Source organism: Pipistrellus hanaki (assembly GCF_964339955.1).
Source record: "Pipistrellus hanaki genome assembly, chromosome: 12".
NCBI classification, from domain to species: domain Eukaryota; kingdom Metazoa; phylum Chordata; class Mammalia; order Chiroptera; family Vespertilionidae; genus Pipistrellus; species Pipistrellus hanaki.
Genome location: NC_140514.1, coordinates 17,171,002 through 17,459,359, shown reverse-complemented (window position 1 = coordinate 17,459,359; position 288,358 = coordinate 17,171,002). Strand labels below are relative to the sequence as shown.

Genomic DNA, 288,358 nt, shown 5'->3' with positions numbered 1-288,358 from the left:
GCTCCTGCTCACCAGCCCACTTTCCAAAGCCCGGCTCAGGACCACTGCCAGCACTGCAGCTCTAACAGGCGAGTTAATGGGGAGAGAAAAGATAATGCTCCTTGGCAAACACGGGTCCCTCCCTAAGGTGCCTGAGAGTCTTGGGCGCGAGAGAGTGGGAGAACACAGATGCAAAGCAACACTCCATGGACCCCCCGTTTTAGTCTCTTCAGGGGCTACCTAATCAATCATGATTTGTTTGTACAGCTTTCCTGTCAACACCAATTATATCTACTCTCGCTTCTCTAAGACTCAAATGTGCTGTCTCCCACAGACAAGGCGGGTGTACATTTTCCATGTATTATAGTTGGGGATGGATGTGCTCATGTTCGGCCCTATCCTCCCTAAGATGCCTTATAAAGCCCTAGTTTTGAACCAATTAGTTGGGATGAGACAGCAAACTTTGCTCACAGGATAGAGTCTCTATCTATGGACAATAGGCATGCATAATAACATCTAAATAAGCAAGCAGCCTTGAACTTCTTAAAACACTGTTGAGTCTGACTGAATGAACCCTCATTACTCCCGTATCCATACATAAAATATGATTGGATCATGCAAGATCTACCCCAAGATGACCTACATTTTCAGAGGGGTCAGAATCAGCCAAGACTACCTTGGTCATTCAGGTCAGGAGAGGTCTACATCTACATTATTAAATCCCTGAAGTTTTCTATAGCAATGTGGCAGTGGCAAAAATTGGTCATCCAGAGAGAGCACGGATCTGCATAGTATACAGTTTAGCATCTTGTACCTCATAGCCATCACTCAGAGAAACCCCGGGCTGAAGACCTGGCTACTCTTGATACACCCTCTTGTATCTAAACATTAAAAAATATCCAAGAAATATTAATTGTTTTTTTCCTCTTTGCCCAGCTGAATCAAATTATTCTAATATGGAATGGCTTTTTAATCACTTTGACCCACTCCTCCCCCTATGTCTGCCAATATGACAATGTATTATTTTGCTGTTGATTTCTCTCTCTCTCTTTTTTTCCCCCCAACTCAGCAGGCAGAGTGCTTCTCCTGACATGGCAGAAATTGAGAATGTCCATTTTTGCTTACTTTTGTGCCTGTTCATTGCCAAAACTCCATAATCTTTAAGGTATTTAAATTTTTCTCTTTTTTTTTTGGGGGGGGGGGTGAGGGAGGAATGGGATATTTTCTGAGCCAGATACTCAATATTTTCCAAGTTTACTCTATGGTTTAAAAAGTACCTAACATGGGTCTCTAACTCCTTACTATTCTTAAAATACTTCATTGTCAAGTGGGGCAAGTTCTGCAAGAATTATACAGACAATATAATTAACTGAAAGGTGTTTTTATTTTCCTGTGTTAAATATAGGAGCATGTACTCCTGTATGTGGTACACAACCATAGTTTCCTCTAAACTAGTTCATATGGTACATCTCTCTTCTGATTTGGATGAGTAATAATTTCAGAAAAGTTCAAGACAACTGTGGTACAGTGGCAAAAATATCAATGAACTAGACTCTACCACTAACTAGTTGTATCCTTGGAAAATCAGTTAATACTCATAAGCCATATTGTCTTCATCTTTTAAAACAGGAAATTAGATTAGCTCAATGGTTACCACATGCAGGTCCCTCAGGGACTCTGAATCCACTGGGTTTCCAAATCTGTGTGTGCACCTTGTAAGCTATAGGTGAAATAAATGACACGTCTAACTCATATAGATATAGCTATTTGTTTTCAAACGTATGTAATTGCTGTTCTGATTAATAAAGTTTAAATTCATGTTAAATGATTATTCTGTTCATAGTGGCATACTATCATTTTATAGATGCTACAAGTTTAAGTGCTACCACATAGGAATCTAAAAAATGTTGAGGTTCAGACGGGGTTCTCACACTGGAAATGGCTTGGGAACAGCTGTGATATGATGATCGATAAGATCCCTTGCAGCAGTAAAATTCTATGACTAAACATTTGTATTTTGATGAGAAGGAGGAGTGGGGTGGGGGAACCTGCCATACTCTAACTCTAAGGCCAGTAAGGACATAGCTGAGCCTGGGGCAGTCATGGAGAAACCATCCACTCGCACTGTGAAGACTGGTCCCACTGCCCTCTAACTGCAAAAGCTCTTGTAGAATTGGGGAACATTCAGGTGAGGGCTATTCATGTCCTCGAAGATTTCTCAAGACATCCCCTCCCCCTCTCCTCTGTTCCATTTAGCTATTGACTCCCTGCTGGCTGTATGCTTCTGGAATAGGCGCTCTCTATACCAATGATGGCAGCTAAGCATGAAGCAAGCAGTCCACTCTCATGTATAGACGCGGTGTTTTAATTCGAAACAACTACTTTCAAAATAGGCATGTGTAAGCATGAAGCAAATTATACCCAAACCACAAACCACTTCGCTTGGAAACCATCTACATTTTTTCCCACCTTAATGTAGGTGAAATGCCTGATGGTAAGAATTATTCCAAGAATGTAGGACTATATATTCATTTATGTAAGAAGCCAAGTTTGATTATCATAAAAATATACGGAGTTAAATATATTTTAAAGAAATAAGAAAGGAACAACTTACTTATTATGAGTCCCTTAAATGATAGACAATCTTTGTGTATCTAGCATTTGCTTATGGTGGGTGTTATTAATAAATATTTTTTAAGTGGCAAATTTCCTGAATATAAAAAGAAGCATTAAAATTGAAAGAGGATCTTGACTAACCTTCAACTAAAGAGGATGGAATTGAAAGTAATCAATCACAGCCTATGAAGTTAATATGAATAATACAGAATTAGAGAATTATTTATATGGATGTATTTTCTGAGAGCTTGGGAAAAAATGGGAAATGAGCCAATAGAACTACCAGAATATATCTCTGCAAAGTGATAATACCAATTTTCCCACTATCTTAACTAAAATGAACTTCTTAGAGATGATTTATCAGATGGAGTTAGAATATGTGAGACTATATGAGAATATAAAATAACTAAATATGTCAGCGGGATGACCCAGAAGACTATTTACTCTACCCTAAAGAAGCCAAAGAGTAGTATGTACCAAAACTCTTAGTTTAGACAAAAGCAAACAGAACAGCTAACTAAACTGTTTCAAATGAAAGAAGGCACTGGTGAGTTTGTGACATGTGAATAGATGTTAAATATGGCAACAAAGAGAAATATCAACCAAAGAAAGAAAACTGACTGGAAATCAAAAAAAAATCTTTTTTAGTAACCACTGTATCTGGTACTATTCTAATTACTTTCTCATCTAATTTCATCTTTTCAATTCTGTCAGGCAGGTATAGGCAATGTGAGCCCATTTGACGAGGAGGATAGAGAATTTTGCCCAAGATGAGCCATCCTAAAAGTGGAAGGACCAGGATTCAAAGTCAGGACTTTAAGTTTGAAGCCCATGATCCATGTCAACAATAAACTAAGTTCAGGGTCAGCTTCTACTAATTGCACAAGGAAAGCCTGGCTGCACATAGAAGAAAGGTGAAATGGTTCATCCCCTAAAACAAGGGACTGAGCATTTCTTTTTTAAAAACATATTTGTATTGATTTCCGAGAAGAAGGGAGAGAGAAATAGAAGCATCAATGATGAGAGAGAATCATTGATTGCACGCCACATGCTGGGAATCGAGCCTGCAACCTGGGCATGTGCCCTGACTAGGAATTGGACCGTGACCTCCTGGTTCATAGGTAAGATGCTCAACCACTGAGCCATGCTGGGTGGGCCTGAGCACTTCTTTTCTTTTTAAAATATATTTTATTGATTTTTTCACAGAGAGGAAGGGAGAGGAAGAGAGAGTCAGAAACACCAATGAGAGAGAAACATTGATCAGCTGCCTCCTGCACAACCCCCACTGGGGATGTGCCCACAACCAAGGTACATGCCCTTGACCAGTATCAAACTTGGGACCCTTGAGTCCGCAGGCCGATGCTCTATCCACTGAGCAAACCAGTCAGGGCCTGAGCATTTCTTTAAAAGGAAGAGAAGGAAGGCATTAGAGGCAGAGGCCACTGACATTGCAACACACTGTTTACAAGATTTTTGCAAAAGTTCTGCTGCAACAGCTGACAAGAACAGCTAAAGGCATGAATCTGGCAGTCTGCCGTGGAAAGGCGGGAAAGAGCTGCCGGTTTGATGAACTTAAGAGAAGTCACAAAGAGGGGTGCAAGAGAAACTTACTAGATTTTGAGCAGGGTAAATGCTTTTTGCTCAGACAACACCAAACATGTATACACAGACTAGACAATAATACAGAGCAGTTTAAGATCCAGGAGAACAGGAAATATTACTTGTGATACAGACGATAAGAAATACAGAAAAATCAGATATTAGTGCTAGATACCATTTGTGCCTTTTGTCTTAATTCTTATATATATATATATATATATATATATATATATATATATATATATATATATATGACAAAAAATAATCCCAGTATTTTTAATTATAGTTCAATGAAACAAACAAAAACCAGTGAGGTTTCATTGAATAATTGAGAAAGTATTGACTGGAAGTCTAGAGATTTAATAGAGTACAGGGTTTGGAAAAGTTGGTTTACAGTTGTGAATATGTGAAACACAGTTTATTCTTGTATTATTATTTATAAATTATTGTATTATTTTCTATATGAACTATAAACCTACTTTTACCCCACCCTGCATTTCTAAACAAATACCTTTGCATTGCTATAATTTAATTTCCTCACTCAGAAGCAGGGTATAATAATAATTTGAGACTCAGAAGAACTCTGTGAATTAAATGCAATGATGTTTGTGAAAATTGTATTTTTCAATCTTTATCATCATTATTATTATTCCAGCTCTAGATCTACTTAAGTTGTGTGGCCTTAAATGGGCGAGGGGAGATGAGGAGGTTAAACTAGATGATCCCTTTAAAATCTCACTGTCTAAGCTTATATAAATCATTATTTCCTCTTCAAAAATACATAAATATACTTTGTAATAGATAAGCAATTAAAATGTATAACACAGCAACCCCTGCCATACCCAGTGGGTAAAGAGAAACAGAAATTAAACTGACAAGGAGAGAGCAAAATTGCCCAAACAATCCCATACATTCTGTATAACATGCAGATTTATCAGTTGTAAGGAAACACTTGTAAAATTAAAATCAGTATAGTAAAATTTTGAAAATAAAGATTAATATGTAGGCAGAGCCCAATCACATCCCACTGAAAGGTCAAACGCCAATAACATAATTACACAGCAATGCCGCTTCTCCATTAATTTGGTAAACTCATAAGGTTTCTACAAAACTCCATACTAAAATCTGTCACCTCTCTTTCCCAAATTGCTCATCAAGCACTGGGTATATCATAGGTTTACCAGTCATTTATCCTTGGTTATTTTTCACATCTAACTACCCCCTACATTGCTAGATACTTAAGAATTAGGATAATGTCTTATCCAACTTTATAGCCTAGCGAATCAAAGGGGCTGAACCATAAAATGTGTTTAATAATGCTAGTTTATAAATTGAATTAATTAATTGGATATTGAAAATACAAAGTGCATTATAGAAGCTAGTTCATAGGTCAACAGAAAAAACTTCTAGCTTTAAATAGCATCTGACACAGTCTCTCTAAAATTTCTTTCAAAATATCCATGAATATGGAAGGAGGTGGGGTGGATTAAAATATCCCACTCTGAAAAGTAAGACATTTTCATTAGCCTCGATACTGATGGAACTGTGCTGAAGAGTGCAATTGGTAAACCCTTGTGTTATGCTGCCTGAATAGAAAGACTGCCCACCTGGAAAAAAGGAGCAAAGATATATTTCTTCCAAGCTGTCTGGCTCCTTGAAATAAGAATACAAGATCTGTTCCAACCAGAACCAGATAATTGACCTTTTTTTTTTTTAACTAGATGCTGCTTTTTAAAGCGGTCAAAATATTATTTTCCATTCCCTCCCCCTGCCCAACTTTCAAAGATTCAACTTATGAATTATAGGTAAAAGAAACTAAAGCAGGTGGAATAGAAATTATAATCAATGACATAATTGAAAAAAAATCACAAATTGGAAAAATGTCTTAAATATACAGATTTAAGGAGCCCACAATATTTCAGAGGAATATACAAATATGCATCAAAACCACAACTAAGTGCATTCTTGGAAGAGGTTTTAATATGAATGTGAAGAAAATATTCTTCAAGAATCCAGACAGGAATAGTAAATTACATTTAAAGAGGGAAATATCATACTGGTCTTAGACTTCTTCTTTATATTATTAGATGTTGGAAGAAAATTAAACAGAATTTTGTGGAGAATGTTGTAATCCAAAATTTTATACCCAGTTTTTATGACTCTTTCACTTGCAAGTGAGAGGAAGCCTAATTCAATCTAGCTAAAGGGGTAAATAAATGAATCTATTGGCCCCTAAGCTTCCAAGGTAACTTTAGGTACAGCTAGACCCAAGGGCTCAGATAAAGTCATTCTTTCTCTCTCTCTTTCTCCCCACCATCAACCCCACCATCTTCTGCTTCATCTTAGTTCTTATTTGTTTCAATATTGACTTCATTTTATCCCACAGAAAAGACACTCCCTCCCTATCCCAGAAAACATCGCCAAGGAGACAACTGCAAGCCCACATTGTTTTAGCAAATGAAAGATAGACTCTCTACAAACATGAGGTATTTACTCTTATAAAAATACTTTGGTTGTTTATATTCAGACCATGTCTAGTCACTATGGATGAGAGATTGGTCCATCATTTTGAAGGCCTGGGTCACTTGCTGCTACAGAGTTACACTGTGATTAACAGTTCAAAAGAACCTAATGAAGAAGGTCCTTCACCAAAAAAAAGACAATAAGAGCACATATTCATATGCATTTCTGCATTGATAATTTCACAAGTGCCTCCACCCAATGTTTATATAACTAATGTATAATGAAAATCACACTTACTTCAAAGATAGACAACTCAGAATCACATCCAGTTACCAACCCATCTTCATGTCCAGGATCTCTGGATGATGCACACATTTCTGACATCCATCCACATATGTCTCCTCTTGATCCCAAAACCTGCAGATTAAATGATTAATGTAATAATCACCTATACTTCCATTACACAGTAGAGGAGGAAAAACAGAATACATATCTTCAATTAAAGCTAAATTCAGAAAAGGTATCATCAAATATGCCATAGCATATAACATACCCCAAAGAATAACATAGCAAGTATGTACATCTTGAGAGTAGAACCAATCTGACTGCCCCAAGTTTTTCCCTGTGCACAGATTGAACAAATTCATCATTTTTCAAGGCCGTGCTTAAAATAAATGCAGCGCATACATTTTTCTATAGGTCCCGCCCCTTAGCATCCCTCTTATACTTGATGTTGTTATAAGAACCTGGAGATTGCCTTAGAAACCTGGCAATCACTAGTTCCTTTGGATTGTCATTTCTCAATTTAAAACCCCTAGTCATCTACTGATTGTGCCTACTTTCTGCAAGCGAAAAGTGGTGTCCTTGATTAGATAGAGCAGACTCTTTTGCATTTCTGTCCCTTAGCAGCAGGTCTTAGCCTTCAGCTAAATGCCTCCTAAATGACTCAGGCTGATGTATTGAGGTAATAATCAGTGCTGTGTCCTGACTGAACTCACGTTGGTTGACTATTTACTAGAGAATGGAGTGTTATCTTCAACACCAGCAAATGCTAAGCAGGATAATTTGGGAAGGGGCTTAAAAGATAAGGTTTAAAGATTTCTTATATTTTTCCTGAGTCCAAATCAGTCCCCTACTGTGTCTCCCATCTCTCAGCCTGTGCCAACACTAATTTCAGCTTGGGGCAGGGATATTAGTTTTTGTAGTCGCATGAGGTACATGATTCTCTGACCTACAGAGTCTTAAATTACTGCTCACATCCAAATTGGGGGGGGGGGGGGGAATATCTCTTAACTAAGTTATATACTATTCCCTTCATGCTTTCAGTGGGATCAATTTATTCTTGAAGCTTTTTCTTTTCCTGAAACACATCAAGAAGCAGAAAACATCCTAAAATTTTGATGACTTCTCTAACCCTCCAGTCTCAGCAGGTACATTGTCTGAGTCAAAGGAAACAACAGTTGACCCTTCAGTCATACATCTCAGAACAGCATAACAAAGACTGTCAATTTTTTCCCCCTGAGTATGAGGGTGTCTCTTTCTCTCCCCCCCCCCCCCGCCCCCACGCTTAGCCTCAACCAAACCCTCATTGTAGAGTCTGTCCCTAACAATGGCCTGCTCTTAGCATCAATTCTAGGCTTCTTTCTTTTTTCTTTCTTTCTTTCTTCTTTTCAGTTGTTAAGGATAGAAAACCAACCCAATTGATCTTAAGGGGGACGGGGGAGAGGCAATTTATTGAATTGTATGACTGGAAGATCCAAAAGTGAGAATTCAAAACAGCTGGATGAAAGATCTCAAACAATTCATTTGGAGCCTCTCTCATTTCCTCATTCTCTACACTCCAGCTCTCTCTTTCTCTTCCATCTCTCAGATCTGCTTGTTTCTGTTTTGTTTGTTTCCCATTATTTATCTTGGCCACATTCTTTCTTGAACATAGATGGACTGTGTTCATATGACAGGAAACATGGCCACTGGCATCCCAACCCTACATCCATACAGTTCACAATCCATACATGTAATTTAATTCAGGGGCCCATTTCTGGTTCTCCAACACAACCATGTGAGCCAGCTACATAGTAGAGAAGCATGTCATTAACACCTACACCAGGATACTCAAGGACCTCCCTGTTTCCTGCCATAACATTAAATTCGGGACACCTCTGGCACCCCAAGGACCACCCAGATTCAGTCCTGACCAGAACAAGCGTGGCAGGCCCAATGGCCATCACTACTTTCAGGAAGTTAAAAGGATGTGGATTTTATGAGAATAAAAAAGAAAAAGAAATTGCTGAGATTTGTCGATTCCAAAGAAAGAGTCACCCTTAAGGAATTTGCCCAAGTTACAAAAAATTCTCAGAAGTTCATAGAGAAGGCCAAAATTAGCCTAGTACAAAGGAACTCCTGACCAAGAACCAGGCAAGACATAAAGACTGTCCCACAAGTATAACCACCGATATTGAGCTTGTCTAGATACAGCTTCTCAGAAACACTGCCATTTGATATTTCATTTTCCCAAATCCTTCTCTTTCCTGCCTGTCTTTCTTTTAGTTATCCTTTAGCTACCTTTTGTTATTGATTTATTATTTGGCTGTGGTGTATGTGTATGTGGTCTGTAGATTATCAATTCTTGAATTTACTAAGACTTATTTTATGGTCTAGTATTATAGGATATTTGCATGGTCTCAAAATACTGTCTACGAAGTTTATTCATTGCAATGGGAAAATAGTCACTGTATGATGGAGAAACCAGGCAGGCACCACCTGAACCAAGTGATCAAGGTTACATCACAAGGAATAAAATACATGGAGTCATGTATCTACCCAGATGATGCACTGAGAAGGGTACATAGTATCCTCCCCCAAAATGTATAATCACGTCGAATTATGAGAAAACACAAGGAAAACCCAAAGAGAGGGGCATTCTATAAAATATCTGATCAGACTCTTCCACAGTATCCAAGTCCTGGGAGACAAGGAAAGGCTGGGTGCTGTCACAATTGGGGAGGACTAAACGCAGGGAGACCATGGCTGGCTCCTGGGCCAGACAAGGGGCAGCAGTGGGAAAACCGATGGAATCTGAATGAAGTCTGCAGTATACTTGTTATGTATAATTTTCATAATTGTATTGCAGTTATGTAAGACATTAGAGGAAACTGAGTGGAAGGCATATGGAAAGTCACTGTACTATTTCTGTATCTTTTCTGTAAGTCTAAGCTTATTTCAAAATAAAAAGTTAAAAAAAAAACACAATAGTTGGTGTTCTATGCTGGCTTTTGTTACCAGTGTCTAAACCATTGATGGGGGTGGAAAAATTACCAACTATTAATACAAGTTTTTCTTTCCCCCAAAGACAGAGTTATATAAATTATATCATCATCTTCATTAATGAGAGATTATTCATTGAGAATGAACCCAAAAAGGGAAGGAAACACCTTATAGAAGAAGAAAAGGGGGAAATAATATTATCATGTTCCGTTAAACAACGTTGATATGTAATTGTAAGCATTTAAGTATTCATACTGTGTAAATGCCTTTTGCAAATGAGGTTATAGATTTGCTTGCAAACAGAAAACATGCTAAATAAATGTAAGGTGCTATTATTTAAAACAACCACCACGAGCAGCGGATGATATTGGCAGCAATCCCTGCCGGACTCTCAGGCTTCCAGGAAGATGCTCTCTATAAAGAAACATGCGCGGCGCGCAGCATCCCCACAGCCAGATGGGAGACAGCAAAGGAGACTAAACATTCACTCTGGGTTCTCCCATGAATTGAAATTGATTGGCTTGCTGGACAGTAACGTGGTGGCCTCCAGGATGAATAGTCAGGGGACAGAACCCTCAAGCTTCAGATTGCTCCACCAAGCTTCTCTGTGGGACCCGAGCAAATGTAAACAGGGACTTAGCCTAAGCGACCCTTCAGCTCTGGTACTTGTAGCTATGAGCATGTCTGTGTTGCTCCCATCCACTTACCTGCCCTCCTTTTATCCACTGAGCTGAGGAAGCACAAGGACCTGGTGGATGGGGAAAGGGGGTGGGGGAGGGGGGCTGAAGGCTGTGCGTTCACATCAGTTCTGCAGGACACAGCTAAATCCGAAATGGATGGTGACCTGCTGGTAATCGTTCACAGTGAATCAAGCGATCATTGATTAAAAATAGCTTTGAACATGTATCACACTTCTATTTCAGGCCTCGCTTTATTTGGAATGCAAATGCTGCTGGAAGCCGGAGCTGCAGGAGCAGCAGCTGGAAATCTACTCAGACATTCCAGCCGGTTCACACCAAGCCCAGTTGGCAAAATGAACGCTATTCCGCAGTCTCAGGGAAGGAGAGATGGTTAATTATGCCCCACTGACCCGTGGCTTCTATCATGGACACATCTGGACCGAGAGGCTCCTTTGAAATCCCCAAATTCACTGTTTTTCTGGAGCCTAGACCACGTTGAAAAATTGATTTATGAGGATGAGACGGGAGTGCATGCAAACCTCCTCGCCCACAGACACCGTGCCAGGCTCCCGTGAAAATCTGTCCTAGTTTCAAAGGCTCTTTCATGCCTCAGGTGCTCATATTTTCATCAGTGTTTCCTACCAGTTCCGAAAACGCGGTGTTTGGACAGGTTTCTCAGTAAATAATAAATAAAGCACACAGGCCCATTCCTGTATCTCAGGGCTAAGGGTTTTTATCTCCAGGATGCCCTCAACCTCTACAAGCTGTGATCTTTTCATCTCTGAAAGGAAGACGGGCTGGGACCTTGCCTGCTTCCAAGAGGAAGCCTTTCAAGGAATGCCCGAGCCCTGCGTGGAGACACAGCCATTTGCTTGTAGGAAAACTTCCTCCAAAAGATCACCGACTCCGACTCCTATTCTGGCAGCAGGAGTGGTCCAGCAGAGATTGCCCTGTTGGAGGTGTATCTTTGAGAAGAGAACTAAAGCAGACCAGGGTGGCTATTCAAAGTTTACAGGACCTTAGTGTTAGCCAACTGGCTACTTTCTATTGCACTTAGGCCTCAGATAACACAGGTCCCTTCACCTCCCTTTGCCTCACGCCATCTCCCCAGGTTCACAGAGTGGAGAGCATCATCAGACCAGGCGCAGCCCCCAGACAGAGATGTAGGGCAGGCATACCTTGAAGAGTCATGTGTCCCCGACAGGAAGTGATATCAGAAGCACTGGGGGTGCCTTTTGCCTTTCTCTACCCTGAAACCAAATGCTAAGGCTACCAGTGGCTCTTCCCACTGGAAGTCCTACATGGGAATGACAGGCGAGGGTCAGATCTGGAGGAAACAAGGTGGAATCCAGATGGACTCAACACAAAAGACAAGGGTGGGGCCTGGGTTCAGAAACCAAATGGAAGAAGCATGGTGCCCTGGAAGAGCACGTACTTTGGAAGCAAACAGATTTGCATTCAAACCCCAGTTCCACTGTGAGAGTTTCAGCAATTTCCTCGCCTTTTCTGGGCCTGTTTTCCTCATAGGAAAATGGGGCTGAGAATGCTTTTTAAAAGGAGTAGTATGAGAATTAAATTAGATAGACTATGGGGAGGGGTAAAAAAGAAAAAGCTAGGCTCAGAGTGGCATTCTGTAAATGCTAACTATTCTGCGTCCTTCACCCAGTGGCTCTTGCCCCTGGCTGCAGATTAGAATCCCTAGGGACCTTTTGAAACCCCTGCTATGCCTGAGCCTCCCGTGCCCCAGAGATCCTAAATGTAATAGATGTGGGGACAAGATTCAGAGATCCCTATTTTCAAATGTCTTTAAGACCCTCCCAAGAGATTCTAATACGTGTCTAAGATTCAGAACCACTGCCCGAGTATATCAGAATGAATATCACCTTTGGATTTGAAATTTTCTATTATGGTTTAGGCAAATATTTTACTTATCTGAGGCTTAAGTTTTTTTATTATTATTTTAACAATTGGGAATACTGTTCTGAATTTATAGGATTTGGATATATTTGAGATATATTTAATAAAACTCCTAAAAGAAGAAACTGGCAATTAGTAAATGCTCAATACGTATTCATTGTTTTTCCTTTCTTTTCTTGTCATTAGTCAGGGAACATATAGGTGCTGAATATTATTAGAATAAATAAGAACAACAGAAGTGAGATACTACCAGTCAGGCAGTTTTGAAATTAAGATAATTACTAACTACCTTATCTAAATTCTGCTGAACAAGCGGTTAAATCCTAGGACAGGGAAGGCAAATATGATGTCCATTCACCTCATTCTTCCCTTCTGTGCTCCTTGCAGACATCTCTAATCAATCACAGCACCCTTCCCTATTAGGCCCCTATGAGGCCTCAAAATCCCTTGCCATAGAGATCTCTCAGCAATTAATCAGAGCCGGAATATGTACGGAAATAAATTTGCCATCCTTATCTTAGGTGATGGGCTGCCTCAAGCCGGCAAATGAGGCATATTTCAGAGATGATTAAGTGGGTTCCCTGGTATGCAGGGAGTGTGTGGCCAGAGATAAAGGCAGATCCTCCTAAGGCCCAACTTTATACAATCTGATCTATACCAAGCTAAGAATCTACGCTTTCTGGCGAGTGCAGGGAATTCAGTGGAGGGGGGAGGAGGGGGGTGGGGGAGAAGTGAGTAAACACCGAGTGAAAAATGAAAGAGCCGGTGTCTGCATGGTGCTTAGTGCACTCAGGGTGTGCCTACCTCCCACCATTTCCACAAAGTGCTATCAGATCGTTTTCCCAAAGCCAGACTATTTCTCTAACTTAAGAAACGGGAAGCCAGCTATCGCAGGGTTCCTTCCCCAAGGTGACGGGCAGAGGCTCTGACGAGAAAGCCCCCATAAGCTCAAGTCTGTGGGTGAAAGCTTGGCACGGAGACCTGCAGGCTTCCAGAGCTGAGGGCCTTTGAACACGGAGGCCAGAAGATTGGTGCGAGTGGCTGGAGGCCTCACCCGCTGTGCCCACCCGAGGTCAGCCAGCACTTCTGAAAATGAAGCTTCTGCTAACACCGCTCATTACTGGTTCACCCCTTTGCTGTGTTCGCTTATTCCACAGCAGCATGAGCCCCTGCTGGACAATATCCTGACAGTTTAGAGCCGGTGCCACAGCAGGCAAAAGCAGTGATTCGGATAGCCTGTTTAAAAGTCTTTTATTTGGGGGCCTTTATAAACTACATAAAGATATGCCATTAAGCTCAAAATCAACATATCCCCAACTCCATTTCCTTTTATCCCAAAAATGCCTGCAGTGACATTAAGGCCACCCCACACTTGGGGAATGTAATGAAGGGAAAAGGAGAATGGAAAGAGACAGCTGTCTTAACAATTTCAGTCAAAATATCGTACTTTGGCCCAGCTGGTGTGGCTCAATTGGTTGAGTATCACCCTGTACACCAAGAGGTCGCTGGTTCCATTTTCCAGTTAGGGCATATGCCCAGGTAGATTGCAGGTTCGATCCCCAGTTAGGGAGCCTTGCAGGAGGCAGCTGATGGATGGATGTTTCTCTTGCATCTCTCTCTCTTTCTCCCTCTCCCTTCTACTCTCACTAAAAACAATAAAAACAGATTTTAAAAAATATTACTTTGAATCTTTACAAAAATATATGCACCTATAAAAGATATTTCCTGGTCAGTGTGGCTCAGTGGTTAAGCGTTTACCTATGAAGCAGAAGGTCAGGGTTCGATTCCTAGTCAGGGCACATGCCCAGGGTTGCAAGCTCAATCCCCAGTAGGGGGCTTGCAGGGGGTAGCCAATCAATTATTCTCATCATTGATGTTTCTCTCTCTCTCTCAGCCTTCCTCTCTGAAATCAATATAAACGTATTTTACAAAGTAAAAATAAAAGTTATTGATGGGCCTCCTCTCAGGGTTTTCGGAAAGAGCCATACAAGCAAGGATTCATGAAGCTCAAGCTACAATAAGGTCACAATTGGTCCCTGCAGAGGAGCACACAGGATGTAAATGACATAGCAGAGAAACGTCTTCAGAGATCGTTAATAAAACTCCCTTGGTACACAACAATGGGAACACTGAGGCCCTCGGAGGTTGTGTGACATCCCCATAGTCACATGGTTTGTGGCAGATCAGGGACTGGAATCGTGGGACCAACTCCAGTGCTCTTTAGATTGCTTCAAGCTTTGTGGTTTTCTCCCTTAAGATCTCTAGACTGAGAGCTCAATTTCAGCTCTGTGTATATTGAAGGAAATAAAGTGTTTAGAAGAGGTGTCACTCCAGATTTCATTTAGGCAAAGAACCAAATAAATACCTTTTATCCCTGTGATCAGTCTCACAGCCTCTCGCGGAGTACTTGTCAATGGAGACATTTTGCTGATGCATTGAATCTTACCCAACAAAGAGAGGGGGGGAAATCCCTTTCATAAGCCATAATGCATAACGCGCATGTTGAGATATGGTTTGGTATCCAAATAGACATCCTCTATCCAAAAGAAGAAGAAAATTACTAAGTGCTAATACTAATGCTAATGTTAGCCTATTACAAGTGTCTCATGCTGTGGCTCTATTCTGATTTGTGCCTTGAGATAAAGATTTCATATCCTTCGTTTGAATGACAGTATCCACAGATTGGGTTTTTATGGGCTGCAGAATGTTCCTATCCTAACATTTCAATGCAGTCACTTCCACCCGGAAGATTTATTTCATCTGAAAATTCACCCACACCACACAATTAAATCAACTTAAATTATCAGTTATCTAGGCCACATTCTATTGTCCTCATGCATACAAAAATCATTTCTTCAATGCCCAGCTGTGTCATTTCTAGGCTGTAATAGAGGAAACAGGAGAAGCATGTGACACGGAAGATGAGATACAACAGTGAATAATACAAGATGTTTTATTTATTGTATTACTGGAGCTCCTAGACAAGGGGGGAAATAGGCACCTGGTCCAGTGCCACAATGCAATAGGGTAGAGTCTGAGAGCACGGGGGCAGGGAACAGTCACTCACCCAGAGACCTGGGAACTCAAGAAAGCTTTGGAGAGCTGACACTTGAATTAATTCTCTCAAGAAAACATAGAGAGGAAAGACGGACATTGGAAGCCGAAGGACCAATATGTGCCAAGGTTTGGAGATGTGAAGGAGAATGCTTAGGAGACCACTAACAGTTAATTTTGGCTACAGCTTAGAGTGCTGGGAAGCAGGGAGGGTGGCAGCAGGAGAAAAGGTGAAATGCAGAGTGTCGTATCAGTGTGAGAAGGATTTGGGTACCAGGCTAAGGAGTTTGGATTTGCTTCTGCAGGAAAGAGCAGCTTCGAAAAAGCACGATGACATCTGTTTCATGATCTGTGTTTAGGAAAGCCAAGTATAGGAGTCAAGGAGTAACAAGGACCTTTGTGTGTGGCAAAGGTCTGGGCAAGAAACAAGAGCCCAAGCTATGAAAATCTCAATGACTATGACCACAACGGCCATGGGCAAAGGATCTCACGAGGAATCTTTTCATAACCATCTCACTGTGAAAGTCTGTGAGGAGAAATGTCAGAGCTGAATAGCCAGCCCGGAGCCCTCCCCATCTTCTTTCCTACAGCAAGCAGTTACTCACAACACAAAGCTGGCAGATCATTTCTCTGTGTGAACAAAACATGTCTCAGGATGACCTGTATCCTGATCCTTTCCTCCTACTCCAGCCTAATGACAGCACATGTTGCTTACTTTTTTTTTTTTTTTTTTTAACAACCAATGAGGCCGAATCTAGATGGGCCAATCAGTCTGATTCATAGAGATGACAATGATGTAAGAGGCTGGGGAACCTAAGACTCAAAGCTCCTCCCTTCTAGGCCAAACAGGAAAACACAGAAATGTGCCCGCCCAATGGGAACAAACGTGTCAGCTTGTTAGTAGGCCAGGGAGCGTCCAGTAAGTCCCCAAACGCAGAGTTCACCAGTAAAAGCTAGAACGGAGGGGAAAAGATTAAGTTTAAGGATAAATGTGGCTTCTGCTCCCATTGCAAAGCTATACCTTGAGGCCTGAGCGCTCAGACATGCCCATGATGAATGGGCTCTCAGAACCGACGACCGGCCCACTCACTCAGCCATCGGAATGGATGAGGTCTGAAGTAGACTCTAGGACAAAGGGAGAATTACTAACCTCTGTCTCGTGAGCAGCCCTGCTCATGGGCATTCTCGGGGGAGAGGGAAAGGAAGAGAGCTCTTAGCTCTTGGGTCCAGGAAGTAAAAGCCAACGTGGAAGCCAGGCATCCTTGTCAGTCAAACGTGGCAGAGGAACAGTTGCTCATTCTGACCAATCAGACTGACCAGAAAAGGCCCCAGTAAGAGGATGAAGAGAGGCAGCAACATCCTCCCCGCATGGAGAGAGGGACAGACACGTTTGGCAGTAGGCCGGGGTTGACAAATAACATACAGAATGCCCAGTTAAGAGTTGAGTTTCAGGTAAACAACAAATAATCTCGTAGTATATGTATGCCCAAAATATTGCATGGGATATGCACTTAAAAACTATTCCTTGTTTATCTGAAATCCAAATGAAACTGAGCATCCTATACTTTCATTTGGTAAATTTGACATCCCGAGTGGAAGAAATCTTCCCCCATGGCATAGATATTCACATCCCCACATCTGACTTCTGGAATGGAGAACTTATAAATCATCCAGTCCATCCGCTTAAACTTATTCATGATGAAAATGAGGAGGCCCAGACAATTGCAATAAGCCATGCTATTATTTGTTTGTTTGTTGTTAATACTCATCCTGTAGATATTTCCCATTGATTTTTTGGGAGAGAGTGGAAGAGAGAGCGAGAGGGAGGAAGGGAAGGAAGGAGGGAGAAAAGGAGGAACACATGCATGTGAGAGGAACACACCAATTGGTTGCCTCCTGAAAGTACTCTGTCCAGGGCCATGGATGGAACCTGTGACCCAGGTATGTGCCTTTGAGTGGGAATTAAACCGAAGAGGCTTCCGTCTGAGGGCAATGCTCTAACCACTGAGCATCTGGCCAGGGCCCATAGTCACACTACTATTAATGGAGACCAAGGAGTAAAATACATTTGTATTTTCTATTATGATGTTCTTTCCTCTCTGCCTCCCTAAGCCCTTTCTACCCCTTGGCTCCCTAGCTCTTAAATTACATGAAAATTCCCTAAGGGCAAAGAGAATTATTTTTTAATACTTTCTCCCAATGCCTCACACAATGCTTTATGAGCCCTGGCAGTGCAATCGATATTGTGGAGTGGCAGGCCATGTGGCTGAATTACCTGGATAGCTGCCACATCTTTCCACTTCACTCGGGCCTTCTGTGTCCTATTTTTGTAAACCCGTTTTGGGGGCAGTTGCTAGGAGGTTGGCACAGCCTCTAGCCAGGTGTGAGAATTGTCCCAGCCCTCCTGAAAGGCCATGAGGTATGAGTTTCAGAATAACAGAGCGCCTTGGGGAAGCATCCTTTCTATTGGAGTAATGGGTTCGAGGAAAACACAGCTGAGACCTGTGAGCTTTTGCATGAAAGGAAGTCTAACTTTAATCAGGAATGTCAGCTTCCTCCATGGCAAACCTTTTACTGGAGCTGCCAGCAAAGAACCAGCTGGATGTGTAGGCTTTCGTTCACTCCTTTTCCGTGCCTCCCTCTTGTGGACAAGCAGGCAAGTTAGTTAGTACGATGGCCATGAGCAGGCGAAGAGTCCTTAAACCGCCTCACAGATGGATGTCTCTGCCACACGGCACTTGTCAGACCAGTCCTTGAGAAATTGGTGAAGGGGGTGATCTTCGCTGCCCTCCATCACTTCTCACAACTCATACCACTTTGTCTTCTCCTTATTCCCAGGACCTTCATCATCCCCTTATCCCCGCTCCACCCAAACCTCTTTCAACCTCCATCTCCATGTTCCTGACCTGATTCTGCTATAAACCAGCCAAGACTTAGGCTTCCTGGAGTCCTAGGGTTCCAGGCAAGCAATTCCTCACTCCTCCAGGGAGCAAGTTGCATCATTCCAATGAAAGGAGACCACATAATCTTAAGCCAGATGCTGAGATGCTTCATGATAATACTAATATTTATTTAGTGCTTAATAATGCGAACTCCTTTCAATAAGCATTTGATACCCATTACCTCGTTTATGCTCATAACCTTCACAGTAAACCCGATACTGTCCTTATGTCCCTTTGACAGATGAAGGAACTGAGGTTTGGAAACATTAAATAGTGCACTCAAGCTTTTTAAAAATTTATTTAATATATTTTATTGATTTTTTACAGAATGGAAGAGAGAGGGAGAGTTAGAAACATCGATGAGAGAGAATCATCGATCAGCTGCCTCTTGCACATCCCCTACTGGGGATGTGCCCGCAACCAAGGTACATGCCCTTGACTGGAATCAAACCTGGGACCTTTCAGTCCACAGGCTGACGCTCTATCCACTGAGCCAAACCGGTTTCGGCTGCACTCAAGCTTTTACTCTAAGTTGCAGAACTGGGATTCAGACTCAGAACATTTGGCTCTGTACTCCAAAAAGCTCTGTTTCATAGGACTTTGTGCAGTAATGGAAATATTCTGCACCATCCAATATAGTGGGTACTAGCCTTCAATAGCTACTGAGTATTTGAAATGTGACTACTGCAACTAAATATCTCATTTTAATTTATTTTATTTCATTTAAATAGCCACAGATGACTAGTAGTTACTCAAACAGCGCCACTTAGAACCTAACCCCTGTGTTATTCTGGTTACTTGCTTTTCCTTTCCCCACACACAGACTCACATGCACACCCTTGACTAAAAAACTGATAGTTGACTATGTCCTCTTTGATGCAAGAAGGCAAGGGAACGTGAATCAAAAGCATGAAAGATGAGCCCTGACCCTCACTCTGCTGTGACAAAGGACAATGATTTCTCTGAGCCTCAGCTTCTGCCTTTGTTCAAGGATGGAGCAGTACCCCATGACCTCAAAGATCACCTCCAGCTCTCAGGTTCCCCACCTGCTCCGACTCTCAAGGTGGCACATGGCAAACAAGAGTCCCAGGTGATGAGCCTGGCACCCAGCGTGATTACCTGGAGGAACAGTCAAGCAAACACGCTTGATTGTGTGCATCCAACACCCCATAATATATAGGGTTCTTTTTTTAGAACCCTAATCAGAGATTCCATTTTCATAATTAACATCTTTAGGAGTAATTGCAAATGACACATCTGTTCACCATCACCCCCTCCTTGGCAACGTATGTGTGATAAACAACGTTTCTTCAGCTTGGTAAACACTTGGTGCCGGTCCTTTGCTTCTTGCTTTAGTCGATTTCTGCCAGGGGGTGGTGATGACCCTGGGTGGTAATGACCTATTTCTGCATGGCCCCATCCCTTCTGCCAATAGCACTCAAACCAGATTAGGATTTGCCTGGGATAATTACCCATTTTGACTGGCCACAGGCATGAGTTCTTACTCTCAGTTTTCTACTCTAAGGTTTTAGAGGATTCATGAAATTGTATGAAATGCTGGGTAAATATACTTGTGCATGTATGTTCTAGGGAGAAGGTTCCTGGGTCCCATTAGAGTTTCAATGAATGTCTATGATCCAAAATATAATTAAGAAACATTTTATCTGCTTCCATTTATATGAAGGTGAGAATAGGTACATCTATAGAGATAGAAAGTAGATTAGTGGTTACTTAAGTCAGGGATGAATAGGGGGTACAAAGAAGAGGATGAGGGTGATAGCTAAAGGATACAAGGTTTCTTCTTTTTAAAAAATATATATTTTATTGATTTTTTTTTACAGAGAGGAAAGGAGAGGGATAGAGAGTTAGAAATATCAATGAGAGAGAAACATCAATCAGCTGCCTCCTGTACACCCCACACTGGGATGTGCCCACAACCAAAGTACATGCCCCTGACTGGAATCAAACCTGGGAACCTTGAGTCCGCAGGCCAATGCTCTATCCACTGAGCCAAACCGATTAGGGCACAAGGTTTCTTCTTAAGGTGGTGCAAATGTTCTAAAATTGGCTGTGATGGTTACCCATATCTGTGAATATACTCAAAAATAAACACTGAATTTCACATGGGTAAATTGTACGGTATGCAAATTATATCTCAATAAGACAGTTTAAAAAAAATGGCTAAGAACCCCTGCTTTGAAAAGGGAGTCGTAGACTGTGGGTGCCCACAGACAGAAAGCTGGTACCTCCTTTTTCTCATAAAGACTTGGAAGAAAGGCCTGTGGTACGGTTTAATATCAGGAAGGCTCTCTAGGCCAATAGCTCTCAAACTTTAACAAGCATATGAGTTACTCAGTGGTCTTTTTAAAATTCATAGTCTGATTCAGTATTTAAAGGGCAGGACAAGATTCTCCTGGTGGTCCAATGAATACAATAAGAAGGCACTAGACCAAAGCTATGTTCACATCCTCTCACCTCCCATGGATCTTCATGCCACCCAGCTCTGAATAACAACTTCATTTCCTGAGATATACAGCTCTGCATACACTTCCTTTCTGTCTAGAGCTCTTTCCCCAGCTAAATTCTCTGCTCCCTTGCTCTAATGAACTAAGCTGAACAGCTTGGAAACCTCAAATGCCCCCTTTATCCTTCTCCCTTAAAGTCTAAGCCAGAAACAGGCCAATCAGTTCATTAATTTTATTTCCCCTCAGCCCCACACTGGCCCAGTTTAGCCCTTTCAGCATGAGTTTACATCCCATAAAAGGCACACCTAACTCAAATACAATTTAGACATACACAAAAAAGTTATTACATCTATGTGTCCTAAATGTAAATTTTTTACTCATCCCACTAAACATTTTACTTCCCTGGTACTGGATGAGAAAGTATGGCACCCTGATGCTGATTTTAAAACAAGGAAGTATTCCTATAAGGGGAGAAGATAGTCTCAGCCTTATTCAAGTAGAACAGTATCACACTGCAGTAGCAGGGATAGAGTGGTATAGTAGATTGAAAAATATGCCCACAATATTTTGCAACAACTCCAATCAAGGGTGGAGTCCACTTCTCCACCTTGAATCTAGGCTGGCCCTGTGACTTGTCTTCACAAGACAAATGTGGCAGAAGTGTTGTTTGAGTTCCAGAGCCCAGTCCCAAGAGACCTTGCAGCTTCTTCCCCCTTGAGATGCTGCCCAGAGAACACCATGTAAGGAACCCAGTCCCTCCAACTAGGATGAGAGGCTGCATGAGATGAACAAGGCAGCTGACAGCCAGTGCCACTACCAGACCAGTGAATGAGGCCATCTTGGACCTCCCCCACCCCCACCCCACCACACACACACACACACACACACACACACACACAGGAGTCCAGGTGAAAATAACAGATGATGAAGGCCTGGGGAAGGGTGGACGGAGGGCTAGAAGAAGTCAATGCAGGGAGGGGGGGGAGAAATATGTAATTCTTTCAATAAAAATTTATTAAAAATAAAATAGCAGCCGAAACTGGTTTGGCTCAGTGGTAGAGTGTTCGATTCTGGTCAAGGGCATGTACCTTGGTTGCAGGCATATCCCCAGTAGGGGGTGTGCAAGAGGCAGCTGGTCAATGTTTCTCCCTCATCGACGTTTCTAGCTCTCTATCTGTCTCCCTTCCTCTCTGTAAAAAAATCAATAAAATATATTTTTTAAATAAATAAATAAAATAAAAAATAAAATAGCAGAGGAGCCACTCAGCCAACCCACAGAATTGGGAGAAATTTATGTTGTTTTATATCACTACAATCTGAGGTGGTTTGCTACACAACAGTAGAGAACAGGGGTAGATAGGATGACAAACTACAATAGGTAACATCTAAAAACTCTTCAAACATGATTATGTGTTAGTAGTGCCTGGCCAGTGTGGTTCAGGGGTTAAGCATCAACCTAGGAATCCAAGGTCACAGTTCTATTCCCAGTCAGGGGACATGCCTGAGTTGTGGGCTCAATCTCCAGTAGGGAGGGTGCAGGAGGCAGCCCATCAATGATTCTCTCTCATCACTGATGTTTCTATCATTGATGTTTCTATCTTTCTCTCCCTCTCCCTTCCTTTCTGAAATCAATAAAAAATACATTAAAAAGAAAAAGAAGTGTTAGTAGTGGGCGGAGTAGGGGGGTGGGGTTGATTAAGCCTCTATCAAGCTTTTTCTTCTATACATCACAGCTCCGTGCTCCATTTACAGTGAGTCTGGTTTCTGCATGTGCCTTTGTTGCTGGTTTGCCATGTGAGAAAAACAATGAAGGGCCTCTTTCACACCTTAGTAACTCTATTGTAACAGGGTGTCTTGCTTGAACTGTGGGGGAGGGGGGCAGGATTTAGATATGTTTGCAGCTACTAGAGTTAGGTCACATCTCCCCACTGCGTGAACATTGTGCCTGAGGCCTTTGGAGTTAGATTGGACAAAGTTGGGCAGTGCTGATACTGGGTGCCTAGAGGGAGAGAAGGGAAAACGGGGTGACAATGAGTGTGGATAGAGTAATGTTTTACTCCCACCCTGACCTCAACCCCATCACAAAGGGCCGATAATGAATCTCAAAGAAGAGAGGAATCACACCAGAAGCTGCAGGAAGTCCTTGGGGGAAACCCAGGCACACACAGCTGCTTTGGAGCCCAGGGATAGAGCTGGCCACAGGGTTCCCTTCCTCATCCTGGCCAGCTCTGCCAGGCACACAAAGCACCTTGGCTTTCCCAAGAGGAAAAGACTGTGGATGTGTTTCATGGGGTCCCCTCATCACTGAGGGCTCAGTCACCCAACACAGGGATAAGGACCCCTGACAAAGGAGGCCAAGAACAGGAGCCAGAGTGTTTCTGAGCATGTGTGACATGCCAATACCTGGAGGACGCTCTGAAATAACGGAAGGAGACTCAGGGGGAAGGTGTCAGAGGTTCAGCCCAAGCAGGAAGACATCTGCCTAAAGCCTCGGAGTGAATGTGTGCAAACATGTACACACAAACTGGCTGCACCATGAAATGTCTTTTCCAGTTTCTCTTTCCGGTGGCAGAGAGCCCCATGACCCACACCAGATGTGCTGATAGCATCCAGCTGCTTTGTACACTCTTCATTTTTCAAGAGCTGGTTATCTCCAGGTGTTTTTGGGTTATTTGAAAAATGAAGCTGATTTCCCAACTTGGATGCATATTTCAACTAAGTTGGAAGATAAAGCTACGGAATGAACGTTTGGAGCTCAGGGGGAAAGTTAGACCTCTCATCTGGCTTAGCTGCCTTTTGTCTGTGTATGGTAGAATAATCTAGAGATGCTTGCTGGTCCAGGCACTATTTCACCTCAAATAGTCTAGAGATTGCATTATATTCTTACTTCAAGAAGGAAATACAACCATAGGTATCATGGGCCAGGTTATAGGAAATAGACACAATTTGCCTGATTCAGCTAGATTTTTTTATAACATCTTGTTGTTATTGGTCTTCTACACTTTATTCCTTTTTTGTCTAATCATGAAGGGAATGCTAGAAATGGTTTTTAAATGCACAGTTTCATAATTTGGCAAAAAGCTAGCAAAATTGAAGGAAAGTTTACCTGTAACTCAATAATTCACTCTTGAGTGTGGACTCAGAAGGGAAAACCTCATCCAGGGGCCTGAGGAGACCTCAACAAGAATACATGTTGCAGCATCATTTGTAGCCTTGAAAAACATGTTTATCAATAGGGTACAGTGAAATACATCTTCAGTTATTCATCCAAAGCAATATGATGCAGCAGTTAAAATAATTGAATGAGATCTATTCATATCAACATGGGTAAATCACATGATGTCCAATGTAATAAAGTTTAAAAGGATACATGTAGAATATACTACAAGAGTTAAAATTAAAAGCCCACCTCCCCCCCAAAAATATGCCTACATATTCTTTCTGCATATATGTCTACACAGTAAAAGTAATTGTAATGAACAGGAAAGATACACTCTAATGCTATGATAGCAGTTCTCTCTGGACAGAAAGAAAAAGGAATAACTGGTAGAGTAGACATACGGAGATTTAGCTATACTGCAATATTTTATTTCTAATAAGATTTTTATTAGAAATGTATGTAATAAATACATTTAGATAAATAGAAGCATGTATGTAATGGCTATTTTTCCTTGCCATTACATACATGCTTCGCCTTTGGATTCAGATGGATGACACTAGCCCCAGGAGACAAGATAAGAGAGAAAGGTGGAAAATATGAAATTTCTAAGGAAAGCAGGAAGGAGGCAAAGGAGGGAACCAGTGCTAATATGGAAAAATGGAAACACATATTTTGTTTGGTACATGAGTATCAATTATATTCCTCTTCACAGTTTTATGTTTAAATTATTTTTTTTTTAATTTAAAAATTATGGACAGCTCACCAGCAAGGGACTTCACTCCCTCCGCTGTGGTGCCTATTCTGTAGGAACTACCCGAGTTTATTAATGACAAGGAACAAGTAAGCACACCCTCAGATGAAATGCTAATACCCATCTCTCCTCATCCCCATGCAAGCTATTTTTCCTCGCCATTACATACATGCTTAGCCTTTGGTTTCAGCCGGACGACACTAGCCCCGGGAGACGAGATAAGAGAGAAAGGTGGAAAACATGAAACCAAAGCCTTGTAAAACATGAAGAAACACTTACTCTGCTAGAACCCACTTTGGAATGCTCTGTGTTTCTGTCACCTCGGGCATTCTGATTCATTCGGAGCATCTCCTCCAGATACAAGTCATTTAGCCAGCTGACAGGAGGAACAATTACTGCTGGCTTAAAAGATTGGTTGCTTTCTCCCGCGTCTGCTTGCCTGCAGGTCTGGCTCTCTGACAAATCAAGTCAGATCAATTTGTACCCTAAAGAGTAAATGGGAGGATGCAATTATTTTCTGGTTCAATAGGAAAGCATTTCATTTCAACGGGCTGCTGTATGGCATTGCTTTTGAGATTGACTAGGAATGGGTCAGGCCCCCAGAGTGTAAAGGATGGGTTCTCGGGGCCACAGCTCAGCTTCGCTTCACAGGAAGCTTTGGGGACAGAGGCAGGACGTGGGGGTGAACAGAAGGCACTGCGCGGATAGGGAAGGTTCTCCATATTCCCTTGTCTGAGTCAGCTCGGGCTGCTAAAACAAAATACTGTTGACCGGGTGGCTCACCAACCACAGGAATTTCTCACTGTGCTGCAGGCTGGAAACCTGAGGTTAGGGTGCCACTACGGTGAAGTCCAGGTTGCAGACAGCTGACTCCTCACGACCTCACATGGCAGAAAAAAGAGCTAGCTAGCTCTCCTGCCTCTTCTTATGAGGTCACTCGTCTTCTGAAGGCTCTACTTTGAGGATCAAATTACCCTCCAAGGCCTCACCTTCAAACACCATCATGTTGGGATTGGGGTTTCAACATATACATTTTGGAGGAACACAAACTTTCAGTGCATTGTACCCATGTTTAAGAAATATTCACTTTCTCTCATCAGAAGCAGTGAATCTTCTCAGAGGTAGAAAACATGCCCAAGATTTAAGAGGCTGAAAACTTAATTCTTCTGGCAGTCACATCAAGATCTAGAAATTTACCCCTGAAATGAAGCTTCCCTCCCCAAAACAAACAAACAAACAAACACCATCAGAAATAAACTTCTGAAGAACAAGAGGGAAACAGAGGTGGAAAAATAGTAGAACCAGTCTGGTCCTTGACATACTGATGCCCTTCCCTTGCCTGCCTCCATAATCCACGGTGGAGACCCAGCCTTGGGTTGGCTCCAGGTTCCCATGACTGAGAGCTTCCCCTGTGGGTTGTGCCTTCTCAGATGTTATCTAACACTGACCTCAATCTTCAGGGTCAGATTCAACGGCACTCCTGCACATTCTCTATTCCCTCACCCCACAGACATTGCAATTGACACCTAGGAGTTGGAATAACGTAGCACAAACATACAGGCTTTGGAGGCAGGCTGCTTGGGTTTAGTTCTTAGCTCCGTGGCTTATTAGTTGTAAGACCGTAACAAACTACTTAACCTCCCATCTCCTCACCTGTAACACAACAACAGTACTAGCACCTTCTTCATAGGGTTGTTGTTAAAGAACATGATGCGTGTAAAGCTCTTAACACAGTATCTGGGATAGATCAAGCACTCTACAGATGTTCATTATGATTATGGTTGTTACTGTCTACAGCCTTGGCTAGGTGATGCTAATCAATTTGCTCTACAGGACTTGGAGATTTTAGATCAAAATTTTAGTGGGAATGTGTCTGTTACATGAGCACCAGATAGAACTATTTTAAAGGGTGTCTCTCCCTAAAGGTGAGGCAGCCTTCCTCGGAGTCATCCCCATTTATCACAGAACTGTCATCTTTCCCTATCTGATTCCCATGGCAATCAGATATTTATTCTTGCTCCCCATCTCTACATGCTACAGGAGATAAACTCAATCTTGAGCACAATCGTGTGGCAATAGACAAGAAGACAGAAGACAAGAGTTGTGTTTCTTTCTCTGGAAATAACCAGTGGCGTGTGAACAATTTGTTTATCATTTCTGCCTTGTGGTTTTCTCATCTGGAAAGTGAGGGTCGTTTTTCATGCTCTCTTTACATCCCTGGGTTATGAAAAACTGAAAAATGAATGTTGACTTATAAAGAGTAAGGAGAAAAAGAAATGCAAGAGGCCATTGTTGGTTGATTATCTTTATTCTGACGCTTAAGTCCCTGAATGCATGAAGCCAACAACGTATTACATGGTAATTCCCAGAATCCAGGAAGTACGTCTCAATAATACTGCTTTAACAGGCCTTGGATTATAAAACCCAGCTTTAATAACAAGGGATTTCAGAAGTATTGTTGATAATGATGGATCCGTGAGTAAAGTTTAAAACGTTTCAATATAAGCTATAATTCCTATCTGTTAACTGCTCATTGCATATTATATAAACTTAGCAAATTAAAGGCCTTTTCTCCTAAAATTAAAAACTGACTGTACACAGTTTCTGGTTGGTTTCTTTATAGCATTTTCATCTGATTTTAAGTATTTTATTTCCACAAAAGAATGCAAAGGAGTGAATAAATTTTCGGTTTGTTTCTTTTTATTTTAAAAACACACTTGTAGCCCTGGCTGGCATTGCTCAGTGGTCAGAGTGTTGGCCCACAAACCTAAGGGCTTCAGGTTCAATTCCAGTCAAGGGCATGCACCTGGGCTGCAGTTTTTCTGCCCAGTTTGGGTGAGTGTGGGAGGCAACCAATTGATGTGACTCTTTCACATCAATGTCTCTTTCTCTCCTCTCTTCCCCTTCCCCTCTCCCACCACATCCACTTTCTCTAAAGGATTAACCAGTGAGGATTAACCAAAAATAATAATAATACACTTGTAAAGTAGCAACCAACTGTGTTTTCTGGAGATATTTTGAAAGTCTCATTAAAACTTCGTTTGCAACAGGAAATGGCTTCCACTTATGAACATTCTTGTGTTTCTGTTAAGACCGAGCTAACACACCAACTATCACTGTTATCTGCTGTGCTATCACATCAGAAATGATGCTCACAAAGTAAATAGTAAATCGTTTATTTGCAACAAGCATTTCCTGCTGCTAAAGACTTATGAGCACTCTGCTTCACATTCTTGAGCAATTTGGAGATGATTAACCATCACTCCTGCTTAGAGGATACAAATATAGGCAACCAGGGAAAATGCATTTATTGATATTAATGGGATTTATTTCCAATTTTTGAAAAGTGTGCAGCCTCCCTAGTTATGGTGAGAACTCTCAGGCCCTTTTCCCCCCAAGGAAATTGCATCCTAAGCCTGGATGCCCCCGCTCCTCCACTATGTCCACATCTGTCCAATTCCTTCCATATGCTACCTATACTGGGCTGCCTCCTTCCCATCCCAACACAATTCCTCTCTTCCAAGCTCTCATAGTCATGTACCAGTATCTCTGAATAATGTTTATTCTCCTTTGCTTTTAAGTTTTTCATCTCACACAGAATTTTGTTCGTTAAAGGAATGGAACCCATTCAGTCGTTAAGATCTCTCCCCTTCTCCCTCTCTGTCTATTTCTCTCTCTCAATACAAATGCATATTTAGCACCCAGATGATGCTTGGCACATAGTAAACAAACAATAAATATCAATTGACAGATCCTAAGAGCCATAATGGACTCATTCAATAAGCATCTATTAAGGACTTCCTATGTGACTGGTCTGTGCCAGACTCTAAATTGGAATGGGGATAATAAGATAAATAAGACACCGTCCAGCCATCCAAATGGACAACAGATATAAAAGATACTCACCTGCAGTAGCTGTGAGGGAAATGCAAGTCAAAACTACAATGAGATACCACCTCACACCTGTTAGAATGGCTATTATCAACAAGACAAGCGATAACAAGTGTTGGAGAGGTTGTGGAGAAAAGAAACCCTCCTTCGCTGCTGGTGGGAATGGAAACTGGTACAGCCACTATGGAAAACAGTATGGAGGCTCCCCAAAAAAATAAGAATAGAGTTACCATATGACTCAGCAACCCCTCTTCTGGATATCTATCTGAAAAACCTAAAAACATTTGTTTGCAAAGATATATGCACCCCATGTTCATTGCAGCATTATTTACAATAGCCAAGATATGGAAGCAACCTAAGTGGCCATCAGTGGATGATAGGATAAAGAAGCTGTGGTGCATACATACAATGGAATACTACTCAGCCATAAGAAAAGATGGAATACTGCCATTGTCCACAACATGGATACATCTTGAGAATATCATGCTAAACAAAGTAAGTCAGATAGAAAAAGTCAAGAACCATATTATTTCACTGATATGTGGGATATAAAACTGAAAATGACAAATGAACAAACAAGAAAAACAAACAGAGGGAAGGGGCTGGGTGGGTAGCAAGGGGGTCAAATATATGGACAGAAGAATTGAACTTAGGCTTGTGGGTACACAATGCAATACATAGATCCTAGAACCATACACTCAAAACCTATATCATTTTATTAACCAACATCACCCCAATAAATTTAATTTTTAAAAAAGACCAAAGATGTAAAAATAAAATCATAAGAAAAAAAAAGAAAAAGAAAAAGCCTAGAAGAAGACAGCAATAAGATTTCCACACATTGTGATAAATGCCCTGATAAAAATATTCAAAATAAAACAAAAGCACACAAGAGGGAGGGAGTCCAGACAAGCTTCCAAAAGAAACCAGCTTTGAGCTTCAACTAAAAGGATGAGAGGATTTCACCAGGTGTCAGGGTTGTGGTGGGTGTGGAAGACATTAAAAGGAAAAAGAATCGGTTATGGAAAAAAACATAGAAGTGTGAAAAAAATAATGGTGTTGGCGGGGGTGGGGCGCGGGTGTGGTGTATGATATTGGAGCATTTGGCATGTAGTGGTGAGTGTAGGGCGATGGGCTGGAGAGAGAAGAAGCCAGACTGTGAAATATTTTTAGATAAGGAACTTGAACTTGACCCATCAGGCAAGAGACCTGTCTCAGGTGCTGCAGCAGGAGAAAAAGTGGATCGGATCTGGGTTTTAGAATGATCATGCTGGCAGCTGGCAGCTCACAGGACCATACCTTTTGGCCCTCGCTGTCATTTCCTGCCCTTGGCACTGGTATTTCACTACTCTCTGGAAAATTTAGAGCAAATGAGGGTGAGTGCCCAGGAACTGTTAATTCCCTTGAACGCTTCAGTACAAACCAGTCCACCGTCTCAGAATATAAATTCGCTTTTGCATACTTGCACGTAGGCAAGCACAGTGAAATAAAGGTTGTTAATTAGTGTTGGTCTTAAAGATTAACAGCATTTAATTTCTCTTCCGTCCTCAGAAATAGCATTGCCTTTATAAGGAGTCAGAGAGGAAGGGAATGGAGCAAGTGGAATGTAGAAATAAAGCAATCAGAGAGGTTTAATTAAGTGAAACTCTGCCAGCGGTTGTGAACGTGACCCACAGCCTTATTCTGTTTGTATATCAAATCATCCTTTGTAAAGAAAGAGAAGAAATGGGCCTAATAAGAATCTTCCTATACTCCTTCACTCTCACACTTTTAGGCAAACTACATTTACATGGAATCTTTTTTTTATATCAACAGTAAGAGGCAAAGGGAGAGCTGGCAGTGACCCTCTGATCTGTGCTACCAGCTCCTAAAATGCTTCATGGATCCTGCAGGGAGTGGGAATATCCCAAATCTCCCCCCAAAATGGGATGGGGGATTAAGGATGCTCTAATTTGTCAGCTGGTTCTGCCATCCTTAGGCTTGTATTAAAGAGCAGGCAGGGGAGAGACGTGAGCTAAGAACGCTAACTTCCCAAATACCATGCTCTGTTTTTCACAACGATAACCTTCAGCGGCCCAGCATGCAAAGATCTCCTTCCAAATAGCCAGTTTCCTTTTTCCAGTCCTTTGAAGGGAAACAATTAGCCTGTTCATTTGAACTGGTGACTTATGTCTTGCCAGTTCAAGTTTGGACTTGGAAGTCAGACCTCCCAGGTTCTGATCTTTGATCCCCAACTTTCCATGTGATTTGGGACAAATTACTCACCCTCCCTCTCTAAGATGAGGTCCAAGGTCCCTCATCTGTAAATGGAGATAAAGAAAGCATCTACCTCAAAAGTTGTGAAGAAGTAAAATAATGGATGTGTTTAGCATAGAATAAATAAATGTTAGTTTAGCAATATCAGAAAGTGTTAGCAAAACCTGGCTACTGACTCCCCCTTATCTAGGAGCCCTAGTTAGTGTGGATTGGTTTATCACATTGTTTCAGAAATAAGAGTTACAGAATCTGAGTTGTCAAAGAGTCAAAGAACACCAAATCCAACTGATTTGCTCTTCAGAGAAGAAAATTAAAGGTCAGCGATCTGCCCTTGAGCCCTTTGCTTCTTTGGCGGGCAAACTGGGACCAGATCCATGGGTTCTTGATTCTAGCTGAGTGCCCTTTCCACCGATATGCTTTGCTCTGTGAGAAAGAAATTTAAAAAATCTGAAACCACAGAAAGTCACTGAGCCCCAGAGAAGCTGGTGGTCGGTTAGATACCCAGCTCCTAAACAGAGCTCAGCTTAGGGTTAGGGCCACCACTTGAGTCTTCTTGAAAGTGAGGGGGTTCTTGGGATGCAGCACTTTTTGTTCTAAAAGCTGAACACTCCCAGTAAACCATGCAGTTGTCCTTTCTCAGTTCGCATGTATTGAGTAGGTAAATGAAAGTCTCCTGAGCACCAAGCAAGTTCTCTGTATGAAGGTGGTTGGCTCCTGCTGGGAAGGAGACACTGAGAAAGAAAGGGAAGGTCTGGCTCCTTTTGTCAACAATGAGAAGTCTGATTTGCCAGAGAACAGTATCTTCTTGGTTAAAAGGAAAGTCTCTCAAAACGGATCCTATGCCAAAACCGTTTTTGGCTCAGTGGATAGAGCATTGGCCTGAGGACTGAAAGGTCCCAGGTTCGATTCCGGTCAAGGACATGTACCTTGGTTGTGGGCACATTCCCAGTAGAAGGTGTGCAGGAGGCAGCTGATCGATGATTCTCTCTCACCAATGTTTCTAACTCTTTATCCCTCTGTCTTCCTCTCTGTAAAAAAAAAAAAAAAAAAAAAAAAAAATCAATAAAATATATTAAAAGAAAAAGAAATACACAGGTATGTAAAAAACAAAAACAAAAAAGCTAAGTGAGAAAAGAAAAACTGAACAGTAAAGATGCACCACGAAAGGGAATCGAAAGGAGAAAAGCAAAAGGTGAGCCAATAAAACACAGCCACAGCCAGGGTGCAGGCTGGCCCTGAGTCATGTCCCGGGAGGCCCTGTCTTCGCTGAGGGCTGGGAAGGAGGCTGAGGCTCTCTCTTACCCGTAGAGAGAAACACTGCGCTGTTTCAGGGCAGAGAGACTCGCCATGTCTGCACCTCCAACAGCTGCATGGGATGGGAGAAAGGGAAGCTTCAAACCTAGAGAACTAACACTGTACGGAGAGAGAAATGGAAAGACAGAAGAAAAAATATAGCCAGCCAACCCTTTTCAGAATGATTAAAGGATTCTTACACGGTGAGTCATAGCCAGCCGAAAAAGACAGGAAGTACAAAGCAATATTTTAGGGCCCGAGAATCTGCTGTGCATAAACAGGCATCACTGTCCCTCCAAAGCAAAAGGGTATTTCCCTGAAATCCAGTGCTGTGTTAAACTAGTAAAATTAAAATAAAATAAAAACCTAGTAAAATAAGTATCTATAATGTAGATAAAATTTCATATTAGCAATATGCTCTTTGCTCAGTCGGCCGATTAAACGCTGAAACATGGGAGAGACATTTATTCTCTTTTTAATAATAGTAGTTTTCTGCACAAACTCTGCCTGATGGGGAGAGGAAACTACCATGCCCACTGGTACGTTTTGATTCCTTTTTGGAAAATTTCTATTTCCGCTAAACACTTTCCACGTGATCTTGGGCAAACCCCAGCGCCTCTTAGGCCTGAGGCTTCTCCTGGACTTGTGAGTGGAAGAGCTCGCTCCTGTTCTCTCACTCAGTTCTATGAAAATGTAACAGTGGAAACATTTCACCTACACGCTCCACACAGCACTGGGGCTCTGGCCAGCCTCAGACTGTTCTTAGAACTTGTCGTCCGTGACTAACCCAGAGCAAGATGAATGGGATGGGTTCCTGGAACTCCGAGAAGCTGGGTGTAGAGGCCCAGCAGACAAAATTAACCAGACCCACTGTCCCAACACCAGACATGTATAAAGGGGCAGAGGGGTCGTTGTCAACCTGGTCCTCATCCAATAGCTTTCCTTGTTTCTCTTGCCAATTCATGCACAAATTAATATTGTAGCAGGGATCTCCATATCCACAGAGCTATGGCTATGGATACCGTTAGCATAAAACAAACGAGCTAGAAATACACTTGTTCATTCCCACCCCCATCAATAGTGAACTTTTTCTGATCTGCCACTATGCTAAGCAGGGCAAAGTGTAGGAAAAAATTGAATAGTCAATGGAATTAGCCTGAGGGATTCCCACCATTTATCTTTGAGTGCCCCCACCGTGATCTTGGCTGTGCCAATTAACTCCTGCTGCCCCATGGTCAACAGGACACCACAACCTAGGCACTCGGCTAGGATGGCCACTTCCATGGTATTATGCGCCAGACCTTTCCAAAACCCTGTTCCTTCTTTGGAGTTACCTCTCTCTTCCCATCCCCTCCACCCCCTTTTTGAGAACCTTTATGGCCAACAAACTAATGAATCTTAGTTAAAATAAATGCTAGAAAGGGACTCTGGCACATTTGTACCTTATAGCCTTCACTTTGTAAGACATAGGAGATTTAGAGCAAGGACAGCCATGTCTCATCCAACTGTACTTACAATTCCTGCCGAGGTAGAAGCCAGCCTCTGAGCAAACCCATGTGCACATGGATATTTTTTATTAAAAAAAGAAGAAAAGGAAATAAAAAGTTATTGAAGTCCATGAGCACCCCAAACATTTGATGTACTCAGCTTTCACAACACTTAGAGAGATAATCAATGCCATGTTCTCTGGTTGCCTCACACCTTTTGTGCATTTTGCTGTTTGGGGAGTTCCCTGTCTGATGAGTTCTGCCTCCCTTAAGTAAAGTCCGCATCTGTGCTTCCCCAGAGTTGCACTCAGGCAACAGGTTAGTCAGAAGTGATGAACTGGCAGAAGGAGGTGATGCCTGGGACCCATGTGCTGACAAGGGTGGTGGTTACAGAGGCATCCGTTTTTCTGGGTACCAGTTGTTGTAAGATCAGTTCCTGGCTCAGAGTCTCAGTGCTGGCAGAATTGCCGTGGAATGTGAGCTCCTGGCAGCCAACCCATGCTCTGGGGGAAAGCAGGGCCAGCAGATGCCTTACTGGGTCACTTCTGCAGCATAATTTCTGGCCTTGACCTCAGAAGCTCAACCTCAAACCTGCTTCTCTGGCCCTCCCGCTGCTTTGCGACCTACACCATATCATTTCTGCTGAATCAGCTACAATCAGCTGCTGTTGCTTATAATTAAGAGCCCTGGGTGTATAGGGAGATACATTGCTAACTATCTTACTGAATGGAAACCAACGCTGAAACATAAGAAACTAAAATGGAAAAAGAAAAGTCAAGTAACTTGCCAAAGGGCATACAGCTCATGAGTATCAGAGGCATAATCTGAACGCAGCGGTGGGGTGGGGATGGTACCTCTGACTCTTGGTACCTCTGAGTTGGGACATCTTTTTCTCTTTGCTTGCGCTCACTTTTCTGGCTTAACTGTATGCCAATAAACAGATGGGTGATGCTAAAGATAAACCAGCACCACTTATTTCCATTGCTACCTTCAAATATTACTGTTCACAGTTTGTGAGGGGTGTGACCACTTTCTGTGGATTGCTGAAGGGGTGGCCAAATGTTGGGCTTTTGTTTACCATTGCTTTGGATGAGTCACAGAGAGTTATGCATTATTCATGAACTTCAGGTTTGAAGAAACTTCCCTGTGCAATTTCTGCTCAGTGGCTCCACCAATCCACGATTGAAATAAGTACCAGCAGATAGTGAAGCATATAACCCTGTACTTTCAAACTGTGAACTAATGCCCAGAGCACCAAAAAGAGAGATTGGAAGAGTGGGTTTTAATTCAGCATCCTGCCATGTATATAAAAAAATGAAAACTGGGCATATTGATAGGTAACTAACAACTTGGAATTAATCTACTAGACACCTACACATATCAATATCCCTTAAGAAGAAAAAGAAAAAAGATATCAAGCAAGTACTAAGAGAACAGTTCCAACCAAAATGTGAAGGAGAGAAATCTGTCTTAGAGCTCTCAAACCCTTATTCTTTTATTCCTAATGGGTGCTCTCAACCCCGCCACCCCTCAATACCTAGATTAAATTCTCTCTCCAAACCCCATTCAAAAACCTACTTATTTTCCCATAAAGCAAAACACAAATGACTGATAGCAACTTAAAGAACTACTCCTTTCACAGGCATTTGCACTTAAACTCAATCAAAATCTTAAGTAAAAGGATTACATTCTCTAGTAGACATCAATTGTTCATAGTTGCCCCAAAATATTTTTTGTATCTCATACTAAAAAATATATATTACTTGATATATATTTTTTTAAATAGGCAACATACTGTGGTGGTTAATTTTTGTTAATTTACCTGGGTGATGGGGTACCCAGATATTTTTGGTTAAGTATTATTTTGGGGTAGGGGTCTGTGAGGGTGCTTCTGGATGAGGTTGGTTAGCATTTGAATTCATAGACAGAGTAAAGCATATTGCCCTCCCCTAAGTGGGTGAGAGTCATTCAATCCCTTAAAAGGCCTGATTAGAATAAGAGACTGGATAAGAAAGAATTTTTTTCTCTTTCCCTGACTGTCTTAAACTGGGACTTTGGTCTTCCCCTGCCTTCAGACTTGGACTTGGATTTGAACTATACCATTGGCCTTCCTGGATTTCCAAATTGCTGAGTATAGATTTTTGAGACCTCTTGGTATCCAAAATTACATGACACAATTTCTTACAGTAAAGAGAGAGAGAGAGAGAGAGAGAGAGAGAGAGAGAGAGAGAGAGAGAGAAGAAGAAGAAGAAGAAGAAGAAGAAGAAGAAGAAGAAGAGGAGGAGGAGGAGGAGGAGGAGGAGGAGGAGGAGGAGGAGGAGGAGGAGGAGGAGGAGGAGGAAGAGGAGGGAGGAGAAGAGGAAAGAGGAAGGGAGGGAGAGGAGGAGGGGGAGAGAGAAAGAGGAGGGAAGGGAAAGGAAGGGAAGGGAAGAGAAGGGAAGGGCAAGAGATCCTATTGTTTTGTTTCTCTGGAGAGCCCAAACTAAGACATATAAAGTACCAGAGAGTAATGCACAATTGTGGACCTCCCATCCAATCCCAAAAGTAAATTGCTATTGCTCTCATTTTTTCTCTTCTCCAACCTTTTTATCAGATCTCCAAAAACATTTTGAACACCTTCTTAACATTTTGATAGTTCCCTGTTCTGTAGATCTGCCTTCTCCACAACAAATAAATAAATAATTGTATTTTTCAGTCCTCCTTGTGCTAGGGTGATTGTGATTCTACCAATCAGCATCCATTTTAGACTGATTCAGATGTATGAATATGAAGTACTCATACAGTATTTCTAGCATGAACTGGAACTAGTAGCGTGATGGCTTCTTGATCATAACAGATTCTGTATCTGTCTTATGAAGTCATTTTGGAATGTGGAAGTGCACAGTGGGGTTATTCTCAGAAGCTCACCTTGAATAGGTTTATTCAGTCTTTGAATTAATTAAGTTCTTTATCCTTTAACTAGAGGCCCAATGCACTTGGAAGGGGGGGTGTCCTTCAGCCTGGCCTGAGCCCTTTCACAGTCTGGGAGCCTTGGGGGAGGGGGAGAATGTCCAGCTTAGCGCTGCTGTGGAGGAGGGCCGCTGCACTCGCAAGCCTGGCTTGTGGCTGGGAGGCACTCCCCTGTGGGAGTGCACTGACCACCAGGGGGCAGCTCCTGCATTGAGCGTCTTCCCCCTGGTGGTCAGTGTGTCATAGTGACCGGTTGTTCCACTGTTCAGTCGATTTGCATATTATACTTTTATTATATAGGATAAGTTCCTTCCTGTTTAAAGTAACCAGAGTAAATTTTTTTACTGCAACTAAGGAATTATGATCAATATAACAACTGGACAGTAAGTGATGGCAAACAACAGACTTCAAGGACATGGTACCTTGTCTTCTAAGGATTGGCTGTCTGACCAGGTTGGGCTTGAAGTAAGTTAGTAACTGGTATCATTAAATGAAGAGACACCTGCAACCCCTGTTATATAAGGTGGCAAAACTGCAACTTAAATTATTATCTTTTGTCATTTGGAATAAAATGTCTACGGAAACCAAAGTTTTGGTTTCCCTTTTACTTATTTTTTATTTTTTTTAATTTTCTTTATTGATTAAGGTGTTACATATGTGTCCTTATTCCTCCATTTCCCCATTCATGCCCTCACCCCCCCTGCTGTCTGTGTCTGCTTTCCTACAGACACATTAAGTGAGGCTAAAGAATACAAGAAGTGTGGGTTGGGGAATAAACAGCCCTGGCTGGTGTGGCTCTGTTGCTTAAGCATCGTCCCATGCACTGAGAGGTCGCAGGTTTGATTCCCAGTCAGGGCACATGCCTGGGTTGTGGGTCTGATACCAGGTTGTGTGCCTGATCCCCAGTAGGGGGTATGCAGGAGGCAACAGATCAGTGTTTCTCTTTCCCTCTCCCTTCTTCTCTAAAATCAATAAAAACATTTTTTAAAAAAGAAAAAAAAAGAAAAAAAAGACTAGAGAATTTAAATTCCTAGACCTAAGTATTGTTAGAAAAACAGGGAATTCATAGGAGACGCAATATTTTAAATAATTAAAATATATGCTTTATAGTCACAGGGTTGTCATGGACGAAAAGCAAATGCAGAGTCAGAGATGGGCAGTTAGTGAATTCCAAAGTAGGTTGAATTCATATTCTAAGTAGATATCTTCTATGCACAGCAAGGTATTGTTTGCAAAAGAGGGAAGGGGGTGGCAGAGGCTGGGTGGAGGTGGGCAAAGGTGGGGAAACGGGGACTTCTGTAATAATGTCAACAACAAAAATAAGGTTAAAAAAAAGAAAATCATAAAGAAGAGAGTAAAATAAATCAAATATATAAATTTAAAAATTTTAAAGGTTATTAGATAAACTAACTTAATTGTAATAGCTCACATGCTGTTGGTCCACATGCAGTCACTTTGGTAAATCAATCGAATATTCTAAGTGTTTTTCCTTCAACTCTATCAAGGTGGTCGTTAGGTTGAATTTACCAGTTGTTCCGTGGGACTGTCAAGTCAGTTCTAACCAACACCCTGAATAGCTTCAGCCTGTAAGCCTCAACTGACTTTGATGAACAAAATGTCCTCATCCCCACCCTACAATAGCAACTTTTAAGTTCCTTTTTTAACGGAGATATAGCCAGAGACCCATTCTTTTCCTCTTGGTTCTGGAACCCATACAGGATTTGCTAGTTTGATTGAAGGCTTAAGCTCTCTAGACCTCACTAGTGAAAGAAAAATAACACCACCCTCACTATAAATTCCATCAATAGAGGAGTTATCAAGATGAATGAGGCCACATCGGGCCAATTTCCCATTTTATGTAAATCTAAGACAAAGTCAAAGTCACACAGGACTGGAACCACAGGCAAATGTTTTTCAGATTCCCAGAAGAAAGTCACTTCATCAATGTAAACCTGGCACAATTTTGAAACATAACAGCATCAGTCTTATCAGCCTATTGACTTACTGCAGTAAGTTGTGATATTTTTCTTATTATTTTATGCCCAGAGCCATAGAAAGATTAATGTTACAAGTTAAGCAAACAGTGTGATATTTACAGCGCACACTGTTGGTGAATATTAAAGCTCTTTCCTAGGTCCAGCTTTCGAAGGACCACAGGAGAAGGTCACACATGTGGTGTGGAGACAGCCAGTGCACTTTCTGTAATGTTTAACCCACAGATGAATGTCAACGTTCAAAAGCAGGACAGGCAAGGATAAGCTGCCATCTGTCATTGGGAGCAGGAGTGTAGCGTGATGAACCAATTTGAATAAACCGTTTATGAATAACAAAGATGATCCGTACCCAGCTCTGGGTCACAAACAAGCATTGATTTTCCTAGATGAGAAGGCACTAGTGAGATGTTGCTTCCAAAGAGACCTGCTGGTTTCTGGGTTTTCAAAATATCACTTCCATCAAGGAGTCTTGTTGAGAATGTCAGCTGCATGCCAGAGGCTACAGGAGCAACTAAGGCCCTTGAGAAGCTGTATTTCTGAGGCATCCGGGAAGAAGAGAGTGACTCCTAGGGGATGGTGTAACCAGACCATTTTGAAATCCTTTTACAGTGCTGGCAACATATTCTGGCATGTGCTACAACACAGATGAAACTTGGGGACATTAAGCTAAGTGAAATAAGCTGATCACACACAAAACACACACACACACACACACACACACACACACACACACACAAATACTACATGATTCCACTTACATGAGGTACCTAGAATAGTCAAATTCATAGAGAGGAGGAGTAGGATAGTGGTTACCAGGGCCTGGAGGGAAAAGGAGAATGGAAAGTTGTTGTTTGGTGTGTATAGAGTTTCAGTTTTGCAAAAGGAGAGTGTTAGAAATTGGTTCCGCAGTTTGACTGCATTTAACACTACTACCTGTACACTTAAAAGTGATTAAAATGGTACATTTTATGTTACGTGTGTTTCACCAATATTAAAGAATTTTTTAATGCAAATTCTGTTCTGTAGATGCATGTGGAGCTAGAGATTATGCATTTCTAGGGGATCTTTTTAGAATTCCAGCGCCCAGACCCATTCATCACAGCCTCAAAAGTGGCACCCAGGCATAGGTGGGTGTTGAAGCTCTCCAAGTAATTCCTACGTGTAGACATGTTCAGGAACCATTATTTTCCACTGAATTGGTTTCCACATCCCACTCTCTTGGTTTCCATCTTACTCTGTTCTGATCAAGAATAGGGGTCTCAATCCAGGTTGCACTTGAGAATCACCAGGATTGCATTTAAAAAATATTTGCACTTTGGCTCCACCATTTTCCACGCTCAAGAGATTCTAATTTAATTGGTCTGGAGAAAGGCTGAGGCCTGGGTAGTTTTTAAAGTTTCTCAGGTCATTCTAATGGAAAATTCCTAGCTAAGATGCAGCAAATTAACCCTGGCCTTCTGCTCAGTCAGCCTCTCCACTCTGATCCAGCCCACGTGCTGAGACTCTGCCCCCTGCCTGTCCTCTGTGCTAGTCCTGGCACCCCCACACTCTGACGTCAGTTTGATTATCCAAGTACTAAAGGGTGGCTGATGATTAAGGGGGCACAGTACCAACTAATCAAGTGTATCCGGCAGGCAATGAATGCTGTCAGAAATCACAGATTTATTCCTTTTGTGCCAATTAGCTTCCTGCCCAGAAAATGTTGATCTGTGGCCACAGACCACATGGTTTACTTTAGCCTCAAAAATGCATGCCATTCATTACAAAAGAAGTCAGAAAAGAGGTGCTTGGTTCAAACAAAACATTATCCTACTATGGGGGTGGGATAGGCAAGAGATTTGGGGAAATACGTGTGTGATGGTTAAATGTGTGTGCCAACTCGACTGGGCCACGGGGTGCCCAGACATTGGTTAAACATTATTTCTGGGTGTGTGTGTGAGGTTTTTTCATATGAGACACACATCTGAATCTGTAGACTGAGTAAAGCAGACTGCCCTTCCCAGTGTGGGTGGGCCCCATTCAATCCTTTGAAGACCTGAATAGAATAAAAGGCTGAGTAAGAATACGTTTTTCTCTCTTTGCCTGACCATCTTGATCTGGGACATTGATCTCCGGCCTTCAGACTCAGAACTAGAATTTCTACCATCAGCTCTCCTTCTCCTTGGGGCCTTCACACTTGGATTGGACCTATACCACCAGTTCTCCTACACCTGGTCTGAGTGCCCACAATTATGTTAGCCAAGTCATAGGAACTGTGAATGTGAATTGTACTTCACACAATTATGAAGGCTAAGGATTCCAGGGCCAAGACAGCCAATGGTACAGTACATTGGTCGGCAAACTCATTAGTCAACAGAGCCAAATATCAACAGTACAACGATTGAAATTTCTTTTGAGAGCCAAATTTTTTAAACTTAAACTTCTTCTAATGCCACTTCTTCAAAATAGACTTGCCAGACCTTGGTATTTTGTGGAAGAGCCACACTCAAGGGGCCAAAGAGCCAGATGTGGCTTGTGAGCCACAGTTTGCTGACCACGGGTATAGTATATACATGTTTACACATATCCATTTACAAATGCACTTATAATGTATATGTGTACTAGTATTTATGTATGTGCTTACATACACACACACACACACACACACACACACACACACACACACATATGCTCCCTCTTGATTCTGTTTCTCTGGAGAACTCTAATACAATGTGCCTTAGTAGTAGTTTATTCATTCATTCATCATTAAAAATATGAGTGTTTGTTGAGAGCCTACTATGTGCCAGGCCCAGTTCAGGGTATTGAATAAAAGCAGCATTGACTCTCCCAGCTGTGGAAGCAACCTTTTCCTTGATTGGTATCAAAATCCAAAGACCTGTGCCTTATGCATAAAAACACATAGAGTGGTATCCGTGCTAATTGAGCAGAGCTTCAGCAATCAGGCATCCTCTTAAGTTCCTGCCTGCCATCTCTAATGTTAGACCTAGAGGTTTAGGCAACCTCTACGGCACAGTGCCAGGCAGGGCTAAAGGGAAAACACACTTTGCAAACTTTGATTGCTTCTTGCTACACCTTGCTAATGTCATCTGCGTTGCAGATTAGACTTAGCACAATGTTGTGGGTAATGCCAAGCAAAAATGGCCTGAGCCCCAGTGCTGGGTGTGGCTTCTGTTTTGTTCCTCAGGAAGTTGCTTTAGGAAGGGCATAGCAAGACCTTGTATTTTCTTGCCAGAGTTGTAAGGGAGAACAATTTCTTTGCTCTTTCCTTTTACAAATAATAAATCAGGAGTAATAGGCCACATCACTGTGTCAAGTGTATGAGTGCCCCTGTCCAAAGAAAATTTTAACAAAATGCTGTTAAGTGACAGGGTTTATTTATTTATTTGAGTTCCCTTAGACCTTTCAGATAAAAACAATGACTAACAGCAATGTTTGGGCCAATCACATTTAAAATGGGCTATTTGTAAAGAACCTAAGCCATGACCTTTCTAGAAACGGGTGCACATACACACCTACGCATAAATACAACTCTCCCAAGCATTGTTTTTTTGCTGATTACACATTGGCTTCCCTCATTTGCCATACCTATATATATAAAAAGCCAGCAACTGTAATGCCAGAACAATCAGAATGACCAGTTGCTATGACGCCCACTGGGGCTAGCAAACCAGCCCAATCAGGGGGATGGGGCCAGTGACCAACCTCCTGCAGCCCCTCCCTTGGGCCAGCCCCACCCCTGATGATCCCCCACCACCCTTATCTGCCTGGAGCCCCTCCTCCCATTTGGCCCCATCCCTGATTGCACTCCCTACCCCAATAGAGGGCAGGACTGGCCAGCCAACCACTTGCAGCCCTTTCCCCCACCTGGCCCCACCCCAGATCAGCCTCCCAACCCTGATCAGGGACAGGGCCAGTTGGCCAACTGCCTGCGGCCCCTCCCCATGGCTAGCCCCACCCCCAAAAGGCCCCCAGCACCCCATCAGCCCACAGCCCCAACCCCCAGCCAACTCCGCCCCAAACGAGCCCCTCCCACACCAATTGGGGGTGGGGCTGGCCAGCCAACCTTCCTGGCTGCTGATCCCCGATCGGTCCACACTCCATTTGAGGGCCTCAGCCTCTCCCCATGGCTGGCCCTACCCTAATTGGGCAGGGCCCTCCGGCAAATCACCTGTGGCCCTTCCCTCCAGCCAGCCAGGCCCTGATCTGGCTTAATCAGGGTGGACTGGCTGGCCAACTTCCTGCCATCTTATCCTCCCGCTGATTGGGGCCTGGCCAGCTAGACCCCAACTGTGCACGAATTTGTGCACTGGGCCTCTAGTTTTATTATAAATCTCTTGAGGGCAGAGGCCTTGTCTATTTGACAGTATCTATTTCATGCCTGCTGGGTATTAGACTTATTGTGGCTCTTTGATTATTATTTACTCATTCTCTTAACACTGAGAAGGACAGACTATGAGAGAAACACTAGCCACCAATTCTCAATTAACCTTGAATGCAGAGGGATTGGTGGCACTTTCTCTGTTCTGGGAGTTAGCCCTGTTAAGTGTAGCAAGATTCTTGCATCAGGGCTGCAGTCTCTGCACTGAATGTGGCTCACTCAGACTCAGCTTGGACACTCTGGACTGGGTCTCCATCTCACTTCTCTGGAACCCCTTAACCCCAGACTTCTGTCCTGAAAAAAAAAAAAAAAAAAAAATGTTTTCCTGATGAGGATATTGCCTCTCATGTTCACCAAATTAAAATAAGATCCTTGGCCAAAGACTTCATTAAGCTTGTAACTTTTCTGATGGTAGAACCAAGAAATGAAGCTGTGGTTTTAATTTTTCTCCACATGAAGAAATAAGAATATGGAGACCATTGTGCTACTGACTCTGACCCTTTGGAAAACCATTTTTCCCTATAAAGTAGATTGATGTTGACTGCAAATACCCCTTATTAATTCCACTTTTACTTTTTTCCTGATTTTAGATATTTCTGTCATTGTTATTGTACCTCTCCAGGTTAATTATAGAGGAAGGTGATGATTTTTTAAGTGCTTAGCTCAAGGGTGGTTATAATTTTAAACTTGTAAGTACTTGAGATTACGATGGCATGGACTGCATCCTAATGAAAGTTCAAGGGAACTTCATCTTGTGCAACTAATGTGTTTGTGTTTTCCCCACTTACAATATCTACATTCTTTTTCTTTGACTATAAAAATAATGCCTGCTCATTATTAAAAACTCAAGCAGTACAGAAATGTGTACATGAAGAAGTGAAAGTTATCTACAATCTCAATAACTTCTGTGAATTTTTAAAATTGAGATATAGTTTATACACCATAACATTTGTCCTTTTAAAGTGATGTTTTTAGCATATTCATAATGTTGTACAACCATCATCATCATCTAGTTCCAGAACTTTTTTGTTGTGCCAAAGAAACTCCCATACCTATTCATTTATTCCCATTCCCTGTCCTTCTATTCCCTGACAACCATTGACCTACTTTCCATAGATTTCCCTGTTCTGGACACTTCATTTTAATAAAACTACAATATGTGGTCTTTTGTGATGAATTATTTCACTAAGCATAATATTTTAAAGGTTCATCCATGTCATAGCATGTAATAGTACTTCATTCTTTTTTTAATGAGTTTATTAGAGTTTATTTGAGCCAATCAGAGCATACACTTAGAAGCAAGATCTCAACAGACTAAAAAAAATGCTCATTCTTTGTTATGTTCATTTGATGCCCAATAACATTCCCTTATATGAACATACTACATTTTTTAATCCGGTCATCATTTGTTGATAAATATTTGGGTTGTTTCCACTTTGGGGATGTCATGACCAATGCTGCTATGAACACTCATGTACAAGATTTTGTGTAAACATATGTTTTCAGTTCCCATAACCTAAGAATATTTTCATAAGTAACATTCCAGACACTTGTCTACACCTACCTATATTTACAGATAAAAATATTGATGTATTGCATATTGTTCCCAATCATTTACTCCCTTTTCCCTGTAGGAGAAACAATTTCTGTAGGCAATTGTTTTTCAATCAGTTGCCAAATGACATGCATTGCCTCCTGTGGGAAGAACTTATATCCTCATCCCATCATCATGCCCAACATGTTACCTGTTTCATCCAATAGTCTGTGACTGGATGTAACATACACCACACCTGAGCAGAAGTTTTAGAGTCACTGCATGTTCCTGTGACCTGTCATACTCCTTCCCTCAGCCATGAATAAGAAACTGCTTCTTCAGCTTGGGCCCCAGAATAAGAAGAGACAAGGAGCTGAAATGCAGCTGACTGTGGCCATTAATAATATATGAAAGAGGAATAAATCATTGTTATAAGCCACCAAGACTTCGGGGTGGTTAGTATAGCAGAGCTACGAAGGCATAAATGAATTATTTATTCTCTACTTTTTCTACCTAGCAATGTAGTGTAGACGTTTTTACCAATGTAAACTTGGAACAGTGGCATCAGCAAAACTGAGGTGCAAATGGATGAAGTGCCTTGTTCCAGGTGGCAAAGTTAATAAAAGAGACAAAGTCGACTTTATATCCTTGTTCTGATTTGCAAAATCCAGTTTTCTAATTAAAGAAGAGGGTAATCTTGAACATTCTGGTGAGATTACAGAACATTTATAAAGATCCTCATGCAACTACATGTGTAGAGGACTGAAAAATGCAAATCCACCCATGTTGTACTAATGAGTTAATACTAATTAGAAAATTGTAAAAAGTTTTAAAAATGTGTTGTGCTTTTTGCAAAACATATTGTGTGTGTGTGTGTGTGTGTGTGTGTGTGTGTGTGTTTAAGGTGGGAAGTATATTATGAGTAAATCCTTATCCTTTATCATTGCAGCCTTCAGGTGTGGGATTACTACTGACAAATAAGTAGTTCTCTGCTTTCTAGACATTTTACCTGCCTCACCAAACTGCCACTCCATTTTGCCTGATTTAACATAACTGCCTGCTTTGCCCCAGAGGCAAGACGCTTAGCCTGCAAGGGGCCATGGATGGAAGAAAATCTTGGCCAGCCTCTGCCCATACTCCGTTGGTTTAAGGCAGTATTTCCACCTCTTTTTCTAACTTAAACTCATAAATACAATAAATAACAGTTTGTATCACTAATTTTCATAAAGCAAAAATTTTGGTAAATCGCCACTAGTGATTAATAATAGCTGACCCCTCACAAGTCACTGTGGTTGGGGTACTCCATTTTCAGCCTCAATATCACTAAGAGGTGATAAAATGGCCACTGGTGGTCTTCGGAATCTAAGCCCCTCTTTATCCACAGGGGACACATTCCAAACCCCTAGGGGACCCCGAAACCACAAATAGTATCAAACCCTCTATATACACATATGATGCTTTTTTTCCCTACAGATACACATACTTATGAAAGTTTAATTTGCACATGAAGAACAGTAAGAGATTAATAACAATAACTAGTAATAAAATGGAACAATTATAATACAATGAAAGTTACGTGAATGTGGTAACTCTCTCAAGACCTCTTTTTATACTCTGCTCACCTTTGCACTTAATGGAAGCATTTTGTGGCTTCTCTTTGGTATATCTGAATGCCAGGATCACTACCCTTGTGCTTTCTGGTCATCATTCAGTTATAAGTGTGACTTTAACACAAGCACCCTGATGCCAGGGTGGTATCATGTGACTAACCGAGATGGCTGCGTGATGAATGAGCAGGGTGCGGCTCCAGCATGGAGCGCTGGACAAAGGGATGATGCATGTCCCAGGAGAAACATCGCGAGATTTCATCACACTATTCATAATGGGGTGCAATTTAAAAAAACTCATGGATTGCTTATTTCTGAAATTTCCCATTTAATATTTAGGACTGTGGTTGGCCACTGGTAGCTGAAACTGCAGAAAGGGGGAGTGTGGCTAAGGGAAGACTACTATACCGGAAGAGTTTTCCTTCCTTATACTATCAATATACCTAGTAGAAAAACTCCACTAAAAATCATTGAGTTCCATGCTTTAATAGAGGTGAGAATAGTTACATAAGAACTTTATTTTATCAATTTTTTAAACCTATTTGCATTTATATGCATAAATACACAGTTGAACCTCATTTCTCAAACTTAATTCATTCCAGAAGGCTGTTCAAAAACTGAATCGTTTTTCCCAATTAGAAATCATGTAAATTGAATTAATCGGTTCCAGACCCCCAAATGATTCCCTGTTTGTTGGGGTGAGGGGAAGTTTTTTTGTTTGTTTTCAAATATATATCTTTATTAATTTCAGAGAGGAAGGGAGAGGAAGAGAGAGATAGAAACATCAATGATGAGAGAGAATCATTCATTGGCTGCCTCCTGCACTCCCCACCCTGCGGACCGAGCTCACAACCTGGGCATATGTCCTGACCGGGAATTTAACTGTGACCTCTTAGTTCATAGGTCGACGCTCAATCACTGAGCTATACCAGCTGGGCTGACTCCCTGTTTTAACCTTTCTTATATATAACACATGTCTATTTTACTATTTAATCTATAAATAAACACTTTAAAAACAAAAAAGGACATGAAAATTTAACAAAAAGGAAATGAAATGTCCTGTAAAAAAAAAAATGAAAATTTTACAATAATTACAAGCAGCAACCAAAGAAAAAAAACAAACAAACATGAAAGTATTCACAGCACTATCCTGAGATTTTTAACAGTGGTAAATTGACTCATATTCTCTCATTCTCTTCCTTGTTTATCACCTGAGAGATTCATGACTCATCACATAGGTATCAACATGAAAGCGTTGTCAGGTTGAGAAGCGAATTGTTCGAGATAGGAGACATTCAAGAAACGAGGTTCCACTGTATAGCATACTATTAGAATGCTACATATTGTTAATTTTTTTTTTTACCAAATCAATTTTATGTTTATTATGACAAGCCTCTAGAGCTTATCTCAATTTATGAGCAATAAAAGTAATAACCTCGGAATTTAAGAGGCATATCCCAGGTCCAGGAATAGAGTTGGGACTTGAATCCCCACCTCCTGACTATCTTGTGCTCTCTTTTCACTCCATGCCTCTTCCTTAGAAAGTGTATAACCAATTGAGAATTCATAAGACCTGCTCAAGATGGGTATAAGATATGCCAGTAAATCTTCTAGATGAAAGTTGAACCATTCCTGAAAAGTGCCCTAGGAGTGGGCATGGGCCCTGCCAAGCACCCAAAACTGACATATCTGCTAAATTGACGGATGGGAACAGACACAAGCTTTGATCTGGTGGCAGAATTATGACCAAGTAAGTTTCCCCAATCCTCATATGGTCTCCCCCATGAGACAAGCAAGGGCTAGTCAGAGACAGTGTCCTCAAGATCAGTAGAACATGTGGGGGCAGCTGGGGAGAGGTCAATGGGGGTAGAGGAGACTTATGTAATACTTTGAACAATAAATAATTTTTTAAAAAAAAGAGCAGTAGAACAAGGAATCACTGAGAGGGGGCAGCTGTTAAGAAGCTGCTGATGCACTAACCCCTAAGCCCAGCAAGGTCTGGGTTTGCTCTGTGAGAGATGGGAGCAACACTGGCCCCTCTGGTCGCCATACTCATCTTTCTCCTCGCCCCGTCAGGAGCCTTCAGTATCTGGATCAGGAGGGAGAGCAACATTCTCTGACCAGATTCGTCAGGGTGTTCACAGTTTGCCAAGACCCAGGTGTCCTCTGGATATGGGCCAGGGGGGAGTCAGAGGAAGCAAGATCCTGACAAAAGGGGATGACAAGAAAACTAAACTCAGCAGCTGACCCCTGACTCTGATCCAAGCTCAAGCTTCCAAGAGGGAATTAGGAATGCCCTTCATGAGAGGCTTACACAGGACTTGGTCTATTTGTTTTTAAAACCACCAAGCTATTCTTAGGCACAGTATTTCATCAGGTCCCCAAGATAAGCCAGCGTTGGGAAGGCTAAAAAGGTGAGACACCCGGGCTCAGTAATAGGACTTGTGGAAAAAATGAGGTCATTCATTGTTCTAAGGTATCAGAGGACTAACAGTCTAAATGTTTAGCTTTTTAGACGATTGCTGGAAGGAATGGGGTGGGAGAAGGAAGCTCAAACTATTAATGTAGAAAACAGACACAGTGTGAGTAATCATAATAGAAAGTTCTTTTTTCTGTAAGTAAGAAGAGTGGTAAATCAGCGGAATTCTTGGTAGAGACCTCAACATAGATTATTCTTGGCGTTTTAAATTCCATTCCCTCTTCTCTTTTCTCTGAACTCCCCCCAATAGCCTCTATTCACTGAAAAACCAAATTGGAAACGCCAAATAAATCCTCCCTCTGACTATAAAACTCCAACGTGCGGGCATTCTGTCACTGTTGGTTATTAAGTAATTTCTGTTTCCACATGTGTATTTCCCCTTTTCTATTCCTATCAAACTTCCCCCACCTTCTATTCTCCCAATCAGACGTTTCTCAAAACATACCTCTGAGGCAGGCCAAGGAGAGTTTTATGAGTGCGTTCCACTGGAATGCAGCAGGGGAGGTTAAGTGGCAAGATCAAGGGCACAGACGGCCAGGGGCAGAGCAAAAGCCTGGAGGCTCTACCACCCAGGGCTTCGCTTGCCTCATTATTCTACCACATCCCAGAAACCCTTGCTGAGACTGGTGTTCCTCCAGCCTGTGTTGTCACCATTAAAAATATTAATAGTCCAAGAACCCAGAAGACCAACTCGAGTTTTCTTGAAATACTTTACCACGGTGGAAGCACACTTGGTGTGAAGCATCGTTAAGTGACACTGCCCACAGACCAAGCCAGAAAGGAAAGGTACACGCAAAGTCACCCTCATTAGCCTGAGATTTTCACCCACTTTACAGTCACTGATCTATTAACAAAGGGACCCCCTCCCAATAGCATGCTGGTGTCAGCCTCATCGTTGATGTGTCTAAGTGCTGGCCTTTTCTTCCCAGGAGGGCAACTCCTCAGGTGAATCACTCCTCTGTCTCTCCATCCCCTTGCATTCTATGCTTTTGCAATTACTCCTTCCACATTCATGATGAAAACTACTACCCAGCTGAAACTGGTTTGGCTCAGTGGAAAGAGCATGGGTCTGCAGACTGAAAGGTACCAGGTTCGATTCCGGTCAAGGGTATGTACCTTGGTTGCGGGCACATCCCCAGTAGGGGTGTGCAAGAGGCAGCTGATCGATGTTTCTCTCTCATTGATGTTTCTAAATCTCTATCCATCTCTCTTCCTCTCTGTAAAAAATCAATAAAAATATATTTCTAAAAAAAAAAAAAAACTACTACTACTACCCAGGCTGACTATTAAAGCTATCCATTGATATGGCAACACATATCTGGTGCTCTCAATCAGCATTTGGACTGTTCACTGTGAGAAACTGGGGGCAGCACCTTTAATTTCTAATATTAACCAGTCATCCTGAGATGTTCGGTGACGAAGTAAAAGGTCCACAGATGACATCAGCATGAACATATCTGACAACAGCGTGCAAAGGAAGGACACCTGTTTCCTAACCTCCTCTCTATCCGTACCTAGCCACGTGACCAAGTCACAGTACCTCTCTGAGCCTTCTCCGTTTTCTTATCTGGGGAAAGCCAATACTTCCCACCTGGCCTGGCAGTATTTAAACAATGATATTAGGTAACACAAGTAAAGATGCATGGCGAAATGTAAAGCAGTGTGTCCAAGAAGAAGATGATTGCCATCTCTTTGCTCACTTCCGCTACCAGCCTGCCAAGTGAAAGCTTGAGGACTCTGGTCAGCTGGAGTCAATGTCACCGGGAGATTTTAATCATGTAAGCTAATAGCTGTCCATTTATAAGGGTTCTCTGAATTCTTGGTGAAATGTCTTCTCTAATAACAATAATAGATTGGTTTACCTCTTGATATAATGCCCAATGAGAAACACACTTTCCAAAAACCCATAACCCCAGTCTGATCATGAAAACATCAGACAAAACCAAACAGAGGAACTTTCTACAAGATGCTTGATCTGTATCTAGGTAAAAAAAAAAAAAAAAAAAAAAACTACCAAGATTGAAAAACTGTCAAAATGTATTGAGGTATGCTGAACTAGATCCTAGAAGAGAAAGGAGCATCAGGGGGGAAACTGGTGAAATCTGGATAAAGCCTCTGGGTTAGTTAATAGTAATGTACCAATGTTAATCTCTTAGTTTTACAAGCATACCTCAGTTATATAAGATGCTTACATTAGGGCAGTGGTCAGCAAACTCATTAGCCAACAGAGCCAAATATCAACAGTACAACGATTGAAATTTCTCTTGAGAGCCAAATTTTTTAAACTTAAACTTCTTCTAACGACACTTCTTCAAAATAGACTCGCCCAGGGCATGGTATTTTGTGGAAGAGCCACACTCAAGGGGCCAAAGAGCTGCATGTGGCTCGAGAGTAGCAGTTTGCCGACCATGGCATTAGGGGATATTGAGTGAAGGGTACACAGGAACACTCTGTACTATGTAATTGCATAAATCTAAAGTTATTCAAATATAAACAGTTTATTCTTAAAAGATTTAATAAACATGTCAACCAATCATATTGTGAGACTGTACTTGAGTCTTGAGCAAACAAATGACAGTTGACTCTTGAACAATGCAGGGGTTGAGGCACTGGTCCCAAATACAGTCAATAATCCATGTATATTAACTTCTGACTCCCCCACCCAAATTTAACTACTAATAACCTGTTGACCAAAAAAAAAAAGTCTTATCAATAACATAAACATGCCGAAACCGGTTTGGCTCAGTGGTAGAGCATCGGCCTGTGGACTGAAAGGTCCTGGGTTCGATTCCGATCAAGGGCATGTACCTTGGTTGTGGGCACATCCCCAGTGGGGGGTGTGCAAGAGGCAACTGGTTGATGCTTCTCTCTCATCGATGTTTCTAGCTCTCTATCTCTCTCCCTTCTTCTCTGTAACAAATAAATAAAATATATATTTTTAAAAAACATATGGGGAGGGAGCGGATGTGTGGGAGAGAGGGAGGGGGGCAAAAAAAATCAATAAAATATATTAAAAAATAAATTAAAAAAACATAAACAGTCTATTAACACATATTTTATAAATTACAGAATTTATCAGGTGACTAGAATATACACACACAGGAGTAATTGGAGATAGAGGAAAAACCCATTTATTTCCAGATGTACTAGTACCATGACTCAGGGGATCCTGTTTCCAAATCCTGAGGAAGCCAGTATGAAGGAACCTTTCTCTTTATAACCTTTGGTTTCTTTGTCCCCCAAATAAGGATCAGACTTCTGGACATTTTGCAGGCTTTGCAAAAAGTCCTGTGTGTTGGGGTGGGGGCTGTGAGACCACCCCTAAAGGCCTGGCCTGGCACCAGCGTGATAATCCCCTCTGGGGATTGTGTATGGGTCACAGTATATGGCCTCTATAAAATGCGAGTATTTAGGTAAATAGGTCTTGCAAGGCCAGATAATTAAGGAAGAGGCAGTGACTAAACTATAGGCTAACAGGAATGTGCATTAGGAATACTGATTATATAGGTAAAGAGTCAGATTGTCAGCCCCCTCCCAAAAATGTATTTTTATGCTCCCCATCATTATACTGTATTCTTATCATACAGCAAACTAGAGAAAAAATGTTTTTTTAATCATAAGGAAAATACATTTATTTGCGGGGCGGGGGGTGGGGAAGTGGGGGGGAAGAATCCACACAAAATTCAAACCCATGTTGTTCAAGTGTCAACTATATTTTTAAAAACCTATTTATGAGACAACTGGAAATTTAAACACTGGATATTTGATTATATGTGGAGTTAATTATTAATTACTTTTAGTTGCATTAATAATACCATGATTACATTTTTTAAAAATAAATCTTAATTTTTTTTAGAAATACAAACTAACATATTTAAATTTGAAATTGATAAAGGCAAAAAACATCAAATGTTAGACCTCAGTTCTTGAGTTTTGGCTAAGAAAGAATTCAAAGCCAAGACTCAAATACAAGCAAAATTTTATTTAGAATGTCATCCTATATAATAAAATCCCAGTGACCATAATGGCATAACAATAAGAATGACTGCTTGACCAGTTGCTATGAGGTGCATTGATCACCTCTGGGTCCCTCCCCTTAGCCTGCTGGCTCCAATCGCTGATTGGGAATAGGGAACTGGGGTGGGTGGTGGTGGGGTGGGACTTGGGACTGGTGAGTGGGCAGAATGGCCGACCTCTTGATCCCTCCCCGTGGCCTGAAGGCTCTGATCTCAGAATGGTGAACGGGAACCATGGAGAACCTGGGTAGGTCGTGTTGGGGTGGGACTGGGGGACTGGTGAATGGGCAAAAGATGTCCCTGTTCTCAGTCTAGGCCTAGGGACCCTACCCATGCACAATTTCATGCACTGGGCCTCTAGTAGAGGTAGAAGAAGTGAGTCATCGAAGAAGTGAGCCGACTGGGCTGCATGGTTTGGGAAACAAGATATCAAGGCAAAAAAAGGGCCCTTGGAACATAGGAGAAAGAAAACAAAGGTACATATGTGCCTTAAGGAAAGAAAAGGGGAAGAAAGGCCAAATAAAATATTTCATCAGCTTTCTAGGTAGTCTCAACTGATTGTGTTGGTGCTAGGGCAGGGGGTCATTAGTCATCTCAGCTGGTCCTGATGTCAGCCATGACATTGCCCTACCCAATATTGCTGCTTTTCTGGAACTGGAGCTGAAACACAACTGAGGCCCAGAGGTTGTCTCTAGGGCTTAATGTGTAAGGGAGTGGTTGTGCACGGGCTTGTACGGGAGTCATATGAGGCTATTCTCTGCCTCCCTTGTTCCTCCTCTAAGGTGTCTACCACATGACCAGCAACAAGCCAGAGAAGGAAAAGTCGGGGGAGGGTCTGAACCACATAACCATCAATCTGAAAGGTCAAAGGGTATAAACTGCATATGCTGGGGAGAAAAGGTCACACTGGTGATGAGGTCCCACCCTACAATTGTCCATTGTTAGCCCCCAGGGATTTCTGCCCTGGATGACCTTCTGTACCTGGCCTATTGTTCCTACTCTGCTCATGTCTGTCTAACTGCCTACTGTATCAAAGTAATATAACATCCTGAATTTGTCTCAAAAATAATGCTGGAAGGGGAAGTTGGAGATGTCAGTTAGCAAAGGATGAGTAAATGTTGAAAATGTTATAACTTTGTAATAATTCTTTTTTTAAATATATTTTATTGTTTTTTGTTTTTGTGGTTGTTTTTAGAGAGAGAAGAAGGAAGAAGGATAGAGAGTTAGAAACATCAATGAGAGAGAAACATTGATCAGCTGCCAAGATACATGCCCTTAACCAGAATCAAACCTGGGACCTTTCAGAATGCTCTATCCACTGAGCCAAACCAGTTTTGGCTGTAATAATACTTGATATCAGCCAGGCTAAGTTCTCTTACTTTGTTTTTCCTCAGGAAGGTCTCGGGTATTCATGTCTTTTTATTGTTCTGTTTATATTTTTAAATCCATTTGTTAAAAACTCTACTGAAATTTTATTGGGGAAAAAAATGGGTGATGAATATATAGGAGTTCATTATTCTGCTTTCCTTCTTTCTATTTTTTAGAATTACTAGAAATTAAATTTAAAATCCAAAGGAGAAACAGGATCCCCTATATTTTGAACACATAGTATCATTTTTGTTGCCGTATTTGCCACTCCAAAGACTCCCCAATTATTTTCATTCAGTCTCCTATTCTCACCAAATCTACAGACCACCGTTGGGGTCAAAGTTCTCCCTGGATGGTCCACTCACATGAGCCTCTGGAACTGGCTCAGAGGTCCTAGAACATCATCATCCGGGAACCTAAGAGACCAACCCCAGGAACCTGCATAGGTTTTCCCCATCCTTTGGGGGCCACAAGGGTCGCTGGAGCTCAGGTGTGAGAAAAGAGGGTGTTTATCGTGAAGTCTAATGGCAACTTCTGTCCTCCAGCCAATTCTAGAAGCTTAGAGGTCTGCCCTCCCTCTCTCAGCCATGGTTTTGGCATTTTAGTTCCTTTCAACCTCCAAGGGAATTGGATCTGAACACAGATGTGTGGGAAGAGAAGTGACAACAAGTCAAGGCTTAATTTTAATGCAGAGCTTTTTCTTCCCCAGTGCAGAAGTCTTATTAAAGAAGCAGCAGGATGCTGACAGGAAACTGTTTGTAAGTAGAAATAACACTTATTATAACAAGTCAGAACAGCAGGCAGATAGGTTTGTTTGTTTGTTAATTATATCTGGTTTTATTTTCTAATGACTGCCTGAAGAAAGGATCAAGCCACACACACAATGCATATATAATTTGTCCACACTTAAGAAATATAATCCATAGCTCTTTTCCATGTATGGTATTCCCAGAAAGAACAAAGCATGCTTGCCTTTTGCGTAAAGTGTTAACCTTAACTTCAACTGAATGCCTGCACCGCCATGAATCAGAGAAGATATGCAACTTGGAAAATGAGGACTCAAATGAGAGAAAAGAAAAAAATCGCTTTGAGGAGCAGGGTTAGGAGTGAATTAACTGCAGCTGTGTTTTTAAATTGTCCTGGGGTTAAATTAAGCCTTCGTGTGTGTGTGTGTGTGTGTGTGTGTGTGTGTGTGTGTGTGTGTGTGTGAGAGAGAGAGAGAGAGAGAGAGAGAGAGAGAGAGAGAGAGAGAGAGATTACTAAAAGGAGTCAGCATAGTTCACATCTTGGCATTTTAACCCAGAATTAGGGTTTCAACACACCATACATTCATGCTCTACGTTTTTGTGTTTTGTTTTTTTTAATAAAGACACTTTATAGTATAACTATAAATACCTACAAAACCAGTGAAGATACCTTGGAAATCAGGTCTGGGCAGAAAGAGCAGTCTGAATTGTTTAGACCAGAACAAAAATACACACGAAGGATAACATATAATAAGTGAGGGGGGAAGCAGATTTACGAACTGCATAATTCATAGTATCCTCTCCCTTCCCAAAGGGATTGCCCGCCTTCCTTTTCCCTCCACACTTCCTTCCCCTTAGCCTAAACCATCTTCAAAACTCTGCTTTCAACAGGTGCCTCCTTCAGGAAGCCCTCTCTGTGCCTTTATGCCTTTATTCCTTTATTTTATCTGCACCCTTAGAGAGAACTTCTTTAAAGACCCTGCTTGTCTACCATTTCTTAGGGCGCTTCCTGTAGGCAAAGAGGACTCTCAGGAATGTTGTCAATGGACTGGGTAGAGCTAGCATCAAATTGATTGCTTTGGCCTTAGCTTTGGGTCCCTTCTAAAAGTTGTTTGTTTGTTTGTTGTTATTATTGTTTTGGGGGGAAGGGATGTGAGATAATAGAAATAATTTTATTTTTTTAATGATTTTAATTAGATTCTTTTAATTTTTTTAAAATATATTTTATTGATTTTGTACAGAGAGGAAGGGAGAGAGATAGAGAGTTAGAAACATCAATGAGAGAGAGTCATCTGGGGATATGCCCGCAACCAAGGTACATGCCCTTGACCGGAATCGAACCCGGGAGCTTTCAGTCCCCAAGCTGACGCTCTATCCATTGAGCCAAACCGGTTTCGGCTAATTAGATTCTTTTAAAACCTTTTTTTTTTTTTAAGTCTGCTATGTAGGGGTGATGTGAAATTTCCTCCCCTCCCCCCCCCCCACCCCTTCTTTAAAAATACACACACACAAAACTAGGTATTCTTGTTATCGTTGAATCAAGTGTTCCTACAGGCTTGCTTGAATTTTATTAATCAACTAAAAAAAAAAAACAGCCTATGAGTTAATGCAAGGCTGAGTCAGCATAGATGCCAGCTCAGGACAACAGTACCTCCTTCTCAGAGGGACTGGCTTGGATGAATTCAAAAGTTAATGCAATGTACAGCGTGGGGGAGTTTGGCATAATAGAGGGGTTTGAATTCCTCCAGCCACTGATTGCTGAGTCCCTCTGGGGAGAGAGAAGGAAATAAAATTCTTTATCAGATTCTCAAGTCCATGGGATTCTGATAAACAACAGACAAGGTTAATTCAAGATGGGAATGAATTAAGGTAGAGCAGGAGGTTGAGGAGATTGAGAATTGATTTCTTAAGGACTGAAGTAATGGTATTTTCTATTTGAAAAATTCTCCAAGTGGAATCACTTGCCCTCTCTTTACTGGTATCCAGAATAATCAGGAGCCTGTCCTGAGGCTGTTTTAGCAAAGATATTTAGGCTTAATTTGCTGGGATTTGGGCAGAGGGGAGAGAGTTGATGTAAAGGCACACATCATTTTTACTACTGAGAGCAATCCAATCCGCAAATTGTCCCAAAGTAGCTTTCTTTCCACCAGCACCCACAAATCTCACAGTTTTCAAGAAAACCAGTGGAATCTTCAAAGAGGACATAAAGATGACCAATAGACTATGAAAGGATGCTCAATGTCACTAATTATGATAGAGATGCAAATTAAAACCACAATGAGATATCACCTCACAACTGTTATAATGACTATATCCATAAATCAACAAATAACCAGTGTTGGTGATGAGAATGCAAAGAAAAGGGGACCCTTGTGCACTGTTGGAGGGAAGCAGACTGGTACAGCCACTGTGGAAAATAGTATGGAGCTCCTCAAATTTTTTACAGTGGAATTGCTCATGACCCAGGGATTCCACTTCTGGGTATATAACCAAAGAAACCCGAAACACTAATTTGAAAGAATAGATGCACCCCGAAGTTCATTGCAGCATTATTTACAACAGTGAAGATATGGAAATAAGTGCCAGTCAATAGATGGATGGATAAGAAATTTGTGGTCAGGCAGTGCCCTCGGCGGTCCTGGGTCTGTCTCTTGCTTCAACAGTGTTTGGATGGAACAGACCCAGGAACGCCCCTTCTTCATGCCTCCGGCCACCCTCCTGTGTCTTATCCAGTCACCACCTTCTGAACCACCTCCGAGACCAGCCAGTATTCCAAAGGTTTTTTCTACCTTAACTCCTTATTGCCCAACAACCATGAGCTCCCAAATTCGTCAGAATTATTTCAGCGAGGTGGAGGCTGCGGTCAACCGCCTGGCCAACCTGCACCTGTGGGCCTCCCGCACCTACCTCTCTCTGGCTTCTATTCGACCAGACGATGTGGCCATGGAGGGCGCGGGCCACTTCTGGGAGTTGGTGGAGAAGTGCGAAGGTGCTGAGCTTTGCTTAAAGCTGCAAAACAAGTGGGGTGGCCACATTCTCTCCAAGCGCTGAGGCCTCCCCAAGGTGAATGGGCAAAACCCAGTGCGAATGGAAGCCGCCCTGGCCTTGGAGAGGAGCCTGAGCCAGGCCCTCTTGGACTGCAGGCCCTGGTTCTGCAGAAACGCTTCCTTCCTGGGTGAGGAGGTGAAACTCATCAGGAAGATGGGCGACACCTGACTCACCTGCACAGGCTGCCGGCCCCCAGGCTGGGCTGGGCTAGTGTCTCTTCTACGGACTCAGCCTCAGGCACAGCCAGGAGCCTGTGGAGCCCAGAGGCCCTTGGGAGACCCCTCTGCATCCCCCTGGTGTCTGGCTTTTCCCTGAGCCTCTCCCTGAAACTACTAGTCATTCTTTTAACCACCCTGGAGCCCTCTCCCATGCATTGGACCAAATAAAACAATAGAGCCTTTTACAGTAAAGAGGAGGAGGAGGAGGGGAAGGAGGGGGAAGAGGGGGAGAAGGAGGAAAAGGAGAAGGAGAAGAGGAGAGGAAGGAGGAGAGGAGAAGAGGAGAGGAAGGAGGAGGAGGAGGAGGAGGAGGAGGAGGAGGATGAGGAGGAGGAGGAAGGGGGAGGAGGAGGAGGAGAAGGAGGGGAGGAAAGGAGGAGGAGGAGGGGGAGAAGGAGGAGGAGGAGAGAAAGAAGTATGTGGTACATATGTACAATGGAATATTGCTTGGCCATAAAAAGAATACAGTCTTCCCATTTGCAACAACATGAATGGACCGAAAGGGTATTATCCTAAGTCAGTGTTCAGTAAACCGTGGCTTGCCAGCCACATGTGGCTCTTTGGCCCCTTGAATGTGGCTCTTCCACAAAATACCACGGCCTGGGAAAGTCTGTTTTGAAGAAGTGGTGATCAAAGAAGTTTAAGTTTAAAAAATTTGACTCTCAAAAGAAATTTCAATCATTGTACTGTTGATGTTTGGCTCTGTTAACTAATGCATTTGCCGACCGCTTTCCTAAGTGAAAAAGTCAGTCAGAGAAAGACAGATACCATATGATTTTACTTGTATGTGAAATCCAAACAATATAAACAAAACAGAAACAGACCCATCCATACAGAGAACAGGCTGATGGCTGCCATTCAGCTCCGGAGCAAAAGAGAGGACACAGTTGTGTGACTGAGGCCTTGCCGCCTGAGTGACAGGAGGACTCTCAGAGATGAGTCCATAGGTTTCTGTTTGAGTTATTGATTGAGACAGTTGCGAAATGAGACAAGTATCCATCAGGGGAGTCAAACGAAGCAGTCTTCCATCAGGAGCGCTCCGGAAAACTGTGAGATGAGAATGTGGCTGAGGGTGGAGGTGCTAGTTTTATTAATAAAATAAATATTAATAAAATATTTATAAATATAAATATTATAATATTTATAATATAATAATTTATAAATATAATAAATATTAGTATTAATAAAATAAATAAATGTGGCTGCCTGGCTACCCCAAGCTGGTCTCAATTCTATGTCCTCAGGGTGACAGTCACAGAAAATAATGTTGAGCTACTTTCCTCAAAGTAAAAAATATGCACAGTATAATTTTGCCTTGCTTTAATTTACGCTATGCTGGTTTTAAAAACCCAAACAGTTAAGTCCCTGAAGAATTCTTGACTTGATAATACATCTCGCCACAAGATGGCCTTAAAACGTAAAGTCCCGTTGTCGTACATTCTAGGCAGAGCTGGACTTAACAAAAGGAGAATTCATCTGCAGCACTGAGCAGCACATCTGCTATGGGAAGGCAGGCGGCCTTGTAGTGGATCCAAAGTCATAAATAAAAGAAGCTGCAGTCATTCCTCACCAACATTATTCAATCGAGTCATCTAGAGGAGCACTCTCCACAACAATCTTCCTGTCAGTGGCTACATTATTAGACGGCGGCTTTCCAGTTTCCTGTGTGTTGACAGGAAGCTGATCCCCTGAAGTAGAAAGAATAACACAGTGTAATACCCACGGGATCATTCCTTCAGCCCCATTACATATTATTCAGGGCTAGTGTGTCTACACATAGCTACTTCCTCTGCAGTGGGAAGGCTGAAGTAACAGATGGGCAAGATTTCCAGGAAAGTTCTAGAATGGAGTATTTAGATGATGAATTGTGAGCACTTAGGAATTAGGAAGTGACCACTCAGAGTCAGCCTGGGTTCCCTAAATAAATTTTAAAAATATATAAATGGTATGCTTTCTTTTTTTTTTTTTCTTTTTTCTTTTTTTAGAATTACTGTACCAGTGCGTTGAGAAACCCCACAGATGAAACTTACTGGGATTCTGACGATGCATTTGCAAATGCAATTCTATGGATTTATATTTTCTGTACAAAATGATAGAATAAAGTTTTAGAAAACCCTGTTATCAAAAGCACATAGTCCACAAAGCTGAAATGCTAGCACGTTAGACAGCAGAATCTACATTTAAACGTTTCTGTGGGACCGAAGAACCCAAACAAACAAAATAGAGTTTATAAGAGATAAATATAAAATGCATTTGCATTTTCATTTGCATGTTAAGACAAAATCTGGCTTAATGGAAGACGTGTGACAGACGACTAGGTGTTTTGGTTGGCCATGGGTTTTATTTGGTTGGTTAGTGAGTCATAGATTTTTAAAACAGCAACAAAACCTAATAGATTTTTGGCTGTTAATATTTATTTTCTCCTTGGTTATCAAGAATTTTTATTTTCTTTACTAGAGACCCTGTGCATGAAATTCGTGCACTGGAGGGGGTGTCCCTCAGCCTGGCCTGCACCCTCTCCAATCTTGGACCCCTTGGGGGATGTCCAACTGCTGTCATAGACCTGATCATGTAGGGATTGGGCCTGAACTGGCAGTTATAAAAATGGCTTGAAATTACAGAAGACAACTTTAGGCTCACTGTCCAGCTCACAGTGGATTGAGGGCCTATCCCCAGAAGTGTCCACCTAAAATGCTGGCTAACTGCAGAGGTGGTATGGCATAGCACCGGGGTTGAAAGCTCTTGCTCTGGCCGAAGCCGGTTTGGCTCAGTGGCTAGAGCGTTGGCCTGCGGACTGAAGGGTCCCAGGTTCGATTCAGGTCAAGGGCACGTACCTTGGTTGCAGGCACATCCCCAATGGGGGATGTGCAGGAGGCAGCTGGTCGATGTATCTCTCTCATTGACATTTCTAACTCTCTATCCCTCTCTCTTCCTCTCTGTGTAAAAATCAATAAAATATATTTTAAAAAAAGCTCTTGCTCTGTCAAACTTCCTGGATTCAGATCTTGACTGTGCCACTTATGATTCCTGTGGCCTCAGAGAGCAAGTCCACTCTGTCTCCGTTTATGGGAGGTATGTGATGGTAACTGTATTTGCCCATGGGATTGGGAAGGATTAAATGGTCTTAAGACAATAACTGACCTACACACAGTAAACATTAGCTATTATTATCTGTCAGGAGTGACATGGAAAGGGTTTATGTTTTGCTTGAGAAACTGAACTAAGTGATTATTAAGGGTTCCCTCCCATTCCAGGATCTCAGCGTCCAGGTGGGAGATCACCCTTGCTCGGTGGTACTCTCTTACCACCTAAGCCTAAAGGCCTGAACAGCACCTCACCTGGAATTAAGTATGGTTGGGTGATGTGAGGCCTGGCATAAGTGGCTCCCTGTAGGGCCTTTTTCTTGTGTTTTATCACCTGATTTTTAAAGCTGGGGGGGGGGATATCAAGAAAGGCTTACGGAGAAGGCTCTGAGTGGGTTGCTTTTGCAAACATTATATCATTTAATTCTCATCATACTCTCTGAGACCTGGACCTGAGCTTTTACTCAAGATGAGAGAAGTCTGCTTTGGTGTGTTGCTGAGAGCTGCAGGCAGGTCCTTTTCCATCCCCGATGGCCTTCCTGCCAGGCCCAGGAGGAAGAAGGTGTTCCAGTTCCCAGCAGCACTTTTCTCTGAGCATTTCCACACTTCTCCCGGCCAACCCGACAGCTGGGGAAAGCTTTGCGTTTTACCTTCTCAACTTTCCCCTTTTCCAAGTTGTGTTTCAGACAAATAATTGTGGTCATTGCCCAATAAAACCGAAGTGCACAAATATGTGAAGGGGGGGAAAAAAAGAGAAAAAAGCAAGAGGCAGGATTTTCTGAGTGCTTACCAGGGACCTGATACATTATTCATTTTAAAGCCACCAACCCCAACCCAAAGCCCTTCTCACCTCTCAGTTGACAGAACCAGAGCAGACCACTGAGCAGGGCTTCTAGGAGGTGGTGAGGTTTCCCGGAAATAGGAGGTAAATCTCTTCCCTTCTCCATTTTTCAACTGAATATTCAGTCTATCCTTGCCACTAGGGACCCTTAGGATCAACAGTCCTTTCCACTTGTCACCCTACTATAATGGCAATACCTATGAGACTGTCTCATCATTCAGCTTTTAGTTCACATCAGAGACCAAGGCTAAGATCTGAATTCCCATTAACTCCTCGTGGTATCTTATTTCCCCCAGCTTTATAATCAGGTGATATAAAAAGCGTAGGTAGAATGCTGAACATGGACTACCAGCCTCATAAAAGCAGTTTGTTCCTAAGAAACAGCAGCTCTGATCCCAAAGCACTTACTGCTTCACAGGGCAAATAAACATGACGAGCCTCTAATCCCAGAGTGCCCTGAGGATGGCTGAAGCGGATCAGAGGCTCAAAAGGTGCCCCACTCCCCTCTGAGAATTCCCACTTCCTTCCCTTTCCAATCGTTTACTCCTGCCCCACCTACTCTCCGCCCTCACTCCCCACACCTCCTCCAGGTAAAAGAGGGTGAGGCATTCTTCCCCCAAGTGTGCACTGGCCTGTCCCCAGCTGAATTCAGTGTTAAATCAGTCAACAAAAATGTATTGCGTTACCACCATTTGCCCACCATCCAGAACTGAAATATCATGGCTGACATGTACACATAAGGAACTGTTCATTGGCATTGGGTCTCAAAAGAACTGGTGGCCCAGAAAGAAGCTTACTACAGACTAATTCATATGTCTTTCAGCATAAGGATTGTTGCTTGTCTCATTTTTTATTCTTATAAGTATATTTCCAGTAGGACATGATCTCACTCATCTAGGGGAAATGGTAAACAACACAGACTGAATGAACAAGAACAGACCCAGAGATAAGGAGTCATGGGTCAGACTGGTGGACCTCAAAGGGAGGGAGGGGATAAAAGGGAGAGATCAACCAAAGGACTTATGTGCACACATATGAGCCTAACCAGTGGTTAAGGACAATAGGGGGTAAAGGCATGAGTGGGGAAGGGTGGGGGACTGGAATGGGGGGTTGAGGACAAATATGTGATACCTTAATCAATAAAGAAATTAATAAATATATATATGGGAAGTAAAAATGTATTGAGTGCCAGCTCTGTGTAAGACTAGATCAAGCCCCTTTCATTACCTATCACCTTCATAGGTCATTAAGAATGAGGGGGCAGGGAGACAAAGAATGAGGAACATGGGGAGCATTTGAGTTGTGCTCCCCATATATGTCATCCGTTTAGCTCAAACTCTTCCTTCCATCAGAAAGAAAAAAAGAATGAAGAACATAACATTTTGAAAACATTTCCTGTAGAAAAGCTGAAGAATAATAATAACTAATAATAATCCATCAGCCTAAGCAGAAAGCAGACTTTACTAGATGGATAAAATTACCTGAGGAGTACAATGAATCTACTGAATAGCGTGAGTCGGCACCCACACACTTGTGCTATTTGTGAAAGTAGCATTCTTCATTCAGCTTTGAAGCCACACCTGGAATTCAAAGCCTATCTGTTTCTCAAACAGAGGCCCATGCATGCTTTCCCTTTTTTAATATACATGCTGCATTGTCTTCTTGGCTGGGAGAATTTCAAGGTGCGGGCTCTTTTCTCAACAGGAGCAAGTTAAGAGGGGGAAATGTCCATGTGATTTTATTGTGTGTTCAGTCTATTGATTCATTCCTTCCTCCACCATTGCTGCATGCCTGCTGTGCCGAAGGCATCAATTAATGCCAGGCACTGAGATAGCGGGGTTAATAAGACAGAGTTGTGCCCACGAGTAGCTCACAATTTAGAGAGAACACACACAAATTACAGCAATTTAGTGTTACAGGTGCCATGACAGAAATCTGCAAAGTCATTATAGTAGAAGCCCAAAAAGAGCTCACTCTCTGTGAAAGGTCATAAAAGACTTCATAGAGGAGATGGCAAATGGCAACTTGGCCCCAAGGGTATAACATGGATTCCCATTCAAACACCCGCTCTCTATGCATTCTGTCACTAGGTGGCTAATCTCTCTAGATACAAAAGAATTTACTTCTGGCAGTAATGATAGACAAGCTTAGGAGGTGTGGTATTGGCATGATCCCATGTGTAAGATGTTTTTCTTTTTTATTGAATTTATTGGGGTGACATTTGTTAATAAAATTATATAGATTTCACATGTACAATTCTATAATACCTCATCTATGTATTATATTGTGTGTTTAACACTCCAAGAGTGAGATGTTTTTAACTGAGGTTTGTGGTTTGCATATTATTCTACAGGAGAATCCACACTTACTGTTCATCTTTTCTGGTTCTCCACTCGCTGACCTGCAAACAAAATAAAGCAATGGCTGTAATTTATTCTGCAAACATTTTCTGGCTCAGTATTTATTAAAGTTGCGCATCCTACATTTGTGCCTTTGCTATTTAAAATATATCTGGTTAAATTTGAATAAGTTTTGTAGTTTAATTAATAGTTTTGTACTAACGTTAAATGTCTTTATTTTGAAAATTGTACTATGGTTACTTAGATATAAAAATTGGGGAAGTTGGGTGAGGGAAAGCTCTGTACCAATTTTGCAACTTTTTAGAAAATTTAAAACTAGTTCAAAATAAAAGATTAATAAGTATAATGTGAATAAAAATTAGTATGCACGTATGTATGTATATGAGATCAGTGCTATTCTGTGTATGCCACAAACTATTACCAACCACACAAACTAAATATGAAAGGAAGAACATAGAAATATCAATACTTATAACCAGTTAACATTTCCAAAATATTTAAGTATATGAACATTTTCCTAGAAATGTAATTTTATTGCATTGGTAGGTCGTCTGCTGGCAGAATTCCTCTTGCTCAGGGGAGTTCAGTCTTTAGTCTATTAAGACAGTCAACTGGTTGGATAAGGCCTATCCACCTTATAGAGGTAATCTGCTTTACTCAAAGCCTACTGATTTCAATGTTAACCTCATCCAAAAAAAAATTTTTTTTTAACATAAACATCCGATATAATAATGTTTGACCAAATACCTGGGCTCCCTGGTCCAGGAGTACAGTCCCTACAGGACCATTGCTCTAATTTCCCACGCCAGGAAAGTGATGCTCATGGTGGTACAACCCTCTGCATTCTATGAAGCAAGAAATGCTGGCTGTTCAAGCTGGATTCAGAAAAAGAGGCACAATCGTATTTAATTGTGACCATTCACAGGTTACTGGAGTACCCCAGAGAATTTCACAAGGTTAGTCTGTGTTTTATAAGTTCAGTAAAACCTTTAACTGCATGGGCCGAGAAAAGCCATGGGTGGCTCTGAAAAACATGGGCATGCCTCAGCACTTGCTTTGTCCTGGGACATAACCTGTTTTGTGGACAGGAAGCCACTGTGGAGAGACAGAATGGTTTTCTATAGGCAGAGGTGTCAGGCAGGGGCATGCTGTCCCCGTTTGCTTAATCTGGATGCAGAACATATACAAAAACTGAGCTTGGACTCAGAGGAAGAAGGAGTGAATTGTTGGAAAATATCAATAACTTAAGATATGCAGATGATACCACCTCACTGGCAGAAAGTGGCAATGATTTGAAACGATTTCTGATGGAAGTGGAAGAAGAAAGTACCAAAGCAGGACTGCATTTGAACATCAAGAAGACAAAAATTATGACCATGGAAGAAATGCACAATTTTAACATTGACAATGAAGACTCTGAAATTGTTAAAGATTTTGCTTACCTTTATTCATTTTTTTTCACAGAGCCCCTAGGCCAAAAGAAATACCTAATAGAAATATGTATGCAACAGTTAGGTCCTAATAACTTAGCTTTTGAAAAAAAAAACAAAAACCAATATACATAAATCAAAAGAAAAATAATTTAATTTTATTCTTAACCACAGTTGCTTATAAAAGGGTCTGTAATCTGAACATCATCTCAAATCTTGGAAACTGTGTAGACACCACCACCTGCACAGCTTGCTCCACACTGATTTTCAGTTGGTACTTGCGTTTGATAACGACAGCTGAAAACCCCACTTCTCAAAGAGAAGACATCTTTGAAAGGAATGGAGAGCAATCTAACGCTGAAACGATGAATCATCTTGACCTGGTAGTTCATTTGCTTGGCATCCAACAGATGTCAAGTATTACCATGTACTCCTTGACATTTTAACATATGCCACAGCGCCCTTGGGAGTTTGCTGTAATGTCCTGGGTACCTGGATGATAGTTGAGGATTCATAGTTCTATTCTTTTTTTATATTTTTTAAACATATTTTATTGATTTTTTTACAGAGAGGAAGAGAGAGGGATAGAGAGAAACATCGATGAGAGAGAATCATCGATCAACTGCCTCTTGCACACCCCCTACTGGAGATGTGCCTGCAACCAAGGTACAGGCCCTTGACTGGAATCAAACCTGAGACCCTTCAGTCCGCAGGCGGATCGATGCTCTATCCACTGAGCCAAACCTGTTTTGGCTCTTTTTAAATTTTTTATTCTGCTCCCTCATTTGCAAAATGATAAGCATCTATTTAAGTGGCTAACACTCAAGAAGCAGTGTTCTTCCCTCCTCTGTTTTTTGTCTATGGTGGTTATCGAAGACTGGAAGACCCCTAAAGGCCAGGTCATCCCAAATATGTTCCTCTAGAGAGCATAACAAAATCTTTGGCTCTGTTGTATATTTAAATAAGAAAACCATTTTCAACTTTGTTCATTTTCTAACAGTTAGATCAAGACTGGGAGCAGAACAAAAATATGTATGATTTTGTACCTCGCTCACTAATTTTTAATCATTCTCAATCACACCTTAATCTAATCCTGATTTTTCTATTAAATTGTATGATTTCATTTACCCTAAATTTCTGTCATTGTAGTCAAAAGTCCCTTGGATAATGTAAGTGGCTCTGATAGGAGCACACTGGGGCTTAAGCATAGATCAAAATTAAAAGCCTATTTCTTTCATCTGGGTCAGTACCTTCTCTTCATTATTACTGTTGTCAAGATCTTCAAAATATGAACTACTTATCCTGTTTGGCTGCTGTCAACAGTTGGGAAGACAGCCTCCCTCTGACTCCTGTTTCTAGCTTTTTCCTGGCTCGTTTTCCGTAGGCAGAGCAAAGGGGAGAGACAGACACATATATCTCTCATATCTTCTGCAAGACTGTCTCTTCCCAGCAACAACAAAAAAGGCTTCCTCGCTCACTCTCTCTCTCCTCCCTTTTTATGAAAATCTCTTAGCTTCTTTTATCTTCTATCTACTGCCAGCTACCCACAGTGGATACAACCTGCCTTTGATATCGACTTGCTGTCTTATAATGAGGACTATATTCCCTTTCCATGGAGAAATCCAAGCTTATCAGAGCATTTTTTTTAAATAATGTTTTTATTGATTTCAGAGAGAGGAAGAAAGAGGGAGAGATAGAAACATCAATGATGAGAGAAAATCATCGATTGGCTGCCTCCTGCACACCCCATAACCCAGGCACAGACCTGATGGGGAATCAAACTTCCTGGTTCATAGGTGCACACTCAACCACTGAGCCACCACCACAGCTGGGCATAACACGCTTCTTGAAACCCCTCTCCTAGTGAACAGAACATCACTGTAGACATGGCCTAGAGGGGTTTTGCGCACAGGGACAGGCATCTGATGGCAGCCCTCCACCGCTGTCCCCATTTCCCCAGCCTGTGGAACTTCCCACTTCGTTCTTGCTGAAGCTTTTCTGTGAACCAGATGTCAACAGACATAGCGGATCCTTTACGTTTTAATCTGTGTAACATTTGAAAGTGTTGAAGGAGTTAGGCGCGTTATTCATTCAACTATAGCTACTTCCTACTTTCTGATTACCTGGGGGAGGGGAGCTCTCTGCAGGATACCTGTTTGGAGCAGGTATCCCAGAAGCCACCTCCATCGCTGTGTTTAGAATCCGGCTGGCACACAGCCTTCTGGAAAGGCTAATTCTTGGTGTTTAGGAAAAAATTAAAGGCCTAGGAAAATACAGGGGCCAGAACAAAGCAAGTCTGACTTCACTTCTATCCCCAGGAGCAAGGCAAGGAAAAACTCCTCCCTCTTCTCCTGAATGAGGGTTCCTTGTGAGAGAAGAGGTAGGAGTTTTTTCTTGCCTTGCTCCTGAGGATAGAAGTGAAGTCAGAACTTCTTTGCAACAGTGAGTGACTGATTCCTCATCAGAGGGCCTCGTGCTTTTGCAGAGCTGATGTCACGCGTGGTCAATGAAGGGTCTCTCCCAGCGAGAGCTGACAGAGGCAGAACCAGAGAAACAGTACAAACCGCATCCCTAACCATGACACACATTGGGAAAACGGGAGGACATTTTTAGAAGCAAGAAGAGACACGGGGCCACCCCCAGATCTTCAGACACTTTTTTTTTTTTTTTTCCTTCCTGACTCATCGGGTTAGGAAAGCCTGGTGAGAAGGGATTGAGAAGCAGGCGAGGGAGCCTGCCTTTTTTGGCAACACGGGGCCTTTTGATTTCAGATGCCGAAAATCTTCAAGAACAGACACGGCGTGCTAGTGTTCCAGGCTGGAGGCCAGCAGCAGACGAAGCGGGTCAGATGGCGGGGGCCGTCAGCCAGAGACCCAAGGACTTTCCCGGGGCTGCACCTCCCCGGAAGCTGGAAGATGTGGGCGCAGGTTTGCCTTCTGAAACGTGCAAATGTCACCAGCCGGGAGGGGCCGATGCCAAGAGGCGGCTGCAAACAGATCTCCATCTGGTAATGGGCTCGGCTTCCCGGGACACAGATGAGAATAGTCTGAAACAAAGTGGCGGAAGCACCGGCCTGGCTTTTCACATGTTGTTATGGTCTCTGGGTCATTTCCTGCCTTTGGAATTCACTTCCTGTCCAGGTTCAATAAAACCAGATGATTACAAGGCAGAGGTTGGGATTTTTCTTTGCCTCTGGCCCAGTGGAGGGGGGCAGCTCTGTGACTGTGAACTTGGCCGTGTTAGCCTCCTGTGCTCCTGTCTGCTCCCACTGAGCCCAGGAGGGTGGAGCCTTAGGAATGGAACAGTAACGTAGGGACGGGAGCCACCACCAAGTTGAGTCAGCTGAATCCCCTTGTTCCTGAAAAACAAAACGGGAAAGGATAGATTGGGACGGATGCACATGATGCTTTGGGGAGGGCAGCTCTTGACAACAGGTCCCCATGTAGGGAGGCAGCCCCCCTCAAAGGGAGGAGGCTGAAACCAGCTCCCCATGGCCCCACCCTTGACTTCCTGGAGTCAACCAGCAGGCCAGTTAGGAGAGTGACATTTGCTAAACAATGACCTGCTTTGTTTTTGTTTTATTGACTAGAGGCCTGGTGCACAAAATTTGTTCATGGCGGGGAGGGGTCCACTCAGCCCAGCCTGCACGCTCTCCAATCCAGGACTCCTCAGGGGAGGTTCAACTACTGGTTTAGGCCCAATCCCAGGCTGTCAGACATCCCTCTCACAATCCTGGACCACTGGCTCCTAATCATTTACCTGCCTGCTGGCCAGGTCACCCCCAACTGCCCCTCCCTGCCGACCTAGTTATTTCTAACTGCCTCCCCCACTGGCCTGGTCATCCCTAACTGTTCCCCCTGCCAGCCTAACTGCCCCCCAATTGCACACGCGCGCACACACACACACACACACACACAAACCAGCCTGGTCGCCCCTAACTGCTGGCCTGGTCACCTCTTACTGCCCCTCCCTGCCACCCTGGTCACCCCCAACTGTACCCTCCTGCTGGCCTGGTTGCCCCATGCAGCCTGCTGTTCAGTTGTTTGGTCTCCCCTCACTAACCCCCTTGCTGATGTGGTCACCCCACGCAGCCTGCTGTTCAGTCACTTGGCCACCCCTCTCTAGTCCCCCTATTGGCCTGGTCGCACCAAGCAGCCTGCTTGTTCAGTCATTTGTTTGTCCCTCACTAACCCCCCTGCTAACCTAGTTGTAGACAGCCATCTTGTGAGGGTGTGAGGGTCAATTTGCATAAAACCTCTTTATAATATAGGATATTTATCTCCCACAGAAAAGAATTAAGGTAACAACAACTATCTTCTCTGTAGCATTTTTATCCTCATTTTTGGGGGGTACTGATGTGAGTCTTCATTGTAAATTCTTTCTGCAGCCCCCAGTATGTCTTTGACACCCTTGTAGTTCTACAGTGAAGAGGCCCCTACCTTCCAGAAGCCAGAGTGAACTTTCTTATTCCAAGGGCTATGGGAGCTGCTGCCACCATTGTGTGTCTAAGTCTGAAAGGTTTGTCTCTAGAGAGTGATCCTCAGTCACATGCTCCTTCCGAAAAGCCAGCTCATGCAGCCCCTGGTGTCTAGAGGAAGCCTGTGGAGCCTGTTCGAGTCCAGAGCCCACCTCTCTCTAGACTGAGCGATCCCCAGAAATAAGAACCAAAATTCCCCCACTCCCCCAACCCCCACTGCCTTGACAGAAAGCCAGGTTATTACTGTGCTCAAGAGTGAATCAAACCGACCTTTCCAAAACACTCTGTCTCATCGGGGACCCACAGAAGTGGTCTCCTGTGACATTTGCGGCGATGATTCCAACAACATTTAAGATGTTCCCGGGGAAGTTGGCTCTATAAATAGGCAGGGTCAGAAACACCTGCAGGGGATGATTTCCGAAGCTCCAGGAAGTTGCTCAAGGGCCCCAACGTTCCCCCACTACAGACTGCTCTGGAAACCTACAGCATTCTGTTTTCAGAGTGTATTCCGGGGCTGGTAACTTTGTGAGTCATTGCATTTAAACTTTGAGGTGCGTCAGGGGGCCAGGAATTTGCATTTTTATCAAGCTCACCTGCTGATTTGGTGCACGTGGCCTGTGGCCCATACTTTGGAAAACTGTGCTGCAGAGAATTGTGAGTCATTGCCACATTAGCATGGATTAACTGGTGACGTGGGATAGCACCACACCTGAATTCCAACCAGGCATTGGCCCTCTGTGGGCAAAACAAGTTCCTGCTCCTCTACGGAAAGCCTCAGGACCAGAAGGCGACCTCTAAAGGTTTATTCGGGGGCTGGTTTCTAAAGTACGGTCCAAAGGCCTGCAAAGTATGAGGGTGGGCCCAAAGGGTCAGAGGGGCCAGGGCTTTCCCAGCATGCCCTGCGCATTCCCTGAAGCTCTGCAGTGCAGAAAGCCCTGGACACAAGGAGGAGCCTCTCATCCCAGGACTGCAGTCTGTCTTGGTGTCTGAGGTCTTGGGGATAAAAGGACACTATAGTGGATTCATCTCCTTCCTTCGCCCTCAATCATTTACAAATAGGAAAAAGGGAAAGGAAGAAGAGATTTATTTAGTGCTTTATAAACACTGTCTTTTAAATTCTCCAATAACTCTAGTCTCCTTTTGAAGATGAGAGAATTGAGAGTCAAAGAGATTGAATAGCTTGCCTAAATTCCCAAGGTCATATGGCTCCTGAATGCTTGAGCTGAAATTTGAACTCTTGCCAGTCAAGGTACAAGTTCCATGTTCTTTCCACAAAACTACTCATAACCAAAAGTGTTGCTGTGGCCATTCTGAAGGCCTAGATGTTTCGAGACCCTCAAACTAAGCTTACCTCTCCCTGGCCATGATGCACACCTGTGACCCGCTCTATCTCAGCATCTCCCCACACCCTTGATCTTTATTGCATCCCTGACCTCCAACCCCTCAGCCGTGCCCATTTCTTATCCCCACAACTTCCTGACCCCGAGGGGCAAAATTTGCTACCACCTCTGCTGGGCCCAGGAGGACTTTTCTAGTCACTGGCTTCAAGACCAGTCAGTGGATTTCATGGCCTGAGAATCCCCAAATGCTTAAGAAGCGTGTGTGTACTGACTAAAGCGAAACCCCTACCTTCCTTTCCTCCCATCCCGCTCCCCATCTCTTCTCAAAGGGCACAGATGGAGGAACCTTGAGTCAGCCCCTACCCTTCTATTAGTCAGCCCCCTCCAACCCCAACTTCCTAGTAACAGAGATTATTCTGGGATGCTGGGCACCCCCTAGTGGGAGTAATGGAGAGAGAAGAGAGATCGCTTTGATCTGTTCTCAGTATCCCACGCACCCCCCAGCTTCCACCCCTCCGCACTGGCCTTTGCCTTCCAGCCCAACGCACTGTTCTTGGAGTGACTCATTGTTCCCAGGCGACTGGGCCTTTGGCTCCATAGAGCCCTCCCTGCGTTTACGGGCATTAATGCACTAAAATTAAGCAGAAGGCAATTCAGGCAGAACAGTAGGGGAAACTTCCTATGGCGACAGCTCTTGAATCCCTGTAATTCCTTATAAGGCAAACGGAGTAAGACCTAACTGCACCGAGCAAAACAATGGAGAATGTCTTGGAAAGATATTTTTGGAAGAAGGGAGGGTGAGGGAAAGGCTACTTTCCTGATCCAAGATAAATGTTAATGCCCATGTCGGACACACTTACCTTGATTTCAAGACATGTTAATGCTTGGTGCTATAGGTCTTATCGCTCCACATTGCACCATTTTGAAATAAACAGATAAAGCCCCATTCCAGCAGAGGGACAATCCATCTGTAGTTGTGGGACATTCTGAACATTTTTTCACTATCCCTCCCTCTTAAAAGATCATGGCCGTAACCCTCATGACAGGGGATGATCCCTACTAGTATTACGTTTCAATCAATAAACCATTTTCTGAGCACTTACACTCTCCAAGGCTCAGGTAAAATTGATCTTATGCATTTTCTGTCCACATCTAGGTTAACCCTCAATCCGAAGAAGGGCTTTAATAAAAGATGGGGAGAGCTAACATGTTTGAGTGCATGCACTAAGAATTCTTCTGGGTGTATTCACAGTCCAAATTTTAGTTTAATAGCTGATCATCTGCTCACGAGCAGGGGTTAGCGAATCTGATCCTGTGGCCCAATACCTGTCCCCAGGGGATGCTACAATCACATAGCCTGCCACCTCTGTGTGACTTTAGTTGCTAGGGTCTTACCCGCTCCTGGGTTTGAGTCTTTGACTCATTAGTACCCATTCCCATTGACCTTCTCTGACAGTTCCCTGAAACCCTGATCATAGTGCTAGCAATCCCACTGCAGGGTTTTCTCTGTGATGGCTCCTGCCTAGTTGCTCAGACCAGTGGTCGCCAATCTTTCACATCTCACAGACCACCTGTGGTCCACGGACCACCGGTTGGGGATCGCTGGCTTAGACAGTCTAATCTCAGAACTGCTTACAAGGTTAAGCCTTTTCATCTCTTCTCTCAGAGCCATTTGATGATGTTCGTCTCTGTGACAATCGCGATTGAAGAAGCGTCTCTCCCCTCAGGCACTTCCATTTTTGTGTTCAGATTGGCAGCCTTCCCGACTCATCAGAGGCCTCAAAGAATGAAACCCGCCATGGAGGCTAGAGGAAACATTGAACATAAGTGAACTGGGCATTTGGGAGAAAGAAGCAAGGTCAAGGACGCTCCAGCTTGGTCGGCCTCTCTGACCAAGGCTTGAGAGCAGAAGCTGGGATTCCTTCCTGCATAACTTGGGCTTGAATTAAAGGCATTTTTTTTTTTTAATCTGAAGATCTCTGGCTTCACTCTGGATGGAACACTCCAAGGGCGGAGTAAGGTCTCCAGCTGGCAGGAAGGACACGCTGACCCATGGCCCCAGTGCCTTGGCCAATCTGGGAAGAAGACACAAAAGCTGTGGTGACTTAGCTGAGCCACCTGGAGTGCTTCTGTCAGTGTGAACTGCGTCAGCTGGCCTTGGCTTTATGAGAAAGGGTAGTGGTGTGTTTATGTGCTCAGAGGAGAAAACCTCCTGGAGAGAGAATGAGAAATAAAAGTAATAAACCCAACTAGTGGCTGCTTTGGGTGGCTGGGAAAGAAGGAACCCTCAGACAAGGGGCCTCGGCTCTGACAGACAGAGATAAGGGAACTTTCACTCCTTCTGCTTCTATTTTAGAAGAAATAAAAAGCAAATCATAAATCTAAAGATGACGGTCCATTCATCTGGGGAAAGAATTAAACAAGCTGTTACATTCCAAACAGATATGAGGACTGCAAAAGTGAAGACTTTTAACTGGTGAGAATGTTTCTTTCCTGAAAAACATCACCAAAGATAAGGTTCCAAAAAATTACTTTTTAGGCAGGTTAAGAAGCATTCATTCGGGCTGTCTGTCTAGCACTGGATGCTTTCTAAGAAAAAGTAAAAGGTAAGCAAAGGAGGCTATTATGGGAAATTCAGGAGTGTGATCTGTCGATTAAGGTGGAGAGGGGGTGATACAGCTGATCCAGAGCTGCAACAAACAGAAAGCAATGGTTCTGCAACTTGGGAGGTGCCCAGAAGGGATAGTGCCCCTGGTTTATGCCTTTAAGAAACCACCAGTGAGCTCCCCAGGCAGTGCTCGTGGGCAGGGGACAGGTCTCAGCTGTCCACCAGTGCCTGCAGCATTAGATATCTGTATGCATTATCTGCTCCTCTCCCCAAGGGAAAGAAGTTCTGTGCCAGCTGGAAATCTCCCAGGAAAGTCAGGTATGTAACTCTTGGATGCTGTCCAAGGAAACCAGGTGAGGGCTTGAACTCTGGCCAGAGAAGCAGGGTGTGTACACCTGGGGAAGCTGAGTGGGAGTCGTTAGACTCCACTCAGGCAGGGAGCACGGGGTGTGGCAGGCCCATGAAGAGTGGGTGTGAGCATTCCAGAGCCTGGACACTGTTTATGGGAGATGCTTCAGTAAATACAGAGCATGAGTTCCTCTGGCTGTCCTACCACCTTTTCTCCTGTTGAGTTTCTGGTTCTTTTGAAGCTACAACATCAAGTTCTCAATAAAGCTGAAGCTGAGACATAGATGGGACACAATGGCCAGAACTGCAGCACAGAGCCAAGGAGATGAGGCAAATTTTTGGACCTGAAGTAGGTAGCTATGCTCCTGAATCACAGCAATGAAAGTTAACTCCATGTCTTCATCCACTTCCTTCTCACTCTCTGGTGTCCGTGTCCTTTTGACCTTTCACTTTCCTTCTTGCTCTTTCTCCCACGGATTTCCAGTGGCCAGCTGGAGCCACTTATGGACCACCTCCCAACTCTGTGTTCAGTAATGCCACGAGGCAGCTTACCACCAGCTATGGTGGGAGCATTTATATTACAGAAAGAACAAATGCTATAAACTTGAGGTTTATTTCTTTTTTTCTGAATAGCCAATTGTTAAAACATTTACCAGTATATGAGGCCTGTAACTGAGTTTTTACATGGAAGAGGGGCTGGTGAACTGAAGGGGAACAATGCAAGAAATTTGAGAGGCAAATGGTGAAGCAAAGTGGTGGATCACCAAGACTGGTTCTGCCCACGCACCACCCCAACACAAACCTTGGATTCCATACTTAACAGTTCCTCAATAAGAACCTGCTCATGCAGAAACCTGTTTGACTCAGTGGTAGAGCGTTGGTCTGTGGACTGAAAGGTCCGGGGTTTGATTCCGGTCAAGGGCATGTACCTTGGTTGCAGGCACATCCCCAGTGGGAGGTGTGCAAGAGGCAGCTGGTCGATGTTTCTCTCTCATTGACGTTTCTAGCTCTTTATCTCTCTCCCTTCCTCTCTGTAAAAAATCAATAAAATATATTTTTTTTAAAAAAAAAGAAGAAGAACCTGCTCTTGTGTCTACAATGACATGTAGACATTGTTTTCTGTTTATTTAGTTTTTTTGTTTTGTTTTGTTTTGTTTATCTTCACACTTGAACATTTTCTTGAAGTTTATGCTATAGGGTATAATAGGTCCTTCTACCACAACAGCCATTTAGGAGTAGCAGCCATAGCTCTGGGCTACGCCATGGCCATGATCTCAAGTAGGGCCACAGGTAACCAACAATGTGAGCAAGCTGAGGCCCAGCGGTTGCCATGGGCACCTCAGTAAGCATGCCAAGTTCATGCAGGACATGATCCGAGAGGTGTGTGGCTTTGTCCTCCATGCGCATCACACCATGGAGCTGCTCAAGGTCTCTAAGAACAAGAGGGCCTGAAATTCATCAAGAAAAGGGTGGGGACACACATCCATGCCAAGAGGAAGAGAGGAGCTGAGTGATGTTCTTGCAGTCATGAGGAAGGCAGTTGGCAAGAAGGACTGAGCCCCATCCCTTCTGTGGGTAATAAAACCTGTTCAGGGGGGGGGGAAAAGAACAACTTAGGTCCAGAGTGTTTTTCCTATTATGGATTTAAAGTGTGTTCACATAGATTCACTTCCTTTCACTTCCTTCTAAGCACCCATATAATAGTACGTGTTCCCCTTCCCCTGTAACTGCTCCCCATTGACCATTGTCTTCCACATCTTATGTCTTCCAAAAATATCCCTGAGCTGGATAATTATCACTCCCTCTAGAGTACAGTTTTTAAACTTTAATGTACGGGCAAACCACCAAGGGAATCTTGTTAAAAAGCAGATTTATATTCAGTAGGTCTGACCGGGGACCGAGATTCCCCATTTCTAACAAGCTCCCAGGTGCTGCCGCAGGTCACTCAGTTAGTGGCAAGGCTCCAGACTGGACATGTTAATCCATCTGCCTCTTCTGCTTGAAGAATTCCCATTACACCTCTGGAAGGGACAGTCTTCCAGGGAGATTGGACCAGTAGTGGAATCAAAACCAAACAACCAAATCTATATGCCAAGTGGGGTTAGATTCTCTTTCAAGAATTTGAACTAGAAATGCTATCCTAGCCTGGATTCTCCACAAAGTAGAGACTGAGATAGATGTTTGCACATGGTCGTTTATTTGGGAATCCCAGAAAACATGAGGAGTAAGAAATTACAGGGAGAGAAAAAAACAGTACAAAGATGTGATTGAACTGATGATCTCAAAGGGCATCAAGCACTCAGCCCTGTGGGACCTGCTAATGGGCCTTCAGAAAGACTTCTCAGTACTGTCTCAAACATTTACCCAGCCTTTCCTTTATGAAAATACTGACTAAATGCTTCATAACCTTTATTTTCCAGTTTCCAAAGAATGACTTGATTCCTTAGCATCCTCTAAAAGTCACCGATAAATGTTACTTTAGTACGATCATGAACTCACGGATGATAAAGATTACATGTTAAGTATTTAACACAAGTTGCATAGCAAGTCCTCTGCAAACATTAGCCATTGATATTACCACTCTTTTTCTATTAGTGCGTTCTCATGACTTTTCCTATCATAATGGACCTGCTTGCTCATATAGAACACCAACACCCATTGACTTCTTAGGATTTACTTCTTGGCTTATACCCACCCACTGTAACTGGAGAGCCAGTCTGACACCCTCTTGAGTTTGTTCTGTTCATAGGAGGGAATATGCTAATTATAGCCACACCCTCAAAGGTGTGCAAGTTAGGGCCTGTCAGTCAGATCCAGTTTACTACCTGTTTTTTCAAATAAAGTTCTTTGTGTTTTTTTTTGGAACACAGACACATATATTCATTTACATATTATTTACGGCTGCTTTAGTGCTACAACATCAGAGTTAAATAGCAAAGCCTAAAATATTTATAGCTTTGTTCTTTAAAGAAAGGTTGCCAATCCCTGGTCTGTTCTACTCACAGACTATGTACCAAGTCCATGCAGCAATCTCAGGATGGGTTATTGATCACCGGGGAGACCAGGTAAGGGTGAGAATGAATCACTGCCATCTCTTTCCATTCGAAAAACAATTCCAAGTACTATTAGTTAATTCAACCCTTTAAGAGCTGTGCTTTATATTATCCTTCTCTGAATCAGACTAGTTACATAGTCCATCATTTGGCAAAAGTCCATTCAACAAGCAAAACGTTAACAAACTTTTTTTGCATAAGATTAGTAGCTTGAGGCAGTGCACTCAGTAGTCCCAGATCTGTTTCTTACTTCAACAGTGTTTGGAAGAAACAGACCCAGGAACACCCCTTCTTCCAGCCTCCAGAAACTCTCCTGCGTCTTATTCAGTCACCACCTTCAGAACCACCTCTGAGACCAGCCAACACCTGGTTTCTTTTCTATCTTAACTCCTTATTGTCCAACAACCATGACCTCCCAAATTTGTCAGGTGGAGGCTGCGGTCAACCACCTGGCCAACCTGCATCTGTGGCCTCCCACACCTACCTCTTTCGAGGCTTCTATTCGACCAGGATGATGTGGCTCTCAAGGTGTGTGCTACTTCTTCTATGAGTTGTCAGAGAAGAAGCTCAAGGGCGCTGAGCATCTCTTAAAGTTGCAAAACCAGCGTGGTGGCCACCTTCTCTCCAGGACGTGCTGAAGCCTCCCCAAGAGGAGTGGACAAAACTCAGGGCACGTGGAAGCCGCCCTGGCCTTGGAGAGGAGCCTGAACCAGGCCCTCCTGGACTGCAGACCCTGGTTCCACCCGCAGACCCTCAGCTCTGTGACTTCCTGCAGAACCACTTCCGGGGTGAGGAGGTGAAACTTCCGCAGGCTGACTGACCCCCAAGACTGGTCTGGGTGAGTATTTATTCGAAAGGCTCACCCTCAAGCATGAGTAGGAGCCTTTGGAGCCCAGAGGCCCTTGGGAGGCCCCTCTGCATCTCTCTGATGTCTGGCTTTCCCCTCAGCCTCTCCCCGAAACTACTTGCCATTCTTTTAACCTCCCTGAAGCCCTCTCCCAAGCACTGGGCCGAATAAAACAATAAAGCTTTTTGCAGGGGGGGGGGCGGGGGGGGGGAGAAAGAAAGAAAGAAAGAAAGAAAGAAAGAAAGAAAGAAAGAAAGAAAGAAAGAAAGAAAGAAAGAGAGAAAGAAAGAGAGAGAGAAAGGAAGAGAGAAAGAAAGAAAGAAAGAAAGAAAGAAAGAAAGAAAGAAAGAAAGAAAGAAAGAAAGAAAGAAAGAAAAAAGATTATTAGCTTGAAAACAGAAGACTGTTGCTAAAGGAATCTTTCTCTTATTAAGGGATTTTTATCAGACTACTCTAAAAATAAATTAGCCTTTCAAGTAAGAAGAAATGTAGATAGAATTTATCACTTTCATTTTCTCCACAAATATCTTTGACATGTTAATAACCACCTAATGAGGACAGACATTAGATGAATATTTATGATGGCCGTGGTTGATGAATATGATTCATGAACTATGCATTGAGTACTGGATTCAGAGTGGAGTCATGAGATACGGTTAGTCATTGTGATTGGATACACAATGAAGGACCACTTTATTTTAGGCCCTCCACCATGAGAATGCCCACGTCCACAGAGAACTTTCAGCTTCTTTTGTGAAATAGTCTTTCAGAGCAGAAACACAGGAAGTTACTTGAGAAGCTCTGACCAAATAACACAAATACTTTTATCATGTTCAGAGGTCAAGCTTCAGAAGCCTTCTGAAAACAGCCCTAAGCCCCAAAGTACAAAAAGGGTGAGTGGAGAGGGAGTGTTTTGTTAGGGTTTGTTTTTTTTTTGTTGTTTTGTTTTTTTGGTTATGAAAACAATATAATATTTTAAATTTTTTAAAGAAAACTTCCCTTCAGTCCTGGGCCCTAAGATAGTTGTTTTCATTTTTAAGTAATTTCATTTAGTCTTCAACCAAATGCATATCCATGTTCACATACAATTAACTTGGAAGAGAGTGTACCTACCAGGAACAATGGTTAAAACACGCACAAGGCTTTCCCACAGGATGATCTTCACAGAGGTATCAGTAACACCATGTATGAGACCTTCCAGTGGCTCTCAAGCTTCGCTGCACGTGGGCATCTCTTGGGAATGTTTTTTAAAATAATGATGCTGTGGCCCCACCTGCCAAAAATCCTAATTTCATTATTAGCCTGGGGTGGGTTCCAGGGTTGGGTATTATTTTTAAAATTCCCCTTGTAATTCTAAAATGTTGATTTAGCCAGATGCCTTGATGTTACAGGTCAAAGACTGAGGTCCAGGAGTGCATTTCAAGCCTGGGCCCTTTTCCCCAGCTAAAAACTTCCTTAAATCACAGTAAATGAACAGCTAGTTGAAGACCCTGTGTGAAAAAGGAAATTCCAGACTTTTCCTTGGATGGCCAGGTGGGGATGTATTCCATGGTTCGAAGAATAAGGATTGAGCCTCTTTCACAGCACAGAACCAAACTTTCTTGCCATAGTCAGGATCTACCACGATACGAATGAGCAACGCTTAATCGGAGCTGTACCTTTGGCCTAGTTAGGAGACAGTGTCCAGATGTTTGGGATTGCGTTCTCTCAGCCATCCAGTCCTCAGTTTAATATTCAACAGGATGACCGCCATTATTTAGAATTCTCCCGAGGAAGCAGGCTCCAAAACCTAAGATTTGACATGTTCCCCCTTTCCTCTTTTCCATGTGGCTGGAGTTTAAAAGTGCTTCTGTGTTGCCTCCTTCCTTTGGGAATTTCCTCTGGAGCTGGAGATTAATCATTATGCAAATATTAAAGCATTTGAAAGTTTGAGAAAGGAAGGGGATTTGTTTAAGCAAGGCCGTTGTGGTAGTTTAAATGAAAGATAAACAGCTGTTGTGTGTTGACCTGCATTCCAGTTCTACTGAGCAGTTTGTGTGATAGGAAACGATATGTAAGTCTTCTCTGAGTTATGTGTGCCTTTGCCAAAACCTCTGGGTTCCCATAAGTCTCCACGTGGGTCGACCACCACCCAGCCTGTGTGTACTCCCTCTCAGACCGAAAAGGCTCTTCTGGGAAAAGGCAAATTAAAACATTTCTCTCTCAGAATATTAGTCTGACTGAGACGTTATTTAGATTTTTTAAATAGCCTAAATGCCTGGGGTGATCTGAAAGGAAATGCAGCAGAGTCTCATGTTGCCTAATAAATAGGGCAAGTCATGCTCACTCAGGCACGGCCCAAAGGGAAAAACAAAGTCCTCACTCTTTACCCTGAAGGTCAAAACTCTTTGGCTTCACTTGTCATAGTCTCTCCTTCTATGCCCTCATGGATTTCTAAACAATGGACTGCTAGTTAATAATTCTTTGTATTAAAATGTCCCTGCTTAAATCACTGTGCACTTTCTCCTGATCTGACCCATACTGATACCGCCCTTCCTAGTCACAGAGTTCCCCAAGAGCAAAGGACATGGCTATGGGGCTGGAATTAGACAAGCAAGGCACACAGACTCATTGACTTATAGGGTCATTTGAGTGCAGAGTGGATGCCTGAGGGTGGGTGACTCCTATCTTCCGTCCCTTGTTTGCCTCCCCCACCAGTCCAGACCCTGGTGTGTTGTTGTTTTCTTTCTCTCTTCTCCCCTCCCCACCCCTCACCTCCAGAGTTTAGTTTAGCACATTCCAGAGGTACTAGTTAGTACCTGTTATGAGGTGAATGTTGTGTCCCTCTGCAAAATTATATATTCAAGCTCTAATCTCCAATGTGTGAGTATTTTGGAAACAGGGTCTTTGGGGGTAATTAGGTTTAGATGAGGTCATAAGGGTGGGGCCTTCATTTAGGTATTAGTGCCCTTTAAGAAGAGGAAGACAAAGATCTATCTTCCTCTCTCTTTCCCTCCCTCTCCCCTTCGCTCCCTCTCTCATTCTTTCTCCCCATTCACTGAGGAAAGACCACATGAGCACACAGAGAGGCCAGGAAGTGGGTCCTCTCCAGGACCCAAATCTGTTGGCTCCCTGATTTTGGACTTCCCAGCCTCCACACTCAGAAAAATAAATGTCTGTTGGTATTTTGATATGGCAGCCCAAGCTAACACAGTGCCTAATTAGGATTTAGTAAAAAGCGGAATTACCTTTTCTCTCTCAGAATAATTTCGCTAAATTCAGTTCAAGAAAAACAGTTAAGCCCAACTGGCATAGCTCAGTAATTGAGTATCAACCTATGAACCAGGCAGTCACAGTTAGATTCCGGTCAGGGCGCATGCCTGGGTTATAGATTTGATGCCCAGCGTGGGGCTTGCAGAAGGCAGCCAACCAATGATTCTCTCTGGTCATTGATGTTTCTATCTCTCTCTCCCTCCTCCTTCCTCTCTGAAATAAGTAAAAATATACATTAAGAAAGAAAACAGTTGAGTCTAAAAATAGTTTAGCATAGTGTTCAAAAGTCAGATTTTAAAGTCTTATAGACCCATGTTCAACCCTAGCCCTGCTACAACCCTGATCTAGTTATTTTCTGTGTCTCAGTTTCTTTATAAAAAAGGTAGGGAACCTTTTTCTGCCAAGGGCCATTTAGATATTTATAACATCATTCGTGGCCATATAAAATTACCAGCTTAAAAATTAACCTGCTATATTTGGTCAAACATTTAATTAACTCACCCCTATTACCTTGGCAGGGCCAGACCAAATGATTTTGTGGGCCATATACGGCCTGTGGGTCAGATGTTCCTCACCCCTGGTCTATATAGTAGACATTATAATAATGTCTGGTTCATAAAACTGTGGAAAGGATTAAATAAGATAATGCTTATAAGGGGTTTAATTCAATGCTCTCAAATATTAGCTTGTAGTGTTGATAGTAGGCTAAAATTACTCCCCATAAAATTAACCTCAGAATCCCCCTAAGTCTGAGTCACAAAATGAGGAAATAAGACCCAAAAGCCAGTATGTCAGTAATTAGTCTTTTGAAGGGGGTTCTAAAGTCGGAAAAGTTGGACATTGCTTCTCTTTGTCTCAAAAGCCAACATAAACCATATTTAGGAAGGAAGGTAAAAAAGCATAGCAATGGCGTCAATCTCCTTTAACATGACAGGAGATTGGATTAGAATAAATATTCAATCTGTCCTTTTTTTGTTTCCACTTCAAAAAAGCTGTCACTTTATTCAAATTCTATTCAGAGAGAGTGTTTAGTGCCTCTTCCGCATTCCAGAAATTACACTAATTAGTGAAGATTCCAGCAGATGAAGGTCGTAAGGTATAGAGATAAGCATGTAAAGAAAGCAAAGGTCGTTCTGAGTGGTGGTCACTCCAACTGTGGTGGAGCTCACCAGGGATCTGCAGGAGGGAATGGGCAGGGACCAGGCAAGGTCAGAGAATCCTTCCTAGAGGCTATCTCCTTATTGCTATTGCACTTCCGAAGTAGAAAGGGAAAAATTGAAGGCATTACTTGAATTTTTTCAAGGGACTAGAGCAAGATGGGTGTTTTTGTCTGAAGCTAACTGTTAGTGTATTTGGTCATTTGGAACTACTAATATTGACAGTGGGGCTACCATTCCTTGAGTAGCTACTATATATGAAGTATTTTATATGCCTTAATTAATTTTCAATTCAATCCTTCTAAAAAACCCTGGAAGGTAGGCCTCATTATCAACATTTTACAGATAAAGAAATTGAGACTTTTAGCCAGAATGGTGGAGCTGAAGCCAACTTCCTCAACTCTGCCCTTGGCCTGCTACTATTGACTTTGTCCAATTTTTAGAAATCTGTTTTTTGCTGTTATACAAAAAACATGCAGGGCCTATATAGAATATTTCTAAACCTAAGCAAACTTGACCTAAATTTCTCCATAAAACACTGGCTATTATAATAGGCCAGATTCAACCAGCTTTTTTTATTCACAACTGAAAATTGCATTTTAACAGAAAAATAAATGTGCTACCCAAACCCAATAGACTTATTACATCACATCTCTAGACCAGTTCTGCCAGTTTATTCACTGCAGCTATAAAGAATAACACAAGAAAATGTCCTTGGATTTTATACCATCCTTTGCCCAACAAGGAAAACTCCCAGCTCAGAGCTGGACCCAGCTCAGGCAACCACCAAATATTGCTTCTGTCTTCCTTCCCTCCTCTGGTGCAAACAGCAGAAACGAAACAAGGAACTGGGCAGGCAGATCAGGAGAGAACTCCTATCCAAAGACAACAGGATAGAGAATTGCAGGCTTATCACCCACAGCCATGGTTCATGGCCCTCTCCAAACCACCTCTTGAGAGATGCTGTTGCCAGCTACAGTTTCATCCAGGAACTGACCTTGGCCCAGAGCCTTCCATTCACTTGTCCAGAAACTCTGCATACCAGAGAGGTCTTTCCCAGCCAATAGATATACTCTCTATCCTCCCTTCAATGGAGCCCAGAGAGATAAGAATAGCCTGGGGGTAATTGGAAGTTATGGGACTAACTTGGGAAAAGTGGGCGGAATAAAACGGGAGCCTCAGAACAGCTTTATAAACAGCCCCAGGGAATGGCTTTCAGGTGGGAGGGAAGCAGGCATGTCTCTCTTGATGAATGGACATAGATTCTGGTACTCCAAAAAAAGAATTTGAAAATACATTTCCTGACTTGGGTAGGAATAATAATGAAATGACGAGATGACTGTATGCTGAGCACTCTACCTGATACATAGGAAGTACTAAATAAGGAAGAGCTGCTGCTGCCCTGGCCAGTGTGGCTCAGTTGGTTGGAGTGTTGTCCTGTGCACTGAAGGGTCACAGGTTTGATTCCCAGGCAGGGCATATACTCAGTTTGCCAGTTCGATCCCCAGTCAGGTTCATACGAAGGCAATTGATCAATGTTTCTCTCTCACATCAGTGTTTCACTCTCAGTCTCTCTCCCTCTCCCTTCCTCTCTACAATCAATTAAAAAATATTCTCAGGTGAGACTTTGAAAAAAAAAAAAAAAGAAGAGCTGCTGCTATTATTATCATTAAGATTTTGCTCTTTAAAATTAAGACTAGTTTGTTAAGGATGTGATACAAGTGCAGAGTGTCCAGGTATGTAAGGGGGGGCAGAGGTGGATATTGTGGTAGGCTGAAAATGGCCCTCCCAGAGATACCAGTTCTAATCTCCGGAACTGGCAAATATTACTTTATTTTAAGAAAGAAAGAAAAAAAGTTTGCAGATGGGATTAAGTTAAAGATCTTGAGATGGAGGTGACTATTCTAGATTTTCTGCAAAGATCATAAATGTAATCACAAGTGTCCTTTTAAGAGAGAGGAAGAGCCGAAACCGGTTTGGCTCAGTGGTAGAGCGTCGGTCTGCGGACTAAAAGGTACCGGTTCGATTCTGGTCAGGGGCATGTACGTTGGTTGCGGGCACATCCCCGGTAGAGGGTGTGCAAGAGGCAGCTGGTCGGTGTTTCTCTCTCATCGTCGTTTCTAGTTCTCTATTGCTCTCCACCAGTAGTTGGACGATGCAAGGAATGGAATCTCTCCTGGAGTCTCTGGAGGGAGCCCAGTCCAGTTAGCACCTTGAATTCAGCCCAGTGATACTGAGCTTGGCGTTCTGGCCTCCAGAACTGTGAGAGAGTACATTTCAATTGTTTTAAGCCCCCAAGTTTGTGGGATAGCAGCCATAGAAAACTAACACAGTTACTAAGTGGCTTTTCATCCTATGCAAGATTCATCAGTAAACTGTTGTCCATCATGAGTCCTAGCTAATGAATATTTTATTAGATTGTGCCAGTTCCAAAGGTATAGACCAGTGGTCTGCAAACTGCGGCTTGTGAGCCACATGCGGGCTCTTTGGCCCCTTGAGTGTGTCTCTCCACAATATACCACGTGCGAGCGTGCACATACAAGGCGATTGAAACTTCGTGGTCCATGCGCAAAAGTCAGTTTTCAGCTCTCAAAAGAAATGTCAATCGTTGTACTGTTGATATTTGGCTCTGTTGATGAGTGAGTTTGCCAACCACTGGTATAGACTACACATGCTGATAACCCAGTTTTGTGAGTTGTTTTTTTTGTTTTTGTTTTTGTTTTTTTGGGGGGTGTTGGTAATTAAAAAGCCCTGATTTTCAGCAGATGCCAATTCCTATGATATCAATACTCCCACAGTGGCCCAATTTCAAAGGATTAGCATCTGACTTGCACAGTTCCTCAGTGCTTCACAACCGGCTCTCGCACATCGGAAGGAGTCAACTTCAGCACATCCCTGTAGAGGTGCAATACACCATGGGGAAATTACTCTCACACTGAGCATAACTTTATTTCTCCTTGATCATTCTGAAGAGTATTGTGGTTCCTGAGAAACAACACGGGGAACATTAATTACTGTTGCATTGTGTGTGTGCAGAGTTGCCAATCCACAGCATTGTGGTGGGTGGCTTCCCGCCCCACAGGGCTGGGAAGGAAAAGGCAGAACAGAACGTCCAATCTCCGTTAGTTGTATGCTTTTGTTCCTTGGGGAGCTCTGGAAAGCATCCAGCAGAGACTATGCTGCCTTCCTTAGGTAAATTCACTGCGGTATAAATAGTAACAGCAGTGACAGAGATTATCATCATTTTCTTCCAATGGAATAAGGCTTTACAGTTTTCAAAGGGAATTGGACTTTCACCTTGAGGAAAACAGAGCAGAGGCTTCATCTCCAGAGACAAATGGAGTGTGTAAAATTCAGCCTCTTCTGTTCAGCCCCACGCTGCTGACTTCTGAGCAGCATTCCCGTGGTATATATCCGGGGCTTGGGAAATGTTCCGAGTTCTCGGGAAGAGAGTTAACTAAAACATATGACATCTCTGGCAAGAATCACAATTTCACACACAAAAAAACTTTTCTTGCAAGAACTTCCTCTGCATATTGCTTCCCCCGTTGGAATCGCTGTCTCTGGGGAGAGCTGGGGTCTGAAACGACAACTCTGTTTAATGAAAGTGAGAGCTGAATCCAATAGCCCTTTATTCATTCCTTCAGGACGAGCCTTCATCTCAAGATCCCTTTTCGTGGAGAAGATAAACTCCTCCAGATTCTTTTTTCTTTTTGTTGTTTAGACATGAAAGCATTTTATACCTCAAGGGGAAAACAATTAATACAGTTACTACTCCTACAACACAACGGTGTTTTCTGTAGACAAAATATTATAGACTATTTGTATGACAGAGTATTTATTTATGAAATTGGAGGTGGGGGTGGTCACTGGAGAGAGGCCTGGCAGAGATTGGTTAAGAGAATCAATGTTTTCAAAGTTGAAATGTGCTATATATGCCACATATAGCTATATATATAGAAGCCAAGCACCTGGAAGGACTGGAATGACAGGTCACTATGACACACTCTGCAGCAGGCCAATTGGTCCATGGGGGCGGGGCTGTCCAGCCAACATCCTGTAGCCCCCTACCGGCATGGCCCCTGATAGGCCCTTCCCTCCCACCCCCCATTGGGAGCAGGGCTGGCTGACCAACCTCCTGCATCCCTTCCCCCCAGCCGGCCAACCCCAATAGGCCCCAATCAGGGCAGGTTGGCCGGACCCCACCCGTGCACAAATTCGTGCACCAGGCCTCTAGTGTAAATATATATGATATGTATTTCTGGAAGTAAAAGCAAGACCGTTATCAGCCACCCTTGCTGGTAGAGGAAAATAAGACCATATCCATATTAAAGAGAGAGGTCACCACTTGCGTTTCAACATGGTCGTGGTGCCTGCCCTTTCTGCTACCCTATGTACGAGTGCCAGGATCTAAACCACGGGCAGCCTGATGCTGCACTTCAGAGATGGCCTACACAGAACAGATTTTCAGGACGCATCTGTGGATCATCACAGTGATGAGATGGTATTAAAATATTGGACAAACATCTACTGGAGACAACATGTTCACTACCTACAGGAAAGGAGAGTCAGAGCTGAGGGCGAAGGACTAGATTTATGAAACTCCAGTCCCTTCAGCCGCACTGAAGAGTGACAGGGGAGACAGTTCAAGTCCTCTGATTGGCCCGTAGGCTTTGTGTATAAAAATGGATAATTTGCTGTGAGCTTGAACTAGAACTATATTTTGAAGTATAAACAATCGGATTTAGAAAATTACTTTTGTACAACTAGAACTCCTGTACAGTGAGTTATTCAAATACCCAGTGACAGCATAATAAAAATGTAGGACCTTTATTTAAATGCTGCCATTTCCTCTTCCCTAAAAGTAGTTACACACACTTGGAAACTGCTCTCTTTCATGCATTTAAAATAGCATCTAACATCAAGGCCGTCATTTATTAAGAAGTAACTTGCTGATCTGAAAGTGCTGATGTGATTTCAAAACGTAGTTAGGGTGAATCCAACTCAATGAGGCTTTTATGCATAGATTTGGGAAATGAGGAGCTTGTCATGGGCTTTTCATGGCCACCTCAAAACGGCAATTGAAGATAAACTGCAGGAATCAGGACCAATGTTGTAATCAGAAAGGAACCTTCCCACAGACTGAAGCAAACTTGGAAAACAAATGAGTGGCATATTAAACAATAACGTCTGAGTAATATTGCTCATTCCCCTGTGATTAAAGCCTGCTGGAGCACCATGAGTCAATACGTAAACACATACTGGTTATGTTGGGCCTCACTGGTTTATGTGTTTCTGGTCAACCACAGCGGCCTCAGATTTACTGTTGAAAAGGTGTTTAGGGGAAGTGAAACCAGCTACCACCTTCTTTGGTGCGTGTGATATATTACTCATAATGAGCAATTCATGTGATAAGAGTAAGCATTCTTATAATGTTCTAATGACTTGTCCACATTCTGGAAAATGTATGTATCATATATAATACCCTATTTATTTATTTTTTACTTAACCACAAAATATCCAAGAATTTTCCATTACTGTATTTGCTGAATTTTAAGTTGTGAATTTTTATTTTAATTTTGTTTTTCTTTTTTTAAGTTTTATTTTACTATATTTAAATCTTTAATAATCTAACTGGATTTTAGTTTTATGTATAGAATGAGGTAAAGAAGTTAATTTCTTTTTTTCCCACATGGAAAGTTATTTATCTTATCACCCTTTTTAAAAAGTTCAACTTTTCCCCTTAATATCTCCACAGTATCTCCTCTTCCAAATAAGAGTCACATATGCTTGCATATATTTCTGAGACTTCTGTTCTATTCCATTGGTCTGAGTTGATACCAAATTATCACCTTTTTTGTCTAAGCTATTTTAAATTATCCTTCCTTCTGTGAAGAGTCAATTTTTTTTTCATGTTTTCTAATATGTTACATCAATTTTTGCATGTTAATCTTATATTCAGAAATGTTAACACACTCTCTAATTAGTTTTGTCTCTAGACTCTTTTGGATTGTCTATGAAGATAATGTACATTTTTAACAAATTCTAATTTATTGTCTTTCTTTCCAATATTTATATATCTTTATGGTGTGTGTGTGTGTGTTTTGCTGCATTGGTGAGGACATTGGCATAGTTTTTAAATTTTATTGAAAATACTATAAGTTTTCTTAAATTAAAATCTGAATTTTTAGATGCCTTACTTTTCCTGAGCTAGCAGCTTTACTAACATACTACTCCAAACATACAGACAGGAGGTCCCTCAAATATATACCAAGAAACACATGGTATAAATGAGAGGAGTCTAAGTATGGAACCAGCCAATAATCGTAAGGCTAATGTTTATTCAGTACTATTTGCCAAACATTGTGCTAAGCACTTTAGAAAATTCTTTTATTTAATCAGTAATCATAATGAGACAAAATGCCAGTATCCCAGATTATAACAATAAAGGGTTTTGAAAATCCTAGTGGTTGACTAAGAATTAAGTCCTTTCATGAGAATAGAAGGTATTTTAGAGGTGATTTCTTGACAATTTGTAAAATTAAAGTTTTCCTAACATTAACTGTCCACTGATACATACTAATCAGCCATTGCGAGTGATTACAGTCAAATTCCAAGTGATTTTTCTGCTTTCTTAGTCATTCTTATCAGCTTTTATATGAAACTTCTTTTTGCAGGTCTAATTGAAGACAAAAGAGATCTAACCGCCTTTTCCGTACTTTAAGTTAGTCCTCACTAAAGTATTCTGTCGTCAGAAAACCAGTCTAAGTCCCAAGGGTTTTCTGTGATTCGGACCTTCCATTGGTTCCTCAAAGTACAACTACCACACCCTGGAGATGCAAATAGGACGAGAACTCCACCTTCAAACAACATGCAGCTGATTAAAAGGGACATACAAATAAACCATAGCAAATAGAATGTGCAATGTATCACGTATTGGAGGTAGATAGGATGGAGGCCCAAAGGAGGAAGTAGTACATTTTCACAGAATCAAAAAGGAAAGTTCTAGATAGCTTCATAGTAGCATTGACACAAAGGGTAATATTTCAAAAGTAGATGAATGTCTGTGGCTTTCAAAGGTTGCTCAATTTACTTGTATGTTCAACCTACTTTTTTTCAAAAGATAAATTTAAAAAAAAAAAAATGCATATCTACTTCACCTACTATTCCATACTATTTCACTTCCTATTCCTCACATTCTGTCTCTCCCAGCACTTACCTTGATTTCATTTTTTTCTAAGTAAGTAATCAGATTGTTTCACCATCAACATGAAAATTCTGTCCAAAATACTTATGATGCAACTCAGTGATGCCTTACCTCGCTATATATCAATCATGAGGAGACATGCACAAAAATGTTTATTCCTGCATTGTTTGTAAGAGAAAAAGAATAGAAACAATTTAAATATCCATCAATAAGAGGATGGATAAATCATGGCCTTTTTATACAATAGAACACCATACAGCAGTTTAAATGAACTAGAAGATGTGTATCAACACATGTCAAGTGAGAACTTGAAAAGGAAGTATAGAATGTATCATTTGGAAAACATGCAAATTAACACTGTGTGTTGCTTACAGATACATATATAATATAAAACATGCGCAGAACTTAACACTCGAAATTTAGGATAGGTTTTACCTCCGAGGATAGCAGGGAAGGAAAGAGACAGGAGGGTGGTTACAGGGATTTTTAACCACACGTGTAAGATTTTAACTTGGGAGGAAGGAAGAGAAGAGAAAAGAAGAGTGGTTGGCACCTCTGTGAGACTCGTGCAACTCAGAAATGGCCCTTTACCTCCAAAAAAAAAGGCCAAATAATGAATCGGACCCTGCCTGAAAGTATTTCCCACGTCCAGAGGCTATGGCAGCCAAATCATTCCCAAGCCTGGACACTCTGGTATGTCAAGAATTCAACATAGTATTCCAGGTAAGAACTGACCTACCTGTCAAAGCCCATTGATTTTGTTTCATATCAATTATTCATGGGTTTCATCCTTATGTCAGGTTGTACCTTTTCCCAATGGACGCCCGTGGATTCCTAAAACCCTGCCAGGTCCCCCTTCCAGGACAAGTTCTTTCCCACACGTGTGCTTTTGCACCGCTGGTTCTTCTTTCCCAGAATGCCCCCTTCACGTGCCTAACGTGTCTGATCTTAGGTCTCAGCTGAAGGTCTTCTTTGACCACCCTCCCTAAAGTAGAGTGCCTCTTGGTTTCACCATCCCCGGCCTTTGTTTTCCTTCACAGCATTCATTACAGGCTGTACCAGTCTATTTTTCTGAAGTCTTGTTTGGTTTGGTTTAGTCTTCTTGTCAGTCTCCCCATAAGAATTGGAATTGCTTGAGGGCAGGGGCCAGGTCTGTCTTATTCCTCACGGTATCACCAGCATGTCACAGTATCACCAGCATGTCACATGCTGGAACTGAGGGGGGTTGTCAGTGAATAATGATTAAACGAGTGAATGGATCTCCCGCTTCCTTGATCCAGACTTAGCTCATTTACAAGATGCCAGTTTGCTTTGGCCTCTCTGCTTCGCTTTCTGCTCTAACCAGCCGCCAACCTTCTCCGGCCCTGTATCCTGTTTCACCCTCACCCCTGCCTGGCTCAGCCCTTCCAGCCTGCTCTCTCCCCTCAGGTTACACAATGAACAAAGTGTTTGTCTTGGAGCCGTTTCTCTCGCTGCCTCAGTGATCAGCGAAAGCTGTTAACCTCAGCTGCCCTTTTTTGCCTCTACTTGTAAAAAAAAAAAAAAAAAAAAAAAAAAAAAAACACCAAAAAACAAAACAAAACAAAAGCCCAAACCACAGCTGCACTGGGATCCTACAGCTTACTCTTGAGAACGAGCTGGCTGTAATGATCACATTTATAGAAGGCACACAAGCTGACAGGGTGGCTACTGCCATGGTGAGTCACTATCACAATGACCCTCGCAGGCTGGTCAATCACACCTCTGGAACATTATTTTCAAGTGGGGTTCCCACTTTAAGGGTTCCCCCTTAAATATGGGAGAGTCTGTCTAGAAGAGGGTGATACGTTTGTGACTTGTTGGGCTAGGGATGGGACTGAGCACAGACTCTGGAGCCAGACCAAGCATGAATCCTGGCTCTATACCACTTATGTGGTATTTGGTGAACTAATTCACATCATGACTTGGTTTCCCCAACTGTGAAATGGGCTAGTAATAGTGCCCACCTCATAGGCCACTGTGAGGGCTAAATGAGTTGATACATGCAAAGCACTTTACCTAGTACTAGACATATATAAAGTGCCTTATGAGTATCAGATAATATATGGAGAAGGACTGAGAAATTGGTACAGTATCTGGTTCATTATTCTTCAGGTCTATTTAGAGAGTGGTCTGAGGACCAACAGCATTTGCTTCACCTGGGAGCTTGTGAGAAAAGCAGGATCTCAGGCCCCGTCCCTGACCTGCTGAATCAGAGAGGGCACGCCAGGTGTAGAGCGGGGAGAGACATAGTAAGATGTCAACTCAATTTAAAGGCAAAAATTAACTTTTCATTCTTTTTCCTTCTCTCCTTTTCCCTCCCTCACCGCTAGCTCATCTTTTTCTTCTTCTGTCTCTCACTCTTTCTTCTTGTTTTCTTCTCTTTTATCATGTACTTCAAAAAGGAAAGACACAGTAGCCAGAGAGAAGCAGCAAGGAGCTTGGAGTGTGTGTCCCCTACCAGATCCAGCACCATCTTGGCTGCCAGCCCACATCAGCCCACACACTAGGGCAGCCCCACACAGAAGCACCCAGTAGGACTATCTCCCTTCACCCATGGGAGAGCAAAGAGTCAGAGGTGGGCTCAGGGAGAGAGGGAGGAAGTGGGCCACTGACTCCTTACCTCTCCGGCCTCTGAAAGGAAGACCTTCCCAAAAGGCAGAATGCCAACTCGAGGAGCTAACCGTTCCCTGCACTGGTGTCCAATGGAATGTCCTCACCCTGGGCCGGCTCCGTCCACCGTCCACTGGGAGGAGTAGGGAGCAGCAGCCATGGGAGGAGAAAAGAATGTGAGGCTGCCTGGAGGCCCTCTCGCTGAAGCAGCCAGAGAAAGGATGTGCTTGAGTCCCCACTGAGAAGCTAGCCCCTGGAACCTGGCCAATTCAAAATGTCTACCAATGAAAACTTAGGTTCCACCTTATGGAAGATTGTGACCCAAAGAAGCTGCTAAATGGACTGCAAACATATGTCAATGAAATGTGAGAAAGGCAGATTCTTGTTTGACTCTACTTTAAAAGCAAAATGCAGCTTATTTTGAGGGGTCACATTAAGAGAGTTTCTGGATGAAATGGAATGCTGAGAGAAAGGTAAGGCGATGAGATGAAGGGAATATGTTGTCATATACTTATTTCTAAAGATCATTTTCTGCCCAGCCTGTGTGGCTCAGTGGTTGAGCATTGACCTATGAACCAGGAGGTCATGGTTTGAGTCCAGGTCAGGCCACATGCCCAGGTTGTGGGCTGGATCCCCAGTAGGGGAGCATGCAAGAGGCAGCCAATCAATGATTCTATCTCATCACTGATGTTTCTATTTCTCTCTCTCCCTTTCCCTTTCTCTCTGAATTTAATTTTAAAAATATAATTTTTTAAAAATCATTTTCTGTGCACTTGGTTTCCTAATTAGAATGAGTATAAGATACTTGGTTTCCTAACTAGAGTATAAGATACTACTACATGACTTTTTCTTTCAGTTTCCCCAAATACTAGTAGAATCTGATAAACTGCAGTGCATGCATAGTCTATGCTCCATAAAGGCATTGCAGGATTTGCTAATCTCACCAGAATTTAAACCGATTTGACAGCAGATGATTAATAGCATTAATATGAAGAAAGTGTGTGGTCTCTTTAACCCTCATCTTTCTGTGTTGAGCAGGCACATAACAGGAAGGCAGCAGGTGAGTATTATTAGGAAAAAAAGTGTAAACAGATAAGGATTAAACTCTAATTTGCTTTGTGAGTCCTGCTCTTAAGCTTTTTGCATTTACTGGGGTTTTAATTTCCTTGTCTGAAATGAAGGTGGAAGACAGTAGTTACCAAAGCAAATGAAATGTTGGGGGTGGGCATCAAAGAGACAACTGGGCAGAGATGCATTTCTGTCAAATTTCCTGGGGAGACCCCTGGTCTCACATTGGCAGTCACAGGCTTCCCAGATTGTCCCACATAAGAAATTTATCCTTAATTACCTACTTCATTTTCTTCCTTTGAAATGAAAAAAAAAAAAAGTGGTCCATGAGACCTGATTAAATATTTGGAAAAGATTCTGAATCCATCAAGGTTCACAGTCAAATCACCCTCCATTACAACTCTTAACCAGCATTTAAATATAGATGGAATGACAGAACTTCAGGAGTGGAGGGATTGTGAGGAGCCAAATCCTGGCTTTAGGATATGAAGGGATTAGAAGTGGGGTTGAGATTTGGAAACAGCCTGGAGCAGCTATCCAAATATATGTATGACATCCAAGCAGCAAAGATCCCTCTCTGCTGGGCGAGGGAATGGATAGGTAGTAGGGAAAAGAATGGAATAAGAGCTGCCATGATTCACTATACCCTAGAGCAGTGGTTGGCAAACTGGGGCTCAAGAGCCACAGGCGGCTCTTTGGTCCCTTGAGTGCGGCTCTTCCACACAATGCCATGGCCTGGGCGAATCTATTTTGAAGGAGTGGTGTTAGAAGAAGTTTAAGTTCAAAAAATGTGGCTCTCAAAAGAAATTTCGATCGCTGTACTGTTGACATTTGGCTCTGTTAACTAATGAGTTTGCCGACCACTGTGTGGGCCTAGAGAGACCCACCCAAAGTCACCGTATGTTTTAGTCCATTCTACAACAGAAAACCATAGTCAGGGTGGACTACAAACAACAGAAATCTATTTCTCACAGTTCTGAAGGTTGGGAAGTCCAAGATCAAGGTGGCAGCACGTTCCATGTCTGCTGAGAGCCCACTTCCTGGTTCGTAGGTGTCAGTCTTCTTGCTGTGTTTTCACATGGCAAAGGGGCAGGAAAGCTCTCTGGAGTCTCCTATGAGGGCTCCCTGACGATGTAGCCATGACAGTTCCACCCTCATGACCTAATCACCTTCCAAAGGCCCCACCTCTAAAGACTAGCGCCCTGGGAATTAGGTTTCAACATATGAATTGGGGGGACATAAACATTCAATCTATCGCATCATACTTGAAAGAGTAAAAGAGGTTCATTTTTTTCCCCAAGACTCCTCATTACTAAGCCAAGGGTCAAGAACAAAGGGTAAATACAGTACTTATTGTTTTAAGACTACATTGTGGCTGAATGTTGGCTCAAAATCAGGCCGCTGTTTCAGTGTCAGAATGGTAGCAAGAAAATCTGGTGCCGAATGTGAAAGCTTATTATATCAAAAGTTGGGTAGGAAGCAAAGAATTAACAGGAACATATGTAACACATATGCCCCCAAATCTTCAGTTATCTCAAGATGAATATGTTCACGGAAAGCAGTGGTTCTGGTGGGCTACCCCATATTTGGGCGTTGGGTTAAGTAACAGAGTAAAGAGGAAGAGAAAGGAAATAGTAAAATCTTAACAAGGAAAGAATCTCTAGAATACCTCTGAAGTAAATCTATGTAGAAACCTTAAAGCCACCCAGCCTGAGTGGCTCAGTGGTTGAGCATCAACCTATGAACCAGAAGGTTATGGTTCAATTCCTGATCAGGGCACATGCCCAGGTTGCAGGCTCCATCCCCATTGTGGGACTTGTAGGAGGCAGCTATCAATGATTCTTTCTCATCATTGAGGTTTCTATTTCTCTCTTTATCTCCCTTCCTCTCTGAAGTCAATAAAAATACATTTAAGTTAATCATTAAGGACTTTATTTTTCCAACTTTAAAATGAGTTCCTGCACCAAATAAGCCTAATGTTAAGAAAACATTCCAGGCCGGGACCGGTTTGGCTCAGTGGATAGAGCGTCGGCCTACGGACTGAAGGTTCCCGGGTTCGATTCCTGACAGGGGCATGTACCTTGGTTGCAGGCACATCCCTAGTAGGGGGGTGTGTAAGAGGCAGCTGATCGATGATTCTCCCTCATCGATGTTTCTAACTCTCTATCCCTCTCTCTTCCTCTCTGTGAAAAATTAATAAAATATATTTTTTTAAAAAAGAAAGAAAACATTTCAGCACATATAGTGAAAGTTATCTATTTGCAAAAAAAGACAATACGCTAACTTAAAGGGTTTTTGTTTGTTTTTACAGATAAGCTATAAAATAATAAGAAGTAAAATTCAGTCACATTTCCTAACGAAGGATCAATTCTTTTGGAGTCTTACAATTACTGAAATCAAACCATTTACTTTTCAGTGACACCAAATTCTCTAATAAATAAGTTTCTGTTGAGCTTTACATTTTCAAACTAAGAATAGTGTTTCAGATTTTTTTATATACCCATTCAAATTTGTCAAGTGATACTGGGAGCCCTATGGATTACATTACATTACAATGAATCATTGCCATCAGGTCATCAGGAAGTAACAAAAGCCAAGATCCGAAACCGGTTTGGCTCAATTGATAGAGCATCGGCCTGCGGACGACCAGGTTCGATTCCAGTCAAGGGCATGTACCTTGGTTGTGGGCACATCCCCAGTGGGGGGTGTGCAGGAGGCAGCTGATCAATTATTCTCTCTCATCTCTCTTCCTCTCTGTAAAAAAATCAATAAAATGTATTTTTTAAAAAGAAGAAAAAAGCTAAGAAACAATGTGATTTTTTTCAGAGTTGACTGAATGCTAAATATTTTTAAATACAGCATATCTTTCTTTAGAATAGATAAGAATTGCAATATCTATAGGTGTGTATACTATATACACACATAATACGTAGCACCTATTATAAATAAGCATTTGCATGTAAATGTACATATGTGAATATACACACAATACTTAAATTCCACCACAAATACCTTGTTCTTGTATATGCTACAATAAAAAAAAAATCTGTATTTTAACAATTTGAATTTTAAAAATCATAATAAATAATCTTTATACATCATCTCTAATCTGCATTTTTGTATGGAATTCTCCACATTTTAGTATGACTTTTCTTACTAAAGTTAAATTTTCTTTCCATTTTAACACATCACAAAAGTGATAACATTATTTCCTGAATAAACCTCTGAAAGCTTTCTCAGATAAACTAAGAAACAAAAGAACAAAAGAGAAAATGAGTAAAATGGTTTAAAAATCTACAGCCCTCAAAATGAGCTCTTAAAAATGATATACTCTTTATAATCTTAGTAAATTACTATGTTGTAACTGATCCTTCTGCATTGTGTTTATTAACATTGAAATGTATGACAGTTTAATTATTTCCAGTCCTGCAAGTTATTTGCAATAAAATTAAAAACTCATTTCTCCTTTGTGTTTTTTTTCCCTTCAAATTAAGAAAATGTCATTATCCTTTTCTCTATCTCCTCTCATTCTGGTGGCATCTACAGACTCCTAACACTGGGTATGTGCTACCTCAGGCAAACACCTCCCACATAAAATTCAAATACAGGAAGGGACCTCCTGACCCTCTCTTCCTGTCTTCCATTATTTTAAAAATATGACTCAGGGTTCAGTCGTTGGCATTTATTATGGCCACTAGCATTTTTTTTTTTTAATTTTCAAAGAAATCAAACATTCGAGCTGATTATATTTAAACTACAAAGTCATGATATTTTAGGCAACAGCTTAAAAGGTTACTTTTAAGGTGTGCAAGGTCACTTCCAAGGTTAAGTGACTTGCTCAACATCACACAGCTCAGGAAATAGAAGGCTTGCACGAGAACTCGGGCCCATTCCCGGAGGGTAATCTCGAATGTGTGCACTATAAAACGAATACCGATGATGGTATCATGGTCTTTATTGCAGAGAAAATGAGACTCACACTCTAAAATACCATTCAGCTCCATAAGATTCCAGGCTATTCTAGTCCTGCTCTAAATGAATAGGAATTTGTAGATTGATAAACAAAGCTGAATTTTCAAATAAGGGAATAAGACAAATGCAGCAGAATAGGAGATCTGTGTGCTTAAAAAAAAAGAAAGAAAGAAAGAAAGAAAAAAAGAAAAGAAAAGAAAGAATGTACCCTTTCTTATCTCAGAAACATTACATATACATTTTCTTAACTTGAGAAGTCGGGCTAAATTTGATTAAGCACATTTCTACATATCACATTTGCCTATCACTAGTATGAAAAAGAGTGGAAACTGAAAGAAATGCCACAGATTTCATGGTGTGATTCAGTTTTTCTGCAAATGACACTTCCTTTGAAAAGGCATAAATTTGGAATATGCCTTTTGGAAAATGTTTCCTTTCAGTTTTCAAATGTACTTGTGATGTAATTAATCTAATCTGCATTTCAAAGCTTCTGGAGCTGAGCTTACCACCAAAACTAAGCATGAGATCCCCTTTTATGGACCAAAATAAAGAGCAGTATATTGAATTATTAGATAAGCTTTTGTTCTTTTCTTCAAATATTTGCATGAATATTCAGGCTTTGTATGGATGAAGCTTTGAAGTATTCAGATTCCTTGAACTATTTCATTATTTAGGGTTCTTACAGAGCTGAGTGTCACGTGATGTTGGAGATACGATGATGAGCAAAACAATCATCAGAAATATCACACATCAGGAAAAAGACATACAAAGCTGGGAACCACAAGTGACAGAGTGTCTAAAGAGAAAGAGATACCTCCCAGCTGGGGGCTAATGGGAACACTTCAGAGAGAAGCTGGCATTTCAGCTGGGCCCTGAAGGGCCCACGTGAGTTTCACAAGTAAGAGCCATGAAATGAGGGGGCTGGGTTTCAACATGACTCAGTCTCGTTTTCATCTATGAAACCCCTTTTAGATAGAAGAACCCACTCGGTCATCTTCCCAGCTACGATGCTAGTTCCTCTGGTCTAACCCGTGAGTCAGTCCTGTGTCCCACCCCCCCCCCCCAACCCCAACCTGGGAAACATTCTTACTGTCCCAGGAGCCCCTTTTCAGAGACTTCCTGTTCAGAAATTCTGGATGTCACAAGGACAGCACAGAGAAGCAACCCACAATCTCATTAGAACCCCCAACCCATACCCATTCCTCCCACCCCCAATTTGGTCATGTGACTCCACCCCCACTTCCAATGCTTCCATGACACCCCAAATAATAGTCCTTAACTTGGAGTATAAGGCTTTTCTGTCCAGTCTCATAACTCTCCTCTCCCTGGCTTACAGCAACTTTGACTTTTCATAGACCACACACACACACACACACACCCCTCTGCTGTATTTCACTTGAGTTTCCCCCTCCCCCTGGGTTGCCAAAAATAGTTTCTCCTCAGCCTTCAATCTTCAGCTCAAATTAATTATCTTCTTGTGAATAGCTTTTTGCTCTTTCTAACATATCTTTCTGGACCAAAACCATTACTCAGATCAGCACAACATATCGGTTTTGATGTTTTACCCATAAAACAAAGGATTCTTCCTCCTTGGTAGGAGAGAGAATGGAGCAAGAAAAAAACACTGATGCTACAAAGATTTATATTAGGGATTTTTTAGGGGGGAAGGGTATCCAAATCACAAATTTTGACACAAAGACATCAAACTATTGCCACATTTAACTATCTGGCTTCTCTGGGAGACACGGAAGTGGTCTAAAATAGGAATGATAAGGGATCACAGCAAGCATATGAACAGCACAATTTTGAGGAAGGAAATTGAAGGAAAGAAGATCCATAGGATGTGTAATTAAATGGCTGTGGGGAAGATAAGAGGAATAAAGGATGCGTACGATTCTGAACCTTCAAAACTAGGAGAAAGATGATACCCGTGATGGAATTTGGAAGGCTCAAGAGAGGAAAAACTTGATGAAACAACAGGGCATCGACTGGAACATACCATTACCAGATTTCTAGCACTAGAACTCAGGGCGGGGGGAAGTCCTGTGATACAGACTAGAACTCACGTTAGAGATAATTGAAAATTTGAAAATGTAGAAGATTAAAGAACAGAGAAGGTAAAACTTCATGATCAGCTACCTAGAAAATCAACTGAAAATGCAAGGTCAACATGCCAAAAAAAAAAAAAAAAAAATCAATAAGCCAATCATTTTAAAAATAGAAAGTGTGATAAGAAAAAACAGATTCCATTCGCAATAGCAATAAAAATTAGAAAACAGCCACCAAAAAACAAAGACCACTAATAAGATATGTATAAGAACTATACGAAAAAGCTATAAAACCTAGACAAAAATATGAATAGTAGAATTTAATGTTGTCAAGATAAAAACTGTCCCCAAATTATCCATAAGTTCAATACATTTCTAGTAGAACAAGAATTGATGAATAGTTCAGTGGAAAAGAAATTGGCATATATAGCAAAGAACTTGTTCTTATATGTCCTCAGGAAAAAGACAAGTAAAATAGAAAAATGGGCAAAGAGTATGAACAGGCAATTCACCGAAAGGAAACACAAATGGCAAACATCTAAAAAGATTCTCAATGTCACCAGTTTTGGAGGAAATGCAAATAAAAACAAGGGGGCGCCATTTTTTTGCACATTTGATTGACATCAGATAGGAAAGATGGGTAGGGAGTGTTGGCCAAGGTGTTGGAAAAGAGGTGTTCTCTTATACCATCGCGGGGAATATAAGGTGGTCAAGTCCTTCCGGCAGTAGCCCTTCCAACTGTCACTGCTTCTATCTGTGGACTCAGCAAGCTCACACCTCCGTACCACCCTAGAGAAATACCTACAGAGGTACAAAAAGGAAGCTGGCACCAGAGTGCTCCCTGAAGGACCATTTGTAGTAGTAAAAACTTAGAGCAACCTGAAGGGTCATCCAAAGGAGGGCCAGTGAAATAAACAGTGATGCGTCTGAGTTCAGCAAGAGCATGTAGCCCTTGAGGAGAATTAGAACACACTGACAGAGAAAGCTCTGAGATGGGGTTAAATTCCAAAGAAAGAAAACAAGCTGAAGAACCATCCATACTTTATATTACCCATGTTTCCCCGAAAATAAGACATCCTCCGAAAATAAGACCTAGCGCATGGAAAGATAAGTCATCCCCTGAAAATAAGACCTAGCTCAACTTTGGGAGAAAAAATTAACATAAGACACTGTCTTATGAAAGAGAATCCAAGATGGCTGCTCGGGTAGGCACCTAGCTGCAGCCCCACGCAACAATTTCAATAAAATACAACTAAAATATAAAATGGACATTACCCAGAACTACAGGAAAGTCGACTGACTGGAAATTCTACAACGAGAAGCAAGGAGAAAACCAGAAGGAAGCGCGGAGGAGCTGTAAAAGCCCAAGGTACGGAGACACGCGGCGCGCGGAGAGAACGGAGCAGGAGAGGAGGGAGGCCGAGTGCCTGGCTGGCGTTCCCTAGCGGGAAGGAGATAAACACTCCGACTGTGCTGGGCCCCCAACTGCTCTGAACCCCCGTTCTAAGCCAGACCCCGGGGAACCAGGCTCATCCAGAGGGAGCTGGGCTGTAAGGCGGAACCCGGGGAAGCGGCGAAAGGAGGTCCCAGAGGCGCGCACACTGCGCGCAGAGAAGGGCCGGCCGGCTGTGCCACGGGACTGCCCTGGCGGGAAGGAGACAGGGGATCCAGACTGCTCTGAACGCCACCTCCAACTCCACTTCCAACTGAACTGAACCCCAGTTTCGAGCCCATTGCGGGAGAGCCTACACTGTTTGGTAGCAGGCGAAAATCGAGGGCACCTTTCTCTCAGAGGAGCTTGCAACAAGTACTGAAGGACCCTGAGTCTTAGGAGTCGCATAGGGCGGGGCTGACGGAAGCCGAGGCTGTAGGCTCCACCCTGAAACCCCGCCCCATCAGGAAAGCTGCCTGCGAAAATACCTAAACCAAATAGATCACAAACGAAAGAAATAGAGGATAAAAAGCGACTGGATATAGAGTTCAAAACCACACTTACAAGGTTTTTCAAGAGTTTCCTAGAAAAGGCCGATAAAATAAATGAGACCTATGAGGATATGAAAAGGGATCAACAAGAAATAAAGAATACATTGTCTGAAATAAAAAATATTATACAGAGTCCTAAAAACAGAATAGAAGATCGCAAGAATCAAGTCGAAGATTTGGAACATAAAGAGCCAGAAGACACTCCTCTGCAGAAGCTAGAAGGCAAGAGAATCCAGAAAATTGAAGATAATGTAAGAAACCTCTGGGACAACTTCAAACGATCCAACATCAGAATCATGGGGGTCCCAGAAGATGAGAGAGAGCAAGATATCGAAAACATACTGAAAGAAATAGTGACAGAAAACTTCCCCCACCTGGGGAAAGAATTGGACTTACAAGTCCAGGAAGCACACAGAACTCCAAATAAGAGGAATCCAAAGAGGACCACACCAAGACAAATCATAATTAAGATTCCAAGAGCAAAGGACAAAAAGAGAATATTAAAAGCAGCAAGAGCTAAGCAGGTGGTTACCTATAAAGGAGCACCTATACAATTGTCAGCTGATTTCTCAACAGAAACCATGCAGGCCAGACGGGAATGGCAAGAAATATTCAAGGTGATGAATAGCAAGAACCTACAGCCAAAAATACTCTACCCAGCAAAGCTATCACTCAGAATCGAAGGTCAGATAAAGAGCTTCACTAATAAAAAAAAGCTAAAGGAGTTCATCACCACCAAACCAGAATTATATGAATTGCTGAAGGGGGTTCTCTCAGAAGAGAAAGTAAATAAAGATAAAAATTATGAACAACAAATACGTAACTATCAACAAGTGAATCTAAAAACCAAGGAAATTTTTTAAAAAATCTGATGAACAATATTAACTGTTGAATATAATAGAATCAGAGGTATGGAAGGGGAGTGAACTAATGATTCTTGGGGAAAAGGGGAGAGGGGAATGTGGGAAGAGACTGAACATAAACTGTGCACCTATGGATGAGGACAATGGGGAGTGGGGAAAGGGCAGAGGGTGGGGTGGGAAGGGGGGGTAAAGGAACACTTGTAATAATATGAACAATAAAAATTTATTTAAAAAAATAAATAAATTAAATAAATAAAAGACACTGTCTTATTTTCTCTTAATCTCTGTGTGTACACACCTATACACATTACATATATACATATACATATACATATACATATACATATACATATACATATACATATACATGTACATGTACATGTACATGTACATGTACATGTACATGTACATGTACATATGCATACACAAATATATACCATCCAGAATAAATACTACAAATATATAAGAACCTGAAGAGTTAAAAAGATGCACTCCAAACTGAAACCAGTGCTTAACTGAAGTGAGAACCTGCAATGGAAGTGAGAGGAGGGGTAAAAAGAAAAGCATTGTAGTTACCTCTAACGTGTGATTCCTTTTTAAGATCCCCGTGCAGCTTCACGCATGCAGATCCTCCCTGGGACTTGGAAAAAGCCCTTCCCTTTTGTCAAGTCCTGCTCCTCCGGGTCAGGACGGGGCCTCTGAGCTACATTCCAGACCAGCTGCATTCCTGGCGAGGCCGTGACTCAGCCCAGGGCGCCCGGGCCTGGCCGGGCACAGCAACTCTGGGTCAACACTCACTTTTTGGGGCCATGGACAAATCCGTTTCAGTTCCTTCCTCTTATCAGCTCAGCTAAGGAACACTTCCTTTATGGTGCAGTGGTGTGTGTGTGTGTGTGTGTGTGTGTGTGTGTGTGTGTGTGTGTGTGTAAGCCCGTGGCCACCCTAGAGGCTGCCTCCTGGCCGTGGGGAGGTAGAAAACTCAGAGGAAATGCCTGTGGGCTTCGTGCACGGCTCACAGACAGCAGAAGGACAAGCTGGGGATCGCATTGCTGGAAATTTCTGAGCGCATTCGAGAGTCCTTGCCCATCTGGCGGCCTATGCTCAGTTTTCCTTGCACTTCTGGGGGGTAGGTGGACAGCAGAACAAAAATGGCCCTTCCCCCCATGGAGGAGGCCCTGGAGAGATGATCCACAGGAGACAATCTGTGAGTTGGGAAGGGGGACCAAACGCGGTGAACAGCCTCCTAAAAACAATGCCAACGAATAAAGACCTTACTTGCCAGTCAGTGACGTCCGAAAAGGAGAGGAAGTCAACGTGTAAAAAAAACCAGCTGGGTAACTTATAAAAAAGCTTACAGGGTGCGACCCGCCACATCATACTACTTCCTAAACACGGGAGTTCCGCCCCTTTCTCCTCTGCAACCCCCAAATCATCGGGAACAATCTTTTAACAATCGCCAAACTGGGGGAAAGGCAAACCATCTTGGGAAGGAAAAAAATAGCAGCTGCTCTAGATACTTTTTTTTTTTTTCTTTTCCCAGAGTTTGGCTAGGATTGTTTAAGTTATTTTTCATTTTCTTTTCTTCTTGGCTGCCTTGACAGCCCTTCAGGATTCCAGCTGCTTCCAAGCACAGCTCAATAAAGACCATTTCAGACGAGTTTCATATTCCTCAGATTCCTTACATTTCTCTCTCTTCCATTTGGGGAATGAGGCGGAAAAGGACAAAGAACAGCCCAGATGGCACCGTTTCCCATGTGCCTCCCTTCCCAACAAGAACAGAGAGCTGGTTCTTGTTGGGAGGTGGGCGTTGGTAGGACTAGGGATGTTTAGAATAGGCCCCAGCAGGACCAAAGGCTGCTTGAAAACTTTTCACTGAGGAGGGGAGGAAATATAGGAAGGAGACATCCGTGTGCTCAGTCATCTAAAAAGCCAGTGCGTGTACTGCGAGCTTCGTTCGTTCACCAAATGTCTCTTTGGCACGTCTGCTGCACCAAGCTCAGTTCTAGATGCTGCCGAGGGCAGAGCGGTGGAGACGGCCAAGCGTGTGATCCCTGGAGGGAGTTTCTGTGCCTCCCAGCTGGGTGCATGCTGTTCCTCTCTTCTTTCCAAGGGCTCTTGAGTCTCTTCCTTCTGCCATTCCTTCTCCTGCATCCTTGGTTTATTACACCCTTCATCTTGTCCCTCTCTAATTGCATGTCCCTTCTTAAACATCAAAGGGAAAGAAGCGGGGCCGGGGAGCTGATGAAAATGAGGCCTATGACTCATGGGAGGATGTTTTTCTATTTTTTCATTTATACGACTCTCTTCTCAGAAGAACCTAAGCACCTTCTTATTATGAGACTGGCTTGCCTCCTCTTTTTCAGGGATTCCTCCCTTGGGCTCTGATGGTCAAAACCTACGCTCAGCCATCCCCTGGTGTTGCCCTACAACTCACCTGGGTCCACAGAGTAGATTGGCAATTATTTCTTTTTTCCCTAAGGAGTTTTTTTTCTTCTTCTTCTTCTCTAATTTGTTTTTCATCCTTCATGTAGACTATTTCCGAAAAAATGCCTACCCTCCTCAGAGTTCCCTTCCCACATCTCACCCAACCTCCACACTCACACGATAAGCCTCAACAGAAAACAGTGTCCATTCTTCATAGAGAAAACAGAAACCATTGGGAAAGGACTCCCTCCATTTCCAGTTACTTCACCTGCGATAGCGTGAACATCTGTGCTCCTCCCCGCAAGTTCATCCAACCCCCCAGTGCAATGGTATTTGGAGGTGGGGTCTTTGGGGGGCGATTGGTCCTGAGGGTGGAGTTGTCATGACTGAGGTAAGTGCCCCTATAAGAGAGGCCCCAGGGAGCTCAAAACTGGAAATGATCTATAGAACAATTCCGTTGTCATAAGATGAAATTTTAAAATCTGCTTTTCCCCATAAGAGTTCTCCCACACTTAATCATTCAAGAGCTGATTATCCAAAATGTGTAATACACAAACCAGTTATATCTTCTTTTCCCTTCTGCTGCCTAATTTTTGGTCATTTCACAGCTCATTAGTATGCTCTCTCTGGGAAAATAAAAGCAAATGTAGCTCAGATAGTATTTTTAACTTTCTATGTAAAGGTTTTGTAGGGAGAGTTATAATTACTAGTTAACATATCACTTTTCTTTAATAAATATCTAGTTAGGCTCCACTGAACACTAGGGAATAATTTTAAAAGTTTAAGATGTCCCTGCTCTTAAGGCTCTTACAATATAATTGTATATAGTCAAATATTAATGCAAGGAAATATATCCCATATAATAAAGAGGCAATATGAAAATTGACCCTCATGCCCTCACACAAATTGGCTGCCCCCATATGGTCACAAGATGACCACCACAAGATGGCCAGCAGGGGAGGGCAGTTGGGGGAGACCAGGCTGGCAGAGGAGGGAGGGCAGTTGTGGGGGACCAGCCCTGCAGGGGAGGGCAGTTGGGGGCGATCAGGCCGGCAGGGGAGCAGTTAGGCATTGATCAGGCCCGCAGAGTAGTGGTTAGGGGCGATCAGGCAGGCAGGCAACTGGTTAGGAGCCAGCAGTCCCGAATTGTGAGAGGGATGTCTGACTGCTTGTTTAGGCCGGCAGTCAGACATCCCCCAAGGGGTCCCAGATTGGAGAGGGTGCAAGCTGGGCTGAGGGACACCACCACTGCTCCCCCAAAGCATGAATTTCATGCACCAGGCCACTAGTATTTAAATAACGACATAAAAAAGTATGGTCATCCAAACATAGTGTGTAAGAGAACTCTATAGACTAAACATATTTGAAAAAGAAAGAACATACTATGGACTAACAAGATTGTCAAGGAAATTCTCAATTAAGTAGTGAAACTGAGCTAGATATCAAAGAATGAGTGGAATTTCAACACAGAAAAAGGGGGGGGTAGGATCCAAGTATTCCAGGGTCCAAGGCCCCTATATACAAGCATACAGAGTATAGAAAATAGTATAAGAAATTTGCCTTCCACACACGGCTTTGTCAAATATTTACTTTTTGCCACATTTGCTTCAGATCCACTTAAAAACACACATAATAATACAGATTTGGTGAAAGGCTTCTCCATATACTGTCATTATTTGTCTTCCTCAGCAGAGGTAACAACTATCCTGAATTTGAAGTTTATTATTATCATGAATATTTTAAAATGTTTATCATACATGAAAGTAAGTAGTATTGTTTCATGTCTTTAAACTTAACATAAATGGCAGCATATTTTGTGTTTCTTCTGCTACTTTTTTTCCCACCTGATATTTTACTTTTTGAGACTTATATGTAAATATTCTAATTCCTGCTCTAGTTCTTTTTAAATTTATTTATTTTAGAAAGAGAAGAAGGGAGGGATTGATGAAGGGAGGGAGGGAGGGTGGGAGAGAGAGAGAGAGAGAGAGAGAGAGAGAGAGAGAGAGAGAGAGAGAGAGAGAGATTGTTGTCCCACTTATTTATGTATTCATTGGTTGGTACTTATATGAGCTCTGACCTGGGATGAAACCTACAACCTTGGTGTATTGGAACAAGGCTCTAACCAACTAAGGTACCTGGGATAATTCATTTATTTTAACTACTAGGGGCCCAGTACATGAATCTGTGCAACTTGAAAGGAACTGTGGGCCGTGAGGCTGGGGTGGGCACAGAGGCGGGTCTCCTTCCATCCTCTGCGCCCCAGCCAGGCCCCTCCCACTGCAGGCCTGGTCCCCTGTCTGTTGGTCGTCCTGCTTCCACCATTGCTGCTCCCACATGCTGATGGTGTGGAGCAATTGGGGCCAGTGCCAGCAGCGGGTGCAAGCGCCGGATGGGATCATGGCACCACGCAAGAGTAAAGAATTTTAAGTAACCACCAGAGGCTCACCTCGATGACAGTGACTGGCACCCCCACTCACCTGCTTCACCATCCCGCTGTGGCCAATGCCCACCATGGTCTGCACACGCCCCCTGGTGGTCAGCACACATCATAGCAACTGGTTGTTTGGTTGTTCTGCTGTTCCGTCTATTTGCATATTAGCCTTTTATTATATAGGATAATATAGTATTCCACTGGGTAATCATGTAATAATTTACTTATCCACTCACAGGTTGACAAACATTTAGTTTCCAACTATTTTCCAGTTATAGACCATACTTCAACAACCACTTGTTTAGATGTCTCCTTATGCATTTGAGGGAGTTTCTTGGGTATACATATATGGAAAAATGGAATTGTTAGATATGATAAGGATATCTTTAGCTTTAATAGATATTGCTAAATTGCCTTCCCATGTGGTAGTACCAATTTATTCTCCACACGGTAATGTATAACAGTTCCCACATCTTCCTTATCTTTACAAGACGATGACTACATCATGGGCACGGAACTGCCAGGGTACCCTGAAGCCGGTTCCTCCTGTACACTGGCTGTCTGTGTGGGTAATGAACCAGCCCAGCCCAAGCTAAGAGAGCATAGCAACCCTCTGGGAAAGAGCAAAGCAAGGAAGGGTGTGGTGGTTGAGGAGTGGGTGCACATTTTATTCACTTTCACATCCCCAATATCTAGTACAACCTGAAGTTCAGTGGGCAAGGCTAGGAGATGTGAAATGGACTGGAACTAATTATCAACCTTGATCGGTATCTAAGCTTCAGTGTCCCCGTGTGTAAATTATGGACGATAATACTTCAAGGAATCATTCCAAATGTAAAATGGAATATTAATGTGGAAACGTTCTTGATATGAAAGTGGCATTATTTTCATTTGGGATGTTAAAAAATGAGGTCAATAAACATTTTCTGCTCCAGGTAAGTGGCCCTTGTTACAAAAAAAAAAAAAAAAAAAAAAAAAAGTTTGCTCACCATTGCTCTACAGGCTCAGCTTCTCAGCGATGTCATGATCCCACAATCTTTATTTATATGACACAAACTTACATGGTCGCCTAATCCCCTCTTCCTAAATCTGTCGCCATCTTTGCCATGGCTCCCCCTTAATGCCCTTTCATCTACTCAAACTCAACAGGCCTAAAAGTGAACTCACATTGACTCCAAATGTAGCTTCCCCTCAGGACTTCCATAGTTCCAGTGTTGGCATATTAGAAGCGTGTTTATTGGCCAGGTGTGGTATTATCAGAACAGGAAGAGAATCGGGCCAGAGAGACTAATTAAGAGGCTTGCACTACATAGCAGAAAACAGACTGCATTCCAATGTGCAGTTATAATCCTCCGATCGTCAACACTAAGCAGACTGCATTTGGAATATTGAACTTGAATATCACAGTAGTGCCCGAGTTTAGAAAGATGTTAATACATCAAATGCACCCATATCAGGGGTCCAGGTGAGCTATGTGAAGATCACGATGAATGAGAAAGATTGAAGGGGATATGGGAGAACGAAGAGGAGGCACAGTAGCAGAAGAAAGAATATGAATTTCAATAGTCAGTCAGCACTGACCTCCACAATGACAAATCTAATGGCCCTCTTCTGTCTCCCTCCTTCTTAGACTCATGGACATTTAACACTGTTGATAACAGTGTTATCTTTACTTCATTGATCCAATTGTACTAGTTCAGCAGACAGTAAAACTAAATTAGAAGTGCAAGATTCTTTTTTTTTAAATATATTCTATTGATTTTTTACAGAGAGGAAGGGAGAGGGATAGAGAGCTAGAAACATCAATGTGAGAGAAACTTCGATTAGCTGCCTCCTGGACCGGGGATGTGCCCGCAACCCAGGTACATGCCCTTGACCGGAATCGAACCTGAGACCTTTCAGTCCACAGGCCGACGCTCTATCCACTGAGCCAAACCGGCTTTGGCAGAAGTGCAAGATTTTTATATGTGGACACATCTGTGAAGGATAAAGAGGAAAGGGAGGGAAGCGTCTCACGTTGCAATGCACATCTTAATGCCTGTGATGGGAGAGAAAGAAGGGGAGTGGCATGGAGAGCCTCAGTCTGCAGAGCAGCTCTAAGAAAGGCTCAGTCAGGTCAATGGGGAGCCCTGAGCAGAGAGGAAACTGCATTGAGTAAGAATGGCTGACAGAGCCCAGTCCCTGGCTGGGAGCATCTGAAGAGACTGAGACCTCTCTCTGCAGGAATGCTGTGATGAATCCCAAAGGCATGGTGGCTGGAGGTTTTCAGTTAATTACGCTCTTCAGAGTAGGTGCTTCCTTGAAGGGAGTCCTGAGTGGTGCACTCCTATGGCTGCCACGCCATTTCCTTTCCACATACCGTCCTGGAAGCCACCTTCCTGCCTGCCCTCCTTTGCTGCATGCTCTCCCTTTGCTCACACTCTAAACTAGGGGTGTCGAACTCAATCAGAGAAGGGGCCAAAATCTAAAATCCAGCCTAAATCGCAGGCCGAATGGTTTACTGAACAGTCATAAACTGACAATGTCATAAACTGACAGTGGAGTGCAGTGATGACAGCGTGGTGCGGGCCACATTGCAAGGCCTGGCGGGCTGGATTTGGCCCGCAGGCCTTGTGTTTGACACATGTGCTCTAAACAGTGGGGTTCTTCAGGAAACCATTTTCTGCCTTTCCACATACGTCTTCACTATGAGGATTCATCTCAACCCACAAGTTCAAGTGATACCACTACTGAATGTTGATGCTAACTCCCCATGTTAATTCAGGCCACCGTTTTCTCTCACACCTGGACTACTGCAAGGGCCTGCTAGCTATTCTCCCATCTCATCTTCAGTCTTTCCACCAGCCTCCAATTCATATTGCACTGCCGCTAATTGGACATTCCCAAGGCACCAAGAAGATCCTGCTACTCCTGTGCTGAAAACCCATCAATAGCTCCCTTTTGTTCTCAACAAGAAATGGTTTAACGTGATTTAAATGTCCCTTCATGGACTGGTCCCTGCTTACCACTCCAGCCTTATCTGTTGTTCACCCCGAACACAGCACTTTTCATTTCTTTGAATGTAACATGTATATCCATGGTATGGAGTATATCTTCTTGCCTGGCTAATTCTCCGTCTTTTCGGTCTCAGCTTAGGGGTCCCTTCCTCTGTGAAGATTTCTATAACCTGCACAGGCCAGATTCAGTGCCCTCCTAGGTCATTCTAAGGACTACCTGATAAAAGGCAAATAGAATCTACAGAGGGCAGTTAAATATCACAGTGCTGAAGGTTAAAAATGTAATAAAAGGAACAATATTTTCCATATCGGGACTTCTCTTGGATATACACTGCGTGAGATAGAAAGGAATACTATGTAAATAGATATGTGTGGGTGATAGTTCTCTCAAGGGCCATGACAGGCAAACGTTCTCAATGCAGTCACATTCCCACCCCGATCCCCAGCCTAACCCCAGACGTTTGGAAATCAGTGAGGCCATCTCTATTGTTGATGCCAGTATGGCTGGGAGTTGTCTTGACACAAGGGGGTAAGAAGGCTAGAATGGATGGGGACAGTCCCCAAATGCTAATAAAACCTCCATTGAGAAACACGGTACTAAGAAGTATGCAAATCTGGGAGCAGAGCTGAATTGCTCAGAAAAAAACAAAGAGGAAACTGAGAGCTAATATCAAAGGACCTCCATCCTCACCCACTCCCTATGCAGAGCTCCACCTCACCTGTAAATAAATGTTGGGTGCATGCTTTTAAACAATATTGGTTTAAAGAAAAATTTAAAATATGTATTGGTTTAAAAAGGAGTCAAATTATTAGCCCAAGCAGCACCTCCTATCTCCCGGCTCTGCTTCCCTGCATCCAGGATTTATCTCACTGGGAAGGAATTGTCTGAGAACTTGTCTGAACCCTTACCTTCAGTTCAGGGACCACAGCCTATTGTATCGCCTAAACCTAATAGAGTGTGGCACATAATATATGCTCAATAAACATTTCTGAACTATGACTCGTTAAACTTAAAAATTAGCCCTGAAATATTTTCCAACTGTCCGCCCTACATATTTATCATTAATTTTATGTTTCCAGTTGAATACATCAAACATAACACAGGTACAAAAGAGAATCATCTACTTTGACCCAGTGCTAAAGCCATCCCCCAAAGCAGGGGTCTTCAAACTACGGCCCGCAGGCCACATGCGGCCCGCAGAGGAGTCTGATCCGGCCCGCCAGGTTTTTTGGGCAGTGAGCGCAGCCGAGGTGTTACAGTAGGAATTAGTAGTTCATATAATCCGGCCCTCCAGCTCTCTGAGGGACCGTGATCTGGCCCCCACTTTAAAAAGTTTGAGGACCCCTGCCCCAAAGGATCCCAGTTCCCTTTATTATGGCAAATGTTATCACCTTTTTGGGATCCTCCAGTTATGTACGCCAGAAGCCTACATGGTACCCATGTCTCTGCCTGCTTCTTCCAACTGGTTAATTCCATCTTCCAATTATCTCCTGGGTTCTTTTCCCTTCTTTCCTTCCTCAGCATTTCTAGCTTTAATTCAGGTCTCTTATATACATACTAGAGGCCCAGTGCATGAATTCATACACGGGTGGGGTCCCTCGGCCTGGCCGACAATCAGGGCCAACTGGAGCTGTCTCGCCCAGTTCCAATTGGGGTGATCAGGGCTGGCCAGCCATGGGATGGGGGAGGGAGGAAAGGCTGATTGGGGATGTTGGCTGTGGGGGAGGGACCACGGGAGGTTGGCCCACCCCAGGAGGTTGGCTATGGGAGTGCACTGACCACCAGGGGGCAGCTTCTGCATTGAGCATCTGCTCCCTGGTGGTCAGTGAGCATCATAGTTGACCATTTGCTCGATTCGTTTTAATGGTTGCTTAGACATTTATATATATAGACTAGCAGCCCAGTGCACAAATTTATGCATGGGTGGGGTCTGGCCAGCCAGCCTCGATGGGGGCCCGCAGGGGGTAGGGGATATGGGCAGATGGCTGGCAGGCCCCACCCCCGATCAAGGTGGGAGGTGATCAGAAGTGGGGCTGGCAGGGGGAGAGGGCCTTGGGAGGTTGGGGAATGGGGGCATCACAGTGCACATCATAGCAATCAGGCGTTTTGGTTGTTCTGATCATTCCATTATTCCAGGCACTTGGCTTTTAAAGGCAGTCTTCAGGTTACGTAGGACTCGATGTATGTCGTTTTGTGGTTATGTCGCCATCTCCCATTTATTTATTTTTTTAAAAGTTCCATCATTTCGACGTATGTACATAAGTGCTTTGTGTGTTTTTTTTGTTGTTTTTTTATTTACCACAAGTAAAGGTCAGGAACTGTTATCTTTCTTTTAAATTTTTTTTTACTATTTCACTTCATTACAACTGTGTATGTGCTCCACGTGAGTGACGTAGGTGTTTATGTAGGTGTGTCCTGACGTATGGCGAAAATCAAGTTGCAGTGTGCCATAGGAATGGATCTCCGGCCTAACCCGAGGACCTACTGTGTGTGTGTGTGTGTGTGTATATATATATATATATATATATATATATATATATATATGTATATGTATATATATATATATATGTATATATATATATGTATATATATGTATATATATATATGGTTGCATTTGCTTTCTAAACCATATCTCCATCCCCATTCCTACCTGCCCTTAAAACATTCTAAAATATTCAAAATATTAGTAATTAATACCGGGTGGGTTTACTGTGATACCAGACACTACTGCCTTTTGCATGTATTTTCTTTTTGACTCTTGATGACAGCCTCAGTTTGAAAGCATTTCCCAAGGTCATTCAGTAAAGCTCCAGAGACAAGACGGAAACACAGGTAGCCTGGCTCAGAGCTGTGCTAGCGAGGCTCCATAATCTCCTGGAAGCTTCTGCCATGTTGTCCCACATCCATGTGTGTGTCTGACTCTCCTCCCCTGCCGGATGCCCTGGCTGTGGTGAGCCCCCTTGGAGCTAGGGCTTGCTCAGTATTCCTTTCCAGAGCTGCTGGTGTGCTGAAAGCGGGCAGTGGTTGTGCTGTATGTGAGGGGTGGCTATGAAACAGGGCGTTGGTGCGGAGACAAAGGAATCACTAAGCCAATGAGCGAACTAAAGAGTGGTTTGGAGACGTAGGCAACTAACTACTGTTTTATGCCTTTATGGTCTCCCTCCTGTGTGATGCTTGTGGGAGTGGGTGCTTCACGGGGCTGCAGCTAAGCAGCCAGCCTGGAGGATGGCGCCTCCTCCCCATCCGTCTGGCCAACGACAATGCATTCTTCAAATGTTAGCTTTAGCAGCATTCCTATGGCTTACTGTTTACATGAATGTCCCTCCCCAGTGCTTCGCACACATTTGTGAGGCTGCAAACATCTTGAGGGCAAGGACTGGCTTTTCTTCTCTGTGTTCTATACCACCTAGCAAAAGAGAATACTTAAAAGGTACACTATACAGCAGAGTATAGACCAGTGGCCTTCATGTCATAGGACTTCTGTTCAAATTTCAGTTTTCTGTTTTTTACCTTGAGCACCTTAATCTGCCTGTGTCTGGGGGGTGGGAAATGCAGATCATCATAACTTAGATCAGCAAGTTGTTATGAGAATTAAATAATACATGGGCAGTAACTGACTCCAGTCCTGGCACCTTGTAAGCGCTTGGTATGTTAGATAGCATTGTTTTTCTATTATGATGGTGATAATTTACTAGCACTATCTTAGAATGAGGCAAATTGTCTTGGAAGCAGTGGGTACCCTTTTACTGCAGATACAGTAAGTCCTTAGGCACTTAATATGCTCCTAGGTTGTTGGAACTGTGGTGAAATGACATAATGAAACCAGCTTTACCACAGGCTAATTGAAGTAAAGAAGAGTTCGGTTCCTGCGGCATCTCATCCACGTCACAGCAAAAACGATGTGGGATGAATCCATGGACCTGCTGCCTCCAAACAGCGGTAAACGCAGGAGAGATGCTGCGAAGTAGTTTTTATTTGAGAGGATTAGATGATTTCTAAGGATGCTTCCAATCATAGAAGAGGGAAGCTATTTCTCTGACTCAAAGAAAGTGTGATCATTTAGTGTTACTTCTAGCAAAGTGAGTGTTAGAATAGAATAAAAAGGACATCAGATATGGTTGTAGGTAGACATTACAAAGAACATAAAATTTTATGCTTTGTGAACAGTTAATTGCATAAATCAGGCCCTTACATGGAAATCCATCTCTTTTCAAGAGGACTGGGCTGGCCCTGCCAAAAAGGAACGAACAAAACTTTAAAGCCCTGCTGAAATGTTTTTCCCCTTTGAAAGAAGTCTATTAGTGATGCAAATGCAAAGTTATCTGCACAGATGATAATCCTAGCAAACAAAACGGTGAAACCATTAGAACGGTCCCGTGCAGCATTCGGTCCCGAGAATCCTGAGAGTTTGGCATTCCAGCTTTCAAAAGGCAAAGAAAGAGAGCGCAACTGATTCCTGTTTGGGATAGTTTGTTGGGTCTGCTTACCTGCATCCTGTGCTGATTATCCTGTTTAAAGAGGCCAAAGAGTTCTCCAAATATGGACAAGCAGAGCGAAGGCCTGCACTCAGAGGCCCCAGCAAGTGCCTTAAACTGGCAAAAGCAGGATCCTTGGCCATGGAATAACATGTAGTCAGGAGTTTAATTCTCAAGACACAGGAGCTTTAAGGTAGACCCGTCTAGGAGAAATCCAATGATAAGTATTCGTGGGGGAGCGCTTCAAGTAATATGCTCCTATGACTGATACTTTAATTAGAAATTAGACAATTGAAAGGCTACCTGTATCATTGAATACATGGTCATGTTTCAACACACCTTTTTGTCCATAGGTACTCAGAGTAAACTTCTTTGGGAATTTGGTAAATGTGCAGTCTTACGATAGGAGAAAGGATTGAAAAGGTAAAAATGCATGAAGTTAACCGTAAGTAGTATGCGTGGCTATTGTTTGATTGTATTTATTTTATCCCCAACAGGTTTGATGAGATCTAGTTTCTCAGGAGCCAGCAGGCATTGGGGAATATTACTGGTCAGAAGGTGTGGTGCCTAAAGGTAGTATTAGGAAAGCATTTCTGAAGTAACACTCCAAAGTGGTATTGCCTAAGTGGCCGCCACCTACTTGATCAGACCTTCTGGAAAAGCCTAGTGGGCAATTTATTGAGAACAGAAAACTAACCCTCCCTACCTACGTGGTTTCTTGGACAGCACTGGTGTCCACGTAGACTGGACGTAATGCTGGGAATCTGGGTCTCGAGCAGGGTGGGGCATTGGGCAGGTTAAGAGCTTCCAGGTCATCATCACGTGTTTACACTGCAGGTGCAGGAATGGGACTCGTCCATCCTCCACCCTGCGCCGCCTCCTCTTTGCAAGGTTGCTTGACAGCTTGCTCAGTACCCGCCCAGAGTCTTTGATAATCCACTCGTCTCTGGTGAGAAGTCAATCCCTGCTTTTAGTTCTTTGCTCTGCGTTGCCTCCCACGCCCTCCACACCGGCTGCTGGCGGCCGCTCCGCGTGTTTTTGCTCCTCGAGCTTCCCATGCCCTGCCCACGCCGCACGCCTCCCTGCTGGCCCTCTCGGCCTGCCCTCTTTTGCAATCCTGGCGGGCCAACACCAAGGGCCCGAGGGTGTCGGGTATCATCGGGGCAATCACTGCTCACTTTTTTCAGGGGCTTTCCCCTTCCCCACAGTTCCAGTAAGTCTGTGTCCTATGCGTACCTGCTTCTAAAATCGGGGACCTTTTCTGTCTTGCAAATGAAAGCTATTCCTCCGGTTTAGGATTGGGACCCGATCCAGCAAAGTCAAACATTGTCATCCAGGGGATCAGACATGGGTAGGTCCTTGAGCTTGGTCCCTGGGGCAGACAGTCCTTTTCGGGCATCGGACCTTTGCAGCCCCCGCACACTTCCGTACCCGGGAAAGCCTAGGCCACTTGGAAAGGGCAAAGCTCGGCCGGCCGCCCGCACCGCGGGGTAGGCGCGCGGGGCCGGAGCCGGGTGGGCGCGCACGGGACGGGCAGGCGCGCACGGAACCGGAGCGCGCACGGACCCGGGGCGCGCACGGACTGGAGCGCGCACGGACCTGCAGCGCGCGCGGACCCGGGACGCGCACGGACCTGCAGCGCGCACGGACCCGGGACGCGCACGGACCGGAGCGCGCACGGACCGGGAGCGCGCACGGACCGGGAGCGCGCACGGACCCGGGACGCGCACGGGCCCGGAGCGCGCACGGACCGGGAGCGCTCCCTCCGGGATCGCGGCTGCGCAGTCGCGCGGGAGCCGGGAAAAGGGGAGGAGGGTGGAGGCGCCGGAGCGAGGGGAGGGGGAGGAGCGGCGGAGGCGGAAGCCATGTTGGAGCTTCCCCCGGAGCGAGGGGCTGCGAGCGTTCTCCTCTCCCCGTGGGTGTGACCGCGGTTCGGCGCGGCGGCGGGGGGCGGGGACGGTTAGCCCGGTCGTCGCCGTCGTTGGCGGCGGCGGCGGGCGGGGAGCGGCGGCCGCGGCGTGGGAGCCGGGCGATTGTGACCTCCGGGGGAGCAGGGGTCCGGCCGCGGCTTCCCACCCTCCGTGCGGCCCCCTGAGCGCCCCCCCTCCCCGGCCCGGGAGGGAGGCGGGGGGCACCCGGGCCCGCCATGAACCCCGGCTTCGACCTGTCCCGCCGGAACCCGCAGGAGGACTTCGAGCTGATCCAGCGCATCGGCAGCGGCACCTACGGCGACGTGTACAAGGTGAAGGCGCGGCGCCGGCCCCGGGGTCCCGACCGCGGCGGGGGCGGGGGCGGGGGAGGGGGCGCGGCGGCGGGGCCCGGGCGGCGGGCGGCGCGGGCGCCCGGGGCTGCGGGGGAGGAGGCGGAGCGGGGCCCCGGGCGCCCTCCGCCGCCTGGGAACGAACAAAGGGCCAAATGGTGAACCCCGAGACCGCCCGGCCCGCACCTGAGCCCTGTGCCCGGGACGCGCGACCCCCGGAGGGCTGGGCGGGCCGCGGGGCCGGGCGCCGGGTGCCCGGCGGGGCGGGGCGGCGGGCCAGCCCGCAGGGGGTTGGCGGCTGTCGGCCCCGGGTGCTGCAGACCGACCTGGCCGGACCCGCTGTCCGCCCACCGGGCCCCGGGCTGGTAGGATTACCCTGGGCAGCTCCCATCCACAGCCCCTCCATGCTTCAGCCTTGTAGCATCATCGGCACACCGGTTTCTTTTTTTTCCTAAGGAACGCCTTTCTTTGGTGAAAGGCGATCTAGTGTTAGCATGATTTTTTTTTTTTTTAAAGGAAGGAGAAACTTTTCTCCCAAGCCCAGCTGGACTTGGAGGCCGTATTAAAATTGCGTTGTTGTTTTTCCCAGGGATCCAAACAGCAACAACACTTGCATTCAATGCTTTGGAAAGGTCCTGGTTTGATAAGGTTAGAATTCAAAGCCCATGAGGAGTAGCACAGCATTGCTGCTGTTAAGAGAGACCACTTCTAAATGTGGGAGATAAATCACTCCTCCCCTGGCCAGCTCAACTCTTGGCCTCGCGGCGACTGCCAAGAAGAGAGGCGGGCAGTGCCAAAGGTGCTGGCAGTCTTGATTTAGTTGTGGATCTTCTTACTGGTAACCCAAGTGGAGCAACTCCTGTTTCACACAAACCTGGGGATGCACAAAGCTTAGCTTGGCTTTGGAAAGCATCGCCTTGACTTGATTTTGCCCTCGTTTAAGCACTAGGTTTATTTATTTATTTATTTTTTTATTTTACTTTTACTCCGGTGCCATGCATATTGCTTAGATGTGTCATACGGTGCAGCCAGCATTCTGCATTAGTCTTGGTTGGTGGGTGATTTGCTTTCCACCATCACTTATTTTTCCCTCCGCAGACAGGTGTCTGCTGCACACCTGCTATGTACAGGGCATCAAAGCACTTGGGTTGTAACAAAGACACACATGTTCCGGCTTGGAGTTTATAATTTGGGGGGACAAGATTATTGCAGTTTTATTTTGTGCTGCAGAGGAGAAAGGATTACGATTAGGATTAGGAGAGCCTGTCACAGGAGGAACGCTCTCTCTCCTCCGGGGAGGCGGAGGCCATGGGGAGGGAGTGATGCCAAATAGAACACATTCCTGTGGAGGCTCCGAGCCTGGAGGTGAGGCTTTGAAAGGATGCCTGTGCGGCCTGCGCGGCCAGAGGGGGAGATGGTCACGCTGGCCTCTCAGATCTTGTAAGGAGGTCAGACCCCCCCTCAGGACAATGGAGAGTGAGATTAAGTTTGGATTTTTGAAAGATCTACTTGGGTGTGGTGAGTGAAGATGAGGAGAAAGCAGTTAGGAAGCTATTGCAACAGTTCATGTAAAAATAGCCATTATTGCGTTTGGGAGTTGGTGGTGATTGTAAAAGTTGAAATGAAGGGATCCAGCTGGTAAAGGAGCCTCTGTAAATCCAGACGAAAAGTTACTAAAACTTTGCCGATGTATAAGTCTTAGGAGGCAGTGTGCACAGTGAGTTCCTTTTCAGTTCTTTACAAGAATAATTGGCCGTGCACTTACTATATTTAGAGAAAAGAAAAAAAAAAACAGCTGTTGGTTAAGCCACTTGACTAAAAAGTAAACAAATTAAGGCCTGTAAATTTCCTAAGAACGTCTATATGCAATACAGGTATACATTGATTAATCTTGTCATCTTTTTAAAATAATGATGATAAAAACTAATATTTACAGAGTGCTTATTATTTGCCAGGCAGTGCTCTAAGGTTGTTCCACGTGTTAATGTACTTAATCCTCACAGCAACCCTGTGAAATAGACATTGCCATTAATTCTATTTTGCAATTGAGGAAACTGAGGCACAGGGAGGCTATGGTAACTTGCTAAAGCTGGTAGACGGCAAAGCCAAAACTCAAAACAGTTAGCTTCAGAGCCTGAGCGTTTGTAACCATTAGGCAGCACTGCTTCTGTAAAGACGAGGCACAGGCAGGGGATGTGTTACTGGATTTCCAGTGGAGAAATGGAGGCCCACAGTTAGCTCAGCGTTTTCCTTGTAGCCCGGCTCTGAGTTCCATTGGACTTTGAGTAGCAGTTGGCACCCCCAGCTCCTGCTGTGCAGCCCACTAGGCCGCACTGTCGTCATCTGCCAGGCGGCTGTCATGTGATAGACGCCCCATTCCTACCTGTCAGACTCTCCTGTTACCAGGGACCCAGAGCAGAAAAACTCCCGGCAGTTTTTGGCATTCGAACCACTGCTTGCTAAATAACCCACAGTTTTAATTATTTGTATTTATTTGCCTGTAATCATGTTTGTGCTGTAAAGATAACATTTTTTTTGCATTTGTTTTGCTGTTTTAAATTTATAAGTTGCATTGATGAGAGAGGAACACATTAGAGGGTTTGTTTTTAAAAGCCAATATGTGTAATTTACTCCTTAATTTGTCAGCGTCTAGGTGCTAAAAATGGCTTAAGTAACTTAAGTTAGAGACCTAATTATTTATAGTCATTCTTAGAAGGTTGGTGCTTTAAGGGATTTTTATTTTGAAAACAATTCTACTCCAGTGTAGTGATATGCTTATTATATTTCAGGTGGCATGGTTTAGTTAAAAAGCATTGAACAGGGAAGTGGAAGATCTGGAACTTACTAGTTCTGTGGCCTTATAAAATCATTTAGCTTCTCAGGGCTGTTCTGTTGTGCAGGTATTACCATCGTATGCCCTTCTGTTTACGGTGTTCAATAAATGACTTGAATTTTACTCAACAAATAAGGTTTGATTTTTTTTTTCTAGGTCCAAAAAATGCAAATATATGTATTTCCTCTGTGCTGTCTTAAAGTACATGGGGATAGAGTTGTGTGTGTGTTTTAAAGAAGTAATACTTGCCTTTAACTATGTCTTTTAACTGTGGGCTTTCCTAGGACCTGTCAGTCAGATGAAATAGCTGTAGCAAGGATTAAATAGGGACCTGGGGGTTGACAGCTAGAGAGAGCTGTGGTTGGTCCTCAAGTGGCATCTGAACGCCTCTGAAATCAGTAGGCTTAATGTTATATGTATATATGTTTTTCTGGAGAGATGACCTAATAGCATTCAGTACCTTCTCAAAGGATTCAGTGATCCCCCAAAAGAATGACCTGTAGGTTTGTCATTTGAAAGAGTTTTCCTTGGAGAAATTAGGTATTTTCTTTGGTTTTTGTTTGCTGGTGTTTTTTGGTTTGCTTTGTTTGTTTTTGTTTTTGTTTTTACCAGATCACATTATCAACATTGATATGATTTTCACATGCATTATGCATTATGCTATCTTTTCTTACGAAAATTTTCAGTTTAATTTGTGTTATTCCTACCCTAAAACTCTTTACGTCCTGATGTTTTTCTGCCATAGTGCTAGAGAGATGCAAAAGACACTAAAGCTGTAGGTAGGGCAAGGCAAAGGATGTTTTTTTGTTTGTTTTAATATACTTTATTGATTTTTTTTTTTTTACAGAGAGGAAGGGAGAGGGATAGAGAGTTAGAAACATCGATGAGAGAGAAACATCGACCAGCTGCCTCCTGCACACCCCCTACTGGGGATGTGCCTGCAACCAATGTACACGCCCTTGACTGGAATCGAACCTGGGACCTTTCAGTCCACAGACCGATGCTCTATCCACTGAGCCACACCGGTTTTGGCACAAAGGATGCTTTGAAGGACCAGTCTCCGTGTGTTTCTCGGGAAGTGTCTTTTCTAGTTGCCTGATCTGGCCCAGTCCCTGTGAACGGATTCCCAGGTGTCTGAGCCGTGGGCTTTCTCCTGAGCTCTAGCCGGTTATCCAGCGAAGCTCCTCACAGACCACAGCTTCCTCAAAGAAGCCTCTCTTCATACCCCTTTTTCTCAAAGCCCCAATGCTGGTAATTCATTAATAAGTTTTGAAGCCTTGGAATCATCTCTTACTTCCGGCCTGGACTTCATAGGCATTTTCCATAGTGTGGCTGGCACGCTCCCGGGAAGGCAGTACCGTGCGTCTAGTATTAAAGACCGAGAAGTCCTGTGATCAAGAAACCTGTCAAACTTGGCTTTACCCAGCAAACTCCAAACTTACTTCACTAAGGATTCTTTGCAATGCTTATTGCTTGTCCTTAAAACCAGTGCCTGGTAGGACATGCTTTGAAAATGTGTATATTTATTTTATCTATGTATGTTTGGAGGCCATTTCCTCTGAAGCAGAGACAGTAAAATGTTGCTAAGCACACATGGTAGTCTATATAAACAGGCTTGGAGTCAGTATGAAAGCTGACAGGAGAAAAATTGAAGATTGGGCAGTGAAACCAGGAAATGAGTGTGTTCAAATGTTTAGTGAATTATATATTGACTTATTTGTAACTGCATCTTTCAAGGTTGTTATGGTAATATCATCAAACACTAATTCTTAGATTATGTAAGAACTTTTCAGGAGAACTTAGTTCTGAAACCGCACCTCTGAGGAGGGTCATGAAGGCCTTAGGCATTTAGAAAAAGAAAGCACGGTTATTTGGGGTTATGCTTATTTTTACTTCATGGAGAACCAAGTCTAAAGGGTATCCGAGAAGATGTTCCTAAACTTCAGAAAGATTGCTTGAATATTTAAGGTAAATTAATGTAGAATTTTTCAACATCAGTATTATTGGAGAGGAAAAGTGATGATGGAACAGACTATGGGATAATTTATAAAAACACACACACGGCTAACCTCCAGGTTATGTGATTTTGATATGGATCTGATTCCCTGAAGGAATTACTTAACTTCCAAGATTTGATGTGTGTGTGTGTGTGTGTGTGTGTATTAAGCATATATATTTTACTTATGAAAGAAAATCTAATGATTTATTTTGTATTGAGAATAAATAGTTGGTAGTTCTCTCTTGAGAGTACATTGAATAACCATACTGCATTGAATAGTGATAATATGAACGGAAATGTATTTGGGACTGTGGGTGGAGTAGCAAAAATGACAAGACTTGGTACTAAGAATTTACAGGAACAAAAAATGCGTACCTACTCTTAGTTATCATAGTTTAAGATCAAAACATTGTTGATTTTCACCTTTTCTGGCATTTTAAATCTCTTACTATTTGAGAGATTATCTGCATAACTGACCTCTAGCATAGCAAAGTTAGTGCTGGGTTCTGGAGTCAGACTGTAGTTTAGACCCTCTAGTCTAGTCTATTACTCAATCCTTCTCTCTGTGCTTCAGTTTCCTCAGCTGTAAAATGGAAATGCTTAGGGAAATGTTTAGGGCAGTGCCTGACACATAGTACTCAGGAATTGCTAATTGCTGTCAGTATCTAGTATTATTTATTGTTACGTATTTCTCTTGCTTCTGTCCTCCTAACTTACTCTGCTCCTCATGCTTCTGCCTCAGGACTTTTGCACTTGCTGCCTGTGCTTGAATTCTTCCCTCCTCCAATGCTATCCTACATAATAAAAGCCTAATATGCTAAGAGTCCAGTCATCCAGTTGGCCGTTCAACCAACCAAAGTGTAATATGCTAATGATATGCTAAGGCCGCTTATCTGCTCGCTATGATGTGCACTGAACACCATGGGGCAGACACTCCAACCGGTAGGTTAGCTTGCTGCTGGGGTCTGGCCATTCGGGACTGAGCAAGATGGGCCAGACACACCCTGGAGCCCTCCCATGTCCCTCTCCAGCCCCGATCGTGCACCAGTGAGGTCCCTCGGCCTGGCCTGTGCCCTTTCACAATCTGGGACCCCTTGGGGAATGTTGGAGAGCCAGTTTTGGCCCGACGGCTGAATGACCAGTCACTATGACGCTCACTGACCACCAGGGAGCAGACACTCAATGCAGGAGCTGCCCCTGGTGGTCAGTGTGCTCCCACAGGGGGAGCGCCGCTCAGCCAGAAGCCGGACTTACAATTTGTGAGCGCAGCAATGGTGGCAGGAGCCTCTCCCGCCTCTGCAGCAGTGCTGAGCCATCAATTGGACACCCCCAAGGGCTCCTGGACTGTGAGGAATCCCCCAAGAGTACACAGATTTCATGCACCGGCCTCGAGTATTTATATGGACTGTTTGTTCATTTCCTTCGGGTCCCAGCTCAGATGTCACCTTTTGAATGTGGCTCTTTCTTACCGCCCTATACAAAACAGCACGTTGCCCTCACCTTCCATTTTTAGCAGGGATGAATCCAGATTTTGCAAGGGCCTGAAGTTTTTATAGTTTGGGGAGCTCTCATTAAGAAAACAAAAACATTTTTAAAAATTAGATATGACTGAATATTTATTTCGAATGAGAAAAGATACCCCAACAAAATGCTGCAATCCTTTTCTTCTGAGATTTCTTCAGACATTTAATTAGAAATGCTCATAAAATGTTTCCTGATAACAATCTGATTGCTTCTCTCCACCTACAGTATTCTATGTCCCGATAACACACACGCACATATATATATATAATTTTATTTCAGAGATGAAGGGTGAGGGAGAGAAAGATAGGAAATCAGTGTTGAGAGGGAATCATTGATCGGCTGCCTCCCGCACTCCCCCCGACTGGGGATGGAGCTCACAACCCGGGCATGTGCCTCTGACTGAAATGGAACCCAGGACCCTTCAGTCCACAGGCCGACACTCTATCCACTGAGCCACACCGGCCAGGGCTTCCAAAACTCATAGAGGCCCATGCACGTGCGGGACCTGACCTTTGGTTAGCTTCATAGAAAATTAGCTCCTTACTTTTCCCAACTTTCATTGTGGTATGCATCACCCCATATTTATTTCTTCACTGCCTTTCTCTGCACGAGAATGTGGATGCAGGAAGCTGGGGGGTTTTGTTTTACTGTGTGGTTAGAACCTGAAAGAATGCCTGATGCATATTAGACTTTTAGTAAATATTTGTGGAATGAGTAAATGAACTGACATGAGGAATAAACTTGTGCTACATGAGTTTAGAGGAAAGAGATCCTTGTTTCTGGTTGAGAGAAATCACAGCAAGTTTTGTAGTGGAGGTGGCATTGGGCTTGACCTAGACCACTAGCAGTCATGGGTACAGAATGAATTAAGCATTGTGGATTATTATTTAGCCTAAATTAAGTCAGGAGGTTTAATGTAAGTATTTTCTGCAAATTAAGCAATGCTCATAACTATTATTATGTACTGGAGGCCCAGTGCATGGATTCGTGCACTGGTGGGAACCCTTGGCCTGGCCTGAGGGATCGGGCTGAAACCAGCTCTCCGACATCCCCTGAGGGGTCCTGGATTGTGAGAGGGCGCAGGCCAGGCTGAGGGACCCCACCAGTGCACGAATCCATGCACTGGGCCTCTATATGCATATAAGATCTTTGGTTGATCTCTTCCGGCCCTTCCCCCCCCCCTTCCCCCCTTCACTCTGAGATTCATCAGTCTGTTCCATGTTTCCATGCCTGTGGTTTCCATTCTGGCGTTTAGCGTCTGCCCTCTAGTCGGTCCCTCTCTCTCTCTTGCTCTCTCTCTCTCTCTCTCTCTCTCTCTCACACACACACACACACACACACATATATATATACACATATGTGTGTGTGTGTGTGTGTGTGTGTGTGTGTGTGTGTGTATATATATATATATATATATATATATATGAAGATACTGTCATTTTAAATATATGTACCTATTGCATACTACTTTTTTATGTGACGAAATTTAGCTTTTAGGAAGAGAGCTTTGTTCCCTAATACCAAAGGCCTTAGATTCAAGAGGTGAAAATCATGTTTTCTGCTGTGGCTTTGTTTCTTACTATCCTTTTTGTTGTTGTTCTGGAAGATGCCACACTTCAGAATTCCAGCTGCCTTGACCTGAGATGATAACTGTGGGTACCTGTCTTAGTTCTTAAACCCTGAAGAAGCATTTTAGATTTGGCCATAAAGTTAGGTGTGTTCAAATAAGACATTTAAACTCTTCTTAGACATTTGAGATGGTAAGAAAGTTCTTTCTGTTTAAAAAAAAAAAAAAAAAACAGTCTTAATTTATTGACAGTGGATAGACGTTTACCAAGATTCAAATTTCTGTCTGAAATGACTAAATGCATCACTTGCAACAAACACTGTTAGTTTTTTTCATTGAAATGACAGATCCATTCAGTTCATTTTCAAGGAAATGTCAAATATGTAAGCATGAATAATCACAGTTTGTCAGGAGAAATGGTGTTCTGTGGAAAAGTGGCCTAGTGCAGTCACACATGCTGTTCTCGGAGACGGCCATTGCACTCTGGTATGCAGCATTCCATCACATAAAATGTTAAAATGACATGCATTCAAGGGCCAAGACCTAGTACGATTAATTTATGTGTTTGCCTCAACAAGGGCGCTCTTAAATGAAACTGGCCTTTCTTTCCCCCTGCGCGTGCGTGGCCGTGAGGAACAGGGTGACTGCTCGTGCATCACGGGGCCGCCGCCTCGGTGTGTACAAGACACTAGCAGTTGGACCATCATTGCTTTTGCACTATTAGTGAAAAAAACCAACGCAGTAAAAAGGGGGCATGTGGCTTTTTAGTAAAATAGTTTTGAGCTTTCAGAGTCTCAAAAAATAATCCCAGGGATTTCCAGAATTGTGTTAGACTCAGAAGATTACATGGCGTAAGCCGGCGACGAGGTAAGTGGTGACGGGCCAGACAAAACAAATAGAAGAAATGGAAAAGGGGGAAACCAGGTGAAAAGCGTCTTGTAGAAACATTTGACAGCTTTGTGGAGGAAAATGGGACGGAGAACAGTGATTCAAAGGGAACTTCACAATGTTACGTGTTTTATTAGGAAATAAAGCGGTATCTGTGAGATTTCATTATTTCCTTGCTGTGGCTATTCTAAAGAAACTCTAATAATATCCCCCCACCCCCCCTGGAGAATAGCAATTCTTTAACAGTGTCTTTTGAACTAATAGAAACTGATAAGGGCCAGTACCTTTCTCCCAGCTCTTACTGAGGGAATACCAGGAGGATGTACAAAGATATGTCCTGTTGAAGAAGAGTCTTACAGGTTGGGAGGGTGATTGACGTAAGGAATCAGTGAGTGGAACAGGACTATGGGCTAGATTTTTTTTTTTTTTTTTTTTTATGGCATCAAGTTTTAAAATGTTTCTTGTTTTATTCTGGTTATGATATATGTACATTTTTAAGAAAGAATAATGAGACTATAAGAATTTAAATGATAACTCCCAAGAGAATACTGTTTTTTGTATTTTGATATATTTTCTTGTAGACAAATACATTACAAGGCTTTGTATATTTTTAAAATTAAATTATAGTTTTATTACCATGAAATGCATAGACCTTGTGTGGTTCAGTTAGATGAGTTTTGATATATATGTGACTGTGTAAGTCATGTCCTTATGAAGAGGGAACATTTTCTTAACCTCAGAAAGTTCCTTTGTGTGCTTCCCCATCGTGTGCAATCACTGCTCTGATTTCTGTCACTAGAAAAGCTCTTCTAGAACTTCCTACAAATGAACTTCCTACATGTCTTGTCAAAGGCGCACATGCCTTGGCGCCTTTGACAAGACATGTGTAGATATATTCTGGCCTCTGTTTTGTTCTCTTGAGCTGAATGGCTGTACTTTCACCACTATTTCACTGACTTGCTTACTGTGTCTTTGTAGAAAGCCTTGAAATCAGGTGGTGAGTCCTTCAACTGTTTTCTACTTTTTGCAGTTGTCTTATCTATTCTGGGTCCTTTGCTTTTTCTGTATAAATTTTAGAATAAGCTTTTCAAATTATATAGAAATCTCCTGAGATTTTATTTTGTCATATTTTGAAATAATTCTAAACTCATTGGAAGTTGCAAAAAGAGTACGAAGAGGTCTCTGCACCCAATATTTATCTTCCCCTCTTATGTCATCTTTTCATAGCTATAGTGCATTATCAAAACCAGGAGATTGATTAGCACAGTGTAATTAACTAGCCCATGGGTTTCACTACCTTTTTCATGCACCCACTTTTTCCATGTCTTTATGCATGATTTTGTGACATTTTATCACATATGGAGCTTACTGGGATTTTATTGGGATTGCGTGGGATCTGTAGTTTAGTTTTTTGGAAAACTGAGTTCCCGACAGCATTGAGACTTCTGATCTATGAATACGGTATTTTTCTCCATTTATTTATGTAGGCCTTCTCATCAATGTTTTACCTTTTTTATTTTTTTATTTATAGATTTTATCTCTAGCTTTTTCTACTAATATTTTAATAAATATAACTATTTAATAAACTATAACTACGTTTTTAGTTTGTATTAAAATCCTCACTGTGCTAGTGATGTCTGACTTCCTTTGACTTAACCTTGAGTATTTTTAGCTGTGAGCATATGGACGCCTTTTAAAATTGGCAAAAGTGAAAAGAAAACGGGAAATGACTATGTTAAAAGCTATGCACTTTAGCTTTCTTATCTAAAGATTGGAACAAAGTCTTTAGAAACCTGATTTATTTTTATATGTGAGATATTTGTGTGTATATCTTGCAAAATTTATATTTTTAAGCTTATTAAAGAAAAACTAGAGGCCTGGTGCATGAATTCATGCACGGATGGGATGGAGATGGACAGGTGTGGGGGAGGGACCACAGGCAGTTGGCTGGCTGGTCCTGCCCCTGATAAGGGTGGGGAAAGCCAATCAAGGGCCAGGCAGGCTGGATGGAGGGACCACAGGAGTTTGGAGGGGAGCTGATCGGAGCCCCAGTCGGGCCGGTTGTCCATCACAGTGCATGTCATAGTGACTGGTCATTCCGGTCATTCCATTGTTCCAATAGCTTAGCTTTTATATATATGTATGTATGTATGTATGTATGTATATAGAGATAACTTAAGATTTTCTCCATCCTTAAGTGAAAAATAAATAACACTGTACTATATTGTTTATAAAATCTTAAAGAATTTTTTTCCCCCTGATTTTAAGGAGTGTGTGTTCTGGTTGAAACAAAATATGCCTAAAGATCATTTTTAAGGGAGTATTTTTAACAGTTAAAAGAAGAATAACATGTTATAAAGAAAATCAGTGTAAGTGAAAGGTACACCGGGGTTAATCCGGTGAAGATTTCCCAAAAGAATATATCTTGACCTGGGCATTAAAGAAGTGCTGTGTTTGTATTTGTATAGAATTATGAGGAAAGCCATACCAAAGGAGTAATGAGGATAAAAGTACTGCTGTGGAACCAAAATGGCCAAAGAGGTAATAGACAGCCATTCTGCCTGAAGTAATGGTTTATATTGGGAAATGTGAGATATAATGTTTCATATCCAAGATACGACAAATGCCAGTTGGAGAAGTAGTCTCAGTATATGGACTTTACATTGTCTAACTTCAATTCCTGCCTTTTTACTCCGCATTGTATCTTATTTTGATTATACAATGTTTTTAAATCTCTCAGAGTAGTGTTCATTATTTTATACACCTCTGGCAAGCACTGATCTCTTTACTGTGTCCATAGTTTTACCTTTTCCAGAATGGCATATAGTTGGAATCATCTGGTATGTAGCTTTTTCAGACTGACTTCTTTTACTTAGTATTTATGGTTCCTCTGTGTCTTTTTGTGACACGATAGCTCATTTGTGTGTTTTTTTTGTTTTGTTTTTTAATATCTTTTTATTTCAGAGAGAAAAGGAGAGGGAGAGATGGAAACATCAGTGATGAGAGAGAATCATTGATCTTCCGCCTCCTGCATGCCTCCCATTGGGGATGGCGTCTGGAACACGGGCATGTGCTGACCTGACCGGGAATAGAACCAGGACCTCCTTCCTGATTCATAGGTTGATGCTCAACCACCGAGTCTTACCAGCCAGGGCAGAGCAAAAGCTTTTAATGAAGTCCAGCTTTTCAATTTTATTGGTTGTAACTTTATATCTTAAAACTCATTGCCCAACACAAACCAAGGTCACCAACATTTTCTCGCGTTGTCTAGAACCTTTATAGTTTTACAATTTACATTTAGGTTTGTGATCTATTGAAGTTTATTTTTATGAGGAGTGTGAGGTTTGTGTCTAGATTCACTTCTTTTTTTTACATGTGGATGTATGTTGTTCCAGTATCATCATTGAAAAGGTCATTCTTTTCCCATTTAATTGCCCTTTTGCTTTTGTTAAAGAGCAGTTGACTGTATTTGTACGGGCCTACTTCTGGGTTCTTTTATTAATTTGCTAGGGCTTCCATAACAAAGTGTCCTGGGCTGGGTGGCTTAACAGAAATTTGTTTCCTCATAGTTCTGGAGGCTAGAAGTCTGAAATCAAGGTTTTGGCTGGGTTAGTTTCTTCTGCTGCCTTTCTCTGGCTTATAAATGGCTGTCTCCTCCTGGTCTTCCCTCTGTAACTGTTCAACCATAGATGGCTAGAAGTTATTAAAAGTCATAGCATGGAGTCAGGTGTAGCAGACCACTGGAGGGGTAAAGCCAGTGAGTCCAGTTAGGAGGATGTACTTGCTGTCTGCAGAGTGGTTTTTGGAGTTGGTGGAATGGTTGGCAAAGAATGCTGGTTAGTGATTAATGATTCAGAAGGTAAGGGGAGATAGTGACATCTTTTGTAGTATCCTTCCCTCTAAAGCCGTATCATTTTTATACTTTTCTGGGTGTATCCCTTAGTAGTTATTGAACATCTGTGTTGAGCTTTGTAGCATGTCTGATGCAGAAGTCTTTCCTCTTCAAGGAGGTAACAGACTAGATTAGGGGATAGTGCTATATAATTTAATTACACCATTAAATAGTATGGAGCATTTGTGATTATGTATTGAATTATGTGATGCTTGATAAAAGTTCAGGAGATCAGATAATAATTACAGTCCATGGCTGAATAGGGAAGGCTTTTTAGAAGAGACATGATGAAAACTGGGCCTTGAAATGTGGTTTAGATTTAAATAGGTGAAGTGGTTGGCATTGTAGTTGAAGTAAATAGTACAGAATGAAGACCCAGTGGAGGAGAAATAAACAAGAAGGGATCATGTAGGAAACATGCCAAATTACAAATGATATTTATCCTTTCTAATAAAAGGGTACTGACACACAAGATGGCCACCCCATGTAGACACAGGTGGCCAGCAGGGGAGGGTAGTTGGGAGGGACCAGGCCTGTAAGGGAGGGCAGTTGGGGGCAATCAGGCCTGCAGGGGAGGACAGTTAGGGGTGACTGGGCCAGCAGAGAGGGCAGTTGGGGGCTGACAGAGGAGCAGTTATGTGTCGATCAGGCTGGCAGGGGAGTGGTTAGGGGGTGATCAGGCTGGCAGGCAGAAGCAGTTGGGGCAATCTGGCAGGCAGGCAAGTGAATGGCTGGGATCCAGCAGTCCTGGATTGTGAGAGGGATGTCCCAGATTGGAGAGGCTACAGGCTTGCCTGAGGGACACATACCCATCCACCCACTCCCACTCCCATGCTTGAATTTTATGCACCAGGCCTCTAGTTGGTGAATAATGGGAAATATTGGATATTAATAACTAATGATAATAGCAAATTTATGGAGTACTTACTATGTACTGGGCATGGTCTTACTAGTAAGCACTCTATGTGTGTTCTCATTTTAATCCTTATTGCCTTATAAAGTAGGCATTATTATTTCCATTTTACAGATGTGGAAACTGAGACACAAAAGACAGGTCAAGAATAGGCCCAAAGTCATGCACCTCGTAAATGGTAAAACCAGGATTTGAATTCAGGCAGTTCGCACTCCAGAACCCATGCTTTGTAATCATGATGCTTTGCTCTAGAGAGAAGGTGAGACCAAAATAGGTCTTGAGAAATTGTCTCCAGGGTATGTGATAAATCTGATAGAAATGAGGGAACCATTGAAGAGGTTTGAACAGAAAACTAACACCTACTTGATGGCAGGGGCAGGTAGCTGTGATGTGAGGTGAATTATTAATCCTCAATCTGATATTTCAGATTATCTGGAAGATGGTGCGCCAGTCCAAGAGTGAATGGTAATGATATGAATTAGACTAATGACGACGGGGAATGCTTGGGCATAGATGGTCTGGACAGATTGGAACGCTAAGTGAAGCAAGATGTAGAGTTAGATTTTGGATAGAATGAATGAGATAATATATTTAAGTAGGAAAGTGTCACCCCATTCCTCTTTAACCTATCTTACCCTTCCCCCCTCCCCCGAGTGGTTGAGTAGCGGATTTAAAAGGCCCAGTGTAAGGATACATAAATAGTGAAAAAAGAAAGAGCAAATGTGAGGGCAAGAATTCTTCAATGATGGGAGCCAAGAGGAAGGGCATCTTCTGCTGTGCATTTTCAAAGGAAGAGAAGCTCTTAGCCAACACCCTCCTCGCTTTAGTACCCAAGGATTCAGGGACTTCAAGAGTCATGATTTCAGCCTTCCTTTTGAGGTATGATATGTGAGGGAATGAATGAACTATGACATAGCAGACCTATGCTGGAAGTACACATGTATGTGAAAGTTAAGGTCTTCAGGAAAAGGTTTGCTTTTACAAGTTACTGAATATTTTCTAGTTGAAACAGGTTAAGAATAATGGAGTAAATAGAGATAGTGGTTACCCACAACGGTTACCAGAGTTTTCTTCCAACACGTGCATCATTAGAATCTTTTTTGGGATTCGTGTTTTCCTTTCAGTGCCTTGGGAATAGTTTTAGATTTATCTCCCTCTGTCCCTGCACCCTCGTCTGTCTTCCTCCACGCCCTTCTTAGGTGACAAAGTTGGCAGAAACAAGAAAGTGTTGAAGGCACCAAGGGTTAGGAAACCAGACAGACAACGTCATTATAAAAACGTGTTGATCTTTCCCTCCTCTGTTCAAAGGTACATCTGTCCCCACCCCATGCAACACCGCCCTTCCTCCCTTCAATAAAAACTCTAACCCCGCCGAAGCCAGTTTGGCTCAGTGGTAGAGCGTCGGTCTGCAGACTGAAAGGTCCCGGGTTCGTTTCCGGTCAAGGGCATGTACATTGGTTGCAGGCATATCCCCGGTAGGGGGTGTGCAAGAGGCAGCTGGTCGATGTTTCTCTCTCATCGATGTTTCTAGCTCTCTATCTCTCTCCCTTCCTCTCTGTAAAAAATCAATAAAATATATTAAAAATAAAAAATAAAAATAACCCCAAACCTTCGAAGAGCTTTGAGCAGAGTATAAAATATAAAGCCTTTGGTAGAAACAGGCCACGTGCAGAGGTAAGTTTACTTTTTTTACTGTCATCCAGCTTGAACAGTAATAAATAAGTCGTCGTCATTTTTATTTCATAGTCATTATGTTGGCTAAGGGATCTCATGTTTCTTTTCTTTTAGGGATCTCATGTTTCTGGTTAGTGCTGTGGTGTTGATTCAGAAACACTGCTGGAGTCCGCTAATCGTATAAGATGTTTTGCTTTGGAATGTTGAGGGATTTTTTTTTTCCCTTCGGTAAACTGGTTACATGAAGTTGGACAAGCTGTGTTTTTGTTTTTGTTTTTGTTTTTCTTTCAAAAACCAAAATTGAAGGTTTCTGTTAATTACTGGGCAGAGTTGCTATTTTTGCAGACAGCTTGTATTGTTTGTGTTGAGATTTCTTTAGCTGTTTTTTTATCATGCTGAAATGCAGTATTTGAATTAAAGTTTGAAGATTGTTTTCATAACATAACCATTACTTTTATAAGTGATCATACGAAAGGTCTGAAATTTAAATTAGACTATGTTTTCTAAAATTTTAGGCAAAGTATTTTAAAATATAATTTAACTTATTTTGGTGGGCTTTATAAAAGCCTGAAAACTAACCTGAATCGGATCTAATTTTTTTAGCAACATGTTTTGCAGAAATTATCATTTATTTGATATGATCAGTTGTTAATACATTTTTGTTTATCTGACCAAAATTTAAACTCCTCTTTGAAAACTCATAATATTTTTTAAAAATTGTTTATTTAATTCCTTACATTTTGCATAAACTTTATTTTAGAAGAGTTTTAGATTTATAAAAAGTCACAAAGTAGTTTAGAGTTTCTTTATACACCTCACTCAGTTTGGTAACATGTTACCACTAGCAGCCCAGTGCAGGAATTTGTGGTAACATGTTACCACTAGCAGCCCAGTGCAGGAATTTGTGGTAACATGTTACCACTAGCAGCCCAGTGCAGGAATTTGTGGTAACATGTTACCACTAGCAGCCCAGTGCACGAATTTGTGGTAACATGTTACCACTAGCAGCCCAGTGCAGGAATTTGTGGTAACATGTTACCACTAGCAGCCCAGTGCAGGAATTTGTGGTAACATGTTACCACTAGCAGCCCAGTGCAGGAATTTGTGGTAACATGTTACCACTAGCAGCCCAGTGCACGAATTTGTGGTAACATGTTACCACTAGCAGCCCAGTGCAGGAATTTGTGGTAACATGTTACCACTAGCAGCCCAGTGCAGGAATTTGTGGTAACATGTTACCACTAGCAGCCCAGTGCACGAATTTGTGGTAACATGTTACCACTAGCAGCCCAGTGCAGGAATTTGTGGTAACATGTTACCACTAGCAGCCCAGTGCAGGAATTTGTGGTAATATGTTACCACTAGCAGCCCAGTGCAGGAATTTGTGGTAACATGTTACCACTAGCAGCCCAGTGCAGGAATTTGTGGTAACATGTTACCACTAGCAGCCCAGTGCACGAATTTGTGGTAACATGTTACCACTAGCAGCCCAGTGCACGAATTTGTGGTAACATGTTACCACTAGCAGCCCAGTGCAGGAATTTGTGGTAACATGTTACCACTAGCAGCCCAGTGCACGAATTTGTGGTAACATGTTACCACTAGCAGCCCAGTGCAGGAATTTGTGGTAACATGTTACCACTAGCAGCCCAGTGCAGGAATCTGTGCACTGGTGGGGTCCCTCTGGGTGGCCTGCAGGGATAGGGCTAAAACCTGCAGTGGCACGCCACCTGCAGCTCCTCCCTGCCTCAGCAGGGCTCGCCAGCCGTGAGCCTTGAGTCTGGCACCCTCTAGAGGGCAGTGGCCTGAGGGATCGGGCTGAAACTGGCTCTGACATCCCCTGAGGGGTCCCAGATTGTGAGAGGGCACAGGCCAGGTCAAGGGACCCCACCAGTGTACGATCGGGGAGGGGGCCGAGGGAGGGCTCCAGGGCATGTCTGGCCCATCTCTCAGTCCCAATCGGCCAGACCCCAGCAGCAAGCTAACCTACCAGCCGGAGAGTCTACTTCGATGCACGTAATAGCAACTGGTCAACCAATCAACTGTCTGCCCCCTGGTGGTCAGTGCACGTCTTAGCGATAAGTTAAGTGGCCTTAGCATATCATTAGCATATTTTGCTTTGATTGGTTGAACCGACAACAAGATACTTAGCATATTAGGCTATTATTATATAGGAAAAGCTAACCCAGCTTCAAATAGATCTTTAATGAGGTTCAGCTACTCATCTTTAACTCCCTTTCATATTCCCATTCAGTACCTATTTTCAAGCCTTCAACTTCATTTACTGAAAACTGCATTTGTATGTCTTCATTTGTTTTTAATAAATTCATGTATTGAACACTATGTGTGTGTGACACACACACACACACACACATACTGACCCTGGGTATAAAAATATAAATATGACGATCTGGGAGCTCACAACCTAAACAGGGAAAACAGACATACAAATAACATATAGAACGATTTGTTTTAGAAATATATTTTAAGTTCTATGATGTGGAATGAATACAGATTCTGCCCGTGGATGCCAAGAAAATTTACAGTGTGGAAGTGACCTTTAAGGTTTATTTTCTTTTTAAATGATACATTATGGAGGTGTAATTGGTAATTGTACATATATTCAAATTGTATGATTTAATAATTTTGCATATTTATGGTTTGATTTAAATCTGTCATCTTGCTATTTGTCTTCTATTTTCCCCATCTGTTCTTTGTTTCCTTTTCCCTCTCTTTGCCAATTCTTTTGAATTGAGTATTTTTTTATACTTTATATGATGTATTATTTTTATTACTTTTCCTTCTCTTTTATATTTTTACCTATCCTTCTCTTTTATATTTTTAGTGGTTGCCTTAGAACTGATGGTATATATCTTTAATTTATCTATCAACTTTCGATTAATTTTATACCACTTCATTTGCAGCCTAAGGACCTAACAACAGCATAGATGCATTTATCCCCTTCTGTCCTTTGTTCTGTTGTCATATGCAAGGGAGGACAAAAGTAGGTTTACAGTTGTTCCTGTGGAAAGTAATACAATCATCAACAATAATGCAAGAATAATTCGTTTTTGCATACTCATAGCTGTAAACCTACTTTTGCCACACACTGCATTTCACTTGTACAAGTTATAAGACCCATAATTCACCGTTTCTATTTCTGCTTTAATCAGTCATTTATCTTTTAAAGAGATTTGAAAATTAAGGAAAGCCTTTTATATACTTATTATTTCTGGTATTTTTTAGTCCTTTGTGGCAATGCGTTTTGTCAGGTACCGTTTTGTGTTAAAAGATTCTCTCTAGTATCTCTCAGAGTGAAGTTTGATGGTGATGCCGTTACTGAGCTTTAGTATGTCTGACCGTCTTTATTTTTGAAAGATCTTTAAAAACTTGGAATATAATTTAAGGTTGACTGTTTTAGTATTTTAAGATGTTTCTTCACTATATTCTAGTTTGCATTGTTTTCAACTGCAAGTCTTTTGTTATTAATTTTGTTCCTTTGTACTAATATATGGCGTTTTTTGTGGGGGGTTTTTTGCTTTTAATAGTTTTCATTTTATCCTTTTTTAAGCATCTTTTATCATGTGCCTTATTGTTTTCTGCATGTTTCTTGTCTGGGAGTTCATTAAGGTTTCTTGAATATGTAGGTTTATAACTTTCATCAAATTTGGAAAAATTCTGACCATTACTCAAAAACTTTCCTGTTTACCTATTTATTAGGCCACTTGAGGTGGCTCCACAGCCAACTGATGCTTTGTTCATTTTATTCCAGTCTTTTTTTTTTTTTTTTCCTCTATTTCACTTTGCATAATTTATATTGGCAATTTTTTTAATTTTACTAATCTTTTCATTTGTGGTGGTTAATTTGCATTATCCTATCCAGTGTATTATTATTATTTTTTAATCTCAGTTACTTTAGTTTTCATCTATTAATAGGACTTGGGTCTTTTTTATTTTTCATGTTTCTCCTTAACTTGCTCAATATTACTTTCATAAGTATATGAAATATACTTATAATATTTTATTATTTTAATGTCCTTGTCTAATTCTTTTTTTGGATCTGTTTTTATTGATTATTTTTTTCCCCCATTTTATGGTTTATATGTTGCTGCTGCTTTACATGCTCAGTAACTTTTATTCCAGACATTGTGGTTTTTACCTTGTATGCTGTATTCTCATTAGCATTCTTGAGCTTTGTTCAGAGGTACCAAATTATTTTGGAAACAAGACCCCTTTGAGGTTTGTTCTTAAACTGAGTTAGGTGAGAATAGAGCAGTCTGTAGATTAGGGCTAATTTTCCCCAATGCTAGGCAGTATCCTTCAGGGCACTCTGACCCATTGCCTCTTAAATTATGAAGTTTTCTAGTCTAAGTGGTAGGAATAAGGTCTTTACCTCGACGTTAATGCACATTGGAAATGGTTCTTTCTCCTCTCCGGTATTTCTGCTCTACCGGAGGTGTTTCTCACACGCATGCAGGGATCAATACTGAGCTGAAAATTGGAGATGGAGATGGACTCTCTACACATCTCTGAAAGTTATTCTCTATGTAGTTCTTTTCCTTCGAGTACTTGGTTTCCCCATGTTCCCAGCTCCATCTCCTCAACTCAGGGAGACCATCAGATTCCATCTGCCTTCCCGCACTGAGGTCTGGAAATTATCCCTGGGCTGTCAGCTGGGACAGCTGGAGAGCTCTGTAAGGTTTTGTTTTTCTATTTTCACTGGATGTTCAATGTCTTAAAGGCATTGGTTTAATGTAATGTTTATTTTTTTGTTTTTGTTTTTTCAGAGTAAGGATAAAACTGGTCCCTGTTATTCTATCTTGGCCAGGCACCATACTTTTGGAAGCTAAAAACCACTGCATTACTCATTTAGTTAAAGGGAAAATTGCACAGTATTTATGCCAATGTAAAATTATCAAAACTATGTACGTATACAGATAAAACAGGACTTGTGGTCAAAATTTACAGTTGTAAATTTATATATTAAAAACAAGAAAGAACAAAAACTGAAGTGATTAAGTGTTCACCCCCAAGGAATTAGAAAAAGATCAGAGTAATCATAGGCACCAGAAGGAAGAGCAGAAATTGAAGAGGAAAAAAGAAAAAGAGCTTATCAATAAAACCTGAAGCTGGTTATTTGAAAAGAGGTAAAAAAAAAAAAAAAAAAAAAAAAAAAAAAGACAAACTTCTGTGAGATCACCCAAGAAATGAAAAGCAAAGGTATAAATAGTATTTATTTATTAGTATTAGGAACAGAAAGCAAACGTGTAACAGGTATTTAAAAGCTCTTTAAAGAAATATTATAAGCAGCCTGTGCTGATAAAAGTGAAACTCTAGATGTGTGGATTGTAAAAGTCAAGACAGACTGGAGTTGTCTGTTGAGTATCCCAAAGAAGAGATGATTATGGCTGGACTCTGGGGCACTAGGAGTAAAAACAGAGAAGTAGCTGAAACCGGTTTGGCTCAGTGGTAGAGCATTGGTCTGCGGACTGAAGGGTCCCGGGTTCGATTCCGGTCAGGGCGTGTGCGTTGGTTGCGGGAACATCCCTGGTGGGGGGTGTGCGGGAGGCAGCTGGTCGATGTTTCTCTCTCATCGATGTTTCTGGCTCTCTATCTCTCTCCCTTCCTCTCTGTAAATAATCAATAAAAATATTTTTTTTTTAAAAAAAAGAAGAAACAGAAGTAAAGAGATTCAGTAAAACATACCATATTTTTCTGTGTACAAGGTGCTATTTTTTTCTAAAATCATTAGACTGAGACGAAACCAGTTTGGCTCAGTGGGTAGAGTGTCAGCCTGCGGACTGAAAGGTCCCAGGTTCGATTCTGGTAAACGGCATGTACCTTGGTTGTAGGCACATCCCCAGTAGGGGGTGTGCAGGAGGCAGCTGATAGATGTTTCTCATCAATGTTTCTAACGCTATCCCTCTCTCTTCCTCTCTATAAAAAAATCAGTAAAATATATTTAAAAATAAAATCGTTAGACTGAAAATCAAGGGGCATCTTATACACGGAAGTCAGCCAAGGAAGGAGCCACGAGGGTGTGCAACTGCCCATACCTTGTCAAGCAGGTTTCCTCCAATGACGAGCCTTATTGTTACTGATGTCAGCTGCTGCCTTAATTGGAGGTGGAGGTGGAGAGTGCACAGATGCCACAGGTATCAGAGTGTTCTGAGCCCATAAAGATGTCAAAAAAATAAATAAATAAAAAGATAAATACTGGGAAGAAATTGTCTTACTCTTCAAAATTTAAACTGAATGTAATCAGCTGTGCAAATGAACATGGAAATAGAGCTGCAGAGAGACAATTTGACCTCCTCCCACTGAGTGTATGTGTGATCAGACAGTAGAGAAAACAGGAAGAACAACTCCTTAAGATGCCACAAAAAAAAAAAGAAGAAGGCCTTCAGAGGAAAACCGCAAAATGTTTAAAATATTGATTTCTTAATTTGGGGTTGGAAAAGTGGCGGGTGGTGGAGGAGTGTCTTATACACGGGAAAATACGGTAATGCTATGAATGGAGAGGTGGGGCCTAGCAGGGAAGGATTCAGATGTGGGGTTGTGGGGTTTTGCTTGGACAGTGTTGGTATTGCACGATGGCATTGCACCTGGAGAGAAGCAGGGTTTTGAGGGGAAGGGTTGAACTTGAGGTATAGGGGACAAGGGGGATTGTCTAGCTGGTTATGTGGGTCTTGAGCTCAGAAGAGAAGCCTGAGTAAATTGTCTGCTTCTGTTGCCACGGGATTGGGTTCTTGTTTTTAAACTCGCCAATGTGTTTTCCTTTTTGTGAGCATGCTTTTAGAAGTTCCCAGAAATATAAAATACCTTAAAAAAAAAAATCAGATTTAACCCTCCCCCATATAAATATTACTTACCCTGCTGGATCTGAGATAAGAGAACAAAGGTCTCCACTCAGAGCAGTCTCTAGTAACAAACACTAAAATGTATGCTTGTAACAGGGAGCCGTCAGCTTTTTGGCCCTGTTTCCATAAGTGCTCAGATTTCTCTGAGTGATGTGGCCGTGACTTCGCTGCTTATTCTCTAGAAGTCATTGCCAGGCTTCTCTTGCCTTGCTCTAAGGCTCTGGGACAGCCTTTACTAGAATGTAGCTTTTTGTCTTAACCTTCACTTAACAAATGAAGTTCCTAAAATACTTTTAAAAAATGAGCCGCTTTTACTTACTTTTAAAGAGGTGCTAAATGTAGACTTTTCTTCCCTCTCTTTCTTCCTAAACAAAACTCCCATCCACCCCAAAGATAGAAGCAAGATGGTTCCCATGGCCTTTTTATTCTACCAGGGAGAAAATATAGAATATGGCAGATGGGCATTGGATGTGGACTTCGCTCCTATGCTTTCATTTCTTGGCTGGATTTCATTTCTCCTGTTGACCACTTCCACCCTACCAGTTTTAGCATAATCTCAGCCTGACCTGCGTTGAGCTGGCTATTATTAGTACCGTGATCTGCACTGTCAAAAGTATTTACTACCTGTCATAAGTGTTTACTTCTCTTGTCGACTTCTTACTGGCCTGTAAAGTGCCACGTAACTTGAGCAATGCTAACAGTGTGCCTCTTGCTGCACAGTACAACATGAATCTGATCATATTTAGAAAACAGCAGTGCAGCAAAGGGAATAAGTATTGCATACCTTGCTGCAAATTTAAAATGACACTTTATGTATTTATGTGTAAGTTTGATTAATAATAAATAATAGTTGACACTTAGCACATAGTATTTGCCTGCTCTGTTCTAAGCGCTTTGCAAGTAATGACTAATTTAATCCTCACAACTATAATGAGGTAGTTTTCTTTATTCATTATTTTCATTTTAGAGATGGGGAAATTGGCATGTGGTAATTAAAGAACCTGCCCAATGTCATACAAGCTAATAAGTGTATTATGTGTATCCATAATAAATGACAGCTGGGGTTCAAACTCAGAATATATTCATAATCTCAGTGCTTTATTGCTTTTATATATATACTAGAGGCCTGGTGCACGAAATTCGTGCATTGGGGGGGGGCCCTCAGCCCAGCCAGCACCTCTCCAATCTGGCACCCCTCAGACATCCCTCTCACAATCCAGAACTGCTGGCTCCTAACCACTCGCCTGCCTGCCTGATAGCCCCCTAACTGCTCTCCTGCGGGCCTGATTGATGCTTAACTGCTCCTCTGCCAGCATGATCATTCCAACTGCCCTCCCCTGTGGGGCTGAGGGGATTGGATGCCTCCATCTTGTGGCTGTGGGCGCCGCCATCTTGTGAGGGTGTGGCAGTCAATTAGAACATTCCCTCTTTATTGGCTGTGGGTACTGCCATATTGTGCGGGTGTGCCGGTAATTAGCATATTCTCTTTCTATTAGATAGGGTTTATATTTGCATACATACCTGAATTATTTTATCTGCCTATCTGTTTCATTTTAATGCAATAAGGGTTTCTTAAGGGATTCTAGTTTGCCCCTAGATTAAGGGGCAAAACAGATAAAAGTAAAAGGGGGAAACATTTACTTTTTAACTTGTGCTCTTTTCTTGTTATATTCTGTGAGATGTTTAATTTTATAATTAAGAAATAGATTTTTAAGGAAACTAAAATTGTGAATACATAGATACTTGCTCCACATTGTGACTTTCCCATTTCTGGGGGAATAATTAGAGATGATTATCTCAGCAGCATTTAATGGATTCAAATTCTTTCTGACTCACAGCAAGTTCTCTTTCCAGACCAGACTTTGGGAAGAGGATATAACACTGACCAAGGTTGATAGAAACTTATTGTCTAGTTTCTTACTTCAGCCTTTAAAGACCTGTGTGAGATTATCATGAGAAACCACAACTATCCCACTACAATGTGGTACCTGCAGATAGTATTCATTAGTGCTGGTGAGGTCAGTGCAGCTCTTGTCCATGATCCGGGTCCCCAGCTACTGCCATGCCTGTCCGTTGAGTCTTGTCTTTGGCCTCATAAGCACATTCTCCTGTCTTATTCTCTGCACTGGTCTCTTTTTTTTTTTCCATAACGTGAGCTTACTAGAGTACATTTCCTTTCCTGCCCATCTGGCTAAACTCTTGTATAATTTATTTGAGGATATGTTGTCTTGATACTTAGCAACCTGCGTGAGCTCAGGCACAGCTTTATTGGAGAGCAGTGGCCCTGCTCCATTACGGCCCTTCCTTTGAGGACTGTTCTAGACACTTCTGGATTGAAAGTGTGGCAGAAAAACGTAGCTGCTTATTCCTGAAAATAATACCTTAAGTAAATATAATATAATGTGGTTCTGGTTCATTTTGGCTCTGGGCAATCACAAAGTAAACAAACCTGGGATAAAGTAGAATTTTAACCATTTCTGTCCATTCTCATTGAGTTAGTATTTTAGTTAAAGCAGTCATCATTTCAGGTCTGCTATCGTTTTGTCCTTCGATGTTGTCCCTCCTTCAGCGGGACCCATTTCAGTTCATCCTCGAGGGTTACCACAATGCATTTGAAGTAAAAGTCCAGCAGCAGCAGCAGGAGCAGGAGCAGATGAGATGCTGTTGCAAGGTGTTGGGAACAAAGGAGAAATGTGGGAAAAGTGGTATTCATATCGGTCATTCTTTTGTAATAACTGCTGAATTTGTAGTGAAAGGAGGAATAATGGAAAAAAATTTGTATATAGTGTAGTAACATAAACATTTTTTAAAAATATATATTTATTGATTTCAGAGAGAAAGGAAGAGGGAGAGAGAAATAGAAACATCAATGATGAGAGAGAATCATTGAATTGACTGCTACCTTGCATGCCTCCCGCTAGGGAGTGAGCCCACAACCTGGGCATGTGCCCTTGACAGGAATCGAACCTGGGACCTTTCAGTTCACAGGCCAATGCTCTATCCACTGAGCCAAACCGGCCAGGGCATAAAAATGTTTTAATAGCATTGCTAGGAGTGCTTTGTAAAAATATCATTCATAATTTGATGAAGCTAAAGTTTGTCTGTCTGTGTTATAAATATATTTAACTCTGGAATTTTGTGTCAAAAGAAAGGCGTATGCATGTCCTTTTCATTTCACTGATTTTAGTAAAAGATATAAATCCAGTCCTCAAATGCAGACACATTTTTCAGTAATTTGTTCACTCAGTTCAGATCTAAATATAAGTAGTTTTAAAATAAATAGGAAGTTTGCTGCGACAAACATTTTTTTTTTTTTTTCATGGATAGATTCTGATTCCTACAAGTAAAAGTGGGGTTTTCAAATGGCTAGGTTTCATGACTGATATCATTAAAGGGTATATTTCTCTGTAAAACAGAATTTACCTGAAATAAGCAGATGGGGGGGAAAACAAAGGCTTCTAGTGAGAAATATTTTATTGGGTAGAATAATTTGTGTGTTTTTATAGTATAATTAAGCATCAATTATCTTTATAAATAAATATTGTTTATTTTTAATAATATAGTCAGTTCGTGGTTTTATTTTTATTTCACCATATTCCTAGGTGAAGCCCTAGGTGATTTAATTAAAATACATTTTCTAACAAACACACTTATTGTTTCTCCCCTTCAGAGCAAATTAAGAGGTGGGGTGCCTTAAGCAGCACACTGACAGTGTAGTAACCACCGACAAGCTAAGGAGATGGGGAAAGCAAAACTCTCCCAATTAAACAAAGAACAGTCTGGGTCTGTTTGTAGACGTGGTTCTTAAGCTTTGGGTTATGGACACCTTCGAGATATCTAATGAAAGCTGAAGACTTTCTGCCTAGAAACCTGCATGAATATGTATTAATTTTGCATTCAGTGTTGGGATTCTTAGGCTCTCTAAGTCCCACCCATTCTTGGGCTCCAGGTTAAGAACCCATGATTTAGTAAAAGGGCAAATAGCTTTACAAACCTCAGTAACCTTTAAGAGCAAGACTTTAATACAGTTTATAGGTAATTGACCATTCTGAGCTAACAGAAAATGTAAAATTTTGTGCTGTACCCTTAACGAATATATATTTCTTCTTTGAATTAAAAATAATCATTTTTTTCCCACTTAACATTTACCCCACTATCTGAAAAGCTCAATCTGCATTCCTGAGATACAGATTAGTGAGGTATTCTGCATTTGCACAAAATAAGCTATACGTCTTGCATTGTCAGTGATGTCCTGGAGCCTTTTAGTGCTAGTGAGATTGTGAGCATCTCTTCCCAGCTCGTGTTCTGAGATGTCAAGTGGGAGTGTTTATATTGCTGAAGACCCATCAGTCAATGCGTGCTCTGCCCTCATTCACCCAGGCTGGTTTTTAAACACTGACTAGCAGGTAACTGATTTTAACCACTCACTCAGCAAACATGGTGTTTTAGTGCCTGTTGTGTTGCAGACACTGACCTAGGTGCCAATGATACAATAGTGAATAAACAGATTACTTAAGTGAATGTATTTTTTCTAAATCCTAAATTTCCTAATAAAGAGGGAAGAATTGGGAGTCCCTTAATTGAATAATGGTGGGAAATGTGAACTCAAACAAAAGCAAATGGGTGTTCTTACTGTAGAATCTACGGAATCTTTAATATGCTATTGTGCTTTGTCACTCTCTAGGAAGAGAATATAGTAGGAATTATTTTCAGTCCCTAACCAAGGAATGCTCCCCACCACCCCAGGATGTCTTTAACATCTTTCAGAAATACTGCTCTGCTTCTCCAGGGTGTTAGGAACTGCTGGATAAAGGGCGGCGTTACTCAAGGGATGTAGGCCAGAGGATGGCCAGGACTTCTGAAGACAGACCTTTGCACCATCTGTTTATAGAGGGTTCATTTGTAATTTGTGAGTTGGATTATATTATTGATGGTGACCTGAACCATTCTATTGTACGTATTTTTATTTCTAATATGTAAAAGAAAAAGCACGGTTCTAGTTATACCATTATTAATCTATTAAAAAATGCTCCCAATCTGCAGGTTCTTATCAGGGGAGACGTAGTGGTGTGTGCATGTGAACTTCTGCCGACACCTGCACCCTGCTGCTGGGTCTCTCCTCCGCCCTGGCCGTCTCCTCCTCCAGAGTGTGTCCCTGTAACGGGAGTCTCTGAAACCCCATTCATCCACCACCTCATCCTCATTAGGCTGCATCACAGCCACCCGGGTAGTTATTAAAAGCATAACTTCCTAGGCCTCGCCTCAGACCTATTGCTTCAGAATATGTTACGTGTAAACCCCAAGAGTCTGTTGTTTAAAGCACATCTATCTACAGGTGACTTTTTGATTGGATTTGTTTAATTTCCATAGTGAATTGTTTAAATTCCTTTTTTGGTAGGTCTGTACGGTATTTCTCAATGTAGGAGCTATTGGCATTTTGGCTGGGGCTATCATTGTGTAGCACTTTGCAGGCAAAACAGGTCATTGAAAATCCTTGGCTCCTGCGATCATCATCCCCTGTTGCTGGTACAAACCAGAATGCCTCACACATTTCCAAACACCTCACTCATTGCTGCTTTATTGGGGCAATATCCTCCCCAACTAAGAATCATTGCTATGTATTATTTTGTTATTCTAGATGTTACTCTTGTATTTTAATGCATTTTTTTTTTTTTTAAAGATCTAGCTTTTAAAAATGGCATAAATTAGCCGAAGCTGTTTTGGCTCAGTGGTGGAGCGTCGGGCTGCGGACTGAAAGGTCCTGGGTTCGATTCCGGTCAAGGGCATGTACATTGGTTGCGGGCACATCCCCGGTAGGGGGTGTGCAAGAGGCAGCTGGTCAATGTTTCTCTCTCATCGACGTTTCTAGCTCTCTATCTCTCTCCCTTCCTCTCTGTAAAAAATCAATAAAAAATATTTTTTAAAAATGGCATAAATTAAGCATTATTATTGCTCTCTATAATTGTCAGTATGTTTTTATCACCCATCTAAGATTGCCTATTTTCTTTTTATTTCTTGCATTTTAGACTTTATTTCTGATACTCTTTTTTTTTTTATCCTGAAATATACAGTTAGAAAAATGTATCTTATGCCTTTTGTTGGTAAACTCTCAATTTTTGTGTGTCCAAAAAAAAAATAAATCATTTTTTGTCCTATTTTTTGAATGATGTTTTACCCAGAAATATAATTCTACATTGACTTAAAGTCTCTCAGTACAACATAATTCTTTTATTGATTTTTCTGAGAAGCCTAATTGTTCCTTTGTGGGTAATCTGACTCATTTTCTCAGCTTTATTTTAAAGATCACCTCTGTGTCTTTGGTGATTTGCAGTTTTATATGATGTATCTGGGTGTGGATTACTTTTTTATTTATCTTCCTTGGGACTTGGTGTGTCTCTTAAATCTGAGGTCTTATGCTTCTATCCATTCCGGAAACATTTCCGTCACTACCTCTTGACATACTGCTTCTTTTCTATTTCTGTTCTTTCCTTCTGAAACTTTAATTAGGTGTGTGTTAACCTCTCTTTCAGGAGACGATTTTGTGAGGTTTGGTGACTTAAAGATGTCTCTTAAACCTCTCTTTTTTATCTTCACTTCGTCTTTCCTTGGTGTTTCAGATTTGTCATTTTGTTTCTGGCCCATATATTTAAAGTGTACTTAATTCTAAATTTATATCATGTATCTGTTAATGCCAAAATGTGAACTTCTTGCAAGTTTAATTTTGTTGTCCATAGCTTTTGCTGTTCTGATGATTTATTTTCTTTTGGTTTGATAAATTTTTTACCTGATATTTGGCTACTACCCTGTTTCCCCGAAAATAAGACAGTGTCTTATATTAATTTTTTCTCCCAAAGTTGCACTAGATCTTATTTTCAGGGGATGTCTTATTTTCGGGGAAACACGGTACTGGTACTTAGGAATCTCCTAGAGCAGTGGTCGGTAAACTGCGGCTCTGTTGACTAATGAGTTTGCCGACCACTGGGGTAGGGGCTTAATCACAAGGAACAACAACAGCCTGTAATTATTGGAATCGAGAGTCTAGGTCAGTGGTCGGCAAACTCATTAGTTACAGAGCCGCAGTTTGCCAACCACTGTCCAAGGACATGAGCCGAATGTATGTTTCATGACGGAAAATGTGCTTCTCTTCCTGATTGATGCCCAGAAACGGCTTAAGTTCATTTCTTGGCTTCAGGCTCCTGGTCCTTCCAAGAGTGTAAACTTATACTCAACTGAGAATAGGCTTGTAATTATGAGCTTTCAGGGGACTACATTCCAGTGAGGGCCTGGTTCAAACAGTTTTTTATTTGCTGTCTTTATCAGGGGAACACACACACACACACACATACACCCTTCACTTGAAAGTTGTGGCCTCAAGGGCATTCCTGGTTTTATGTCTCAATTACAGCTTTCACCACATCTGATAAAAATCAAAATTCAAGTGTGTAGATTCCAAGTTTAAGTTCAGGTCATGGCTTTAGCTCTTGCTTATTCTGATTTTTTTCAATAAAGCCATTCAACATTTTTTTTTTCGAGGTAATTACTATTTTTCTGTTTTTGCCTCCTGTAGATTTCTTGAGTTCAGCAGTGCATTTAAAAGAATATCTGTTGTATCTTGTCTGCCATATCTAAGTATTTGTAATGGGAGGAACGTTCATTTCTAGTCCAACATTTTCAAAAGCAAAACCTCAGGTGATTTTTATAGACACTGGAGGTTTCCTCCTTCCTTCCCTCCTTTCCTCCTTCCTTCCTTCCTTTCTTCCTTCCTTCCTTCCTTCCTTCCTTTTTTCCTTTCTTATTTTTGTTGTTAATCCTCACCTAAGGATATTTTCCCGTTGATTTTTTTTAAGGGAGAGTGGAGTAGAGAGGGAAAACAGAGAAACGGTGATGTGAGAGAAACACATCAATTGGTTGCCTCCTGCACGGGCTCCCTGGTTGGAGCCCGTGCAGGAGGCAACCAATTTCTGTTTAATGGTGTTACTGATACAGAACAAACCCATATTGGGTTTCAAGCAACTTAAAATTAGACTTTGAAATATGTTATTGATATGTTATCTTTTCTCAGTCACAGATTATTTTCCACATCTATATTCAATCATTAGCTAAGTACATTTTTTTAATAGTTAGGATGATAGTCTCGATCTGTTTTTATTTTCAAAATTAGCATGATATAGTCCTAGAAATTTAGATCATTGGTCATCTGGTTTTAAGAAACAAAGAGCCATTCAAGTTAACTCAAGAAAAGAGAGGCTATTGTGGGAGACACGTGTGCAGTGGAACTGGAAAGTTGTCAGGACCTCAGGGCGGCTTTGGAAATCTGTCCCGTCCTCGGGTCTCTGTTATTCTCTGCGGGTGTTGTGTTCTCTGCTCTCACTGACTGCCTTCTCAATCGTACCTTTCCTGGTTCTTCAAAACTTCACTTTGCCCAGGGTCCTGCTCGCTGAGGCACTGGCACAGTTTTAGGGCATCATTTTCTCATTGGGTTACATTGTATGGCGGCACTATTTCCCAAACTTTCCAAGTTCAGACTTTTTGAACCTTTGTCTAATGCAATTGTTCACCAGCCACACATGACTATGATGTCAGAAATAAAATAATGTATAGGATCTGTATGCTGGTACTTGTGAAACCCCAATGAAACCTTTCATTGAAAAGAAAATCTGAATAGAAAGTACTACTTTGCTTGAAGGCTCTATAAGCAAAGATGTCAGCTCTCCCCAAATTGTATCTACTGATTTAATGCAATTCCAGTCAGAATCTCAGCAGGTTCTTTCAAACAAAGTTTTCCTGGACTGTGCTGCTTTACAGCAGGGTTCTGTTTTCCCGGTGAAAGGGCTAGAAAGTAAATACTTCCGATTTTGTGGGCCATTTGCTCTCTCTCAGCTATTCAGTTCCACCATTGTATTGTAAAAGCAGCCGTGGCCCTAATCCTTAAATGAACGTGGCTGTATTCCAATAAAACCGCACTGATAGGAACAGTCATGTCTGCCGATCCCCGTTTTTGAGATTTGATAGGTCTGTTTCTTCTTTTCACGTCAGCTCAGCGTTTCTTGGTAGAGTGACCTTATAATGTACCATAGTAAATAAAATTTCAATTGTAAATTTGAGAGTGAAAGTGGCCACTATTAATAGACAGAAACTGGGACTGTCTTGGCCAAACCAGGGGTAAATGTCCCCCTGGCTGTCAGTCTTCCTGTGAATGGATTGCCCTGGTGGTAGGCTTACTAGTACTATACCTGGTCCACGGAACGGTGGAAAAGCAAACAAAACCGTTTCTTCAGCAGCGGCTGTGGGTTAGCCATGTCCCTCTGAAAGGTAGTATTTATATGAAAGACACCCTGAAGTTTGGCCCGCCCGGTATTCTCAGAATAGCCTGTTTTCTGTCCCTGGGCCTTGCTCATGCTTTTCTTTCTATGCCCTCTTCCCCATCCCTCTTATGTGTTTGTTCTAATCCAGCCCATCTTTCAAACCTCTGCTTGAATGGTATCTCCTTCATAAAACCATCCCTGTAATACCCCTTTCAGACTTAGAAGTTGGTATTTATATTTCATAAAACTCAAAGGGCTCGGTGCCTTAGACAAGATCCCAAAATCTGGCTGAACATCAGAAGTGTCTTGATAGCTTTAAGTTCAGATTTCTGGGGCGATGAAAACATTCTAAGTATTAGATAGTAGAGATAGTTACGTGACTATGAATATACTAAAAACCTCTAGATTGTACATATTAAAAGAGTGAACTTTATGATATGTGAATTATCCTATATGACAAAAGGATAATATGCAAATCGACCGAACAGTGGAACGACTGGTTGCTATGACGCGTACTGACCACCAGGGGAAGACACTCAATGCAGGAGCTGCCCCCTGGTGGTCAGTGCGCTCAGCCACAAGCCAGGCTGAGCACTGTGAGCCCAGCGGCAGTGGAGGGAGCTTCTCCCAGCTCTAAGGTTGTCCAGCCGCGGCTGAGGCAGGTTCCTCACGAGGAGCAGGCCTGAACTGCAGGCGACATCCCCTGAGGGCTCCTGGGCTGTCTGACTGCCAGACAGCGGGCCTGAGTCGGCAGGTGGACAATCCCCCAACGGGTACCAGACTGCAAGAGGGTGCAGTCTGGGCTGAGGGGCCCTACCTCCCCAAGTGCATGAATTTTCCTGCACTGGGCCCCGAGTGTCCAAATAGCGGTTTTATGAAAGTGTTAAATTTAGTGAAAAATTTAAATTCTCTGACAAGGAATTTGAATGTTTGTCTTTAAAGCATTGGTGTGTATGCCTGAAGCATTTTAAACTCAAGAACATCACTTGGAGCCCCAACGGTTTGGCTCAGTGGCTAGAGCGTCGGCCTGTGGACTCAAGGGTCCCAGGTTCGATTCCAGTCAAGGGCATGTACATTGGTTGCGGGCACATCCCCAGTAGGGAGTGTGCAGGAGGCAGCTGATCGATGCTTCTCTCTCATCGATGATTCTAACTCTATCCCTTTCCCTTTCTCTCTGTAAAAAATCAATAAAATGTTTTTTTTTTTTAAAAAGAACATCACTTGGTGAGGAATGGCGGACAAGTCTGTGATGGTGGCAGAAGAGGTCTAGGTCCTTAAGAATATTTATCTTCAGCTTTCTGCCCTGAACAAGTCTGAAAACTTTTGTTATTGACACTGAATTAGAAATTTCTAACTTACACATGGTGATATTTTACAGATTTATCTTGCTCATGTTCTTTTTTTCTAATAAATTGCTCTAGGTGATTTTTAAAAAGACTAGTAGTTACAGGGTATTAGAGATAATATTTTGAAGTTTACTCCTTGTGTGGCTCCTTGACCATAGTGAATTTAGAGGCAGCTAACTATGATTTATTTTAGCCAGAGAGCAAGATTCTTGATGACTCTTGTGCTTTAAAGACCTTTCACTAATAAGCTTATGGATTTTGATGTGTAAAAGGCCAAATTTGTTTTCTGAGCATTTAAATTATTCTTCCCTTCTTTTTGTGAATATTCTTATTTCTGTCAAATAAGTTACATATTGGAAAACATTTCAGAAGGCAAAGATTTTAGCTGCCTTGTTTTCTGATTGACCAGAGAACCATAATTTTAAAACTATTGTTATCCTTTAGAAAAATTCTGGACAGATTTAGATTTTTAAAAAGTCAAAAGTCAGTCCTATAGTAAATATTAACTTTAATAAACTGTCATGATTTCGTTCTGTTGTTAAATATGTGCTGGTGTTAACTATTAATAAATCCATTTTTAGAAGAGTGTAGTGTGTACAGCAACCATTTTGGACAGACACACTTTGTAACTTATGTTGTCAATAGAGAGTATGCCCTCTTGTGGTCAGTTGGGAACAAAATTTCATCTATAAAAATAATCCTAGCTTTCTATTGGTTCACATTTTCTCAGCTATTTCATAATGAAATAACTCACATTCTGAATTTTCTTTCATAAACAAAACAAAACCATGACAGGATTTTTAAATCGAGAATTAAGAATTTGAGAGAGTAGTATCTTGTCTTATTTTATTTGGACAAGTACTAAAAAAGATTGATTGAAGGACCGTGTATTAATATCAGGGAGGAGCCTAATAGAGAAAAGATAATGAAGTGTAAGAAAAGGCAAGTAGTTTTGATTGTATTTAAGAAGATTTATGATTAACATTGATGTGATATACCTGAATACTTTACAGTTATACTCTGCCCCCTTTATGAAATGTTTCCAGAATGATATTCTGATTTTTTTTTTATTGGTGTGTGTGTGTGTGTGTGTGTGTGTATGCACGAGTGTGTATGTATATCTTCTCATCCTAAGGAAGGCAAAAAATACTTATCTAGCACTATCTATTTGAAATGTCTATCTCATTTAATGGAAATTAAATTTACTTTGAAATAACAGTTCATATCTGCTTTGCACTGCCTGTCATAAGCTGGCATCACAAGCGTTTATTAACCATGAGAATTTAAGGAATTAATTTTCCCTGCAAATTTTATTTTAATTTTCTTCTTAATTTGTGTAGGAGATCTTTTAGTACTTTTGTTGTTTTCTGAGTTAAAAGGTTAAATTTCACATTTCAGCAATGGCTGTGTCCCATATCCAGTTGCCTTTCGATATCCTTGGCTGATATTTTTGATGCTTCAGTATTCTTAGCATTCACTGTTGGTGCTATTATCATCCCTTGTGAGTGACCCACTGTTCTTCACCAATTTATTAATTATGAGTGCTTCAACTCAGAATAATTCTGGTCACATGAATGGATCTTTCTGTGATCAGAGAATCACATGTATTGGTCTTCATTGGTTGATATGAAAATTAATTTATTAAGTTTTAGTTTGTAGTTCAAATATTGTACGTTACCATAGTTTAAAAGTTCTTACGCAATTAAAGAACATTTTAAATTGACAAAGAATTGCTGCCATTTAATACAACTTGAAAGACAGTTTCTGTCTGTAATTTTTAAAGTGGTTTTTAATATGTGGCTTATAAAAATACATTTGGTTTGTATTGAACCGCAGTGATTTGATTGTGCCATCAGGCGTGTTTAAACAGATACACAGGGGCTGTTTTCATGGTTATATAATTATGTTAGCTTTTCATATTCCAAGGTTTTTAAATTAACAAGTTTAAAAATAGTTAATAAATGCAAAATGTTAACCAGGCTGAAGGAATGGCAATAGAGTGTAATGCTTTCAAGCTCAGACTCCGGAGTCAGGCTGCCTGCCTGGGTCGGGGACCCCGCTGCCATGGCCTTGGCAAGTTCCTTAACTTCTCTGTGCTTCCGTCTTCACATATGCATCACGGGAATAAGAGTAGTACCTATTTCATAAGATAGTTTTGAGGATTAAATGAATTAATGTAAAAACACTTAGAATACTGCCTGGCACATAATAAGGCTTATGTGTATATTAGCTATTATTATCATTATTATAAAATGTATGCTTAAATTAATAATGAAATGCATTGTAAAGTATATAGTGTTTGTTTTGTAAATGTAAATCACCTTTGAGTTACTGTTTTAAAAATATTTCCATGTACTTGAAAATAAACAGCTAATGACATCTTATAAAATTTTTAATGAAAGCTTTTTTCCACAATTTTCTTTTCTTTTCTTTTCTTAGGCACGGAATGTTAACACCGGTGAATTGGCAGCAATTAAAGTAATAAAGTTGGAACCAGGTAAATTAATTGAAATTTGATGTTTCTTATTGCTGTATGAAGCTAGATGTCTTTTAAGGCTTATTTTAATGATGTTTCATTAGCGTTCTGTTATTGTTCCCAGTATTTTCTGGGAAACAGAAATGGTATCTACTCTTTCCTACACCTCTTTGAGACTTGAAGACGTCTTGTTCAACCTGTCCCTAAAAAATAATTAATAATTGGGGGAAAGGGGAAACTCCTTAAGAGACTCTGTTCCTTCTGAACTCAGTTGAGCAAACTTGTCAATGATTGACAGTGGTGTACTCCCGGTGAACTGTCCTGCAGGGAGCGGGCAGTGGGGCAGTGGAAAGAGGTGAGCTGAGATTTGGGTGGTTGTAGTCCAGTTCTTTGTGTCCCACACTCTAGCTCTGTGAACTTGGGCAAGTAATGTCACTTCTTGAGTCTCACTTTTCTCAATAGACCTAGCTCTCACCTTTTGTCTTAGAAGTTACTTTCCAACTTTATTGTGAAGTCTCTAGGACTACTCCATGTTTTTTGTCAGTTTCATCTCTATTCTACCCCTGAATAGCTTTCTGAGCTAACTATACACTATTGTTTATCCACTCTTAAAAACGCCATTTCTCCTTCTCTTTCCTGTCATCAGCAAGTAATTGTGTTAGTGTCACAATTGAGTTCAAGAGCAACGACGCTGCCTTTCTGATGGCTTCTTCCTCTACAGACTGATCATATGAATTTATTGGTAAACTAGGTGTTAGCTTCAGTGTAACAGAAATCCACTCAAAATGTTTTTGAAGGGAGGAGGTCTTCTTTTGTCAGAAGACCAGGTCATAAAATACCTTAGCTTTGTGGACCACCCTTGGTCTCTGTGTACAGTTCTCCCTCTCTCCTGCCTCTCTCCCTGTTAAAGTGGAAAAACACTCCCAGCAAAGCACGCCACCTGCTGCTGCTGTATTTTGCTCACCCCTGATTTAAATTAACAGTACACCTTTTAGAAGTGCCATTAAGATGAAATTGGAAGGATAGATCAAACCACACTGAAATATAATGAATTAAAAAATGCTTTTTCACTTAATACCTATTTACAGATTTTTATATAGTCTAATTTTATTCTAACATCACAAAATAGTTTTTTTCTTTTCTCTGAGTCCCCTACGCTTCAGTTTATTATAAGAAATTTAATGGGATAGTTGAAATTGGTGAAATCTTGGATTTAAAAAATTAAAAATTTGGCATTTGAATCAGGGCCTTCATTTTTAGTTATTAGTAAACAGTTACTTGATGGGAATAGTCTGTAATCAGAAGTAGTCTGTACATACATCATCCTTCAAATCAGTTTAGTACAGTGGTTCTCAACCTTTCTAATGCCACGACCCTTTAATACAGTTCCTCATGTTGTGGTGACCCCCAACCATAAAATTATCTTTGTTGCTACTTCATAACTGTCATTTTGCTATTAGGAATCATAATGTAAATATCTGTGTTTTCTGATGGTCTTAGGCAACCCTGCTAGCGTTCGTGACCCACAGGTTGAGAACCGCTAGCAGGGTCACCTACGACCACGTGCCAGGCCCTGTTCTAAGTGCTTTACATTTGTTGACTCATTTGATCCTTGCAGTATTCTCTTTTTTAAAATAAGGAAACAAAGCACTGAATGTGCCAGTTTCTTGCCCTAATTAGTGTCAAGCGGAGATTTGAACCCCGGCAGTATAGCCTACTCTTTCACCACTCTCAGAAGTTGGTAGCGGTGTGGGAACTGTATTGTCAGGTTTAGTTGGATGTTTACATAATTACACACACACACACACACACACACACACAGTTTCCTAGAATACTGTAGTATATGAAAAACCTTTATAGAGGTAGTGCCACTTCTTAACAAGCTAAGTGAGTTTTATTCACATTTAATGAGTACTAAATGAATTTCTTGGGGTAAGATTAAGTATTTCTTCAAAACCAGTATATTTGCTCAAGTTGGACATCTTTTGTGGCAAAATTGATGCATAATAAACAAACCAGAAGATAAACCAGCAAATAAACGTCTTTATGAAGAGTATAATGTAATCAGTTTAATTAGCAAGCTGTTCTTCACATTCTGCAGTCCAATGGAGACAGTAATCTCAAGTAGCTAATGGAGAGAGTGAAAGAGTGAAAAGCTGCCTGGCCATGTATCAGTCTGGAGTAACGGACAGATAAAGTCTCACAAACAGCATTTCTCCCAAGAATGGTGCGGCTGGCAAGTGTCCTACCAACTCCTGTCTTTGAGTGACTGTGGCTCGCTTACTCTCTGAGAAACTTTGTTCTAGAAAATCATAGACTTCCAGAAACGTGGCTGTGTGTAATTATATCAGCAAGAATCAGACTTCCCCCTCTTCCTTGTCATTTTTTACATAGAGAGGTCCTCTTGATTTACAGCCCAGATGCACAGCTTCAGATAGGAGTTTCTGGACACAACGCCTACACAGTCTTAACTTTCCTGTTCCTGAGGAAAGAGGACCTGGGCTTCACTTTTGGCAGTCTAGTCCTAAAGTAGTCTTTTGCTCTAACCCTACTAAAAGGCAGCTTCGCTTTTTTGTCACCTAAACCCAACTCTTCCCGGAATCTTTCTTGTTTAACTCTTACAAATTTTGTTTTGTGAGCTGGCTAGAGGTTTCTCTGCACACCCCCTACTGGGATGTGCCCGCAGCACATCTCATTGCATTGGGTCAGTGAACCTCATTTTATCAGATTACAGATTTGATCTTGTGGTCTTCAAGCTGTTTGGACCAGCACCCTGCCAACTCTGGAGACTTACTTTAAGGGAAAATTAAAGATGGAGAGAACTTGCTAATAGAATAGAACTCACATCTGTGTACTCTCAGGCCTCACTTTCAGGTTCTTACAAGGGATTATATTGATAATTCTCTATATTATAAATCTCTTCGGTCTTTTTCTTTTCTTTTCTTTTTTCTTTTTTCTTATTCCTACATTTTAAAGTCAGAATTGAAGAGACTTAAGATTTCTTATCTAGATGGTTGTCAGATGTTTTACAGCTTTCAAAACGTTTGTCATAGGAAATAATGGTGGCTGGGAGCTATTGTGGACATTCTCTTAAGCCTAACACTCACGTTTCATATTGCAGAAAAGGAGACACACTATTTATAATTTGCCCAAAGTCTCACATCTTTTTTTTTAATCTAATTCCTCTGATTCCTGGCCCATTGTTCTTTACTATTGTTTTACCCTAAAATTTTGATAATTAGATTGCTTATTATTACCCATTTGCAATATTAGTTATTAAAGGTAGAATATAGCCGAAACCAGTTTGGCTCAGTGGATAGAGCGTCGGCCTGCAGACTGAAAGGTCCTGGGTTCGATTCCAGTCAAGGGCATATACCTTGGCTGCGGGCACATCCCAGTAGGGGGTGTGCAGGAGGCAGCTGATCGATGTTTCTCTCTCATCGATGTTTCTCTCTATCCCTCTCTCTTCCTCTCTGTAAAAAATCAATAAAATATATTTAAAATATATTTTTAAAGGTAGAATATAAACCCAATAACTGATTAAGTAGCAATTTTTCAGAGAAACTCATTCCTTTTCAAACAATGAAAACACCTACATCTATCTTAACTTTTCAGTTCCTGAGGAAAGAGGACCTTGGCTTCACTTTTGAAGTAGAACCCTTTAGGACTAGACTCTGCTTTGCTCTAACCCTGCTTCATTTAAATGTATTGAGATTGACCAGAAGGAAATTCATAGCAAGAGGGATGTCCCACTGGAGAGGGTGCAGGCTGGGCTGAGGGAACCCCCCCTCCATGCACTAATTTCGTGTGCCAGGCCACTAGTATTTTATAAATCTTCTTTCCTTCTTTGCAAATCTTTTCACATTAGTTTTTTGTGTCCTGAGAGGCAGGAGAGGAGCTCTCTCCCCTTTATTTTCATCTTCGAGTGGCAAGACACCAGGTAATGATTTATCTGGCTCCTTTCCCTGTCTCCCTGGAGTACTTCAGTAGCTCCCTTACCACCAGTTGTTTTCTCAGTGCTGTTCTGTGTTTATTGCTGAAGAAAACTGGTGTTACATCATTTATGATCATTACTTTGCAAGGTTAATCATGGATTGCTTAGCCATACTTTACTATAATATCTGAGTCAAAACATAAAAATTAAATAAATTTAAATATATATATATATATATATATATATACATATATATATATATATATACATACACATACACACACACACGTATGTATATGCCATATTATGGGCTTGAGGCTGACTATGCTGGATAAATTAGAATTTACACATTTAAAGATAATAATGCTCAAAAATAAACAAAAAACAAAGGACTTTTTAGTATATCTGCAGTTTCTTCCTCATTCCCAATTCTTTGGGTCTGTTTAGTGATTTAGCTTTATGAATATAAATGCACAAGTCAGGATAATCCCCCATCCCAAGATACTTAATTTAATCACATCTGCAAAATTCCTTTAGCCATAAAGTAGCATTCACAGGTATCAGGGATTGGGAACTAGATACTTTTGGGGTGATTATTCGGTCTACTACACATAGTTAATATTTATTGAATGCTTAATAATGTCATGCTTAAGAATTTTGCATGTATTAGTTTATATTTTTCTCTCTGTTTACTTGGCTTATTCATTATCTGTTCTATATGTAGGCTTGCCTGTTTTTCTTAATTAGGTTTTTTTTGGGGGGTGGGGGGTTGCCATCTTCTGGAAGGAGGTATTCTTCACTTTAATGTCTAAAAAAAATTTCAGAATTGGAAATAATTTTTAGATTATGTAGTCTAATCATTCTGTTCTATAGTATCCTATGAAGTATTCTGGAGTTGGGGGAGGGAGCTTGTTAATTTATTCTTTGGAATCTTTTCCCTTGAGCTTTGAAGAAAGCTCTTTAAATCTACCATTAGACTCCTTTGTGTTATTAATATATTAAACTCTGCTTTCTCTATTCCTACCCAAATCTACTTTTACCATTTAACTTTAAAAATTGAGTTTCAAATTATTTCTTTGGATCCTTTCCACCCATAAAAATGTTGAATTTAATTTGGCCATTCTTGTAATCACATGGAAATGACTTAATAGGAAAAAGACAATGCACTTTGAATCAACAACATTTAATGGGAAAGAGGTAATTGAAGGCTTACAGCCACTCAGAGGGTTCAGTAGAAAGCTCAAGAGTAGCACATAAGCAACTAATTACATAACTGGATGAAATTAAACTAGATGCAGACATATCTGATTTAGAGTCATCATGGAGAAGAATAATGAGGAATGGTAGATTCACTCAGGCAACAGTTTTATTAATCACGTTTTAGGTGCTAAAGATACAAAGATGATTAAGGCATGCATAATTCTGTCCTAGAGGACCTAATATTGTAGTGAGGACGGAGACATGCAGGCACATTTGCAGTGTCATTAGGGCAGGGATATGTGCAAAGATAGCCAGAAGTTGTGATGCTTACAGTTGTAACAGAAATTACAACTCAAGATGGCTGAAAGAATGCAGGGAACTTCTTGATTATACTAGAGGTCCGGTGCACGAACTCACGCATGGGAGGGGTCCCTCAGCCTGGCCGGCATTTGGGGCTGCGGGAGGTTGGCGGGGGGGGGGGGGGGGGGGGCAGGGAGAGGTTAGCCAGCTGCCCAGATCCAGGCTGATGGGCCCAGCCAGGGGGAGGGATCCTGGGAGATTGGCCAGGCACAGGAGGTTGGCTGGCCATGGGAGGTTGACTGTGGGAGCACACTGACCACCAGGGGACAGCTCCTGCATTGAGCATCTTCCTCCTGGTGGTCAGTGCGTGTCATAGTGACTGGTTGTTTGGTTGCTTAGGCTTTTATAGATAGGTACAGGTGTAGGCTGCTGAAGTAGCTCAGTTACATCATCATGTGCTTTCCTCCGTCTTTCTGTTTCTCTTCAGTGCTTTCTGCAGATCAACTTTATCCTAAAGCTGATTCCCTTTGAGGTTGTGCCCTGACTGCTAAACTCTCAGGGCTACTCATGGGAAGAGAGCTGTTATCTGACCATCAAACTAAAGTCCTAGAGTTCACTCTGACTAGGACAACTTTGATCTCCTGTAACTCTTTCACAAAATTGGGAGAAAGTATTGTTAAGAGGCAGGTGAGAAAGCAAAATTTAGAATTTTCCAAAAAAATTAATATAGTCCTGAAAACTTGATATTAGTCTCATTTTGGCTTTATTGTTTTTAACTTAGATTTCTTTTAATGTATTGAAAATATAGGGATTCTTCCTGGTGAGAATTGAACTCAGCAGAGGAGTTCAGTCCAGTGATTTTTCTTCTGAAATTTTGGAGGCATAAAAATTTCCTATTCTCCCTTTGGAGGTCTTCGGTTTTGTGTACTCTTCATTGCAGAGATTAAGAACCTGACGTACAGTCTGTTCTCCGTGACTCTTTTCCTTGTAACAGGGCGGTGAGGTGGGTTGATATCGGGTCCAGTGGTTCATGGTTGGGCTACTTCAATACCCGTGTTACGTTTACAATAGGAAAAGACCAGGGCCGGAAATGTCAGGGCTTGCCCTAGCAACCTCATACTTACACGATTTGAAGGACACTTTGTGAGAGGGCAGGACAAGGTTAACTCCTGACTCTATCTTGTGCTGCATCCTCCATTTTTGTATAACTATGTCACTATGTAACTGGACCCTAGCCCTCAGCCAACCAATCAACTTTGATCTCCTGTAAATCTTTCTCTAGAACAAAAGATTTATAGGGGTGGCTGAAGCAGTGACCTCACCACCCCTATAAATATTTTGTTCTAGAGAAACCCGCCCTCTTCCTCCACCTTGCCGCTGCGGCGGTATGTGGGGAGTGAGCCGGGCTAGCCTGAAATAAAGACTTTTGCTTTTGCATCAGACTCGGCTCCCTGGTGGTCTTTGGGGATCACGAAATCTGGGCATAACACCTTGGAAGACTTCTGTTTTTTACTTTGCCTAATATACAACCAATCAGGCTCTTCCAGCATCTCATTCTTTAAAAACTGGAACAGGGATGCAAAGCTACTTTAACCTAACTGTATGCACCTCCGTTTGTTCTCTTTTCGCATGGCCTCTGGCTCACCACATTTGCATTCCCTGCAGTTCTTTTTCTCTCTATGACAAGTGTTCATTCAGAAGCCACGGCATGTGACCCGGCTATAGCATTGCCATATCTTATTTTGAAGAATTTGGGCAGGAGGGAGTCGGAGAAGGAGATTATTTGCTAATAGTCTGACCAGCTCAGCCCAGTTGGAAGAAGGCTTTGGAATACAGGCTAAGCCTGGGTTTGTGGGCCAGCTGATAACTTAGTACTGCTCGAATGTAGGCCTCTTGGCCCCACAGGAGCCTGTGGAGGCACATTTGACACTCTGAGTGTATTGGGGTTCCTGTGTTAGGGTTCGTGAATTACCAGTAAGCATTTGCTATTATTACTATTATGCCTTAGAAATAATCATCAGATAATTCTCTAGAAGATATACATTACTTTTTCCGATTTACCAAATAACAATGTGATTTGAGCACAAAGAATTAATCCTTTTTGAAGTTAGGGCAGGAACCCTCATACACCAAGAGTCAAATGTATCTCCACAGGTTCTTCATGGGGCCAAGAGGCCTACACTCTAGCAATACTGGGTTACCAGATGGCCCACAAAGGCAGGTATTTTTATCGCCACTTTACAGAGGAAGAAATTGGCACAGGGAGGTCAAATAACCTGTCCAAATCACACAGCTTAGTAAAGGACCTAATTGCCCTAACAGGTTTGGCTCAGTGAATAGAGCGTTGGCCAGTGGACTGAAGGGTCCTGGGTTCGATTCCAGTCAAGGGCATGTACCTTGGTTACATGTACCTTGGTTACATCCCCAGTGTGGAGTGTGCAGGAGGCGGCTGATCGATGTTTCTTTCTCATCAATGTTTCCGACTTTATATCCCTTTCCCTGCCTCTCGATAAAAATAAAAAAAACTAAAAAAAACATAGTTGGGATTTGAATCCAGAAAGTCTGGGACCAGAGTGTGTGCTTTTAGTCACTGTATTTTACTTTCTGTCAGACAAAGACTGAAATTGTCATTAAAAGCATTATCAATAACATTAATAATGTTTTGAAATAAGTGAACATTTTGGAACTTATTTAACCTATTAAATATTCAACATGCCTTTTTTTAATTGTAGGTGAAGACTTTGCAGTTGTGCAGCAAGAAATTATTATGATGAAAGACTGTAAACACCCAAATATTGTTGCTTATTTTGGAAGCTATCTCAGGTACATTGTCTCCTTTTTGAAAAACAATCATGATTCCAGCACCTAATATATTTAACAAAATAAAGTTAGCTCTAGTCCATGTTTTGTACTTTCCCCCCCCCCCATGCTTTGAAGATAGGATTATATTAATGGAATTTTTATTTACAATGTTTATGCTAATTCTGTAACTAATATGAGAGTCTGCAATTGTCTGTTGTACTCTTGGGAATTCTGGATGTGGTTTCAGTGAGGAAGCTGGCAGGAAAAAACTTACTTTCACGGCTAGTCTTCCTGTAATGGAATAGAGCTCTAAATACGCCATTCTGTTGCCCCTTTCTTCGAGTCGTGGGTGAATTTAGAAAGTCAGGATCATTTCTTCCTGTTAGGTTTTTATTAGAAACTCTTTTTCTTTTGTGCTTTTAGCCTCAGAGTATTGCATCATCTGTTTCCTTCATTTTGTCCAAAGGACTAGGAGCTATAATTATTTCATTGACTTCTTATTTTTCTAGGTCTTGGAATGAATTTAGAAAGACTGAAATTGCCACCTTATTTTTAAAAAAATATATTTTATTGATTTATTTTTTACAGAGAGGAAGGGAGAGAGATAGAGAATTAGAAACATCGATGAGAGAGAAATATCGATCAGCTGCCTCCTGCACACTTCCTACTGGGGATGTGCCTGCAACCAAGGTACATGCCCTTGACCGGAATCAAACCTGGGACCCTTCAGTCCTCAGGTCGACACTCTATCCGCTGAACCAAACCAATCAGGGCTGCCATCTTATTTTGATTTAGCAGGACCAGGCCAGGTTCCCCAGGTCATATTCCAGAGGGGTTGGCCTCAGGGTCAAATCTCATTTTTCCATTCATTTCTGTATGCAGCCGAGTTCAATACTGCGACCTGGTTTATAAAGTTCCTTCCAAAGGGAGCATCAGAGAATGTTTTCTTATGTATTTAAAAACTATTCAGTTTTGTTTTGATATATTATAGGATGTGTAAGGATGTAAGTTCTTGCAGCTCCTATTCTCATGACCCATGTACAAAACTCTTTAACCCTTCAGATGTAGGCACTGCTCGTAGAAAACATTGGGCAACTCTTGTCCTCTCTTCTTCCGGCTGTGAAAAGCCCTGGGGACCAGCTTGTCTGGAGTCTAAGCACTCTGGGGCAGCTTTGACTGCCCCACCTTCATTAAGTTAAAGGGGGGGTGGGGGGGTGTAAATGGAGACTGTAGTTCACGTAGGGATAGGTTCTTCCCCCCAGGTCAATGACTGTTACACGTTTTAAATGGGTTCTTCAATAGGCAATTTAAAATTACTTTATAGTGAGTGGTTCAAATAGTAACCGGGCACAGTTTCTGCATGAATTTTTATTTTATGAAACAAACCCAGTTCAGGTAGTTACGATACTAGCACCAACAAAAATCTCTTCAGATAGTTAAGTTCATGAGACAAATAATTGATTGCTTAAATATATTAAAATCACCACATGAAACATTTTGTTTTACTGTTACTGTTTCTGACAGAATAACCTACCTAAATTCAACTGGGAGACATTTTAGAAAGTTCTGCCTCCCTCGCCTCCCCCCACCCCACCTCCCAACCACTTAAAAATTAAAAAGAAGAAAAGAAAGAAAACAAATTTACTTCCCGGACTGTATAAAATCAGACAACAGGCTAGATTTGGCCCATTGGCCATAGTTTGCTGACCCCTTTTCTAACCTGTTTATTCTTTCTGCCACTCATTTGTTCACGTATGGAACCAATATTCATTTGCCAGATTCTGTGCTTTGTGAGTGCATTGGTGAGAGAGACAGACATATTATTAAGGCAGTCTTTCTTCTGCATTAAACTTAGCTTGCTGAGTTCAGAGACTTTCTTTTCCGTCTCTGCCCCAAGAATAATGCATTTCTTGCCGAAACTGATTTGGCTCAGTGGATAGAGCGTCAGCCTGCGGACTGAAAGGTCCCGGGTTCGATTCCAGTCAAGGGCATGTACCTTGGTTGCGGGCAAATCCCAGTAGCGGGTGTGCAAGAGGCAGCTGATCGATGATTCTCTCTCATCGATGTTTCTAACTCTCTATCCCTCTCTCTTCCTCTCTGGAAAAATCAATAAAACATATATTTTTTTTAAAAAAAGAATAATGCATTTCTTCATACATTTTGTGATGAAATAATGGAGGAATGAACAAAGGGATAATCTATTAAATCTTTGCAAATGATTTCTCTTATGACTATATGATTATGCTGTCTTAGAATCTAAGTGTGAGAAATGCTATCTAAAGGTAAGTGAGTGAAAAAATTTAACATTATTTTGGAAAGGTTTTTGTTGGGTCTAGATATAAGGATAAGGTTTACATTTTATCTCTTTTGTTGGTGAGAGTGTTGTGAAGGTGATTAGAGATGTATTGCCATTCTGTATTGAATCTTCCACATAGTTTTGGTGTGAACCTTCAAATTAACATTGAACTTTTATGATACTGTCATCTGGTAGTTGGGTAAACTGGGGAAGGGGGGGGGGAGAAGTTTTTAACTAAAGGGAAATTTTTTTCTCGTCTGGATGGGTCATATTTATATCCTACAACTGGTATATCTTAAGGATTAAAATCTTGGATAATTCATATATTCGTAGAAATTAGGTATTTTTTTTTCTTAGCACATTGTATTTATATGGTTTTTCAAGATTATAGCATACAACTTTAAAATATCAGGTTGCACAAATCATTTTAATCATGAAACTGTGATATATGCCTTTTTTCTGTTTATAGGCGAGATAAACTTTGGATATGCATGGAGTTTTGTGGAGGGGGCTCTTTACAGGATATTTATCATGGTAAGACCAAAGTTATATTTTATAGAGACCAAATAGAATTCCTTAATATAAGTAACTGCACTGTATTAAAACAATGTTGTTTTGAGCAAAGTATGTTTTGTCATTATGGTATTTGGATACATAAAGATACTTCAGATCTATATGGATGAAAGGAGCATTTGCTTTATAAGTTGGAAAATTATATGCAGTTGAATTATTAGCTAATTCTAGAGAAGGAATGTTATATATAATTAGTTCTTGAAATTTCGAACTCAGACTTATAGAAGACATGCAAAGGCCTTGATGGCTAATACTAAGCCAAAAGAATATCGAGTTGATAAGTGGATAGTATTAATGAAAAGATGGTCGATTTTGCTCTCGTGAATTCAAGAAGCAGCAATTGAATGTTGTCTTAGATGCTAGATAATGAGGAATTAAAACTTATTAGAACATTTTTATTGGGATTTCAATGAAGTAATATGTAAGAGAGACTTTTAAAGTAAAATAAACAATTTTTACTTCTGTTTTTTTTCTGTAATAGTTCTATTAATGGGTTACTGTCACAAACTGTGGAGTAGATTTTATAATTTTGCTGGAGGTGTGCTTTTTTTTTAAAATATATTTTATTAAATTTTTTACAGAGAGGAAGAGAGAGGAGAGGGGTAGAGAGTTAGAAATATTGATGAGAGAGAATCATCAATCAGCTGCCTCCTGCACACCCCCTACTGGGGATGTGCCCGCAACCAAGGTACATGCCCTTGACTGGAATTCTAACCTGGGACCTTTCAGTCCTCAGGCTGACGCTCTATCCACTGAGCCAAACTGGTTTCGGCTGGAGGTGTGCTTTTTGATAAATAAAATTATGTCAGTAATTCGTGATGAATGTCAATTTTCCCGAGAAAATAGTTTGAAAAAAATGTTCTCAGTTTTTCATATATAGAACTTGAGCTCATATATCTAGTTTGGGACCGCTTATGTGATTTTAGGGGCTGATAGTAATAGAGGAAATGTTGAAAGCCTATTTGAATAGAATACTGATTTTGTTTCACTTCACTGTATCTTGGCATAAAGTCATTAGCAGAGATTTCCCATCGTTGGAATTTGATTTTCAGCAGTCTCTCCCAACGAATTTCTTTACTCTAAAATGATGACTAGCGAAAAAGAAAAAACTATTGAAATATCTTCCATAGTGGATAGATGCACAAGGAGAAATATTTTTAAAATATTACAATATGATTAAGCTATATTTATTGATGCAGAAAGGTGGCCATGATAAGTGAAAAGGGCAGGATCCAGAACTGTATGTGTGATATCACTCCACTTACGCTTTTGTGTATGATGCATACATATATTATATGAAATGTCTCGGCGTAAAATTGCATGGTAATCTATAGGCCGAACTATAGGTAACAGTTAGAATAAGGAAGAGGCCTATACTTTCCAAACTTCCCTGTTGATTGAAATGTTTTATAGTGAACTTACATTAATTTTATAACTATAAAGTTAAAAATGTTGGGGGGAAATACTGACTTTAAATGAGCCATAATACATGTAACATATCAGTTTTTAAAAAGCTTTTTCTAAAACTAGCTAAACCTCTTGCCCATGCTTTCTTTCTTATAATGTTTAAGGAATAATATTGGTTAGTGAGGTATGAAATTATAACTAATTTCAGAGACTATGTCAGGTTTTTATTCGTTATATAAACATTTATTGCACAACTTTTTCATGCTAGGCACAGTTCTGAATATGGGATACGACAATGAATCAATCAGATAATTTAAATCCTGCCCTCATGAAGCTTACATTTTAGAGTTGTTTATTAAACATTAAACCCTTAGCTTAGTGGAACTTGTAAAACATTGTCAGTTTTGAAAAACATGCTTTGCCTAATTTTACTAATGTTTATTTTCTTCTCTGACAGTAACGGGACCTCTGTCAGAATTGCAAATTGCATATGTTAGCCGAGAAACACTACAGGTAAATCCAATGCTAATTAAAAAGTCATTGAAGTTAATGTTTAATTATTGTGCAATTAATTCCTGTTAAGTAAAGTAGGATTAAATATTATAGTTTGGTAAACTCTTGAATATTAATACATTTTTAATAGTTTTTGTAATAAACCCAAGTAACATCTTCATATCAGTACTTTAAAGCCTCAGTGTGATAATTTGAACTCCTAAGTTTTAAGTGCTGTGGATTTATTACTTTATGTTTTTATATTACTTTTAATACCAAAGAAAGGCTTGAAAATTAAGCATTCTTATGGTAATTGAAACTCATTCTGATATTAATTGCACAGATACTTTTTAAGTTATTTCAAACTATTTGCAGAGTTTAGTGAAAATTACTTATCTTAGGAAAATGAATGGTTCCAATTGAACTTTGCCTTCTTCGTTTTCTTGATTCTTTTGTTTATTAAGATAAATCAGTAAAATAAATTGATTACCATAAGACTTTCTTTAATGAGTAATTAAAAAATGGAGAATACTACTCCATGGATCATTTTAAATCCCAAAGAGCTCTGTAGTAAAATCTTGTTAATTTTTGTTTTTGTTTTTTTGAAACTCCAGGGACTATACTATCTTCACAGTAAAGGAAAAATGCACAGAGATATAAAGGTACATACATGTTATATGTTTAACCTGTTGTCCCTCTCTTCATTTTTAAATCCACTGATCAGACTGTTGACCAAAATTGTCTGGATATTTCTATTGGATGAATTTGTTATCTAAAATATGTTATTATAATAAAATTGAATATTGCTTTTAAAAGTTCTATTTTTTTATAGCAACTTTGAGATACAATTCACCTGCCATAAAATCCACCCTTTTGAAGTGTACAGCTGTGGGTTAATGTGCAGTCTTCTGTTATTTACCCCTCTGTTCGGGGCAGAAGGGGTTTCCTAGTATTTTCCCCCCATGAGGTTATAATTACATGATTGATGGCACCCTGGACTAAAGAGGCAGCTTACTTTTGCTTTCTCATTTAAAAGTTGCAGAAAATACAAAAAATAAATAAATAAAAGCCTGCAGTTCCTTTTGGAGACAGTATGTATTTCTTCCTCCTTCAGAAGTTTGAGCTTATTGAAAATAAAGTGGTTAATATCTTGGAACTTAGGTCAAGAAGCAAAAGTAGCTAAAATGCTGCTAAGTCACTGTAATGGAAAACACTCAGGGTTTTTTTTCTTTCCATTTAGTGAAAAACCCAGTTCTTCCCTACTGTGTCTCTGCTGTGAGTCTCCTTTACTACTGACACACAGCACTTCCCTCTGGCACTTCTGGTCACCAAACATGGGGGTTTTTAACCACAAGCAATTCTCTGTGACACCAGCTGGACGCCCTACAATCTAACTCAGTTTGGATTGAGTTAGATCCCACAGATTAAAGGGCTCGGTCCCACACAACTTCCCCTCAAACCTTTGAGCCTCCCGCCCCGCCCCTTCCCGACACACACTTCAGATGCTGGTCCCAAGCTCAGGTTATCTGTGCTTCCGACCAACCAGCTACGGATCAGAGATTCCAAAGACCCCATCCTTGGGTTCTGTTAATTTGCTAAAACAGCTCACAGAACTCAGAGAAATAACTAATGTTTACCAGTTTATTAAAGGCTACGATAGCCCTGGCCAGTGTTGCTCAGTGTCGGTCACGGGTTCGGTTCCCAGTCAAGTGCATGCACTTGGGTTACAGGTTAGATCCCCGGCCCCAGTTGGGACACATGCAGGAAGCAAGCAATTGATGTGTCTCACATTGATGTTTCTGTCTCTCTCTCCCCACCACATACACTCTCTCTCTCTCTCTCTCTCAAAAAAAAAAAAATCAATTGAAAAAATGTCCTCGGGTGAGAATTAACAACAAAAAGGATCCTGATAAATATCTTCATGGAGGGGATGCATAGGGCAGGGTCTGGGAAGAGGCACAGAGCTTCCACGCGCTTCCCAGGGCACACCACTGTCTCAGCACCTACTAGTGTTCCCCAGCTCAGGAGCCCCCCAAACGGTACTCCTGGGATCTTCCGGAGGCTTCCTCACACAGGTGTGACCGATCACTCACTCCGTGTTTAGCACCGCTCCCTTCTTCAGGGGGCAGGGGGTGAGACTGAAAATCCCAGGCTTGCAAGCACGGCGTGGTCTTCCCAGGAAGACCCAGCCCTCACCCAGGAACCGTCCAGGAGTTCACCTAGAGTTGCTTCCTTAGACAGGACACGCCTGTCTCCCAGGAAATCATGCAAAGTTTCAGGTGTGCTGTGTCAAGAACTGGGGCAAAAGACCAGATATTGGAACAGAAGATGCTCCTAGTGCTCTTAGTGCAATTGTAAGAGTTTCTGGAGCTTTGTCCAAGAACTGGAGGCGCAGACCTACATATATATATTTTATATTTTTATATTTATATATATATATATATTTTTTTTTTTTTTTTTTTTCTGTTATCTCACAATCACGGAGATAGGTGACATTTTAATTCTGTGGGCCGGTGGCTAATTGTAGCCTGAACGGTCCTACACTCTGGACGGACAGACATATGAAGGATAGACGGCCTCACATACCAAGCAACAAGATTCAGTCTTATACCTCAGCACTGGTTCAACTGATGGATTGGAGATTTGTTTTTATTTTTTTAACAGGATATAGCAATCAAGTCCAAAATATAATACAAAGAATTGAAATTGCCAGGATAAGGTGACATTTAAGTACCATGACAGTGTTTGATCAGTAAGAAAATAGCATTTAGATGAAAACTAATACATCACTTTCATAGTTACATTCATATTACGTTAATAGCAGCTTTTGCAAGGCAGAACATTTTATAAGCATAGGCAAATTGCTTAAAAAGTAAATAGTAAACTTTTCTGTGAATATAATAATTTAACATTTAATTGGTCGTACACTACATGTTAAATATTTCCAGCTCTAAGGCTGCCACTTGTGATTATTTTAATAAATACAGTTATTATATGTGCTGTCTGATAAAATGTTTCCTACTTTAACTACAATGTTCTCACTTTGAAGGGAGCTAACATTCTGTTAACGGATAATGGTCATGTGAAATTAGGTGAGTAAATTAAAATTTTGTCATGTAAATTTATTCCAAAACTAGTAAATTTCTATTCTCCTGTTCAGATGATCTCTGCCCTCTCTCATAAAGATTGTTTGATCTTGACATCTGTTGTCATTTGGTTCATGTGGGGATATATGGGAATCTGCGTGGCTATGATATATGCTGACTACTTTGTAATATTTTAATGCTCACCCATTAAAGTTAAAATTTTTAATGTGGTATTAGGGAATATCTCCTATTCCTGCAAAATTAGTTTAATGGAAATAATTAAAGATAGTTTAATGAAAATAATAATTAAAGATTCTTCTCATGTTGCCTTAAATATTACTTTCTTTCAGTTTTCTTTTCTAAATGTTTCTCATTTTTTTAATAGCTGATTTTGGAGTATCTGCACAGATAACAGCTACCATTGCCAAACGGAAGTCTTTCATTGGTACACCATATTGGTAATTGTATTTTAATTGATAATTAATTTTTTTATGTGTGTGCTTTTCATTATTAAATTCAGCATTTAAAAAACTAGCAAAATAGTAAGACAATTTAGGATGAAAACATTAAGAAGTTCACTAACAAGTTAAGTAATTTAGGCATAGGTGCTTGTGGCTGGATTACACAGCCAAAGAACATTCTACCGTGTTAATTTCATTAAAGTGAAAAAGACTAACGATTAATGTTTTTGGGGAACTTTTCCCAACTCTCCTGGAAAAACCCAACCCTTGCTTCTACCTTTCATGTGTTTTCACAGATGTTTTCATATGTCTTTCTTCAGCCCCATTTCCAGTCCATACTTTGACTAGTCTTCCAACATTATATTATTCACAGTATCCCTTTGCTCAAGACTTTTTCACATATCTTGCTTGCACACAAGATCTAATACATATTTCTTGGCATTTAGAGTGTTCCACAGTGTGGCATCTCTCTGCCTCATTAAAAAAAAAAAAATGCTTCCAGTTGCCTTCAAAGATCCCTCTTTCTAGCCATATTTGTCTGCTAGTATTCTTTAACCATTCTATAAAAAAAATTTTTTTAGTTTATTCCATAAATTGTTTCGACCATTTACTATGTGCTAGATATGCTCTTAGTCATTGTGGATATAGTGGTGGTAGACACGTGTAGAGCTTTCTTGTTCACACCATTACTGTAAAGTAACAGCACCTCAGAATTCTTAACATTTCTCCAGCTTAAGTGCCAGGACTCCCCGAATGCCCTGGTAAGTCATCCAGCAGTGGGATGGCACTAACCTGGGTGACTCATTTTCAGATTTAGAAGATGACATATACCAACTTTTGTATCAATTTTTCTTTTTATCAAGTGGATGTATATTTTAGAAGCTAAGTAGTCCTAAAGGGCTTATAAAAACTTATCTAGTTGTGTATTCTGCCATCCCTGGTATTATCTGTTATTGTTTATAGACTCTGTTACAATAAGAAGATTTTATCTCTCTTCATTCATCATCCAGCCTTATCCTTGCAGTGTACTTACTGAGTCAATTGTTATATTATTATATGTGCTACCTTGAAATGTTTTTTCTATATTGAGCAATTTATTCATTTTTAATTTGCTTAGGTATTTTTTTTAATCCCTGGCTGAGACTACTATACCTTTTCACATTTTGCAGTATATAACATGCCTCTGTACAATATTCCACATCATAAAGCCTATCAAATTATTTGTCCTGATTTTTTGTTTGTTTTTGCTTTGTTTTAATTTGTTTTTTTCACATATATATATATATATATATATATATATATATATATATATATATATTTTTTTTTTTTTTTTTTTTTTTTTGAGTCTTCTTCCCTCCTATTCCAATCTGAATTGCTCATTTTCTAGGTCTTTTTGCATAGCTTCTCTCTCTGGGAATTTTTCATCATCAGCTTGGAAATTCATTTCCTGGAATCCAAATCTTCCTCTTTCATTAATCACTCCCTCACACATGTTTTACAAACTTCTCGAGAAATTTGAGGCGTAAAATTTTTGAGACTGCATGTCTGGTTTCACACCTGACTTACAATTTGGGTGAATTTAGAATTTTAGACTAAGATTTTTGAAATATTGCTCTAGAGGCTCCTTTTCTCTCATGCTGATGGAAGTGTGATGCCATGATGATGCATGGTCTTTGAATGTAACCCCTCCCCCTAGAATCATTTCTAGTGGTTTGATATTCCATGATGATGTATCACAGAAAGCTTTAGGTTTTCTGTCATTTTTACTTTTATTTGTTGTACTTGGCATTTCAAGAGACAACGTTGTTGTACAGCATTATTTGTTGTACTTTTTAATCAAGAGATTCATGTCTTTCAGTTCTGGCAAATATTCTTGTATTACTTCTTTGACAATTTCTTTGTTATACTTGATCCTGCTCTCTCTTTCTGGATCTCATTGGTTATATCTTGGACACTTAGACTAATCCATTAACTTTTTAAAATTTTCTATTTTTTATTCTACTCTCTCTAAGATTTTTCTCAGCTTCGTAGTTTCATACTTTCATGATGGAGGCTTCCTTATCTCATAATCCTTATCTTCTGATTCACATTGAAGAGCAAGGCTCTAGAAACTGATTCATAGCTCTGTATGCATGGAGGCACCATGAAAGCCTGGTGTTTACTGAGAACTGAGCAAGTGCAGGAAACTGGGAGGGGCTTGCGGAGGCACAGACCAAGGGTGAGGAACCTTTTTGTGCCAGGGGCCATTGGATACTATTACATCCTTCACAGGCTATCCGAAATTACCAACTTTAAAATTTGCCTGATCTGGCCGAAACCGGTTTGGCTCAGTGGTAGAGCGTCAGTCTGCAGACTGAAAGGTCCCGGGTTCAATTCCTGTCAGGGGCATGTACATTGGTTGCAGGCACATCCCCGGTAGGGGGTGTGCAAGAGGCAGCTGGTCGATGTTTCTCTCTCATCGACCTTTCTAGCTCTCTATCTCTCTCCCTTCCTCTCTGTAAGAAATCAATAAAATATATTTTTTTAAATAAAAATAAAATAAAATTTGCCTGGTCTGTTTGGTCAAACATTTAATTAACTCACCCCTAATGCCATGGCAGGGCCAGACCAAATGATTTTACGGGTGTTACACCGCCCGTGGAGCTGGACATTCCCCACCGCTGCTCTAGACACAGACTTCTGCTGCCTTAGGGTCTGAGGCCTCCCTCTCGTTTCTCTTGGTCTTTATGCAGTTGGAGTGGGGAAGGAGCAACTGCTGAGCCCTGAAGGTGAAAGGAGGAATCTGGGAGACTAACGTCATTATTTAGACTCCACATTTTCTAATACATATGTTTCTAACCTCAACCCAACTTTTATAAGTTTATAACCCTAATTTGTCAGCCTTTCTGGGAGACTTAGGGGCTAAGAAACAGCTGGCTGTAATGTAGCCATCAATGAAGTAATAACTGACATACTTTAATGTTCACTTTTCTTAAAATAATTTGAATATTCATAGAGATACTTTAACAAGATTTTAAGACAAGTGTTTGAAAGTGGGTGATTCTTTGTTTTTTGTTTTGTTTTTCTAACTTCACTGACTTAACTTTCTGAAATAATACCAGGAAGACAAATGTGCATATATAAGGCTACTTATTTAAGTCACTATTTTGATATGTCAGAGTAGAGATGTCTGTCTCAGTTACTTTTAAAACTGTTGTTTAGGGTTTGAAATTTTTAATATTTGAAAGTTAATGTAATTATTTAAATTAGTCAAATATAAATTTATACAGATATAATTAGAATCAGACTATAAGAAAATTAAAAGAAACAAAAGACAATAGTTCAGACAACTAGTCTGTGGATAAATATATTTTTTAAACTAGAAACTTTTATAACTTCCCCATCATTATAATAAAACTGGGGGAAAATGACAATTAAGTAAATATGAATTACTTCGTTAAGTGCTAAACGAAGATTTTTGGTGCTCCCGTAAATAGTTTTGGTCACGTGAAAACGATCAGAGGCCAGATTGTCGTTTATTGATTAAATGACATCAATAAAGTATGTAAGGAGGTAAAACTAAAAATTGTAGAATATTGCAAGATGTTATTTCTCTGGAATTTTGCTGTGCGGAAGAAGAGAGATTTGGGTATGGACAAATTTGGGATATGTTGTTCTGTCACAATTGTAAAGTTTTACAAACCTTAATAGGAAGTAGTATAACAAAGTAACAAATTGTCAGTAGGAGTTTGGGATGGAGGGTCTTATGAGATAATGAGATCGGAGGAGAAATGGGCCTTTTAAATGCTGCATACTTATTTTTCAGATTTCAAGGCATGTATATCTCAACCTAAGATAGCGATGATGGCTCCATGTGCCTCTGGTGGGAATATGAAGGAAAAGACAGTAAACAAAAGGTTTTCTTTTCTGGGATATTTTCTTCAGGATGGCTCCAGAAGTCGCAGCCGTTGAGAGGAAAGGGGGCTACAATCAGCTGTGTGACCTCTGGGCAGTGGGGATCACCGCCATCGAACTTGCTGAGCTCCAGCCTCCCATGTTTGACTTACACCCAATGAGGTCAGTGCATCGTAGTTGAAGAATCCTATATTTTAATTGAGGGGTTCTCCACTCCAGTATTGTTTATTATTTCATGAACAAATAATATGCTTATTCTTGCTTTACCTTATTTGTGAATAAGAGTAATAGAATTTACATTATAGATTAATATTAAATCTTAAAATGCTGTGTGATGGCTTGTTGTTGATTTTTCAGAGCATTATTTCTAATGACAAAAAGCAACTTTCAGCCTCCTAAACTAAAGGATAAATTGAAGTGGTGAGTATCTTTGTGTTACTTACTTTTATAGCCATGAGGAAAAAATAATTGAAATTTAAAACTCATTTTAAAATTTCTTAGGTCAAATAGTTTTCATCATTTTGTGAAAATGGCACTTACCAAAAACCCCAAAAAAAGACCAACAGCTGAAAAGTTATTACAGGTATTACCTTTACCCCAGACTACGTCTTGTTTTCAAAAAGTAAAATGTCATTCAGTCAAGTTTCTAATAAGTGTTCTGTACTGTGTTACCTGATTTGTATAGCACCCGTTTGTCACACAACCTTTGACACGGTCTTTGGCAATCGAACTATTGGATAAAGTGAATAATCCTGATCATTCCACTTACCATGATTTTGATGATGATGATCCTGAGGTAGGAACTGTTTTTACTAACTATAGTATAGACAACAGATATCTATAGACATGTTTAATTATCCAGTAATCTTGAGTAGATTGCACAGTGCTGGTCTTTTTCATGTATCTTTATGACACAGAGCAAGTATCTTTTCTGTGCCTGGGTGAATGTCATTCCTTCCTAAGTTGGATGGGTCCAGCATTTTTAGCCTTTGCATTTTCGATGCATGAACTATCTCAGTATCTCTGTGATATAAAGTTTTGGCTGGTTCCACTTCTTCTGGGATATCTGCATCCTTCTTAGGACAGCTACTTGATTCATTCATGTCAATAAGAACTTAGTTTACTAAATTCCTGTGGCTCTACTGTCTGCAGTTTCTTGAACAGTGGTTATGTCAACATTCTCACAGTCAGCTATTTTCTTTCATAACTCCATTTATTCAAATTTCATTTCCAATGCCACCCAAGATTAGCACTTTTTCTGTGCAGCACTTTTATCTTTGTTGGCCAACTCCTGCTTTGTGTTACCAATTTTTGTAAAAATGTCACGAGTGTATTATCACTGGGAGACAAGGAGGCAACACAGTTCACACTTTGCTGTTTGTGCGTGAACTCAATAGCAGTGTCCCTCACTCAGTGGCCACCAGACAGACTTTAAAAGAAGTGATGTGAATTAACAGTCAGGAGAACTCATCCTCAGCCCATCCATCCCCCAGAATATTTCTCTGACAGCGGCATCACATAGAAAGATTTTAAAAGTAAAAAGGAAAGAAAATAGAGGACTGCTCTTATCAGAAAAAACATAAAGGGAGAAAATTGTGTTTACTAAGTAATAGGACCATAAATCATTAATGCTTTTAGCATTATTTCATTTCATTTATCTTATCCTTTTTGAAATAGAAGTTGAGGCAGATTTTTTTTTTAATTACAGTTTTTCTCTGCAGCAGGGAAAGCCAGCTGCAGCATTTGGAGAGCTATTGAATTATTGAAATGTTGGCTTTTTAATATTTATACTTAACTCAGAGAACATTTACTGGGAACCTACTGTAGATAAAACATATTCCTAATCTTGAGACTATATCCCAGTGATGACCAAAGAATCCCATTTTGTGGTTGCCTTTTTTCTTTTTCTTTTTTAATATTGACAAAGTGGTTGTATTTCATTCCCACTTTTACATAAAATGAAGTGTTTGTTTTATATTTGATTAATTTTGTGGGCCAGATTGTGACTTGATATTGAATGCCACATGTCATTGATTTTGTTGTTTCCTAGCCTCTTGTTGTCGTGCCACATAGAATTCCCTCAACAAGTAGAAACGTGAGAGAAGAAAAAACTCGCTCGGAGATCAACTGTGAGTATGTACTCTACACAGTTCAGTTTCACATTATCAAAGAAAATCTCAAGTTGTGGTTTTGTTACAATACTTTTGCTTTATTTTCTTCCAAGTAGTTCTTTTTTACTAAACCTTTTAAAGGTAAGAGTTTTTTAAGGCAGTGAGGATTTTATTCTCCTTGTTTCTAAGGAATTTTTGGCAGCGCCAGGGGAGGTGTGTTGTTATTGTTTGGGCACACAGGAGGCAGCCAAGCAATGATTCTCATCATTGATGTTTCTTTATCTCTCTCCCCTCCACTTAGAAATCAACCAAAATATATTCTAAAAAGTAATAATAATAAAAAATAAAAATGGATTCAGAAGTCCCACTTTTCCACAGATCCTGACTCAGTAGGTCTTGGGTCAACCCAAGATTCTACCTTTTAAAATAGCTCTCCATGTAATTCTCATGGACAGCCAAGTTATGGGCTCCCAGGGGTAGACCAGCCTCATGGGACCCAGTACCATCAACTTAGCAGTTATAAACTGCCCACAGGAATCTCGGGAATAATTATGCCCGAACTTTTTCTTTTCTTCTTGGAAGCATCAATTCCCTATGACTTAGAATGCTAATTTAGTGCAGTCAGGCTTGTGATAACACTTCTCTGTGAGCTGAGATTATCCTTTAGGGACCTGAACTCCAGAATGACCTTAGGGAAATCAAGTAATGTGGTAACTTCAGAAAACTGCCTTTAAGAAACTATTTCCACTTTTTGGCTAGGTTAGTAACAATAACAATGATACATTTTATCCTTTAATTAAGATGAATCCATCTCTTTATCTTAAAAACTAAGTGAGGTAAGTAGATGCAGGATCTATTACCATTTTTAAAACAAAAAAGAAATGCAGAGACGGAGTCATACACCAAGTTAACAGCAAGTCCTAGATCTCAGCTTCCAGCCCAGTGGGCTTTTACAAACACTCCATTTCAGAAACCACCTCAGAACACTGGTGTGGCCTACAAACTGGAAGTCCTTTGTGAACCTCGCTTAGGAAATTTGGCTGGGCCACGCACTGTATATTAAGTTCTCAGGCAACGTTTGTGCTGGAGCTATCTGGAAATGCTCTGAGAAGGAGGAAACTCTTGAAAGAAAGCACGATGCATTGTGGAAAAAAACCAGGGCTGGGATTTGGCATTTTGTCAATGATTAGTGTGTGTGACCATTTAAAATTACCCTAAAGCTCCTGTGAAGCCACATGATTTAAATTTTCTAATTGCCTCCCAAAGCATTTTGTCTAGAAATGACAACTTTAGTATACGATTATTCCCCATTATTTTTTAATATACAAAATTAAATGCAGGATTTCTTTGTCATGTCTTTAATTATAATACAAAAGGTGATTGGAGATGTCTTTGTAGTTGATTTAGAAAACATTGTATTGAGTACTATTGAAAATCTAATTTAAAGTACTTTTTATCTTGTTACCTGATTCTATTTAAAAATTACATTTTCAGGCCCTTTTTGCAAAGTATAGTTATTTCTGGATCATTTTTTACTCATTTATGTGAGTGAGTTCTCAGTTCCTAACTGCAGAGGCATCTCTATGCTGTTTGAAACTCGAGACCTATACCCCAGTTTTTCTGATATTGCCCTCCTTTTGGAAAAGACCTACTATTAACAGAGTAAGCTTTAACTGCTTAGACTTTCTTGGACTTTTTCTGGCTAATATATTCTTTATTTAAATTTTTGGATTGTGATTAAAGTATGGTAGATAATAAAATTAAATGTGTTTTGCTTTATGGAGTAACTTTTAAAATTAGTGTATCATTAAGAATAAAGAAACAGATCATGGCTTTACTCTTTTTCTTTTTTAGTTGGCCAAGTAAAATTTGATCCACCCCTAAGGAAAGAGACAGAACCACATCATGAACTTGTAAGTAGTGTAGTTTTGGAATGTTAACATTAAAGTAAATGTTTTAACTTGTCTTTATAATATATTGGAACTGACTTAGAAAGCTAGTTATTAATATTTTCTAAAGCATTTGGGGAAATAAAAAGGTAAGTCATTCTGAAATTCAGAATAAATAAATCTGTGTTGCTGAGATTGAATATTTTCAAAATTACTTAGGAGAAACTTAAAATGAGTTTTACCAGTCTCTAAATCAGTGTTTTTAATGCTGGCTCTTTAATTTTTTTCATTTTTGTTTCTCATTTTGAGTAGCTTTTGTGTATGTATTTATTAGCATAAATGCTATAAATATTAAACTAAAATGTTTGGTCCATAAAAGCCCATCTTCTCACTAAATGTTTGGACAGTCTTTTGAGTGTGAGCCAGTTTTTTTAAACATTAGAGTTGAGTTGCATCTGTTTGGAGCACTAAAGCTCGGGAGAGAGTAGGCATACAGAGTAGATCGAGTTTGTCCTTCATTTAAGGCTTGCTGACTGTATGAACTTTCTTTTCATGATTCTTTTTGTTAATGTTTTATGCTCCTTTCCAGGTACATGATAGATTAGATGTAATCTTAGAAGCAAAATGCTTTGCAAGTATTTGAGATGTTACTATTCTGTGGAAGAATAAAACATGAGACTTAAAAAATAAATAGAATTAATCCTAATTACTTTACCAGAGCTCCAGATTATGTTACTTTTTTCTTTCTTTTTAATAATGAGAAGAAAGAAACTGTTAATAAGTACTAAGGACAAAACTCTGGGGAGGGAGGGCATAAATTGGGGGGGGTGTCAATGGTATATGTACAGAGATAATGATTTAATTAAAAAATTAAAAAAAATAAGTACTAAGGGTTGAAGTGGGAACTTCCTTCTTACATTTAAGTTAACCCACTTGACTAACGGCACACAGAGGGAGTATTTAACCTTGAATTTCTGGAGTTATTTTAATTCAGTATACCAGCATGGGAGAAAGGAATGTTAAAGAAAAATTCTTAAAATGACCATATTAAATACTGCAGCCTGACATTTATGTAGAAGATGAAAAAGGTTAAGAAGAAAAAGTAGTCATGATGTTTATTAATGCTAATTGTATTTTGTTAAGGCAGTTTACTTAATCTTTCTCTCTTTAAGTTGGCATTGCATGTATTTAAGCTCTGCACTAATTTAGGAACTGCATTGTAGAGCAAATTAGTTGCAGCATTGCTTTTTTAGAAACCTTTTAATATGATTTGATTTTGCATTTGCCTTAACAAAATTATGTTAGCAGGACTTACTTCAGTTAAGAAAGTTTCCCTTTGTGAATTTGTGGCTTTCAGTGTAAGTGTAAATAACTTGGGTTTCTTGGTCTCTGCTAAACAGCCCGACAGTGATGGTTTTTTGGACAGTTCAGAAGAAATATACTACACTGCAAGATCTAATCTGGTATTTCTTATCTTCTGATTTTCTTGTCAGCATTGCTTTAGTCTGAATTGTTTGTTTTTTTTTTATCAAACATTTTGTCAGATTTTAATGAACCAGTTTATGCATTGTTTTATAAGATCCTGCTATATTAAGGATTATAGCAATTTTTTTCCATAACAAGTTAAATAAATACATTTACTCAAATAATGTTACAATAAAAAATAAAAATATTTTTCTTTTTTATGAAAAACATTTCATTCTCTGACTCAAATATGAGTGTTAATTACATTTCCCTGTAAAAAATGTCCAGTTTTAATGAACTAGGACCCATCCACATACAGTAGGTGCTCAGGTTACACCTGTGATCCGTTCCTACGGCGGGATGGAACGCGCTTTTCACTGCAGGTCAGAACCCACCTCCATAAGCACCTGCGTCACACGTGGAGCAGACACACAGCACAGCAGCAATGAAGTGAAACAATAAAAAAAAAAAAAAAAATTTAAAAAACAACAATTCCTGACCTTTACTTGTGGTAAATAAATAATAAAAAACATAAAGCACATGTATACATACGTCAAAATGACAGAACTTTTTTTTTTTTAATAAATAAATGGGAGATAGTGACATACCATGAAACAACGTATGTCGAGTCCGACGTAACCCGAGGACTGCCTGTATATACTGTATTTTTCGACGTATAAGACAACCCCCTAATTTTACAGTTAAAACATAGGTTTAGGCCTATATTCGCTGTATAAGACTACCCCCCACTTCAAAGAAAAGACTTACTTTGCCGTCAAGATCTGCAGGTAATTTTTGTGCGATTTTGGTCTTTTGCCCCCTATTTTCGGTTGACTTTTTTTTGTTTCAAAAGTCATCTTATACGCCGGAAAATAGGGTACATATTCATTCATAATATATGCAATTATTTGTATATTGCATATATTATGTATGTATATCATTTTAAGAAATAACTTGCCCCTTATTAACAAAGAAAACAGTCTTAGATGAAATTACAGCTCGGTAGGTAGCATTATGTAATATCCTTTTTTCTCAGGCCACAATTTGGATTATAAAGCCCCCTTGAATTTATAAATGTTAAGACTATCTTACCATTAGGGAAGAAAAAATGGGACATTAGCCCTGGTGAATATTAAATAATACTTTTAATAGTTGCTATTAAGTAAATAGTTCTTTTCTACTTCTGTAGCTGGCCAGGTTGCCTTTATACTTCTAGATTTCACTTTTCTGCCTTTTCAGTCAAATTTTCCTTATCTTTTTTCTTCCTCTCTGCTTCAGTAACATATCTTTTTCAATTCTGGTTGCTTTAAATGATTCTTAACATAAATTCTTAAATCTGTGCCCTCTAATATTTGTAGAACATAAAAGAGATTTTAGAAACCTACTTGTGACTGTCAATGAGGGAGAGGCTAACATATCATTGGTATCATAGACATCAGAGAATAAGAAAAGCTTTGGGGTTAAAGTGGTTTGTTTGGCTTCTGGGAGGGACTAAGATGGATTTCAGTATTGTGTAGGAGCCATTCTAAGTTCTTCAGTAAGAAAGTGGATATATAAATATCGCCTGTGTAATAATTCATGGGAATTAATGTAGAGACCGTCATTGGCACAGTTTTGAGAGATGGCAGATAGCTGAAATTATGAAGTGGTCATACTCCTGCTGTAATTATGGGATTAGCTCAAAAGAGGGAGACTGAAGTAATCAAAGAGAAAATGGTTGATGAAACCATGAGATGTCATGTGTCCCCCAGCTAGGTCTGATTAAAGAAAAAGGGTAAAAACTGCTTACCGCTGTAGGTGGATGTCTGTGTTTTGCAGTCAGAGGTAGAACCAGCATTGGAGGTAGGGAAGATGCAGTTGAAAAGCAAGAAGAGTCAGTAGATGCACTGTCACAAAAGAAAGAAAGATGCATCAGATGGCCCAGAGAGGCCAGAAAGTGTGAGGATTGAGAATTAACCGTCCAAGGAAGCAAATGAGAAGGAATTCTTAATTATCATGCGATCTAACAAGTCACATTATCAGTGATTTCTGGATTGAAAATTTCTCTAGAACTGGACATAAGTAGGCTGGAAAGACAGAACTTGTTGTGGAAATAAAAGATTACAGAACCCAAAGTTCAGATTAATATTCTCCAGGTAAGACTATTGTAGCACGAGAAACACAATACTTAGAATTTCAATATTATTTTCTGTACCTGTGCTGAACTAGCCCAGTAACTTGAGTAAGTTATCATGGCTCTGTTCAGAAATTTCTTATGAGCGAGGGAATAGTTGATGGGATCTTGTGACAGAGGAGGGCATTAGGGACAGATAACTTGTAGTAGGAGAGTGAATGAAATATTTGTCAGATTCTGACATTTATAAAATCAACCTTTAAATGTATTTCTAATGATGATGAAAGCTAACACTTAGCTAAGAAGTTTTTAATGCCAGACATTATTCTAAACACTTTAAATACATTAACTTATATCTTACAAATGATATAATTTAAGAATTTAAGATGCAAAGAAGATGAAATTGGTCTTACCACTTAGCGAAATAATAGCAGAGCTGGGATTTGGCCTAAGCAGCCTGGCTCAGTAATTCATACCTAAGCCACTATATAGGTACTATATTGCAACCATGACCACTATTGGGCTCCAAAACATTTCATCTTCCCAAACTACAACTCCTTACCCATTAACACAAGAACTCGCATCCTCCCTTACCCACGGCCAAGGCTACCATCGTTCTATTTTCTGTCTCTTTGAACTCCAGTTACCTTATATAATTGGAACCGTAGTACATTTGTCCCTTTGTGACTGGCTCCCTTTACTTAGCAAAATGTCATCACGTCTTCAAGATTCATCCATGTTGTAGCATTTGTCAGAATTTCCTTTTTTAAGACTGAATAATATTCTATTGTACATATAGACCACATTTTGTTTATTCTTTGATTACTGTGAATAATACTGCTGTGAACATGGATTACAAATATCTGTCAAATCTGTGCTTTCCTAGGAATATAACTAGATTGGGACTTGTTGGATCGCATGATAATTCTACATTTCATATATTTGGGGAACAGCCATACAGTTTTCCATAGCAGCCGCATCACTTTACAGTTTCTACCAGCAGTGCACAAGGGTTCCATCAACACTTGTTCTTGTATGGCAGGAGAAAGGGAGGTGGTTTTTTTTGTTTTTTAAGTAATAGCCATCCTAATGGGTTTGGCCTGTCCTTAGTTATTTCAGTCCTCTAATTTCATCAGCCCTAAATTTTGGCCCTGCGGACAAGATTTTATGTCTTACAAATACTTGTTGCTGGCGCCTAGAAACCACATGAATCCAGAACGTTTGGCTGTCGTCTTAGTGGGCAGTGGCCTCCAAGATTTCTGCCCTAAGTTCTTTAGGACCCAGGGAAAAACGTTTACTCCCTTACAAAAAGCCTGCTGCCTAACAGCCTGGTGTCATCGGTGCTTTCTGGGTGTTTTAAATGCTAAGTGTATTTATTTGATTTTTTTTTTAATGAATTTTGAATCTAACACCTCAATTTTCATTACTATAATAAAATGATTTTTTTTAATCAGGCAATTATAATACATGGAACCAGAAGAACAGAGCTTAATTTTTAGGATTGTTAGTGAATAAAAAAGTTCTTTAAATTTTTAAACCTGCCCAAGTTAAAAACAAAAACCTCATTATAATGTGATAATTAAATAGTAACAGTTTTGCCCATAACTATACAAATGTGTTTACCTGATTAGTCTTTAAATTAAAAGATAATATTATACATCTATTCAACTGATGCTAATTTTTTTAATTTTGCCTAATTTTACTGTATATTTTGGCCCATTATAATGAAAAATATATCTAAAGTTAATTGTATGTGAAGCACTATATTAGTTGCTATGGGCAACATGAATAATCATATAATTATTACTCTGAAGAAACTTAGTCTACCTAAGGGAATAAATTATTTAAGTTAAAATTAAAAATATGTTAGGAAAATAATAACCAGTTGATTGTTATCAATAATTATAATAAAAGTACTTTGAAATTATTCCTGAATTAGGTCAAAATTAAAGTCTATAAAGTTATATTTATTCTATAAAAGAAATAGTAAATGCCAACTTTACTTATTTTAACATATATTTTATTGATTTTTTACAGAGAGGAAGGGAGAGGGAGAGAGAGTTAGAAACGTCAGTGAGAGAGAAATATCGACCAGCTGCCTCTTGCACACCCCCCACCAGGGATGTGCCCGCAGCCAATGTACATGCCCTTGACCGGAATCGAACCTGGGACCTTTCAGTCCGCAGACCGACGCTCTACCACTGAGCCAAACCAGCTTTGGCAACTTTACTTATTTTAAATCTGTTAAACTATCTATACCAATAATAGCCCAGGTCAGTGGTCGGCAAACTGCGGCTCATGAGCCACATGTGGCTCTTCGTCCCCTTGAGTATGGCTCTTCCACAAAATACCACGGCCTACGTGAGTCTATTTTGAAGAAGTGGCATTATAAGAAGTTTAAGTTTAAAAAATTTAGCTCTTAAAAGAAATTTCAATCGTACTGTTGATATTTGGCTCTCTTGACTGATGAGTTTGCCGACCATTGGCCTCGGTGGTCGTCACACCCTCATGCCGTGATGCCCTCACACCTTCACAACCCATCACCAGGAGGCTGTATGCGCAGTGGGCGTACACAGGTGGGCGGGACTTGACTCTGAGTGAGCGGCGTGGAGGCGGGTGCTGGCTCTGGCCTACCTCTTTGGGACAACCCATCTAGGAGCCCCAGATGGGTGGGTGGGGCTTACCTCTTTGGGCTCCTGCACTGTGAGAGGCCACAGGTCAGGCTGGGGGACTTCCCCCTCCCCAACCCCCAAGTGCACAAATTTCGTGTGCCGGGCCTCTAATTACTTATTACAAAATATATGTTGTGTGGTCACTTTTCTTATCTAATATTGAAGACAGTTTCTAAGGGACCTCATTTCATAATTGCTCAATAGTAGGACATTCTCTAGAATGTCAAACCTAACCTGCTAGTGTTGATTTCCAGGCTTGTTTTACAGAAGTCATGTTATTCAGTTGGAGCTTCCTTAAAAGTCTTCTGCTTTTATTAGTCAGAATACTGACTGCTTGATCAGTATTCTGACTCCAGTTGCTTTTCTGAGTTTTTAAGAAATTAAAAAACAAACTTTTTTAATTATCCAGGATTCAATCCCTTTTTACTTCTGTATATTATCTACCACATTAAAAGGTATCTAATGATTTTATTTGTTCCACAGTTCTCTCATTTTTTATGTTAAAAAAACGTTTTCCTCTTCTGCTATGTTCTTTTTTCTGGGTAAAATAAATTGGTGAAGTACTTTCAGTTTTTGTAGCCAACTGTATCAATTCTATTAACTTCCTGCTGTTTTCTCATCAGGTAGATAGACTTTATAATCTCCTTGGGGGGGGGGGGTAATAAAAAATCTACAATGTCTTCTTTATCATATATTTTCTTTTCCCAGTGTTCTCATCACATCCTTTTATCCTTTTTCTTTTTCTTTTTTCTGGCACCATATTTTCTCAGAGACTTTATCCTAGGTTTAGTTAAAATGAACCATGGAAATTAGGACTTTGTGGCTCAGAAAGATATTTTAATTGAACTGGGTAGACTATCTTACATTTTTGTTGGGTTGAATCTGTACTAGGCTATTGCATGTTTTCAGTCCATGTTGTTACTTACTGACCTTGACTATGTTGTTAAGTATTGTCATTCACTAATAAGTTGATGCCTGATTTATGCAACTAATATTTTTATGTCTGTCCTAGCATGTTCAAGTGTTTTACACATCTAGGGTATATTTGGGGTGATTTTCCAAGAATAATTTTGGTAGCATTATCTGTTACAGAATAGCTTTCAAGTCCTTTTAAAAGGGGATGTAGACCAGTTTTTCTTAGACTGTCCTAAAGATAACATAAATAATTACTATGCCCAGGTTTCACTTTTTTTCTTTCCTTTCTGTTTCTTTTCATTTTTCTTGTCTGATTTACAATCTGAATTCCTACTATTTAATAATAGGTGCTTGGTAAATAATAGCTGAATTAAAGAAGGACTTAGTATAATTTTTTTACTTGATGACATGGCCAGTACAGTGTTTATATTCCACGTTTGCTAAAACATAACAGAACTTGATTTACAGAGAAGGGATTTATAAAGAATAAGCCCCTTTCAATCTTAGCTTTCCTGGGAGGGCTTCACACATGGCTCAGTGAATCACCAGACTTGGGTCTGTCTACAACCTGAATGATGTCAGTTGTTTTTAGACCCTTCTCTTACCTTACACTGATGATCTCTATTTTCCCCCAGTCATTATCAACAACTTGGTAGTTGATGCTTTGGGAAGCTGTCATTTGATTAAAGGTTTAAGAGATTATTGGCTAAAGATATTGCTGGTCTGTAGAAGGCCCAGTTATCTACAAAGAGAATAAGAAGAAGAAAACAAACTTGAATTGGGAAAGTGAATTCATTGAGATAGTACTTCTCTTTACTTATTATCAACATTTAAAAGTTCTGTATACAGTCTTGACCAATTAAATTGTTCAGCATAATAATGTGTGACTGTCTCATTGAGTATCTGCCCCCTGGTGGTCAGTTTGCGTGATTTTATTCTATTAAAATCTATCATTATTGTATTAAGATCTATCATTATTAATTAGAGAATAGGTATCTCTTTTCATTAGAATTTCATGTGATACCAGTGTGACAGTTGAATAATCTCTTTTGTTTATGATATACTATCTTTTCTCTCACTAGTAAGAATATTTATTATTATGCATGGAAGAACACAAATATTGAAAAAGACAAAATTGGATTTTTATTTTTATCAGATTTTTTTTTGACAGGTCTTGTAATACTTACATGTTAAAGTACTTTCCATTTAAATGTAATGTGTTGCTTAGAATCCTCTGAGGATTCTAGGCTTAGTAGTACTGTGACCTAGAGTTACTTTCATGTATATATTAACTAGAGGCCCAATGCACAAATTTGTGCAAGGGGCTCGACCCTCACAGCCCTGACTTCATCTGGAAAGACATCCAGCCTAAATAGTATATATTGCACTTTTATTGTTATAGATGAGGCTGAAGTGTTAGTTATCCTATATAATAAAAGGCTAATATGTAAATTGACTGAACAGAGGAACCACTGGTCACAGTGATGCAAACTGATCACCAGGCAGCAGATACTCAATGCAGAAGCTCATGGATGGCAAGTGCAGCAGCAGTGGCAGGTGCCTCTCCCACCTCAGCAGCAGCACTAAAGATGTCCGACTGCTCCTTGGGAGCGGGCCTAAGCTGGCAGTCAGACATCCCCCAAGTGCTCCAGGACTGAGAGGGTGCAGGCTGGGCCTCTAGACTATTTTTAGGAAAATAAACAAATAGCATCTGAACAAGCATTTATTTAGGACCTAGTTAATATGTGCCAGGTGTTGTGCTAGTCCTTGGGCTGTAGGGAAGAAAGATGGATTTAACAATTTCTCCTTGTTTGAGGAGCTCACAGCCTGGCAACTATTTTTATAGACTTGTAAATTAATTAATTAAAATGCAGAGAAATTGCTGGAGGAGAACTATGTGTTAAATGCATTGGAGACTTGGAGAAGGTTGCAGCTATCTTACTTGACAGTCTTGCAAGGCTGCTTACAGCACTCTTAAGTACACTATATTCAAGTAAAAATAAAATGCACTTGAAATGTTAAATATTCCCCCTTTATTATTAAAATAGTGCTTGAGATATATAGGCTTTAAGAAGGCAGGGAGAAAGGAAACTGCTTTCCATTATTGTTGAAAAGTATCTTTTTTTTTCTTTTTTGTCTCAAGAAGGTGTTTGAGTCAAGCACATATGTATTGTTTGTACCTTTAAATTTCAATTCTCAACTCTACAACATGCAGCATTTAGTGAGAATATTTAAATAGTTGATGAACTGCCTTTATAATATTGAAGTTTTGCTACTTACACTTAACTCTTTAAAATATATTAAAAGTCCTAACATACAACTTATAATCTTTTGCAAATCCATATATATTTTTTTTTACTGTAAGGAGTAACCTATTTTATTTCTTTAAAAAATTACTATTACTTGTATAAAGCAGCTGTAGCAATGTGTGAATGTTTGATAGACATAATTATTGCAGCTCCTACAAAGACAGACCAAGATTTTTGTCACTTGTTCCCTCCTGTAATCATTTTTGCTTCACTGGAGCTTGAGAATAAAGACTTTATTTGAACTTTTTCTTTCTAAAAGCTGACTTTACAAATGTTAATTATAATAGCAATATCCTTAAATGAAACTTGCATATATTATTTAAATGAGTTCCCAGAAAAATATTGAACTTACCTTTTATGGTTGGAAGTGCTGCCATGCCTTCTTTTTAAGAACACACAGCAATACAGATTTATTTGAAGTCTGGGGTTTCTCTTTTAAAACTAATGTGTATTATTGCATCGTGATTTGTAAGATACTACTGTTTTACTAAATATTTTGTTTTATGCTGTTAGGATCTACAACTGGAATATGGACAAGGACACCAAGGTAGTTACTTTTTAGGTACAAACAAGTAAGTAAAGTTCTTATAAAATTTAAATTTAAATGAGGAATAATTAAGTTGCTTTAAAATATTATATTTTAATAATTATAATACTAAATAATTACAGTAGTAAAATAGTTGGTAGATATATTTCATAAAATACTTTTAACTTTGTTTTACTGCTACTTTGCTAATCATTTAATCAATAATTGTTATAATGGGAACAATCACCTTGAATTTTTTTACATCAAGCTACTTTGTAGATCTCTAGAGAAAACTAAGTATATTCCAAAGGAGGGTAAATATATGTTTGAGCAATTTACTTCTTTTATTTGTAAAGACTTGTCTGTTCCTTATAAAACTTGCTTTGGTATGTCTCTTAGATGTGTTGGCCTCTGAAAACAGCTGGAAAATATTCACACTGTTTAGAAATCTTAATATTTTAGCTGGTAAGAGTCTTTTAAAAAGTGAACAGTAATTAAAATGTGTCTAAAGTCTTGACAGGTATTTGTGCAAGAAATAAACCCAAATTATTCAAGGCCTGCTCTCCAGCACGCACTATCCAGGTGGTTCAGCACAGTGGTGAAAAGGCAGCTTATCGAGTGTAACAATTTCAGTTGTTCATAGGCCCAAGTTAGCGAGGTATGGGGACCAGACTCTGCTGTTCCCCATAGATTTTCTTATTGTCCTCTCATCTCTTCAACCCTCCCCCGAAGGCCCTCAATAAAATGTTTTGATTCCCAGCCCCCCCAAAAAGCTAATATTATAAGGAAATGTTATTTAAGTTGCCAAAATCTTCCAGCAATGTAGATATTTTAATAATAAGAGCAAAACAGAATTTCAAAATATAATTTCAGATGCATTAGAGAGTTGAGACACATACACACACACACACACGCCCTTATTTTAAGTTAAACCGTTGACAAAGGGTAACTAAAGACAAGTAGCTCAGATTTAGTGATTATAGTGCAAAATTATGTCTCTTTCTTTAAATAAATGAATCATTTAAATATATTTTTCAACACAGAAAAAAGACTTTCAATGACAACCAATAGCCGTGATCGGCAAACTACAGTTCAAGAGCCACATGCGGCTCTTTGGCCCCTTTAGTGTGGCTCTTCCACAAAATACGAGTCTATTTTGAAGAAGTGGCGTTAGAAGGAGTTTCAGTTTAAAAAATTTGGCTCTCCAAAGAAATTTCAATCGTTGTACTGTTGATATTTGGCTCTGTTGACTAATGAGTTTGCTGACCACTGACCTAGAGAAATGTCCTAGTTTTTATTTAAACTGAACTTCATTTAAGTATTATGAAGTGTTTTTTATTAAATTATTATTAGTAACTTTATTTATATTTCCTAAAATGGAAAATAAGTGTGAAATTCTTCTGGTAGAAAAATGAAATTCTATCTAAATAATAACTAATTGCTATTTATAGTTTGTCCTAATTTATTATGGCAACAAAGGAAAGTTTGTCTCATAGTGAGTTAGCAAATGAAAAATTTATTTATATTTTGTTATTTTGTCTAAATTTGAGGCCACTGGTTTTAAGGCCCTTGTTTGTAAATTTCAATATATTTTAAGAGACAGGATAATTTAGAAAGATATTTCATTTACCTTTCTTGGATTCATTTAAAATATATTTTTAAATGGCATACTTGCAAAAGTAACCAAAAACATTATTTTTATATATATATATATATATATATTGTCCATCTCTAAATGATTTTCCAGATTCCTTAGTTTCCATTTTCTGATTTTTATCTGTTAGACATTTTCATAATATATGGTTACTTTGGCTAGGTAAAATATTAATGATTTGCCCAACCTTCATTTTTTTGATTAATTGGATCCCTGCTTAAGGAACTGTATTCTATATAACGAATTACTGGCAAGGTAGGTTGGCCAAAAGTTTGACCTTTGGCTGTGTTTCGTGTACAGGTACATATACATACATGTGACATGAGCATGGATGTAGCACTTCTCTTACTGTACTGATATGTCTGCTTTATCCTTGTGACTAGGCAGTGTTTTAAAACTCACAGGATTTCCTGCTTTCTCCATAGGTGATCAGGCAGACAGATTTTCATTTCTGGGTTTCTACGTATTACAGACCGTGAGGCAACTACATAAGATAGTTGTTATTTTTTTTTAATAAATGCCTATATATTTTGACTTACTGAGTGGTTTTCTTTTCTTTTGAATTATATTATTATTGAGATCAACTTTTCTGATCATTTAAAACAACAAAGTATTTTTAAAGAAAATTCTAAATTATTTTTTATTTTTTTAATATAGCATAAAAATTCTAAAGATAAATTCTCTTTTAGAAAATACCTAAATAGTAGTGAAAAGAGTAAATTGAATTATACAATTCCTGGCACAATTAAATGTAGTAGTGGTAAAGGCCAGAATTGTCTCTTTCTGTAAGCCATGAAGACTTTAAGAAATTTACCTCAGTTTCTCTAGTAAAATGGGGATTATAATAGTACCTGCTTTTGGACTGAAATGGAAGTCATTGTAAAACACTTGGCATATTTATGGTTTAGTAAGTACTTACTAGTTGCCCTTATTTGTAATATTTACTCAGTAATTGTGGGTTGTAAGATCAAGTGAAGTAAGTGAATAAAACTGCTCTTTTGGTTTTAAAGAAACAGGGAGTGGTTTTGGTTCCAGATATAACCAGGGCAGTACTTTATAGATTATTTTGAACCAGTTAGACAATTTTGAAAAACTTGAGTAGTCAGCTGCATGAATTCCTTAGTTAATTCAGATATGCCAAATATTTTTGGCAGTTTTGTGTGGTTCTTTTTACTTCCAGATTATTTTCTTCACATGATCAGTTAAATCTATAATTGTATACAGTTCCATTTTTAATCCTATTCAAATTTTTAAATCATTTTAGGTTGATTTAGTAGTTGAGGGCATCAGTATTGTTTTGCTCATTACTTTCTAAAAATTCTATAATAGAATAATGGAGTGGACTAGTGAATAGTGACATTGTTTATTGTATAGTACCCAGTCTTGATGACTAAATCAGCATCACATTTTTCTCCAGTGCTCTCCAGATACAGTATTTACTGTAAATTAACATTTTAGCAAATTTAGCCATGTTTTATTTTCTCTTTATGAAAGCTTTTTAGGCTTTATGAAGTTAATACTTAATGACATCTTTAACTTGATTAACAAAAACATCTTAACACATAGTAGGAGATTTATAAGTAAATGAATAAAATATATATATGGGTCCATAGCCACAGATTAGCCACTTTTTCATGTTCTCTTATACAGCTTTTTTTCTCTTATTCTTACAGAACCTAGAAAAGTGGAATGCCATATAAGTTCAGTTATACAGGGTAACTAAAAATAAACTACATTTAAATTCTCCTCTTAATTATTCTCAAATTCTGATATTCCCTACTGGGGGGGAAAAATGCTTCAAAAAATATTGTCACGTGCTAAAGAAAATGTTTTTCTTTTCACATCTTCTGAAAGCCCACTGTATAGATATTACATATAATTTAGTAAAATAGTTTAAAGCGGCGCTTCTTAAAATTTAGTCTCAGAATACTTTTACAGTCTTAAAATACTATCGGGGACTCCAATGAGATTTTTGTTAATGTAGGTTATAACTGTCAATATTTACATTAATAGAAATGTAAACAGAGAACTTTTCAAAGATATTTATTCTATTAGTACTCTTCCTATTACATGTTATCATAGATAACATTGTTATTATTTAGGACCAATTCACATGCCACCTTTATGGCACCTCCTTCCTAATACCACTCGATTCCTCTCATGAGAGTTAGAAGCAACAGATAATTGCAAGAAGGTATTATATCGGTCAGTGTAATACAACAAACTTTTTGTTGAGGTCAACTAAACGTTTTTTATGAAGAATGCTCTTTTTTCTGAAATAAAATAATATTAATAAGAAAAATACATTGATTTTTTTTATATATATATCTCCTTAATGTCTGGCTTAATAGAAGACAGCTCGTTTCTCATGTCTGCTGCTAATCTGTTGTGATATCATATATATATATATATATATATATATATATATATATATATATATTTATAAACCTAAGTAAACTTTACAATCAGACAACCAGCTGATAGCTTGATGCACACTGACCACAGTCAAACTCCCCCGGCTGGCTGGCCCCGATCAGCCGGGAGGGACCCCACCGGCCTCTAGTGTTCTTGAGAGTCTAGAAAACTAGAGTTCCATTTTCAATGAAAGAATAAGAGTGAAAAAGTAAATACTTTAGTATTATTAAAATAGTGTTGACCTTGCAGACAGGTCAACAGGAGACTAAGACTCCCAGGATCCCCAGACCACATTTTGAGAATTGCAGGTTTAAAGAAATGTTGTTTAGTCAGTAATGATAAAGAAAACACTACTTGAATACTTACTATGTCCTAAATTGCTCTTCTAAGCATTTTACCCATATTAATGCATTATATCTTCCTTTATACGAACGTTTGACATCTGTATGTTACAATCCCATCTTACTGCTGTGGAAACTGAAGCATAGGGAAATCAGAGGGACCTATTGCAGGCCCTGGAGCCTTTGGTGGCCGAGGCAGGCGTCAGACTCCGGCTGTCTTTGCTTCACAGCCGGCATGGTTTTTGCTAACCCGCCTTCGGGCAGAGGCGCGCCTGCCTTCCTGGAGGTGGGTCAGGAGGAGCTTTGTGGCTAAGGTAACACATGGACTGAAGTACCTCACTGCCTTGATCTGCAAAGTAGGATCCAGATTTAGAACTTGGTCGTTTTTCAAATTTAGATCATTAAGCTTGGCCTCATTAAAATTTGATGGCTAAAATATATCCAATTAATTGCTTATACCAGCTTTCAGTTTCTCTGGTTTTACATTTTGATCATTCTAATGGCAGTTTTTCCCCAATATATATAGGAAGGAAAAATGATTAGAAGGTACTACCTTCTAGCTTTTGAGAGAGAAAATTTTCTACTGAATATTTTTGCCTTAGTCGCCATATTTCTCTCTGTTCCATTAGTTTTAAGGGGAGACTATTGAGATTTTATGCTTGGAGAGTATAATACAGGAGATAGGCTGCATGAGCTTGCAGTGGACAAAAGTAAAGGGACTTCAGAAATGCCATGGGTTCTCTCTTACCCTCCTGAATGGCAGGTTTTATAAATTGCTCCTAATGGTAAAACCCTCACACCTGGTCTGATACAGGCTTAGTCTCCCAAAAGTGTAAATGTGTTTGCCCGTCCACCACTGGAGAGCAGGTATTCAGGTAAGTGAGTGTGTCCTGTGGAAGCAGAGTGCTACTACATTCATGTATTCACATCACATGCATGCATGCTTCTGCAGACAGAGCCAACATGCTGAGTTCCATTTTGTAGGATTGCCTGAGAGCATGATTTTTTTTAAAGTGTGTCACCTTCCGTATTTTAAGAAAAAGAAAATGTAATGTCAGGTGTCACGTAAATATTCTGGGTAAATCTGAATCCTGGAAGCTGCTGACTGTGACCTGCAATTACTGTTTTGTCAGTCCTATTGTGACAGTTTGTGGTGGGTTGTGCTCTGTTTGAATTGGTATTTTTCAGTAAACATTAGGGTTTATTTTGTTCATTTAAAATACATATATAAAGACATTAGCAACAGATAATAGAGGTAGCTCATTAAATATAACTTGATGTTTTATGGTATTGAGATAATCGTAGCATATTTCTAGTAAATATTTAAAAAGTAATTTTTGTGGATAAGGTTAAAATGATGAAGATTATACTAATTGCTTGCTTAATTCACATTGCTTGCTTTTTTTTTTTTTTTTTTTTTTCTTCCTGTTAGGAGTCTTCTGAAGTCTGTTGAAGAAGAATTACATCAGCGGTAATTTTACTTTATGTTTTGTTTTTTTAATCCTCACCTGAGGAGTGAGGATATTCTTTCCGTTGGTTTTTTTTAGAGAGAGTAGAGTGGAAGGGTAGGGGAAAGGGGCGGGGGGGGGGGGGGGGAGAGAGAAACATGTATGTGAGAGACACATTAATTGGTTGCCTACCACGTGCACTCTGGCTGGGGGTGTGGATGGAACCTGCAACCCAGGTTCATGCCCTTGACCAGGAATTGAACCCTGAGACCCTCCAGTGCACAGGCCGATGCTCTAACCACTTAGCAACTCCAGCCAGGGTGGTAATTTACTTTTTAATTAAGCTTAAAATACTTTGTCACAGCTGAGTCATCTGTTTGTTCCCTTCTCTGACATGTGGCCTTAAGATCATTGTTGTGGTTACTGTTGTTTTAACTCTGTAAAGATGTAGAAGTAAAATTCCGTCTTACAGTTTTCTGAAATTTCTTCTTAAGCTATTTTGGTCAAGTTCACTTAGTAACGATGGAACTATCCTTCTTTATCTTTAGAGGGCATGTGGCACATTTAGAAGATGATGAAGGGGATGATGATGAATCTAAACAGTACGTTCTGTTTTGATTTCTAGTAAAAGAGAAAGTATCGTGTGCTCTGATTTCATACGTCAGACAGCCTAATATTGACAGTAATTGTAATGTCGTTGGTGATGTAGTATTATGGGTTCTAGCACAGTTTCTTTCCTTTTTCTGCTCCATCATCCTTAATAAAATACCATAGACTGGTGGTTTAAGCAAAATTTATTTCTCACAGTTCTGGAGGCTGGGAAGTTTAGGCTCAAGCTGCTGACCAGTTTAATTCTGGTGAGAGCTCTCTTCTGGGCTTGCAGCCAGCTGCCTTCTCACCATGTCCTCACGTGGGCTTTCCTCCATGTGTGCAGGCAGAGAGAGCTCTCTCTCCCTCTTCTCAGAAAGCCACTAATCCTATTCGATTAGGACTTGACTCTTAGGATCTCAATGAACTTTCATTACCTCCCAGAAGCACTACTATCTCCAGATATAATCGTATCAAAGTTAGGACCTCAACATTCAATTTTGAGGAGACACAATTCAGTCCATACTATTGTGCCCTGCATTCCCCAAAATTTATGTCCTTAACACATGCAAAATACAGTCATTCTAAAAGTCTTAGCTCTTTCCAGCGTCAACTCTGAAGTCAGAATAAATTAATTCAGTTTAGATCTAGTGATCTATGAATCACCTTCAGAATTATTTTTTCTCTCTTCTTAAAGAGTATGCACCATCAGAAACCTCTGTCCATCCTGTTCTGTAAAATCCAAGGAGTTCCCAGCCTTCCTTTGTATTTGTCTCATCTCCATCCCCTTCCGGTCAAGCTGCCAGTGTCTGTGCTGGTAAAATCCCATACATTCCGTATTGAGTGACACTCCAGCCACACTCTTGTTGTGGCTGGAGAGGAGTAGGCTGAGAATTTTTCAAATTTAAGTGCTAGTTTTTCTTTCCTTGACATTTTTTTCCTTCAGTTCATCTCTTTCATTTCATTATAAGCAAGCCACTCCTTCAGCACTTTGCTTAGAAATCTCGGCTAAATGTCTTATTTCATTACTTTGAATTTTCACCTTCCACAAAACTCCAGAACATAATTCAGCCAAATTCCCAAACTCTTTATAATAAAGATCAGCTTTCCTCCGGTTTCCAGTAACATTTTCGTTAAAGACCCGACCAGAGTGGCCTTGAACAACATTCTGTTGATGATTATTTATGTACTAGAGGCCTGGTGCACAAAATTCGTGCACTCCGTGGGGGTTCCCCTCAGCCTGGCCTGGGCCCTCTCACAGTCCAGGAGCCCCGAGATCAAAGACCCCAAAGAAGTAGGCCCCGCCTACCTGGCTGAGGCTCTGCGATGGATCACACCCACAGTGGGAGGCCCCGCCCACCTGGCTGAGGCTTTGCGATGGGTCACACCCACAGTGGGAGGCCCCGCCCACCTGGCTGAGGCTCTGCGATGGGTCACACCCCCAGTGGGAGGCCCCGCCCACCCACCTCAGCACCACTGGTTAGCATGGGCCTCCCGCTTTGGGGCAATCGATCGCAGAGCCCTAAAGAGGGAGGCGCTGCCTACCCGGCCGGGGCTCCACAATGAATTGCCTACCAGCCACAGCACCACCACCGCAGGGTAGCCTGGGCCTCTCCCTTTGGGGCCATTGATAGTGCTCCGAGGAGGGAAGCCCCACCCACCGCCATATCCCACTGCCCAGTGGCCTGGGCCTTGCTCTTTGGGATGATCATGGAGTCCCCTGATTGATCGCCCCGCCAGCCGGTGGCCTGAGCCTCCCGCTTTGGGGAAGATCATGGAGCCTTCTGCTTGATTGATCGCCCTGCAGGCCAGTGGCCTGGGCCTCCCTCTGCAGGGCAGTCATGGGGCGATGGCTGGGCCCCTGTTGGCTGGCCTGGTGCCACTGTCTAGCATAGCGTGGTCGTTCAGGTGGTCGTTCCGCTGTTTGGCCATTTGGTCGATTTGCATATTACACTTTTATTATTATAGATTCTGTAAGAAGATGGAAGCTTTCTCACAAGCTCTCTTCTTTTCTTTTTTCTACTTATAACCAGGTTTGCTTTTTTAAAAAATCCTATATAATAAAAGCCTGATATGCTATTTCCAGTTGTCCATTCAACCAATCAAAGCATAATATGCTAATGATATGCTAAGGCTGCTCAACCACTTTCTATGATGTGCACTGACCACCAGGGGGTAGACAGTCAACCAGTCACTATGGCATGCACTGACCACCAGGGGGCAGATGCTCCAATTGGTAGGTTAACTTGCTGCTAGGGTCAGGTTGATTGGGACTGAACAAGATGGGCTGGACACGCCCTGGAGCTCTCCTGCCATCCCTCTCTGGCTGGCCAACCTCCCACAGCCCTCCCCCAGCCCTGATTGTGCACCAGTGGGGTGCCTCTGCCTGGCCTCCACCCTCACAATATGGAATGTTGGAGAGCTGGTCTCAGCCCATTCCTCCAGACCAGGCCAACGGACCCTACTGGTGCACTAATCCGTATACCAGGCCTCTAATTTATATATAGTTTTAGAGAGTAAGGGAAAGGACGAGAGAGAGAGAGAGAGAGAGAGAGAGAGAGAAACATTAATAACAAGCGCACTTGAGTCGCTGGAGGCGTAGGTTTTTCTTTCTACTTCACTACTCTGTGACGATGGATCAGGTCCCTTAACCTCTCTGGGTCTCATTTTCCTCATCAGAGAATTTATGCTCTGTCATCTATTAAGTTAATTACCTTTCAATTGATATAAACTGTAATTGTAGTTCTCTTTCCCACTTATAATTACTGGATGGAATTTGAAATCAAGAAACCTTATCTACTCAGTTACTTCTGAATGATAACCCATTCAGCATAATTTGAATATTTAACAATATTTTAGCAAATGCCAAGTTTTAGAAAAAAAAAAAGGAACTTGTTATACTTTTTTTCCATAACTTTGAAAAATTAATTATAGTTTAGTAATGATTTTTTTAATAAAATAAAGAGTTCTAATGCTAAACTTTTATATTTTTATAGTTCAACCATGAAAGCAAAAGTTCCGCCTCCTTTGCCACCAAAGGTAGGCAGATTTATTTTTCAATTTGAATTTGTGTATGTGTGTGATTATTTGATACTGTATTAATATTTACTCTGTAGCTTATTTTCACTTGGGACCTACAAAGAAACATCATGTAGAAGTTACTAATTAATCATGATAATTGTGTTATTATTGTTTCTCTTTTTTCATTATCCAACTTGCCACTTATTGTTTATACTAAATAAGTTCTAGAAATTTGTACATGAAAATAATTATATTAATTAATTAGTAGTATTTCACTTGGTTTAGGAAACTTACTTTTTTTCTAAAATATGTATATGTATTTTTTATTTCAGAGAGGGAGAAAGAGAGATAGACACATCAATGATGAGAGATTGATTGTCTGCCTCACGCACACCCCCTATTGGGGATTGAGCCCGCAACCAGGGCATGTGCCCTGACTGAGACTCGAACCTTGACCTCCTGGTTCATAGGTCAACACGCAACCACTGAGCTACACCTGCTGGGCAACTTACATTTTCAAATAAGATTTTGTTCCTCAGAATCTACAATCTAGTAACTGGTCCTCTGAGAATGAGTAAAGAACAGTGTTTTATCCAGATACTTAAAATTTAGAAAATACTTTTAAATTAAAAGGTCAGTAATTTTAATTTTCTTATCAATGAAATCCTTTTTGCCAAACAAAAGCATCATAAAATAATAGATTATTCCAACAGATAAGAGGGGTTGTTTTTTTTGTTTGTTTGTTTTTTAATTTATTTTTTTTTTTATAAATCTGACATCATTGTCTTTGATTTTTTTTTAAATATATTTTATTGATTTTGTACAGGGAGGAAGAGAGAGAGATAGTTAGAAACATCGATGAGAGAGAGTCATCGATCAGCTGCCTCTTGCACACCCCCTACTGGGGATATGCCCGCAACCAAGGTACATGCCCTTGACCAGAATCGAATCCGGGACCTTTCAGTCCCCAAGCCGACGCTCTATCCATTGAGCCAAACCGGTTTCAGCAAGAAGGGTTTTTTTTAGATAAAAGGAGTTAATATAAATTTATTTTATAAGCTTATGCATAGCAAATTTTAATTATAGAGGGAACTGTTTATAAAGTGAGCTGTTGGTTTTATAAGGTTTGAAATTATGAGTTATAAATGAGAATTAGAGTCTGATCACTCTTGGCATCCAGTATATTACTATATTTTGTTTTCGTTTCTTTTGAGAAAATCATGATTCACACAGATAAATAATACAGTGCTTGCTTGTTTAGTATTGTATTAGCTTAACTATAAAGTTCTAAATCTCAAAGAGGTAAGTGCTAAGTAATATTCCTAATAAGGGACATATTTATAAGAATTTATAAAGTCTCCAAACCTCCTGCTGGTGGAAGTTTCATAATTGTCTGAATAGAAAGTTTCTCGGGCATCTTTTATTAGTATTCTCCATGATGATAAAATTTTAATTGATACCTTCTTCTACCCCAGTCTAAAAGATTAAGCATTAACATAAAAGACATTGAGTCATTTAAAAGAGACAGTTTAGATTAGTCTTGTAAGGAGCTGAATAGCCTGAATGTTTAAAATAAAAAGAGACTCATTTAAATTGGAGATAAGAAAGACCAGAATATTTTTATTTGGCAAGTCTAAGTGGGAAGGCTTGTAAGGAATTAATAGAAAGAGGTCTCTTTTTTTTCCCCCCTGAGAAAGCATTTTAGTGTATAATTTTAAAATCTGTATTGAGATCATCTGAATCAGATAGTTGAATAACCTTGAAACTCTGCTAGTATACACAGTTTAAAAGCCTCTGATATATAATAATATTTCCTTCAGGAAAAATTCTTAATATGTTTTATGTTTAATAGAACCTGAATAATTTCATGTTTAACCATTGGTCTCCTTTTCTGTATTATTTCAGCCTAAGTCCATATTCATACCCCAGGAAAGTCATTCTACTGAGGAGGATAATCAAGGAACAATCAAGAGATGTCCCATGTCAGAGAGCCCAGCTAGACCATCCCAAGTCCCACCTCGACCACCACCTCCCAGATTACCTCCACAAAAGCCTGTTGCTTTAGGTAATGGGGGGAGGGAGGGGAAATGAGGGAAATAGGTCTTCATACTGTGTGAAAAAAAATGGAGGGACTCTTGAGAAATTATTTGAAATTCCTTTGAGGAGGGAAGAAGGAAGGCTGTGGCTCCAGAGATGTTTTCTGCCTTTTGCCTCACGGTTTAAAGTGGTTTTATGACGACAGGATTATCTGTGGCCTCGTTTGAGATTTTATATCTCAAACTATGTAAGACTTCTTAAATCATTCCTATCAGCCTTCCCTCTTTTGGAGAATTGTTTATGTCCCCTTCATCGTTTATCTGTAGTTTGGCAACAAAAGAAATTTAAACTCTGAACAAACAAGGAAAATGTGTATTGATTATAGGGTACTTCTGTTTTAGTAAAAGAATAGGATATTTTGGTTAACTCCTTTGTTTTATTCATTTAATTGTTTAAAAAAATAATGGTCAATATTTGCTGGGTATTTGCCTTAAATTAATAATGGTAGAGGATGCTGTTTTAATACTGTAAAGTTTCTTGTGAATTATGCAAAAGAAGTTGTAAAAAAAAAGAGCAATGAAGATTTCTTTGATAACATACTCTAAATTGCTCCTTTCCTGAAAGCATTTCTTTTTTTGTCTTCTTAACACAAATATATGATACAACGTGAATTTAAATTTGCCCATATGGTCCTAGCCGGTTTAGCTCAGTGGATAGAACATCAGCCTGTGGACCGAGGTTCCGGGTTCGATTCAGGTCAAGGGCATGTACTTAAGGTTGCAGGCTCATTTCCGGCCTAGGTCTTGGTTGGGTCTCCTGCAGAAGGCAACCAGTCAATGTGTTTCTCACATTGGTGTTTCTCTCTGTCATTCCCTCTCTCTTCTACTTTTACTAAAAATCAATGGGAAAATATCCTTGAGTGAGGATTAAAAAATAATAAATAAATAAATAAATAAATCTGCCTATATGAAAGAAATCCTAATATATAAAAAGCCAAGGGCTGCCATGACTGAAACAACCAGACAGATGACCAAACAGCAGTCTGAATGAGGTGACCAGGCTGTCAGGGGTTTAGTGAGGGACAACCAAACAACTAAACAGCAGGCTGTGTGGGGTGGCCAGGACAGCAGGGGTGGGGGGGCAGTTCGGGGTGACCAGGCTGGCATGGGGAGGGGAATTAGGAGCTATCAGACCAGCGATCAGAGGCAGTTAGCAGTCATCAGGCTGTCAGGGGGGCAGTTAGGAGCGATCAGACAGGTAGGCAGGTGAACAGTTAGGAGTCAGCAGTCCCAAATTGTGAGAGGCATGTCTGACTGCTGATTTAGGCCCAATCCCTGGTGATCAGGCCTAAACCGTCAGTTGGACATCCCCTGAGGGGTCCCAGATTGGAGAGGGTGCAGACTGGACTGAGGAGACCCCCCACCTATGCATGAATTTTGTATACCGGGCCTCTAGTAAAAATATAAGGAGAATAGCACACATATAAGACTTCTTTTAAATCATTGCTAAATATTCTAATTGGGTGATCCCAAATGAAGGCTGAAATGGTCACAGAGATGTTTTTCTTTCTTACATTTTCTGAGTGAAAGTTAATCCTCTTTTTAATATGTTTCAACATCTTATTGAAGGAAATGGAGTAGGCTCCTTCCAGTTAAATGGTGAACGAGATGGATCATTATATCAACAACAGAATGAACAAAGAGGAACAAACCTTTCAAGGAAAGAAAAGAAAGATGTACCAGTAGGTATTTATATTCATAAAGTCTACTTGTATTGGTTTTCGTTTTCACTATTAGGTTAGGTTTGCGATTATAATTAGTGAGCTACAGCAGTTGTATGTTTTGTAATTAATTATGTTGGTATTTTAGTGTATTTATAATTATATGGATTATTTAAATCTTTAAAAAAAATAACTTTACTCTATAGTAAACTTAAATGATGGCCTTCTGTTTGAATTATTTAAGCCAATTTATTTGAATTATTTAGGCCTGCATGCAAGTAAACAGTCTTCTTGTGATTGTTCAGAAAATAACTATTATTTTTTTTCATTGTTCTTTAAAAGTCCCTTTTATTATGTCAGGAAGTTTAGGAAACAAGGACATGGACAGATAAGGAAAACTATAGCTTCTACCCTCGGATTAACTTCTCTAACTGTAGATTATGCAGGTTGTGATATTACTACTCTTACTCGGAATAGCTAACAAGGAAGAAAAATTAAGACTATTTTCTAGTAGATATCACTTGAGGAAAGATGAAATTAGCCATAGAAGCTATCTGTTATAAATGCAAGATAAAACACATGACATAACCATCCTATATAATCCTATATAATAAAAGGATAAAATGCAAATTGACCCTAACAGCAGAATGACCAGTCGCTATGATGCACACTGACCACCAGGGGGCAGACGCTTAGTGCAGGAGTTGCCCCCTGGTGGTCAGTGCGTGCCCACAGGGGGAACTCCACTCAGCACCAAGCCGGGCTGATGGCTGCGAGTGCAGAGGCTGTGGCCAGGAGCCTCTCCCGCCTCCTTGGCAGCACTAAGGATGTCCAACTGATGGCTCCTGGGCTGCCAGAGGGATGTCTGACTGCCAGCTTAGGCCCAGTCCACCCTGGGAGCGGAGCCTAAGCCGGCAGGTGAACAATCCTCCAAGGGTCACAGACTGCAAGAGGACGAAGGCCGGTCTGGACCTCTAGTTAACTAATATTTATCAGGGAGATTAAAAATTTTTAACGTTTATAAGGAATTTGCTCTTCATTATCAGAAGACAAATCTGTTGTCATAGAACTTAAAACAACAAAAAATTCTTAAAATCCCCAATTCAGCAGATGCCAATATGATCATGAGATGAGACAATATTTTTGAGTCTTAGTGTATGCTAATATTTGTTGTTAATTTTATAGGAATTTATAGTACCTTTAATACGTTTATGCGCAGATAGCTGTGGTTTTGCACAGTAAGCAGTGTTGAGGCTTTGTACTGTAGCTGTTTAACTGTTAAAGAATTCATGATAGAATATGACATACTGTTTTTAATAATTCAATTAAGGCCTTTGACTAGGGTTGTCCATTTGTAATTTGTGAAATTTATGACATTTTTAACAAAAGGGTAAAGTGTCCTTCAGAAATGGGATTAATAGTCTTTTCAACTGAGCAGTGCCGTTTTTGCTTCCACCAGTTTAAATTTTAGCAGCCCTGCTGCTGTAGTACAGAAACGCCGCTTAATGGCTCTGCAACAGTATCCTGTCCTTTAAAAGATGTGTACATTGTAGTATATGTGCATTTTTAACTCGCTTTTCTGTTACCTTATTTAAGAAGTTTAAGTAACTCCTAGTTAAACTAACAATCTTAGCAATTCTGAAATAAAAAATTCATGATTGTATCATGGGATAAACAGTATCCACGCTATACTGAAACAAGATTGCCATTTGTGCAGCTTATTGAAATTATTTACAGCCAACTCTGTTAGTACTTAAATCGAACATTTATAACATTCAGAGCTCCCTAATTAAAAATAATGTTTAAACGAAATAGATGATAGAAGGTAATTTAGGAACATAAATATAAAAATAAGTAGAGTATTTGCCAAATGGAAAAAATATTATCAGAAATTTGTGGCACTAACAGGCTGTATATTCTCATAAACAGATCTACAAAGTAAAATTGTATATAGCCAATTTCAGAAGTGTCTAAAAATTACTATACAAGTGGTACTACACGGAATATGTGTATCATATCACAAAATATGAAGTCAGCAGCTTTTTAGTAAATTTTGTTGCATCATTTAAATATGATTTATGTCAGCTGGAGAAAAAAATACAAGTCATTCCTTAAAAAGCTATTAAGGTTAACCTTGAAAGAAGTCTAGACTTTAATACAATTTATACTTAAAGTGTATTCTCTCCTAAAGAGATTCTTTCTCCAGGGGACAAATCATATACTCTAGGAATGTAGCTCATTGGGAAAATGTCTGGTATTCTTGGGAATATTGTAGGTGAGCATATGTGCTATTTTTGCTCTTGTAATTATCAGTATGTGCTGGCCAATGGTTAATATATTTTAATAAATCAAAATGTAAAACTTCAATTGATAAAACACATTGTAGCCGAAGCCGGTTTGGCTCAGTGGTAGAGCGTTGGTCTGCGGACTTAAAGGTCCCAGGTTCGATTCCGGTCAAGGGCATGTACCTTGGTTGCGGGCATATCCCCAGTAGGGGGTGTGCAGGAGGCAGCTGGTCGATGTTTCTCTCTCATCGACGTTTCTAACTTTCTATCCCTCTCCCTTCCTCTCTGTGGAAAACCAATAAAATATATTTTTTTTAAAAAACACATTGTAAACAAAGTGAAGATAATCTACAGATTGGAAAACACATTTGTAATATACATATTTGATACAGTATTTAAATCTAGATTATATCAAGAACTCCAGCTAATAAATAAGAAAAAGGTAACTTAGTAAAAAATATATGAAAAAAACAATGTACAGAAGAGCAAATACAGAGAGCCAGTAAACATTTTTTTAGAAAGATTCTCAACCCTTCTAGCAATCAGAGGCATGCACATGAATGACAAAATAGTTTTTACAGTTTGATAACAAATGTTGTTAATGTTGTTAAGTGTCCGTGAGACTATAAGGAACCAGGACTCTCATGTATTACTGGTGGGTTTGGTGTGATGAGGGCATTGTGAAAGACAGTTTGGCAGTTGGTATCCATTAAAATGTAAAAAGTACAAATCCCATATTCCAGTAGTTTCATTTCTCACAGTATACCCTAAAAAAACATTCACACAGCTCTGGCCAGTTTGCTGCGTGGTTAGAGCATCGGCCCGGGGACCAAAGGGTCGTGGGTTCAATTCCTGGTCAAAGGACACATACCTCAGGTGCAGGTTTCTCATTGCTTAGGGGCGAGTATGGGAGAAAACCAGTCAATGTGTCTTTCTCTCATCGATGTTTCTCTCTCTTCTCCTCTCTTCCTTCCACTCTCCGGAAATCAATGGGAAAAAAGACCTCAGGTGAAGATTAAAAAACAAACAAACAAAATAACATGCACACATTGCATAGTAAGGCACGGGTGATCATTTACATATTGTTGTTACAGTAATGAATTGAAAGTAACCTAAATACTCAATACCAATTAGGGAATAGCTAAATTATGTCGTAGCCGTGCTATGCCGCAGTTAAAACAAATGCACCAGATCTACATGTACTGTCCAAGACCCGTATTAAGGCAAAGAACAAGTTTCACATTAGTGCATAACTATTTTCGTTCTTAGACACACACAAAAACAGTACTTTCTATGGGGGCATTGATGCGAATATATACAGAAAGTCTGGAAGAATATACAAATACATGAGTGCATATGATTGGCTAGAGAAAGTTTTGGAAGGATAGACACTAAACTGGTTTTGTGAGGCGCAGGTACTAGGAGTAAGTGGACTGGGAAAGATTTATAGGGGACTTCAGCCTTATCTACAGTGTTTTTGTTTTAAAAAAGAATGTATTTGTCTATTTTATTCTAATAAGTGTGTTTGTTATACCAAACAGCAACAAGAGAGGTGTAATCATGCATGTGTTCTTTTTCTAGAAGCCTATTAGTAACGGTCTCCCCCCAACACCTAAAGTGCATGTAAGTACAAACACAAAGTTTTCAGAATCAATACAGTGACAAGCAATTGCTTATATGTGTACCTTTGGTTAGATTGTTAGGTTATTTGCCTATTTGAAAGAACCTCCATGATTGTTGAAAAAAATCTATAAGATTGGTAATTTTAATATTAATTTATTACATCTGAAAAATAGTTTTTAAAAAATTATACATTTTAAAGTTCCTTTATTTCAAACTTTATTAATATCTTCCTTGAAGACATTGTTGCAGAAATGTGAAAAAAGGCACATGGATATAATAGGAAGTACAGGGTGTAGATGCAACACTTGTTCTAATGTGTTTTCAATTATCAAAACTTTGAATTGTAGAGTAAAGCTGAGACCCAAATGTCTTAGTCATCCAGATCACAAAACTTCACCTAACTCTAATTAGACCTACAACTCTAACGAGACCAACAACTAGATCTTCGATGTGCTGTAATGGATTCTGCTGTTGGGGGGGGGGGGGGGCGGGAGGGGGGATTAGACCATGCTCTCCTAGGATTAAAATTATATTAACTCAGTGTGGCTGTAGGTTAGTACAGACAGAACAACATTTTCACTTCTACAAAGCTATAATCCAAAACTGCGTACGTAACACTAGATGTCCATAGTTTTTCTGGTTTTTAACCTTCCAACTTTTTAGCCTTTTTACTTTTTAACTTTACTTTTTAATTACTGTGTTTCCCCGAAAATAAGACATCCCCTGAAAATAATAAGATCTAGCGCATCTTTGGGAGCAAAAATTAATATAAGACACTGTCTTATTTTCGGGGAAACAGGGTAGTATAAAGATCTAAATAACTATATTTTACTTTACAAAATAAAAAGAAGCTTTGAATTTAAAGAGCTCCCAAGTCTAGCAGACTTATGTGTACAGTAAGGATGAGATTTCCTATCTGGCTACAAGATAAAACTGTTAGGTCAGGTATGCCGTTCACGGGGAGGAGCTGATGAATAGGGAGCACCAGAGCAGAGAGGGCCACCTGACCACTCAGCCTGCAGTGGAGACTCTGTTTTGTAGCCCATTTTGTCATGAGGAGTTTTAGGGGATTTAGCATTACCTTAACACATGACTTTTGGAAGCTATCTTGATGGGTAATTTAATTATTTGTTAGTAAAGCAATATAATCTCTGCCCTATCACCATAAAAACATTTTTAACAGTATACTGCCACCTCATGGTTTTGCCTGGCTGTTATTCTCCTTTTGATACAAAAGCCTTTAAAATATTGGTTGATACGTTTTTGAGGATAAAGGAAATCTTAAGATTTATATATTTTATGTTAATATTCTTGATCCATTAAAATCAACTAGTGATGTGTTTTCTCAGAGTAGAGGGTGGGGCAAAAGTAGGTTTACCGTTGTGATTACACAAAACACAAGAGTTTATTACTGTGTGATTATTTATTAATTATTATATGACATTGCATACAAACTACAAGCCTCCTTTTTCCCCCACTCTGGATTATCTCCACTTCTGTAAAGAAAACATTACTGATATGAAATGAAGCACAGTGCTCTTCTGACCAAATGTTTGTATGTTCTTTTTCTCACAAGTCGTTGGTAGTAAACGTGACTAAGTGAGGAAGCTTTCTTATTTGTATTTATTCTTACCTGAAAATTAATGTTTTACTTTTTGAAGATAAAAAGTTAAAATGAGTGATACTGATTTTCATTATAAATGAACTTTCTGAAAGATTTGTAAATGGCCTCAATAAATAAATAAATAAATATCAACATCAAAGAATAAAGCTTTTCTGTTGAAACCTTCCAGGGAAAATCATTAGATTGTTCAATTCTTTTTTTAAGTGAGTTGTATATTTTGAGATTGAAGTACATATATGAATTTTTAAATCAGTCATACCTCTTTTTTACTTTGTAATATTAAATTCACTCTCTTTAGGCTTATAGAACCAAAATAAAAAAATTTTTCACCTTTGTAGAACTTCTATTTACCAGGGAATATTATGTTGCTCTTGATGTGTAAGTAATATTTCTGTGCATAAATTATTGGTCAGAATTGCTTGCTATCACTGCTTCATTTATTTGAGAAGCTAGGAAAAATAAAGTAACTCTTTTAAGTAAAATCTTGTGTCAGTTGACACTCACTGTTGTGCCTGGACCCTTTGAGGTACCATTGTAAGGCCAAGGACTATGGTTTGGTGTCTTAATTTGGTTATTCTTCATTTTTCTAGATGGGTGCTTGTTTTTCAAAGGTTTTTAATGGGTGTCCCTTGAAAATTCACTGTGCAACATCATGGATCAACCCCGATACCAGAGGTAATACTATATGTTTTTATCTGTTATCTTTCTAATTGTTTTTTAAACTTGAGGCCAGGAAAGCATTTGATTTTATTTATTTTCTGATTTTTCTGAGAAAATTTTTGTTACAGTTAAAAACATTTTAAGGTAGATGTTTTATTGTGCTATTAGTGCTTGAGGTGACACATGACATTAAAATTTTATCGTGTATTTCTGACTCGGTTGGGCATCATCCCATACACATCCAAGGTCACCAATTCAATTCCTGGTCAGGGCACATGTCCAGGTTCCGGGCTCAATCCCTGGTAGGGAGTGTGCAGGAGGCAGCTAATCAATGTCTCACTCTCACATTGATGTTTCTCTCTCTCTCTCTCCCTCCCTCCCTCCCTCCCTCTCCCTTCTTCTCTCTCTCTAAAAATCAATAGAAAGTCTTTTTTTTTTTTTTTTTAAATTTTCGCCATGCAGTCACTATATCAATATAATGAAACCATGCACTCTGTGCCACCTTAATTTCCTGCCAGGAAAGTTTCCTCCTTTCTGCAGCACAGTCATTCAATATCTGTGCTTCAGACATGGCCATTGCTAAAGGAATTTAACTACTGAGGATTCAGGATCTAGTGACCACTTTAGAGGATCTCTCACCTTACAAAGGTGTCATAATAAGAATAGCTGTTATTATGCACTGAAGATTGTATATATAATGTCTATCTTAATAATATAAGATATACATAGAAACACACACACATTCTCTCTAAAGCTTAAAAATCCAAGGTATGGGTACTTTCATTTCACAGGCAGAGAGAATGACGCTCAGAGGGCCCAGCCATTCAGAGGCAGAGCTGCAGCTTGAAGCCAGCTCAGTTGTCTGCCCACAGCCTGTGCTGTAAATACCAGAACTAACCCTGAACCCTGGGCAGTGCTGGAGTGCTCACGCATTCTGAGTGTTCTCTGTACTTCAGTTTAATCTGGAGAAGTATATGTTGTAAAAACACCAAACAGAACCATGACCAAATTTCTGGTATTTTCTAGAAGATATCAAATAGCAAGTATCCAAGTTTTAGTGAACTTCATACATGGGAATAAGTCAGTTCTTTTTTTATATTAGTGCTTATAACAGTCATAGTCCATTTGCACAAAATTTGAATCTGTATCAGCTGTTCTTGATTTACATTCTGTCAGTGGCACATGATCCTAAGGAATTTTTAAAAAGGAACTGCAGATTCTCTGCCAGGCCTTATCCCCCTCTGATGAGTGCGAAGTCCAGCATGCCACTCTTCAAAATGTTTTTTACATAAGTTTCTTCACTGCTTTGAGGGTAGTAATATTTGCATATAATTCAGTTCATCAGGTTAGAGTGTCTCACCACTTATACACATTAAAATAAAAAATGTGTAATTCTTATAAATCATAGCTATTTTTTTTCTAATGCATATTTTCTTAATTTTAGACTATAAATTTAAAGTGGTATATCTCAAAATCAGTGAATTCTTTTTGTCATCTCAGATCAGTACTTGATATTCGGTGCCGAAGAAGGGATTTATACCTTGAATCTTAATGAACTTCATGAAACATCAATGGAACAGGTATGTTATTCTGTATTTTTTCTTATTATTAATTTTTAAGTTATTATAAGTAGACACTAGGTAAATAATTTAAAGTCTGTGATTTGCTGCCTCTCGTTGATAAAACCTTCATAGGGCATGTTCTGTTTACCAGGTACTGAAGACACATCCACAGCACTAGTCCTTACCCTTAAGGAGTTCATGATCTAATAGAGGAAACACACAAATAGCGAATAACTGTACCCCTCAGAGTTAGATTATTAAATCTAAGAGCTGTAGCTGAGACCGGTTTGGCTCAGTGGATAGAGTGTTGGCCTCCAGACTGAAAGGTCCCGGGTTCGATTCCCATCAAGGGCATGTACCTTGGTTGTGGGGGTGGTGCAAGAGGCAGCTGATCAATGATTCTCTCTCATCGATATTTCTAACTCTATCCCTCTCTCTTCCTCTCTGTAAAAAATCAATAAAATATGTTAAAAAATAAATCTAAGAGCTGTAGTACAAGGTAGAAGCCACAGAGGCAGAAGTCACTAGCAACTCCCGGGGGAAGATGAGGAGAAACATTTGAAATGGACCCTTAATGACCATGAGGAAACGGTAGCAAGAGAGACTGAGGTTAATGTCCTTAGAGGCCTTGATATGTTTCCTCACTTATTTCTTCAGTCTCCCCATCCCCCACCCTCAGCCAGTCTGTTTTGGAAGAGCCTAGTAGGAATTTCCAGAGCAAAGCCAGTGTCTAAGTTTGTTAAACCAAAATGCTTTGGTTACACTCATCAGTAGTTCTCAAACTTCACTGCACGTCAGAATTCCCAAAGGGCTGTTTGAAACGGATTGCTGGCCCACCATCAGAACTTCTGTTCAGCAAGTTTGGAGTGAGGTCCAGGGATTTCCGTTTCTAACAAATGCCCAGGTGATGCTTATGATGCTGCTGCAAGGACCACTTTGAGACCCTCTGATGCTCATGATGAAGTATCCACATGAGAACAGTTACTTTTTTCTTCAAAGTACATGGTCTATGTTCCATAAAATTCCCTTTGCCCTAAATACTAATCACTTTCAAGCTTTCAGAGATGTCTCCCAGTTCTTAAGTACTAGATTTCAGTAATGAATTCCATATAGGTATCCTTTATGATTCATAAGTTTTTTATCATATTCTCTCAGCCAGTTTTCCTCTATGCCTACTTTTCCATTTCCTATGTTCCACTATACTGTGATCCTTCTATCCTTCAAAAGCCCTGTGTGTCTATATGGATAAATAAGAACATTTTGGGGGAAGTACACAAGAGTCTTAACTGTCTAACCCTAGAACCGAAATAAAGGCACTGATACTGTTTGAAACTGTGCTTTTCCTACGAGTTTGGGATTACCTAGTCCTTATCATAAACCAGACTTATGCTAATCATAGCATGCTCAGACTTTGCACTGCTAATTTATTTTTTCCCTCCCATATATATGTGTATGTATGTATGTCATCTTGTTTTAAATGCCTTATAAAATGAATTTTTATTCGAAGTAAGTTTCTTTTTTTTAAAACTGACCTATTGATATGACAGCTTAGGTTAATATGCACATATTACATTACTGTTACCTAATGTCCTTTGTAAACTTTGTGCTTTTTTTTTTTTTTATCAGCTATTTCCCCGAAGGTGTACATGGTTGTATGTAATGAACAACTGCTTACTATCAATATCTGGTGAGTCTCTTAGTGTTTAAGTACCTTATAATCGTTCCTATTTATATTATGAGCTTTTACACTATGTTTCTTTTTCTCTGCAGGTAAAGCGTCTCAGCTTTATTCCCATAATTTACCGGGGCTTTTCGATTATGCAAGACAAATGCAGAAGTTGCCTGTTTCTATTCCAGCACACAAACTCCCTGACAGAATACTGCCAAGGTACCCAGACACCTAATCGTTTTCATCCTTAAACATAACATGTTAAGTCACTCTAATTAAAGTAGTTATACTATAGAATTTGCAAAAGCACTCAGTTTGGGTTAGTAGAAACTATGTCTAATGAAAAATTATAAGAAGTAATGTATTTCCACATGTGTTCTTCTTTATGGTCTTTCAGATTCTGGCAGTCAGTTAATCCTCCTGGGTTTTGACCGAATCAGTAACCTAACCCCTGAGTTAACCTGGTGGGGGCGGGGGGGGGGAGGGGGGTTCACAGGTGTGAACCAGGAAGATTATGATACCCCTGGAATCTATCAGGAGCTTGGTTCAGATTTTTAAAAACTCTCAAAAGGACTTTGGTTCAAGCAAACTTAAGGATGTGGGGAATTTTTGTTTTGCTCTCAACTGTATGAAACTCCAGGATGTATAAAAGAGGCACTTTTTTATAATTTATCAATCACAAATTGGATTCCTTGATAAATGTAAAATTCTTCCCAGTATGGCTTTATTACCAGCAAAACACAACTCTGATTTAAAAAATAAAATAAAATAGTGCAGAGTAATGACTTCTCATCTGTGACACATTTACACATTTAAAAGTTTAAATATGTGTACAGACATGGAGGAGTATAATTTGAGGATTGCACTATTTGTTATATTAACTTTATATTATATTAACTTTTATATTGTAATTTATTAACTTTATATTATAAAAGATATATAGCAGTCTTATTGTATTAACTTTTATTATAAAGGATATTTGATTGATTTTTTTTTAATTGTAGTTTAAAAATATAATTTTAAATGGATTTTTACACAGTAAATTTTAATGTTTGCAAATCTCCTAAAGTACAATACTTTGCAGAAATTCTACATCCCACTTTTTTGAGTAGAGAAATAAAAATGTCTAAATAAAAAATTCTTATAAATTGTTTTAGTGATAACACAAATTTTTACATAGCCTAAATTTATTATATGCACTAAAAAGATCATTTCCCTCTTTGTGACTTATCTTTTCACTTTCTCAGTGGTAATTTTTTGTGAACCAGAGTTCTTAATGTATTCAACAAGTTCATTCACCAAATTGAATGCCACCTGTAGCTTGAGATGCCTCTGTGGAAAAATATCAATTAAAGATTATCTTCTGTATGATTTGTCCTCTTTGCCTTTTTTTTTTTTTTTTTTTTAAGAAATCCCAAGGTCATCTTCTTCTACAATCTAAATATTTGATAGTTTTGTTTTTCATATTAAACTTTAATCCATTTAGAATTGATTAACGGGGGAATTGAGAAAGGGACCCAATTTACTCTTATCTATAAATATAAACGCCTAAGCAACCACTCAACTGGTAGCTATGATACGCACTGACCACCAGGGGGCAGGTGCTCCATGCACAGGCCTGGAAACATGGAACAGACTGATGAATCTCAGAGGGGAGGGGAGAGGGCAGGAGGAGATTAATCAAAGATCTTACATGAATACTAGAGGCCCCGTGCCCGGGCACCCGTGGTGTCCCTCTGCCTGGCCTGCGGGGATCAGGCCGAAACCGGCAGTCCGGCATCCCTGAGGGTCCCTGATTGCGAGAGAGCACAGGCCAGGCCGAGGGGCCCCACTGGGCATGAATCCGCGCACCGGGCCTCTGGTTTTTAATATTATGTCAGCACCAGTTTTGGAAAAACTAATTTCTTCTTCACTGATTATAACAGTTTCATTACCATATACTCACTTTACCTACATGTATTACATATTCATTTTCATTTACATTTAGGAAATTTGCTGTATCAGCAAAAATCCCTGAAACCAAGTGGTGTCAGAAGTGTTGTGTTGGTAAGTGAACTGTCCAATCATATATGGTTCCTCTGCTTCACAAAGTGGACAAGAAAGCACGAAGGGGCTTATTTTTAAACCGAGTGTAAAAAGTATTACTCCGGGGCCCTCTGCCAGCAATAGGATTTTCTCCCCGCCCCCTGCCCCCCAACTAACAAACGTCTTGAATTCTGTCCTCATGTAAACTGAACCTAATATATACCACCTTGCACAAAACAGTTGTTTTGCAAATAACTTATTGACTGGATAAGTGGAGAAAGTAGGATTACTTTTAATTATAGCATTTCATGACACCCTATTTTTCAAAGTACCTATTATTTACCATTTACCATTGTGCTTTGAAATGGCTTATGAGACTGAATAGAGTCAGTGCGCATGTATTTTAATACCTTTATTGTGTGAAACCTTATGCTGTAAAGGTTAGATTTCCCTATTTACATATCTCTATCTGAAATTCCTCACTCATCCCGTAACAACTAGCTGTTTTATTTGCATATAGCAAAAGCAAAAAAAAAAAAAAAAAAAAAAAAAAATAGTTTTCTTCCCTTAAAAAACTCTTAGGCAATTCAGTTTTATTGTTGTAAATCTGTATTTTTGAGATGTGATTTATGTCATCGTATTGTTTTAACCAAAGCATTACTGCCTCTGAACATTACTACTAAAAACATCCTGAGTCACTTGTTCCTAAATGTGCTATTGCCTCTCAATTTGGCAACTTCTCCCCAAATCTTTCTGCTACCTTAAGACCTAAGTCTTTCTTCTGGCCCCAGGTCTCGTAACAACCGGCAAATTCATTTGTGCAGACAAACAAAAATCATGCAAGTGACGAGGGAGCTTCATGCTGTTCTCTGAGGCAGTATTTCTTTTGCATCCTGTAGTTTAAGGAATTGAACTGGCAGCCAGCTTTCGTTTGTTTGTTTTTGGAGCATGTAACTATTATTGTAAGGACTTTGTATCCTAAGAAAACTTACTGTATTTCTTTCCTCCACAGTGAGAAACCCGTACACAGGCCATAAATACCTATGCGGGGCGCTTCAGACCAGCATTATTCTATTGGAATGGGTTGAACCAATGCAGAAATTCATGTCAATTAAGGTAAGCATGAACGTCAACCTAAGTCATTCTTAATATAAAAGCTGAGTTAAGCCCGTTTTCCTGTTCATTCAAAAAAAATTTTTCCCCCCAGTTAATTCTCAAGTTAAGTTAATGATTTTGGATTATGTGGCAAGGTAGTGGAAATCTGCCCAGTTGTAAGGAACTCACTTGGCCTGAAAAAAATTTTGTAAGACACGAGGGAAATAGTGCAGGGATAGATATGGCAGCAGGAGCTAGAAATAGTGTGTCGCAAATCTGTATCTAGTCTGATGGGGTCCAGGATATGTGCTGAAAGAGCAGGGGAACGCTTGAATATGTTGACCTGCTCTATCACAGTAGAGAAACAACCTGCAGGTTGTTGTTTGGCCAAGGGATGAGGATGGGATACCGTTCGAGAGCAAATTACTCATTTTGATTATGTGCCTACCTATTCGTTTGCCCAGGCTTTCCCTTGGATGGTTGTTTGGTTTGGTTTTGTGCCTAGTCTTCTCTAGAATCTTGAATTAATGAGTATATGGTTTAATATTTTTATTAATTTTTAGAAAGGAAGGGGGAAAGAGACAGAGAGAGAGAGACAAAGAGAGACAAAGAGAGAAAGAGAGAGAGAGAGAGAGAGAGAGAGAGAGAGAGAGAGAGAGAGAGAGAGAGAGAGGACATCAACGTGAGAGCAGAACATTGATTAGCTGCCTCCTTACGCCCCCGACCGGGGACTGAGCCCCCAACCAGGAATTGAACCGGCAACCCTTCGATGCAGGGGATGACGTCCAGCCAGTGGTAGTTAATGAATATTTTTAAAATATTTAGTATTACTCAGCTATAACAAATTTGAGGAAAACTGTGGCGGACAGAGCTTTACAATGAATTTTGTAAAGCTCTTCTCTTTGCTATTTTATCCAGATTCAGTTTTGAAACATTTCGCTCTGGCTTCGTTCGTTCGGGCCATGTTTCCTTGTGTCCCACCCGGCTCAGAGAAAACAGGGTGGGCACTTTTTAAGCTTCCCGTGTCTTCAGAGCCTTTTCTCTCAGTATTTTAAGAATGTTGTTGACAGTACAATTCTACTTGCAAGACTTCCTCAGAATTCCCGCTTATGTTCCCTGAGCTACAGGCCCTTACCTCCCCCTTTCATCTCAGCCCAACTCTCCTTTCTGTCTCTGCTCAAAACTATTTGTATGTTTTGTTCCTGTATTTGACATTATTTTGCTAAGTATTTATGATGTTTCTATACTACAGCTCTTATCAGATGTGTTCAAAAAGATTCTTATGCTTTCTATATCCTTCCTTCCTCTTAATGACATTTCCTTTTTTTTTTTTTTAATATATTTTATTGATTTTTCACAGAGAGGAAGAGAGAGGGATGGAGAGTTAGAAACATCGATGAGAGAGAATCATCGACCAGCTGCCTCCTGCACACCCCCCACTGGGGATGTGCCCGCAACCAAGGTACATGCCCTTGACCAGAATCGAACCCGGGACCTTTCAGTCCACAGGCCGACACTCTATCCACTGAGCCAAACCAGTCCCGGCCTCTTACTGACATTTCTGACAAAGCTTTTGTTTCACTAAACAAAATTTTTATCATAAGTAAAACTTAGAAATTAAAGACATTCGCAAAAAAACATTTTTGTTTTTATTGCAAAGCAGGCCCAGTGCTGTTAAGAGAGACAGAGACGAGTAAGATACAGTCACTGCCTTCAAGAACCGTCACCAACAGCAGCCGGATCTAAAATGGTTGCACAGGCGTCCTCTCTGTCCCTGACCCCACACATTGCCTCGTTAGGATTGGAAGCTAAGCGAAGTGTTCAAAATCTGTCTGCTTTCTTACTTGCTGATAAAATTAAGCAAAAGCGTTGTTTTCGCATTGTTTTCTCGATGCTTTACTGTTACCACATTTGAAAGAGAATTATTTAAAATGTCTTACCTTCTTAAAAATATGACAGATTGTATCCAAAGCATACCCCAGATCATGGGAGAACCAGACAGAGTTTTGGAGATGCTGATGAGGCTCTCCCGCCGTCACCGGGAAGGGAGGGAGGTGGGAGCAGCATTGCACATAGAGCTTTAGATCCCAGCCACACATCCCTGCACACGTGTGTGTGTGTGTGTGTGTGTGTGTGTGTGTGTGTGTGCTCGTGCTCAGGATGAATCACTAGGAGTGTTACTGCAGATCCTAAGGAGTGCACACCATCAACAAATAATCTCATTCCTCAGCGCGGTCAGTTCCAATGTGTACTCGCACCCTCAGGGTATGAGCATTTGTTTGCTCCCCTGAGTGATGCTTGTGATTGTTCTTTTTGAGTTTAGCCATTCCGGTAGGAATGTATGGTACCTCATGGTTTCATTCCCTGATGGTTATTAATGAAATTAGTGTTTTCCAGACTGTGAAAATATGATCTCATTCAATTTCTTTATAACAATATATTATAGAAATCGTTTTAAATGTTATGTAAAATTAAAACGGCTGCATTATAACTAAGTTAATTTATTAAATATATGAAATGATCACATATGGGACTCAGTTTCTCGTGTGTGTTTTTCTGACCACACATACAGAGGAGTGTCTTGCTAACTTGCATTCCTGTTCTCTGATCCATTTGCTCACTTGGCTAAGAAGGCAGGAGTGTGTTACTGAAGCAGCATTGAGTTGGGAGACAGGACTCTGCCACAAAGGGCTGGGGGGGCCACAGGCCAATCACCGGGTTTCTGGGTCTCAGTTTTCAACTCTGAAAAGAGAGGGATGGAGAGTGATTTATCAGTTCCCCTCCAGGCCTAATGTCCTAAAATTAAGTAATTTTTAACTTTAAAAAATTTGTAGTGCTAAATTTAAAATCTTCATAAAGGTACTTCATAATTTGGATTTGTCTGCATACCCCAAGTTTTTGTGACAAGAAATAGTATTTATAATAGAGATCTGTTTTGTATGTTTCATAAAAATAAAAATTCTTAGTGGGGTTCTCGTGAAATTATTTGGCTTTTGTTTTCCTTTGTTTAACATATTTTTGTTTCTTTCTCTCTCTAGCACATAGATTTTCCTATACCCTGTCCACTTAGGATGTTTGAAATGCTGGTAGTTCCTGAACAGGAGTACCCACTAGTTTGTGTTGGTGTCAGTAAAGGGAGAGACTTCAACCAGGTGGTTCGGTTTGAAACAGTCAATCCAAATTCTACCTCTTCGTGGTTTACAGAATCAGGTTTGTGATTGTTTATTGATTTAGTAAGGCCAATACTTACACTAAATTTATAAGTAATAAATTTAATATTTCTTATTAGGCAAAATAAATGAATTATATATCTCATTAGTACATAAAAACCGAATCTTGAGTAACTTATTAAACTGGCAAAAGGAAGATGACTTGATTTAAGACGGTCATTTGTTTGACACTTTTAAAACATAACCAGTGGTTTCGTCTTCTCATTGAGTTCCTTTCTGTCGCTCTGTGGCAGTTTATGGATTTGCACGAGAAAGAGAGACAGTTCACAGAGCTAGCATTATTTTGCCTCCTGTCTTCAGAGGTGTATTCTGTTTTGTGAGACATTCTTTTAAAAATAAGAAATAAAATATAACCAATGGGTCCCAAACTTGAGTGTGCTCAGCAATTTCAGTTTTGATGTTCATTCAAAGCTTGGGGATATTCTACATTTTACTTAATGGAAAGTCAAGTCATTTGACATTTTCAGTTTGTAAGAAGTTTGAGAAATCATTATAACAAAAATAATGCCTCTTTGCATTTTGGTAATGCATCATACTTTTCAAAATACTTGCTTTTTTAAACTCATTTGTGCTCAAAGTAATTTGTTCCACTCACTGACTCATTCATTCAATAAATATTTATTGCATGTGCTAGGCACTGCCATAAAATGATATACAAGCATAGTCCCTGGCCTCCTGAGCTTAAAATAAAAATTATTTATAACAATAATGCAGAAGATTAGACTCTGATTTCGCAGATGAATAAAAATAATCCTATCGCCAATAGTATGACTGTAGTTATACTCCACTGAACACTCACATAATTTAGCTCTTGCATCACAGTCTGAACACAAGCAACCTAGCTCAGCCACTATGTTTAGCTAAACATGTATAACCATTTCAAATTCAGTGATGTTCAGAATTCTTTTATTTTTAATGTCCTGTGTTCTAATAATTCCTTTTTTCTGTAAGTTGATTGAGTTTGTTTGTTTACAGATACTCCACAGACAAGTGTTAGTCACGTAACCCAACTGGAGAGAGATACCATTCTTGTGTGCATGGACTGTAAGTTTTTATTTATGTACATCTTATTTTAATAACATTTCTCTTACCGTAGTTTCTAAGTGACTTTTTCTCTTTCTCTAGGTTGTATAAAAATAGTAAATCTCCAAGGAAGATTAAAATCTAGCAGAAAATTATCATCAGAACTCACCTTTGATTTTCAGATTGAATCAATAGGCAAGTCACGGTTTTGGATTTTTGTTTAATTGCATTATTAGTCACTTAAAATAATCTATTTGCTAATTACCCAAAATTATAAAAATATATTACTAAGGACTTATTTTTTAAAATATAGGATATAATAGTCAATATCAGTCTTCACTTTCATACATTTTCTAAAATAGCTTAATAACCATGATACAACCCAAATAATATTATCTCCTTTACAGATTTTGTACTTTTCAAGAGAAATAATTATTTCTTATAAAGTTTTGAATTTCTGTTTCTTCTAATTTTCCTATAAGTACTTTAGATTTTAGTTAATATACTCTATTGTATTTTTGGCTTATATCTGCCGATCAGAAAGTTTTAAGTAGTATATAGAATTTCCTTCCTACATTTTGTTTGACAAGAATTTTTTTCTGAGAAGGGATTTCTTACATAATTAGTGTTCTAAAATGATTACATTCCGGGAAAATAAGGTGAAATGATTATATATGGGATAGTGCTAGGGAAAATGAATGAAGGGTAATTCATTGTTTAACTAAACACAGTTTCTCTGGTGACCTTAAGCAGTAAGATAAGACATTTGCATGTACGTCTGTTGGTAGAAGTTAGGGCCAAGGACAGATACTTCATTTGTCTTCTTCCTGGTTCTATTTTTACTCTTTCCTCCAACTATCAATAGAACATCTCTCCCGAAAGCAATTGCTGATGATAAGAAGTCAATTTTAAGGAACATCTGCTCAAAATGTTAACATGTAATCCATATTTAAAAACACATAGCCAGAGTTTTTTTAAAAAAAAAAAAAAAAAAAAAAAAAAAAAAGATAAACCTATTTTTTTTAATCATTTTTTTATTTTTTTAACAAAAATTTTTGGTAAATTTTTTTTTGTCAAAAGATAACTAAATTCTATATAGTATTTTTTATTTCAAAGGTAAAGATGCCATATAAATATGGAGTGATTGACATTAGTTATTAATTGAAATATTGCTATGCAAGGCAGAGAGGGGGGAAATGATGCTTATCAGTTGAACTTTGTGCTATTAACAGTAACTGAGCTGTTCTTGCCTGCTAGTTTGCCTACAAGACAGTGTGCTAGCTTTCTGGAAACATGGAATGCAAGGTAGAAGTTTTAGATCTAATGAGGTAAGTCATTTTAAAAATTGTACCCATTAAATAGTCATTAAATAGGCATTATCAAATTCTACATCAAACAGTTTTATTTAATATTAGAAAATGTCTCTGGTACAGGGAATACGTGATTTGCTAACTTTATTAATATTACTGTTTTCAGTATAGTGATAAAAGTAATAGCACATACTCTACAGCCACCTCTCTTCCCCCATTTACTGAGACAATTTTAGTGCCTGTTTCATGTGCTTCCAGATAATCAGTCACCCTTATATTCAGAGCAAGAACTTCCTAATACTGCTGAAAGTGAGCCAACTGTGATCTTCTCTCAGCTCTCCCAGACCGTCACCTGGGCCAAGAGTGCTGATGCTGGCTCTGTCATGAGCCACTTTCTCCTTGGTTTTCAGAAATGATGACCAGTGCAGTCTATAACAGCTAAGGGTCTCCATTTCCCTCGAAGCCAGCTTGCCTCCTGTTTCTGTTACCCTTATTCACTTGACATTTATAAGATTTTTTGCTCCTTTTCCCTTTTCTTTTATTAACCATTAGCTCTATAGTCTGAGTCCTTCCTGCCTTAATTTAACTACAGGAATAATTGAACTCCAAGCCATGTGACATATTCAATTCAGTCCAACATTTACACCAGAGAATGCTGGGGTTATAAACATGAACAAGGTGTGTTAAAATCATCAAAAATTCTTCCAGTATCCCAAGCCAGTCTCGGTAGGATAGCTCTTACTTGAACATTAGAGGGAAAGGAGAACCTTAGGTGTCTCAAGCAAGAAAAGAGTCCATTGATGTCCTAAATTGTCATTCAGCTCAGAGCATGTCTTCGAACAAAGCAGACAGTCTAGCCCGGTGCTGGTGGGCTTGGGTCAGCGTCACAACACCTGAGTTCAAGTCTACGCTCTGCGCTTTCGTAACTGTGGCCTTGGTGTATCACTTACATTTTTATACTTATTCATTTGTGAATTGAGGATAACAAAATAGTACTTACTTCCTAGGTTTTTTAAGGTTAAATGAAGTTAGATACCTGAAACTAAAATAAAACTGAATGCCAAGGGTAATTGAAAAAAAATTTAATTAAAAAAGGTTAAATTAAAGGAAACATGTATTGCGCTTGACATAATGCCTAGCCTATGGTAAATAGTCAAGAAAGGTTGCTGTTAATGTGTATCTGGTAGCAATGCCCGCCAGAGGGCCACTTCTCTGGGAGATGTTTAAAAATCGCCTGAGGGAACAGAACAGGGAGGTGAGAACAGTCAGCAGCTAATGAACAGTTGGCAGTGAAAGAAGGGCATCATGGGAAGGATACAAGAGGGCTTTTTAAAAAAAAAAAAAGAAAGAAGAGTTGGTTCCAAAAAACCACCTGGCAGACTTTTTCAGATTTCACGAGCATCCCTTACTGAACACAATCCCTAACAGGCAAACCCCAAAATACCTTGAAGATCAGGCATGATGCGCCGCTTGTACTGAGTTGGCCTGTTACAGCCTGTATCCTTCAAGTGTGCGGGATACAAACAAAGTCAAGAGCACCTGGTGTTTCCACAATAACTGATGGTAGCAGTGTGGAGGAAATAAATTTTGTTTCAAAATCAAATTGTTTCTCAGCCTCCCAAATTTTGGAGAGAAGTTCATCATAATTTGAAATGTTTTGCAGTCGGTAACTAGTGGGGGAGTTTTTTTCTCTTATAGATTTATTCTTAACTCCCCAACTGGTGAGAACTTCTTGGAGAATATGGGGGGAAAAGAAATGGAAAGAGGGTTATCTATTGAGCACACCTTAGCTAGGCATTATACCTACTAATACATATAAAAAACACCGCAAAATACTACTGCCACGTAGATATTTTCTATCCCTCTTTGCAGAAGGCAAAGCTGTTTCCAGCAAATTACTGACCTTGTGCAGTGTCACAGCCAGTACGTGGGAGAACTGGGATTCACACTCAGGCCCTAAGTTTGTCCCTTCGGAGCGCTCTGCAGCCGTTCGGGCAGAAAGACCACATCCAAGTGGCTTCCTGCTGCAGCAGCCTCGCCGCCAACACAACCGACACAGCGTTTCTGATGCATACAGCAGACTGGGTGCTTTCCTCTAAATTTCCCCTTGGGTTCCATCATTTAACCAGGAAATGGTTTTCCTACTCTCCTGTTGTATGATTAATTCAAAATTAGCCACAATTTTTCCTAAACTGACAAACTGATGCACCAATATGTCGACTTAACAAATTCAGTCATGCAGGGTTCTGCTTCCGTCACAGGAATGTTTCTTTCCCAGGATGCAATAAGTTTAATGCCTGTAGAACATTTTTTATGTCTTCATGTCTTTAATTTCAGAAATTAAATTTACATTTTAATTGAACAGGTAACACAAGAAATTTCAGATAGCACAAGGATTTTCAGACTGCTTGGATCTGACAGGTATGAAAGGGGTTGTATTTTTTACATAGTATTAAGCATAGTGTTTTATAAATCCAGCATGAAACTGGTTTCTTTTTCCAGAGAATAGAAATTTCTGCAGTCATATATTCACCATTATATTTTCACACAATTAGAATTCACAAGTCAAAGTTTTAAAAGCCTTTGAGAATGTGCCTGATCTTCCAAGAAATAGGAGTATATAGATCTGTCAGTAATAGTTTTGTTTTAAATATACTATCTAAAGTAAACTATGTAACACAAGAAAGAAGAAATACAGTATGCTAACAAGCAGAAACTTTATTTCAATGCCAAATAGGATTTGAGGTTTTAGTCTGACTTATTTTCTGACTTTCGAACTATAAATTGTTTTTAGAAATTTTAATAAAAAGTTTCCCCACATTATTCCTAATAGAGGTGGGAGGTGGTGCATAGCAAAATTACTTCCCAGAGCTAAACTGGCTCTTTAATCATAGTGATTTATGAGTGATTTCGGTCCAAAAAAAAATCAACTAAGCAGCATTCTTAGAGGCATACAATGAAGAAGCAATGGAAAATTTTTCTGTTAGCATTAGTTTCAAGAATAATTTCTTGTTATCTGTTTTTTGTTTGTTTATTGCTTTTAGGGTCGTGGTTTTGGAAAGTAGGCCAACTGATAACCCCACAGCAAATAGCAATTTATACATCCTGGCGGGACATGAAAACAGTTACTGAGAAACGTGCTTTGACAGTTAACTATGAAGAAAGAACACTACCGGAGCAACACTAATGGAAGCTTGAAGCTGTGCAGGGGCTGCGGTTACTTGTAATTTATTGTGGCATGAGACAAGATGGGGAGAGCTTTTGTTTTAAGTGGTCTGGATATATTTAGCATATTGAACCACACAAGTGCTTAATTCATTGTTATGTAATCTTTGTACATATAGGCAGTATTTTTCTGTAAAACTTCATATTGCTGAAGACATACACTATGAATTTATGTAGATAATGTACTTTTATGAGATGTACAAGTGTCTTATCTGTACAAATGTAAATGTTGATGAAAATGCAATTGGGATTAATATTTTAAGAATTCTTTAGTATACTCTTGGTGTGACTATATTACAAAATGGGATGCTGGCAATGAAACAGTACACTTAACACTATTGTATTTTTATTATATGTAATTTAGTAATATGAATATAAATCTTGTAACTTTTAAAGTTATAATGGAGGCTGTAATCATTTTATAATCTTGTTTTTTAATTTTAATGCAAGTACACTGGTGTTTATATTTGCACAAAGTATTGATATGTGATGTAGTAAGTCACAAAAGTAAGCTGTGACATTGTCAATATGCATTTGGCTCCATAACATCTTTTTTTAAATGTATTTGGATTGTTTTCTATGTGAAACAAACCAATTAACCACCTGTTGTAGTAACTGGTCTTTTTATATTTAAGCAGAATCTGTAAGATTGCTTGTCTGTGCTTAAAAACAATACCTTTGAAAAAATTTTGAGTCACAGAATAGCGGTACCATGATATAACACTGCAGTTGTCTGAATTACAGTATGCACAAAGAATAAATTAGCATTATTAAAGAGTCCACACTAAACATTTCATATAATCACATTGAAGAACTGTAACATTCCATAGAGTGAAGTGGTTCAAATTTCTAGTGGAATTTTTACTTTTGTTGGCCTTATTTTATGATCATTTCCCTATTTCTTTTCGTTTAGAGTTTAACTCATGGCCAAAATAATTTAGTTACTACCTCATATAATCAGTACAATGGTTACTACACATCACAGGAACTTAGTTTTGGTTCAAGTCATTTTTTATTGCTTTTTTCCAATGGAATACATATATACCAAGTTTCAGCAGAATGCACACTCTTGGTTCTTTTTTGGTATGTGGTCTTAATGGTTTAACTAGGGGCCCAGTGTGCGAATTTGTGCACCTTGAAAGGAACTGTGGGTCGCGAGGCTGCGCTGGGCACAGGGGCGGGTCTCTGCTCATCCTCTGCACCCTGGCCTGGCCCTGCCGCCACCGTGGCCCCGGGTCCCCTGTCTGCCGGCAGCACCGCTGCTGCCGCCACCACCACCGCCGCTGCTCCCGCACACTGATGGCGTGGAGCAATTGGGGCTGGCACCGTCACCAGGTGCAAGCAGCAGCTGCTGCCCCAATTGCCTCTCAGGAGCAGGGGGCGATAGAGAAGCCGCAGGGGCAATCAGAGCCGGCAGCCATCACTTGCACCCGCTAATGGCGCCAACTGATCAGGACCGGTATTGGGCACCAGCAGCGGGTCCAAGTGGTGGCTCCATCATGGGTGCAAGCGGGGCCGGTGCTAGCAGCAGGTGTGAGCGCCGGGCGGGACCACAGCACGCAGGAGCAAAGACTTTCCAGTGACCACCAGAGCCTCTCCCTGATGGCAGTGACCGGCACCTCACCTTGGTCTGCCCCCCCACTCACCTGCTCCACCGTCCCACCGTAGCCGATGCCCGCCATGTTCCTCGCTCTGTCTCCTGCTGCCAGGGCCCGCCATGTTCTGCACTCGCACTCTGGTGGTCAGCACACGTCATAGCGACCGGTTGTTCGGTTGTTCCACGCCACTAAACCGGTGGTTCGGTCTATTTGCATAGTAGCCTTTTATTATAGAGGATGTGAGTATTATACACTAAGAACAAACTAAATTGTGATTTATGGTCTTCACTTATTTTAATTGACTATGCTTTTAAATATGTTCCTGGCTGTACATAGTGTAAAATAAACATGTTTTTTTCTAACATGCTGTTGTATAGTAGCTTGTTATCTGGCTTCATCTACATTTAGTAAGACTAAAATATATTGAGAAAAAAATGTTTTTAAATTATATTCTGCATTCAGTCCTTAAGGATTCATTCTGGTACCTCAGATCATCTCTTTTCTTTTTCTTTTTTTCTAATCTTTCCTTTCAATTTCATAAGGGAGTAATATTCCCACATTTGAGAAAAGGAAGTCTTTTGTAGAATCTTCATCTTCCTGATTGGGAAAATTAAACAATTATAGTCTTTTGGTTAAAGCAGGTGTTGTCAGATGACATACCTCAGCCCATTCACACTTACCATCTGACTTTGTAAATAAAGCTTTATTAGAACACACTACTCATTTACTGTTTCTATGGCTTTGGCACCACAGTGGCAAAGTTGAGTAGTGTTGCAAAAAAAAATAAAATTAAAAAAACCAAAAAACTATAACCCACAGAACCTAAAATGCTTACCACCTGACCCTTTATGGAAAAAGTTTGCTGACTCCTGGGTTAGGGGAAGGGAGACTGTTGGGGAAGACAGTTCTGAGGTAAGGAAGGGGGAAGGTTGGGTGTGAAGAATTGGACGGGTGTCACAAAGCACCTTTTCTATTCTTGCTAATGCGACTGCCTGTTGTGACCTTGGGTAATTTACTTGACTCTAGGACACTCTCCTTGACTAGAAATGTAGCTTCTAAATCATACAGATGTTCGTGATCAGAGCAGTTGTGTACCTTACCACTTTTCCCAAACAATGCAGTGTGGCCAATCTTAGCATTAGTGACTGTATAATAACTTAAAAGCACATCTTTACTAGTGTAACATCATCTGTTTGCTGAAAATCAGACTCATGGAAAATACTTTTGAGAAATCAAGATCTGCTCTTGGCATTTATTGATAAGGTTGTTGATCTTTTTTGTGGGCCACTGTTTTACCAAGTTTCTAAATCTTACAAGTTATAGAAAGGGTCACATCTCAAAAAAAAAATAATAAATTAACCATCACATTTAACTGTCAATCACTTATAAATATTTTCAGAAAATATGGGATACAACTGGTTTTATGTTACCCAGGGGATTTTTTAAAATAATAGATCCCTGGAGTCATTCTCTGGAGGTGAAGCCCAGTAGCCTCTATTTTTATCAAGTTGTACAAGTAATTCTGATGTATAACCCTGCTTGAGAACCTGGGATCAGCATTGAATTTAAATCAGTGTTTCCTGAGTGTGGTCCAAGGATCACATGCCTGGGGGGGGGGGGGGGGAATCATCTTTAATGACACTTAAAAATGCAAATGTGGGGTCTCCGCCCAGTGACTTGATGAAGGATTTTTATTCACTCAAAAGAAATAGAGTCACTCGAATGTTAGAAACAACCTATTTTGTCTTCATTGAGGTTTGCGTTACTTACTTTGTTCACTACTTGCTTAAGTCTCGGTGTTGAGAAGAAGGGAATCAGTTGTTTCTGGGTCTGTTGGCATTCAGCTTGCAAGTATGCCCCTGATTTCAGCAGAGACCAAGAAAGGACAGATAGGTCACCACTTTTTACTATTCCTGGAAGAAAGAGTAAAGTGTGCGCTACCCAAAATAATGGGTACACACTAAGAGTATTACTTATGGGACAAAGTATTGATATGTGATGTAGTAACAATATGGACCCAATACATGTATCTGTGTGCCAGGTGCTATACCACGTTTTACATAGATTCTCCCACGGAGGCCCAGAAGAGCCCAGTGATGTAGGTATTATTAATTCCAATTTACAGATGAAGAAACTGAGGCTCAGGAAGTTTAAACAACTTGCCTAAGAATGTTGGTAAGTGATAAAACTAACACTTAACTCATACTAAACTATGTATCACACAGAATACATGCAGTATATCCACTCTGTAAAATACACTTGCATGTTTTACTTTGAAATTAGATTTCCTTTCTCCAATTGGGAATTGAACTTCAGATTCTGATTTCACTGGCTCTTTGCAATAAGAGAAATTAACTTACTGTCTTAATTTTTTGCTTTACTAAAAAGCATTTTCCTTATTCAAAGGATTTGCATAAAATCAGTTTACAGTGAAAGCTTATTAAATAAATCTAGTTAAAACTTATTACAAAGACTTTTTTTTTACTTTTATGAGATAATTATTTACCCAACATCTATTAATAATTATTTGCAGTGTGTTCAGGCATTACTGTCACTGGAGGAAAGATATAAAAGGCATCATTCCCAGTACTCAAGGGGCACTGTGGGCGACTAAAGATGAATTTAAAGAGGTACAAAAGGTTGTGCCTAGTTCTGCTTTGGGAAAGGAAAAGCCTTTATGTAGAAAGTTAAGTACAAATGGGGTTAATAAATGAAAAGAGCCGAAACCGGTTTGGCTCAGTGGATAGAGCGTCGGTCTACGGACTGAAAGGTCCCAGGTTCGATTTCGGTCAGGGGCATGTGCGTTGGTTGCGGGCACATCCCTGGTAGAGGGTGTGCGGGAGGCAGCTGGTCGATGTTTCTCATCGACGTTTCTGGCTCTCTATCCCTCTCTCTTCCTCTCTGTAAAAAATCAATAAAATATATTTTAAAATAAATAAATAAATAATGAATGAATGAAAAGAGTTTATCAAGTGCAGGGAAAAATCAGAGTAGGTGCTGTAGACTAGACCCATGGTCAGCAAGCTCATTCGTCAACAGAGCCAAATATTAGTACGATTGAAATTTCTTTTGAGAGCCAAAGTTTTTAAACTTAAACTATATAGGCAGGTACATTGTTATTAACTTAATTAGGGTACTCCTTCCATCGCACTGTACGTGCGCGCCCACACGTGGTATTTTGTGGAAGAGCCACCCTCAAGGGGCCAAAGAGCTGCAGTTTGCCGACCACTGCGCTAGACTAAAACATAAGCAGAATTGCTGTGTGTTAAACAGCGCAGAGTAATGCCCTGGAGGCAGAGAACAAGGATGGGCCTGACTGGGAAGAGCTCCCTCTGGAGAAAAGTAGCTCTAAGTAACCAACGGTTTTGGAAACCGCAGAGATCAGCTACAACATTAACGGGAGAATAGGCTGTTGGGTTTGTAAACAGGCAACCACTTGTATCCTTAGGGAAAAATTTCTATTATATAACATGATAAGGGTAAAAATGGGTGGGTAGATGTGAGTTTACGTAGATTTGAGTATAGTGGAAATATATTTGTTTTCTGATGTTTCTCTCCCCGCCCCCCCAAAGATGACAGGAGATTAGAGCCTATTTCTAAGCAAATGGGAGAAAATTGAAAATTGAAGATAGAGGAGGAAAAGGAGGCAAGAATGGAAACTGGAACATCCTGAACCTGAGCATGCTGGAGAGCACCTTGCTGATGTTAAAGTGTGTACGTGCTCATTCACAGCAGTATTTTTAAGCTCATCTTGGGAACAGGAAGGTAAGCTTTGACCACTCCCCCCCCCCCCAAAAAAAATGTATTCTTTCCAATTCACCTCCGCAGACCATCCATTACACTGTTTGCTTGACTTGCTTCCCCCCACTGGTGGCAACCACGTCCCTTCTTCTAAATCAGCCCCAGGTCTAGTGCCGTGCTTCCTGGATTATGAAAATGGCAGCAGAAATACCATCAGCCTGCAGAAAGTTTGCTGGACAATTATTCGGGCAATAAAGCAGAACCGAAGAGTAGTGACTGATGATAAAATCTAACACCCTGAGGGTTTATGCCCAGGCAGGCATGGAAACAGACGTGTGCTCAGCGTGTGCAAGTGCTGATGTTGGTGCGCTTTACCCCCCCTCCCCCTTTTTTTAAATTAAGGTATTATATGTGTACATATCTTACCATTGCCCTCCCCCCCCCACTCCCTACATGCCCTCCCTCCCCAGAGTTTTTGTCCATTGGTTATGCTTCTATGCATGCATACAAGTCCTTCGGTTGATCTCTTATCTCCCCCAAATCTCCCTCCCCTCCCCGCTGTAATTTGACAGTCTGCTTGTTGCTTTACTGTCTCTGTGTCTATCTTTTTGTTCATCAGTTTATAATGCTCTTTATTATCCATAAGTGAGTGAGGTCATGTGGTGTTTCTCTTTCATTGACTGGCTTATTTCACTCAGCATGATGTTCTCCGATTCCATCCAGGTTGCTGCAGATGATGATGCTTTTGCAGGTGCGGATGCTGGCGCTTTTGCAGGTGCGGATGCGGGTGCTTTTGCAGGTGGTGATGCTGGCGCTTTTGCAGGTGCGGATGCTGGTGTCTTTGCAGCCTGGGGCAGGAAGGGGACTTGGTACGATGACAGCGTCCGTGGAGAGCGCCGCGTTCCCTGGGCGCCGCTTTCAGAGAGCGTTAGAGGCGGAGCCCCACGCCGCGGCCCCAGGCTCGCGGGAGCTCCCCGGGGAGGTGGAGAGGGCGGGCGGGATGCGGCCTCCCCGGCGGGGCGCGTGGGCGGGGCGCCGGCCTGAGCGTCCGGTTGCCCGGGAGACGCCGCGGCGGTTCCGCCCGGAGCGGCCGTGCGGGGTGCGGCCGGGCTGGCGGGGCCGCGTCCGAGTCACCGTGTCCGGGCGGCGGGCGCCGTGAGTGGGGCCCGGCGGCGGGGCGGGGGGCGGGGCGGGCGCCGGGGAGGGGGTCCCTGCGGGGCGGGGCCCCGGGGGACCGGCGGGTGAGGGCGGGGGTGCTGCCGGCCGCAGGGCCGCTCTCCGGCGGGGAGCGAGGGGCGTCTGCGCTGGGGAGACCTGTCCGTGGCCACAAACTTGGACGGACCAGCCAAGAAGACTAGCTCCGTGGCCTGAAAACAAAGGGATTGTGCCGAGCTCTCACACCTGGATGTGTACACGCGAAACGTGATGTTTTTATTTTGTTTTTTTTATATATATATATTTTATTGATTTTTTTTTTTTGCAGAGAGGAAGGGAGAGGGAGAGTTAGAAACATCGATCAGCTGCCTCTTGCACACCCCCCACCGGGGATGTGCCCGCAACCAAGGTACATGCCCTTGACCGGACCTGGGACCCTTCAGTCCGCAGGCCGATCGATGCTCTATCCACTGAGCCAAACCGGTTTCGGCAAACGTGATGTTTTTAAACAAAATTAGCTTCCTGAACGACGTAAATTGCGTGGTTTTATGGCTTTCCGGGGACGCTGCCGATCAGCCCACCTGTATGTGCCCTCCCGGGGACAGGGGGGTCAGTAGGTGTGTGCGCTTGCAGCGCCGCCATTCCGTTCCATAAAACCGATGTCGGGTGGCTTCCAGCCCCTCTTCCCGGCCGGTCTCATTAGAGCTGAGCGCACTCGGTTGCCCGGGAAACAGTAACCATGGAGCGGATTGTGACTGGTCCCCTGTGGAACCCTTCGTGCTCCGGCCTCCCGCCTCCCGCCACTGCTGATGCGTTTACTAGAAGCGTTTAGATTAGGAAGTTACTGACTTCCCGCTCCCCGTTCCTCCTCCCCTTCTTAAGAAAGACATCTTCTCAGTGTGCTCGGTGTTAGGAGCCGGCTGCTGACACAGCTGTGGACCGTCATCGGCCTCCAGGTGTTGCCTCTGTTCCTACCTGCATCCTTTTGCAACTTTTTAAGACAGGTAATTAAACAGAACATTTTCAAAGAATCTGATGACCCACTCAAGTCTATATATCTCTGTATGTCTTTCAGTACTCACCCAACGGCCCAAGTCTCTATACCTGTTTTTGCTTTTGTACACAAAACTTCATTCACTTAAGAGTCAGATATTTGCCGGGACCGGTTTGGCTCAGTGGATACGGCATCGGCCTGCGGACTGAAAGGTCCCAGGTTTGATTCCGGGCAAGGGCATGTACCTTGGTTGCGGGCACATCCCCCGTGTGGGGTGTGCGGGAGGCAGCTGATCGATGATTCTCTCTCATTGATGTTTCTGACTCTCTATCCCTCTCTCTTCCGCTCTGTGAAAAATCAATAAAATATATTTTAAAAAAAAAAGAGAGAGAGTCAGATATTTGGTCAATTCTGAAGTCAGGAATCCCTGTATCCAAGAATATTTTCAACCAATGGCATCCATTCCCTGCCTATAAACCTCTATCACCGTTTAATCTTGATTTCCTGCCCAAGTACTGTATGAGCAATCAAAATATAATTACAGTAACACCTAAAAAAAGAAAATCCAGACTAAATCAGTTCGTTATATAACAAAGTAGGTTTTCCAAACGCATGTTAACCATTTGGCAGATTAGTTACTTCACCTGTTTTTACTTACGTAGACAACAAGTTTGTGTGATTAAAATTAAGTATGTATGAAAAGTTTACTTTCACAGAAAAAAAGTTTTTTTTAATTTATACTGAAATGGGTCTAATAGTGCATTCCCCAGTTGCCTGCATAGGTCTCCAAGACTGTTTATCTTCATTCTTTTTTCTCTTTCAGATTGGTCCTTTTCTATGTATCTTTAGATTCATTGACTCTTTCTTCTGCCCTCTTAAATCTGTTGAGTCCACCTAGTAAATTTTTCATTTCAGATTTTTTTGTGGGTTTTTTTGTGTGTTTTTTTACTCTAAAATTTCCATTTGGTAACCAAATGCATATGGCAGGGGCATGGCTCAGCACATGAGTTAAAACTGCTGCAGAGAGTTACACCAGGAGACAGAACCAAAAACTTCACACAATCCCATGTGATCACGTGCTAATCATTCACCCAGCACGGGATAGGAGTATTGACTAAAATGAGTAGACTGTAGTTGTGGGTGTGTAATATTTATATATGTTGGCAAAATTACTACAACGTTTTTCCCAACATATGGCCTATTCGATAAAATGTGTTTAAAATAATAGTGAATTAATAACAACAACAAAAATAGCTTGTTAATGTAATTCCAAGTAAATCTTAGTTAAAAGCATTTTAAAATTAACAGGGTGTTAATTTTCATCTATGACTCATGGACTGTAAATTTAGTACATTAAACCAAAGTCTGTAAAATCAAGGGTTTACTGCACTATTGTCCCCTCAGAGACTGTTTATCTTCATTCTTTTTTCTCACTTTCAGATTGGTCCTTTTCTATTTATCTTTAGATTCATTGACTCTTTCTTTGCCATCTTAAATCTGTTGAGCCCATCTAGTGAATTTTTCATTTCAGTTGTATTATTTTTTTACTCTAAAATTTCCATTTGGTTCTTTTTATATTTTTTTTATTTTATTTGTTGATTATATCAATAGTATTACATATATGTCCTTATCCCTCCACTGCCCCCCACTCCCCATTCTTGGCCTCACCCCTCTGGAGTCTGTGTCCATTGGTTAGGCTTATATGCATGCATACAAGTCCTTTGGTTGATCTCTCCCACTTTCCCCCACCCTCCCCTACCTTCCCTCTGAGGTTTGATGGTCTGATTGATGCTTCTCTGTCTCTGGATCTGTTGGTTCTTTTCTATACTTTTTTAATTAAGATTACCCCCCTTTTTTTGGGGGGGAAATTGGTGGTCATTGGTTGGCATTATATTTTCTTTTAATCATTTGAATTGCAATTTGTCTTAATTATTTGAACTTATTTATAATAACTGCTTGAAAGTCTTTGTCAGCTAATTCCAACATCTGGATCTACTCATAATCCATTATAATTGATTTTTCCCCCTGAATATTGGTCACACTTTTCTTTTTCTTAGCAGGTTTTATAATTTCTTAATTGAAAACTGAGCATTTTAGATAATGTATTATAGCAATTCTGGATTCTCGTTTTCTTCCCTAGGGTTTTTTGTTTGTTTGTTTGTTTATGGGTAGGTTTTTGTTTTTGCAACCTATCTGTTCACAAGTATGTGGTTGTCCATATCTCTGTTCATTTTTTTGTTTGTTTGTTGTTAGCTTGGCTTTCTAGACATTACCCTGTCTGTGTAGCTTCCTGGTCAATAATTTGGGCCATCATGGCACTCAGACATGTCTAGGGATAAGTGTTTCACCTTCTACCGGTACATCAGTGTGTGGGTTGGGGAGTGCATTCAAAATTCAGTTTCCCATATTCCCTTTAGCAAGAGAAACAAAAGAAAAAATAAACAAATGGGGCTCAGTCAAGCTAAAAAGCATACCCTAGCTGGTTTGGCTCAGTGGATAGAGCGTCAGCCTGTGCACTGAAGGGTCCCAGGTTCAATTCCGGGGTTGTCAGCTCAATCCCCAGCATGGGAATTCTCTTTCATCACTGATTTTTCTATCTCTCTCTCCCCTCTCCCTTCCTCTCTGAAATCAATAAAAAAAATATATATATTTTTTTAAATTTAAAAAATGAAAAGCTTCTGCACAGTCAGGGAAACCTTCAACAAAACTGAAAGCAACCCACTAACTGGGAGAATATATTCACCAATAATATATCCAATAAGAGATTGATATGCAAAATATATAAGAAACTCATACAACTCAATAACAAAAAAATACTCTGATCGGAAAATGGGCAGAGGATATGCAAAGACATTTTCCCAGAGAAGGCATACAGATGGCCAATAGACATATGAAAAGGTGCTCGCCAACACTCATCATCAGGGAAATGCAAACCAAAACCACATTGAGGTACCACCTCATACCAGTCAGAATGGCTCTAATCACAAAGTCAGCAAATAACATGGGTTGGCATGGATGTGCACTGTTGGTGGGACTGCAAACTGGTGCAGCCCCCATGGAAAAACAGTTTGGAAATTCCGCAAAACAATTAAAACTACAGGGTGAGGCAAAGGTGGGTTTACAGTTGTGTGTACACGAGGCAGAGTTTACTTTTGTATTATTTAACTAACTATTGTATTATTTCCCATATAAACAACTGTATACCTATTTGCCCAATCCTATAGATATACCACATGACCTAACGGTTCCACTTTGGGTATTTATCCAAAGAAAATGAGAACACTAATTCATTGCAGCATTCTTTACAACAGCCAAGATACAGAAGCAACTTAGGGGTCCATCGATACATGAATGCATAAGGAAGATGTGGTATATACACAATGGAATATTTACAATAATAAAAAAGCCATTTACGACAACATGGGTAGACCTAGAGGGCATTATTTAAGTGAAATAAGTCAGACAGAAAAGACAAATAGTTTCACTTATACATGATATCTAAAACAAAGCAAACAAACAGAGACGGAAAGGATGTTTACCAGAAGTAAGGGGGTGGGGAGATGAGTGAAAAGGGTGAAGAGGAATGTAATCAATTTTCTCTACCTCCCCCTCCCCCCCTTCTTCTCATTAAGCATGTCCTCAGGTGAGGATTAAACAAACAAACTAACAAAAACATTGACCTGGTGACAGATGATTAGTAGAATTAGTGGGGTGATCACATTCTAAGGTATAAAAATGTCTAGTCACTGTATTGTACACCTGAAACTAATATAACTAATATAAGATTATATACCAACTATATATACTTAAATTAAAAAAACAACAACAGCCAAGACCGGTTTGGCTCAATGGATGGAGCGTCGGCTTGGGGACTGAAGGGTCCCGGGTTCGATTCCGGTCAAGGGCATGTGCCTTGGTTGCGGGCATGTCCCCAGTAGGGGGTGTGCAAGAGGTCCCCAGTAGGGGGTGTGCAAGAGGCAGCTGATCTATGATTCTCTCTCATCGATGTTTCTGACTCTCTATCTCTCTCCCTTCCTCTCTGTGAAAAATCAATAAAATATATTTTTTTAAAAAATAAATAAATAAAAAATAAAACAACAACAACAACAACAACAAAACTCAGTTAGTCCTCCTGAGGAATCTCAGAGTGAAGGGAGGAGAAGTAATTAACCAAAGAACTTACATGCATCACCCATGGACACAGACCGTGGTGTGGTGGAGGCCTGGTGGGGAGAAGGGGGCGGGTAAAAGGTGCAGGCAGTTAATTGGGGGAACGAAGAGGGACATCTGTAATACTTTCAACAGTAAAGATAATTTTTTTTTAAGTCAGTTAGTCCTCAACTCTGCCTCATTGTAACTATCATCTAGGCCTTCTCAGGTTTCCCATTTATGCCCATAACTAGCAAGAGTTTTCTAAACATAATCTGTGATAGATTTGCCATGTGTATATGCTTGAATTTTCACCCTTTGAGAGAATAAAATCTATTTTAAAAAAAATAGCATTGTATGCCAATACCGTGTTTCCCCGAAAATAAGACATCCTCCAAAAATAAGACCTAGTGCATGGAAAGATAAGACATCCCCTGAAAATAAGACCTAGTGCAACTTTGGGAGAAAAAATTAACATAAGACACTGTCTTATTTTCGGGGAAACTGTAGTAGTCGTCATCATTTATCCAGATAAACACTTTATCTAGTTGTATATTTTTATGATGGTTAGTGAGAGTACATGATTTATATCTTCATAGAGATCTGTGGATAAGAAAGACTGAACATTAATGAAGTAAAAACAATAGATGCTCATTTGAAACATGAGAAATGTTTTAAGTAGTCAACTTTTTACTTGACATTTTATTAATACCAATACCTGGACAGAGTGGTTTTTCAAATTGTGGATTCTCAATTGACTAAGAGGCAGTATAGTGATTCAAATTGTGATCTTTGCAATGTGACTGCCTAGGTTCGAATTCCATACTAACTTCACTGTATCTCAGTTTTCTCATCTGTATAATTGGATGAAAATAAGACCTACTTCATGAAATGTTTTTGTAGATTATATATAACTTGCATAGAAAGTGTTATCAAGTTCTGTTAGTATTACTATGAGAGTGTATTAATAAGATTCTACTGACTAAAGTGGGGTTTTTTTGGGGGGTGGGATTTTTAGGACTAATTCGAATTTTTATATTTTCAATTCTAAGGCTGCCTTATGTAATTATGCTGGCCTTCTTTGTTATTTAACATGTCCTCTAATCACCACAAAATTCTCAAATGGGTGATGCAAGACAGAAGAATTAAACCCAGTATTTCCATAGGAATCACTATGGATTCAAAAGCATTCATGAAGAATTAGAGAAATCTACCTTCTTTTTAGAGTTTTAGTTTTATTTATGGTAGGAGCTAAAAGTTTTAGTTTTATTTATGGTAGGAGCTAAAAGCTTCATACACATAAAAGCACAATCAATAATTCTCTAAGAAGATTTTATTGTTTTCAATGGCTGTGTTAACAGCCCACATTTTCTTTATTCTCTCCACCAGATGGAAGTATAGCCCTTTGTACCAAGTCTTAACCTCAGTTCTTCTAGTCTCTGCCGTATTCAAATCAGGAGGGAAAAGATAAACATCATATTCAAGAGTATGAACTATTCCCTCAGCTGGATTATATAGCATCACATTTTAATGGTTTACTAGAGGATACTGAAAACAATTGATTGGATAAGGTTCCTTTCCACAAATTCTTTTAATTCCATTGAAGTCAACACAGACCCGTTATAAGAAATAGCATATGAGACTTTTTGGTAGCTGGAAAAACTGCATAGGACTGAACTCAAATTATAAAATACCACCCAAAAAATGTTAAGTATATTAAAAATTAATCAATGGACATAAACCTTTGGTATCCTTAGCAAATTGGTTTTATATAATAATCTGTGAGAACGCCATCCTTGATAACTTGGTTAAGGTGAGCCATCTTATTTTCCAGGTGCAACACTATACTCCAGTTAAAACAATACAGCAATTTAAGTCGCTGCTACTATAATGGAAAAGTATGAAAAATTAGCTAAGATTGGAGAAGGGTCTTATGGGGTTGTATTCAAATGCAGAAACAAAACGTCTGGACAAGTGGTAGCTATTAAAAAATTTGTGGAATCCGAAGAGGATCCAGTTATTAAGAAAATAGCACTAAGAGAAATACGTATGTTGAAGGTAAGTTAATTTTATGTATCTACTAGTGACCCGGTGGTGCACAAAATTCATGCACATTAAAAGGGAATTAATTGGAGGAAATATTTTAATATTGCTATTTGCCCTTTCTCTATAATAGAAGTGTCAGAGATGAAAGAAAATTAGTAAAATGTATATGAAAATCTTCCTCCTGTCAGAGTCTGGGACATGCCTCGGGAACCAGAGTCAAGTCCCTGCCCACCTATGTGCACCTCAAAATCATGCCAGACCCAGACCTGGCCGGCCCCACCCCCATCAACCCCATCAAGCCCTGCCAGGGGGTGTGGGGAGAGGGGGTAGGTGTGTGGCATCAGTTTGGGAAGAGAATTTAGCACATAAAACATTTAAGCATAAGAGAGGATAACAAAATCAGTGAACACAGCTGGAAAATGACAAATTAAAAACAGACTAACTGCGTGGACTCCTAGAATAGGCACTTTAATCAGATTGAAGGTTAGGATCTTGTATTTCTGAGAGCCAACGCTAAAATCCAGACTGGGTTTAAATCCAGCTGACATTTACAAGTAAGTCCATGGCGATCTGTAAGCTAAATGGGTATTGATGAGTTTTATAGTCTTACACAATAATTCCATTTCCTCATTTTTATTGAGGTTATTTTATCATAACACCTATTTAGAATTTCCACAAAATGCTGATGTGTTTGTTGTTTTATTAGAGCTTATATTTTAAGGTGCGTACTTTATTTGTTGTCTCCAAACTGATTTCGGGTTAGTTACCATAGTTATATTATGGGTGCATGAGACAAATTCTTAAATTTTTCTTGCAACTCTAAGATCCCTTGATTCTTACAAAAGGTAAGAATTCTTATAAGGATGTTTTCTCTTGTAAGTACCTGTAATAAAATTCTCCACAAGACCTCCTGTCCTTAATATCGTAAGGGACCCAGGGAGAAATTCTTACAGGGAACAAGTCACCAAGTTTTGTATTTCAATTTCTTTGCAGCAATTAAAACACCCAAACCTTGTGAACCTCATTGAGGTGTTCAGGAGAAAGAGGAAAATACATTTGGTTTTTGAATACTGTGACCACACGCTTTTAAATGAGCTGGAAAGACATCCAAATGGGTAAGTCATCTAGCAGTGGAAGCTCTGTGCGGTGGGGTTCCAGCTTCATTCCACGTGGAATTAACTCATGTAAACCTCACATCAGAGCCACAGTTCCCCTTCCTACACCTGCAGGCTACCCCTCCCCAGGCTGTTAGGATGTGCTCAGAGGGCAAATGAATATTAATTAACCTGGAGTAGGAATAATTAGGAAGACAAACCTACACAAATAAATCACAGTGCATTTTGAGGCCAAATTTTTTATTGGTGCCCTAGCTGGTTTGGCTCAGTGGATAGAGCGTTGGCCTGTGGACTGAAGGGTCCCAGGTTTGATTCCAGTCAAGGGCACATGTACAAGTTTCAGGCTTGATCCCCCAGTTCAGGGCATTCAAGAGGCAGCCGATCAATGATTCTTTCTTCCTTTCCCTCCTCTCTGAAATCAGTAAAAATATATATATATTTTTAAAAAGATGCATTGAAATAAAAATTCCAGAATAAATACTCAAAAAATAAGTAAGTTATGTATTGGATTATCTGAATTCAGGGAATGAATCCTAGTTCAATATCAGGAAGTCCATTTACATAATTCACTGATAGGTTAAAGGAGAAAAAATATATATTGTATGTTGGTAAAATCTGAAAGGCAGTTGATAAAGTCAATATCCTTTTCTGATTTGTTTAAACTTTAGCAAACTAAGATTAAAATACTTTATTAGCGCGCACGTACACACACACACACACACACACACCCCTACACAGACCCTCTTCTAAGCAACAGCTAATTTTATACTCAACGCTAAAGGAACCACCATTAAAGTGGAAAACAAGACAAGGACATCAGTTGTCACCCCCCTGGGATTCGAACTCTCTCACAGTGCCCAGAATGGCTATACTATTCTTTCTGACTCTTACAATTTTTAGACAATATTGCCTCAGGTTTGGCTCTAGGCAAAGGGAGAGCATTAAACTGTGTCAGAATTCAGTACAGGAAACCGAAACCACTCCAGGAATTTCAGAGGGAAGGTGACTTAATACTGAGAATTAGGTGACTTAATGCTGAGAATCAGAGACGCTGGAGGCAAAGGGCTGCCACCAGACCGCTGATGTCACGGGCATGTCACCATAACTGTGACCCAGCACGTACTTGTTGCTGTTTCTCGGCGTTTACCCCAGCCCCACAAGGCGATGTCTTGTTGCTAGTAGATAAAAAAAAACACACCCATCACTCAGCTTTACTATATATATACCTGGAAGGCCAGCTACATCTGCATGATTCATTCCATTTTCAAGAAGTGATCTGAGCACATTAAATATCCAGATATGATGAAATAGTAAAGCTGAGTGATGGGTGTGTTTGGAATATCAGATAAGTTTAAGTGTAAAAACTTACATTTGACGAAAAGAAATCCTGTTTCAGATTTTTTTTTTGAAATATGCAAACAGCAATCCCATCTCATGACTGGAAGTGAAAAACACCACCACACTGAGAAAAATATCTGTAGCACATTTGCAGACTTTGATATACATCACTCTGAACAGGAAATACATGAAAGAAGAAATGAAATAGCCAATAATCATGTAAAAATTAAATTCACTAATAGTTAATGACATGCAAATGAAAACCAAAATGAGGTCTTTGTATTTTAACCACAGAATGGCAAGCATAACACTGCAAAACCAAATGCAGAGATAGGAGCTTGAATGCACAGATGTGTTTTTTTACAAAATTAATAAATCTCTATTGTTCAGATTATTACAGTTATTCCTCTTCCCCCCCCCATAGCTTCCCATCCCACCCTCTTACCTTACCTCCCCCCCACTGTCCTCATCCATAGGTGTATGATTTTTGTCCAGTCTCTTCCCACAACCCCCCACACCCCTTTCCCCGAGTGTTGTCAGTCCACTCTCTGTCTTTCTTTTTTTTTTTTAAACTATGTTGGAGGACAATTTGACTTTTTATATATATATATTTTATTGATTTTTCACAGAGAGGAAGGGAGAGGGACAGATAGCTAGAAACATCTATGAGAGAGATATATCGACCAGCTGCCTCCTGCACACCCCCCACCGGGGATGTGCCTGCAACCAATGTACATGCCCTTGACTGGTAATTAACTCATGTAAACTTCATATCAGAGCCACAGTTTCCCTTCCTACATCTGCTGGCCACCCGTGACCTTTCAGTCCGCAGACCGACGCTCTGTCCACTGAGCCAAACCGGTTTCGGCAGTCCACTCTCTTTCTATGCCCCTGATTCTGTTATATTCACCAGTTTATTCTGTTCAGAAGATTTTTTATTCACTTGATTTTTAGATTCACTTGTTGATATGTATTTGTTGTTCATAATTTTTATCGTTACCTTTTTCTTCTTCTTCCTCTTCTAAAAGAATACCTTTCAGCATTTCATATAATACTGGTTTGGTGTTGATGAACTCCTTTAGCTTTTTCTTATCTGTTAAGCTCTTTAGCTGACCTTTAATTCTGAATGTCAGCTTGGCTGGGCAGAGTACTCTTGGTTGTAGGTTCTTGCTATTCATCACTTTGACTATTTCTTGCCACTCCCGACTGGCATGCATAGTTTCTGTTTAGAAATCAGCTGACAATTGTATGGGTGCTCCCTTGTAGGTAATTAACTGTTTTTCTCTTCTGCTTTTAATATTCTCTCTTTGTCTTTTGCTCTTGGCATTTTAATTATGAAGTGTTTTGGTGTGGTCCTCTTTGGATTCCTTTTGTTTGGTGTTCTGTGTGCTTCCTGGACTTGTAAGTCTATTTCTTTTACCAGGTGGAGGAAGTTTACAATTATTATTTCTTCAAATAGGTTTTCAGTATCTTGCTCTCTCTCTTCTTCTGGCACCCCCATAATTCTGATATTGGTTCACTTGAAGTTGTCCCAGAGTCTTCTTATATATATATATGTCTTCAAATTTTTGGATTCTTTTTTCTTTTTTCTTTTTCAGTTGAGTGATTTTTGCTTCTTTGTATTTCAAATCTTTGGCTTGATTCTTATGTTCCTCTAGTTTGCTGTTGGGTCTCTGTATAATATTTTTTATTTTAGTCAGTGTATGTTTAATTTTTAGTTGGTCCTTTTCCATATCCTCGAGGGTCTCTCTCATATCCTCGAGGGTCTCACTAAATTTATCGACCTTTTCTAGGAAATTCTTGAAAAACCTCATAACCATGGTTTTGAACTCTATCTCGTCTTTTGTTTTCCTCCATTTCTTTCATTTGTAATCTGTTTCTTTGTCTCCATATTTTCGCTGCTTCCCTGAGTTGGGAGGGTAGCTTTGTGTGCTAGGTGTCCTATATGGGCCAGTGGCTCGGCTGCACAGGTGTTTTGTGGGAGTATAAATTGGTATAACCTTCCTTAGAGATGGTAGTTTGGCAGTATGTAACTGTGAAGGCATCATTCCTGGGACAGTGAGGCAAGCAATGGGAAGACAGCAGAAAGGTTAAAGGGACGGTCATTCCTACAATTTGTAGAGATGGTTACACAGAGCACATTTCTCCCAGCCAGAATACACGTTGTCCAGCTCCCCAGTTCCCCATGGAAAATACACCTGCCCCTCCATGGTATTTTCCAATGTTTCCCACACAGAGTAAGGATTCTGCAGGGGCGGAGCTCCCAGGCTCGTATTCTAATGGGCCCTTGATTCTCCCTGGCCTCCCCTGGCTATGGACCTGCCTGCTTACCAGGAGTAAGTCACTTCTACAAAACAACCCCAGCATTTGCTTGGGTGTTTACCACCTACATGCATTGGGCAACTTGAAGGTCAGTCTTCAAGTATACCTTTTTCCCTGCAAAACCACATCTACCTGAAATTCATCCCAGTAGGATCAAAATGTAACACGTACCTACCATTGGTCCCAGAAATCCCACTTCTAGAACTCACCTTCAAAGATAGTTGCACAAATGCAATGAGGTAGATGATTACATATATTCATTGAAGCATTGTTACTAGAAATAAAAATTGGGTCAACCTAATCGCTCATCAGCGGAGACTAAGTAAATTATCCATATATCGTGGTCCTTAACAACCACAAAATATCTGTACAACGTATTAATATTTGTACTTCTATGCATAAAAGTGTCTGAAAGAGCAGGGAAGTGGCTAGGCAGGTATCATAAAATACTTCATAGATAGACTTTTATGTGTTTTGACTTTTAAACCATATGAATGTTTTTTAACATTGAAGTTAAAAAGTAAATTTGAACACACAAAGGGAAGAGAAACAGAGGTGCCTAAAGAAACAGCCACCATAGGTGGCAGCAGTTATTTGGGGACAGCAAGATGTGAGTGGACACTTTTTATTCCTTCACTTTTCTGTGTTGATCGAGTTTTCATGTTAAGCCTGTATCATTTTTGCAGATGTAAAAATCGAAATTCAAAGAGGAAATTATGTAATTACAATGAAGAAATAGTAAAGCGATTTTCATTCAGACATTTTTAAAGGACGTTTCCCAGGCCCCCTGTGCACTGTTTGCTGGCCATCACAAGCCCTCTCACTCCCCTTCTGTTCCCGCTTCTGCGCCTGTCACCCATCCCAGGAGCTTTTTTAATTTCCTCTCTTATTTTTTCCCCTAGAGTTGCTGATGGAGTGATTAAAAGTGTATTATGGCAAACACTTCAAGCTCTTAATTTCTGTCATCAACATAGTGTAAGTGACATTTTCTAATGCATTTGTTAATTCTTCATGGTGACTCCTTCCTTCTAAGTAGCCCAGGGGTGTCTTTGAAAAACTAAAAACAGGGGAAGTAAGAACCAGAAGAGCAAAACAAAAGAAAGTTACTGAAAATGAGGAAAACCAATGCATTATTTGTGGTCCTTTTCCAATTTCTATAAGAACCAAATTTCTAATTCCTTATGATTTAAAAGTTTGTATGAAGTTAATGTTTCTGTTTTTTTGCCTCAGTACTACTGATTCCTATGACTATTTTAAAATTGGATTAAAATAAGTTCTCAATAGTGGAATCCACTTTGGCACTTTGTTTTGATGTCTCTCGAGTCTTTTATTCTATAATAGTCCCCCTTCCCTTCCCTTTAAATTTTTTTTTCATCATTACTTTTCTATAACCATAGTTCTACAAACCCGAGCATGCATCACAATGCCAGAAGGTCTTGCTAAGACACAGTTTGCTGGGTCCACCCCCAGAGTATCAGATTCCATAGGTCTGGGACAGGACCTGAGAATTTGCATTTCCCTGGTTGATACAGAAGCCGCTGGTCCTAGAACCATACTTTGAGTCCTCCTGTGTTACTGAAGTCATTCTGACTGACGGCATCCTGTGTCTACCTGAACTTGGTCTTTCACCCGTTTTTCCTTTAAATTGGCATTTTATATCTAGAGGCTTGATCACTTTTAGGTCCATTTTTCTTCACACAAGAATAGATCATACAATGGCGCTGTAGACTTTTTATGGCACCAACATCACAAGACATCCCATGTCTGGTTGTCCCACTGAGCCATGCCAACCAGGCCAGAAACCTTACAATTTGATGCAGACTCATTTGAGGAACATAACCTGTTCTTAGTAAATCACCAACTATTGTAAGATTCAAAGTATTAATCCAGGTTTCATAAACGGGTTACCTAAAAGGTTAGACTATCAAAACTGAAGTTGGTTTATATTACAGCAGTGTATTTTTTTTTAATTAACAGCTAAGGCCTACGACTTTTAAGGGGCCTCAAAAGGTTCAACAGTTGACAGTGGCTAATAGAGACTACTCGCTTCTATTGCCAGTGCCATTTCTGTGACCAAAAATAAATTAAGGATTCGCCATGTTCTCTCTCTTCCTAGACAGTTGCTATAGAAGCAAAGAGAAATTTTTTTTTAATTTTTATTTTTTAATATATTTTATTGATTTTTTTACAGAGAGGAAGGGAGAGAGATAGCCAGAAACGTCGATGAGAGAGAAACATCGACCAGCTGCCTCTTGCACACCCCCGACTGGGGATGTGCCCGCAACCAAGGTACATGCTCTTGACCGGAATCGAACCCGAGACTCCTCAGTCCACAGGCCGACGCCCTATCCACTGAGACAAACTGGCCAGGGCCACACATTCTCATTTAGGTGACAATATGGTCATCCTAATGATAAGGGAGTTTTGTTTATCATTTGGATGTTTTTCCAGTTTCTCAAATGTGAATGTGATCTTGGGTGGAGTAGTTCTGATTATAGGTACACCGAGTCGCATCAAGGGTTTTGCTCTTACAGTTAAAATAGGACCCAGTAACAAGTGGAAGAAATAATTGTAAGATGCTACCTTCTCTCCCCACACAAAAAAGTCAGTTTTTATAGCCAACAATTATTTCTTTACCGATGTAACATTTTTTTTCTTTTGGTGTGGTACTTGAAAATTTGCCAATTTAAATTCTTTTGAGAAAAACATATTTATTTTTATCTCACCGACTATGTTTATCTATCATTTAAAGTAAGAGGTAATGTTTTTTATGCTTTGTCATCTTGATGGCTCAAAGAAATAATCAAATATCCCCTTACAGTGTATTCACAGGGATGTCAAACCTGAAAATATTCTAATAACTAAGCAAGGAATAATCAAGATCTGTGACTTTGGATTTGCACGGATTCTGAGTAAGTAGCCCCTCTTTTTACTAAATGTGCTCAACTCAGATGATTATGAAATACTATCGTTGAAAACCCCACGTTAGATATTGAATGAATGCCAGGTGTCTTATTGTTATTATTCAAAAAGGAAAAATCTCACTTTCACCTTCAGTCACTACATTAATTGGCACTTCAACTCCCCTCCACTTAACTAGAATTTATTGGACATCACGTTTATATGCTCTGCCCCATAGGAGAGGAAAAGAGTTCTAAGACGCATTCCTGCTCTGCGTGCTCTTATAGTCTCCGGTCAGATAAACAGAAGAAGAATGCAGGGTGGTTGGCAAGGAAGTGCAAAAGCGAAGGTGCAGACGGTTCCCTGGAGGGAGATAGATGCTCGTGGGGGCAGGCGTGGTTGGCAGATAACCTCACAGGAGCTGGGGAGACAGAGAGGGAACCGACAGTTGAAGAGAGAATGCTGAGACAGGGCTAAGAGACAGGAAATCATCCCAGACAGGGAGGACCGGGGGGGGGGGGGGGGGGGGGGGGGGGGGGCAGGGGGACAAATCAGTATTTCTCCCCAAATCTGCAGCTGCACCGGCAGCAACATACACATCGCAGGGTGGTGTGTACACCGTCCGCGTCCTGACAGGTACCCACACACAGGGGACCTGACCGTGCGTTCGGAAGCTGGTGTAGACTTGACGTTGCACTGGGAATTTTCAGACACACCGCCCTCTGTTGGGGATTACATGCATGTGAACGAGCTGAGGTGCCTGTGGGTGTGGAATGCAGTGTAACTGGCCCCTCCACCGGCATCAGCATCGCTGTGTGAACTGTCAGGCCTGTGTGGCCGCTGAGTGTGACCCTCCGCCGCTGATCGATGTGTTTGCAGTTCCAGGGGACGCCTACACGGACTATGTCGCCACACGGTGGTACCGAGCTCCCGAACTCCTGGTGGGGGACACTCAGTACGGCTCTTCCGTGGACGTATGGGCTGCGGGCTGCGTCTTTGCGGAGCTCCTGACCGGCCAGCCGCTCTGGCCCGGGAAGTCAGATGTGGATCAGCTCTATCTGATCATCAGGACTCTGGGTAGGAGCTGCATTTCGTGGCGTCCAGGGCCGCTCTGCTGCTATGGGAACGGCGGCGTGCCATTGCAATGCCCACCCGGCAGGGCTTTCTTGCCTCTCTCGCTCCAAGGTGCTGCTCAGGAGGGTGCGTCCTGGGTTGTATTAGCCAAAACCCAGCCCTTCCCTCAGTCTGTGGAGCCGTTAGTCCCTCGCTGAGGAGTTTTCAGATCCTTTCCAAGTCAGCCACTTAGCCAGGGGATAAACTGCACATCTGCTTTCTGGGCTGGCCTCTACAGCCAAGGGTATGCGTCAGCTGTACAGACTCTGCTCTTAGGCGGTATTAGGCCAAATGCCATTTCTGTCCACTGTAAAAGAGGGTTTGCTTTTTATTTATTTTTAAATATATATATATATGTATTTTAAATATATTTTATTGATTTTCCACAGAAAGGAAGGGAGAGGAATAGTTAGAAACATCGATGAGAGACAAACATCAATCAGTTGCCTCCTGCACACCCCCTACTGGGGATGTGCCCGCAACCAAGGTACAGGCCCTTGACCAGAATTGAACCTGGGACCCTTCAGTCCACAGGCCGACCACAGGCCGACGCTCTATCCACTGAACCAAACCAGTTAGGGCTAAATATATATTTTTATTGATTTCAGAGAGGAAGGGAGAGGGAGAGAGAGATAGAAACATTAATGATGAGAGAGAACCATTGATTGGCTGCCTCCTGCATGCCCCACACTGGGGATCGAGCTTGCAACCTGGGCATGTGCCCTTGATGGGAATCGAACCAGGGACCCTTCAGTCCACAAGTTGACCCTCTATCCACTGAGCCAAACCAGCTAGGGCTAGGGTTTGCCTTTTACAGGCAACATTTTTTGCGATGCCTTTTGAGAAATGAGAAACTGCGGCTCAGGGGGCTTCCGTGATTGGCCTAAAGAGCAGGCTAGGAATGGAACTCGAGAATCTCTTTCCTCGTGTGTCAGCGTCCTCAGCCGTGGTCTGCCTCCTGGCTGGAAGGGAATATAACCCAGAAGGTCGCCTGCAGCTTTACTCTGGCACCACGGCTGCAAAGATACATCTGCACACACGGGACGAATGTTTATTAATTCCTTCTCCTGGCAGCGTGGGTGCCGGGCACGGGAATTACTGCTGTCCGGTCCGGTTCCGACATGTGCTTCTGGACAGTTCTGCAGCTTGAAAAAATGTGGGGGAGAGGATCACCACAGGGCGCTTCTCTAGTGTAGATTATTTGATTGATGATTTCCTGGAAGGACTGTGGACATTTACATTAGGTACATGTTATTAGACAGGCCTGCGTTTGAAATCATGTCTGTCATTAAATGACCAGGTGACTTTAGACAGGTTACTAAACGTTAAGCCTCATTCTCATTGACACAGTGGAGGTTGAAAGTGGCGACCGTTGTTAGATTGTACGAGGTTAAGTAAGGTCACGTGTGTGAAGGCCTCCACACTGTCCTGCCTCCTCCCTGGTGGAGGCTGTGTGGCGGACGAGCTTCCTGTGGCAGAGCGGCGGGGGCGAACTGGCCTCACCTGAGCAGGTGTGTCGAGGCAGTGACCTCTTCCTTCCAAACCTGGAGGCCACAGTCAGGACCGGTCTTTCTTTCCGGTCAGAAGTTAACATTTAAACACGGTATTACTTTTATAGACTGAACATAAACTACGTGGTTTGTATTTTATAGGCAAACTAATCCCGAGACATCAGTCCATCTTTAAAAGCAACCATTTTTTCCATGGCATCAGTATTCCTGAACCAGAAGACATGGTAACTGCTTGATTTTGGATGTCTTATTATTTGTGTTGCCACTTTCTTTAAAGGGACAGTTGTTTTTTGTTGCGCGTCTTTTCATTTTTATGCCTTTAGCTCCTGTTTTCCTTATGCCACACTAACACAGATCAAAGAAACTATATAAAAGCTGTATGAACGAATCAGGAGAATGCTTATAAAGCTTGCTTGCCCTATCCTAAAGTTAATTTAATATTGGCCTTGAAGTGAAAGTCTAGCTCCTTACACAAATAACTGATCCTTTTAGTCAAAACACTCAGGTGCCTTTTCCTGAAATAATTATTATCTCATAAACAATACTGTAGTACTTCTTTATTTTGAAAACAAAAATGCATTCTCTCTCTTTTTAAAAAAAAAAAATATATTTTATTGATTTTTACAGAGAGGAAGGGAGAGAGACAGAGAGCTAGAAACGTCGATGAGAGAGAAACATCGACGACCAGCTGCCTCTTGCACACCCCCTACTGGGGATGTGCCCGCAGCCAAGGTACATGCCCCTGACCGGAATCGAACCCGGGACCTTTCAGTCCACAGACCGACGCTCTACCACTGAGCCAAACCGGTGTCTGCGCATTCTCTCTTTTTCAACATGTGGAACAAAGCTCAAATCAGTAGAAACCATTTTTTTCACAATGTGTATTTTCACATAGAAGGTCATTCTACAAAATGATCCTCACTGTGTCCACGCCAGAACTCCAGACTGCATGCTCACCTCCACACTCTCGCTGTGGGCTCTGTCTTTCTCTGGGAATGTATCGCCTACTACCTGACCCTCTTACATTCTTCACACATTGATGTCCTGTTTGTGTTACCTGAGTTAAGGCTGTGATCTTTAAAACTCCATATCGTCTAGATTCTGCCTATAGAATGGACTGTCCGTAGGCATGTGTCCCATCTGCCTAGGTTGAAGTCAGAGGGGTGCAGTGAGGGGGAAAGTGTCAGTAAAGCCAGATCATGATTTACGGCACAGAAGAACAATCGAGGTTTAAGACTTCCCAGCTATCTCTAGATACCATCTGTGTTTTAAATGTGTTTTATATAATACCTTGATTTATATACTAGCTCTCTTTTATTAAATACTAGAGGCCCGATGCATGAAAATTCATGCACTGGAGGGGGGTTCCTGTGCCATGTCAGCACAGCCAAGGGTTCGGTGAGCCTGAGGTAGGGTGGCGAAGGATGAAGAAAAGACAGACAAAGAGGATAAGCTGGGTCTAGGTGGATCTTCTGTGCCTGGCTAAGGCCACAGAAAAACATCCACAGAAAAAGATCTGATGCTTTATTTTATAGTCAGAGGTAAACAAGGTAGTGGTCACCATAGTTTCAATGTTCTTGTGAGTTTCACTTGTTTTGGCAGCACTTGCTGCACCTCCCACAGCCCATTAGCTACCCAGGAAGGATCTAGGGAATATCATAAGGTCAAGCTTAATTATGCTAAGAGGGCTGTGCCCTCTAAGCTGGGACTTGTTTGTGGCTTTGCCAACAGGTCAGTCCGAGGCTTAACCCTATAGCTACTCCCTGCAGGTTCCCTTAGCCCGGCCTGCCCCTTCTCACAATCCAGGAGCCCTCAGAGGCGGGAGGTGACCCAGCAATCAGGGGAAGGTGATGCCCCAATCATACCTCGGCCGGCCCTGATTACCTGAGCCTCGGGCGGCCCTGGGCAGCTGGGCAGCCAACATTCGAGGCTTGCCTGTGTCTCAGGCCGGCCCTGGGCAGCTGGGGAGCATAGGGGACTGAGGAACTATAGAGGCAGGTGCAGCAAGGCCTGGCCTTGCCATGTGCCTGCTGCCCTGGTGTGGCTGAGGAGACTGGGTACCGCCATCTTGTGGTTGTGGGCACTGCCATCTTTGAGGGCAGGGCAGTCAATTAGCATATTTCCTCCTTATTTGCTGTGGGTGCCACCATCTTTGAGGGCAGGCAGTCAATTAGCATATTCCCTCCTTATTGGCTGTGGGCACCACCATCTTTTTGACTGTGTGAGGGTCAATTAGTATATTCCTTCTTTATTAGGTAGGATAATAAAATGTTAAAAGTTGAATTGTAAGGCTAGAGGTTGAATTACAAAAGGATATGCAATTTAAAGAATAAAGCAACAAATACACATTAAGAACATTACCACTATCTTCGAAACTTCCTCCTTCCTGAATTCTTCCCCTCAATCCCATCCTCCTCTCTCCTCACTATTCTGAGTTTATGTTCATCATTCCATTGCTTTCTGTATTGCTCTTACACATGTAGGTCAATGTAATTTTCACTGACTCTCAAAGCCTTTCTGTGAGTAGATCAGGCAGGTATTATAGGACTGTTGCAGTATTTCAGAAGAGGACATTTGGAACCCACATTTATCAAACATCAATTGTGAGACATTGTGGAATTTAAAAAATAACTCCAATTTTTGTCTCTCAAGTATTTACACTATAGTGTAGCATTATGTAAAAATACGATTGTATTAAAAGAAGTTATCTAACCTACTAAGGGAGTCTTTCTTCAAAGTGTTCTTATTATTAACACATTAATTCATACATTACATTGTTTTTATGTAATGTTAAAAGTTTTTACTTTATGTCCTAGGAAACTCTTGAAGAAAAATTCTCAGGTGCTCATCCCATGGCTTTGAACTTTATGAAGGTACTTTAGAATCACTTATAATTGTTATTGACCACAAATTGTAATGATTGAAGCTGGTAACTCTGGGCAGAGTGGGCAGTGGTACAAATAATGCCAAAGTAGGAGGTAGTCATTGAAAATGATAAAAACCTGTAAAATCATTACAGTTAAAAGGAACATCAGTGGCACAAGCAATACTTTTTCTAGGAGATGGCCCTGGCTGGGTGGCTCAGTGAGTTGGAGCATCATCCTGTACACCAAAAGTTGCGGGTTTGATTCCTGCTTACGGCACCTATGAAGGTTATGGGTTCATTCCCCACTGTTGGTGCATATAGGAGGCAACGGAGTGATGTTTCTCTCTCCCTTCCTCTCTCTAAAGTCAATATAAAGAACATATCTTTGGGTGAGGATTTAAAAAAAAGGTTTTTTAATTAGTATGATTGGGGTTTGCTCTGATGAACACCATTACTTCTTTTGCATTCACTAGAAATGTGAATGTTAAGTTAGTCTATTCAGACTATGGAAGTTTGTGAGAATGTTGAAGGTCGAGAACAGCACAGTCCAGGATGGCAGGCATGGCGTGTTACTATTGAGCACTTAAACATGGCCTATTTGAATTGAGATATGCTAGGTTTCTATTAAAAATTACTATTAAAAATATAAAATATTTCATTAAATTTTAAAATATTCATTACATGTTAAAGATTTTAGATATATTGAGTTAAATAAAATTTTTAATTATTTTTAAAACATTAATAGAAGACCCAGCCAAGTCAGAGTCATATAGACACCATAAATGGCTTCTGCATGGGGCCTAAAAGAGATAGTCAAGCAAAGGACAAATTCTAGTAAAAAAAAAAAGTAGAAGAAATTCACCTCTGACCAGGCTGCTATTCATGCTTGACCAACTGAGGGCATGCTAGATAGGACTCTTCCATCATCAAAGTGCCTACTGAAAACCCTGAGGGGACAGGGATGGAGCTACCAGTAAAAGTATCTGTCTTTAACAACCAATTACGTTCTATTTATAGCAGCGGTTTCCCTGCTGTTCATCAGAATGACCTGGGAGCTTTTTAAAAGCACACATTCCAGTATCTAACCTCGGATTCCAGAAGCAGAATCTCTATATATAGGACCTTATCATTTATACCATTAAATACCCCCCTGGGTGATTATGCTAAGCAGCCCAGTTGGAGACTCATATGATCTGGAAGGTGGAGCCATCTGGATGACCTGGAGTTGACCTTGTAGACCAGCCTTTGTGCCAGTGCTGGTCACTGCAAAGGTATTACCCAGGAATTGAGAGGAGAACACAAAATATGGAAATAGATTTAAGGATAGGGAAGTAGAGGTCATAGGTCTGAGTAGCAAGAGCCACTTGAGAGTGGAATTGAGGCAGAAGCCAGAGTGAAGTGATGGAGAAATAGAGGGGACCACAGTTATTAGCAAGCTGTAAAATACAGACTTGGTTATTCTCAGTCATATATGCTCTATCCAGTTACTATTCAGAATTTGGGTCACAGTAACAACATAGGCCCCTCTTTTAACGTCGTCTTTGCTTTTCATCCAAAGGAGTGTCTGAAGATGAATCCAGACGACAGATTATCCTGCGCCCAGCTCCTGGAGAACCCCTACTTTGATTCTCTCCGAGAAGACCCAATTAAAAGAAAAGCACGTAATGAAGGAAGAAGCAGAAAACATCAGCAGGTACCTCCATTCAACAGTTAAAGTGCTATTAAAAAGATTTTTTTTTTTCCTTTTCCTACATTTCAAAGTGAGACTGGGTGGACACCAAGACCTTATTTTTGCACTGGTGTAGTTGTATTTGTTTACCTAATAAATCCTGGTTGATGTAATAAAATCGTAAAGCTATGAAATACCCAGATTGTTACAAAGTGTTCTTCCAAGTAACACATCAAATTATTGCACAATTCTTTTGTTACACCGATTGGCTGTCCCACCCACCGGAACGTGTACCCAAAACACAGCAGCTTCCTACAGTAATGCCCCATACAGCAGGACTGAGTTGAAACCCGCATGCAGCGGAATCCCAGTACCTTTCCGCAGCCTCCAGACGTGCAGTACAGGACAGGACTCTGCCATCTTTTCACCCCGAGGGCACGTAAGTCTCCTTTCCTAGATTTTTTTCCTCCAAGACAAGGACGGTTCTGGCCAGATGCAAAAGGATGAAACTCAGGTATCTGGGAACCAAATCCTATTCTCAAATGTGCCCGTATTACATAGAAACAGGGTCAATATGGCGACAAACATTGATTTGAAGTTCATTAGGCAACCACTATGTACTTGCTTTCAGAAAACTTTGGAGTTAAAACATAAATTCATAGAAGTAAGTTTGTTTGGGGCTCCCCTCCCCCATTTTATATCCCCAGCATCTAAAATAGTATTTTGTCATATAGCTATGATCCAAATAACTAAATAGATGAGCAATGGTTATTAATAAGACAAGATGGTAATTTTTAAATTTATCAGAGACTAACAATCATCCCATTTTTGTTTGCTTAATCTTCCTCCTTTGATCTACTTTTTGGTCGTTTATCTTCTCACTAGCATGTCCCAATAAAGGAAGAGAGCAGTCTTTTTTTCAAGTATTTGATAGTTAAAATAGAAGTTTGTTGGGGGAGAGAGTAAAGTAATCAATAAGAAGGGCTATTATAGTGATTTCTCTGTATCCAAAACCTCTGGATCTCCACATTTGTATTGTGTAGATCATTTTACTGTTAAAGCTACATGTATGCAAGTTAAGCCCAATACAGTTTAGTTAACCAGAGATTAGGGTTTGTTCAAGGAAGTCTGAGGCAGCAGTATGAAATAGAGTGTGACTTGTATGTAAAAACACTATCCCCTTCAAAACATCTCACTAGATTCCTTACCTATGGCCTGGGACAGTGGTCGGCAAACTGAGGTTCGCAAGCCACATGCGGCTCTTTGGCCTCTTGAGTGTGGCTCTTCCACAAAATACCATGGCCTGGGCGAGCCTATTTTGAAGAAGTGGCGTTAGAAGAAGTTTAAGTTTAAAAAAACTTGGCTCTCAAAATTAACTTCAATCGTTCTACTGTTCATATTTGGCTCTGTTGACTAATGAGTTTGCCGACCACTGGCCTGAGAGGTCAACAGCAACAGTGCTCCAGCCTGCCTCTTGGTCCCCAACTCAAGTTCCGCCACACCGTCCTCACCTGGGGTGGGGACGCGCTCCGCCTCTCAGCCTCCAGTTCTCAGCCCCAGAGACAGCATCTCTCCACCCCGGGGAGTCTCCGGAGCGCAGGGCCAGGATAAACAGGGATCGCGGTCAAGTCCTGGCTTTCTTTTTGAGGACACACCTCTTTCCTAGACACTTGGCCGTATCAGGGGGGGAAAAAATGCAGAAAGATCTTTTTATTCAGTCTGGTTTCCTTTTGTGCGTTCAGATTTCTACTTCCATATCAACTTCTAGCTCTCTGAGGGATGACCTAGAAATTCATTAAGACTAAGTATTGTTTAAAGTTGACAGTAGTTCTTCATCTTTGCTGTCCCACCAATATCCTAACATTCATATCCTAAAATTTAAAATTTGAGATGGGCACAAAGTAGGCCCCGGGAATTATCATTTCATGAGCGTGTACCTTTTAAACACTGACTAGATACTCCGAAATTTGTGTATTGAAATAAATTAGATAAAATTTCATAAGAAGCCTAGAATAGGTATTGGAATCTAATTTTCAAAAGTTAGAAAGGTTCTCTATTTAATTTTTAAGTTTGTGTCTTTTGACATCTTTGTACCATCTGTGTCCTTTTTTTGCTACTTTTACATCATCAAACTGTACAAGTAGGAATTGTTCAATTGACCTTCTTATTTTTGTCTCGTTCTGCTATTAGAATCACCTGTTGCCTCTCATACCAGGAAGCCACACCTCCCTCACACCTGATGGAAGAAAACAAGGCCTCCAGTTACAATTTGATCATCTTCCAAACATTTAGGGAAATGTTCTTTCAAGTGGAAAGTAATTTAATATGTACACATTTTTGTACAAGAGAGATAGGAATTCTCAATGTTTCAAATGCAAATGAGCCATATGAAAATGAAGATGCCTTCTAGAATTGTTTTTGCTCTGATCATTACTGATTCCTCTGCCCAGGCTTTTCATATGCCAGCTTTATCTCCTAGAACATTGTCTTAAAATGTTATGAAGTCTGAAGCTGCCCATATGGAGGAGATATTTTCAATCTCATCAGAGCAGCCCCTCTTGAGGAAAATTTATGTTGCGAATTTGCGGGCTTATACTTTGATTTCTGAACAAGATTTGCATACACCATCTTGCTTCAGCTGACCTCATAATGTCTCAGAGCAATATCAAATAGCTTGCCTCGCTGCTGTTTGTGTGAGAAATGACATTGTATTTCTGCATTTTAATCCTCGCTTATTGTAACCAGGATTGTTGAGTAGCGCTGCTGTTTTATTGGGTTTTCATATTGGTGTGGGAAGGGAACTTTAAAATGTCATTTAGGTTTATTCTTTGATTCCAAGGTAGGCTCTACTTTCTCTTTCTCATGAGACATTAGTGTTTCTGTTTTTAAAGCCAGCGGGAGAAAATTTTGTACACAGCAAATAGTGGATGAGTTACAAGGAATTTCCATCTTCATAATACCCTGGGGTAATGGACTGCTGACTCTAATGCTGTCCTTCGGTGCATCATGGATTCTTATCCTTTTCTCCTCCTGGCTACATCTCAGTACCTAAACCTACGCTCCGGGCTGTATTTTCTAAATGGTTTATCATCAGCCGTCTCTTCCAGTCATTTGCATCCACAGCCTCTGTGAACTTGTGCCGCCCTAAACTTGTGCATCCTGGTCAAGTCAGGCTTGTAAACACTTCTGGGAGCAGGAAGATGATCTTTCAGTTACCTTCCTTTTGTGTCTCTTAGAAAAAAAAAAAAAAAAAAAAAAAAGAAGCCAACAAACAAAACACCTCAATAGGTGAGCCCAGTTGACACTGGGATATTTTCCCAAGTAAGCTTGACAGGCCTATCTACATACAAACATATGTACCTATAAATACACATATGTTTGCATTGATAAATTGTGACGCATCATAGTAGATGCCTATAAACCGGGACATCTAAAGACGATACAGAATATCTAAAGTACTTTTTTGGTTTGCTAACAAGAAACTCATGTGAAATTATAGCAATGGGCTGGCTCTTGCTGTCTGGCATAAAGATTCAAAAGAGTGAGCTTCCTATCAATACATATTAAGATTACTTCATCAACATGCTTACCTGAACATTTTGCAAATACAAGTTCAGAAATTCCTTATATCTGGTAGTAAGGCACTAAACATAAAGTATTGTTTAATAAATCACAATAACAACACTTACTTTCCTCTTTAAAAGTTCATTGCACTTGTAAGCCTGGCTTATAAACTTCCAGAGACTTTCATTCCATCATTAGGGAGCATCTCTTTACTAAAGAATTACCACATCTGAGCAGTGGTTCCTTGCTCACTGGAAGGGCATTCTGAGTGGGCTTATTTGGGCATTTAACATTCTGAGTGTGACTATAAGCTGCTAGGGACTAATTTTCCTCTTATTATTAAAAAATGCACTTCTTCAGTTGCGTGTCTATTGAAATTTTAACAAGATGATACCACAAGTGCAAGAAAAATGAGAAATACAGATAAAAGGCAACTTAGCTAAAAGATTTCTTTTTAGCTTTCATCATGCTCTTATCCTGTAAGCCTCTTCATTGCCAAACCACTCATGCTACTTCAGCTCTTGTTATGCGCGTGTCCTAGCAAGCTGCACACACAGAAATCAGGACAGCACGAGACTCCATCCTGCTCTTAACTGTGCCTCAGGCAACAAGGAAGATTTGGGCAGAGGTTGGGAGAGCCATCGTCTTCCTTTTTACTTTCGCTTACATCTGCGAATTCAAACTAGCATTTCTCAATTGTCTCCCCTTACACACATCCATCATTTACGTGTGACTGGAGAGGAGAAAGCATGTCACGCTTAGAGAGACTCTGATGCAGTCGCATTACCACACAGAACGATACTCCTCTGATGACGTTTGCGTGCTCGGCTTCCCTGCTTGACCCAGGTCACGTAGCACTGCTGCTGCCTGAACCGCTCAGGCGCACGTCCCTCCGATGGCAGCTTCTCTCTGACTCACCACCCTGCATGCTGCTTCCCTCGTTGCTGCCCGGGCCCCTGGCCTCTCGCAGCCGCAGGGACCCAAATGAGGTCAGGATTTCTGTAGAATTCATCCTCACAGAAGCCCGCAGCATTCTGCAATCGCGCCTTTCCTCACTCTTGTCCAGCTTCTGGCTTCCCTGGGCCTGGCCTCACCTGGGCCAGCCTTCCAGCTTTTTAATTTGCGTATAATTTTTTTGGTGCTGCACAAATACTGTGCTGTCTATAGTGATTGTTCCTGCTTGCCCCAACCACAAAGCACTTTTTTTTAGAGGGTCCCTTTTTGAAGATTATTTTAACTAGACAGACGCATTACAAGGTTGTGTTCACTAGGCTTCTGAAGGCTTGGGGTTAGGGAGATGACTGGGTAGAGACACAGCCCTCAGGCAGGAAAGGAAGAGATGAGCAGAGGGTAGATGTCCCTCTTCTGTCTTCTAAGCGATATCACACTCTTCGTTCATTGCTCTTGAGGATTCCCCACAACTACAAGAAAGGAGGAAATGAATAAGTTCTTTTGACAAAAATTTTAGTTCTGAAAATATTTTATGGTTCTTTAGCTTACTTGCTACAGAATTATAATTTTTTTCAAAAAGCTATCACTTTCTTGATCATTTGTCACCATCAGTGATTTCCAATCGTGGTTTTAGAGCAAATGGCACAGAGTGATCCCAAAGCATTTGTTTTTAATTAAAACATGTTACCAGAAGAGGAATGTTCCTAAAATTCCACAAACAGAAAAAATCGAGGCATCAGTGTAAGATAGTAGATGAATCACAAAAATTCAGGTTTTTAATGCATATAGTTAAGACAGAGAGAGCCAAGGCCACACACAGGTCAAAGTAATGTTCTGGGTACATGTGTGTGTTTATCTTAGATTAAAATATTTAACTCAACTTCATTCTTGTTTTAGTAGACAACAACAAGTTTTTAAAAGTGGTAGTTTAGATAATAATAGAAATATCACGTGACCTTGGAGTTTGGATGCCAGGTTCTAGGCCTGGCTTGCAACTCTCTTATGTAAATGCGTAACTTTTCTGTTCTATATAATAATCTTCCATTCTATATAATAAAAGCCCAATATGCAAATTGACCAAATGGTGGAACGACCAGTCGCTATGATGTGTACTGGCCACCAGGGGGCAGATTCTCAACTCAGGAGCTGCCCCCAGCCTGCAGGCCCCAGGCCGTCCACGGCAGAGGTGCAAGCAGGGGCCCTCTGATCACCCTGCAGGTTGCCCCACAGAGGGAGGCAACCACCGGCAGCGGGGGTCAGGGACGGCGAGTGGGCGGCACCAGGCCAGCCAAGGCCGGTGCCAGAGGGGGCACCCCAGATGGCCCTGCAGTCACCCTACCAACCAGGCCTCAGGGCCCTCGTGCACTGGGCTGCTAGTTTGCATAATAAGAGTGTAGATAATCTAGGTGATCTAAGGCTCCACTCTAGGTGTCTTGGGCATATCTCCCAACTAGAAGATGCTTTCTACAGATTGCTCTACACTAACAATACCAAGGTAAACTTGGGTGTTTATGATGTAAGCCAGGAACTTGGAGGTCACTCTTTATTTCTCTCTCATCTCTCATTTCCTTGATTCCTTTCACACACACACAAACACAACTGCTCCCTGCTAGTTCTATCCAGTCAATAGGAGTTTGTAGACAACCATTTAATGGAGGTTAAATTTTATAAATTAAAGTAGATTTTAGAGCTAATGATCACTAGATTTTAATGTAAATAAAACTGGTGTGCTTTTAAAATGCAGAATAATGTGTAATCTTTTTTAAAAATATATATATATTTTATTGATTTTTTACAGAGAGGAAGGGAGAGGGATAGAGAGCTAGAAACATCGACCAGCTGCCTCTTGCACACCCCTTACTGGGGATGTGCCCGCAACCAACGTACATGCCCTTGACCAAAATCGAACCCGGGACCTTTCAGTCTGCAGACCGACGCTCTATCCACTGAGCCAAACCGGTTTCAGCATGTGTAATAATTCTTTGATGTTTTAATCTGACTCTTATTAGCTCGGAAATTATACATATGCTGTGAAACATTAACTTAAGATAACCATTAAGGAAAAGAACATTTAGTATATTTCTTTTTTTTAAAAAATATATTTTATTGATTTTGTACAGAGAGGAAGGGAGAGAGACAGAGAGCTAGAAACATCGATGAGAGAGAGTCATCGATCAGCTGCCTCTTGCACACCCCCCACGGGGGATACACCCGCAACCAAAGCACATGCCCTTGACTGGAATCGAACCTGGGACCCTTCAGTCCCCAAGCCGACGCTCTATCCACTGAGCCAAACCGGTCCTGGCCATTTAGTATATTTCTAACCTCAGTAAAACTTTCAGTAGTTTCAGTAAATAATAACCTAATGGAATTCTACAAATATATCTGAATTATTATATATCTGATATATTCGTTTTATATTTCAGCAGCAGGGTCTTGGGTTCAAGTCAACTTTATATTTAACCTACAATTTACATAAGCTGAGAATTGGGGTTACCCTACTTAACAGGCATATAAATTCTATTTTTAAAGTTAAAAATTTTCTTTTCTGTTGTGAACTAACCTTATCTAACCATATCTCTCAATATTGTCCATTGAGGATGTTGTGTGTTTACTTATTACTTTAGAACATATTTCAAATCACATGAAATTATGGCGATATACTAATTAGCATTTGATAATTTACACAATGGCAATATATGCTGCTATAAACAATTCACTACAACACCTTTTTTAGTTGTATTATGTTAACTATATAAATACATAACATTCTTTAAATTTAGCTTAAGATATATAGAAAACTTAGTATGGAATTAAATATTTTGGTGACTTTACATTTGTATATATAACAACCTGAATGCATCCTCTCTAGCCTATTTTAATAAAAGTTAGAAATATTTCTGTCTCTTTGTTTCCCTTTAATTCAGCTATTAGTCCATATCTAATGCTTTGTATTTAGGTTAAAAAAAAACAACTGTCATCGTCTCATAAGTTCCAGAACTTTTTATTTAATGTCCCATCATAGTTGGAATATCTGAACAGCTGGCATGCCAACTGTTCCTTTTGGGCTGGGAAGTTTCACAAATGGGAAAACTAACAAAATCTTTCCCTGTCTGACCAGCTAGATGTTCATTCCTGAGAACATCTTTACAACTTTACTTTGAGGCTCTATATATTTTTCTTTCAATTCATCAGAACATTTCTCTCATTCTTTACAGTAAGTAAGCTACACAACATGAGATTTTCTTGACACTTCAATTCCAGGCTATCACAATAGTTTCTGTGGTTTACAAAGGTGAAAAAGGCTCAAGACCAAACTTAGACTAATGATCAAAGGAGAGAAAAACAGCCCTGGCCAGTGTGGCTCACGGTTAGAGCATCAGCCGGAGCACCAAAAGGTAGTGGGTTCGATTCCCAGTCAAAGGCAGGTTTAATCCCCGCCCCAGCCATGTCGGAGGTAACGAGTTGATATGTCTCCCTCACGTCAATGTTTCTCTCTCTTCTAACTCTCCCTCCCTCCATTCCATTCTCTCTGAAAATCAATGGGGAAAATGTCCTCAGGTGAAGATTTTTTAAAAAGAGAGAGAAAACAATTAGTAAAATAATGAATGAAGTCATGATTTAAATATGCTTCAATCCTTTTATTTTCTTTTGTTGCTGTTTTTTGTTTGTTTGTTTAAAATATATTCTATTGATTTTTTTGCAGATAGGAAAGGAGAGGGATAGAGAGTTAGAAACATTGATGAGAAACATCGATCAGCTGCCTCCTGCACAACCCTATTGGGGATGTGCCTGCAACCAAGATACATGCCCTTGACTGGAATCGAACCTGGGACCTTTCAGTCCGCAGGCCCACGCTCTATCCACTGAGCCAAACCCGTTAGGGCTTCCTATTTCCTTTTGAACTAACCTTTCTGCTTTCATTATTTTTAACCATGCTTATGCTTGAAAGAATACAGTAGATTATCTCCTTCGATAACTGCAACCATTTCTCCCATCCCACGTGCCCTTTGCAATGATCCTTTTCCTCCTCCTTTTACCAAGAGGGGAGGTCTCCTTCCCTCCTCCCTACCTTGTGGCCTGTGACTTCCTCAGACACAGAATGCAGCAGAGGTGCCACTGTGCCACTCTGGGCCCACCCCTCACAAGGCCTGGTAGTTTCTGCTTTTTGTCTCCAGGGAAGCCGGCCACCATGTTGTGAAGAAGCGTAGGCTGGACTACCATCCATAAGAAACCTCATGGAGAGAGAGACCACTGGAAGGGACCAAGGCCTTCTTAGCCCTTCCCACTTGGTGCAGCCACCAATGGAGCATAGCCAAAGCTGTGTCCCCAGCCAGCAGCAATTAGAACAGGATCACTGCCCAGCTGAGCCCAGTCAACCCTCAGAATGACAGAAATAATACATCATTCTTGTTTTAAGCCACTATGATTGGGGATGTTATGTGATATAGCAATAAATAACTGAAACGGTATGCTTTTAAATGAAACAATTATGCTAATATGCTTTGTAATACAAAAAGCTATATAAATAGTATTACTTTTGTAGTAATACTTTTGTAAAAAGCTATATAAATATTATTACTGTAGAACTTTTGGAATACATTGACTTCTGCAATTAATATGTGATCACCTAAAAGAAATGCATCGAATTCTTTTAATACAGTTGTTACCCTGTTTCCTCCCTAAGAAGCGTGCATGAACCTTCACCCCATTCAGCTGCTCGTCTTTCACTCGGTGCCTTTTGCATTTCCAACATGAAAAGGCTCTTATTTTTAGCAAAGAAAAATGCCAAGTTTTTCTTTTTACGTCAATTTTGTTTATTAACACTATTTTAAATGTTTGCTTATTGTCTAGCAAACACTATCAGGTTATCAGGTACTGGGCAAAAACAGAGGAAATTAAGCCTTTAATGGAATAGGTAGCCACAAAAAAAAAAAAGGGGGGGGGCTATTGGTGTTAACCAGAAAGGCACACATTAAGACCACCAGAAGAGTTAAAGAAGACACCACCACCACTATCACGAAATGAAATCATCGGACCACAATGCCAGGAGATTTCCTGAGGGTTGATATCACCAAAGATAGAAGAGTATGGCTGGGAGGAACAACTAAATTGTGAAGAAAAGGCATTTTAGGTCTGGGAATACACAAAACCAATTTAATTCTGTGTTCCTTAAGCAGTCCTGAATAATTAGTGCCGGAAACCCAAACCTAACATTGTCACTGGTAATATTATATGTAAAGGGAGCTGGTCTACCTTGATGGCTCTGAATGGCCAGAGCTATTAACTCATTGACTCTAGGTTGAGTCACTAGTGGTAAAATGTAAACATTGTTCCCTTGTAGTAAAATGTAAAAAGAGCTGGCCAACCCCTATGGCTCTGAATGGCCGGAGCTATTAACTCATTGTCTAGTTCAGATAGTGGTAGTTGAGGCAACTTTAATTTGTTGATCCTATGTAAATTCTTGTTGATTTTTCTGTTGTTGGAATTTCCCGCCTAAGAGATGTCTTTGTCTCAGAATCTCAAAAGGAATGGTAAAAGGCCAGAACATGGAGTAGTCCTTCCTAAAGGTGGACTCTGGCCTGGCCCCCATTTTTCTCAAATTAACTCTTTTCCAGTCCCAGTCTCTCTCTTCATTTTAGTGTGCGGCCTTCTCCAGAAACTGGACTCTGAGTGGGCTCTGTACCATGCGGGTCATGTTAAGGAATCCCACAATTAGCTATAGGAAACAACTAGAGAGAAAAAACAACAGATCCGACTCTTAATTTAATCTGTGTATTCCAGCAATTAAAATTATATGAAGTGTCACTTCCTGAGGCAGTGAAGAAGTGTTGAGTGAGAAGAAAAGTCAGTCCCAACTTTAAGAAGCACTTGCAGAGAGGGGAACAAAGGGAAGAAGAGGAAAAATTGGTATTTATCACTTATACAACAGTCACCATCTCAAGATCACTTTTCCACTATTCACACCTTCCTCTTTCCTATTCATCCTTCCTTCTAGCCATCCATCTACTATTCTTGATTTGAATCTTTATCCTATTATTCTCAAGTTTCTTCCTTTACCAAATACCCATCATTCCACTCTCTGCTCTGACAAACACCTGCTCCGTTATTCAGTTTCCTTCCTCATGGATTTGCAAATCTACTACTACCTGCAATTTTCATCCTGAACAATCACCCCATATTTAACCTTGTCTAATGTAAGAACCCCCTATAAAGCATCAGTACTATGTTATATAAATTTTTAAATAATCTTAGATTGAATTCAAACAAATCCTAAAATAGATTTGCTTTATTTTTTAATTACAATTCTTGTTTTTATTTTTTCCTCTTTATTGAATTTATTGGGGTGATACTGATTATCAAAATTATACACGTTTCAGGTGCACAATTCTACAACATATCATCTATACATGATATTGTATGTTCACCAGCCCGAATCAAGTCTCCGTCCATCACCATTTATCCTTCCACTAAACTATATTTACTTTAGAGATTGACATCTCTTTAGATGCTCTATAATCTGCTATTCCTTAAATATATTCCCATTTAGAAAAAAAATCCCTCACCAAAATTGTCTTTATCAAATATTCCCTCTAAGTCATTTTTTAGCCATGAGTTGCTCTTCAGGGTTCCTGTAGACTCCTTCATCCACTTCCTAACCCAGATCCCAAATGTAACCCAGGGCTACTATTGCCCCGAACTCCAGAGCTCTGGTGGGTTGATGCCTGGACAGTTTACAGTACTTAAAAAAATAAATTTAAAAATAAAATAAATACATGGCAGTATCTTATAGGTATACAAATACGTTATGCCTTTCTTTCTTTGATTACCTGTATCAAGTATTTATCAGTTTTAGTGGCCTTTTTATAGAAGTGAGACTTCCATCAGTCAATTTGCTGTAGTTTTTTTTTTTAAACCTGGAACAAAGGACCTCTGCCCCTTTGCCTCTTCTGCATCCTGAGCCCTTTAGGACTTGGAATAGAGCAAGACCATGACTAATTCTGCCCCACGGGCTGACTAGTCTAGGAGAGATAAAAATCCCTTCCTCATTCTGCCTTAAATATTTAACATTTAGAAATTCATCTGGGTTCCAAAGTAATCCTACTGAGAAGATGGGGGAGATAAAGTACCAGTTAGAATGTTTATGTGAATTTGCTCAAAGGAATCTCTTTCCCAAGAGCAGTTTGTCATCAGTAACTGAAAGAACAGAACCTGGGCTGGGGCTGCCTGGCTGCTGGGTGGCTGGAGAGCTCCCTGAGGGCCTTGGGTCTTTCCTTGGGGATTGGAAGTGGAGGGCACCACCACGGGTGAGCAATTGAGGTGGAAATGTGTCTACAGCAAACCATGTCTACTTTGAAAATTTAGCTGTGCCATCCCTGGCCATGGTTCCTTACAAAGAACATGCATGGGGTGCCTTGGCCGGGTTGTAGAGCCAACTCTGCTACCAGCTGCACTGTGTTGAGCCTGTTCCTTTCTCTCTCTGGCCCCTCAATCTAGAGCACATGTGTCAAACACAAGGCCCGTGGGCCAAATCCAGCCCGCCAGGCCTTGCAATGTGGCCCGCACCGCACTGTCATCACTGCACTCCGCTGTCAGTTTATGACATTGTCAGTTTATGACTGTTCAGTAAACCATTCGGCCCGCGATTTAGGCTGGATTTTAGATTTTGGCCCCTTCTCTGATTGAGTTCGACACCCCTAATCTAGAGTAAGGAGTAGTCACGCTCAATGTGTTTGAGATTCCTTCTAGCTGTGATATTTTGTGAAATGACATAAACAACTGTCATCTATCTACCCCTTGTTCTGTTCCTGGGTCCTCTTCCACCCTCCTCTTCTCAGGTCTGTCACAGATGGATGGGAGAGGTGAGGACAGAGAAAGGACCCTATAGGGACTGTGCTCGATCTGCTTCACCTTCCTGATCTTCTCCGAAATCTCCTTTCTCCATCCTGTTTGTTGTGGAGGCTAGATCCATGGTGGCCAGTACAAAATCCTGGGGTGCAGTTGCTTTGCAAGAGGCCAGCTTTTTTAAAAATAAATCTTTATTGTTCATGTTGTTACAAATGTTCCTCATTTTTCCCCCTCCATTGCTCCCCTCTATCGGGTTCCCACCCCACCCTCTGCCCTTTCCCCAGCCCCCATTGTCCTCATCCATAGGTGCACAGTTTATGTCTAGAGAGGCCAGCTTTTATTTTGTAAGCAAACCAAAAGCACATAAGAATATTAGATGGTTTATACTGTTCAACACCGGGCTTGGTTTTTATTTTGTTACTGCTGCCATTTTGCCTTCATAAGAACTTTAATCTGCTTGTTGCCACAGAGAATGGCACACCATAAATAGATGAGCTAGATGCCACTCTGAAAAAGAAGAATGCCATTCTTGCCCAGTAAGTGTACAGCATGCCCTTAGATCAATAACATCAGCAAAGAAGAAACACATGTCTGAAAGGATAGCTATTATGTACAAGTGAAATCGAAGCTTCACTTATCAAATTGCACAATTCCTAAGGATTAAAGTAAATCCTTGGCCGAACCCCAAGAAGACTCCATCTAGCAATGCTGCCAGGAGATTTTCCGGCACTATCAGTATGCAAAATCCCAGAACGTTATTTACAGCATTTTCATTTTATCTCAAGTTGCTAACCACCAGTTATTTTATCTTGCACAAATTTACCAAGTGATTTTTGTGGTGGTGGTGTTTTTTTATTATTATTTTTGGAATTTCTAAACCTATAAGGGAGCATTAATGATGAGGGCAGTTCAGTATTTTAGGAAATTTGACAGGATCAAAACTAGAGCGAAGCATTAAATGATAGAAATATCAAGCCTTCTGTAATACAAAGGAAATATTTTAAATCAATATTCTAAGTAGAAAGCAGTTATGTTGAAATACAATTATGGATGCATTATGGAGGCAAATTAAGACTTTGTCATTCATCCAATTTCACTAATTAATGCAGGTATTATGTATTTACATACATATATTATTACATATTATTTTCCTGATTCCAGAGATAATAACAGTATTCACATTATTTTAAAATTTTAAGCCTCCAGCCAAGACCGGTTTGGCTCAGTGGATAGAGCATTGGCCTGCGGATTGAAGGGTCCGGGGTTCAGTTTCGGTCAGGGGCATGTACCTTGGTTGTGGGTACATCCCCGGTGGGGGATGTACGGGAGGCAGCTGATCGATGTTTCTCTCTCATCAATGTTTCTAGCTCTCTATCACTCTCTCTTCCTCTCTGTAAAAAATCAATAAAATATAATTTAAAAAAAAATTTTAAGCCTCTAGCCCTAGATGGTTTGGCTCAGTGGATAGAGTGTTGGCTTGCAGACTGAAGGGTCCCAGGTTCGATTCTGGTCAAGGGCATATGCCTGGGTTGTGGGTGTGCAGGAGGCAGCCAATCAGTTATTCTTTCTCATCATTGATGTTTCTCTCTCTCTCTTTCTCTCTCTCTCTCCTTCTCCCTTCCTCTCTGAAATCAATAAAGATATAATTAAAAAAAAAAAAACACCTCCAAACATTTTCCCACAATTCCTTCTCTTAAGAAATAACCAAAATTAAGTGTTTTGTGAGTATTTCATATGCTCATCCCATAATACTGCTTTGCAACGTGCTTTTCACTTTCTAATGAATCTTTATGCATCAATTTCTACACATTTGTCCCATTAGTTTGTTTGTTCCTAACATTGTTTTAAAAAGAATTCAAGACTTAGGGAGATGTTCATGCTCTGTTAGTGAAAAAAGCTGAATACAAAACATTACATGTGGTATGATCCTAAATTGGATAGAAGAGAGGAGTGGAAAAGATTATACAAAAATTCATATAAAAGACTGAAAGAGCCGAAGCTGGTTTGGCTCAGTGGTAGAGCGTCGGTCTACGGACTGAAAGGTCCCATGTTCAATTCCGGTCAGGGGCATGTACCTTGGTTGCGGGCACATCCCCGGTAGGGGGTGTGCAGGAGGCAGCTGGTCGATGTTTCTCTCTCATCGTTGTTTCTAGCTCTCTTATCTCTCTCCCTTTCTATCTGTTAAAAATCAATAAAATATATTTTTTTTAAAAAAGACTGAAAGAAATTGTTAATAATTGTTAGCTCTAAGTGGTGGAATTGTGGAGAACTTTATTTTCTTCTATATAATATTTTTTATTTTCTAACTTATCTATGATGAGCTTGTTGAAAACAGCATTGGTTCTTTCTACATTTAAAAATAATTTAGGTTTCTCGTAGGAAATTTGAAAAATATAGATAAAGCCAAATAAGAAAATAGGAAGTCACTCATGATCCATTACCCAGAGATAATAATTGTTGCCATTTAGATATATTTTTAAATAACTTCTTTCTGGACCGTGTGTGCATCACAAAAATAAAATTATACTGCCCATAATTCTTATAACTGTCTCTTTTCACTTAAGTGTATTGTGAACATTTAAAAATTGTCATTATATACTCTTCTACAAAATGATTTTTTGACTACACAGGACCCTAATTCATATAAAGGATTCAGTTATTACCAGTTTTTGCTTTGTGTGTATATACTGTACAATAGTTTCATCTGGATAAATTGCTAGAAATGGAATTGCTTAGTCATATGGTCTGCAAATTTTTAATGTTTCTGATACTTATTGCCAAGGCATTCTTCAGAAAAGATTTAGCAAGTTTATTTCCCAACAGTGGTATGAAAAAGTAGTCATTTTCCACACTTTTAGGAGTGCCAAGTATTAATTGGGAAAATAACTTTTAGTACTTTTTCTCTTACTAGGAAAAAGATAAATGTTTTTAACAGAAAAAAATTATTATGTATAAAATTATTATATATATTATGTATAAATATACAGAGAAACTTACAAAGAGAAGAAAAATTATTAAGGACATCATCAACCATTGATGCTCTATGAGTGTATATGTGTACTCATGCTTATATACACATATATAATTACTAAAAGTAAATTATGTAATAACAGCTAATACTCATTGAGCACTAACTCTTTGTTAGATCCTATGCTATGTTTTTAAAGTAAATTATCTCATTGAATCGTCACACATCTCTAACATAGTATTTTTAGTATTTAATATGCCCATTTTCAAAAAAGAAAAACTGAGTGGAGAGATTAAGAAACTTGTCCTAATGGTTGGCAAACTCATTAGCAGAGTCAAATATCAACAGTACAATTGAAATTTCTTTTGAGAGCCAAATTTTTAAACTTAAACTTCTTCTAATGCCACTTCTTCAAAATAGGCTCGCCCAGGCCGTGGTATTTTGTGGAAGAGCCACACTCAAGGGGCCAAAGAGTCGCATGTGGCTTGCAAGCCGCAGTTTGCCAACCACGGACCTAGGCAATATAGCTAATAGGTGGCAGGCAGAACTGAGATGAAACTGTCTTTTTTAAAGTCCTTATTCTTACACCCAATAGGAAGACAGTCGGCTTTGCTAAAAGCATAAGTACTGGCCCAACCCCTTCACTTAAACAAGAGCATTTATTGTTTTTAATTAAAAGGATGCTTGTAAGTGATTGAAAAAATATGAAATAAGGGTGAGAGGGCCCTAGCCAGTTTGGCTCAGTGGATAGTGCATCAGCCCGCAGACTGAAGGGTCCGGGATTCAATTCTAGCCAAGGGCACATACCAGTTGTTGCTTGCTCCCTGTGGGAGGCAATCAATCACTGTGTCTCTCTCAGATGTTTCTCTCTGTTTGTCCCCCTCCTTTCCATTCTCTCTAAAAAATAAATGGAAAAATATCCTCAGGTAAGGATTAACAAAAATAGATAGATAGTAGATAGATAGATAGATAATTTGTTTAAAAAATAAAATAAGGGAGGGAGGGACAAATCTTTTTCACAGAAGAATTCCAAATAATATATGTAGATACTGTTCCCTCCAAGAGGTTGAGCTCAGCTCCCCTCCCCTTAGTGACTCTGTTCCAAAAAGTAAAGTATGAAAGCGGGAAAACAAGTGGCCTTAGAGTGGAGAGACCTGACAGCCCCCTCCTCACGTGGTCCAGGTTACCATCACCAGTGGTCAGTCTTGTTGATGTCATGTACCCCTGACCTGGGGTGAAGAGAGAGGTACTCGCCTCTGCTGTTCTTCCCACACCCCACTCCCCAGTGTAAACATGAGAAATCAATACCAGACAAATCTAGACAGAAGGACGGTCTACAAACTACCTGACCAAGATGCAAAACTGCCAATGCAGTGAAAGTCAAAGAAAGACTAAGAACCCGTGACAGGGCAGAGGGGACATGATAACAAAATGCAGTGTGGTATCCCAGACTGGATACTGGACCAGAAAGGGACCTTTGAGGAAAAGCTAGTGGAGCCCAAATAAGATCTGGAATTTAGTTAATAGTAATGCACCAATGTTGGTTTCTGAGTTTTAACAAATGCACAATGGTAATGTAAGATTTGGGGAAAATGGGTGAGGGTTTCCAGGAACTGCCAGCAGTATCTTTGCAACTTTTTTTTTTTTTAATATAAATTTAGAATTATTCCAACATAAAAGTTTGTTGGTTGGTTGGCTGGTTGTTTAAGGGTGCTTGTTTCAATATGGACACCACTGAGGTTAGCAGAGATAAGGTTTCAACTATGGCAGGCTTTTCAAACTATCAGGGGGTCTAAACCAGTCTCCTATCATCTTGTCATGGCCAGGCCCAGCATCCATCCAGGGTGAGGCCAAAAGGGAAAACTCAGACGGGGTATGGCAGACTGATCTCTAGCCCTGAGCCCAAGGAATCCAACTAGTTTTCCTGTTGAGTTTGGTTTTATGGTGTCTGCAGGACTGAAAGGTGTCTCTGGTCCTTTTTATTGATTAGTCCATCCCTGCGATATATTTCTAAATCAATTATTAGCAGGCAAAGGAGATGGTAGTTAAGCCCACTCCTGGCTTGACTTCAAGCAGCAGGGACACCTGCGTTGGATGTTCGTACTCCGGTGCTGGCTGGCATCACAAGGGGGCATGGAAAAGAAAAGCACACAAGATCTGCAAGTCTTTCCAACATGGGCTTAGCCATTAAAGAGAAGAGGCGTCGTTCTGCCATCACAAAGTAGTGAGCAGAGAATAAGTCATCAACATTCACAAGCATGTCAGGGAGCGAGCTGCAAGAAGTGAGTCCCGCCCTGGCTCAGTGGATAGAGCCTCGGCTTGCAGACTAAAGGGTCTCAGGTTTGATTCTGGTCAAGGACACATGCCTGGGTTGCAGGCTTGATCCCCAGTAGAGGGGGTGCAGGAGGCAGCCAACCAATGATTCTATTTCATCATTGATGTTTCTCTCTCTCCCTCTCCCTTTCTCTCTGAAATCAATAAAAATATATCAGAAGAAAAAGTAGGAGAAGCAGCAGCAGTAGGAGTGAGCCCCTCAGGCACTCAAAGAGATCTGGAGCCGAAACTGGTTTGGCTCAGTGGATTGAGCATCAGCCTGTGGACTGGAGGGTCCCAGGTTTGGTTCTGGTCAAGGGCATGTGCCTTGCTTGTGGGCACATTCCCAGTGGGGGGTGTGCAGGAGGCAACTGATCCATGTTTCGCTCTCATAGATGTTTCTAGCTCTCTGTCCCTCTCTCTTCCTCTCTGTAAAAAATCAATAAAATATATTAAAAAAAAAAAAAAAAAAAAAAGAGAGAGAGAGAGAGATCTAGGGAAGATCTAGGGAAGGCCAGGTGTGCTCACTGACACAGGCTCAGCAACGCTGTCTGGGCCAAAGGAATGAGAAAGTCTCCTACTGGATCTGTGTGTGGTTGTCCAGAAAATATAAAGAGGATGAAGATTTAACAAAAAAAATTCTATACATTGGTTAGCTTTGTACCTATCACCACTTTCAAAAACCTATAGACAGGCCCTGGCCAGGTAGCTCATCATCCCCATACGCCAAGGTTTAATGTTTAATCCCCAGTCAGGGCAGATACAAGAACCAACCAATGAATGCATAAGTAAAGGAAAATAACAGAGTATCAAGAACCCAGAGAACAATATAACCCTGTTTGTTATCTTTTAGCTGGACTATCTCCCCAATATTTCTTTTGATCATGAACCAGTGCTGTTTCCCTGGTTACAAAAGCCAGTTCTCTGGGACAAAGGGCACAGTGGATGTGCGTTCCTGGAATTTGTAACGGCAAATGCCATGCTTTCATGGGAATGTGTATATTTGTGTCCTAAGCATTTGGGAGAGACTAATTGTAGATTTATAAGCTACGTTGGCTCTCAAACTGTGTAATCTGCTGCTTTATTCTTTCTTCACTTAAAAAATCATGAACATCTATCCCTGTTATTAAATGTTCCTCTACAAATCTTCCATAATGTGTGATGGTCTCAAAATGGCCATAAAAATTAAGGACACACGTCAAAGGGATACTCTGTGGTTGTTTAAAAAAATGAGATAGCTCTCAATGTGCTCATACTGAATGACTTCTAAGAAGAATTAAGTGTAAAAAGCCAAGGGCAGAGAAGTGTGAATATATATATACTATTAAATATGTATATGCTACATATAAATGTATATCTCACACACACACACACACACACACACACACACACACACACAGAAGGATGTCTCTGGAAGGATTGAAAGGGAAGAAAGGAAGAAACTGGGACAGTTGTCTTCCAGGAGGAAACTACATGACTGACATATATGGGTAGAAAAATTGTATTTCTTATTGAATAGCCTTTTGTATATTTTTTGTAAGGCCCTCGTGAATTATTTATTTTAAATGAATACTTTTAAAATATTATAACTTCGTAGTTAATGCCTGAGTAATATATACACCAGGCTCTTTCCAATGATTACTATTGCCTATAATGCTTCATGCCAGACTTAGTAGCTAAATCTTTGCCTACATTGATACTAACTTCTTCCAAATAAGTTAGTGCACATGAAATTACTGGATCAAAAGGTGGAATATTTTTAGGATTTTTAAATATATATTTTAGCCGAACCCGGTTTGGCTCAGTGGTAGAGCGTCGGTCTGCGGACTGAAGGGTCCCGGGTTCGATTCCGGTCAAGGGCATGTACCTTGGTTGCGGGCACATCCCCGGTAGGGGGTGTGCAAGAGGCAGCTGGTCGGTGTTTCTCTCTCATCGACGTTTCTAGCTCTCTATCTCTCTCCCTTCCTCTCTGTAAAAAATCAATAAAATATATATATATTTTTTAAAAAATATATATATATTATTGATTTTTTACAGAGTCAGTAAGAATTTTCTCTCACAACTTTGAAGAAGGGCTCTAAAACCTGGCATCGCTGATCTTAAGTCTGGCATTGACTTAGATCCTTTGCAAATTACCAGGTTTCTTTCTTCCCTCTGGAAGCTTTTAGAGTTTGGGCTTTATGTTAGTTGGCTTTCTCTGGATTAAGGTGGGTACAAACCTCCAAACCTTAGCAGCTTACAGGTGCTTACTTCCTGCTCACGGGAAGGGTCGGTGGCTGTGGTTTGCTGTTGCAGCTCTGCTCCGGGCTGTGGGCTGAGAGCAGGTGCGGGCTCAGTGGGGACCAGGCTAGAGGAGCAGGTCCTATTAGGGCTGGGCCCTCATGGCAGCGGGTGGGCACGGGAACAGAAGCCTGCTGGAAATCTGCACTGCCTCTAGAATCTTCTGTTCAGGAGGGTGGAGATCACATCTGCTTACAGTCTGCTGCCCAAGGCAAACCCCTGGGCCAAGGACAAGTGAAGTCCACCTGCCTAGAAGGAAGTTTTCTCCTTGGAGTTCTGAATTTTCCCCCCAGGAAGTGTCCAGCCATGAATTCAGCTCCTACTTTTTTTTTTATTTTTTAAGAATGGCTTTTTAAAAAAAAAAAAAAAATATATATATATATATATATATATTATATATATTATATATATTATATATATTATATATATTATATATATTATTGATTTTTTACAGAGAGGAAGGGAGAGAGATAGAGAGCTAGAAATGTCGATGAGAGAGAAACATCGGCCAGCTGCCTCTTGCACACCCCCTACCGGGGATGTGCCCGCAACCAAAGTACATGCCCTTGACTGGAATCGAACCTGGGACCTTTCAGTCTGCAGACCAACGCTCTACCGCTGAGCCAAACGGGTTTCGGCCAGCTCCTACATTTTTATAAAAATTCTGTTCATATAAAGCAATCTGTGGGCTGTAGCCTTGACTAAGCATGGGAAGAATGTAAGACAGAGGTGGGGTGTTTATAGCTGTCACACACAAAAACTTAGATCTGAATTTTGACACTCATGGGTGCAGAAGTCCTTTGACGCCCTCATCAGTGGGGTCTCTTAGCTCCCACTTTACCCATGTAATAAGCAAACACCCTCCCTTTCTCCCTCCTCTCTGTCCTCCTACCGGTCCTCCTCACCCCTGGGTCTCTTCAGTTCTTGGAATTTGGGGATGAATGGGTGGAACTTGAGCAGGAAGTGGCCAAGCTGACAGAAGACGATTAAGTAAGCCTGTTTCGGTTATCTCGTGCTGCATAACAGACCACCTCCAAACTCAGTGGCTGAGAACAACAGCCATTTTATTATCTCTCTCAGTTCTGCGGGCGCGTCAGAGCTGGGCAGGAGGGCTATTTCCCAGGGTCTCCTCGGGCTGCAGTCAGGGAGTGTGGGGCTGCGACATCCAAGACCGCTGGCCTGCAGGTCTGGCTAGCGGGCTGGGGTGGGACGCTGGGCAGCCGGCATCTCTCTCTGCCCCTGTAATCTCAGGGCCTTTCTGTGTCCGGGTGATCGCTACAACGCGCCTCCAGCAGGACTTCTCACGTGTTTGCACAGGCTCCAAAGCACTCAAACCTGTTAACCGAGCGGGACCTATAAATACGTCCAACGTAAACACTATCGGGAACGGGTAGGACGTATGAATACGTCCTTGAAATATATGTTGCGCCCTGAGAGGGACGGTATATATTTTTTGTAATCTTTATAATAGTTTGTAAAATTTATAATTTTTGAATTCGATGTTTCCATTTTTATTTTTTATTTTTTGGTATTCTTTTCTATTTGTTTGTAATTTGGTATTTTCCTTTGTGCTTTATATATAAATAAACGAAAAAATATATATTTCATTTATTTTAATTAAGTGTAAATAAAAAAATAATAATAATACAAAATTACGTCCACTGGGCGTGACGTGCTGACACGTCCTAGTGAAAGAGTATGCGCCCGCTGTATGTTGCGTAATTAAAAAGGGAGCTCCCCGGTTAACAGGTGAAGGCCTCAGTCTGGAAGCCACTTTCTACTGAGTCCCAGGGCCAGCCTAGACTTAGTGGGGCGGGGGCTGCACAGAAGCACGACCGACAGGAGGCCTGCTGGGAGCTGGGGTTCCTAAAATACCACCATGTGGGGCTTGGGAACCCCTGTTGTGTGTCAGGGGGTGGGTGGGTGGGTGGGGAATGAGCACTTGGGGCCAGGTGCTGTGTGTGTGATATGAGGGAAGCAGGTGGGCATGGCTGATCAAGCCTAGCAGCAGGGAATGGAACCACTGTTTTCAGCTCCCTATTAGTAACCTGCATTTCCAAAGCACCTCTCCGAGATCCTTCATGGCAAATCAGCTTATATATAGCTTTCTCCAGAGCGATACCCCGCTGTCCATACGCCAAGCTACAGCTCTTTCCACATTCCATCATCCTGTAACCTCTCCTCATCCATCGGCTGTCTTTCAGAGACCTGTTGACATATTTTCTCTGTTGTGGCTTCCCCTCCAGTTCTCTGTCATTTCGGGTTTCTCTGAAGCTTCTCAAGCAGAAAGCCTGGAGCCTATCAATATCTTTGCTTAGAAAGAGCAGCCTCCTATGAAAGAGAAAGGGGGAAATATGCAGTCAGTTTTCAAGAAACCATCTCTTCCTCTCCCCGTGCTCCCTTCTTGACCCTTGACCCATAAAGTCATATCTACAATCTTTGAGCGTTGGGATTGAGCCTCCACCCTTTCTCCCACGTAGCTCATCCACCTTTTCCTGAAGGTAAATCATCTGATGGGTGAGGTCAGGAAAAGAGTCTGATTAAAGGGTCTGAAGAAGACCAGGTCACCTTCTCTTTCTAGGACCCTCTCCTCTTTCTAGTCTGTTCTCAACAGAGCTGAGTTCGTTCTCTCTCTCTCTCTCTCTCTCTCTCTCTCTCTCTCTCTCTCTCTCTCTTTCTCTCTCTCTCTGATTATGTAATGATTCCACTGTTAGCTGAGAGCAGTGAAACAGCCTTGGGGTTGTCTCCTGAAGCGACTTATCCATCTAGAAAGGAAAGTGATATTATTACCCATTTCTGATTATATCACACTTCGATCTCATTAAATATGCATCAAAATATTTTTTTTTTGTCCATTCAGATCTATGTGCAGAGTGCTTATAAGGAGTATATTAAAACAGTGGATGCATGAAGTGTGATAATTTCCAAAAAACAAAACACAAGGGTTATGCATAATAGTTATCTCTAAGGCTTTCTGGGTATATTTTATTTTCCACAACATGAAATACACATTTCCAGAATTCAGAAAAAGGAAAATGTCAAAACAAAATATAACAAAGTAACTTGATGTGAGACTTGAACTCGGGATGTTTTTAATTCTTTGTGGCGAGAGCCTGGAAGAGGGCTAGACTGAACTGGGTTTATGCAAACACAAGCTCTCGGTGCCTCATCCGTGGTGTTCCTTTCGACTGAATAACTCAGACACGGAGAGATGTACTGACACCACACTATTTGCCACTGGTTTTTGCCCTCTCTGAGTGGAAATAGGCTTTCCCGTAATAGAAATTGATATTCCCACTATTGACCATCCTTCCATCAGATAAAGAAAGGCCTAAAGTGCTTTTGTTGCAGGGTGGAGCCACAGATGGGCGAGAACGGCCAGCAATAAAGCAAGCGAGGTGGGGCTGCTGTGGACACTGAAGGCTCCTCTGCCAAGCTGCTGCCTTCGAGTGTTTTCTTCCCTGTGCCCCCCCGTTTCTGTGATGAAGCATTTAAAATGACACCCAGGTATTGATGCACCGTGAGAAATGAAAGAGCTTTTATACAGATGTGATGGGACAGTTAAGGGATCATAGCTAATAGTGATGATATTGAAGTTAAAAAAAAAAAAAAGTAAACATTTGTAGTAAGGCGACTTCAAAATCCAGTGGTTCAACTACAGAGACGTTGACTTCTCTGTCACATGACAGTCCCAGGTGAGACTGTCATGTGACAGAGTGTTCTGCAGCCCCCACAGCTCCCAAGATCAGGCTGGTTATCACGTGTCAAGCCAAAAGGAAGGGAGAAGAGGGAGAGTGTCGGGCCAGGAAATTCCTGTTAAACAAGAGAGATGGAGTTTTCACATCCCATTGGGTGAGCTTAGCACACAGTGGGCAAGGGAGGCGGGGCAGTGTGCTCTCCGGCTGGGCAGGCCTGTCCCGGCTTCCTCTCTTCTCTACGGAAAGAGGCTGTTTACATCTTGAAAGACATGCAGCTTTCTCAGCTATAGTGATCATCATAGAGACCAGGCGATGCCAGTGGAGTGGTGAGCTCAGCAAGGGGCAAAGGGACAGGGTGGCCGCTTGAGGGCTTGCCCAGAGTGGAAGATTACAAGAGACACCCATTCAGGGCTGGTCTGAGGCATCAGGGGAGTCTCAGGAAGATCTAGTGGACACTTTGAAGGGGGTTCATTTCAAGCAATAAGGTTAATGGGGATTCATTATCCTAATCGGAAAGATGAATTTTTTCCCTTTGCTTTTATTGAGAGGCCGTGTGGTAGAGTAGAAGGAGCAAGGGGCATGGGATGAGGAGGCTGGGCTTTCAATCTTCGTTCTACGTGTCATTGAATAGCTTTGAGATTAGATGGCTCCCGTGTTCAGTTTCCTCGTCTACAAACTGATAAGAACTTTCCTCCTCAGTTTGCAAGATTGTTGGGAGAATCCAATGAAACAGGATTTTAATGCCCTACGTAAATTATAAAAATCGGTGCAAATATAAAACTTACCTTGCTATGAAATAACATGATGCAAGAATCTAAACAAACAAAAATCTACAAAACCTCTGGGCAATCTCTCCTTTGCAAGGGAGAGCTCTGGGCTGAACATTGCAGTTAATAGCTCATGCTGCCTCAGACCCATTTTGGAATGAGGCAAGGTTTGTATAAAAACATTAATCACGGATCATAAATCTGGAGGCATTGCAATATGAGTCTTGTTGTTGTCTGTTTTCACCATTTGGCTATGTGGACAGAAGACACCCACTCTTTGCCCGTCAGAGCCTTCCTTTTGCAGGTCTTGTGTAAGGAAGGACCTTCAGAAGTGATGGCCTCAATATTCGTCTCCAGCTTCAAGCAGCCATCTTTGAGACACAGTACCTCTCCATAAATTCATTTTAATTTATTTTTTTAAAAACATTTTTATTGATTTTTTACAGAGAGGAAGGGAGAGGAAGAGAGAGCCAGAAACATTGATGAGAAAGAAACATCAATCAGCTGCCTACTGCACACCCGCCACTGGGAATGTGCCCACAACCAAGGTACATGCCCCTGATCGAAATCAAACCTGGGACCTTTGAGTCCGCAGGCTGACACTCTTATCAACTGAGCCAAACCCATTAGGACTATAAATTCATTTTTAAAAGGCAAAAGAAAAAATACAATACTAAGTAAACCCCAAACCAAAATGCCGACTGTGAAGAAAGAAAAAGAGGTCAATAGTATTTTTCTGGGAACTTTTCGTTAAGTGACTCTGACATCCTGAACCTATCCCATCATGGACTCAAATGAAGGGCTACTCGCTTCTGTCTCCTGAACTTCTCTGCACACAAACGCACTCACACTCATGAGGCCATTTTGCTTTTCCCTTTACCCGTATGAAACCCCAGGCTCAGAAAAGGAGCCTCTGTACTCATTCTTCCTTTGGTGGATTTGACTAGTTTAATTAACTTTTTACTTCTTCTTTTTTTTCCTTCTTCTTCTTTTAAATATTTAACAGGATGCAAAACTTAAAGGCAAAGGAATAGATAGATCTCTACTTGTGACATTTCAGGTATCATTCAAGCTTAGTGCTTAAATGCCCATCTCCCAAAAGTTTCACATTAAAGACCTAATAATTTTGTACCTTTGCCAATGTATTAAATGAAAAACTGGTACCTTCTGGTTTTAATTTGCATTCCTTTCATTATAAGCTTTGCATGGATGTTTTTGCCACTCATGTGTTTTCTTTGGAATGTTGCTTATTTGGGTCCTTCAGGAGCTTAGTAGAAAGATCACTGGGCAGGGAGGGAAAAGACCTGGGAGTCAGCCCAGCCCACCTCAGGCATCAGCTTTTTACCTATAAAATGGGGGAGGCTGGCTCAGGTAACCAGGGTATTTATTCTGTAAGAGCTCTAAAATGCATGCCTGACAACATACTGGTAATAACCAGATTTCTACTATTTTTTTTTACTTAAAGATAGCCAATCTCATCAACAAAAGTAAAACCAGGGGTCAAAATCATCTAGAGCCCTTACAAGCTTCATAAACAAATAGGAATGACTCATCTGCAGCCTGCACTCACATGAGCGAAGCCAACTTCACCAACATCTACAGGCCTATACTTCTCTTGGCTAATTTCAGAGCAGCTTCTCACCGGAGCCCTTTATCTGCATGAGTTATGTTTATAGAAATTAGTTTAATAATTGCCCTTCTTAGACCTTATCTACTATATTTTCCTTAAAGTCTGAGAGGGCTACATTAGATTGTATCTGCACTGTTTAAATACTACATACAACCTCCAGCGGGTGGTTCAAGTGGTGAGTTGTTAAAACAAGTACCTGCCGCTACCTGATAAAATCCAGACACATCGACGAAACTGGTTTGGCTCAGTGGACTGAAAGGTCCCGGGTTCGATTCCGGTCAAGGGCATGTACCTTGGTTACGGGCACATTTCCAGTAGGGGGTGTGCAAGAGGCAGCTGATAATTCTCTCTCAATGATGTTTCTAACTCTCTATCCCTCTCTCTTCCTCTCTGTAAAAAAATCAATAAAATATATATATATTTTTTTAAAAAAATCCAGACACTTCAATAGAAATAATGGCTAAAATATCACAATTCTGGCCGAAACCGGTTTGGCTCAGTGAATAGAGCGTCGGTCTGAGGACTGAAAGGTCCCTGGTTCGATTCCGGTCAAGGGCATGTACCTTGGTTATAGGCACAACCCCTGTAGGGGGTGTGTAAGAGGCAGCTGATAGGTGATTCTCTCTCATCGATGTTTCTAACGCCCTCTTCCTCTCTGTAAAAAAAAATCAATAAAATATATTAAAAACAAATAAAATATCACAATTCTGGTTACAAACATAATTACCTAAATCCTCTTTTAGAGAAGAGTAGGTAGGAGTTAGTGCCACCTACATCAACATTTCCCTGGTATAGATTCTACCTAGTAAAGAAGTAGATAAGAAATTCCAGATGTAAAGATCCAAACACTCTAGTCTAGACTATTTCTAATAAGCTCACACAAAACTATGCCTGCACTATTATTGAGAGATTTTTTTTCTTCCAGGTTCTTGTTATTGGTTTTGAAAGATTTCTAGAAAATATATATTACACTTGCCTGTTTGCAACAATCTAGTCCAGAATGAAACAACCAAAGTTAAGGGAGGGTGACATTGAAAATAGGAAAGTTTAATTATAATGAAAGCTAGATTCTCTAGAGCTGTGTGTCCAATACGGTAGCTACAAAGGGAACTCTTGAGATATGGCAGGTTCTAATTGATATGTGCTTAAAGTGTAAAATATACAGTGAATGCCGAAGACTTAGTATGAAAAAAGAGAGAATGTAAAATATCTCATTAATAATGTGTATCAATTACATGGTAAAATATTGATAGTATTTTGGATATATTGGGTTTTAAAAGTTTTAAGCATGTGCTCCTAACATATACCTATATTTACTTAAATAATAACCAAATATATGCTAAGCCAAACCATGTGCATTAGAAAATATTTATTTTAGTTATTGGTACAAAAAATTTTGCTCTTACTAAAAATATCATTATTAGTAATAACAATACATTTTCCCCATCTTGTTACAAAGTATCTTATAAATACTAGTGGCCCGCTGCACAGAGTTGTGCACATTGAAAGGAAATTAATTAGAAGAAATACTTTAATACTGCTATTCGCCCTTTCTCTATAATAGAAGTGTCAGCCAAATTCATGATCGACAATGACAGATGGAAACACACCAGTGAGAGCTTTATATGTATCGTGCATGTGCGAGTCAATGTTTATTTTTAAGATGCCACTGTGCATCATACACTGAGTGGCCAAATTATTATGATCTTTGAATGCATAATAATCTGGCCACTCAGTGTATGTGTGTGTATATATGTGTATTGGATGGACCTGGCCACCAAGTACAGTCACCTCCCAGGAACTCTAATATATATATATATATATTAGAGGCCTGGTGCATGAATTTGTGCATGGGTAGGGGCTAGCCAACCTGGCCAGGTGGAGGAGATATGGGCGGTTGGCTGGCCTGCCTGCTGGTCGAACTCCTGGTCCAGGGGACAATTAGCCTTTTATTATATAGGATATATACTGAGTGGCCAGATTATTATGCATTCAGAGATCACAATAATCTGGTCACTCAGTGAATGTACTGGATGGTCGGACAGATGGACGGTTGGTGACTTAGCCTTTGATATATATAGATTTGACTAAATCCATTTACATAGGCTTATCTAGCCTACAATATTCCACAAATACTCAATATGCTAAAAGACAAAGAATGAATGGAAGCTCCACTGTCAAACTACTCATGCCATGGAAACTCTCCTCTCGGATGTCACTGTAATAAATTCACAACTCTCAAGGAGAACTTAAAATATTGTTTCCATAGTTCCTTGGTTTTGTTTGTTTGTTTGTTTGTCTCAGCTGTTAAGATAAGGCAGTATTTCCCAAACTTTTGACTTATGTGTATCCCTTCTATAATTTTCTTAACGCTGAGTACCCCTCGTACTCATGAGAACATAGAATTAGGCGCAGCTAAGCACAGTGCAGTGTATATCCCCACCAAACTCTTCCCGTACCCCTGGGGGTATGCATGCCACAGTTTGGGAAATGCTGAATAAGGTAACATTCACCTGGAAAGAAACTGAACTGGAAGCTCGTTCATCTCAACTTCATAGTATTGCTTTCCTACGTATCTCGCTCACAGTCTGCGAATTCTTGAGAATTTCCTGAATTTAAAGGAATACTCCCCTGCATAATGACTTTACTCTGTGGCATTCTAGTCAGTGAGATTTCAACTTCAATGAAAATGAATTTGGTCAGGAAAGTATTCTGCTTGGATTTCTACTGAAAAAGGCCTTAAATCGTCAATTCAAACTAAAATGTAAATCCCCACCACACACAACTTCCAGAGCCTAGGGAAGCTGGGCAGCTGGGGCTGCAGGGAGTAAGGAAAAAGAGAAGAGGGAGACACTATTTTAGGAGCTTTACTGTTAATTACATCATCTACAGACTATAAACAAGTATATGGAAAAGGGATTCGAAGAGAGGTAAAGAAAATTCCTTGTCTATCTTTACCCACCAAGTGCAAAGTCTTATATCTTAGCAGAAGCTGACAAGGACATTCCAAGAAGGATTGGGTGGGCATGGCCACCAAGAACAGGCATCTCCTAGGAACTCTAGCACCTTCCATCCCCCACCCCCCAAGCCCCCAGAACAGGTGGCTGGGCTTTTTGCAAGACTTCTTTAAACAGCCAGTAAAAGAAAAGTATGTGTTTAATTTTGGAGAAAGGGCCTGCTGTTTTAGATGATTATTTTTAATTAGCTAATTTCTGGGAGTTGATTAAATTTGAAAATAATTGCAACTTGTGAACTATTTGAGACCCTCAGGTTGTGACGCTAGGGCTGCCTCAGGAATTTGGGGATGGGTTGTCACCCTGTGACCAATTTCCAGTCCTGAAAACAAGCATCCTTTGTCTACAGAAGAGACCGTGGTCATGCAAATGTTTTCTAGTTCTTCTCTGCCTGGAAAGAGACTCCCGTCTGGCCAACTTCTCTTTTTTCCTCCATTTTCTTGTATAAAAATATGCAGAACACAAATGCATGGACCACCAGAACAGCAGATTATGTCGCCTGCATATTGCAGATAAAAATTGAAATATGACAAGAATTAAAATTTGTCCTTGGGAGAAGCATGTAAAAGTCAATTTATTTGCATAATAATATTATAAAAATTCTAATAACTCTAGAATGGAAAGTCAAATAATTATTGGGGGGGGGAGAGGTAATTGCCAGTTTGAAAAAAACTAGGCATGAATAAATTTAAGAGAAATCGTTTTAAAGTTTAGAATATTTAAGACTAGGATGTGAACTTGTCTTATAAATAGAAAATCTTAAGACTTTAAAAGTACTGTGAAGATTATATGTCTGACCCAAATTTATAAAGCACTTTCACACCCGTTATATTATTTTCCCACTATACACGGAAAAATACGGTACTCTAGTAAACACTGAAATAAGAATCATTTTAATAGCTGTATTAAATTTGCAAATTAATTTTATGTTTAGGTTACTCTAGTAAGCATTGAGATATTTTTAATATGTTTTTATTGATTTTAGAGAGAGGAGAAGAGAGAGGGAGAGGGAGAAACATAGATCGACTGCTTCCCATACACCCTTCACCAGGGATGGAGCCCAAAACCCAGGCATGTGCCCTAACAGGGAACCGAATCATCAACCTTCCAACCATGGGACGATGCTCATCCAACTGAGCCACACCAGCCAGGGTGCATTGAGATATTTATGTGAATGTATTGTATTTAATAGATCCTAAAAACTGTACAAATTAAAGACTGAAAACAAATATCTCATTTTATTACTCCAGCATGCTCTTGCCAATTATGAATAAGTATCTTCTTTATCTGATCAAGGACCAGAGCTCAGAGTCAAATTAATTAACCTAAAGTCACAATGAAATACTGTGATTCACACCTACTCTGAACCAACCCAGGCTGAGAATCATGGGGACGTCAATATGGTTTTCAATAACCTTTTGCCCTTTCCAAAATAATGGCTAAACTCTCTTACCTTGCTTGAATACATTCGTAGTGTAGAATACAATTTAGATATCAGGTCACTTCATCAAAGTTAAGGAGTAGACTTTGTTCCTGCGCTCAAGATTCAGTATAAAAATAGGTAAATGCCAGTCAAGAATCACTGAGTCTTCTTGTGTCCGACACCAAGGATGCCCTCAGTGACCCCTGAAGCCAGGTAGGGAGAATACTGGAACAGCTTAATGGGTAAATAAGGGATTACTTCGACACCAAATAGATGGAAACTGTAACTGATTTTATTAAACTGGTAAAAGCAGATACTACACCAAGAGGCAATAACCACAACTGATTTTAGCACACTGAATTTCCAAAGTCTCTGAATCCGTAGTGGTGAGGTAACAGGGGAGAATAAAAAGGTAGGGCAAAGTAAAGGAAAGTTTCACCGTCTAAAAGAATGTCAGCTAAACAATCCACCAAATGAAAAGGCAGCCTGCAGAACGGGGGAAAATATTTGAAAGCTGTATATCAGATAAGAGGTTAATATCCAAAATATGTCAAGAATTCATACAACTCACTAGCAAAACAAAAAACAAAAATAAAAAAAACAACAAACGCAACACAAGAAAACACAAGCAATATGATTAGAATGGGCAGAGGAACTGAACATTTTTTTCCAAAGAAGACATACAAATGACCAACAGGAATGTGAAAAGACGTTCAATATCACTAAAAATAAAATATTTCAAAACCAGCCGTTTTGGCTCAGTGGATGGAGCATTGGCCTGTGGACTGAAGGGTCCCGGGTTCGATTCCAGTCAAGGGCATGTGCCTTGGTTGCGGGCATATCCCCAGTGGGGGGTGTGCAGGGGGCGGCTGATCGATGATTCTCTCTCATCGATATTTCTAGCTCTCTATTCCTCTCTGTAAAAAAATCAATAAAATATATATTTTTAAAAATATTTCAAAACCACAATGAAATATCACCTCATGCCTATTAGAATGGCTACCATTAAAAAGACAAGAGATACGTGTTGGTGAGGATGTGGGAAAAGGGGAACCTTTGTGTGTACTATTGATAGAAACGTAAATTGGGTCAGCCACTATAGAAAAAAGTATAGTAATTCTCAAAAAATAAAACTACCCTATGACCCAGCAATTCCACTTCTGGGTATATATCCGAAGGAAATAGAGCAGGATATAGAAAAGCTATCTGCACTCACACGTTTATTGCAGCATTATTCACAATAGCCAATATATGGAAACCACCAGGTGTACATCAGTGGGATGAGTAGATGTGGTGTACACAGACACTGGCATTTTATTCAGCCAAGAGAAAGAAGAAAATCCTGCCATTTGTGACAAAATGACCTTGAAGGCACTATGCTGAGATCAATCAGACAGAGAAAGACAAGTATATAAGATATCACTTACATGTAGAATCCCCAAAAGCTAAAGCAGAGGGTAGAATGGTGATTACCGGGGTCTGGGGATGGAGGAATTGGGGAGATGATGGTCAAAGGGTATAAACTTGCAGTGAGCAGGTGAGTAAGTTCTGAAGATCACCCTAATGCATAGGATCATTATAGCTAACGGCTGTATTATAGACTTAAAAGTTCCTACTAAAAGATTTGATCTTAGATGTTCTCACTACAAATAAAAAAAGAATAATTATGTGATAGCAACGTTAGCTAATACTATGATGGTAATCATATTGCAATATGTAAATAAATATATCAAATCAACATGTTGTACACCTTAAACTTACACAATGTTATTTTATAGAGACAATTATATCTCCATAAAAAAGAAAAATACCAGCTAACAAATGTTTAATAAGTGGTGAAAAGTCACTTATTATTGAAACGCCAGTGTTATCATTAATTCAAGCAAGAATTATCTAAACCAGAGGTTCTCAAACCTCAGTGTGCATCAGCAACGAAGGAGCTGCCCCCTGATGGTCAGTACACTCCCTCAGGGGGATCACCGCTCAGCCAGAAGCCAGGCTCACAGCTGGCAAGCGAAGCTGCCGCAGAGGGAGCCTCTCCTGACTCCACAGCAGTGTTACCGAGTGGCGGCAGCAGGCACAGCGCAAGCAGCGCAGCACCCGCCCTGTTTCGGGCTCCTCCCTGGCCAACTGCTGCTTGCTCACTGCTACATCCCCTGAGGGGTCCTGGACTGCAAGAGGGTGCAGGCCGGGCTGAGGGATGCCCCCAACCAGATGCACAAATTTTGTGCACTGGGCCTCTAGTTTAAAATAAGCATTTAAAAGGGGGTGGGGAGGAAGGATCAAGAAAAACTAAATTTAAAAAAAAAAAAAAAGAAAAACTAAATCACAGTGGTAGAAATTACCAATACCTTTTTCTAAGTTCAGATGCTATTCATGCTCTTGGTCTTGGAGTCCCGGGATTGAAGAGGGCAGGCCTTGCTGGAACACCTTCCAGGCAGGGTCACATCCAAACCCCAGAGCACTTTATTATTTATTTATTTATAATTTTTAATATATTTTATTGAGTTTTTACAGAGAGGAAGAGAGAGGGATAGAAACCTAGAAACATGGATGAGAGAGAAACATCGACCAGCTGCCTCTTGCACCCTCCCCCCCCCCCCCCACTGGGGATGTGCCCCCAACCAAGGTACATGCCCTTGACCGGAATCGAACCTGGGCCCCCTCAGTCCACAGACCGACGCTCTATCCATTGAGCCACACCGGTTTAGGCTTTAGAGCACTTTAGGAAACCGAGTTCTACTTCTGTTTCTACTGCTAACAGGCTTGTCTGACCTTGGGCAAGTACTCAGCTTTTCTTCAGGCTTTATCTCTTCACTTATAAAATGATGATCTTGAATTAAATGTTTCCCATGGGCCTAATGGCAATGGGTTCCAAAGCCTGAAGAAATTAGGCTAGAAGCAACGTCTGCCTCCTGCAGCTTTGAAATGAGAAAATGGCAGCACAGAGACACCGTCTCTAGTGAAAATGGTCCTTATCACATTACATCAGGGTGTTGTTGTTTTTTTTTATTAGAAAACTCTTGCCTTAGCATCTTAGCAATATAGATTCTAAAGGAACATGAAAGAAATGTTTTAAGACAAATTTAAAAAAAAAAAAAATCAATGTTGCCGCAGCCACGCTGCTGTACATGGAGAACTGGGAATCATTTTACTATGCAGAAATAGATGAACTGAGTTCCACTGAATGGAGCATTACTTTCCTCCGCGTGTAAAATCATAAACCGCACTTACAAAATTCTGTGTGATAATGGGGTAGATACAGCAAAGGAGATCTTATCAGAAAATATGCTTCTTTGCTACTAGTTATAAAAGGTGGCTAGCCATAGCTGGTTTGGCCCAGTGGATAGAGCATTGGATTGCAGACTGAAGGGCCCTGGGTTCGATTCCAGTCAAGGGCACATGACCAGGTGAAGGACTAGATCCTCAGTAGGGGCTGTGCAGGTGGCAGCCATTCAATGATTCTCTCTCATCGATGTTTCTCTCTCCCCCTTCCTCTCTGAAATTAATAAAAAACATTTAAAAATACACACACAAATATATATATATATATATATATATATATATATATATATATATATATATATAATGGTTAGTTTATACTCAGTGCCATTTAGACAAGTTCCAAGCATACCCCCTTTACAGATTCTTTATTCTGTCTTGAGACCATTCTAAGTAATGCGTGGAATTGGTGTTACTATGGTCATACCTTGAAGTAAGGGAACCTCAAAGACCACTTCTCCAGTCCTTTTTACAAGAATTTCGTCAACAAAGGTCCAGGAGAGGACAGGGTCATTTGATGGGCATGCAATAGACAAAAGGTGGCTCCCCCCAAAGACAGTTCTCAGTGGAAGGAGAGGAAAAATAGGAGTAAACATGGGGATTTGCTTCAATGAATGTGCACAGAATCTCCGAGGAATTAGGAGCTTAGAGTTAGACAAGTAAGAGGCTTGAGAAGTGAGGCTCAGGTAAGGAATAGGGAGACAGAAGGTGGAGGCAGCCGGGAGGGCAGGATGGGTGGAGTGAAGCTCTAGTACCTGAGGTCTGGGCCTGTCTGTGAGGTGGGGAAGATGCGGATGGCCCGGAGCAGCCGAGCTTGCTTTCATTTTATCCTCATATTACAAGTGCATGATAATGCCACTTTCAGCAAAGCCATCATGCTGAAGCCATGTAGTTCTGGGCTAACCATGTTCATGTGCATATTTCCCCCATGTCTCAGGCAGCGCTGCCTCCCCTCCTCCTACGTCACCCTCCCCCACGCCAGCCACACACCCCTTTGTCAGGCCCCTCACAGTAGCGGGTTGTAGAGCCAGCAAAGGAGAGCAAAACCAAGCCCCAAAAGGCTGTGACCCGCGCCTCCTGGTCTACAGGGTCCAGCTCCTTGGCTGTCATCTCCCTGGGACCCTGCAAGGCCCAAACTCTAGTTGGGATGTTGCTTTTATTTATTTATTTTTAAATATATTTTATTGATTTTCCACAGAGAGGGAGAGAGATAGAGAGTTAGAAACATCGATGAGAGAGAAACATCGGTCAGTTGCCTCCTGCACACTTCCCACTGGGCTGGGGATGTGCCCACAACCAAGGTACATGCCCTTGACCAGAATTGAACCTGGGACCCTTCGGTTTGCAGGCTGACGCTCTATCCACTGAGCCAACCCGGTTTCGGCTGGGATGTTGCTTTCAGAGCAAAAGCCGAAAGTCAGATGTGCCAGACTAAGAACCAGGGGGTACGTCTGTCTGGCCCTTGGTTCACCTGCACTCCATAATAACTGCGTACAACAGAAAGGCATCACTAAAGACATAGCTAATGCACATAAGCATACACACTTATTTGTTTTAAGAAAATGGCCCGCTATTTCACAATTGTAACAGTGTAGAAAATGGGCCTTTTTCTTTTTTTCTTTTGATGGTGTCATATCGTGCTCATTTTACTTATGGGTCTCATTTTTGTGATAGTCAGTGCTGGACTCATGTTTTTAGAGAATCTAGAGCTCCCAAAGATAGGATGGCACATACATGTCTCACAAACGTAGAACCATATGTTTTTGGTTTCGTGGGCTTAAGCCAAGGATCCATTTTTCTAGTATCCCATTTTATTTTATTTTTTATTTTATTTTTTTAATATACCTTATTGACTTTGTACAGAGAGGAAGGGAGAGAGATAGAGAGTTAGAAACATCGATGAGAGAGAGTCATCGATCAGCTGCCTCTTGCACACCCCGCACCGGGGATATGCCCGCAACCAAGGTACATGCCCTTGACCGAAATCGAACCCAGGACCCTTCAGTCCCCAAGCCGACGCTCTATCCATTGAGCCAAATCGGTTTCGGCTAGAATCACATTTTAAAGGGAGGAGTTGACTAGCTCCTAGTGATTCTATTTACCTCTAAAACTGAAAAGCCCTGGCCGGATAGCTCAGTTGATTGAAGTGCTGTCCTGATACATCAAGATTGCATGCTCTTTGTGTGAAGAATGAAGGAAAAGAATGAAAGATGAGGAAGCTCCCACTTGATGGTGTTGATTTCTTAATAAAGTAAAGGTCACCCTAACTTTACTGGGTTTGGTGGATGGAGCGTCGGCCTGAGGACAGAAGGGTCCCAGGTTTGATTCTGGTCAGGGGCATGTACCTTGTTTGTGGGCACATCCCCAGTGTTGGGGGGCGTGCTGGAGGCAGCTGATGGATGTTTCTCTCTCATTGATCTTTCTAACTCTCTATCTCTCCTTCCTTTCTGTAAAAAAAAAAACAATAAAATATATTAAAAATAATAATAAAGTAAAAATCAAGATCAGGAGCAGAAGAGAGGTGGAAATGGATGGGAGAGAGAAGATGTAAGAAAAGGTGTAAATCAGATGTTCTGAAGATTGATATGTAGAGTTTGCCAGAATTCAGCCGGCTTCTCGGTGATGTGAGTGAGTGCCCTGTGAGGCTGCTTTCATAGCATCAGGTGTGCAGCTGTGTGCTTTTCCAGTATGTCTCAGGTGCCGTGCGTGGGCACAGAACACGTGGACGGAGGGGGTTAACTGAGGCGGACAGTTTGCAAGGCAAGTGTGGTGAAGGGAGAGAGGCAAGGACACAGAGAGCATTTTCGAGGGAGGGATCATGTTGGTACAAATAAGGAGAGAGAAACAGACAGTCATTGACTGCCCTGGAAGTAGCCAGGAGCAGTTTGGCTGCGTGTTCTACCTTGAATATGAGTTAGGGTACCTTCTCCCTTGGAAGGCAGAAGCAGCTAAGACCAATGTTGTGTCAAAACAATAATTATTCATCTCCATTACATTATCAAACCGAATCTGGAAGTTTATTAACAGGATAATACAACGTGAACAAGGTCAGTGCAGTCTGCCAGTACACAAGTATTTAAACATCACATCTGATGATGAAAGAATAACCAAAGGATCATATATCACTAGATATGGTACCAGTTATCTGTACCGCTGTGTAACTTGAATAATAATAATAAATAATGAATACATTGGCCTTTGCACTGGAGAGTCTCCGGTTCAGTTCCCAGCCAAGGGCACATACCTGGGTTGCATGTCCGTCCGATCCCCACCCCAGGAGAGGCACGAGTGGGATTCAACCAATCGATGTGTCCCTGTCGATGTTTCTCTTTCTCTCTCTCTCTCTCTCTCTCTCTCTCTCTCTCTCTCTCTCTCTCTCTCTCTCCCTCCCTCCCTTCCTCCCTCCCCCCTACCTTCCCTTCTCTCTAGAATCAATGAAAAAATTTCCTCACTCCTTGATGAGGATTAAACAAACAAAAAATAACTAAAAAGAATATTGATATTAACAAAATACTTCATCAGAACTGTTTCTACTGAATGCTCGGTAATAAGAAAACCTATTTTTGTCCAATCAGCTGGGCAAATTAAAACTCACTTCTTCTTTAGCTGTTACTGTTGCTTTCCATTCCAAGGTTTTGTTGTTTTTGTTTTAATTTCTGTTCGAGTTAAGGAAACAAAAGCGACACAACCCATAAATCAGAGCAATCTCTTTCGCTTGTAGACAAAGGAGGTTCAGAGGAAAACCATTCCGAACTAGCAGCACTCTGCCTCAGGGAGAGAGACTTTTAATAGGATCCTTATGAAACTGTATTCCTGGCATTCTCTTCATAAATCATGCATGTATAAGTAATTTTCAAAGATTTAGGGAAATGAACTGTTGCACAAGGGATGATGGGATATGCTATTATTATTTTTTATTTGTTTTCTTCCTCTTCCTTTTTTTTTTTTTTTAGAACTGCTGGTAGTTTACTGGAAAGAAGAGGTTATCTCTGTCAGACGCAGTAAAAGTGTCTATTTCGATAGAAGGTTGTGTAGGTATAAAAAGGAGAAGAGAAATGTTGAAAAGAAATCAAATAATACAGGCCAGTAAGCCAGGAAGAGTAAATAATTTGCATTCTGCTTCCCTAAACAAGAGGGTAAACAGTTATGCCAAAGTACTTAGGGAAGGACTGATAAAAGAAATCTGACAGTTATTGTTTATTCAGAAAATATTACTTTAGAAAGTCCACAAAAAGGACTGGCAAGGAAAATCAGATCTTAAAGCAGATCAGTATGTTTTTCCCCTTATACAATTCCTCCAAAATTTGGCAATACTTACTAAATAAATCATGGCAATACATTTCTTTGCATAAATTCAAAAGACCGGTCTCTAATAGTGGTTTTATTAACCAGAAACTTTGAGTAGAGTATCATGTCTTTAAGAGCTCTGCCTGAACTCGAAAGACTTAAAGCCACTAAGAGTGCCACAGAGAAAGCCTGGTATCCTGTTTGGGAGCCCTGAACATGGCTGGCGCTGG

At 40.6% G+C, this 288,358-nt stretch overlaps 2 protein-coding genes and 1 long non-coding RNA gene across 11 annotated transcripts; 2 read left to right on the top strand and 1 right to left on the bottom strand.

Moving 5' to 3' along the window:
• Window positions 1-66,004: 66,004 nt before the first annotated feature.
• LOC311631428 lies at window positions 66,005-103,652 on the bottom strand. Of its 2 annotated transcripts, none has more exons than XR_014796577.1 (3): window positions 103,299-103,652; window positions 73,322-73,490; window positions 66,005-69,226 (listed from the first exon to the last, which is right to left on the bottom strand). It is a non-coding gene; the product is annotated as an uncharacterized lncRNA (long non-coding RNA). The 2 variants fall into 2 exon arrangements; XR_014796578.1 differs by lacking the exon at window positions 103,299-103,652 and adding an exon at window positions 92,799-92,956.
• A 13,220-nt stretch (window positions 103,653-116,872) lies between these two features.
• MAP4K3 (mitogen-activated protein kinase kinase kinase kinase 3) lies at window positions 116,873-223,541 on the top strand. Of its 7 annotated transcripts, XM_084901499.1 has the most exons (35): window positions 116,873-117,291; window positions 152,550-152,607; window positions 160,753-160,843; window positions 163,588-163,652; window positions 165,556-165,611; window positions 166,205-166,252; window positions 168,640-168,682; window positions 169,062-169,134; window positions 173,062-173,193; window positions 173,389-173,451; window positions 173,533-173,614; window positions 173,717-173,827; window positions 175,082-175,160; window positions 176,997-177,055; window positions 178,432-178,494; window positions 187,018-187,076; window positions 188,907-188,939; window positions 192,873-192,911; window positions 193,437-193,490; window positions 196,473-196,515; window positions 198,403-198,562; window positions 200,163-200,275; window positions 204,121-204,162; window positions 206,377-206,461; window positions 207,947-208,026; window positions 209,635-209,695; window positions 209,779-209,896; window positions 211,665-211,723; window positions 212,715-212,818; window positions 215,836-216,007; window positions 217,003-217,071; window positions 217,153-217,245; window positions 218,308-218,378; window positions 220,726-220,781; window positions 221,405-223,541. In XM_084901499.1, exons 1-35 carry the CDS (start codon window positions 117,196-117,198, stop codon window positions 221,490-221,492), a joined length of 2,718 nt encoding a protein of 905 aa, XP_084757625.1. In that variant the 5' UTR covers window positions 116,873-117,195; the 3' UTR covers window positions 221,493-223,541. The 7 variants fall into 7 exon arrangements, with proteins under 7 accessions (XP_084757625.1, XP_084757628.1, XP_084757627.1 ...); XM_084901502.1 differs by lacking the exon at window positions 178,432-178,494; XM_084901501.1 differs by lacking the exon at window positions 193,437-193,490.
• Window positions 223,542-227,985: 4,444 nt separating this feature from the next.
• On the top strand, window positions 227,986-253,338 carry CDKL4 (cyclin dependent kinase like 4). Of its 2 annotated transcripts, none has more exons than XM_084901539.1 (10): window positions 227,986-228,079; window positions 235,057-235,280; window positions 236,262-236,383; window positions 240,946-241,018; window positions 242,865-242,955; window positions 243,824-244,021; window positions 245,710-245,792; window positions 248,385-248,441; window positions 249,993-250,127; window positions 252,294-253,338. In XM_084901539.1, the coding sequence occupies exons 2-10, from the start codon at window positions 235,113-235,115 to the stop codon at window positions 252,393-252,395; spliced, it is 1,029 nt and encodes a 342-aa protein (XP_084757665.1). In that variant the 5' UTR covers window positions 227,986-228,079; window positions 235,057-235,112; the 3' UTR covers window positions 252,396-253,338. The 2 variants fall into 2 exon arrangements, with proteins under 2 accessions (XP_084757665.1, XP_084757666.1); XM_084901540.1 differs by lacking the exon at window positions 227,986-228,079 and adding an exon at window positions 228,896-229,083.
• Window positions 253,339-288,358: the final 35,020 nt, after the last annotated feature.

What these genes read in the sequence shown, in the direction of transcription:
- MAP4K3 (XM_084901499.1), top strand. Translation starts at nt 117,196, where the DNA reads ATGAACCCCGGCTTCGACCTGTCCCGCCGGAACCCGCAGGAGGACTTC. An exon ending in CTAAAGGATAAATTGAAGTG is followed by an intron (nt 173,452 to 173,532) that starts GTGAGTATCTTT and finishes AAAATTTCTTAG; the next exon opens with GTCAAATAGTTTTCATCATT. An exon ending in GAAGTTTTAGATCTAATGAG is followed by an intron (nt 218,379 to 220,725) that starts GTAAGTCATTTT and finishes TTAATTGAACAG; the next exon opens with GTAACACAAGAAATTTCAGA.
- CDKL4 (XM_084901539.1), top strand. Translation starts at nt 235,113, where the DNA reads ATGGAAAAGTATGAAAAATTAGCTAAGATTGGAGAAGGGTCTTATGGG. An exon ending in GAGAAATACGTATGTTGAAG is followed by an intron (nt 235,281 to 236,261) that starts GTAAGTTAATTT and finishes ATTTCTTTGCAG; the next exon opens with CAATTAAAACACCCAAACCT. An exon ending in TGGCTTTGAACTTTATGAAG is followed by an intron (nt 248,442 to 249,992) that starts GTACTTTAGAAT and finishes TTTCATCCAAAG; the next exon opens with GAGTGTCTGAAGATGAATCC.